Source organism: Dermacentor andersoni, chromosome 5 (genome assembly GCF_023375885.2).
Source record: "Dermacentor andersoni chromosome 5, qqDerAnde1_hic_scaffold, whole genome shotgun sequence".
Lineage (NCBI taxonomy): Eukaryota > Metazoa > Arthropoda > Arachnida > Ixodida > Ixodidae > Dermacentor > Dermacentor andersoni.
In genome coordinates this window covers 93,136,345-93,424,702 of record NC_092818.1, presented here as the reverse complement: position 1 = coordinate 93,424,702, position 288,358 = coordinate 93,136,345, and the positions used below count along the sequence as shown (strand labels likewise).

The window sequence follows — 288,358 nt, the reverse complement described above, 5'->3', positions numbered from 1 at the left end:
AATAAAGACTAGTGTTGTAACACACAGCATCTAGTGTACAGAGAGAGTCTTGTTGTTTCTGTCTACCGTGAGCCTTAGTCGTCTATCCCGTAAAAAGGCAGAGCTAGGCATGGCTGCCGGAGCTGGCCAAGGACTGGAGCTCGCTTCGCTGTCTAGGTGGTAGACAGGCGTGGATAGCGTAGCTGAGAGGAAGTCAGCTGCAGGAAGGCCATTTTGTAGGTAAGCACAGGTTTCTTTTATCCTTGGGCTGCTGCATGCCAAGGGCAGGGTAACCCTTTCCGGTCGCAAACTGTCCACTGTCTGGCCAGCCCAGACTGCGCCCATATCTTAGGCCGCATGTCTATTCTGGTGCTGGTGGCTTTGGCCAAAGCAGTGTTGCTCAGTCTCCCATAATTACGCTTCATTCTCAGTTGTGCAGTATTGCAGTCGTGTGCATTAGTTTATGTGCGGTGCTCATGTGTAGGCCTTGAAATCTGGTCCTGTTCGAAGTCTCAAGTGGACCGGAAATGGTTAAGGACTGATGTCCACTGTTAAAGCTAGCTGTTTGTTTGCCTTTGGCAAATGCAAGTTCTAAGGGAAAGCAAAACGCAGCATCTTTTGGTGTGGGTAGCTCAGATTCTAAAAGGGCCTTTGCTTTGCCCCCAGAGTTCGAACAGGCTGCTGGCCTTGCCATAAGGACGTGGTGTGCCAAGGAGCCAGGCAAAAGGTATGTGTACTGGTGTTTGGTTGGGAGTCTTCATTTAGCTCATGCTTGGTCTTTCTCTTGGAAACTGTGCATACAGCTATTGCTTTGTTATACAGGCTTTCAGAATGCCCGTCCTGTAGAGATGTGCCCACAGGTGCAGTGAATGTTGTACATGTTAGCCTGATAGCCTAGGTAAAAGCAATTTGTATGCATTGCTGAATAGTGTTCTGTTCTTATAACTTGCCTTCCTCTCCCATTCACAGGGACATATTAAGATCTAAAGTCTGCAGGAGCTGGAACCTCCTGCAGCAGTCCTGCTGGCCCACTTGCTTGGTTCTGTACCAGGCATTGCCGTTGGCTCATCGAATGCACTGCGTGCCTGCCCTTGTACAATCTCGTGGACACATCGAAATAAAAAGTTTCACGGTTTTATTGGGTTTCATAACTCCCAGTGAGAGGTCAATGGCAACCTCAAACGCCTACGGGCACTAGTATGTGCATAAGCGACACACCATGGCATTTTATCCTGTTACGTAGCGGTACCAAAGCAGTTAACGAGAACTTGCTAGGAGACTGTCAACAAAGTGGTGCTTTGAAAAAGCAAGCGCACCATTGCAGTGCAGCATTCACTGTATATGGGAACTGGTTTTCGAGGTCAGTAAAATTTTTTGTGTGAAATTGCCAGTAAGAATGCTGCACACCAGCACAATTTATTTGAATGGGCAGCACTCCATGCATCCTGCAATTCATGCCAGATGATGTTGCGTTAGCCAGGCCGAAAATGTCTAGCTTGACATGCTGTACACAACTATACCACTCTACTACCGCATAGTGCTCAGGAAATAGGGAGCTTTTCTGGCAAGTTTTGTGATCTCTCTCCATCCATGGAGGTTTGTGAAAGGTTTGCAGCCTCTGACAAACAGTATGTTCGAGTGCTTATAACAGTGGTATTGTGGCAGATGGTGTACAAGTTTGTCTAGCCGAATAGAAACATGCGCAGGGCTTATTGTCAAACTCCAAGTATTCAGTTATTTTTTTTTTCATTACACTGAGCAGCTACTACTAAAAGCTAATCCCATTCCTCCTGAAAGACCATATTCTACCTTGAAGCCTTGCAAAAGAGGCACATCTTGAGTTTACACACACCTGTGCTGTATGCCTGCCTCCTTGAATGCTGAAAAAGTTCGAAATACCTTGTGGCCTGAGCATGCCATCTGCAACTTGTGGTTGCATTGTACTTGAAGGAAGGGCATGAATATGTGTACCTCTTCATTCCTGCACCTGCAATGTGTGAGGTGTTATGGCTTATCCATAGCTTCTGCATTTTATAAATGTTTGTGGCTGGGTACACCACAAGATCCTTTAACCTGCCTCATCCAGGCAATGTTACATCCTATGCCATTTTGGAAGTAGGACATGGCTCCGAGTTCCCATATGCTTCAGCGTCAGCTGAAGCCACTAAATGCCAGTTTTACTCAACCAGGCAATGTTGCATCCTATGCCATTTTGGAAATGGGACACGGTTCTGAGTTCCCATATGCTTCCGCGTTGCTGATGTCGGTTTCACTCGATGCCAGTTCAGAAGTAGGACACAGCTCTGTACTGGCCCTGTCAGCAGCATCAGCCGAGATCAGTCCAAACGAAAGCAGCTCGGAGAGGGCGAGTGCACGCCAGCCCCGGTTGGCCTTGGGGCTGGCTGGGCTTGGGTGGGTCAGGCAGAGCACTCTAGGTGGTTTGAAGGAACCATCGCTTGTGGCGAGGGCTGCCAGTGCCCTGTCCCTTGCATAGCATCCTATGCCAACGACAATCTCTGGCCTCAGCAGGTTCAGCACAGACAGCAAGGCTGCATCACAGATGGCCTGCAAGAGGCACCACAGGTAAAAATGTTTGTCTCCTTGAAGCATGAATTTTTATTTTCCCTTGACAAAAAAAATTAAGCAACACTTAGCTGCAACTATATGAGCCAAAGTTGTAGTGTATCCTGTATTGCACACCCTGTAGTAGAGGTATTTTTTATGGCCATGCAGAAGACTGACAAGAAGGACTCCAATTAAATTTGGACTAACTAATGCGAGCATGCGGCGGAGCACTCAATCAAAATAAAGCACAGAGCTTCTAAATACACAAGGTTATGAGGCGCTCAAGAAGGCCAATTTCTTGTTAATACTACAGATTGTTCACTTATGCATGCAACGTGCTTTTTGATATGGAAGGTCTCGGTTATTTCGCATGTTGGCTTGTTTTTATGAGCAAACAAACTCTTAGTGTCGCAAAGGACAAGATCACAATGATAGCTTTTGCAGTGGTTGGCCAGGTGTGAGTGGTTATCTTTTTCAACTGATTGTCGATGCTGTTTTAGGCGGGTATTAGCACACTGGCCAGTCTGTCCCTATGTAAGAATGGCCACAAGTTAATGGCAACACGTACACTGCACCTATTTTACATCTTACGAACTTGGCGTCTTCTTTTAAAGCACAGACACACTTTTTCTTGTTCGTTCTGTGAAACTCTTTGGCCACCACTTGGCACATTCGTTGCAGCTTGTCATTAGTGCTGAGAACAAGGTCAATGGCAAACGGGATGGCAACATTTTTTAGTCCGTGGGAAACGCAATAGACATAGGGCGCAACAGCAGTGTGTTTCCATTGTGTATCATCTCTGATTCTAGACTTCTCTGGTTCAACAATCTTAACCATCTGGGCAATTGTTTCAGCCACTCTGCCAAGCAGTGGTCAAAGAGTGTGCCTAACAACGTATGTGCTTTAAAAGAAGAAGCCAAGTTTGTAAGATGTCAAATAGGTGTAGCATACATGTTGCCACTCGCCGTGGTTGCTTAGTGGCTATGGTGTTGGGCTGCTAAGCACGAGGTCACGAGATTGAATGCTGGTCACGGCGCCCGCATTTTGATGGGTACCAAATGCGAAAAAACTCTTGTATTTACACTTAGGTGCTCGTTAAAGAATCCCAGGGGGCCCAAATCGTTCTGGAGTGCCCCACTACAGCGTGCCTCGTAATCAGTTTGTGGTTTCGGCATGTAATATCCCATAATTAAATTTTTTCGGCAATTAAATTACTTCGGCATGTTTACAGCATGCCGAAGTAGGTGAATAAGGCTAAGAAAGCTAATTAAAAGGTAGGGAGCGATTCTTTATAATAAACAGCATCAACTCACCCAACTTTCAGTATTTTTACAATTTAGTCATTGCTTTGTCCATGGCACAAGTGATGTGGTGATCCCATCGTAGACCATAACTAATATACAAACCAAGGTACTTAAACTGATCAACACGAAGAATTGCATTTCTGTTAACTTTATCAGTAATATTTCTGGCAGAACCCATCTTGCGATTGTGATGCGATAAGCATTCAAGTAATGTAGCGACACACTGTATTGCTAAACACACCTTTATTACAATCTGTGGGGTAAGAATGCTACTCGCATTAATACGACCACATACAACAGCGCCACCACAGTGTCTACATGTCCGAATACCACAAAGGAAGCTTCACCAAGGCCTTTCAGTAAAAGGTATTGAACGACCATGAGCTCACTAAATGGGGCCTCCCAACCGCAGCTTGTTTTGTTCTACTGGCACTGAAGAATTGGGGTTCAGGTAGCTGACTTCGAATACACTAGAGCACGATTACACAGGCATCTTATTTAAGCATAAACTTAATTTTCATTTCAGGTAGAAGAGCATGCAATCTCAATTTTATAATCTGTAGGACATGTATTTTCCTTTCCTGTTTTGTGCACAAGCGAAACATTCCAAAGGCTATAATAGCTGACGGCAGCAGCATGACAAAGTAGGTGAATTAGGCTAAGAATGCTAACTGCATTAAAAGGTAGGGAGTGATTTTTCTTTGTAATGGACATAATGGCACACTTTTTATGATTCATAGACATCTGCCATTTCTCACACCACTGTACAAAGCTATCTACTTGTGCTTGCAGATTGCATTTATCAGAGCGAGAAGTAATCATAGAACAGACAACACAATTACTTCCATAGAATCTTGTGTTTACATTCAAATCAATAATGCTATTAATGTAGAGAAGAAACAGTAAGGGCCCCAGAATAGAGACTTATTGTGGTGCTTCCAAAACCATAAGTAATGTTTTAGAATGGTCTTTGTCAAACTTTTCTTGTACCTGACCCCCTTCAATTATACCAAACCTACCATGACGCTCCACCTTTATAAGCATTAAAATTAACGTTTTTCAATGATACAGATACATTTACATTTTAATGTATTTAAAAGACATTAAGCACAACAGAAAGCTACGAAAATGCTTTTTTTTAACAAGAATTAATTTAGTCATGTATTTTAATAAAAACGTATTAGCTTTCCTGATACAACCATATCTGCCTAACCCCAATTCCACAATTTTGGTGAAACAAAACAGGATGCAATTTGGAGGCCATGTTCAGTGAAGTTTTCCGTGTGGCGACCAAAGGTTTATATCGCCATTTGCCTTTCTGTTTCGCTGTTCCTCTTGTGGCCAAAAATAACATTACACATTACAGTCAGCATAAAAAAATGATTTAAAGTGTGATATGCATGCTTATATTACTTTTAAAGAAAATGGTGTTAAAAGGGTATGGGTACCTCTGTTTCGGCAAGAAGAATGCACATATAGTTGGAGCTTCCATGACCCTCAGAAAAAGGCTCAAGGCCCCTTTGAGGGTCATGGCCTGCATTTTGAGAAACATTGTTCTAAAAGGTGTGTTACCAAAGAGAGAACATGTTGCTTCCAGGAAATCAGGTAAAAGTGAATCTGCTTACAAATCGTAGAATTTTCCAAATTGTGTGAAAGCTTTCTGAGTAATTTAAGATGGAAGATCGTGTCAAAAGACCTCCTAAAAAAATATAAGTTCTTTGCAGATGTATGCCCACCCGAGCAACTGATACATCAAAGACAGTTGTATAAGTGAGTTCTAAGTACCAGAAGTCTGTTCGATTCATCACCGACACCCAGATCACACTCATACGGGGCTCCCATGTGGGCTACATTGCTGGACCCTGCCACCGTGCAGTTTCCACTGCGTAGTCCTACAAAAAATGCCACAGTCAGTGAGCTACCATGGTGGGTCAAAAAAGACTATGGGGGACAGCACCGCACAACATGCCTGAAGATGCTGGCGGGCTTCAAGTGGCAGTCGGTTGGGTGTCAGGTTGGCACCAGATGGGAGCAGGAATGCAAGGGGACAGTAGTTGTGCACAAACCAGGGACCTCGAAGCAGCTCCCCATTAGCGGTGAGCTCGCGAAGTAGGCCCCAGAAGCGATGGCCACTCACCTGCACAATGCATGCAAAACACGCACCTGTCTTTAACATTTCGCTGTTGCGTGGTTCTTCTTTAGCGTGTTGCATTATTGCGGTAACCAAGACCAGCTCGTGCAATGCAGCTACCAGTGTTTCTCAGTCAACACTACAGAGTCATATACGGAAAATTTCTTCCAAAGGTATCAATCATCTTATTCAAGCTGGGACTAGCTGCATTGTGCTGTTTGTTTGTACATGAATTCACTAAATTAGGGTCTTTCATTTTACACACTCGAGCTTGTCTTAATCACATGAAAGCTCAGTCCAGACAAGGTGTCTACACAACTACAGTCGGCCCATGCATGCACAAAGTAGCCTTTTGGAATTATAAAGAGCAACAATTCTCTTATTACACACAGATGAAGTCAGTGCTTAAAAACGCTGCATAATGCCCAGCTGGTGTCCAATTAACTTGCTTACCCTTAGCTTAACTTCACTTGAAATCATTTTTATGAACAGCATTGAGAGGAAATGTAATATGGACCAAGAAGCTCCAGAGCACTTCATGCCTTGTCATTATTTAAAAAAAAAAAGCTATTTCAGCAAGATAAAGAAAAGACAAACAGAATGGAGATGAATGTGCCCAGCCCACTCAGCTGTTGCTCCTGCGATACAGAGGCCAAGCCAGGTAATCAAGCATCTCTTTTGGTCCTGTCCAGATCTTGAAGGACTGCAATGGAGGCACAAATACACCCACCAACATGCCTGAATTTTCAGGCCATTACTGGTTACCTCTGGGAGTTCATCAAGGTGTGGACCTTCAAGACAGATATGGTACTAATCCTTTTCCTCATGTAGTCCCACGTGCCAACTTTTGTAACAAAATTTTCACATCCTGGAAGCTCTGCCTGCTTCTACCAGTCACTAACCAATCCCATTACGGTGAGCCATTTCATGCAGTTCTGGCAGCTGAAATGCTTGGCCCAATTTCATAAATGGTCTCTGCATTGGCCCTGCTATGTCGGAAGGTATTTGTTCAATGTCACTAGTTCTGAATAGGCTCTTTGTAAAAACCCTCGAGTCAACTTCCTTTCTGTTGTTCCATACCCTGTAACACTCAACTGTGCTGCCAGGACATGACAACACTTATTCACACACAAGCAGTGCCACAGCACTGCCGTCTCTGATGGTGCTCTTACTATAATAGTTGATTACTTCTGTTAAAGAAAGCTAAGCGGCTCTCCACATTCACTGCGGGAATCAGCTCTTCAGGGAACCAGCTCTTAACATTCATTTGCTTTTATTTTCCCACGAGTAAAGGTCAAGCTGCTCTCGACTCTGCAAGCCCTTGTCCAAGTTCAGGTGGCTGCCACCCTCACAGAACCGCATGCTCGAAAGGAACGGTTGCCTGCCTCACTCCTGGTGCAGCCAAGGCCCAACACAGGCCTTCGAGGATGCTCGTGAGTTGGCTTTGTCACTTGGCCTTGGATCCCAAGCCAGCCAACAACGTGCGCTGTGTCTCCAAATGGCACCTGCAGGAAGAAACTGAATTTTTGATGTGTGTTGTAAATGGCTGTTACCTAGCCAACACTCCTGTACTCTCATTTTTAAAAATGCTGCACCTCTTTGAGTGTTATTGCACAATAATAGTTCCCATTATACTTGTGACCATTTCCATACTGTTGTTTGAGTGATCTGTGCCCCTTTCCAGCACTGATTCAGATTGTGACTCTAACAACCGGCAAGGCCTCACTAGATGTAATCGTACATGCCTGCATCTCACTGAGCTCAGTGTTGCTTTCAACAACCATTTATTTGATATTCAAGTCCAGTGTATCAATATTATTCCACACAAGCAGCATTCTGGAGAATTTGGGTCATGCAATTTGTAGTGTTTAACAGCTTCAAAGTCTTCCTTAAAGTAATATTTAAACCTCTGTTTATGCATGCCGTGAACTGCACAATATCCTTGAACTTTGGTGGAAGCACTTCCTTTAATTACTGCAAGGATACCTTTGACTCAGTCCAGTTTTACAAATACGAATTGTTAGCATATCCATTATGAGTGTTCTTTTTTTTTTTTTTTTGCTGAATGTGTGTATGTGTAAGTTTCTTAATAAAATTAACTTTTTGTTATGTTTTTATACTTTCAGTCTAGGCCATCAGGAGTAACACCTCAGGCATTTGGTTACGCTAACCTCTTTAGCTCTCAACATTGTTGCTCCTTGTTTTCCGTGCGGTTGATGAGAATGTATTTTTGGTTGGGTGTTCTTGTGCAAAGTTGCATATTTTATTGGTATATTATAAAAAGTGAAATTTTAATCTAAATGTGAAGCTTTGGATTTTATGTATTAATTATTGATGAGACGTGTGTGAATTGTCATCAGTGGGCTGAAGGAAAATCTCTGCAATACATCCATTAAGAATGAAACTCCGAGTGCTTCCTTTAAATTAATTGTTTTTGCAATACAGCATAACTGCAATTATCATCAACACTTTGAAACATCACATTTGCCATAACAAGTCTTCGTGAAATACCACGTTAACCATAAAAAAGACATGTAAGAAAGCATGCCACATGATAACAATGACCCTAAACTCACCCCTTCATACGGTGGCTACTATTAAATAATTTGCAAAGCAGAGCATTAGGCACCTGGTAATAGGAAAGTAGTGCGCAGGCATGATTGGTAATCAAATGCTTATGCAGATACGCAAGAAAATGCACATCATAAATACATGCACTCTAAACTCGTATCATGACATGAAATAAGTGAACATAAGCTATACCGCAAAATGAAGAAGCACAGCTTTCTGCTTTGGTCACATTTCAGCCATTGGCAAGCATATGTACACAGCCAAACAGATTCGTATTTATAGTGGTGTATGCTGCCATGTTTATTAGTACTATGTCATGGTGTGGGTGCAATCCTTGAATCTGTAAACCATCAAACTTAATTACCTTAATTACAGAAAGCGTTGGCTTGAGTGTCTAGTTTATTTACCACCAGTAGCAATGTGCACTGCTGGATGTCATCTCATACATCAGGATATTCAACTTCCATCATGAGTTCTATTGGCTAGCAATTCAACAAAACTGCAGCTGCCAGAGGAGACAGGTCAGAAGTTGTTCTCTTTTAGTGTGCAAATTTCTTATCTTGTGATGCGCACACTCAACTTTACCAGTTGAGTGCCCACGACTGAACCAGCATGCAAACAAAATGAGGAGAACCACACATTTGCACCTCGCTTATCACAGTCCTCAGTAAAGTGGTGACAGATTCTGATTATTCTTATATATGCCAGCTAGGGTATATGCCGCTCTTCAACGAACCTTAAAATAAAGCTTAAAAATTTACTGTTCTGCCCAGTCTTCAACTAAAGATAAATACTTCACTCATGAATTGCCATCTCTCTTAAAATCTAATCCCTAAAAGTTCTGACACATAATAAGCCCATATCACGATCACTACCCTTTCAGATATTCTCTGTGCTTCTACTTTCAATACTTATTTTTCTTCTATAGTCCCCACAGAAGATCAGTCTGATCTGCCGGATGTACCGGAATTCAACTACCAATATATGCCATCTACAGAAACAACAGTTGAAGGTGTTGCATGCCTGCTAGATAACCTCAAGCTAACCATACCCTGTGGCATCAACGACATTAATGTAATTCTCGAAAACACTGTCATAGTGTCTAGTAAAATTCTGTCTCACATCTTCAGGCAATTTTTAAAGGGTGGCATGCTGCCCTCAGACTGGAAATACCAAAGATTATATCCGTATTTAAGTCACGCAGTATATATGCACAAAAATACTACCGTACAATATCATTAACATCTATGTGCTGCAAAATGTTACAACATGTACACATTTGCATCAAATTACAGCCACCTGGAAGCCAACAAATTTTTCTTTAATAAACAAGACAGATTTCGGAGAAATTTTTCATGTGAAATGCAGTTATTCAAATGAACAATTGATTTACATGCTAACATGGAAGAGGATCTACAAAGTGATTGTGCTTTTCTAGACTTTTTGAAAGTGTTTGACCTTGTAGCACATTGCCATTTGATTTTGAAATTATCTGCTCTTACATTAGATTCTCTTACACTAACATGGATTTGAAATTTTCTATCTAATTGTAGGCAATTCACAACAGTTAATAATTTTTCCTCCCCTCTTTTACACATTACTTCAAGTGTACTACGCAAGGCAGCGTTTTTGGACTGTTACTATTTTTAAGATACATTAATGACTTACCGAATAACATTTCCTCACACGCACACATTTTTGTGGGCGACTGCATTCTTTATCTTTCCATCAAGGGTGCCAATGATCATACAATCCTCCAAGAAGATCTAGAACTTATTTCTATTTGGTGTAATGCTTGGTTAATGAAGCTAAGCATTTCTAAATGTAAAATTATCTATTTGAGCCCAAAGCATACTAACACTGTGTTTTTTATCACAGAAATATAACATCACTATCTTGCACAATACCCAATGTAAATATCTTGGTGTTAACCTAACCAACTCTTTCGTGGTCAATGCATATTGCACACATATGTGCACCAATTCTTTGAGATATAACAGTAATGAGATGGCCGATGCTGCAGCAAGGCGCGCCCTCAGCAATGGCCTGCGAACTGTAGTGCCATTCTCTAGACCGGACGTCACATGCCTCCTGTCGGAATTAATGAGGAGTGCGACGAGAAGATACTGGGCCCAGCCAGACGCTCGTAACGTCCGACTTAAAAGTCTGGATCTTGATATGAAATTTCCTATTCTGCGTGGAATTCCATGCCCTCACACATGCCTGATACACAGACTGCGATTAGGCGTCGCCTTCACGCGCAAATATTTGCACATTATTGGACGGACAGACTCCCCGGACTGTTCAGTGTGTGGCGCTGTAGAGACTATAGACCATGCACTCGTGGTGTGCCCTGAGTATGCGCGCGAAAGACTGACAATGGCAGATACCTTGAGACATTTACACAATAGACCACTGTCGGAGGACCTCTTGCTAGGCGCATGGCCACAGAGTGGGCAGACGACAGAGACAATGCATGCTCTTTCACGTTTCCTAGGTGACACGGGCCTGGACTCACGCCTGTGATACCAGTTGTGTAATCTGTCCTTCACCTCATCCCTCCCATTATCATCCCCCATTGTGACCCTTTCTCTTCCTTTTCTCTTACGTAGAGTAGCAGGCCAGATGCTCCATTATCCGGCCGACCTCTCTGCATTTTCCAGTCATTAAAATACTTCTTCTTCTTTGAGATAATTAGGGTACGTGCGCTGCAAGTTACATAATTCAAATAAAGCTATTCATAAACTAGCCTACCTAACATTTGTTCAACCTCAGCTTGAACACGCTGCATCCATCTGGTCTCCCCATCAGAAATATCTGATCGAAAAACTCAAGCCTGTTCAGAATAGGGCTGCGCGTTTTATTTCACATTGTTATGACTATAATGAATGCATAACGCAAATTTAACTTGACTTCCCACTCAGCTCTTGCCTGATCGTCGTGATATAGCCCTGCTATCATTTCATAAATACGTTCACAACACAGCACCATCAGTTCTGCATCTTAAACCTGCTTATTACAGCTCACAATTGGTTCAATTTCAGGCGTATTTACAGTAAGACTAATTCATCTTTAACTGCTCCACTTTTCCAAGAGGCATTCACCTTTGGAACAACCTTCCTTGCATCATAGCTACTGAGAGTGACCAAGAAAATTTTCGGCTTCTTTTAACAACACATTTTTCAAACTCTACATAACCTAACATTCTACATAGTGTTCTGTCATTGCCTTTCTCGTTATTGATGTGCAACTATGTGTCAAATACTGTTTTGTAATAGCCTAAATATATAAATATTAAAGCTAAAAAAATAAATAGCACCTTTAAATAAATAATATACAAACTGCACCCCGTTTTGAGCTATGCCGCTCACTCTGTAATTCTATTGTTTATATTTTACTGTGTGAAATTTTTTGTTGTTGAATAAGCTGTAGCGTTCAAAAGCGTTCGGTTTGTTTGTTGTACATATTGTAACACTATATATTACTGCATATTAGAGCCTCTCTCACCCTGTATGTTTTTTTTTATGTGTAGGTATTCATACATACATAGGTATTCTAATTATGTGCATGTTATAATCTTTGATTGTACTCTCCTCCTTACACAATGTCTCTGGGGGCCTGTAAGGCACCTTTAAATAAATAATAATATACAAACTGCACCCCGTTTTGAGCCATGCCGAAGGGGCCAGGGTTCATGCCAAGAAATAGCACTGCCTTCCTGGTCTTGCAGTATTTACGCACATAGCATTCGTGCGTTTCGCGGGCGTATTCCAGGGGATTGTAGATGTGGGAAACTTTGGAGCCGTACGGAATCCGGGAAAGCAGTTCGCTCTGCTTCCGTTCGATGGCAAGAAAAGCGTCCGCAATTTCACTGCCGGCGGCATCATTGCAAGTCATGCGCACCGCCAGCTGTTCGTTCTCTCCTGACGTCTCGCGTCTCCCTTGTGAGCAGAAACGGAACTCGATAACTCGACAGTTCGTAGCGTACTCCCGAACCACTGTCACCACAACACAGCCACCGCCACAAAACAAAAACCGTAACAAAAACTATACCGTAGCCACCAATAGTCAGACGAAGCACCTAAAAAGCCAATTAGAGCCTTTTTTTTTTTTTTCCGACGAAACATTGATTTTAACAATTTTAATACCGTTGTCACACACAGCCACTTTCGATCACGGAATTTTCGACCGCAATTGGCTCCCTTACGCTGATTGAGCAAAGAAGCCAATCGCGACCGAGAAATTCGATCCGGATCGGGTTCGATCGCGATCAAAAGAGCGCCGTGTGACACCTGTATAAATCGAATTTTAAAATTTTATCGAAGCTGCACTGTTTATAAGGCAGTTATAAGCTCGTTCCTATAAAAACTTTTGTTCCTCAAGAATATTTTTTTTTTATTTACTAGCTGCCACTGCGTACCTTTGGCGTTGCCAACCACACCGATACAAGAGGTTTAGCTGACTTGGTAATATTGGAGTCCCACCTTGCTGAGCCAGCAAGCAGGTAAACAAACATACGAAGTTTCGACGTGCTGCTAGTGGCAAGTGCTTCGCCTGCTGTTTCTAAAACCGTTCGTCGGCCCGATTCTCACGAGTCTCCTCGGAACGTCGCGGTCCGTAGCAGCGAGGGATGGTGCTTGTGTGATGTGTCGCTCGTAGAACCGCCGCCGCCCGCACGTAAACCCGCGGGGCTGGGCGGGTGCCGTGTACTACGCAGACACGATGATCGCCCCGCCCGCCTCATCGGCGGCTGCTGCCGCACGCTGAACAGCTGACCGTCTAGCGCGTAGCGGCAGCGACGAGATGGCAGCGAAGGACGTGGCCCGCTCGCCGTTCGAGTTCCTCAGCCTGGTGCCGCAGGGCCATGAGAAGGCGCTCAAGCTGGCCGTCTACAACACGGCCACGCTCGTGTTCGCCGCCTTCGTCAGCGCAGCCGGTGTGGCCGTGTACTTCATACTGCAGCCCTTCCTCGGGCCGCTCCTGTGGGCGCTCCTCTTCGGGTCGGTGCTGCACCCGTTCAAGCGGTCGCTCTGCGTGCTCCTGGGCGGCTGGCTGGACGCGCTGCGCGAGGCGGGCACGCCTCTCGCCGTGGGCGTCTTCTGCCTGCCCTTCCAGGTGGTGGACAGCGTGGCCGAGCGCGCCTGCAACACGGTGCTGCAGTACTTCAAGTGGTTCCTCGCCGCCTCCATACTCGTGCCGCTCGTCTACTTCGCGCACCACTTCCTGCCCGTCACGGTCGCCTGGAAAGTGTTCGCCGTGCTGCGTGTCTTCTACCACATCGTGTCGGCGACGTTGGAGATCTTCTCCTCGGGATGGATGGTAGGTGCACTGTGCCGTACACCTTCTTGTGGCCCAATTTTCGTCCGGCCAGCCTTCTATATAGGAGCGAGAGGGTGTCGCAGTGCATCGGCGGCAGCGTCGTTTGGGACGTAGCTGCTGGCTGTTCTTGCTGGGATCGCAGTCTCACGATAACACCGTAGCGATCTGAACCTTTCTTTCGGGCGCAGCGCAATGCTGCGAAGAGCGAGCACAACTAAGCGTCATTCGTTTTTGTGTGTGCGTGCAGCTCTGACTAGCCGTCTTTGCGAAAACGCTCGCGATTTCCTCGTCACTCGTAGCCTTTCTTGGGCAAACGACAATATAGTTGATTTTAGTTTGAATGAGCCGTGAAGGTTGTCCTCAAACAACTTCTCGCCCACCTACCTGGGTGGCTATGTGGCTTCGGCATTCTGCTGCGCAGCACGAAGCAACGGGTTCGAATCCAGGCCGCGGCTGCCGCATTCATATGAGAGCAGAATACAAATATGCAGAAAGTCTCGTATGCCGAGCCTTGAGCGCATGTCAAAATTACTCTGAAGATCGCTAGCGCGGTTTCTCGTAGCCGCCCCGAGTTTCTTTGGGGCATTTAAGCCCATACATAAATCACTCGATCTTTTGAGTATGGTGGAATGAAAAATGGTTTTGGCACGTACTAGTTAGATTGTGTCACATGCCCCTGTGTTGCGGGTGCTATTTGATGTAGTTCCATGGGGAATGCGTTGGCCAGTCAGGATGACGTCTTTCTGTTTCTTATTTTCGTTTAACTATTTTGCGCCTATGCACTGCGTTGTAAGCTAACCATCTCTGTACAAAGTCGAAGCAGGTGTTATGCCACAAAACCTGATGCTTGATGGGGAAAAGTTGTTTGTGTGCAAGAATGCTTAACCACTCTTGTTGGCTTCAGCTCAGTAGTGCAGAACAGACATTTCCTTTTGGCCCTGCAACAATCTGCGTCTGTCGCTCGCTCTGGTGCAGGACCCCATTAGAGACCTCTTGGGGGTGAGACGCACACACATTCAGCTTTGAACTTTGTTTGCTTCCTGTGCTCGTTGCCAGCTCTAATTTCTCATGGACGGTGTGGGGAGGGGGGTGATCCTGCGGCTTTTTTTGAAGCCTGCTACTTTGCCTTGGGTTGAGACTTGGCTCCAACCCAGGTGCTTGCAAAACAACTGCCTCAGACGTTTGTGCTCAGTCAGAGATACACACAGTTGTTGGTGCCTTCGTGTCCCATGCATTGCTTGTGCGGTGACTGCTGGTACATCAAACGACTGTTTATCCTGCACAATGAAAGGTGCTATTCGTTTGCTGACTGGGCTCGCACTTGTCATGACGAGAGGAAAAACACAAGCTGGTTCGGCTGTTCACCTTCTTGAAGTGGACTGGTGCAATGTTTCGAAACAGCACAGCGATTGAAGATAACCATTGTTGTTGGGTGCGGAGAGCTGACAAGAAAGGGCTTATCCAGGGTTTCTACTCTGGGAGTATGGGGGGGTTGTTGCGAGCATTTGAGGGTGTGTCTTTTGTTTTTTCTTGTTTTCTAAAGTGGAAAGAGTTAGCCTTCACTGTTCGCCACCACATCTAATAGGTAAAAATATGTGATAAAATCAAATACCATATTCATCCCTGGAAATATTTCGGCAAATGAATACCTGCAGCATGCAGTTATAGTCTGTACTGAATTGGAGTAGGCTTTTATCAAGTCACTTTTTTTTGCGGTGACAACTTTCTTTCCGACTTGTTTTGTGTGTGCGAGCTAACTCGCAGAGCAACTGGATGCTTTTGGTTATGAGGATAGCCAACTAAAAATACTAGTGGCGTCAAATCAGATCTGCTGCTTTTCATACTTCTGACCATAATTGTTTGCGTCACTGGCAGGCTCCAATCATATAGTCAGCACAGGTAATCTCGAAGACTTGGACAATAGCCCGCAAAGTGGTGAAACCTTGCGGGATTTCGCAGAATGGATTTTCCATAATTTAGTGTCCCTCTGCCTTGAAGTGCAGACTAATATGGCCTCGCTCTGCAATCTTCAAGCCTCCTCATTGGCTCAGGTGGCCAAGTGACCACCCAAGAAACCCCGGGTTTCAACTTTTCTTTTTCCAGCAAATTTTTATTCATCTGTAAAGGCTTCTTTCTGAGAAATCTGTTTCAGGTTTCCTTCGTAGCTGCGTGCTACAGTAGGGAATACGACAATTTTCCTCTCTGAACATCATTCAGTTCATGATGTGCTTAGGCTCCCACCACAGTTCATCTGCAAGGTTCAACAAAATTTAACCTTTGCTGCTGTTCCAGAAGGCTTAGTAGAAAATCTAGGCGGGAGGAGTGTATAAATCACTGCTGACAAGAGAAAGGTGCGCCTTTGTTGCCAGCCCCCTTCTACCTCTTTATTTGTGTCTCTATAAATTTATTTTCAAGTGCGTCTACTGTTATTCAGTCTATTTGAGGAGCTGCTTGTAGATTTAATTTAGGGTGTCCCCCTCACAGTTTTGAACTTTGGGACACCCTATTGCGCAACTTATTTTATAATTGCTCAAATGTATAACATTACTGTAATAAAACATAAATCTGAAAGCCATTGCACAAAACATTAAGCTTAGCTATGCAACTGAAAGGACTTTTGCAGGGACTTGTCCCATTATTGTCCCAACCTAGCACTTACTAGGTTCAGAGATATAATAGGTACAAAAAATAAATAAATAAAAAGCCTGAACGTTGCCAACAGTTCGTGGCAGCGTTATTGAAAAGGTCAACAACAAAAATTTTATCACGTCTAGCTTATGCTTAAGAATATGGTATACTGTCAAGAAATGCAATCGTCAGTCTATAAATGAAACCACATTTTGTGTGCTTTCATCTAGTAATAATGTTTTGTGTAAAAGATGTGGCACTGCTGCAGAAGATATACTATAAAGAAAGGGTATTTAACGGTGAGACAGCAATTTACACTGATGCAAATGTGTACTTAAGCTATGAACTGTTCATAAATTAGCTTTCCAGTCACTTTGCGTAGGTAATAATTTTGATAGATTCAGGGCCACAGCTTCGCAAAATGAAAGCTATGCTCCAAGACAGCTGGGAAACATACTGGTAGTAAATATTTTGTGAATTATATTTGCTAAAATTTGCAATCTTTTTTTAATGCTAACCTAAACTTTACAATGTGAAACCTCAAATTGCTATTTCTTTCATTATTTTTTTAAGAATAAACTTCATAATGTTGGTTTTTTATTGTTTCTGGGGGCACACTGTATGTATGTGTGTATATATATATATATATATATATATATATATATATATATATATATATATATATATATATATATATATATAATGCCAAGTCATAATGAACTGCTTCTCACAATTGTCTGATGCCTGGCAAGTGCAAGCTGTGACGAGTTTATTTTTATAAGGTGATTGTGATTTCCAAGATGAGCACGCTTGAACATTAATTACCAAGACATGTAGACCTTATATGCAAGGAGCTGCTATGATGTGTTAATGTGTATCTTTTTGCTAACATTCACTTGTGGGATATTGCAGAAAAAGAAAACAGCAGGTTAGTCAAAAATTTTGCAGATGTTACATTTTTTTTAAATTTCCAAAAGCCTGCCTTTAGGCATAACAAATAAGTGGTTAAAGAATACCTTAAAAAGTGATTCAATGTAAGTGCTGTTTCAATTGCACCACTTGGCATGGATAGGGAACTACCTACAGACGAAACACGTCATATCCATAGGATAGTCGTCAACGACGTGCAGTTGCAAGTGCTCATGCCACTAGTTGCAAGTGCGCATGCCACTAGTTGCAAGTGCACATGCCACTTCATGCCACACTTGAGAGCTCAAAGTTTGGCATAACGAAGCACGTCGCGAAAAGTCCAAGAGGCTTACAGCAGCTGTATGACTATGACTTACATTTGACCATGCAAGAAGTGGCTTTATAGTTGCATGTGTTGCTGTCAATGTATATAACATTACATACCTGAATCATGGTCACTGGATGGATCAATAGGTAGCCGAGTTTACTAACTTAACTTGCAGTGCAATACTGAGAGAAAAGATAGTACATAATGAATGAGACTCTGGTGTGTAGAATCAGAAAGGAAAATGTGACGCTATATTAGAAGTGAACTGGAATGCTGTGTTGGAAGTTACGACTCTTAGGCAAATAAGATGCAAGACCAACTCACTCTACGGCTTGTTTGTGCGACTTAGTTCATCAGCCTGCGTTATATCACCGAAATTCGGAGCATAGTCTCATATTACATGTGCAAATTTTACAGTACTCTGCAGTGCATGCTAAGCATAAAAATAGAAACTGAGAAAATTGAAAGACAACTGCTAAATAGGGTCTGTGATATTTCTGTTTACCATTTCCTGCTTTTAGTCTTTCGTTTTGTACATTTGTGTCGGGGATGTTTTATTACCACAGGTGACACCATCTGCAGTAGAGACAATGTCCAGAGTCACCGTAGGACATAAGGAAAGATAAAAAAGGCACATTGTAATAGCACGTGGCTATCTCGTTTCCATTATTTATTGGCTGGGTATCAGGAACATTGTTCATCCTGCTCTAGACCTGTTGCTGTGCAACTATCTAGCATGCTTGAAGAAGAAACAAAAGAGGGAAGGTCAGAAATATAAAGAAACGGCACCTTTAGAGGAGCACTGTGAGACATTTTTAATGTGGCAGATAAAGCTGTCTAGCCACTACATAATGCTGTCACATACACACGAGCAAATTATTCCTGTACACCTAATATGGGAGCATGCAATTTCGCTCAACAATGCCTGCTCATTCCTGTATAGCTTCTTGGGCAAGTTCATGAGATTTACTGAAAATTATTTTTGGGTGCTAGCAGAGACATACAAAGGGAAGGACACCCACCTACTCTGGCAGTGGCGTAGCCAGAAATTTCGTTCGGGGGGGCCGCTCACATTGCAGCTCGATCTCCTCCTTAAGAAGAAGCTTTAGCTCGGGTGCTCATATCTAAATACATGTAAAAGCAGAATTCGTTTTTCTCAGCAACCAATGCACCAAATTTGACGAGGTTTGTTGCATTTAAAAGAAAAACTTTAAATTCTACTGACTGTTGGTATCGAATTTTTCATTTAGGTTGTCAATTCTTTATTAAAAATTCACCAAAATCGAAAATTTTCAGAAATCTAAACTATCAAGTTTAGAACTATGTAACTCAGCAATGAAAAATGATGTCACAATACTGTGAATTGCACCTAATAGTACATCTACAGTGGACAAAATTTCCATGTTGCACGTGAATCTCAAGAAATTTAGCATTATGGAAATACGGCTTTCGCAGAATCCTTGTACACAACATAACCAATTCACGTAACATACGAATTGACACACGAAATTTGTCCGCTTTGACTGTTATAATAGATGCCGTTTACTGAACAGCGACATGTGTGCTTGATGCAGAGCTATTAGCTTGTAAACGTTGTGATTCTATCTTTTTTTTAACTTTTGAGTTTTTCAAAATATTTAAACAATTTTCAGGCCCTAAATCGAAATTCCACTTCCAACAGACACTAGAATTTAATTTTCTCTCTCAAATGCAACAAATTTCATTAAAAGAGATGCGGGGGTTATCACAGAAAAGCAATTCCGCGTTTTACATGTATCTGAATAGATCGCGTCAAAGTTGGGCCCGAGCTAAAGCTTCCTCTTTAACAATTTGTCGAGGGATCAAATACATGAATAATAATTGCACTGGCATTTCCAAAGATGCTGCAAGCGAATTCTTGAACGCTACACACTGTCAGAACAAGTAAAATATGTATTTTTTCATAAAAGAATATACTTGTATGTGCCAAAAATTGTGCCCGAAATAACCGATATCAATGCTTCCATGTTTTTTCTTTATTTAATAAGTAAATAAAATATCACACGAACTTTAGAACTATATCAGTTCGAAACCAGCAAGGCATGCATGCCGCTGATATGAAAAAATTAAAGGCCATGAAATTAACAAGCTGAGGACAAATATTGCAATGAAACTTTGTCATTCAAGAACTTTGTTTAGATTCTTATACATATGCAACGGCCAGTGAAAAATCTTACTGATGCTGTCATTTGTTCCAATGTATGACGCATGTATGACGCAGGAGCAGCTGTCACCAGTCGTGTATTGTGAGTAATTGCACCGAAATTATAGCCGCAACAGAGAGCACATATAAAGAGCAGAAGTTCTGCAAAATAAACGAGGGCGAGTCAAATGAAAGTCAGCCAATGTGAATATATGACAAACTGGGGACCTTATTTAAAAGTAGTCTCCGTGATCATTTAGACATTTGCCCCATTGTCTAACAAGTCGCGTGATTCCTGTCTCATTAAATTCCTTGGGTTGCTGCTTCAAAAATTCTGGAACTGACTCTTTCACGTCATCGTCCGACACGAATCTGGTTCGCTTGAGCTGTTTTTTTTTCAAATGCTCCAAAAAGTGGAAGTTGCAAGGCGGCAGGTCTGGGCTGTATGGCGGATGTATGGCCCCCCCATCCCCTTCCCTACACTTTCACTCACACATACAGCATGCGGCGCGCGGTCACGATGTTACCGCCCTTGGACTTTATACGAAACATGAGGGCGACTACGATGGCAGAATGCGCCTGGAGTATTCATATAATTGCTCTCGCAATACCATATAATAAGACTATCCGGCAACTGAAGCGTCCCGTGGCCCATTACTGTCCGCAAAAGAAGTAACAAAATCGAACTTTCACCATACGACAATTCGCTGCACCACAGCAATGTCTTCCTTTTTTCCTTTGTGGGGCTGGGGCACCGAAATGAAAAAGCGCAAAGTATGTTGGCCACAATCGAATGCCTACTTTGGGCACCTAATGTAGCTACCGAAAGAATATCGAAGAAAACGTGAGACGCTTGGTCCACCGAGAACCATATGCATACTGCTCGGTATCCTACACCGGCGAGACAAGACTTTCCGGAGAGGTTGCGCTCAAGCGAGCGCGGTGCAATTCGTCGAGTCCCCACAGTCATGGCGGCGAGCGACGATAGTTTCTTTTTTTCGTCTGCTAGCCAGAAAGTGCCCAAAACTCTGCCAGGCGAAAATCCAGAGAATCTGGCCAGAGAAAAGCGAATGCGCACCGAAGTGCGCTGCGCGGTGGTCGGAGCAACACGAGAAAAATGCATGCGCTCTGGCTGGCTCTAGCGGGTAGGGTAGCGAGGACAAAAAAATTGGAGAGGCTCAATGTGTCCTCGTGAATAAAAGCCGAAGTAGAAAAAAATAAATAAGAACGTAGTTACCTTGGCTGACTTTAGTGTCTTGACATGGATGCTTTGGCGTAGGTGAAAGAAAAGAGATATTTTTTTATGTATCATGGCGGCACAAATGAACCACCAGAACGCTTCATCTGATCGGACCTCGCTGCTGGCTTTGTCAACTTGTCTGATAGTGTGTTGATTTGGCTTGTCTCATTGTATGGTCCGATGTAAGACTTTAGAAAAGTGAATGCACCTTTGGCGTCCAATATCTATAATAACATTAAACCCACAAAGTTCCGCAATTGAAAATCTAAAGCACCGCTTTGGAAATGTCAATGCACCTTTCACATCAAAAGTTTACGAGAGCTTTATAGCCATAAATTTCGGAATTGACATCCATGCGCTGCGTGGATTCCGCGGCCTGCGCAAGATGCCGTGGCGAGTCCGTTCACCATCAAAACGCCGTTGAAACTTTGTGCTTGAATGGGGCTGCTTGCGTTATGTGACTCCGGTTGCATGGGCGCTGCCGCGAAATCCAGCCCGAGATCGCAAGGTTTGTGCTGAAATGTCTTTTCGAGCGTGAAAAAGACATTCTAGATAAAATTCAGAATGATTTCCGGCACCGGGGATTGCTTGAGTGGGCGGTGCATGTACAGCACGAAAAACAGGGGGGGGGGGGAGCTGCAGCCCCATAAGCGCCCCCCCCCCCCTGGCTACGCCCCTGCACTCTGGTGCTTTGTGTGTGTCCTTCCCTTTGTATGTCTCAGCTAGCACCCAAAAAATAATGTTTAGTAAACCTTTCCTTCAAATTCCTAAAATCTCGACCACTTCCCCTTTTCCTACACGATATAGCAATAAATATGATGGCTATTGGCCAGCTTTGTTTTAATGTCTGGGAGAGGTGCGCTACGTCCTCTCCCGGTTCTCCCTTGGCTCTTGCAACACGGGAAAAAGAAAGGTATTCGACGCAGAAGGAGGACATTCCTCCCATAAAGGTATCAAAGAGGTATAAAGAGGTGTAAAAGGTGACGCTTTCTCACGGGTGCCCTAAACTCGAATGTAACCAACGACTTAACAGATCCCTGCTGCAACCCATGAGTGACCATGTTGCCTGACTGTCACGTGCAACAAGGCAAGCCTATTTATTACCTATTAAAGAGTGGACTTTCCCTATGCAAGTGTTACTTATTGCTCGCAGCAATAAACATTGTTAGACCTGACACTGCTGGTTGCTATATTCGTTCGAACCCAATGTAGCTGCAATTACATGCACTACAAGTTGGGGAGTACTACAGAATGACTGTGTGTGGCTAGATCCGGAGCGAGCCTTCAGCCGCAACCCGTAAGTGACCTCGTTGCCACATCGCGCAGAGCATAGCCTCACGATGTAGAGAAGACAGGACAGGTGCTATGATAATGTTGTGCTAACATGTAAACCATAAATAACTAGCTCAGTAATAAGTCAATAAGCTTTAGTGAAGTTTCATGCAAGGTGCATTCTGGAAGATTTTAAAAGTTGTTGCAGGACCATTTTCTTTACTGAAGAATGTAGTGAACACATCGTTGATTGATTGAACGCACACTTCACTTGATTATAGTATGTGAGAAAAAAACGATGTGTTGCACTTTGCAGCGTGGCTATGCTCGAACAAGGTTCACCTGCGGCAGCGTCTTACTGTGCTAATGTGTGCAGGTCTGGGGCATGTTGGTGGGCTACGTAGGCGCACTGGTTTTCTGGTGGACACCGCAGACGGAGGGGCCCCTACGTGCTATGTCACCCGCTGTTTGGCTAGCTGTCATCTGCCATCTGGCCACTGTGGCAGGCATGTGGCGGGTGCCAATCCTGGCCGCGTTCCTGGCCCTGCTTGCCACAGGGTTCCTGGCTGAGCTGCGCGGTGCCACGGTTGAGTGTGGGGAGCATGGTGAGTCACACTGAACTGTTCGCATAAGCTTATGCACATTGCGGTCAAGAACAAAAGAAAACGCACGATCGATATTCAAGCAAGAACTGCTGTAAAAAGCATAAGCTAGTACATTGTGTGCTGATTCTTGTTATGTAGCCATCCTTTTGACACATGTGCCCCATTGTAGCTTCCTCGGTTTCAAAGCTGAAGCAAATAAATTTAGTCTTGAATGCAAGCCAGTTGTTCTCCTTCCTGTTGATCACACCATTGATTTGATAGAAGCAGAGTCTGTGAACAGGCAGATTAGATAACAAACATGTGTTGAGAATATTACGGCTTAGGTGTGGAATGCAGTAGGACACATGGTATGTGTATGACAGAAGACCCGTGGTCTAATATATCGACCAAACAGACGCCAAGGGAAGGGAAACCTGCACTGGGCAGCGGATTATTAGATGGAGTGCTGGTTATCTTACAGGCATGGTGTGGGTGTTACTGGTGCAGGACAGTGGTGATTGCAGACAGTTCATTTCAGGTCGCCTGTGCACTAACACTTCTTTATTCAGTGTTATCTCAATGAAGAAAGATAATTTGTGATATAAAGCAGCGAGGTTGATCCGTGGTGCTGTTCTGCACTGAATGAGATGGGAAACAGGCAATGAGGAAGGGTACAGATGAGTGACAAAGAGGATCGTGAGTGTATGCAAGTTCATGTCTGGAGGACTGAACATTGAGTCACACAGTCACAAATCAGACTTTGTTGCCCTAAAATTCAAGTAGCACACATATGGCCCACCTAGTTATGATAAATCTGATTTTTAAGCTAGCCTTGAGAACAGTGAAGGATTGTACGCTTGTGAATACAGAACCTATCTACTTTATCCCATGAAGAGGCAGAATACTATATGTACCAGACTGTCAGTTCATCTTGTTCGCCTTTCTGTGGCTACAGTAGAGGCAGTTGTATCTTAGGTTTTTACAGTCGCTGTTCTTTTCTACTGATGTTCCTTCGTATTGCTTATTCCTATCTTGTATTCTCAATCCTTTTCATCTTGCAGTTGCATGCTGGCTTCGCCATTGTAACTTTTCGGACTCAACCAACCGAAAAGCCATGCGATCTTATATTAAGCACACAAATGAAGCATTTTAGAAGATTGTTACAGAATGCAGTCTGCACTGCAAAATGAAATTGCACCAGCATAGGTTTGGGTGCAGAAGAAAGCATCAGTTTCGGTGTGTGCTGTATTGGCAGAAAATGCAGCTCGAGTTACTTTTTTTTTTTTCTTCTGCTAATAACAGTAATCACCTGCATTATTACTAGTGCTTCTTCCTATGACTGTATGGCTGTTGAGATACAGACAATGGCGTGCCGACTGAGTGGTTTCTCTTGATGCAGGAACAACAGAGCCCGGTTCACCTTGCGTGAGCACGCTGTATGCAGGCTGGGCTTGGATCACGGGATCACCTGTGGCAGCATCTACTCAGGTGAGACACGCCTGCCCAGCCATTTGGCATCCTACACCACTGGCGTGGTGGATCTGAATGGCAGGAAGCAGCAAAAGCATGCGATTCATTGCTGTTAACTCATGCTGCAGAGGACAAGCAGAACAACTTTGACTCAAGCAAGTGTAATATCTTTAAACAGGTTTTGAATTGATGACTAAAACGGCACATCAACAATGCGACAGACTGACTGTTAAACATAAAGAACAACTCTCGTCTTATGCCTTAGCAAACTGCTACAAATATATGCTTTTTATTGTCTCTGCTCGCTTGCCTGCATTTTTTCATTCTGTGAGACAGGTATGCATTTGCACGTTTAATGGCACATACTTGTATACAACAAAGGGGAGAGAGTGGGTAATCAGGTGTGATCCAGTGAGTGTGCAAGGGCTAATGAATGGCAGGCAGAAAGCCACATTGATAGTGGCAGAATGACTTCATTGGCTGTGGGTACCTTTAGAGTTCATACATTTTTACTTGTGCCATTTGTGTTGATGGAGCAGACATGCACAAGAGAACAGTGTCTTGCTGAGCTGTACTCCATCTAACAAACTCTGTGCAGTGTGGTGAAAGTTACAGGCCAAATCATCCAATCAGGAAATAGGAGCAGAAAAAAAGTTATGCATTGTCTGTTACTAATCTTCCTGCACTCAGTACATGGTTGGACAGCAGAATCACCAAAGAATTAGTCATGTACCCCGATTAAATCTTTGTTCTCTCTTTGAGACTGCATGCAACCTCTTCCCATTCCTGATTGGCTGACATGATCGGAAGCCCTATCTGCACTGTGCAAAGCACTGCAGACATTGAAGTACTGGTATGTGAAAATATTTGTGTGTCATAATGTAGCTATAGTCTGTAGCACTGGCACTGTACATTACAACTATGTTACGACACATGGCCCCCTATCCCTGTTGTCAATGTGGGGTTTGGAGATGAGCCAAAGTGTTTGGACCTAGGACCACCTGGGCCCTCCGAAGCCGATCACCAAGAAGCGGGTGTCATTCAGCCTTGAGCCAGACACTGTGTTTCTGCCAGGCATGGCCCCACCAGAGTCTACACGCAAGACCTCCCTGTCGTCTCAAGTCAGTGGGCACAGCTGTAAAAGTCTGAAAAGTCACTTGCCTGTTGCATTCCTCGCTAATTGGTGTGGTGTGCTGTGCCCCTGTCTGGTCCCTGCACGCATTCCTTGACTAGGTTTGTTTCCAATGAGTCACTCCTCCTGTACCTCACACTGGTGGTTGTAAAACTGGTCTGTCAGTTTGGCAGGTTCGTGAATGTTAGACTGTTCATTCTGGCACTTTAGCCCATTTGCAGGAACGTGGAAGTGGTTGTGTGATGCTTATGGTCAGCGACTTTTGAAGGCTAGAATTAAGGACTCATACAATGTGGGAAGTTGGGTGCAGATGTTAGCAGGACAGCATGATGAAGTGAATGAATTCTGGTGCTGTTTAGAATGTTTATAGCTGATCTGTATGGTATGCCTTCATCCATTTACGGCTCATGTATTTTGAATATGAGTGTGAGGCATAGTTAGCCAGAATATGAGTTTCCAAATGCTGCCATAAACTAAAACAGTCACATAAGAATAAGTAGGTGCAAACAAAAAATCTCTGCTTTCTTGTTTTGCATATTTAGTTCCTTGTTCTTTACTATGTGATGTCCTTCACTCTAGCGTACACATTAGTGCAGTTCTATGCTGGTGCCAGGCATTCCATCAGCCTATTGTACTGTCGTAGCGTCATTTGTCATTGGCCTATCTTTTATCCAGTAGTAGATAGATACAACCAGTGTACACAGTATTTCATTTACCATGACTCATTATGTAGTGGCTTCCCCACTGCTGGTACAGCCAAGGCTGCAGCTTCATTTATTTTCCAGGATTATTGTCGCAGATAACAGTTTCAGTGACATTTTCACTCGTAAAACGTCATCGCCATTTATCATGACATTTCAGGAGGCATAAATGCACTTGTCATTTATTTGAATGCAGGTTATCACTCATGTTTGTGCCTTACTTTCCTTTCATTGTTTATGTCTTGTAATAGTAGCTACTACCAGAATTCCAGCCACATCGGTGAATTTACACTGTTGGGATTTCCAGTTTTCCATGTTGAGAAATCTCATGAAAATATGTGACTACTTCTTGTCGCCAGTATGTCAAGATGCGGTGTTGTATTGATGGCAGCTGTAAATTTTCTGTAGGGATACACGGCATCATATATTTTTTGGTGGGCTGCTCGCTTATTGTACACAGAGTTTTTTTAGCATTACTCCAGAACACTAACAAGTGCAAGTCATGCTTATGCCTGTGCTGTGTTTTGAATTGTGTGCATGATACAAGCAAAGTGTTTGAGGCAGTGTTTGGCTGCAGTAAGGAAACGCCGCACCAAGGAGGAATGCTTATCAGCGGGCCCCATTACATATAGTATGTTGATGTGGGATGTTACGCTGGTGAGCACTTGACTGTCTGTGGTCAGAGAGCAGGCGAAATTTAGTGGAATTAACTGCCTGTTGTGAGTGGGTGTCCATATAGACGGACATGTGCAAAGAGGGGAACACGCAAAATGTGATCTTCTATGTTGCATTTCATACTTAGCAGGCAACGCTGTGGAAGCTATGCAAAGTGGTGCAGTCATTCATGGGTCACTGCGTGTTTTGCAATGCAGTTATTGATGTGCTGATACGTAGTGCTTTTTACGAACTACTACACATTTTACAACAACTTACATTCATACAGTCATGTCAAATCACACATTATGTGTGCACCTTTGGGCTGCCAGTATACGACACAACATGCTTTTGTCGCGAGTGCAACCAGTGTGCTGTGGCCACAGGTCACAGAAACGTTACTCCACTTACTCAGTGGTACAGTTGACTTACATTAATTGACTATAGTTAATTCGATCCCGACCGATAGTCCGAGCCTGTGCCCATGTGTTTCTATTGGCCCAAATTTCCATTATTTCAATGCAAAAATTGGCTTTCACCATATAATTCTAAGTTGACTAGTCAGCATGCATGCACCTGACTCCTCTGGTGACCCCTTTAGTGGCAGCGTCTGTCTGGGCAGAGCTTAGAGAACAGTGAAGGTGTTGAACACATGTAATCTCCCATCGAAAACTCCTGTTTTCGGCCTATGTTAGGAGGATTTTCAAGCAATAACCGTAGATCACAATGTCTGATTACGGTTAGGAAGATTTTCAAGCAATAACCATAGATCACAATGTCTGATTACGATACTTACCCCATTCAAACTCGTATATTTTTTTATTCCAAGGAAATTGGGCCGATATATTGCCTGCGCGGTGTAATCGGACTGGAAACCAAAACTGTCTTCGTGGCATTTGTGTGCTTTACCGCATAATACAGATGTATTGCGGCGAAGCTGGCTTTAGACAACCAGCCGTTAATGTGCAACGCTTATTGGGCCTTGCCCGTTTTACACCGAAGCTGTCTATGGCTAGGATCTGGTGGATCGCATCCACGCGTAGACCAACAATTTTTCATATGTGGGCCGATCCCGAAGATGGTGCAATACCGGGATGACCCGCTATGGAGGTGCAGTTCACCATTAAGGGGCCCACATACACAGCTTCTTACCCACCGTGGTTGCTCAGTGGCTATGGCGTTGGGCTGCTGAGCACAAGGTCGCGGGATCGAATCCCGGCCGCGGCGGCCGCATTTCGATGGGGGCGAAATGCGAAAACGCCCGTGCACTTAGATTTAGGTGCATGTTAAAGAACCCCAGGTGGTCTAAATTTCCGGAGTCCTCCACTACGGCGTGCCTCATAATCAGAAAGTGGTTTTGGCACGTTAAACCCCATCATTTTTTTTACACAGCTCCGCTGGTCATCCATCTTCACTGAGTATTTTCTTGCTATAAATCAGGTTTTACGATAGATTTCTACTTTATTTAGGAGCTTAAATTTCATTGCTACGTTTGTTTTTTTACTTTGGACACATAGAAAGTGGGCACGGGATTGATCCAGGGGCATGTAGAATAGGGCCAATACTGCCAAAGGAATCAGCGGTGTTTTTTTACGTTTTTTCTGCTTGTTGTTTAATTCGACCTACCGGATAATTTCATCAATTTTTACGGTCCCTTCAGGGTCGAATTAATGGAAGTCAACTGTAAATAGGTCCAGATCTGCGACACCTTATGTTTAAAAATTATGTCACATATTGTGACAAATGGATTGGACTTAAGGCACCATCAAATTACACGATGCATACTTATGTTTTTCGTTAATATGTGACACACTATTTTTGGTCGCAAATGCAAGCTGTGAGAGAAGTTTCTCTAGACTTCGTGGCGTTGTCCACTTTGTGTGAAGCGGAGTATAGTGCTTTGCTAAGTTGTTTCAGCAGTTAATATGCTGGAACAGTTGTTTTTTGAGCGATCATGCTACCTTCCTCAGTGGCTGCAATGTTCTCGTGCCATGTGCATTTAGTTGGGGTAGAATGTAAAAAAAATGTTGTTTAAAGTGCCTGACATGGTGTCTTGAGTTGTAAAAAGCTATATACATTATATTAGCAACCAAATGACACTGGTATGTAAGAAGTCATGTACATGGATTCTTCCATGTTATCTGGTGAAGTTCCAGTTTCACGAGTTTTCTTGCGATATGGACTTTATGCTGTAACCATAGGATTCTTGGCTCTAGGAAGAGCAGATGTAGCCATGAATGCAGCTGCAAGTAAGGCTGGGAGAGCACTTACTACTTCACACCTGTTTTTTTTTCATTACTTACTCCTGCTTGACTTGCTAAAAGCAGCTTGTTTCTTGTGCATTTCAGAAGCAACACAAATTAAGCTGAAGCACAATATAACATGCATCTTAGCAAGGGGCCAGTCAATGAAAAGGTGGACTAAGCCAGTGGTCTATTTAAGTATGTATCAAGGCCTCCAGAAAGTGCAAAATGCTGGTCAACATGTATTTCAACAAGGTCTTCCATGCTAAAGAAACTCCTAAAAAAAACATGTGCATGCTAATCCTGCAAGCAATGCCTTTTGTGTGGTATGCATGCCATATTGAGTGACAGACGGAACACTGCATGATAGCTGCTTGACATTACTGGAAGCCATATTTTCACAAGCTTCATTTTTGTGAGTTATGATGCATTAATTTCACACATTGCCTTGGATAGTGGCACAGCTTGCTAGGTGCTAAAATGCTTCAAAGAAGCCACCTGTTGAATATTATGTGAGGAAATTTGTTTATCAAAATATTTATTTAAATAGTAAGAACCTTTCTTTTTACTGCTCCTATGTATCTACCGTGTCAATCACCATATGAAAGTTGGCGTTGCAAATTGCCAGACTAATCAGTATTCAGACTCATTTATTCGTAAGTCAACATAGTCAAGACTGGAACCACCTTCCTACTGCAGTCATCTACATTGCGGACCAAAAAGATATTAAGTCTGAAATTTATGTTCATATTTTAGTAACAATTTTTTCTGTGTACGTCTGTTTTGCATTTGTATTTCATTTTCGCCGCTATTCTCTGTAAAGCCTAATGGCCATGAGAATAAACAAACAGTCAAACAAATAAATATACACATGAAATGACATTAACAAAGGCATCCACATCTGTGGTGCAAAAGAAACGCAATGGTTACGGCTATGAAACCGTTTTTTTGTGCAGGATAAAGGCACCAGCCAAGAGGCCGACAGTGCCAGCACCAGTGCACCATCGGATGAAGCGAAGATAGCACCCCTGCACCCTGTTCTGCACCGGCAACCCTCTCCTGCACCTGGATCGAGCGAGAGTGACATCGTGCTGCCAGCCATCACTGTGCAGGACAGTGACCAGGGCAGCAAAAGCAAAGAGGAAGACTCTGGTGAGTCACTAATCTGATTCCGTGCAGGTTGCAGCGGTGAAAGAGTGTATAGCAAAGCTGAGACTTGGGGGTGGTATTCTTGAACAGTCGGGATCGAACCACTTTTGCGAGATTTTGCATGACTTGGCATCAAATGCGTAAGGATTTACAGCCGACAGCGTTCCTCTCACAATGCCCAGTGTGCTGTCAAGCCGCAGTGACAGAAGTGCTGTCACCCATCGATGCGGATGCATCAGGTGCCAAGTCCCATGAGATCTTGTGAAAGTGGCCGTATCCCCAAAAGTGATCACTCGGGAATACTGCCGTTGGGCTAAATGGCATAGATAGTATAGTACAGTGGATTCTCTTTAAACGGAACCTCAAGGGACCAGGGAAATTGGTGCTGTTTATCAGGGGTTCCATTCACTGAGAGACAAAGCTGAATAGAATTGCATGAATACAAAACCAGCCAACCATGTGAATGGTGTTCTGTTTAAGAGGCAGTTCCATTTGAAAGTGATTTCCCTATATTGAGATTCCACTGTAGTACATTTATGTAACTTACCTCCCCGAGACATTTTTGTTTTTCAACAATGTATTGCCATCATCTTATATTCCTCTGTGCCATTAAGCCTCCTTTGGTAATCAACTCGACCATGCAATATCTTGGTAAAACTGTTTCATAAGGGTGACCACAGGTCATGTAATTGTTGCACTCATATAATCTATGATATACTACCACATATTTCTCTGTTCATTCTGTATTTTGCAATAATTTCTGTGCTTACTAGCTCGCTTGCACATAATTTTGCGCTGTGTGTCGTGCTTGAAGTACTAAGCTGTGCATGGTGACTTGCACCAATAACGGAATAATTTCTTGAAGAACAAGCAATACTGTGCTAGACGGCAGAGTATCAATGGCAGCAAACACATACAAGTATCACATGACATATATATGCATGACTGGCTAGTACCAGTGACATTTGTCGCAGCCCTTACCATTGTTGTCATTAAGTAAGCTATTGCATTACTTCGTGGCATTTAAAGAAACACCAAAAGAGAATACCAAATCAGCTTAGTCTGTCAGAGTATTCATTTAAAACGAAACCTTATTTTCATTGCAGTTGACACTAAAAGAATTATTAGTATTACTGGAGAGAATGGACGCCAGACTTTGCTTTCTTGAATTTTGTACCAGTACACCAGAGTTGACACTACGGATTTCGAAGTATTCTCTCATAGTTAAGCCCCTATGGCGCAAGCCAATTTGTTCAAGCTTGCTTGGCTGTGTCTTTGGTTCTCCGAAAATGTCATAAAATTCCTTTTTACTGATAAACCATTAAGTAAACCCAAGTAGACACTGTCAAAATCCATGTAGTCACCGCAAGCTGCTGCGGGAGCTTCTGGATGGTGTTGCCACCTGTCTTTTAGTTTGGCCTCCTTTTCGGCCCACGAAGCTTGCTGTCACAGTAAGAGTGACCGTTGAACCGCAATTTGGAAATGCAGCTTAACTTAATTGTTCCTTTTTTTGTGTCTGTTATTTTTAAAGTTGTTTTTTACTTTCTGCCGATGCCTTGAGCATTCCAGACAGTGCCCGTTGTGATCTTATGATGTTCTTGGCATTGGCCTCACTTGTGACGAACAACTCTGCAGAGGCAAAAAGTGGCAAGGATGCTGGGAGGAGCAGACTTTACCTGTCCACGCTGGTCTGGGCTTGCCTGCTGGCTCAACTGTGGCGCTACATCTGGCTCCTGCACCTCACCTATGTACCCCTGCTGTACACCGTCATCAAGCGAGTGGGCAAGTCACTTTGTGGAGGCTCTTATCTTTTGCATTGCACTTGTGGGGAGTCGAAATTATCTAGTTAACGCACCAAGTTTTACACTTAAGATAAGCTAGCATTGTGATGGGTGCTGAGCACAAGATCACATGTTCAGTTCCTGGCCAGGGTGAGGGTGGAATGCAAAGAATGCTTGTGTGATCTGCCATGGGTGTACAATAAAGAAGTTTGAGTTTGCAGGGTAGCAAACCAGAGGCTTTAACTCTGGTTAACCTCCCTGCCTTTCTCTCCTTTGCATCTCTCGCTTTCTTTATCTCGAGTGGTCATAATTAATCCGAAGTTCTCCACTATGCTGTCCCTCATAACCTACTTTACAGTTTCAGGACATAAAATTATAAAGCATCGTGGTGGGTCATAGCACAGTCGAACCTCGATATAGCGAAGTTGTACTTGCAGCGAAAAACTTTGTTAAATGGCGAATTTCATTAATTCGAGGTTTTAAAGTTTCAGCATTAAAAACAACTTCACAAATTTCCAGAGCATTCCAGGTGGCTAATATCTTTTTAGTAAGCATTTATAAACAAACCGCAAGAAGGTCAGGCCATAATATTGCGGTGCAGACCGCACCGAGAGCAATGCATCGACGTGGTCCACGGCGTCAGAGATTTGCGTGTGTTGCATTGTGTGGCGCCGCAAATCTTGCATGCAATAGCTGGCCTCGCTTAGTGCCCACAAATTAAGAACAAAAGTGTCAAAAGATACAAATATTGGTCCTGAGGAAAAAAAAAAGTCAGTTCTGCCAGAAAGGTGATGATTGATGGTGATAGAAAAGGCACCACATGAAGTAAGGTTCATAGTTTTATCGGTGTCACGTGCACTTAGGCAAACATTAACAGATCTTACTCGATGACCATGAGCAAGCACTTCATACCTTGTCTTGAAAATTTGAGAGTACGCGACCGCCAACACTAGAAGCGTGGGAACAACAAAATGCACGTGAAGGCACCATCCATTTCGGCTTGCCGTGGAGAGATCACCTCCAAGATCGATACGGCGCTTGGCCCGCACACGAACGTGCATGTGGAGGAGAATGCAGATAGGCATGCATTCACTCCCTCCCCATCCCTTTTGCCTGGAAGGATTTGTTTATCAGAGTTTCTTGCTAGATTTACTAGCCATACAGGATCTGACTACGTGATTGAAATAGCCAAAAACTTAATTAAATCAAAACTGTGTCATGAAGTTACCTTGTTAAATAAAAAAAATAAAAAAATAAACACATGGTTTTCACTCCAACTATGATCGGGAAATGAAAATAGTTCGCTATATCGCGAATTTCATTTAAACGAGGTTAGTTATATCGAGGTTTTGACTGTACAAGGTTAAAGAGAAGTTAAACTCCAACCGAAATTTTTATTTTAAAAACCCGACTGGCTGCTTGTTCAGGGGAGAGATGGCCTGAGGCGTAGCAGTGCTTATATGCTTTTGGCGCTTTGACAGGCGCTTTGACGCTTTTCGTAGGCCTTGACCGTAAGCGGCGGGAAGTGTTCCTGGCGAATGATTGATGTTACCTAGCATATTCTGGATGTGCCAGGACTCCAAAAGCAGCCGCCGCCGGTGGTATTTAAATCTTTGTCCATCTGTCTTCAAATGACCTTCTTGAAGCTAATTTGTCATTGCATATCATTTGTGCGACAATGATTAATTAGCCTTATTCGTCCTTGAATTTCACTTAGCTGAATGTTTTTCGAATTTCACCAGCAAAACAAATTGCCCATGATATCAAAAATAATTGCCAGTGGTGAGCGTTGCCGCCTAAATGTGACCTTAATGACAGGCATACTTGAAAGTGTAGATTCATTGACAGTGTTAAAAATTATGTGATTAGTGAATCGGTTGAGAATGTAAAAATACTTACCTGCTCTGAAAAATTGTTACGAGGTTAGAACTTAACAGAATTTAGCCACAGAAGGCAGTAACAGAAGCGATGTACTCTCCTAATATGTTGTGCCAAATTGTATAAAAAGCCAGTGTACTGTACTTCTAATGATTTCCACAGTGGTTGAATAACTGCGGTAAAAGGCGTCCCTCATTAATTCCAGTTTGATGTCTAGAGCACTGGCAGAGAAACCAAGGTGATTTCACTGCTGAGCTAGACTTATTTTTTGAGCGTTCCTTCTCTTTGGAAATTGTTTCTTTCCTCCTAATTAGTGTTAACCACAGTTGGGAACCGGACTGCTAAGCACAAGGTCGTGGGATCGAATCCTGGCCACAGTGGCCGCATTTTGATGGGTCCTAAATGCGAAAACACCCGTGTACTTAGATTTGAGTGCACGTTAAAGAACCCTTGATAGTTCAAATTTCTGTAGTCCCTCACTATGGCGTACCTCATAACAAGATTGTGATTTTGGCACGTAAAACCCCATAATTTAATTTTTTCACAGCTGGGAACTAGCTTAAGGGGCCAGAGCCTAGTAATCTGTAGTTATTAGTCATTGGATAGCATTAAGCTTATACACCTTGATGACTGTTTATGTGCATCTGCACATATTTAATAATTTGTCTTATTGGCTGGCAACTCCTCGTGAATGTTTCAGAGGACCCAGGCATCTGGTTCCTGCATCTTCCTTTGGCTTTATGTCCATTTCAAATCCTCTGTGTGCTAGAACTAAAGATATCAGAATAAGGGGTAGTGCTGTTTCATTGTTTTGCATTAATATTTGTTGCTATTCTAAAAAAGCGTCCTATGTAATGTCATGTCATTGGAAGCAATGTCCATGCAGTTATGGCATGCTACAGGAAGCAACTTGTCATCAGCTGCTAATATTGTCCATCATTTTTAACAAACACATCATTGGCTATAGGTTGCATTTGCTCTATCTTTGTACAGTGCCATTTTCAGGACATGTTATTAGTTTGAAATGATGAAACGAAACACAAGTGCAAGGGGTGAAATACAAACACCCTGCATGTGTTGTTTTAAAAGTCTGCGATATGATGTTGATGGACAAGTGGTCAATAGGCAAAATATGTATGTCTACCAGTTGCTCACATGGAAAATTTCAAAATGTGAAAATGTGCATTGCATCTTGCAAGAATGAGATGCTTGCATCTCTTTTTTTGTGCAGTAGGTACAACGCTCACTTTATCAGCAATGGCATCTTTGATGATATTAGAAGAGTTTTCACTGACATCAAAGAATTACGAACAGGTTGGTACCTGGTTCAGCTTCAAGTCAATTACAGCTGCACATCAGCAGTTCTTTGCACTTTTGTTCTCAGTGGTTTGCTTGTTGTGAAGATATTGAGTCATGTCATCAATCTGACATCTCCTTGTAGCTTGTTGTGATTTATTGTATACCACTTATAAGTTCATAAATCTATGCAGGACAGTTAAGTGAGCAAGAGCTGGATTCTGACATAATCTGTATTCATTAGGAAGCAAGATATAAACAGCACCATCTCTTGCGTGGCAAACAAACCTCTAAGTGAGTCATTTTCAACAGTGCTATAGACTTGGAAACTGTCGCAGCAGCAATAATTCAAGTGAATAAAGCAAAAGGTTCACCTCTGTACTGCAGACATTTAAACAAGCTTCCATGAGCTGTGAGGCATTGCGCCTTCTGAGTCAAAGAAAACGAGAATGTATTACACAAATTTAGTGCACTTGGCGCATGTTGCTGGTCTTTCACAATAAGCCTGCACGTTTTACCCCGACTAAGCTGCTGCCTTGGAAGTATTTCTAAGTATGTACCACGATATGTGCAGTCTCTTTTAAGTGCAGCAAATTTGTTTCCTTGCTTAAGAGTGATTCCGGTCACATAAGGGTAGTGCACGCCTGCCAACTCCCCCAAGTTTTTCATAAACTTTATGAATTTGAAATCATTTTACAATTTTACGGATGTTGCACGACGTTTTACAAAAAATGATCTTCACAAAAAAATTGAGTTCGTCGGTCTGTGAACCCCCTGTTGGAAGTTTTCTTATGGTGGTGAAAGGATGCAAGAGGGGCGCTTACTTCGTGCAGGTTGGTGCAGACAAGTTCCTGAAGCAGGCAAAATAGCAAAGTCACTGAAAGACTTACTGCGATATAACAATGCGCTGTTTGACAGTCTCGGCTGTTCCAACCCTGCTTTTTTTTCTCTCTCTTCTTGAGTGCTACAGCCAAACCTAAAATCAGCGTTAATAAAGTGTATATGTATCCCACAAAAGGTGCGTGTTCCAGGCAAGCTTTAATTTAATATGTGACCGCCCCCCCTCTCGCTAGTCTCATGTCCGAAGGCTCTTTACAATTTTAATTGTTTGCAGGTTGGCAGGTATGGTAGTGCTTAACATGGTGGAGCTAGTTCATTTTCTGCGATTTGCTGAATTGTGAGCATGTTTCATGATGTAAGCTTTAGCAAATCTGAGGGCATTTTCAACACTGTGTAGCATGTGATAAATGGTGTGTGTTGCAGGAAGCCACTTGAACCTGTGGAGCTGTCTTCGGGATCAGTCACGCACTGCATGTTGGACATTGCGTAACTGGTACGAAGAACGCAGCCAGGCGCTTTTCCCAGCCCCCGTGCACGGTCTGTGGCGACTGCTGCGGGAGGGAGACAAGCGTGTGCGTGCTGATTCTTTCTCTTTCCACCTTCAACACCTTCTTGACAGATTCTGTCGTCTGTATTTGCAACATATTTTTCTTTATTCATTATGTTTTTGGGGAAGTTTTACCTTGGGACACCCTTACCTAGTCACCTTACACATGGTGACTAGGTAAGGGTGTTCAAACACCACTAATTTCTAATCGAAGTGGATACATATATATAAAAAAAAAACTGCATTCGAATATTGTGTCAAATATAAATTATTTTCCGATCTCTTAGAGGTAAAGCACACCACTTTTGAATCAATTGCACCAAGTCGAAAGTGCCTTCCTCTTTGTGATAGCCTTTAGTACTTGCCCTGTACAATAACAATGCCAGATCTACTCAGCTTTGACAGGGCTTGGTGCCATGATGTGAATCAGTGCAACTCCTAGGCAATAGTGTGTGTCATACAAATATCACTAGGGAAGTCTGCTACGATGATTGCTCAAACAGTACAAATCCGCAAATGCACTTGTGGATTTTACTTGACTCTGCTATGGGCTTTGTTTAGGATTTGCATATGGCTACAGTCATTACTGTTTTTTAGGCTGTTTTACTATTGTCTCTCTGCATTGCAACTGTTGTTTACTAGAAATTGAATTAATTACATTTACCTTAAAATTCTCAGCACATTAAACTAGAGAAGAGCACGTATGTCACTATCTCCAGGTGATGCTCATTTGAACAGCAGTGTACCCCCTAAGCCAGTTGTCTGAGGCATCTTAATCTGTGTCCACTGTGGACAGCAAAGAAACAGTAAAATGGCCACAGTTATAAACGCTACATTACACCAAACATTGAATATTTTAGTGATTACTTTGTATTAGAAGTAGACAGCACTGCAGGCTTGGTGCTGTGATGCAAATCGTTGCAACTCTTAGTCTGTCTTTAAATGAATTTGCTTCTTTGACCTTGTTGAGTTGCACTGTTCCAGCTTACATTGAAGGTGGTCCAATTAGCTCTCAGTTATGTGATGTTGGACAGCATTGGAACGCTCATAGCAACAACACACACCTGATGTTTGAAAAGATATGTGTAATAAGTACAAGGCAGTTATGTTTGTGTGTGCCAACTTCTTAGCCCTGCTTTAATTTCAGATGGTGTCTGTACTGAAAACATCCATAGATTCTCTCACCACCATTGGCATTCTGCTGCTGGTGTCTCTCCTGGCCACTGTGGGCACCATCTTCCTTGCTTTGCAGGTTTGTTTACATTGCGGCCTATGCTTTGTGTAACAAACTGTAATCTCATTACCCTGTTTGTAGTTTTGAGACAGGCAATGGACGTTTCACAAGAATTGGAAAAACTTGCAGTGCTTTTTTCTGTTTTAGAGGGGCTTCAGTGCAGTCTAAAGCAACAATTGCTACTATCCTGAACCAAGATTGAGCTTGTGTCACAGAGCGATGTGGATCAAATGGCGCCATGTTTCATCTAGTACTCATATGTTACTACTACTAGGGCTATTCCAAGCATTGGATATGAGTTTTTTGCAGATATAAAATGTGGCCGATTAATATTGATTAAACTTTCCTATCTTTTGACATAGTTGCCAGGCATTTTCATGCACATTTCCATGTTTGGTCCAAGTTTGTTAACCCCTCCAAAAAATTATCCAGCCATCAATTCTAGCCATCACACCACCAATTAGCAGTCAATTTGACTACATTGTTCGTTGAAGAATGCCTTCATTTCAAGGCTTTTCCTCATAAATGGAAACAGAGGAATCTGGTATTATGAGATCGGATAACTAAGGTGGATGTGTTGATAGTTGGAAGCCACAATTCTCGATTGCTTCCATGAAACTGCCCTCTGTGGACAGGATCCAATGATCTGGAGAGAAAAATTACACCACACTCAAGCTTTTCAGCTACATTCTTCCACAGTTGTTGGTTTTAACTTTTCCAAAAGGCTCGAGAAGTAATCAGCATTTATTGTCTGGCCTTTCTGGAGGTAGTCAGTGAGCAGAATTCCCTGGGCGTCGTAGGAGATGGATGCTACGGCTTTTCATGGAGATGTTTGCACTCATGTTTTTGGAGATAGAGAGCTGATCTGTTTCCACTGTTTGAAGGGGTATTTGGTTTCTGTGTCGATCCACTTTATCACCATTGCATGATGTGGAGCAGTGTCTCGCAGTATTTTTCTAATGTCTTTTTGACAGTCACTAGGCTTTAAATCTTTCAAGAGCAGGTAGTGATTCACAATTCAATCAGCGACCGTCATTGCTGGTTGCCATCTTGACAAACATTTATGACCAGCATTGGGGATAAGCACATCGCTGCAGTCGACACTTCATGGAAAGTATGCAAGCTACTTGCTCTTCAATTTATGGTGATTTGTTCATGTATAGGTGCAAAACCTAATGGAGCCCTCGTACTTCTCTGTACTAGTATAACTCGTCTGCGTGCAGTGCTCTGGCATCTTAAGTATTGCCATTGTCCTGGATCAAAGCAGTTCAAATGAGACATTGATGAACGTTCACATGAGCGTAGCTATCTAACAAATAATTTATGTTGCAGAGCCTTAGTCTTGTACGTTCATGCAAACATAGGCATCCATGAAGGGGGCCAAGTGGGGCAGTAGCTCACTAAGCCTGCTGGAGGCCTCCTATGGAATTTTCAGGAGACTATTAAACACAGGTGCTGGTGATGTTGAGCATTCAAAATAATGCAGCACAAAAGTGACGTGTTTCTTTGTAAACGTAGTAAACACTGATAAATGTATACTTTTGAAAATGCACATGTAAATGTGCAAGTACAAGTGCTATATTCCTGTGCTTTCTAATAAAAGAATTTCGGATGAATCCATTTGAGCCACATGGCTACTCAGCAGTAAACATGAGCTGGTAAAGATGCCAAAAGGCAAATGATTGCTGGCAAGACGTTAGGCCTCCCCTGTTGCCCTGTGCAAATGCTCTTGTTTCTAATGCCAGCTGTGTGGCATAACAAATATCCCAGCAGCTGAAACATTAGCCTTTCGAAACCACATACAAACAATATGTTGTGAGCTGAACTGTTTTGCGGTTGGTTACTGTAGTCTTGAGACACATCCTTCTCTCTAACAGAGCTGGTTTACTTGGTGTTGGGTGTTGCATGCAACTGAGACCAATGCAGCTTTGTCATAGTGCAGCAAGAGACTGCCGGGAGACATCACAAGGTGTGTGTGCATGTGCCCAGGTATATGGTGAGAGCATGCACTTGGTGGAGGTGACAAGCAGCCTCATCAACCACACTGTTGTCAACAGCCCAGAGCTCCAGCAACTGCTGCCCGAATCATTGCGGAATGCCCAGGGGGCCTTTGACTCAATGCTGGGAGATGCCTACCTCTATGGGCGTCAGTGGATCAGTGGCGCGGTGAGAAAACGCTGCTCTCTTCCTCTGAACTTGTGTGAACCTTATTTGTGTAACACTTTCTTTTACAGAACTATCTGGTGTTATTATTGTTAAGATCCAGGTAGTTGAAGCGTTGTAAAGCTTTTTTGGCATTTAACTCCAGCTACTGTGTGTTCTCCTTCTGTTCCTCTTACTACTTGCTCTAACTACTTGCTAGTTGCTCTAAATGTGCAGGAACCAATTCTGACGTCTTTGTAGGAATATTGCACAATGTGCCTGTTAACAAATCATGAGAAAGTTGTACACACTTGACAGCATTCATGGGTGTGCAGCACTTTTATAAACCCTGCACGAAAACTTGCTGCTTGCTATTTAACGGTAGGGCTACTGTGTCCTCAAGCACATTGGTACAGTGTATTTTTGAATCTTGTGAAGCCGTGCCAATGTATCCAGAGTTTATGAGAAAATTACGCTGGAGGGTGCCTCTTTTCTTTAGGCGCAAAATTCAGGCGCAATATGAATGGTAATGACAAATTAAAGCTGGAGAGCTATGGCTGTGTGTTGCCCTCTTGAACTGTTTAACATTACTACTTTCATTAAATTGATTTTGAAATAAAAGCTCTGTTGTAATTTTGAAACACAGGTGTTGCTACCATCTCCAGTTTCTGGCTGCAAATCTGTCATGTACGAGAGGTTTGAGCTAGAATATTGGTGCAAAATGTCAATTGATCTTCAACAGAGAGCAGGAAACAATTCACTTAAGAATATGAATTCCAACTTTAGTGCGAGTACATGGGAGCAGGTGTCGTAGGAGGTGAAACGTTTCGTTCCAATTGAAAATATGAACTGCTGGGGTTAATCCAGCTCTCAATAGCATGATTGCAAATCTTCTCCTGTTCACCCATGGGCAGTATCAATAATGGTAATAAAAAGGCAAGTATAAGCATGTGTTCCAGCTAACCCTTCCCCTCCACTGCTTCTGGTGTATCATAGTACCAAACAATTTTCAAAGCAGGCACTTTGCTCATAATGTTCTCACTCGGTTTGCTCAATGTTACACATGGCGCAGCATCCAGACGTATTGTAGCCACTGACCAGGTGCTGGTAGTCCCAACCTGCCACAGTGACCCGTGTGTTCGATTCCAAACCGTGGTGGCTTCACCGAGATGGAGGCAGAAAACAAAATTTTTTAAATGGACACTAAAGAGAAAAAAATTTCACCTGTATATTAGTAAATTACCCTTCTACAATGCCTAAAACACACCCTTGCCGCTAGAAGACACATGGTAAGCAAAAAAAAAAGTGCACGAACATTAGATGGGTGGCAATACCACCTTGAAGTTCCCGCACCAGCTTACCTTGTTGTCATGGATTTTGATGGCATCTGTTAGGTCCCAGTAAATTTTTTTAACGGTAGAAATGGACTACATTGTGTTCTGAAGGACCCAAGGGCTTAACATGGCTAGTATTGGGGACATTTAGTTATGCCAACGGTATTCCAAATACGCAAAAATACTTCGAAATCCGCGACGTCACACTGACGTACCGGCATTGAAGCTTTGGTGTGAAATTCAAAACATTGAACTTTGTCTCCCGTTTTCATTTATGATAACCAACACCCATTATAGTGAAATTAATGACAATAAGTTTTCAAACAACACTTTATCAGTCTAGACTGATTTATTGTTTTGCTTTAGTGTCCCTGTAAAGAACCCTAGGTAGTCAAAATTAATCGAGTACCCCCACAACAGTGTCTCTCATAAAGAGAGAGAGATAAAACTTTACTTTCTTAAGCCCCTTTTCCGGAGCTTCACTGCCTTGTGCTCTTCATGAGGCATTGGATGGGGCCGAATGTGAGGACTCGACGTCTGCTGTTGCCTTGTCCTTGCTGTGCTCTGCTCCCTTGTCATCTTCTTCTGTGTGGTCAGTCTGGCTAGCACAACAATGCTGACTGGTGAGGGATCGGTCAACTGTTCCGCTAATGTCTGCGGTTGTTTACATTAGTGAGCTGAGTATTGGTGTTTGTATTTTGTGTGTCAGGGCAGACCCAGAGTGTGTGTGCTGTATTGGGGAAGCCCCTACACTTGCTTTACTGTGGTGGGGGCCCGTAATGTAATGGAGGAAGTGTTGAGGGGGGGGGGGGGGTAGATAGGCAATGGGTCTGGCCTAAGGGCGTCTGAGCGTTTTCCTCCTTCCCAAGGTTCGTGGAGGTGCTGGGAATGGGGTGCATTTGTCACGCCAATTGTTGAGCTTTAGTTGTTGTTCTAGTCTGTGCAGTTGTTATAGGTCCCTTGTTGTAGGTGGCTGTGCCCACATTATGGGGCACCCTGGAATTCTGACTTGGGAGATAGTACGAGCCCTGTGTTGGTGCTTTGGGATGTTGAACCCCATAATTTCATTTTATTTCAGTCCTGGTGAGCGTCCGCTGAGTGTTTCCCATTCTCGTGTGCAGGTGCGACGAGCCCTGGATGATGCAGACGAGTCGCACAAGTTGGAAGTTGAGCGGCAGACACTGGAGCTTTGGGATCGTGCCTACCACCTGTGGGTGGCGCGCAATGCCAGTGATGATCCCACCCTGCACCATGGGCCCTCTTGGGATGCTCTTACCGATTCCTTGCGCAACCTCGATTTTGCCCTCTTTACCAGCTTTGTCCGGGACAACATCGGCACTCTTATGTCGGTGGGTGCTGTACAGAAAATGCTCTTCCAGATTGTAACTTGTTGTTTGTCTGCCCAGTGACTCTGCATTATCCAGTGGCATGATTGTTGTGTTAGACTAATGCCTTCCTAAACAGTAACTTGCTTATTGTAAACAACATTTGTCTAACAGCAGATTATTACACATGGCCAGCTGAGTAGAAAGTATGTATGACATTTGAATTCTATGTGTTTAGTGAGCTTCTGCAAAGGGTCGGGTACCTTAGTCTTTGTAGAAAGAAAGTCGACAGTGACATGGAGTGTGCAGATATATACGGCAGAAGAAAAATGAAGGGAAAACTCGTAGAAGGTAATGATTTGGAATAAATAAATGGTGGCAACGAAAAGGCAGAAGCTGTTGAAATAATAGACAAGGAAGAAAGCAGAGAAAAAAAGACTGCAGAAGTGAGGAAGCGAGTGGTATTAAGTGAGGTAATGAGAAGAAAATAGAAGTGAATTAAGAATTTTAATGTTATACGCCCTTAAAGAAATGATTATGGTTCCATAAAAAAAGGCCAGAAATGAGATACCAGATTTATGCAATCCTTAGTAAGCATAAATCAAAGACAGAAGCAGCTACTAAGTGGCAATTTACACCTACGAGGTTCAAACTACACAGCAAGCATGAGCCCTTGTAGCTATATTCTGGTCTTCAGGCATGACTGTCTTCCCAGGAGCCATGACGAGGAAAAGCGCCCAATAAAGAGCACACCATCTTTTACACCCAGAGCATTATGTAACGTGCTGCAGTGCTCCAATGGCATGCTGTCAGATAAGCTCAGCCCACCAGCTGTGGCTTCATTCTCTGGCATGCTCCTCAGATCACTGCAGGCTCTAGTGTACTACCTCAGGTTCATTTGTAACTGCTGCCACATACGTCCTACTTATCTTAGAGTATTTTTGAAACTACCATGAGTGTCTAGAAGGCCTACCTTATCTCCCTGCAATGTTTTGTGCACCTAGGTGCTGTGGTTTTTCTACAGTGACCGTTCATACATTGTAGATGCAAGGTTGCAGTTTTGTAATTTATTTATCTGCAGCAGCTCGTAGGATCTACCCATAAAGCTTCTATGATTCCTATCAGTATCTACAGATACATTTCTCAACATCCTGCAATTTTCAACCAGATATCTTGTTTCGTTCTCTTCTAGTAATCGCGCATACATTTGGTGAGAGGTGCTCACATAAAATGTGGATAAAATGACCACGAATGGAACTAGAACTTTTTAACAACCCTAACTAACGGTAGTACTAAAGATAATGAGAAGCATTTTTGGCTGCTAACAAATACCATATTCGGGTGGCTTGCCTGATCAAATGTTAGACCTGTAAAATTTCAAAAGCTGGAGCAAACATGCATTTAAGCTCAATCAGCCTCTCATCCTTTGAGCCTTGTGGATACACGACACCCCATATGGATGTAGCAACATTGCAAATGAAGACAAACAGTGCACTGCATTGAAGCATCTAGCAGGCTTCTGCCCATGTGCTCAACAGCTTATGGTATTTATGTTGCTCTTATCCTCAGGTATTCGAATCTATATGGAACCTGCTAAAGGGCAACATCAGTGTCGTTCTCAGCCTGCTGACGACAACAATCTCAATCCTGTTTGGCGGTGGTACTGCGGTTCTCAACTTTGTGCTGAATTTTGTGAGTACACAACTTTTCTTTTCATTGTGCTGTGTTCATGCCAGTCTCATCAAACTATTAATGCAAAGCATGATTGACAAGTTCAACCCAGTTGTCTGTAACAGTACCCTGGAAAGCAAGGAGCCTTTAACACAGCAACTTCCTCATTTTTGGCAGCTTAAAGGAGCCCTGAACCGCTTCACGTGCTCGGTGAAATAAGTGTTGTTGAAGCTTTTGTAGGACACCAAGCTCGACGAGCGGCTCTAGCAAGGCAACTGTCTCATATACATAAGCACTCATCACTTATCATCATCACCCATACCAGTACTTTCACTACCCTTCCCTCTTCCCCAGTGCAGAGTAGCAGCCTAGAGCGCACTAGCTCAGGTCGACCTCTCTGTCTTTCCTGTCAATAAATTTTATTCTATTCTAATAACATAGTCCGCGGGTAGCATACGCCGCTGTGAACATCTCAGACAAGTTTTGTTGTCGTGCGTGGAGCTCGCAAGCGGATTGCGAAGTAACCTTTCTCTCAAACCCTCTTTTCAACAGAAGCATGCCTCCTTACTCTCTTCCGGATACTTTGTTTCGTAATAAACCGGATTCCCATACGGGGCTAGTATTGGTAGCTGCGGTTGCCTACGTGACGTAGATAACATGGCCGTTGTGGGGTACCGCTACGAGTCCACTGGCTAAGCGCACTGTGGCTCGCTGAAGACAACTACGTTTGGCTTATGTTTAGCACGTTGTAGGCACCAAAATCACAGGTTGTGGCGTCTATGTTATAATCAAAAATGAAAATTGAACTGCGCTTCAGTGTGACATTTAGAAGGTGGAGTGTTGTGGGCATGCCCTATTCCGCCATAGCCTTCGCAGTGCAAGGCAGTAAAGAAACGGGAGCACAGTAGATGCCATGTTTGATTGCCAATAACTCTGCTTCTGCTGAACGCATTGAAGTACTTTTTACGGCAAAGTATTTCTGAAATAGCCTACTTTCACTATTTTCAAGTGGTGAACAGCCTTTAAAAAGATATATTAGTGTGAGCCTACAGCCAAACAACTGCAAACGAAAGGTTTCATAAACCTATACATTACAACTAAATGCTAAACCTAGCTTACTTAGATATGGGGAGTCTGAGAGTACTAAATTTCGTTCATGTATGTATTTTGAACTCCAGGGCATTCACTACTACTTACTTTGGATAATACATTTTTTATGCGACTGCACCCCTCTTCACAATCAACTACATTGTAAACCCTGGCTTTTTGTCCAGTTCCCTGAAGTTAGTGAGCACAGTTATTTGAGGAATAAGCAGGCAAGCAAAAATAAGGTGGTGGTCTTCACAGTGGGAGTATTGAGTTCACCATAAATGAGTTCACCATAAATGAGTTCACACCCCACAGAATTAAGTCTGCTGCCATATTTAAGGCACCTTGTAGTAGATGTGTTGTTGTTGTTAATACTGATTTCTCTAAAATTTGTGCATCTTAAACCATAGAGGGCCGGCTATGTAAAGGGAACTAGCCATATGCATTCATTATTAATCTTGCACATTTGTAAAAGTATAAAATTGTGCTTCTTACGTACAGACTAGCACTTGTTATGAATAATTTAATGGCTTCGCTTTGCTGCGCTGTGCATGAGTTTGAGCACAACTGCTTTTCACTGTCACATGAAATGGTCAGCTTGTCGCTTTCTCCACCAGATCCTTTCACGCTGCTATTTCACTGTTTTTTTTCTTCTTATGAGCCCTTGCTTATGTTTTGTTGTCTGCAGGTCGTGTTCTTGACTGCTCTCTTCTACCTTCTGCGTGCAAGCACAGACCGCTACAAGCCACTTGATCTCTTTGCCAGCATGTTACCAGGCTCGGCTAGCCGCCTGGGCGAAGCTGTGGAGGAAGCTGTCGCAGGTGTCTTTGCAGCCTCTTTCAAGATGGCCGCCTTCTACGGTCTCTACACGTGGCTAATACACACGCTCTTCGATGTCAAGATGGTGTACATTCCCACTGGTGAGCACTGCAGTCGCCGCACTTGCTCCTTAAAGGCTGTGTGTCTGCAGCTGTTAGCGTGCATAAAACTAGTCATAGGAGAGCTGTGCAAAGCTGCTCTTCTGTCACGAAGTTCTGAAATTAGCAACTGAACAGCAACATTAGCAACTAAGATTTATTGTACAAGGAATGTTTTTTCAAATGTTTCAAATGTTTTTTTAAACAAATAGCACTGCCTTGCCCAAAGAAATTTCATTTGGTTGGCAGCGCTTGTCTGTATTTCTTTCATTTGACTGTATGCCATTGCTTTTTGCGCTGCTTTTTTAATCATGAACATAAAATAACTTGCTTTTTTGATATTCTGGTTCAATACTCCCATGGAATATCATCAATGCAAAGCTGTACTTGGAAAGCTTACTGTTGTGGTAGATCTTTTTGTAGACAGGATCACTGCTTTGAACATGTCTAGTGGAATGCCCCTGGCGAATGGGCATCCGTGGAAATATGTTAAACATACTAGAAAGCTATCTGTCCAAACGTACATTCCGCGTGAAAATCGGCAATATATTGTCGCGACCTTTGATACAAGAAACTGGTGTACCCCAAGGAGGTGTGCTTAGCTGCACGCTCTTTATTGTGAAAATTAACACCCTTCGTGCTGCATTACCGCCAGCGATCTTCTATTCCGTTTACGTCAACGACATACAAATAGGTTTCAAATCCTGCAACCTTGCAGTGTGTGAGAGGCAAGTACAACAGGGCTTGAACAAAGTGTCCAAATGGGCTGACGAAAACGGATTTAAAGTGAACCCGAACAAAAGTTCTTGTGCGCTTTTCACAAGAAAGAGAAGGCTCATTCCAGATCCCAATATCGAAATGTATGGTCAGCGAATCCCTGTGAACAAAGACCACAAGTTCTTAGGCATCATACTTGACTCTAAACTAACATTTATTCCACACATAAAGTATCTCAGGGTGAAATGCTTAAAAACAATGAACTTACTGAAAATTTTATCCCACACAACATGGGGCAGCGACAGGAAATGTTTAATGAATCTTTACAAGAGCCTCATTCGATCACGGTTGGACTACGGTGCCGTGATCTATCAATCTGCCGCCCCAAGCGCGTTTAGGATGCTAGATCCGGTCCACCATCAAGGAATCCGACTGGCCACTGGCGCTTTCAGAACAAGTCCCATTGAAAGTTTGTATGTAGAATCAAATGAGTGGTCACTTCATCTGCAGAGAACATACATCAACCAAACATATTTTCTGAAAGTTCACTCTAATCCTCAACATCCGTGTTTTAACACCGTCAACGATATGACATATGCTACACTCTTTCGTAATCGTCCCTCTAAGACAGCCCTTTTCACTTCGTGTGAGGGAGCTTAGTGTTGAAATGGATGTTCCACTCCTCAAACATCATTTAATGCCTCCAGCTAAGCTGCTACCGCCTTGGGAGTTGCAGCTGATACAATGTGATATATCTTTCTTACAAGTAACAAAGCACGCCCCAGATATCGAAATCCGAATGCATTTCCTGGAACTCCAGTACGAGCACTCCTGCACGGAGTTCTACACAGACGCATCAAAGTCACGCGAGGGGGTGTCCTATACAGCTGTCGGTCCATCCTTCTCGGAATCCGATGTACTGCATCCGGAAACAAGCATCTTAACGGCTGAGGCCTACGCACTATTGTCGGCTGTGCAGCATATAAGGAAAACAAAACTAAAAAAATCTGCTATATATACGGACTCCCTAAGTGCTGTGAAGGCCTTAATGTCATTTTGTAAGCACAAAAATCCAGTAATCAATGAACTATATTCCGTCCTATGTAAAGCGTATATATGTAACCAGCATGTCATCATATGCTGGGTGCCGGATCATAGGGGCATCGAAGGTAACGTTCTGGCGGACCAGATGGCCACATCAATTGCATCGTATTGTGTTAATCCTACCGCTGCAGTCCCTGTCACAGATCTGAGGCCCTTTTTGCGCAGGAAACTGCGAAACTACTGGCAACGCTTGTGGGACATGGAAACAAATAATAAGCTGCACGTAATAAAGCCACAATTAGGGTTCTGGCCTTGTGCAACAAAATCACGCCGAACAGATGCCCTATTCTGTCGTCTAAGAATAGGACACACATTTGGCACCCATAATTTTTTACTCTCTGGAAATGAGCCTCCAACCTGTGGGAGATGCGGGGAGAGGCTGACCGTCCTCCACGTCCTCCTGGAGTGTCGGAAAGCCGAATCTGAGCGAAATAAACATTTTCCCTTAGCATACTGACAGCACATTCCCCTTCATCCTGTAATGTTACTCGGCCCAGAACCGCTTTTTGACACCAACGCAGTCCTAGGTTTCCTCACAGATGTTGTGTTACATGTAACTAGCCCTGTACGTTCGTAGCGCCTCCTCTCTCCAGAGGATAGCGCTGTGATAGTTGTTTCGTATAGCACATGCCTCTCGGCCCTTATGTTTCAAGGGCTCTGGCGAGGCAGTAGTGCTCTTAGACAATTTTAGCATCTCACATATTTTGTATATTGCATCATTTTTCCCAATGCATTTTAGTGTTCACAGTCCACGTCATTAATTATTGCCATAATTTTATTACGCGTAGATTTTATGCCATTTGCAGCAACGTCTTTTAGGCCCCTTTACAGCCACGTCACACTAGCTTCACAGATCCCATTAGACCACTGCAAACTCATTCACACTAGATTGGCGCTCTTTGGCCATACCTGGCCCTTGTGCCATTAAACATCAAACATTCATTCACATAGGGCAGATTCTGAAGGTAGTGGAAGTTCAATGCCCTTCCTGCTCCCCTCACAGGAGTGGTGATGTTATAGAGAGCCATGCATGGTGGCTCTGCCTTCAGTACGTGGAGAAGCGCTAAATCGTGCTTGTACCAAAGAAACTTCAGTACATCAGGGGAGCGGCATGAAATGATACCGGCGATCGCTACTCATTTTCGCATTGCCATTCTGCACCCAAAGAAATCGCTGACCCAAGCAGAATTTGAAGAGTGGACAAAGAAATGCACAGAGGTTGCCAGATGTTGGCTATACATGCACTCAAAAAATTTGGAAAGCGATTCGACCTCTACTTGATGTCAATCAAATGGGGTCATACCAGTGTGGCTATCACAATAAGTTACTGTTCACGCACCCCATTCTCACTTCGAACTCACCCAGAAAGACTTTGACCTTTGTCAACCTCAATTAGAGATTTAAAATGCCTTCGAACTTTTTGTAATCCTAGCAGGGTGCGACATCAGTGCACCATTTAGCGTGGCTTGTTCCAGTGACTGCATTAACTTTACTCCAGAATTAGGGGGAGGGGACACACATCATAAATGTAAAAAAGTCAGGAATAAAATGTTTGGCCCAGCGTATTAGCACAAACAAAGTTAAAATGGCATGCTAGGTTTTAAATGGGCATGCACATGCATACACTCATAGCTGTGCGTATGTTAGGTTCTGGTGAAGCTTTCAGGAATAGTATGAAGTGTACCCTGAAAAGGTTTAACAAGAGCTCTAGGAACCTTAGTGATTCAAGAGCGAAATTAGGAATTGTCAGAAATTCCAGGGCATTTAGTTGTTGGCTTGAGAAATAGCAGACATGCAATTCAAAGCTGTGTGAGCACTAAGGCTGGACATCAATGTGACCAGACCTATGCAGGAGTGACAGTGACTTACGTACTTTATGGTTGAAGTGGTTGTGTGGATGACTGTTTCTTTACCCAGAGTAAGGAAAATTATTGCTAAAGTCTTTCTTCAAGGCTTTAATAATGATTTTTATTGAATATGCCATAATGGTTACAGTGACATACTGTATATCAATATAAAGCTAAATAGATATGCTTCTGAAAGATATAAGTTTAAAAACTACATTTTGATGGTACTAATGTTATATAATTTGTGAAGAACAATGTTTGCTGAAATGCACAGAGAATGTTTACAGTGTTTCGCTGATAAAGTAGAAAGAAGGGATTTTTTTTCTTAAATAGCCAAAATGTTCCTACTTTAGTTGCCTGCTATACGTGAAAGTTTGAGTTCTGGCTTATAAGGGAATTAAGTGAGATACAAAAAAAGAAACTGTTTTCTACTGCATAATGGCAATTGCCTGCGTCTGGTAGTTGCAACAACTATTAGGCAAAATGTCACACTCTACTGGGTGGGCAGTAGCCAGCCTTTGCCATATGCCGTAGAGAGACTGAAAGTAAGATATAAATTTCTAACATTTCTATGACTTTTACAACATTTCAGTGAGCGCAAGAAATCGGTCATTTGTCAACAGGCAGAAAACTAAACTTGCTGTTGAATAGCCCAAGCCCATGATGGTCTAAGATAATTTTGAGGGTCTTCGTCGTCCAAATCAAAATTTTGTGACCTAACACCATCTTCAGTCTCATTTCTACTATTAACAGAAAGTTCTCAAAACTGGCATTGTTCACGTGAGAGCTCAGCTACTGGAGTGCCTGCTCTCTTCATGATCTCTGTGTGTACATCTCTGCGTGCTCATTAAAAAGTGCCTCCACACAGGGGAGAGAGAGAGAGAGAGAGAATAAAAAATCTATTCAGAAAACAATAGTTTACTCTATAGACTGTATTCTAGATGGCACTGCAAGTCCGTAAGAGTGACGAGAGTCTTGCAATCAGGTGCAGCGCTTGTGGCTGGCTCATGACCCACATTTATTGGCCGTGATAAAGAAAGTGTAACAGTTTTTGCACCTTCCTCAACACATAATCAACACATAAGCAGTGTGGATGTAGTTTGGTCCAGTTCAGTTACCTGTAAAGCTGTATTCAAGCTGCTTTGAACTAGCAGCCACAGTATACAATATGCTAACCTAAGCATTTTTTGGCAATAAACATATGCATGCATGCATGCCCTAAAATATTCCAACACTTGCTCTCACTGTGTGGGATATGATGTTAGCCACTAAAACAGCTAACTCATTTTTATTTGTTCATTAAAGAAATGTTCATCTGCCCCCCTTTTCCCCCTAGATTGCATTAGGCAAAGTAGTCTTTCATGGCATCTTGTGTTTTATTTCTTACCTCTCAATGTCTCCTTATTCCCCATCCCCACCCTTGACCCACCCTAAATCTTTCTGTTCCCCTCTTTCTCAGCGGCCTGAGGCATCGGCAAGACATCATTCGTTAATTTATATTTTTAACAAGAACAATGTTACATGTTATTAACTGCAGTGGACAAAGTTGTCATGGCGGTTATAATTTGCAGCATAGCTTTATCTAAAGCACAAAGGAGGAGCAGTTGGCCAGTGGCAATGGCCAATGGCAATGGCCTGTCGTTTACAACAAGCAGCTGTTATGATTTAGTGCAGCTCCACCTTTGGCTGTTTCATGCAACTTGCCATGCTTCCCTTTTCCCACAGCACTGGCAGCCCTGTTTGGGGCGGTGCCTTTCATTGGTGCATACTGGGCCTGCCTGCCAGCTGTGCTGGAGCTGTGGCTGGTGCAAGCGCAGCGCCTCAAGGCACTTCTCATGCTTATCTGCCAGCTGGCACCCGCCTACTTTGTTGACTGTGCCATCTATGCCGAGATTAAGGGGCAAGTATCTCTCTTGCATGCGATACCTGTTCTCAGATTGCTGGTTCTCAGATCTGGCTAAACCAGATGACAAGGAAAACAAAGCAGTCTACGAAACATGAGACATCAGGTGGGAAGATGAAACAGGGCAGAGCTGTGCTAACGATCTAATGATTAATTGTGACTAGTCATCAGTTTGAACTGATTTTGACTAACAGATTGTGCTTAGGCTTACAAACTGAGCATTAAACGATCTCACAGCCTGATCGTTAAAGGGACACGGAAGTGTAACACTTATGCAGTTCATACCCGTAAAGTATTCTTCCAGAATTTTATCTGCACTTGCCCATGTTGAATGTCACGCCCGAACTACAGCAACGGTGTGTCATTGTGATGCCACAGATTTCAATGTCTTGACTCCAGTTTGGAACCTTCCCGTGCAGAAAAATTTCTCAGAACTTTTGGGGCCGAGTCTGATTCCTTCAGATTGCAATGAAAGTTGAACAATTGGTTAAGTGCCAAGCGCTTACTGTCCCAAGTGCATACTGTCAAAACCTATGACATGAAGAATGCATGGTGTAAAAACTTCCAAGGTGGCATCACCTCTCGTCTTGGCATTCTTGTTCATCCTCTCTGGCTTAGCAGGCCTCCGTTCTTGGTAAGCTAGACCGTAGCAGCAGAGGTCTTCATATGCTTACCTGTATTCTGTTAATATGTTTCATCATTCCCTTCTATAGGCCTCTGTTGCAACTTGATTGAATCGGTTATTCTCCTGAAATCTGATTAATACATTATTGCGTATATTGTACCCTAAACACTATGTGCCCGTGCCACATGATGGCTGCGTGAGTCAAGCTGTTTAATTGCAGCTGTTAACCTAGGCAGCCATCCAGACCATTTATGGTGAAATAAAATGAATATGAATTTGAATTTTTGGAGTCGGGAGAAGTGATTTACCAATCAAGCTAAACTCTACATTCTTCTTTAGTGCCTCTTTAAGATGCAATGTGACATAAATAACTGTTGTCAATAAGGACATTTTCTGCTCGGTTTAAACCTACAGACTATGTTCAAAACCGGCGCTGCAGCTTTTCCGTGAACACACTGGCTGCCTTGTTCGCAGTGGTCATGCCCATTTCCTCGCTATGCAGGGGTGGTCATCCCTTCCTGACTGGGCTGGCGATAGCGGGCGGTGTGTTCTGCCTGGGCTTCCAGGGTGCACTGTTTGGGCCCATGCTCCTCTGTGTTCTCATTGTAGCCATGAAAGTGTACCGCTCTGTGATGCAATCCATGCCCGCTGGCACAGCGGGCCGACGCTTCAGCTTCAAGAGGTGAGGCCCTGATGCAGGGACGACTCCGCGCCTTTGCCACTCGCAGAGCTCGGCATCTGGATCGTGACCCTTTCTTGGGGCACTTTTTCTACGCCTGTAGTTGACTGCGGCTACAGCTTTCAAGATGTTTGCTTGCTTGTTGCCCTAAACAAAATGTAATATAGCTGCACCAGTAGCCTAGACCTCCTTTAGCATGGACTGTGTGAAGATGAAATCCCCTGTAAGCTGAACAGTCCGGAAGCCTTTGTTTACTTTACCATAGACTCAGTGTACTCCTGTTCAGCCAAATTTCTCGTAAAATAGATTGCCAATGTCCTTTCATGTTTATGTTAAAGGAAGTCTGTATTATGTCTTATACGTGGCCTAGACTATATTGCACATAGTTTAGGCCAAAAACAAAGGGACCAAGCAGAGTCTGAATCTTTATCTAACTAGGTTCATCAGAAAGCCTCAAAATAGACACGTGCTGGTGAGCAGCTCACTTTAGTTTTAATTATACGTTGGGTAGCTGCATTTTAATGCACTATGTACTTAAACATAAAAACATTGTTTTTAAATTTTTGGCTCCATTTACATGGGCGGCGATTTTTGAACAAAACCAACTCATCAAAGAGTTAAAGAATGGGCCTCTTCCTGCTAAAATAAGTGGTGAATGAATTAGGATTAATGCAGATTAGAAAAGTATGCTGGCACCAAACTAGCAAAAGTGGTTTGATTGCATCACTGATGCAGGTATCTTGGTTTGGTAAACATTCTGAATATCCAAGCTCCACATGTGCATCTGTAATGCCAAGTACATGGCTCTATGGGAATTCTGCGGCATGTTTTGACACAGGCCTTTAAATATGTGCTTCACCATAGTGTAGGTTGCTGGCTCACTTTGTTATGTTTTGTATGTTGCATACTTTACACTTGCAGTCAAACTGGCCTGCAATAGATAGTGGATAGTCTACAATTTGAGCACAGTGTAAGAGATTGGCTGCTCTTGGCATCATCGAACTATATACATGTCCAAGCTCTTCTGCTCATTGCGGCATGTCAGGGCACCAGATGTTGCAGTGAAAGCGCCCTTTGACAGGACATTGCAGGTTGCAATATAGGCAAATACCATTCGCCAAAAAATTTTCTATATACATGAGCAACGACTAAAACAAGTCGCCATGCTATCTAATGTTGTGCATCTTCTATTGAGACTCACACTTCATGTATGCACATCTTTTCTTGCTGACCTGTCTGTCTGCTCGAACCATAAACATACAAGAGGGCTGCTTTGTGGACTGTTAAGATGCATGTTTGAACAAGAGGTTTAGGATGAAGCTTTCTCTGGTGGCTGACTGTTCATTGCAAAGCAAATGAAGTTAATCTTTTGAGCTGGACCTCTGTGTTGAATGCATGTCATGGCAGCTTAAGGTAGCACAGTGTTACCAAGTACATATTCAAGGTGTCTTCTATGCCACTGCCAAAACAAATCAAATTTGTACTTACATGCTCATTTACAGATTGTTATGAAGAGGAAGTGTCAGGCAAATGAAATAATATAGAGTGCTGAGCTAAATGGTTCACATAGATTTTGATAAAATAATTCAGTGTGCTAGATGGATACCTTGAACAAGATGCAGCATCACATAATGGCACTCACAACTTTCCTCTTACATTATTTTCTTAATTAGGTTAATGTGAGCAAAATCACAGCCATAACTTCTCAGGCTAACACTCGTGAAAAGAAATCGGTACCGTAAAGTGTTATCAAAGGCTGGCTTACAAATTAATACTATGAAACCCCTCAGCAGGTCCATGGGCACAGTGATGCCCTCCGCCTAATCAGTACAGCAGTACTATTCAACTCAAGTCTATATCGACACATTACAATGCATATGCAAATGATAAGATCGCAAACTCCTCAACGACATGTTAGGCTACACATTTAGACAATGACTGTCCCTGCAAGCATGCCCAACAGCAGCAAGCAGAAAGCGTGTCTTCAACATGTATGTTTGTGAGGTGTGGGTCTGGACAGCAAATGCACAGTATTAGGCAGCGCAGTGATGTGGCGTGATTTCCCTGATCTTTTGTTGCCAGTGAAATAATCCTGTGTGCTTACAACAAAACAGTAAACAGAGTGCTTAACGGCCACCAAGATGTAATGCATAGTGCAAATTGTGGTGTGGGCTAACGCATTCGGCAAGAGGAATAACTGTGTTCTGCCCATTGTAGGTTTTATTTGCCACAGCGAAACCAGATGGTCAAGCTCTTTACATCATCAGTGCTAATTTGAGAAATTGACATCAGCAGCAAGATCAATGCTTGACCTCTTCACCCTCTGTGCAGGGGGCTTAAACTGCTTGCTTGATCGATCTGGTGCGTTAAACAGGCTGAAATAGTGTGCTCATTTAGGTTGCTTTCTTTTATGTTTTTGGCAGACAACTTGTCAGTAAATACATAGGCATCTAATGTTGGACTTTCATGTATACTTTATTTGGTGCAGAGCGTACATCAGCCTCACTGAATTATTATAAAGACAAGCTCTTCATTTCTTTAGATGGAGAATCAAATGCAATAATGTAATGTTTTGAAAACAGTGACAGCAGCTCTCCGTTATAGCTAGATTATACCACTACTGTACAACTGCAGCAGACAATGCCAGTGCTTTATTGGTTGCTAGCAGCTGAACATAGTACAGTCTATTAAGTTTACCTACAAAGAGTTTACGTTAAAGTAGGTGCGCTGTGGCCATACCTCTATAAATTATATTTAACCTGTCAAAACTTATCTATGCTAACATTCTTAGTATGGGATTATTCAGAAAATCTTGCAAACAATCTTGAATTTCCTTCTTATTTGCAGTTATTCTGTGTATACCTCTTGCAGGCACATGCATTCGTAAAGCTTTGTGCTGAAGCGCTTTGCTTAGCCTGTCTCTTAGGTGAAATATCCGAGTTCAGGATTCTTGGTGAAATCCCATTTGCTGGGTCATTCAAAAGTACGCCTTCTTGAGTGAACATAAATTTCTCTGCTGCTTTAAAGTGAAGTCCAATGCTTAAACAAAAAGAAAAACAGCAGTTCCGGTGCACTGATATCTGCATAATTCACTCTAGATGTGCTAGATCTTGATATAATGCTCGTATAACATTTCCTGGAACTCAAAATATTCTGCATACAACTAATTAGACGTCTACTCCAAATTCATTTTCACTACACTAAAATTCTTGAGGATGTTCTCTTTATTGCAATTCAAAAGAAACACTACTACGTATATGCCACAGGAGTATGCCATTTATAAAAAGTGAAGTGAAGGCAGTGAAGCCAGGGCAAACAAAACATAATGAGGTATTCAAGTGCCATGGTCACCATGTGCCATCTAATGTATGTTTCAGTGAACACATAGCATTTTTAATGAGGAACATGCCTTTGATTCAGGACAAGATGGACTCAGCATCTGGGAAAGAGCTGGGCTTGCTGTCTGTATAGAAAGTGTTAAAGGAGTACTGACATTACATTTTTTACTTGTCTCCTTTTTCTTTCTTTGCAAATAAATGAAGGTCGCAACACCCTCTAAACTTCAGAAGAAAGTACCGGCTAGTGCCAGAGTGCCCTAGATAATTTGCAATACTATACACTCGTTTCTACAAACCAGTGCTGATTTCAGTACCAAGGAAGTACGATGTCACGATACACTGGCTTGCTCTGTGACTGCCACATATGAGTGGAGCTGAAAGAAACGTGAGCAGTACTCTAGCTAATGTTTTTATAACTGGCGCAACCATGCCATGTCTTATTGCTACATGATATCAGCAAATTTTGCTATGTCGGTATAGCGCCGACGGTGCGAAGTCGGGCTTTTGAGACCAACTTTAGTATCAAATTAAAATAATTCAGACCTCAATATAATGAATACACATTTATAATTATTGGATATAACGAATTAAATATACAGTTTGGTAGGTCATTCTTCATTTCAATGGAGTATTCTGCACTAACGAGAGCAGAAACACTGGATGCATCATGAGATCTTGTTATATCGAAGCAAATTTGTTTGCATGTAGCTATAAATATGTCAAAATCTAAAAATAATTGGCTCAAAAATGTCGAATACATTTGCCAATAAAATTTTCAGATGCCTGATTGTTCGAACCCGCATGTTTCCTTGCACCTGTGGCACCACCACCGAAATTTCGGACGACACATGGTGTGCCACTCAATTTTTTAGGATTGGCGACTGTACTTAGTAAGCGCAGCTTCAAATGTGTGGAGGAATTCTCCATGGTGAAATGGCACAATCTGGACATGCCTTGGGCCACAACTGACAGCGCCAGCCTGGCGATTCTGTGTGATCACACTGAACGCATCACTGTGTGCACAGACTAATTAATTTATTGTTGCTCTCATGCAACGTACTGGCATGACAAGCTGCCAACAAGCTGTCAAAATCCACAGGTGACTCCTTGCAGGCTTATTAGAGGCATCAGGCTTGCATTTCTTTCACCTAGACATGATCACACTTTTATTTTACATCAATATTAGTGCGTGCGCTCATAACAAATGTTGGATCTAACGAACGATTTGTCTTGCTGGATGCAACTTGATTATGACGAGGTCTTGTGTTTCCCAACCTGCATATTTGCCCGGTGTGATCGTGTTATGAGTGAGGAGCACGTGGTAGTTTCGACAACTTCAAAAATATTTGTCAGTACTCCTTGAACACCATTTTAACAAGCCATACTCGCAGATTAGGTGCTTCAGAATAAGTTGCTGTGCTTTCTGTTGGGAGAAATAGAGCTTGCGAAAGCCTGCAGTGGTGTGCGTACATGGTTTGGTGCTGGCCATTTAACTTTTATCACATGTGCAGTGAGGCTAGAACTTTTGCAGCAAGGAGGCTTTGGTCATGGCACTGCGCATCACTGTTCACCAAGAAAAGTGTACTGCACGCTGTAATCTTTTATTTTTGCTTCTTGCTGTTTACTTTTGGTTGTGGTGCCAATGGGTGTTGCTTCTGTTTAGGATGTTCACAATAGACTAGCGTGGCATGGCGCACATCACCCCTGTGGATCCAAGGTGAGAGGCTCATTAGCTTCGTGAAATTGGCCTGCTTTTTCTCTATTTTGCGAACATTTGTTTTTTTTTTAACACCACGTAAGCTAAGCTCCTGCTTTTCCCATTCTCCTGGCTGCCCTTGTCACTAATCGCATGTGTACTTGTATGGGTGACAGCTGGTGACGCCTTTTAACTGTTTCCTTACTGTTAATGAAAGTGCTGCTTTGCAGTGATTCTAGTGAGGGCTCAACCTTTTCTTTTATTTGACAAATAGTACTTGTCTGTTCAATGACAGTAAAGAAGTAATCGGGCAAGATGTTCTACTCAGTGGAAGTGGGCACTGAAAAAAAGAAAAGGATTGTTTTTGACTTTTACTGTACTGAAGTGCAGTGTCATTAAACAAGGATTAATGAAAATCTGAAGCATATGAAATACACCTGTAGTGAAGTGTCAATTTAGACCAGCTTCTTTCTGACAAGCTTGTCTAGCATTGGAGCTACCAGCTGAGGTATGCACACGTCTAATAAAAAATGGCTGTTCATGTAGGTGAGAGGTGTATCACTACAGGCAGTCAACTTCATGCGCACACTGTGCACAATACCTTTTGCTTATGTAGTTGGAGTTTAATAGAAAAGCACTGGGAACACACCTGAAGTGTGAAGTGTGAAAGTTGATGTCTGCTGACAAGGCATAGCAGTATAAGCTGGTAATCTGAAGGACCAACACAGTCTACAAAGTCCTTGTTGCCGCTGTCACCAGGGCAAATACAGCAAACGTTGCCTAGCAAGCTGGCTGCTCTCTGTGGCTGATGTCCTATTGGTCAGTGTTATGCAAAGCGTGAAAAAGGCACACTTGAGCCATAGATGAGAGAAGGCAAATGTAAGAGAAGGATATGCCTCATAAGTCGAAGGTGCCATTCCGGGGTGAGATCTTGTAACACTTTACTTTGTGATGGTTTAGAAAGCAAACCGTTCGGCTGCCCTAGCATGATTGGTCAGAATCGCTTTTTCATTAGCAAAGATGCCATTCTGACCAGCCACATGAGGGCAAGTGAATGGTTCACCTTCCGAACCGTTATAATATTGCACACCAGGATGGCTTTGTGGAGAGTGGAGTGGCCCTCTCCCGAGTTTTTTTCTTCCTTTCTCCATGTTTGTGCTACTAGTTTTGCAATGTGCTGTGCATGCTGACAGCTATGGTTGACAATAGAGGGTTTCATCTTGTTGGTAAACATATTTTCCTTTACTGGGTTACCAGAGCCCTGAAAGGCAGTAACAAAGTTGGTAACAACACAAATTAAATTATTAAATAAAAAAATTAAATTATGGGGTTTTACATGCCAAGACCACTAATCTGATTATGAAGCACGCCGCAGTGGGGGACTCCGGATTAATTTTGACCACCTGGGGTTCTTTACGTCCATCTAAGTTTAAGTACATGGGTGTTTTTGCATTTCGCCCTCATCGACATGCAGCTGCTGTGGCCAGGATTTGATCCCGCAGCCTCGTGCTTAGCAGCGCAACACCAAAGCCCCTAAGCAACCATAGCAGATCAACATCTTGTGATGCTTTATCCAACTACAATGTGTCTTATACACTTTTATGTAGCTTGAATGTTCTGATCAAAAAAAGAAAATCTTGATATGACTTCACATTAATGATTGTGTCGCTACCAATGCTTTACACCAGAATTTAAGTGGAATATTGCAGGTCACTGCAGTTTTAGCTTTGGTGTGTTCTCTGGTTAAACTCTGCATCACAAGAAGTCGCTACCAGTATTGTTGCTGCCGTACACCTCTCCGCTAACCCACCATTCTGCAAATGGCAATATGTTTACGAGCAAGCTAAAAACTCTCTTACTGCCCTGGCCAAGGTTGCCCTTTTAAAGATTCCAAAAGCGAAAAAAAAAAGACAGATGCAAAACTGAATGTGCTGTCTTCAAACCACTTAGCACAAAGCACGTTTTGCTGAACAATTCTGAAGTCATTCTTCAGCAGTTCTACAAGAAAGCCATTTGTCACTTTCTCCTAGTACAGTAAGGAAAGAGTTATGACTTGCTCTCCCAATGTTGTTTGTATGCAACTCAGTTTAGTACGGCACAAGGGCACTACCGCTATTTATGACCATATTTTCATGCATCAACGCAGGACCCATGCAAATTTTTGCTAGGATTTGTCCAAGCCCGCATGCATAGGCATGATAAGTGAGAGCTAAGTAAGCACACTGAAATGTGTCATTTACGTGGGAACATCCAGGGACCACAGATATTTGTGCTAGTTATGAAAATTTTTAAGTACGTTTAAATAAGACATGATCTAAAACGGAACTGTTTTATTGTACAAATGGATGTAGTGCATACTTTGTTTCGTTTGAGCAGATACATATTAAGAAGGACAGGGATACAAACACACACACTATCCAGTCGGGCTCAAGGTTACCAGGTCAATGTCACTATTTTGTACTAGCACCCATCAATGTACACAGGAGCCTGAATATCAAACAAGGGCCATTTTAATTATTCATGCCTTATGAGTGACCTCCGCTCTACTGTTCTTGGCTGAACTCTTCTGGCTCTGAACTGAAAAGCCAAAGCGTTAATAAATATGCACTCAAACCACGGAAAACCAAGCAAGGTTACGGGTTTTTTAAAGATAACTGCAATTTTAAAGGAAGTTTGAGTTCGAGTCAACACCTGTCAACTGTATATTGACATGCACATGCAACATGTGTATCTGCCAAGTTGGTCACTTTAACCTGAAGTGAATTTGGGCCTGTTGTATCACCTAGTTTTCGTTATGGTGGTACTTTAGACTTGGGCTTGCTAATGCTTTTCTTCTTCTAAATGTCCTATGTATTCTAAATTTTAATTTGTACTCCTTGATTTTACAAGTTTTATGCCTGGTATAATTTCAAATTGGTCTCGAATGGCACATACTTAAGATCCATAACTCTCGCTACACATAATAGTAAACACTTAAAAAATACCTCCGTGACTGCTTGGCAGAATTGTGATCAATGATAGCATTCTTATGCCAATTCTTCATTTGTGTTTTTGAACAACCTCGTCCACATGTGAAAACTTAAGTAAGATATATGTATGATTAACATGAGCCAAGTTTCTGAGATTGTCTGAGTGACACTCCACTTGTTTCAAGACATTTTTGGATAGGTGTTGCCAGTTATTTGGGCTTGTTTTGAGACAACTGTTGGCTTATCTTCATCAGGACGCCTTTCTGCCATTCACATTGAAGCATAAGAATTCTTTATTTTTTTTAACTGTTGCAATATACTATGCTAATGCTCACAAATGGGTGCAAAACTTCAGTGCAGAATACAGAAGCTGGAGAGATCTTGCTGGGATGTATAGTCTCTTGGTTGCTTAAGCTTCCCATCCAAAAGCTCGTGCTGGTAGTGGTGGGTCTCCTCGATTTGTTGTCCCGGACTGTCCTGGACTGCCTGAGATGCTGCATGTGCCTACATTCATTGGCTGAAAGCAGCACCTGAGGCAGTGCAGGACAACAAGTCAGAGAGACCCAGTATGTTTGCTCTCGCCACTGTACATTCACAACAATCAACATTCACCGCTGACAACATGTAGTCTGCAGATGTTATCACCAAAGCACAGGAGGCTTTAAAGAAAGGCGTTGTTTCTACGAAGTGAATACTGTAAGGAAGAAGGCATAAGCTCTTGCCCTCACTCTTCTAAAGCATGTGAAATGCCGAAATTCTCTTGTTGGGGAAACTGCTGAACCAACATAAATTTTGCACATAAAACGAAGTTAAACGCCATTAACTGCATTGTTGTTGTCGTGTGTAAATGCAGAAAATGCACATAGTTAACCGTGCATTATTTAACATATTTATTTAGTCCTCACTTTTTCTTTTATAATTGTAAAAGATTAGTAAATACTGCTTGCATGGATATAAATTGAACTTAAACATAATGCTAGTAACTTGAAATTTTCTGGCAACTTGAAAGATAGAGAGAAACAGGATTCTGTACATAATGCAAACTAAGAGGGCATAATGTACGTAGCCACGGGTGCCACCACGGGTGTTTCATAAATGTGCTGCTAGCACATCTTAGACCAGCTGCACATGCGTCGGAGTATGTCTGGAGTGCATGACAGCAGATAATTCATCGTCATCGGCGAAAACCAAAAAGCTCTTGTAATTCGCTGTGTTATTGAACGTGTTAGTGTGTCTGAGCACTAACTTATTTTAATAGTTTGCTTATGTAAAATAATTGTCCACATGAGTTTTACAATTCTTATCAAGTCATATTCTGTAGAATGACGTGCAGTAGATACAGCGCCTGGCAGCTGCTGTTTACAGAATACTGGTATCTGTTTTCGTAGTATTGCAGACACAGCAATTCAGTATCTTCTATATTTTCCCATTTTTGTAGCCATGCAGCTAAATCACAGATACCTGCTCCCAACTTTTACAAGATTTGTTTCTTTCAAATTTAACAAATTTCACACAAATCGGTTCAGCAGTTGGCCACGGTTAAGATCATTTATGCATTTTTCATGTATTTGGAACAAATTGGGCAAAAGCTAAACCTTTTACATTAGTGTGGAGGGCACAGTTCCGTGGAGCCCAGAGGCCTTCAATCAATGCATGCGACCTGAAAGCATGTGCTCTTAGAGCAGTTATAGCAAACCAGCATGTGCATCTTGCTACATGTCCTTGTCCATAGAACTGTACACCACCCATGCCCCACCTTTACTTTATTAATTTTTAAGCCCAATTAATTGCTTCATAACACATAGGCCTGTCACCTTATCTTTCTATCCTAGCTTGGCAACAATTCCCTAATGAACTAAACTAGTAAGTGTGACACAAGGCATAGCAAATAAGCATGCTATTTGCACAGGGAGCACATGGCATGCTTTTAGACTTTGCTATGTTGATGTGTGATAACGTTGATCAGCCTTTTTCTTTGTCTCTTTGTTAGCACGAGGCCCAGGCAGGTGCCCAGCCTATATATTTCTCTATAATCCTTCCAGAGCTAAGTCAAAAAACGCTACTAGAAATCTTTATTTTACACTTCTTTTTTACACTTGGTTAATTGTTCTTGGCAGTGTTCTTCCTGCGTATCTTTCCTGCGCAAGTCCATTTGATGCAACTCCTCTTGTTTGTAAAGAAAAGGAGAGGTGTATCTCACAGGCTTACCATGAGATACACCTTATTTAATTTCTTTTTTGCGGGTTTACGCGTCTTTTATGGCGAACAGTGGGCATTATTCACAACTGTACTAGTAAAAGTACGCCCCCCCCCCCCCCCCCCTTTCCGGAAAAAAATCCTGGGTACGTGCCTGACGAGGCCTATGCTGGCATCGGGGTGAACAAAGACTATGAAAAGCAATGCATGTGCTCAAACTGGCGGAAAACAAAACACTTATTTGTTTGAGAATGTTATGTACCATTTCACATCATTTTGCAGTGCTCGCCTTTACCAACTGTTGCTGTCTTAAAGTGCCAAAAACGACCACACCTCCTTGGACACATTTGTGCATGGAGGAAAGACATTACCATCGTGATGAATCCACATAGTATTGTTCTCTGCCACTTCTCATGAAGGGTGCCTTATTTCAATGGTTAAACATGCACTTTCACTTTATGTGTCTTGTATGTGATAACATCGTAGAGGGAGAAGTGCACCAGTGTGTTGAAACGAGTGTTTGTAAGCATCATGCCATTGTACAAACTTGTGAATCAGATAACACAATGCACAATCAACCCTTCTTAAACATAAGAATTCTTTACAGAGCAAAACCAAATGCTGTACATGAACTTAACACATTTGAACGAATTTGATCGGAGTGGTGTGCAGAAATTCCACACATATTGAAAATTTTTCACACATTAAGTAACTCCATGCAAATGAAATTACTCTTTAACACTCTCCTGTAATACTCCTGAATGTGCACAGACTATATCTTTTGACAGCATCAGAACAAAGATGATTAAATGCCAGTTTTGGACTATGCCTCTGCAGTCCAGTGTAGAATGTGGCAATGGCCATCAAGCTTTTTGTGAAAGGTTTATAGCTTTTGTGTGCAGACACAAAGTAATAAATTAAAGAGAAAGAACTCTCAGTTTTTAATGCAAATGCAGCTTCTAACTTTAATCACAACTGCTAGAAGACTACTTAGTGCACTGAATGTGTTATGGCTCTGCATTCGCTCAATGAGCCCCGTATTACATTTAGCTAGTGGCGAGTACCATGACCATAATGCTGTCATTGTGCTCACAACAGCATTATGTTGAGACTGCACAAGTACTTGCGAGTCGGCAAGTGTACTGCACAGCAGTGATCCCTTGCATGTTCACTTTCTCTTCCAGGTACAACAGCAGATGAAGCATCCTGGCGTCCACTGACAACCTGCCTCGTTACCAGCTGCTAGTCATTTTGTGCCTTGCTCAGCCGATTTCAGATTGCCAATGTATGCCTTCCGTCTGCAGCGCACAACAGCCTCTGCAGCCTACATCCTTTGGCTTGTGCAAGCACCTTCTTATGTTTACACAATGTTTCCTTATCATATGTATTCTATGCCAATTGGTGCAGCACAGCAGAATATAACACGTTGTTGTCGCTTCGTGTAAATGTCTTGAAAATATGTCGAAGCAATAATACTCGCAATGTCACAAATTCTCCTCGTGCTTGCATTTCTACACGGCCTAAGTACTACTAACACCAAAGAACATTTTGTAATTTTACTGGTCACATCATTTGTTGAAGCTTGCTTTGTGGTCATCGGGCCACGTGACCAGGAATGGCAACTTTTTGTGTGTGAATTGTATACGTCCAGAAAGCATTGTTATGGGCAAAACCTTGCATTTGACTAGTGCAGATAAGAATTTTTACCAAGCACAATAATTTCAGTGATGGATCTGTATCTGCTAGTTCCTCTAATACTGTGTGATTCAAGGATGAATGTTGAATAGATCAGTGGCAGGTAACTTGGTTCCTCAATATTGCCTCCCATCATGTTGCTTGTTGCCTAATCCTTGTTGGTACAGAAGCTGCTTGCTATTCAGACTATCGACAATATACATCAGATCTGGAGGATGCAACTATTGATGTTATTTAAACTATTGATGTTATTTACAAAATAAAGGTTGTGTTTAATGGAAATGTGTGTGTACAAATTTCTGAATTGAAGTGAATGGAAATCATTTGGAATTGTCTACTGCTGTATTTTCAACAAGTAGCAAATGAAAGATGGAGGGGAAAAAACTACTTGTTAGCATATTTATGAACGCTCTTAGCTGAGGGCATACATCGAAATAATGGGTGGAGAGCAAACCCCCCAAAGGTCAGCAATGATTTCCAAAAGCAATCTTGAGTTGATGTACTCTTCATAGTGATTACTCAAGCTGGCAGATGTTTGCATGAAGAACATAAAAAAACTTTGCAAAGGCCCTGTGCTGGCTGCCACAACATCTTCCCTACTTTACTAACTTTTCTTGCAACTTTCATAAATGAATTTCACCACACACACTATGGTTTTTCTCACCAGTATATGCAAGGTCTTTCCAGAAAGTTCACCTTTATAAATTACTGTCCGGAAGATAATTTCTATGCAACTTGTACTGCCCTCTAGTGGCACACTTAGTGTACCAGCTGGCAAAAGCAGCTTTGTCTACATTCATATGTTTTGTTACACACTTCTGCGAGAACTGATGTTGACTGCTTTTGGATATTTTTCCCATGCACGTTGAAATGGCCAAGTCAGGTGGGCAGCCAGTTTTCATGACGTTCTGCATAAAACTTGGAAAATCTTTTAAGGAGACATACGAGATGTGACAAATAGTTGTTGGGAATTCAACTTTAGGGAAGACTGCAGTGCGCAAGTGGTGGAAACGCCTTAAAGAAGGCTGCACTTCTGTTGAAGATGACCATTCAGGAAGACCGGCTACTTCAAATACCGATTCCACTGTGGAGGAAGTGAATTAAATTATTAGTTCCAACCGATGCCTGACAGTTCGGGAAGTAGCTGAAGAGGTTGGCATCTCAAAAACTGTGTGCCATGACATTCTGACTGACATGTTGGGAATGTGCCACCTTGCAGAAAAATTTTTTCCACTGCTTTTGTCAGGTGAACAAAAACACACAACTGAAAATGAGCGTAGAGCTTCCAGTAAAGATTGATAAGACACATCACTGGGGAAGGGACATGGGTTTATGGTTACGATGTGGAAACTAAGCTTCAGTCATCACAGTGGATGGGGCAATTTTCACCGAGACCCAAGGAAGTGCAATAAGTTAGGTCCAATCTGAAGATCTTACTCTCGATACTTTTTGATTCCAAAGGTGTCGTTAACCATTCATTTGCTCCACAAGGGAAGGCTGGCAATAAGGAATACTATCTGGAAATCTTGAAACATCTTTGTGAAGGAGGAAAAGACCAAATGCTAGGAAATAACAGTGCTGGATGGCCCATTATGATAAAGCAGCCGCCCACACATAACTGCTCATTAGTGTTTTTGGCCAAGAACTTGATGCCACTTGTCCCCCAACCTCTGTATTCACCAGACTTCACTCCACCAGATGTTTTATTTCAGAGCAGGCCCTAAAGTCGGGTCTGAAAGCACGGCATATTGAATCTATCGATGCCATCAGGGAAAGTTCACTAGCCTAGCTGCACAGAATCCTTAAGGAAACAAACATACCAGGAAGCATTCTTTTCATGGAAGAAACCCTAGATTCTGCGCATCAACTTGGAAAGGGACTACTTCAAAAGCAACAAGCGTAACTCTTCAGTAGGTAAGCGCATGCAATTTATTTTTACAAAGTTGCAGACAGACCTCGTACATATGATGCGTGCAATTCCTGGTAAGTCTGGCCTCAATATGTCCTCTCGTTTTAGCAATAAGCTGGATTTATAGGTTTATGGCTTCAGGGGTTGCAAATGAATCGCTCTTAATGTGAGCAGAGAAAGAGGGCGACACCCACAGAGTCTTATGCAGAGATCGTGAGAAGGAAATCTGGTGCTGCAGTCAATCAATCACTGCAGGAATTATGGGTATAGCACATGGATTCATTTACGATTTGGCATGGCTTCATTGAGAATACATGTAGCCATTTCTTTTATGTTCTTTGAGAATCTGTTCTGCTGCAATGATACTTTACAGCATAAAGTGTTTAGCATTCAAAGGTCGTTGATTTTGTCATGGAAATATCAAGTGAATTAAAGAAACTGTCACTAAATGTAGATTTACAGCACTTTTACAGCACCAGCTATGGGTGCGTTTCTGGCATTTCAAAAGATTAGTTTTCTCTGTATACTGAAAACAGTTGCATTGCTCAAATTTTGATGCCACATTTACATGAGATATGGCTTTTATGAGGCAACATTTCAAGTGCATGCCTGCCAGCCTGTGCACTTTAATGTCTGTAAAAATCCCCCAAAAATATGAAATGTCGAAAGGTGGTGAGCAGAGTGATAGTATAAATGTCTTAATAAGCTAGCACTGACCTTTTGTAGGATACATACATGATTTATCTTTAGATGCAGCACTGAAAGAGTTGCAAAATTGGAACAGCAGATACCGACAAGCAACGCACTGTCTTTAAATCGGAGTAACTTCCTTGGCAACATTACCATTGCCGATTTCGCCTGCGCATGGAACTTTTCTGGATGAACTTGCCCGAAGCAAGTTCCTTTCACCATAAGTAGTTCACTTTCACCATAAGAGTTCCTAGGGTATACAGTTGGAGCCTAATTCTATTTGAGCCTAGCGTGAAGTACGAAATATCCCTTGGCATTCAGCATTACAGTGAGCAATTGACAGGGTCTCCAGCATTGCCATTAATTGTGGAACCTGGGCAATCCTTCCACACCTCAAACATTTACTACTTGTGCCCACTATACATCACATCTTTGTTAAGTCCAATGAAAATTCACAAGTTTGCAAGCGGTAATTGGTTGAAGTTCAGCCAAAGTTTCATAAACATGGGCAGAACCGGCCCAAATTCGTAAACATTACGAATTTCCCACTTCCCACACCACCACTTACGATTCTCCTCTGGCATGGCCAGGGACAAATTGCTGACTTTTGCACGTCTAGACTGTTGCACTCGAACACGCACTTGGGGTGCACTCACAAACCCCGAGTAACTCGAAACATTTCCCATCTTTACATTCAGGGCTTACTAAGTTGCATGCCATGTCAGCCTTCTCCTTACTGTGGGAATGGGTGTGTAGGCTACGCGGAGTTGCCTGGCCATGTGCCCACGGACCCCAACCTAACAGTTTGGAGAGTTGGTTCTTTATTCTACAGAGTAACGCCGCAGCCAGTCGAGAGTCTGGGCCCGGCAGAAGAAGATGCGACTAAAACACACGGACTCACAAAAGTTCTTTGGACCTAGATAAATCTTCACAATTCCGGCTGTTCGTTTGCAAGCTCTCAATAGATAACGCGAGTGGTGCGCACAATCATGTAAATATGGGACAAAATGACCACATCGCCTCTTCTTGCCTGGTTTTGGTCGTCATATATAAGAACATGATATATGCTGGATTTAATTTTTAAAAAATTACACACGTTGGCCTAGTGCTGCCATATACAGCCAACTGACACACACATACGCATTACAGCTAGCTATTAAGAGCCCATACCTTTCGAGAACACCAGAAACGCATTGCACAACCGCGACGACGTTATACGCGCGCGCAGCCACGTCAATGCACTTTCATATCTCTTCTTGTTTTATTCCTAGATTGAAGCAGGCCAAACAGGCTCGCAGTCACTTTGTACATACGTTTTCGCGCGGGAAAGGAACAACGTTGTAGACGTAATAACCGCCGTTCGAGGTGAAAAACAAAAAGGGACGGCATAGTTTCGAAATGGAGCTGCAACATAGCAACAAATCGTCATATTGCTCGCAAAGTAACACTACCTACGTTACTTACTATTGCGGACCTGCTGGGCTTGAAGTGTCATTGTGGACGCCGGTGCATACATGGCATTATTCCGGCGCTTCTGGGAACTTGAGCAAATACAAATAGTGCAAGCATGGATGCTGCGATGAGCTTCAGATTTCCTCCATTAAAAACTTCCTGTTGTGCTGGTTGTTGACGAGCCACGAAGCAATGTTATCCCGCAAGTTTTATTGTACATTTAATGCTGTGTAGAGGCCCTTAAGCAACAAAATAACAACGTAATACATTGACTAACACTATGCATCGCTGCCACTCGCATACCGAGTCGTCTGCTTCTCGTGATGGCGATGGCGCAACGGGAGGGAAACATGCAACGAACCAAACTTTCTATATTGAATAATAATAATGTAGCTTATTAGAAATAGGTAATTAATTATTAAGATAGACCAGAAAAGTAAAGATTCCGCTTGGTGGTATGTGCGCGTGTCAGAACGTAATGTCTAACTGCCACATAGTAATTACGTCGTAACGCTGTAGCCTCCTAGGAAACGAAACCGAAACTGACACATTTATACGGCGCTCGGAAGTTACCATTTGCTGTAGGGTTTAAAGATCTACACGATATCGGTTTACGAACTTCCTTTAACGCAAGAAGTCTTTATCGTTCTGCCACCCTTCAGAGTTGAATTGTAGGCCAGGTATGTCCAAAAACAAAAACCAATATTCTTTGGCAAAGTCTTACTGCCATGTTCGTTACTACTGTTTTAGCAGGTTAAGGAAAAAAAGAAAAAGGCTAACATTGCCACCATAACCGACCAATTTTTTGGCAACCCTACTAAATTACTTGAACTTCACCGCACCACCCACACAGTCCACGGAACCAATACAGCATATAAAGGGCTACAGACATGTCAGATGCCTCAAGATATGTGCTCAAATACCACCGACTCCCACTAAGTTATGAAAACAGAACTGTGTGAACACATACTGTCTGAAGGCACCAGCCTGAATTCACACAGCACAGCCTAAACTGCCAGCATTATGCGACACCTGCACTTTGGGGCATCCCAACAACTTGCAATGCATAATGTTCACTGCACAACAGGTGACTGCGAAACACTCCCCTGGCCTCGACCGTCATGAAATGTATAGATTTTTCATTGAAGCACAACACTAAGAAAACATCTGTGAATGAATTTATCACACTGATGACGTAAAGTCATTGGCTTGTTTCAATTGAAATTCCTTTTTTTTTTCTTTCTTTTGACTGACCAATGATTTGGACATTGATGCTGCAGGCCCTTCAGTCTGACAATTCGGACGGTAATTGCATAAATAAAGATTTTATTAGAAATCTGAATTGTGTGCAGTGTTAATAAAGATGAAACTTATTTGGAGGAACCTGTGAGCCAGTCACAGTTCATTTAGGTTCTTTATTACATGGCAGTATGCATGTGCTCTTAAGGTCAATTAAATTAGGCATAGTTGCTGTCTGGTGTCTGGATGTCATCAATTTTCAGGATCATCTTGACAAGCTGGGTAGCCAAGCTGATCTGTTGTTTCTTGCTCGTCAAGGTCTCAATCACATGCTGCTCCTTCATGTCTGTAAAGGAACAAAGTTGTGCATTGTCCAGCAAATTAATTTAATGAATTATTAATATTTCATGACATTTGGCAATAGTCTGGAAAAGCAGCACAAAAGAAGAGACACAAATGAGCCAAGCTACACCCAAGGGCTGAGTCTCATTTTTTTAGACTGCTGGCCCTTGCAGACAAGTACAGTGAACTCTCGCAAGTGTGCGCTTTAGACGATCTTGAATGCTACAAGGAATTTACACATAGACAAGGTACCTAAACCGTAAAACTGCACAATGTTACACTTGTAAGAGAAAAGAACAAAGCAGTAAAGTGCATTTTAGACTATCTTGAATGCTACAAGGCATTTGCACACAGACAAGGTACCTACACCATAGAACAACACAATGTTACACTCATAAGAGAAAAGAGCAAAGCAGTAGCACTGACCATTGGTGCCCTTGCCCAGGCAGTCGATGCCAAGGCAGGGGTTGTTCTCTTGGGCTTGGCGGGCCTTCACCTCAGTCAGAGTCTCAATGGGAGGGAGGCCAGAGTTCTCGGCCAGGGCCAGTGGCACACTCTCCAGGGCGTCAGCAAAGGCACGGAAGGGGTACTGCTCCAGTGTCGATATCTGAGTGACATATGCACAGTTACGTTTTGCACCTGTGCACCTTGTAAAATTCATGCAATAATCAAAGAAAATTAAATTACAAGGTTTAATGCCTCAAAACTGTACATTGGTTTATACAAGGAATGCTGTAATGGAGGATTCCGAACTAATTTTTATCACCTGTTTCTTTTTTGTTGCGTACCCAAAGATCATACCCAAACGTTCTTGCATTCTACTTCTAGAGTGTGGTCACTGAGGCCAGGTATCAAAGCAACGACCTCCAGTGCAACAGTAGAACTCTCTAACCACTGAGCCACCATGGCAAATACCCCAAGTAAAAACTTAAATCTTTTGAATTTCACAGGACCGGAAAACCCTCCACCCCTGTGAGCTGGTCAGCAATAGCATTGCCATGTAGCTGGCAGGCTTGATGCCACTATGCGGGCTGCGGTAGAACTGCGTGCACTGAAATGTGTCAAAATCAAACTGCTCCCTACAACTGTTGCAGACAAAACTGTGGTCGCAATTGACGTGATCATGGAGGTTGACTAGGAAGTTCTGATGGCCCACAGCCAACACAGTGTCATTCGCGGCAGTAAACAGAACAATAAAGGCTATAAGTTCACAAATAGGCATGATGAGTTCGTTCCTGTCATCCCCATACAGTTATAACTGATAATTATGCATCATTTCGATTGCACGCTAGCGCCACTTTTGCTGCCTTGCGCTGCCCATTTGCGGCGCTCCGAGGGTTGTCCGAATTAACCAGCATGTGGCCAAATATGTACAAATTAATCAGTTTGATGCCATTAAATAATGCACACTACTGCTGGGACCAGAGGACGAGTCTGAATTATTCGAGTTTTGACGGTCGAATTAACAAGGTTTTGCTGTATTGGTAAATAAACGGCAGATGTCTACATTTACTTTTGGTGCTCTTTCACGATTTAACAAGTGCTATCAGTCATGCTTATTGTACAAATCGTAAACAAATCTGTCCCATATCGGGGGAAAAAAAAAGTGCTTGAAGTGTACTATGCACTCTTACGCACATCTTAACAATCAAACTTGAGCTGCGCCACAAAAGTGACTATCACGTGCGAGGACTGGAAGTGTGTTACAGAAGGGTGTAAATATACCGAGTGGTTGCTGTTCGCAGCACTACATGATCATGTGGCAGCTCCTCTTTTGTCATTCTTGCTAGTGATAATTTATAATGTATCAGGCAATTTCGCCTATGTATTAAATGCATTTAAAACAATTTGCATTAGTAGCTTTATCACCTAGTTCTTTCTTTTATGGAGTCAACGACCGATAACTCCACGGAGAACGTTAAGTCCGAACTATCAAATGTCTGAAAAAATGAATGTGTCCAAAAAAATAGAGAGCAGTGGGAGACCGCGTTGCTCAGCTGTGCACCGGAAGACCAACTCAAGGCAATCCAGCAGGCCGAAGATGCCGCCAGGGCCCAAGGGCTCGAGGCCGTCATTTAGGTAGAGGCCTAGGTCTCAAATCTGCTGTGCACAAATAAAGTTTATTCCTCCTCCTCCTCCTCCAAAAAAATATAATTTTATTTACGTTTTAAGGCCCCCGTGCAAGGAATAAGTGGTCAATCCGTTCTTGCACGCAATTCTGCTTATGTGCAACCAAGTACGTCTGTATTTCTGCCAGCTTTGAGCTGCCGCTGTACACCGATACAAGGACTGCAAAGGTTCGAGTCAGATCCGCGCGTGACGGCTCCGGAGCACGTGGCACGTCATCATCACCCGAGTTAGTTGCTGTTTGGCGGTGGGAGAATTTGCTCAATTATTTTGTCATCGTTCGGTTCAGCACACGACAACACTGTGCTGTCGATGTGTGCGAAGTAATTTAGCAAGCTAGTTTCGTTAAATATTTTGAAATGCAAGGCAGGGTTTCCTTTCATACAACACAAGCGTTTGTGGGTCAGCGGCCAGTATCATTCAAAGGTGGCCAAGGCGTGGCTGCCCACTCAGAGGACCTGGATGGGCTTCCTTGCCTGGCGGCACACCTCCTAGAATGGATTAGGCTGTCATCATTCCACATCACGAGGCCAGTTATACGCTGCGGGAGTGAAAGCGCCATAACACTTACTTTGTCCGCCTGCTCCCCAACAGCCAGGGAGCAAGAGATCTCGGCAGCCCCACCACCATAGACAATGCGGTTGTCCTTCACGAGGTTCCGGATCACGCACAGTGCGTCATGCAGGCTCCGCTTGGCTTCCTCGACAATCTGTAAACAACGCAAAAGCAAATTGCTCAAAACAAAAGCAGTTTCCCAAACAGGCACCATGCCAGTTTTCTTCCAAGTGCGTAGTCCTAAAACTCAGCTAAAATCTGTTGGGAAAACCTCCAATTCTCAGAAAGAGTACACGGGAATAAACAGTGCATGTGCATATTGTAACGACATGAGATGGAAGAGAATTAGGAGCAGCACCACCAAGAAATACGCTTTACCAGTCGTCAAAGAAAAACCAACGTCTTCTTCGTCTCCATCCCGCGCTAAACCTGCACTACTTCAACCTCATCCCCACTGGCACATACCCGCGGCAATATAGTTGTGCCAATATGTAACAACATTTTTGCGCTTGCGTAAGCTCTTGTAGGTTCAAATTTGGATATCAGCCATAGGTGCGAGAATGCAGCTTCAAATGAATTTTAACCAAATTACCTTCAGAGCTACAAAAAGCCTATATGTTTTTTGCAACTTCCATTGCTCGCGCGAACAGTTACAGTATTTCAGTGTGGTTCTTGAAGGCACTTGTGAGCAACTGCTGCCACTTAATTGATTGACTTCTATGTTGTAGAGCTCATCTGCCTCCAAGCAGTTCAAGGTGACCTAAGGAACGCAAATGATCCAACTGTTTGCTAGGGACTACACTGACCAGTCTAGGCTTGAGAAAACTGCACAGTGCAACGTGATGGTGACAGCAACGCAGCTGCATCCTTTACACAAATAGGCAGATAGAGCTAAGGCTGTTTTTTGGGGGGATTATAGAGCGTGTTTGCACAAAGGTGATTTCACATCCCACCGCCACTGGAATGCAGCTGCTATGGCCGGTAGTTGAACCCACAACCTTGTGCTTAGCAGCGGAGCACCACAGCCACTGAGAAACTATGCCAGCTACACCCACAGAGCTAGGATGCAGAGCAGCGCAACGCGAGATGCCATAACATCAGACAGTATCTCGTTGGTGACGGTCCAAAATCGTTGGTACATTAGGTTCATGCCCCCATAACACGAACAAACAGCTCACAGACACCTGTTCTATAGGCATTTGTGCATTTCTATTGGCTTGGAAAAGCAGTCACATGCAGCATTTTCCCCCCTCTGCTTTAAATTTGACAAGTCGCACTACACTTCAGCAAGCACATGTCCCATCCGCATCAGTGTGCACGGCTCAAAAGTGAAGCCGGACCATGGTTCGGGATGGAAGTTTATATTGCACCCATTGTGTAATGTGCAGCAGTGTTACAGAAAAGCTGCTGCGCAGTCTCATAGGTGCGTCAGCCCAAAAGAACTTTGTGGCAAAAAGTACCATGCACTTTCCACTCTTTCCTCTTTAAACGCAAAAATATGCACTTCACATGATGCAAGCAGAACAACGTACAGCTTTAAAGAGATGCAGAATTCTGACAGCCCTATGAAGTCTCAATGCACGTTTAGAAACGCACGGAGCGTTATGAGGGAGCTCATATGGAGGGTTACGAATTAATTTTGACCAACAGAGGCTCTTGCACACAGCACACAGGTGTTTCTGCATTTCGTTTCCATCAGAATGCGGTCACTGTGACCAAGAATGATACCTGGGTCCTTGTGCTCAGCAGCACAACGCCACAGCAACTGAGCCATCATGGTGGCTCTCCCCAAATTGACCAACTGCAACACTCTTCGATTGTTACCATCTTTTAGTATCTTTGCCTACGATGCCTTCCTGACATGCACATTTTACATACGCATGATAACGATGTCCCAAGGGACATCGAAGTCACAAGAAGCCATCTTGCTATCAGGACTGCGTCGCTATCAGGACCATATAGCATGCCCAAATAAGCACGCGTGACTCATGTAGCTCACCATCTTGTTGCCTCCTCGTATAAAGATTGTAACTGCCCGGGAGTTGGGGCACTCCTCAATGACCAGCATGCGGTCCTTTGTCGTACCAAAGGACAGCTCTCGGACCACTCCAGCAGATCCCAATTTGTCAGCAGTCAGTTCGCAGAAGCGTGGCACAATGCGACCACCTGTCGCAATGGCAATCAGCTAAACAAATTAAAGAAAGAAGGAGAGAGAGAAAACCATCACAATTAGGCTATAGTAAAGGGCTCCACAATCTTTTCTACTACGTTTCGAGATTCGAGAGCATCCAATCATATTTCACGGCTTTGAACTGACCCCATTAAGGATACCACTTCTTGTTTGTAGTGCTTGCTTTATTCATTGGGACGACTTCATAAAAGAAATGTTTGCACTTAGCGCAGCGCAACTGCTGGGCACATATATGGGATGCATAGTAGAATAGTTGTAAACAAAAGCGCATCACTGCAGAGCGAAAACAGCAGATCCTACGCTAAGCAGGACAAGCGTCCAAAGATGACAGAAGACAGCACCTGGTGACTCCTGGTGACTTTTTATCATGTGTTGCAGGCTGCGCTCTCCATTTTCCAACATAACACAATATTAAAATGCAAAGGCAAAATTTTAAAATTGTAGGATTAGGAGAAACACCAAACCGGTTTTGCTTGATAAAGAATTCCTTCACAAAGCTCTATCTTCGATAATCTTGTGGTAAGAGGTTGACAACTAAAAGAGAAAATGAAAGCGAAACTACCACTTCCTAAATTTCATGCTACAACCACAATGTTGCTATGTCATTGTGACATCACAGTGCAATGTTTCGCTCCATGAAGATACAATGCAGTCCATCTTTACCGAGAAAAAGTTATAGGCCGGAGCAGACTCAGTCAAAATCCACAACATCATGGCTAGTTGGTGCGGGAACTACAAGGTAGTGTCATGAATGTCTTACATCCTTCTTTGGATTGAAAAGACGCCTCTCAAGACAATGTAGCGGCTTTTTTGGTATGCTAGGACTGATACACCTCAACTTATCTTTCTCTACACTGTCCATGGGAACCAACCTCAATCTCGGGCCCTCCGACCCAGCGCACAGCCGGCAGTTTCTTCTGCAGCAGCAGGTGGTTGGCCTCGTCATCAAAGCCCCACTGGCAGATGACCAGGTTGGCGCCAGCAGCCTTCACCTGATCCACCATCTGCTCAAACTGTTGTCGCTCGTAGCTCCTCAAGGCCTCAAACTCCTCAGCTGAGGACACGTCCAACTTGTGCTTGGTCTTGGGCTTGGGTGGCTCAAACGGGCATGTCAGGATGGCCAGCTTAGCGTTGCGTACTTCCTGCAGCATACCAATGTACGAACCATCTACTTCCAGTCTATCCAACTTACAGGGCATGTTACCGGCAAAGAGCGTCAGAATGTCGGAAGGAACACTTTTTTTCCTATCCTGTTCTTTATATTGTTTTGTGTTCTATTATGCCATAACATGTTTATGAATAGAGCTGGGTGCATATGTAAATGTCTGCATGTGCAAGCCTGTGTATAAGCTCTGATTCCTCTGCCTCATTCTGTCACCATCACGGCAGTGGCGTTCATCAGGAGAGAGCATTTCCTCACCAGTTCCTTCAAAAAAAAAAAAAAAAAAAAAAACAGAGAGAGGGACGCAGGTGACATTTTCCGATGTTCTAGTTGCTCATGTCCCATTTTTCCAGAGAGGAAACAACCTCTCTGGATGCCAATGCCGTGACACTGACGAGACGGATGGTAGTCTATTAGTACTCTTGCTATTTTAAATCTATTATGTCGTTTTCTATATGAGGCGGCCAAGCCCATTCAGTTAGGCTGTTTATTCAGATATTTTCATGGCCTCCCACAATACCTTTTTACAGAACAGTAATGAAGGGAAGGAAATGCAGTACAGGATTAGATGTGACGATGAGTGTCAGAAGCTCACAAGAATGACGAGCTAGTTCGCACATGACAGGGGCGACACATGTCAGCAGAAGCTTTTGCTCAGCGGTGGACTAACGTAGCCAACGGCAAGACACTTACCTTGGGCATCTGCGGGTGGCTGAAGTCCTTGTCGACGAGCACACCTCGGACCAGCAGCGAGTCTTCCAGTTTGCCACCTTCCTTGCCTTCCACTTTGATCAGCTCGAAATTGACATCACCGCGGTCGAGCTGGGCCACCGAGAGCACGGCATCCACAGCAATCTCGGCAAACTGCCGGTGACACTTGTTCACAATCTTCGAGCCCAACGTGGTCATGGCAGTCTGAATCAGGAATTCCTTGTCAGCCCTTGAGACAGAAAAGCTTTCGGCAACCTTGTCCAAGTGGGTGAGTGCGCAGCGGGCAGCCATCTCAAAGCCGTCCGCAATGCGGATTGGATGGATGCCTCGGTCCAGAAGCTGCTCTGCCTGTTCTAACAAAGCTCCCGCCAACACTGCAAGAGCCCAGACACAGGGAACCTCTTATTAGTTGATGGTTCCACACTTTCACACTACTTTTGCTGAGTGACGAGTGGGGGGGTGTAAGAATGCCACATTAGCCTTGTTGAATCAAGCATTATTAAAAAAAAGGCACATTCTGCCTACAGTGGCAGTACTGCTCACCTATTGCTACAACCACTAATGTGGAGCTTCATGATATTGTCAAAAAGCTGGGCCATAATGAATGGTTCCAAGCTGCCTCCCATGCTTGTTGCACTAGAAGCTACATATAGCTATTGTTCTCATCTGAATGAAAATGTTCTGCTAATGACAGGCCAACGTGGCAAGAAACTGGAGCGATGAAGGCAATGCATATAATGGTAGAAACAGTGCCATACAAGAGGCTCAGCGTTGTAAGCTGATACACTAATCTCACAGGGCCTTCTGAGAGTCTAATGATTTTTGAACTCCTTCATTAATGGCTATTGAATGAATAGTCTGTCTTGTTGACAGACAAACTCAAAGCTCACTAGAAACCACAAAAGTTTTTGAGGAAGAAGAGTGCACACATTTGTCTGGGGTGCATTTAACTAAATGTCATGAACACTGGAAAAGCAGTAATTATGTGAAACTAAGTTGTAAAAATGGTTCATTCTTTCAGATGAAGAGAGCATGTTGGATATGTGTCACAAAACAACTGTAGCTGACATTCTTGATGTAGCAAGAGGTCCTCCAAAATCATCTGACTGAACCACAACCCCACAGTTATATTTGCCAGTGTGTAACACTATCAATAGAAGGTTTTCATATGAACCAGCAAGCCACCAATACCTGCACATTATGCCTTTTCCCTTGCATGCAAATCTTAGCATCAAATTGTTTATGTGACACATTTTCACATCACAGATGGCTTGCTTCACCATAACTTGTACTGTCGTGAACAAAATAAACAAACAACTCTGAATACATGCTGAACCGCATGATCATGGCACCAAGTGTGGTGGTACCCAGGCTTGCCTGGCGACAGGGCCAGTGCAGTGCACGTCTGTCCTGCACTATGGGCTGGCATGACTGGTCCCTTCGTTCAATGTTTTGCACTCTTGCTTTCCGAGCTTCTACAGGGAAAACCAACATCAAGGAACATGTGGTGACGTAATGTGGCCACCAGAGCCATACCTGGCGGGTGGTGCCATCTCATGTAGAACTTGGAAAGCTACAGCTAGAAGCACAGGAGAGAACATACGGTCATGCTGGCAATGGTACAGATCGGCATGCATTCACGCAAGCCCCAATTATTTTGCTCATGCCTGTACAAGATTGCCAGTAAAAACTACGATATGAGACAACATGGCTAGGAAGGCTAATAGACCCAGAAAATACATTTATCCTGTCAAGAAGGTGTCATGGCACACAAGAAAAAGATGGTGGTGGAAGTGGATAACAGAATAGCACTAGTAGTGTGTGAATATTTGAACCTTTGTATATTCAATTTGATTTCAAGGACTTTATTATTCGAAATATTTGAACTGCCGCAAATGCCTAAACATACTCAGAACATGTTTTAATAATATCAAAACATGTTTTAATAATAAGGACACAGAGGAGATACACTGTTTCTTGAACAGTGCTTACTAGTTATCTTAATGCACTTTTGCAACGACTGTACCAGTGTCCTGGCATGGACACCAGTGCACGGCAATGCACGTGGGACTGAGCATGCTGCTGGTCGGTTCCCCTTATTCAGCATCAATGCAGTACAGTTGCATTATGCACTGAAGCATATTTGCTGCACAGTGAAACCTACCCGAAGTAGAAAGGGGGCACCGTCATGGGACCATTGCTAGTGCTGATGGCCAACCAGCACTATGAGCACAAGTGCCCTTACTGTACTGCCTCTTCGTGCATCTGGACAACACCAACTGCCAGGTGGAACCCTCCATCTGCCACTGTGCATGTTTGCACATGTGCCAAGTGCTTAAAAACACAATTTCCCGGCTACCAATTCAACCATGTAGCAAGCTTGGCAGTGTTACCAGACCCTCACTCTACTGTAGTTTCGTACGACCAGGAAGCTTCAACGCAAACTAGGCTAAAATATCGGCTTTAGATGAAGCAAGAAAAATTTCAACATCAAGGAGCCTAGAGATGTCCTCAATACCGAAAGCTCCCGAAGAGGCTCCTTCCATTTCCGTGCTGCGGAAACACTTCGATAAGCTCATCAACCAGTAGCAATCTTCACTGCCCCAAACATATATTCAAAGATATGTGTATGATGAAACCTTGGGCCAAAAAGAAGATCCTCGTGGGTAGCAGTGTAAGCATGGTGCTCAGAGCTACCCACGGTTGGCTTGGATTGTGAAGAGATACCTGCCAATACCAGCCACTAGTGTGTCAAGTGAGTGGCTCCTTTTAGTGTCTGGAGTAATTGTGACATGCAAGAGAGTGACACTATTCCACGAACATTCCAAGCAGCTATTCTTCCGCCATGCCAAGATTAAATAACTGCAGTTACAATACAGTCAAGCAAAAATCTTGTACTAGAGACTACTTCTTTGTACTAGCACGAATTTTTTTTCTAGCTCTGGTTGGTGAAAAAAAAAATTCATTTTTGCGAAAGCCAATAGCACTCTTATTCATTATTTCATTCACTTCCAATGTGAAAACAAAGTGGTCTTCCCCACAAAGTGATAGACCCAGGATGCAGAAACAGGATGAGCGAGAATGATGCAGCCATGAACACTTGTAAAGGCTTTCATCTTAAGGCTAGGCCCCTCAGCCCTGGTGGTATGCCCCTTCAGGTGCCAATTAATTTTGTCCATAGAAAATTTGTTTCACCACATCTCTTGCATATTCAGAATCATGAAAAGCTTACAGCTGCAGAACACTTCAGCAATTTTTTTATTCTTCAGAGAGTTTTTAAGGTTTACAAAATGTGGACTCCACGCAAAAACTTTTTACTTGAAAACAAGATACGAGGACATCAACTGTTTCAACCTCCCTCCACCATCCGGGTTTCTGCAGAACAGATTTGCCATATTCAGTGTCCCTTTGCTTGAAGTTGTCAATTAATTTGGCCTCGCTATGCTAGCCTCCTAGTTAGCTCAGATGGTAGAGCATCCACCAAGGAAATGTGTTGGTGCTGGGTTCAATCCCCTCGACAACTGGGATGCATCTTTCTCAATCTGCAAAGCATTCTTCTAAACAATGTGCATTAGGTTTCCTCTGTAGCTTTGAGCTACAGTCGGGTAGATGACAATTTTCCCTATCATATTTCATGTGTAGTGTGTGTCGGAAGCACCACTACATCCATCATCACTTAATATATCAGATAAGAAACATTGCGAAGAACAATGAAAGAAGTGAACTCGCTACATGACAACATGCTGACACCAAAAGTGCACACACGGACGTCTACGGTCCAACTTGCTTCACTAAAACTTGCAGCACAGGTCCAATTGGAAGTGTTTCAAGATGCATATGACACACTTTAAATATCATTAGTTTCATCAGTGATTGTGCTTTTGGCATACTATCTTGGTACGCACAAATGTGCAAGCAGTACCCCAAGGAGACAGGCAAACTTCCTTGCTGGTAAAATACTAAACACTGCCTCATGATTGCTCAAACACAGCTACCAGTGGCGAACAGCTGGAAAACTGTAGAGAGGCAGTAGAGATTGTGCCAAGTCCCCTTGGCAGCTTGGGTTTGTACGTGCCTTGTACATACTGGTAAATGAGTATGAAAACATTCACCAGCACGGTTCTACACTTTGATTTCACACAAAGTACACCTCTGACTGGCATTACAGAATACCAGCATGGACAAAATTGTGTGACAAGAATGCAGCAACACTAGGGTATCACTGTTTGTAGAATACTGTGGTGCACAAGGCCTGATATGACCGTTTTCTGTACCACAATGCTACTGAACAAGGGAAAAAAAGTATGCTTGAGACAAGGCCGAGCAGGCAAAGGCCAGCCAGCAGCACATTTTGCTACAGTGCTAACAATTCATTGGCTAGGCTAAAATTAAACTGAATTATTTTAATCCACTTACCCAATAATATTTCGTGCTGCAAAGTGCACTTCGTATTATAAAGGAGCACTAAAGAGACACTAGATCAGTTTACACCAATAATGTACTCTTTCAAAAGTAGATTTCATCATTTACATAAAGGTTAAAGTTCCATTATCTTAATATTCTTGCACTGTAACTAGAGTGGCGGTATGTCGCAGTGACATCACAGATTTCAAAGCACTTCTTATTTAGGTAGTTGTGGCTCAGTGAAAGTACTTCAATGTTGCAAGCTCAGTTGTTTTTTCCGGTATGGTAAAAGAATTTACTCATGAAGCTCAAATTATACTTCTCTTTAGTGTCCTTGAAAGGCATACTTGCACGTGAGAAAAAAAGAAAATTACTCAAGGTGACACGTTTAGACAGAGTTGTCAGAGTACACAAGGACGCTCAATAGTGCTACTAAGTTTTGAAATATTGGTGCTTGATGAAGCACACCTTGATCACACTGTTCACAAATGTACAGTAGTGAACTCCAGTGCCAATAAACTCTTACCCCTGATAGTATGAAGCACCACTGCAGTGATAGGACGGGACAAATAAGAGCCGTCAGAATTTGGACTAAGAAAACGTCCACCACGTACCACCGAACAGTGGCACGAAAATATTGTGTGCACTTGTCTGAAAGGAAGTGGATATCACTTACCAACAACACCAGTGGTGCCGTCACCGATCTCATCATCTTGGGATTGAGACAGCTGCACCAGCAGCTTGGCTATCTGGTGCTCTACATCCATCAACTTCAAAATGGTGGCGCCATCATTGGTCACAGTAACATCCCCATCTGATGAAACCATCATTTTGTCGAGCCCTGCGATTGAATAATAGGTTAGGGTCATGCCTTGCATTTAAGTGAAATAATAAGAGATGGAGGGGGATAACCAAGCTCGTCGCCAGTTCTGGATAATTACCTTTTGGGCCCAATGATGTCTTGAGGATGTTAGCCACAGCCTTGGCGGCCAGGATGTGCGACTGGAAGACACAAGGCCCAAAGGAGACATTAATCGCTTGCCATAGGGATGACAAACATTCCAGAATGAGTAAGTGGCAACTTCTAGCTTTGACATGTAATGCTGGAGTTGCACATTAAAACACTCTCAGCCTGGACACAGCAGTGACAGCACACAACAAAGGTCTGAAGCACAGCTACTGAAGTGCCAGTGCAGTTTGCTGGGCAGAGTGGCTGGTTTTATGCTACCGCAAGGTTATGAACACCGACACCAGAGAGATGTCTTACACTTTTAAGCCTGTAACCTAACAGCAACAAACATTCAAAACAGGTTAGGCAGCTTCAAAAGTTATTTTAGCCACTGGTGTACAACTTTAGTAACCTGAACCCTATATACGATGACTATGTGTGTGGCAGCCTGAAATATTTCATGAGAACGTAAGTTTCCTTTACAGTGTGAAAGGATGTGCAATAACAAAGTCTGCCTGCTGTCGCTGGTCTAAACTGCAAGAATGGCACACAGGGAAGGTTCTGACAGGTGTTGTAGAAGTCGTGGGGTGCAGTAGTGCTGATCACAGCGTCAAAAGTTAGCAGTTGGGCATAATTACATTTCTTTACTCGTGCTTTGGACTAGTAACAACATGTCATTATTTCGTATTACTGGTGGCACCTCCGGGGCACCCAAGGGGCAGCGGGGAGATCAAAGCTGGAAGCAGGGTGGTTTGTGGGTTGGGGCCCCACCCACGGACCGCCCTGCTTCTAGCTTTGATCTCCCCGCTGCCCCATAGGTGACATAGAGATCCTGCACCGCATACTTTAGTATAACCTCAAGTGCTCTCCCGAGGCTTCCATTTGCCGGTTATATGTGCCCTCCTGGAGCGTCACGAAAAAGGCACCTATCAACGAAAAAATGAGCCCCGCGACTTCTACAACACCAGTCAGAACCTTGCCTGCCGTCTGATTACATTAGTGCTTCATATTAGCGTGTGCTACAGCAGCACAAATCCAGACAGAACACGACGGCTTCAGCACTAAAAGCAGCAAGCCATGTGTGACTGGCATTGCTTATGCACAGCTGTGTCACAATTTCAACGTTCTGAAATCCGTTGTATCCGAACTACAGCCCTATTCTGCTGCTACGTCTTTAATTCTAAAACGGTCCCTTACCTAAACGAACTAAATTCTTGCATTATGCAGTTGCGAACACAGTTTCTTAAATCATTTTACAAAACGACTTTTTTTTTAGATGTTTTGAGCTACGTTGTTATAGTAACGTCGGTTTTGACAATGCACGCTTTAAGTAGGCGTTCGTTTTTCCTTCGACCTCGGCAGACCGTATTCGGCATTTTTTTTAACGTTAAATGGGTGCTCACTGCAGGAACAAGCCCCTGTGTAGGCGGCAGACCGGTGGCAACGCCTGTCCGTTGCCTTTTATGGGCAATTCTGATGTACAACGTGTGAATGGACGGCAAGAACAACATCGAAGACCACCGTACACACAAGTAGTGAAAGGTTAACAAGGAAATTTATTAATCATATACAATGGAGCCATGCTTGAGTTCGCTGCTCTCAAATTAGGAAGGCGTGGGCACGGGCCTTTGGACAATGAATGGCAGCCATTCAACAAACAGTGGTAATAAGATGCCAAACAGAGGACATGGGACAAGACAAGAAGCACATCACTTCAAGTTTACAGGCCCCGTTTTAAGCGAATTATCGAATCAGAAATTAACGAATGCTTTTAAAATAGAATAATACTTAAAGTGGGAGAATGCCTACCTTGAGCGCATCGACACCGGTGAGTCGCTTCTTTTTATCTTGATCCTTAAGAATAATAAACGGCCTTCCATACTCGTCGAATGTCAACGTCCCTAAAGAATTCATTGCGATTTCCTCACGTAAGAAAATTCGCAACGATTACGCCGGATTACACCGGATTATTCGCTTAACACAGGTTCATACACAAGCAATGGCACAAGCAACCACGGTATTTTTTCTCGATGCACCGGTCAGTGTTGCCAAGCTCCAATGCCAAATTGTCTCCAAACTCGAAGTAATACCATGGTAATACTAAAATTCCTCAGTTTTCCCTAAAAATCCCTAGTTTTGTTCTACAACATGGCTTAATAAAAGTACGACGATGTTACAGAACTTTGCTTGAACGAAAGTTTCTTCATTTGCAGTGCCGTTGTGCGTCAACCATAATCTCTATGGCGTCAACTGCCAGCTATGATGTCAACTCTCCGCCGAGACCTGCAATGATGTCTTCGTGACGTCACATATTGCGCCAATTTTAACGCTCAAATTGAGCGATTTGATTGCCAGTACTGAATCAAATCAATGCTCTTGATGAAGCTTCGCAGAAGGGGCTAGTTTCACGACGTCTTCAAATCATTTAAATATAGTTACAATTTGTTTAAGTCTTGGAGCAGGGACTACACATGACGCATGGTGGTGTATGCCGGACATCTTCCAGAATGTAGAAATTAACTGAAGAGTAAGCACGTGTGCTATCAATGCAGATACACGCAACACGTCCCTGTCACACGTGTTGTATGACGTAGATATGCGCGTTATGTCATGCAAGAAACGCTCAGGTGGAACAACTTCATGACTGACGCATCTAACTCAAACTTGCCCCTTTATTTAGGCCAGCTGCAGAGCCAACGTCACAAATGAAGTTTGTGGGAATCGAGGTGCCAGCGGTCGCGCGTACTCGATCGATCTTTGTGAACCTGTGCTGGCAAGCCGAGACCGTCGCACTGCAGGGCATCTCCACAAGTTGTACACATTTATAAATTTAAGTTACCAGAAGCAAAGCCGCAAGCTTTCGCTCCCGTCTAGAGCAGGCCGCGATGTTATCGCACTTGGCCTTTATATAGGAACATCACGGCGATGCCGACGATGACAGCGGCGGAAATTCGCCTGGGGTGCCGATATAATTACTATCGCAATAAATGAAAGCTTTCAGCGTGTGTGCCGCGTCCGTACGGCATGTAATTTAGCCATTGTTGACTTGGGACAACAATTCGAATTTTAATAACCTTCAACGTTCGGGTTTCGGATACCGAACGTGACGGGCAGACAAGCCACCGACGACCGCTTCCGGTAGAAAGTCGCCCGCCACGGATTTCTATTTGACACCTTTTAATTTGTCGTAGCTCAGGCACGACAGAAACACGACAGAAACAATGCTTGGGATGGATGGATGGATGGATGGATGGATGGATGGATAACTTTATTGAAGTCCCTGGTGCGCGCGATTAGCGCGCAGCGGGCCCCTCCCACGTCAGGACAGAGAGGTCATGCCCCTGCGCCGCGTCGCGGGCCCGATGGACAGCCCAGAGCTGTGCTTGAAGGTCCGAGCTGCGTGGAGCTAGGTCCCACTCTTCCTTGGTGGTCCTGGCCCCCGGCGCCAGGGGGCAACCCCAGAGCATGTGAGCAAGGCAAGGCTAGCAACGCTCTTGGGACAGCGAATTGCACTAAAGCAATGTTCGTATTCCGGTAACACAATACCGAGCTCGAGATGACGACAAGCTGCTGACGAGCCAGTTTTATGTCCGCGTCGTTGTGGCTGAGCTACAACAAATTAGAACAAGCTGACATAGCCGCTCTCATCTTTTGACAGCCGCACAAGGGTGCAGAAGGAACCAAAACCGCGCTTCTCCCCGCGATGTTACGTATTGTGAAAAACAAAAACAAAAAACACATAAAACAAGCTTCAAAACTCTTTAGTGGGAGGCACTACAAAGTCGGCTTCTCCCGACAGAGACTGCTATTGCGGAGAATCCAGCTTTCGGGTAGACTTTCTTTGCAAGTGACGCACACACACGCAGGGACAGCAAGCAGGCAAGACCCATTGCCGGTAGCAGATATCAATAGTGGCCTGAAAAGCTAAAAAATAGAAGCACGGCGATACAAGAGAGAGAGAGAGAGAGAGAGAGAAAACTTTTATTGTGAAGTTTGAGTGGAGTTTTCTTTCCCAGCGATACAAAGCGTCGAGATGACTTGGGCGGAGAAGAAGAGGAAGAAGAAGCACAATGGCAGCGGCGCCCGGTCGCATCGACGAGGCGACCCTGCGCGACCTGATCGAGCCCGTGGGCGACTTGGACGAACTGGACCAGGCGTGCTTCCATAAGGGCGACGACCGCTGGAGGCCGGTGTCCGGCGACGAGAGCTGGGACCACGTGTTCGAGCGCACGCTGGTCTACCTGCGCACGCAGCTGGGCTACTTCTTCGACTTCAACATCGCCGAGGGCAGCTTCGGCCGCCTGGTGCGCATGTACGACCCCGAGAACCGCGCCGACGTCACCGTCTGGTTCAGCGCCGTCGTCAACGCGCGTCGCGAGAACCTCTGGCGCACGCTGTCCCACCCGAACCTCATGGAGCTGCTGCGCAGGATCAGGCACGATTATACCGGCTCTTTGCAGCTCGTGCGCAACTGTGCGAATCGGTTCGTCAGTGCGACGGTCCTAAAGTCGAATTCCCGCTGCGGCTCTATTCGGATGACGCAGCGCGTTCACATGTTGCGCGTCGGTTCCACCGATTGTTTGAGCAGGGCTTGGGGACAGTAAAGAAAATGATAGAGTAGTGTGTGGCAGTGGCAGAATAAGTCTCCTATAGAAGGAGGAGGGTTAAGGTGCAGTAGAATCGACGCAAGAGACTGGTGGCGAGGCCACCTTTCAGTTCCTGCCCAATGTCCCTCCTGACGTCGTAGAATGTGGCAACGTTCGGCCGAGGCTGCCCAGGTGTTCCTTAACTGTTTATCTGGAAAAGGTAGCAGTGCTTGTTGACCTTCCTTGCACATTATCTTAAAGCGAAAATGCAACGAAATCCGTGGCGCTGTGCTTTCGTCGTGGGCGCTACAGTTTGGCGCGATATTCAAGACGTGAACTTCGCGGCTCTCAAACGCTAAGATTTTTTTTTATAGCCTAGTAAACGAGAGACAGTTCTGAAAGAGTAGTCCAGGCTGATTGAATAGTATTTTCTTAGAGTGCAATTTGATGTCGCGCACCGCAGTTCGATGTTTCTTCCAGTGAAAACTGCAGGTCATATATATATATATGCAGAATTAGCGGAATGTGCTATTTTCGGCTGCAATAATAAAGCTTCGATGCAAAGAAGACAAGGTCGACGTACTTAGATGGTTGTTCAAATGATACGGTCATTAGATGTTGATAATATATGTCTTTCTATTCTGTCTGTTTTGCATGATCATTATTTAGTCATTTCGTATCGTATTTCGCGCGCAATTACGTCAGCTTGTATTGCTTACCGTCGACACTTGTTGACGCTTTCTTTTTTTTTTTCATAGTTTGACATTTTAGAATGCGTCTCTCGTCTCGGGTTTCTTGTTGCTCTTTCACGCTACCGTGAGGCATAGGGCTCCGAGTGTTACAAAACAGACGCCCAAGGTTCGGGCAACGCACTCGTGGGGCCGACGGCTCCCCGCTTTCCCTGCTTCTCCGACCCAGCTCTCCTCCGTCCCGCACTCGGGCACTTCTCGCCAATTAATTTAGATGAAACTCGGCGGTGGCGAGGCAGAGGGTGACAGCGATACAGGCACTCACATATCACCCCGGTTAAAGGGACACTAAAGGCAAATATTAAGTCAAGCTAAAGTGATAGATTAGTCCTCGAGAATCTCTAAGGCGTCAATATTATCGCGAACAGAGCCTTAATTATCGAGATATAGAAGTAAATGCAGGACGTGATTAGAGACACCCCCGGGGCATTCAAGTACTTGCCCGATGACGAAAACACTCCTCAGTTAAATCCTGTCACTAGTACTCAACCACTTGTTGCACAAAACATCCTTGTATTGTATTATAAGAGGAAATAAGATGCTACTTGTCCAGTTCTACTTCACTTTTAGAAAAAAGAACTCATTGAAATAACCCTGTCAACGACGTGGGCGGTCGAAAGGGTTCGTTTTCGCTCGACTCTGCGCCACCCACGCTTTCGCGTTTCAATAGTTATCCGTAGTGCTGCGCTGGTTTTGCTGGCTCGTGAAATTCGCGCGAACTGCAAGTAGCAGAGAATTCACCTTCCATGTGATGTAGCAGCATGCCCGAATGGTCTACGCCACTTGATCAAAGAGCAGCTGCAGCGGCGAATCCGCCGCTGTGTCTTGGCTCGGTATACCGCCGTCTGTTGGGCACTTTACTCACCGACGGTAGTGAAGGGTGGTGATGGCGTATACAACGTCACCACTCCCCCGGTTGTGTGGCGGAAGATTTGAATTGCGATAAAGGTATACGGAGCCTTCAGATGCAATTTTTTTGTAAAGTATTTTCTTGGCACGAAACAAGCGTTGCGAGGTTTCTGGAATGGTATTGAAACACTCCACGTCGACTTAGTATTTGGCTTTCGTGATTAAGGCTAATTAAACTCATTTTTGATTATATAGCATGTAGGGGAATCATTTGATACAATTTTCACGTTTATACGACACCTACAAGTCACCTAACCGACCGTCCAATTTCAGGAAGCGGTTACAAGATAACGAGATGCCAGGTACACCAATCCTGTGTGAAATCAGCTAGTGGGACCTTGACTTCAAAACGGTGTACGTATGCGTGCACGAAGTTGGGAATTTGACACGCACAAAACACCGAACGCGCGTATTTTTGTACCTAAAGATCGGCAGCAATACCGTGTGCTGTTCACCAAGAGCATACAGACGCACTCCAGGGTGGTGGCACATTAGCGCATCAGCGAAATTTTTCGTAGGGATTGACACCTGTGCATGCTCGCTTGGGCAGGGTGGACATCTGCACGCCGTACCTGCAGACGTGCGTGGCGTACGTGATGCCGGCCTTCCGGTGCACGCTACACCAGAAGGTCTCGCTCAAGGCTTTTCTCTGCTCCGAGGGTTCCTACGCGACCGTCAAGTTCTGGCTCTCCCAGGTGAAGCCAGCGGCTTGCTAGTCCTAAAGTGACTCGACATACACACTGTGCTGCTTCGAAGCACCCTATACTCACAAAATTAAGAGGCAGGCACTAGATGCCTGGCCGTAATCGCGGCGCCATCACATTTCAACATGGCAAACTGAACCGGCAACAAAAGATTGAGACTCCGACTCCATTTGACATCTACGTAATGCGAAGCATGCTTGAGAATGTTTGTGAATCATATATAAGTGTTTGCAGCGAGCGGTTACTACTCCTGCGACGTATGTATGTATGTATGTATGTATGTATGTATGTATGTATGTATGTATGTATGTATGTATGTATGTATGTATGTATGTATGTATGTATGTATGTATGTATGTATGTATGTATGTATGTATGTATGTACGTATGTATGTATATGTAAGGGCGTGTCACGGCCATAACGTTAGTATAGATGCCCCCGCCCCTTTTCGTACGTGTGCCAATTATTTCTGTCTGCAATCCACAGTAATTTTCCATTGGATTATGTGTGTGTGTGCGTGCATTTAGAAATCCGCAAGCATCCAGGGCAGTGCGAGCGGAACGTACCAAGCAAAACGAAACCAATCGCGAGCGGACCCTCACACAACTAAAAATGCGACCTCAAATGCAGAGCAAAGAGAGCGTCTAGCATTTGATGCGAAGCATCTTCTGAAGAGACGCATTGATGCCATGGTTAATTATGCAGTACTACGCACTTTCGTTAGGGGCATAATGCTCTTAATTTCAGTTGGGCAGAATACATCTAATCATCTAAGCCGCGGTTTCTTTTTACTGGCTGCTTTGTGAAAGAGACCGGGTAGTTGATGTACGACAAAAACTTGTTCGAGTGGGACAAGAATGATTCGCATTAAAACTGCATTATAGTGCACTAGAATTCTAGCGTAACTGTTAAGAGACAGAAACAGGGCGATGTGGATCAGTGAGCAAACGGCCAACCTCTCTGTCGCTTAGCGTGCCCCGTTTCAGCTACACATCGCTTTGCTTAAGTTTGTAATCTCCTTGGAATAGAAAGAACTTGGGTTCCATTGACCAAGATCATTTGGCAGTCCACCACTGACTTGCGCGTTTAATGTGTATCGTTCACTTATGGTGCCCCTATGAAGTGCATGGTTCTTCAGATTCCACCTTTTAGATTTCACTAAGTTTTCTCACTAAGAGGCAAATTAATACCCCGCATATAGTTCAATTGACAGCTCACAAACCTCAAATTATTTATTATTTACGCATACAATACAGTTTCCGCCGCTTCACTCGATGACACCGGAGAAAGCAGGCGGAATGCATGGGAAGTAACTGCTGCCGTTCGTCCTCCCGTTGCTCTTTCCAACCAGGGACTAAACACTCTCCGAAATTTGCACACGGCACTCACACTCTTGCAGTTACTCCCTTGAGGGACGAAAGCGCCCTTTTTAGGAGTAACTGTCCAGTTACTCCCGTTTTCCCCGGCATTTTTCTTAGAAGGTAGTTGACATAAAAGGAAAATGGAGCGAGCTGGGCCGGCCATGTAATATGTAGGTCATATGACCGGTGCTCTGTTGGAGTTACAAAATGGTTGGCAAGAGAATCTAAGCGCAGTTGAGGACACCAGATAACTATGGCGGTGAGGCGAAATCAGGAAATTTGTAGGCATAACATGGGGGTCAGCTGGCTGGCGCCAAACAAGGATCAGTGGAGATCACCGGGAGAAGCATTCGTCCTGCAGTGGGCATAAATGGGCCCATGATTATGACGATGATGTCAGATGACTCGAAATGTATAACAGAAAAAGCGAAAGACAGGTGCACGCTGCAGGTGAACGGCGACGCCGCCTTGAAGTTTCTACACCAGCTTGGAGTGACGTCACGGATTCTACCAGCATGTGTTCAGCTTTACTTGTTTCTGGCTAAAAGACTAGATTGCTTTCTGAAGAGCTAGACTATAGCAAATGCTCAAACTAGGAAGTTTTCAAATGTTTTCTTGCAAGCCCAAAAACGAGATCGTACTTTGAGATAAATTACACACTGACGTCACACTGACGTAGTCACACTGGCGTAGAAGCGCTGAGGTTTCGGTGGGAAATCAAAACGAGGGAAGTTCGGCCGTCAGTTGCTCCAGTATTAGGCGACCTTTCTTTGACTGAAAATGGCGTTCTGAAAGAACAATTCATCCGTCCAAACTGATTTATTGTTGATCCTTTAGTGTGCACGCCTTTAACATTTCCATCCTGAGTATTTCCAGCGTCGGCGGCCCTTCTGTATAATTCGTGAGCGACTCGAGTAAGGTATACTGGGCGCCGCGGATCTGTCTTCTATAGAACTTCATCATGTTACGCAATCTAGGCGCATCGTGGGCTAGAAAAACTGCGTTACCATTCTTTTACAGGTGGCCGACGCACTAGAGTACTTGCATCAGCGGGAGCTCTTCCACTTGGACGTCAGCCTCAGAAACGTCTTCATATTGCAGGTGCGGATGTGTGCGCATATACTTCTCTAGCTTGATGTGGGTTTTGGTCATGTATGTAACGGTGGTAGAAGAGGGAAGTTCCAGCGTCTATCGAGACTTGGTGATAAGAGATAGCGCCCGAAAGAAAATAGCATGCCTCACAGTATCAGCAACTGTTCCAAGAAAACTCTGTCCTTTCCCTTCGCGTCCGCGCGTTCACCTCTTTCAAAGTCACGTGGCCCACGCGGGCGCGTGGCAGCGCCAACTGCTATGAGCACATCCAAGCTCATCAATCTGCGAGCGCTTTTCAAGTGATCGCAACAGGCAGACGAGGAAACACGCAATGAAGCGAAACTGCGGCAGTCGAGTAGATCCTGCGCGCGTACTGGCGAATGTCCTCTAAAGAGCGTGTGGTAATATCCTAGAACCCCGAATCACCAAATTATTAACATTCGTAGAAGGGATGGTCGCCGCCGCGGCAGAGAGCCCGCTCAACGTTTCTAACGGTATAAACTTGTGCCGACTATGGATTTTTTGTGAAGCTCCACATTCGGCTAAAGATCGCCTCTTGAAGTCACTGCAGCTTTTAGATGTTCGCTTTCAGCTTACGCATGTAACAAGTCCGCTGCACTTACATTACTTGGGCGCTCTCTGACAGATTATTACGAACGAAAGTTTAGTCGAAGGAAAACACATTTTCATCAGGTAATTAACTCGGTACATAGGGTCGTTTCTCTCACATGCAGACGCACTGCAAGCGCGTTCGGAGCCGCAACCCGCGGTTTCATCCAATTGAGCCACTTCATGATGAATCTGCCAAACAGTCGTACCGCAAACCAATTAGGGGTGTGAGAATACTCAAAATTTTGAACACGAATCGAATAGTCGCTGCTATTCGATTCGAGAATTCGCTATTCGATATCGTCAAATACTCGTTCCTTTCGAATATGTAAGGAATGCAATAACATTTACTACAGTATAAAAGGAGAGAGAACGTTGTATGTATAAAGACCGCTCCAAATGATTCTGATGAAGAGGATCTGCTGCGGCTGTTGCACGTTTCCCTGCCATACGCACGAGAGCAGATAAGTTCTGCACAACATTTTTCAGTCATTCATTATGAATGTTCGATATTGCGAATTTGTTGTTTCGAGTTAGGCAAAACAATTCATTATTTTGCCATTCACACGGTATTCGTATTCGATTCGGAAATTTCACTATTCAAACACCCTTATATACAATAAAAAAATTTAAAAGATGTGCGGGTCCCACGCGCTGTGGAAATCGGCTTAAGCGAAGCTTCCGTTATTGTTTGCGAAGAACGCTGTTCTTACTCATTTACCATTTACACACGACCAACTTCCGCATTTTCACCGGGAAGTGCCTTGTTCAACGTAAAACTTGTGGCGCTCGAACATCGATCCCCCGCATTACGACGAAGTATAATGCGGACGATGGAATTATAATAAGACGAAGAAGCGTGAAAGAATTTGCGAAGACGCTCAATTGTCCGGGACATGCAACATTCCAAAGCGAAGCCACGCTTCGCTTGCAGAGCGGGCCGTAACCCCTTGTTCAACGCGGTTCATACAATGTCATGTACACAGCGTGTATATAGCGCAAACGGAACGCATAATCCGAAAGGCGGAGACACGTACGGCGTACACGCAAGGCGTCTTTCCGTAGAATAAGGAACATCTGCAAATTAGTAACGTGATGGCATACCAAATATATCAACTCTATGAAATATATAGCCCATCAGTTTCTTTCGTGCTCACGTCTTTGTGCATTTGTTGGCCTAAATGCATCCGTCGTCATAAAACATTATCAATGCATCATTTTCCGATCGGAAATATCAAGAGCCGAGCCCCCCGTGGAAACTCGTTGCATGCAGGCGGACCGCGCGGTGCTGGGAGGTCTGGCGAGCCTGCAGCCCAGCCGACTGGTGTCGGCAGGGGACGTGCGGCTAGACAGCGTGTTCGCGCCGCCCGACGTGATCGCGGCACGCATTGGCCTCGCCGCCCCCGTGCCTGCGACGACGGGCGGCGACCTGCAGGCGGACCGCGTCGACGCTTGGGGCTTCTGCACGCTGGTCGCCGAGGCGCTCACCTGCCACTGGCGGTGGAAGGTGCGCGGCATTGCTCGAACGAAGAAAGCAAGCTCGCGACGACAAATTCGTGTTTTCCAACACGACTATTTTCAAGGAAGGAGACAGAACGCTGAATAGTTCAGGCGTACGTCTTACATAAAGAAAGCGGCTGATAAGTGCGTTAGCTGTCCGGTCCTCCTGTGGGGCTGCATAAGAGCTGTCGTTTCTCAGGAGGTGTATCTGCATATATATGTGGATTGATTTAATAGCGCAATTTTTTAGGCGATTATGTGCGCCCTGCGTTGCGGGTGGGTAGTATACAGGTAAAAATAGCCGGTCGTTTGAAATAAATACTAGTCGCAAATTCAGCGTCCGCCCTTTTGTCGTGTGTGTTGCTTTCCGCCTTCGTCCTTTCCACTGTCATCAAGATAAAACAATTCGCCCACATCAAACGGAGGATGGAGTGTGACTTTCGCCATGGATGGCAGCGACAGGCGGATATTGCAGTTAGGTGGATAACAGCAATGATAACTCAGTTGCTAGAGGTCATCTTCCCGCAAACTATGGTTAGGTGGTAGTAGTGCATACACAGGAAGACCATGGAAAGACTGTGATTGTGCGAGTGAGAGGCATACACTAAAATTAACTGTTGCCCGCGGAACGGTATATGTATAGCGGACCTCATTCGAAATTCTACAAATGGGCTTCGTTATATGTTTCGGTGGACCAAAGCAAAATGAACGACCACGCGCTCGCCGCGGTGTCGAAACAGAGGGTCAAATATGATGCCAGAATAAGGCGAGTAAGGGAGATCGGGAACACTTTGATACCAAGTTCGGCGGCGCTGCTATCCAGGCACCCTGTAGGGAGAACGGTACTAGCACATGTGTACCAGCACATGTGCACACAACGCATGTGTACGGCTACGACACTAACACATGTAGCACATTTGTTTTCGCTTGTAGCGCGAGATTTGCCCACGTGGTCCACGTCAAACTAAACACACGTAGAAGCCCGCCTAAGGTTTTTAAGCAGGATCGAAGTGCTTAGAGGGTTGTTACGTTTCGCCTACAACGCGCGGTAATGCCGGCGCGGATGCAACGGACGCCGGGGCTTTGTTCAAAGCGGCGGACATTTTGGCCCGTTCAACGACGCCGCAACGCCTACCCGCCAAGCGTGTCCAGGCGTGTTTCAGTGCCACGTGTCTTCGTGTGTGCGTGTGTGTGTGTGTGCCCTCGCTTGTCAAAGCGCGGCAGCCGGGGAGCGGAGTTCCCCGAATGAGGGGCCTGGAGGTCTCTCGGCTCAACCGCTCGCGCCGTCGTGGGCCCCTGCTGCGCCGTCCCGTGACCTTCATCCCGTGACCTTCCCTCCTTCCCTTTTGGACCGCGACGCCGAGAGTATAAGAGCAGCTGCCCCCGGACGCCAGGGGAGAGGCTCCGATTTGTACTGTTGAGTTACGTGCTCTCCCGTCTCTCCACTCCGGTCGACCTGACCGGCCGCTCTTTTGCTATGTTAGAATAAACAAGTTGTTCTGTTACCAGTCTTCTCTTGCTTTGCCGGGACCTTCCGATGCTTCCAGTGCCCCAGGCCGCCAGGCCAACGCTACCCTTGGGGCTTGCGACCCATTGGCAATAACGGGCGTCAACACCGAGACCCCAACAACTCGTGCCAGCGGTACGATTCCAACATCTGGTTGCCAGCGGTGAGATCGCGACAACGGAGGCCAGCAGCGAAGAGATGCGGTTGACTGTATGCTGAGCAGCTCAACGACCATCCGGGAGCAGTGCAACGAGCCCTGTGTGATGACTGGTTGCCTGCAGCGGAACGACTGCGCTGAATTCTTGGCTGCGAGGTTTGGTGAGTGCGGGACTTTCTTCTTCTGAGTTTTGCCAGGCTTTTGTTAGTGTTAGAAACAGAGCTGGTAATTGTGGTTGTCGTTGCTACCGGGTTAGTTTGCGGCAAGACAATAGTAGGCAGTAGAGAAAGCAGCATTCAGAGCAGCCATGGATTTGAAGTCGTTGCGCAAACCGATATTGCTGGAGCTTGCAAGAGAGTTGGGTCTGGATGTCTCAGACAAACTCAGAAAACCAGAACTGCTAAGGGCTATTCTTGAGTTAGAAGCTGAGGATGACGAGCTGTCGGATTGCCTTGAGACCGTTGAGGAGCGGGCAAAAAGACAGGAGCGCGAACTTAAAGAACAAAAAGAGAAAGAAAAAGAAGAGCGCGACCGTCAACACGCGTTGGAAATGAAGCGTCTCGAGTTAGAGATGGAACGCGCTCGTAATGGAAGTCAGGCACACGGTGCAGGAGAACGAGTATTGTTCAAAATGACTGACCTGATGCGGCCGTTTAAGCTTGGAGAGGACATTGGTTTGTTCCTGGTTAACTTTGAGCGAACGTGCGAGAAGCAGGGGTTCTCTCGGGAAACGTGGCCACAGCGCTTGCTCACTTTGCTACCCGGCGAGGCGGCCGACGTAGTCGCTCGCTTGGAGAGAGAGGAGGCAGAGGATTTCGACAAAGTGAAATCGAGTCTGCTAAAAAAGTACCGGCTGTCAGCGGAGGCGTTCCGTCGGAAGTTTCGGGAAAATGAGAAAGGCAGAAGTGAGTCATATACAGAGTTTGCGTACAGGCTTATGTCAAACATGCAGGAGTGGCTCAAAGAAGAGAAAGCGTTTGGTGACCACGAGAAAGTTCTGCAGTGTTTCGGGCTAGAACAGTTTTATAGTCGGTTACCTGAGAACGTGCGGTACTGGGTCTTGGATAGGCCAGACGTTAGTACGGTGGCTAGAGCCGCTGAGTTAGCCGAGGAGTTTGTGACGCGTCGGGCTCGCGGAGCTAAGGACGGTCAAAAGGGTGAATTTGGCTCCAAGTTTGAGAGGCCGAAGTTCACACCCATGAGAGCAAAGGGGGACACACGTAGTTCGGATGCAAGTGAAAGCAGTCCGACCGAACGTAAGGAGACGGCGGCAACCGAAGCCGAACGCAGAAAGCGGTTCGAGATGAGGCAAGCGCGCGTTTGTTATACGTGCCAGAAGCCGGGTCACTTTTCGGCGCAGTGTCCAGAAACAAAAACACAAGTCGTGTTTTTGTCTATATGCAGCACTGACGAGAACATGAAGCTTCTCGAGCCTTACATGCGAGACCTCCTCGTGAACGGGAAAGAGTGCCGAGTGCTTCGCGATTCCGCAGCTACAATGGATGTAGTTCACCCCTCTTACGTAGAACCCGATATGTTCACGGGCGAGTGCGCATGGATCAAGCAAGCAGTGGAAGCTCATAGCGTGTGTCTGCCGGTAGCAAAAGTGCTTATTGAAGGACCTTTCGGAGCACTTGAGACGGAGGCCGCAGTGTCATCTATGCTGCCCCCCCAGTACCCGTACCTATTTTCGAACAGGTCCGATCACCTCCTGCGCGAGAAGGGGCTTTTGTTTGGTGAGGCTAGCGTTCAGGCCTTAACCAGATCGAAGGTTCGGGAGCTCGCTGCAAAGGCGGTAGTTGCGGGGCCGACGTTGTTGAATGATGAGAAAGGGTCAGAGGCGCAGCAAGCTAGTATTCAGAGCACGCCCGAACGGGATAAAATTGAGCCTGTAGCGTTAAAGGCACCAGATACTGGAGAGGAAATTCCCGATGCGGGAAAGTTAGAAGAGCTTCCGGGACTAGGCTCAGTGACGAACAGGAAAGACACCGATCAAGTCATTAGTGACTTAATAAGTAAAGCATCGCTGTCGCCTGAGCAGAAAACCGAACTACACCAGCTCTTACAAGAGTTTCAAGGTCTGTTCTCTGAGAGGCCTGGTAGGACTTCTGTCCTTACTCATGACATAGAACTTACCTCCCCAGAGCCAGTACGATCCAAGGCGTACCGGGTGTCACCCCGCCAGAGCGATATTATGGAGGCTGAGGTAAAGAAAATGCTACAGCTCGGTGTTATTGAAGCGGGTGAGAGTGATTATACCTCCCCTTTGATTTTAGTTGAGGTACCGGGCAAGGAACCTCGTCCTTGCGTCGACTACCGCAGGCTTAATTCCATCACTAAGGATCAAATTTATCCGATCCCTAACATCGAGGAGCGCCTTGAGAGAGTGAGTAGCGCTCAGTTTATTTCCACCCTAGATCTTGTCAGGGGTTATTGGCAGGTTCCACTTACAGAAGAGGCTAGTAGGTATGCGGCGTTCATTTCACCCATGGGGACATTCCGTCCTAAAGTTTTGAGTTTTGGTTTGAAGAACGCGCCATACTGCTTTTCAAGCCTCATGGATAAAGTGTTGCGGGGTCAGCAAGAATTCGCTTTACCGTATCTAGACGACGTAGCGATATTCTCCGCATCCTGGCCTGAACATATGGCGCACTTGCGGGCAGTGCTAACCCGCCTGCGCGATGCGGGCTTGACAGTCAAGGCTCCCAAGTGCCAGTTAGCACAGGCCGAGGTTGTCTACCTCGGACACGTGATTGGTCGGGGTCGTCGCCGCCCCTCTGAAATAAAAGTGGCCGCTGTGCGAGACTTCCCGCAACCGCGCACGAAGACCGATATTCGGTCGTTCTTAGGTGTCGCCGGCTACTATCAGAGGTACATCCCCAGGTACTCTGATATCGCGGCTCCCTTGACGGATGCTCTGAGAAAGACAGAGCCGCAAACAGTCGTCTGGGATGAGACGAAGGAAAGAGCTTTTAGCGCCCTAAAGAGCGCCCTAACAAGCCAGCCTGTGCTACGATCGCCCGACTACACAAAAGGGTTCGTTGTTCAGTGTGATGCTAGTGAGCGAGGCATGGGCGTTGTACTGTGCCAACGGGAAAATGGAGAAGTAGAACACCCCGTCCTGTATGCTAGTCGTAAGCTGACCAGTCGTGAGCAGGCGTATAGCGCCACCGAGAAAGAGTGTGCGTGTATCGTGTGGGCCGTTCAGAAATTGTCATGTTACCTAGCTGGCTCGAGGTTTATCATTGAGACGGATCACTGCCCTCTCCAATGGCTGCAGACCATCTCTCCCAAAAATGGCCGCCTCCTGCGCTGGAGCCTCGCTTTGCAACAATATTCCTTTGAGGTGCGTTACAAAAAGGGGAGTCTCAACGGTAACGCCGATGGCTTAAGTCGAAGCCCCTAACGTGGGAATCAGCCTCAAAATTGCTTGTTACTGATGTTTTTCTTCCTGAGGCAGGATTTTTTTTAACTTATTGCTTTTGTGTAGTGTTTCAAAGTGATGATGTGCTTTTTAGTGCAATTTTTCCGATTTGTGGACGCGTTCTGAGTGCTGCTAAACTACTGTAAGGAACTAGGCAGCAGTATAAAAGGGGAAAGAGCCTGGCAGGGCTTAGTGAGGGTTGTGCCGTGCTTGCTGACTGAGCGGTTGACTTTCAGGCGTGGTTCTAACGCTTGCCGGAAACGAGAACAAAAATGTCAACTCTCCCGAAGTCACTTTGCAGTGTCCTGTGTGCACCTGAACGTGAGAACGAGGCCTTCTCTGTGCGCTGCGCTCACGAAACGCCCAAGGACGCCCGACTTCGGTTATGAGCATCATCGAGCGACATCCCTCCGGACAGCGGATGCAGTCCCCTGACCATCGGGATCTCCTTCCCCCGGCGGGGCGGTCTGTTACGTTTCGCCTACAACGCGCGGTAATGCCGGCGCGGATGCAACGGACGCCGGGGCTTTGTTCAAAGCGGCGGACATTTTGGCCCGTTCAACGACGCCGCAACGCCTACCCGCCAAGCGTGTCCAGGCGTGTTTCAGTGCCACGTGTCTTCGTGTGTGCGTGTGTGTGTGTGTGCCCTCGCTTGTCAAAGCGCGGCAGCCGGGGAGCGGAGTTCCCCGAATGAGGGGCCTGGAGGTCTCTCGGCTCAACCGCTCGCGCCGTCGTGGGCCCCTGCTGCGCCGTCCCGTGACCTTCATCCCGTGACCTTCCCTCCTTCCCTTTTGGACCGCGACGCCGAGAGTATAAGAGCAGCTGCCCCCGGACGCCAGGGGAGAGGCTCCGATTTGTACTGTTGAGTTACGTGCTCTCCCGTCTCTCCACTCCGGTCGACCTGACCGGCCGCTCTTTTGCTATGTTAGAATAAACAAGTTGTTCTGTTACCAGTCTTCTCTTGCTTTGCCGGGACCTTCCGATGCTTCCAGTGCCCCAGGCCGCCAGGCCAACGCTACCCTTGGGGCTTGCGACCCATTGGCAATAACGGGCGTCAACACCGAGACCCCAACAACTCGTGCCAGCGGTACGATTCCAACAGGGTCAACACACGTCATTGCATCACGAGAGACCTGTAGGCCGCGCCATGAATTAAACGAACCCGGAACCGAGAATTTGTAAGCATTATTTCCTTCGTCCACTTTTTACGCCCTTCGTCACTAGATCCGCACGAGGTTTTTCTATTACCAAGACAGGCCCCTCGTCTCAGTGCAGTGGAAGGAAAATAGACTTACAAAATAATACAGCTCTTTCAGGTTGCATTCCGTTGGCAAAATGCAAAAGCGCCCGCGTCCTTAAGCGTATACGCTAGGACTCCAACTGGGTGATTTCTTTAGCCATTCGCAATAGCGAACAGCTTGCTTTCGCTCTTTCAGTCGTATTCGTGGTCGGACATGGGCGATGGAAGACGAGGAAACGTGCCGATAAGAAAGGGCGCCTGCTCTCGAGCAACCGAGTAGCGAAGAGGGGCGAAAGGGAGGAGGGGGTGCGTCGAGTGAGCTCTCACGCAACTATGTTGCGGGGAGGTGAGGAGGGGGTTGTGGTAAAACCCCTCAAACTTCGTAAAGTAGTGCCACGCTTTGAAGAATGCCACCTCCTCCTCGCGCGCTCTGGCCGAGGCCGACGCCGCATCGCTATTGGCCTAATAGCATCACTTGTCCCTCGCACCGTGCATCAGCGCCATTTTTGCTCGAGAAGCGTCTACGGAGTGGCGAAGAGCGCATGTTAACGCCGTTGCTACGCTCGAGCAGTGTAGGCGGCGCCACGGTCGAGGAGAGAGCGCGAAAGAGGAGAAACGAGAAGGAGTGAACGCGGAGGAGGAGAGTGTCGCTACTTTACGAAGTTTAAGGGGTTTTAGGTTGTGGCACGGTCGCTCGTTAGCTCGGTTGTTCGTCGCGGAAAGGCGAGGGATAGGGCGCGTGCCTGGTAGGGGGCCGAAGGGAGAAGTGGGCTACTGTCGCGCTAGCTCTCGTGCAAACGCGTTGCGGGGAGGGGCGGGAAAGAGCAGGAGGAGGGAGGCTGTCGCTCGTTCGTAGCTGTAAGGCGAGGGAAAGCGCCGACGAAAAGGGCGCGTGCTCTCAGGCAACCGAGCTGCTGGGGGGGGGGGAGCTGTCGCTGGCTGGCTCGTTCGGGCTATTCGCTTACATTAACAGTCATTGTCGATGGGTTCTACATAATTCTTTTTCCGGACCAACTTCTGGAAAGCGCCTGGAAAGTTTCTTCTACAATTCGCTCTATAAAAATCGTTAAAGGGCCCCTCACCAGGTCTGGCCGTTTTGAGCTGACAAGCGCAGAGCATACAATGCGCGCCAACGATCGTGTTTGCAAAGAATTACATCGCTACGCGCAGCGGAAAGGCCTGAAATTTCCATCCGAACGCTGTTTTCCCTTCTCCTCGCGGCCGCTGCGCTCCAAGCGGGACGGTGACGTACTCCGGTCCGCACTGTGACGTTGCGCGTGGTGACACGTGACTTCGAGAATTATTCAAGGCACCATCTGTTATTTGTGTGATCTGTTGCTTGAACTGACGAATTGAAGTTTAGAGAAATAAAACACACAAACGGAATGGCTGCGTGTTTTTTGTTTTACTTCGCACCGAAGCAAGAGATGTATTTCCGCTTCGTCTGCTTGTTCGCATGGTCGTGCAGTCACGCGCGCAGGTACCGAAACTATGCCATTTTCTACCGTGCTCCAGCGCGTGATCATGCTCTGCGATACGCTTGTTCCGCCTCGGTATTCGTGCAGCAATGAATTATACCGCTAGTCATGTGTCCTTGTGCACGGCGCGCAAAATCGTGGGCTGCGCGAAATCAGACAATCGGAACAGCTCGTGCGCAAGGCCGCAAAAAAGAAAAAAAAAGCGAGGAGAAAAAAATGAAGGCGGGGCCTCTGACGTACGCGTCACGCGATCTTCGAGGTCCGTCATGGTAGATCGCAGGGAAGGAATTTCGCTTGCGGAGGCTAGACGGGGCGAGTAGAGTGTGTCTTGCTATGCAGTGGAGCTCTCCTTCTGAAATCATGGGTTCGCGGCACTGAAATATTTCTATCTCTGCTATTAACGAGCCGATTTGAATTTTTTTTGCGGCAGAACGCTCCCTAGAGGAGACTTAACAACTGACAGCGTATAACCAAAATTTGCAATGGGGCCTGTTGAGGGGCCCTTTAAGCCCAGGCGACGGAGAAACGCGATCACAGCGGGCGCACCGCCCACCACAGGCATCTCAGCCTTGGGACGCCACGAAGCTCTTGCGCGAGAGCACTGGCGCCTCAAAAAGCGAGTTGGCGTTCGGCGACCAGCAGCTCGGATATCTCTCGCGCGAGGGTACCTGCATCTTCTTCGGGGCTAGAAACTCGACCGACCCCGAAAGTCCTTGAACGGTAGCCAAAGATAACCGTAGTTGGCTTTAAAAAGGGGCAGCCGTGTTGCGTGCCACGTTTATATAAGTGGCGTACAATTCCGCTCCACGGTGGCTACCTGCAGGTGCGCAAGTTCCTGGTGCTGAGCAAGAGCCGCGACAGGAGCACGGCCGAGAGGCTGTCTCTGCTTGCCGACTACGTGACGAGCCGCTTCACGAGCACCGCCTGCTTGCGCCGCTACGTGCACCAGCACTTCCGCGGCGCGCACGTGGACGATGACGAGGTCTCGGCACTGGCGGCGCTGCTTGCGCTGGGACTGCGGGTGGACGCGACTGCACGGAGGTCCGTGGCCGCTATGCGTGCCCACAAGTACTGGCACGCCCCGCAGGCCAGGTCACCCACTTGTGAGTTGCCGCTAGCATCTGTAACTGCGAGAAAATCGCGATAGCGCGTGTGAATTAAGCTATTCTTGAAGATTCAAATCGCGCCTGCGACCATCATCGCGGTGACGCAGTCACCACGTGGCCGTCCCCACGTTCACGTTCACGTGCACGTCCGTGCACGTGAACGTCGCTAAAAGGCAGCTGGCTGTTCAGACGCGCCTTGGCTGAATGTTCTGTCCGGCAGGAAAGGCGGTTAAATAATTCGCACATTTTGTTAGTAACAGAGTCGATTCGCCCACGTGTCCATGCCATGTTGCACGCACTAGAACCTGGAATATTGGAGAACCCGACGTAACAGTGTGACAACGTGACAAGTTTAGCAAACAAAAGTCACCTCTGCTCTATCGTGATCGTCAGCGGTTTCTCAAAGCTAGAGCCAAGAAGCAGTCACGTTTTGATACCGAAACAGTGCAAACGGGTCAAATCAATAATTGGAAGCCTCATCTGGTCGGAAAGCAAGCTTCTCTTAAAATGTAGTTTTTAATATGAGTGTGAATTGCATTGTGGGACGAAATGGTTAGCCTTTTAAGTTACCTTCAAGCGCTATATTAAGGAGTCCGCCATAATTTAAGGTCATTCAGTTAGGGATCTGATGCACCGCCATCTTGAAAATGTTGTGCATTGTGTTGATTAGAATGTGTTCCGACTGGCATACACGAAGGCATCAAGTGAACTTTTGCACAAGTGGTGGCGCTATTTTAGCTCCGTTTACAAACGCACAGGACCGGTCTGAACTCACTCCAATGCGCGAGCCGTGGTACGACATAGCCACATATAGGCACGCTAGAACCGCCGATGTTGTGCAGCGCGGTTTGACAACGACCTGCTTTCTTTCCCACAATCTCTCTCGCGTGCACGGAGAAAGTCTCCCTCCAGACACTTAGACCCGCAGCGGCCCTTACTAGTTATTCATTGTCCAAAGTGCTCCGCTCATGCGTCTGCAACAGATGCCCATCCCCTACTTTAGCTGCACCCTGGGGCGAAGATGCACAGTCCACGAAAATGTACTTAGGGATAAGACAAGACGCACGGTGAGCGTCATGGATAATACATTTAACAAGTCGCTGTAGCAGTTATATGCGCATGAAATGAGCCTTCATGCTAACATGTCGCATGGCAAAACCCCCAGGCGAAGAAAGAAAGAAAACAACCATGCGGGACGTGCATTTTCCCAGCCTGCACTTATCACTCACGTGCATGCAGCGCCTGTGGAGAATGTGGTCGAGTCGTCGCTGGACAACACGACCACCTGCACGTGGGAGGCGTCCAGCGCCGAACTGCCCTACCGGCAGGCTTCTGGAGACGAGGAGGACGACTCAGAGGACGACGAGGAAGAGGAGGAGGAAGGTGGCGGAGAGCCGCAACACTCAGACACCGGCAGTTCAGCCGCCATGGTGCTGCTTCCGCACGGCCCGTCGCCGTTACAGCTGGTGGGGGGCCAGACGCCTGGATCTCTGGCTTCCCGCACGCGAAGGTGGCTCGCTGTCCTGACGGGCAGACAGCAGCCTTGAATTCACTATGCCAAGTCGAGTTGTTCGCGTCAGCCCGAATGCATGGCGATTCGACATTACCCGGCGGCAAACTTGCAGCGGCATACGGCGACGGATTTCACAAGAACTTCGCTAAACGTTTTTCTGGAATGCTTCCTTAAAGTGGAAGGCCCCAAAAAAAAATATTTAAAAAAATCAGAAGCCAAGATTGAAATAACTTTTTTCCCGAGTAAGCATGTCTTATTTAATTTGCCCAACTATTTAAAGTGCAAGAAATGGTTAATTTTATTTTTTGTCAGGTAATTTTTGTCATAAAATGTGTTAAAAGTGCACCAGCAATGATAGGTAACTAATGAATTGATAAACTGGGTAAAGCTTTGGCATATACGTAGCTAAGTGTGGGACCTATGCAATAAACTAGTATAAATGTAATATGATATATATTAAAATAGTATTGTTTCAAAAACTAAGGAAATTGAAGAACACTGCCGATCTGAACCAAATTTATTTCTAAAATGAGCTGTAAATTAAACAATTTTGCATCAATTTCTATTGTCCTAGTCTGTTGGACACATCTCTATGTGGGGAATCAGTTTACTAATACAGTGACACACATGAGGTTCTCCCCTCCTTTGATATGGATGGCACCACAATAGCGAGTTTTAGCGTGTCCGGTATACCACTAAATGCAGGTGGATTGAGAACTTCTTTAATATATTGTGTACTAAACTGCACCAGCAGCTGAGGCGAGTGACAGCTATGCTGGATACTCGCGAGAAAAAAACATCAACTGTATAAAATTGTAGGTAGGGAAATTGTAGGGAAGCCTATCCACTCTCGGATAGGCTTCCCATATTAGTTGCTCATTTAAGTGGACGGTTGACTAACACATTGACGCACACCAGGTCGTTCACATTCGCCTTGGACGTACAAATGTAGAATACCACCGCTCACTGAAACAATGGCTAACTTTATAATTAAATATAAAGCTTTGCCACATAGTTTGCACATGGAACTGTGTGCCAACAACTAGAGCACATCACAACAGGTGTGCACCCATGCAGCTACTCTATGACAGGGTGCCAGAAGATTACTTCCACCACCACAGAGGTGGCCTAGAACAGACAACTTTGAAGTTGTGCCCTCATGCTTTTCTGACTAATTGGGTGTTCTGTTGGGCCAGTTGATGAAGCCATCCTGACTGAAAACAGAGAGCGCAATACAGGAGCATGACATAAACTGTGCCTAGCCCGAAGGTTGAATCAGGGATGCCAGTTATATGCAGGGGGCAAGTTATGCAATGGCAATCTGGCATACTATCACAACTCTCATGCCCAATAATCTAGAGCTCCTAGCTACAACGTTACCACAACATTCACTGAGGCCCCACTGTGGCCATGGTGGCTTTTGTCTTTTACAAGCAAGGTCAGGAAAAATGAGTGATGGTGATTGACTGGTTACACTGACTGGTCAACACATGTATAAGATGAGATTCTTTTTATTTCCAGAACCCGTGATATCACTGGATCACCGGGTCTGCTGGTGTATAAACAACACACACACACACATATATATATATACACAGACACTTCCTAAGGTTGTGTCTGGCCTGGACGGATTCGAACAATACTGGGTATTTTTTGCAGCTACACAGATATTTCAAGACACTCCTGAGCTAAAGCAGCTCACTCTTTGCACTAACGCTGCACCTCTATCAATCATATTCTGCAAGCACATCAAATGGCAATTCGTTTGCTCTGTCCAAAATAATTATATAGCTGTCATGGTGGTTTACCGGTATTTATGGTGACATGGTTGTTTCGAGTAATGACCAACATAAGTGATCTATATTTGCGATTTACCCAAAGACCTCAAACAAACCCAGCAACACAAAAACATTCTAAGGTAAAATATGATCGATGCAACAATAGATGCCATCAGTTCAGAAATGATTTCCCACTGTTTATGAAAAGTTTGAGGCTTGCAATGCCTTTTCTTTTCCTCCAGCACATCCAAAATGTCTGGCTTGAACTCAAGAAAACACATTCGCAACTCTAATTAACACACTGTAGAGAAGGTGAAGTTGTGCATGGTATATACCGATACGAAAGGAAATTGTGTTTCAGATCATTTGATGTCTTCACTCCACAGTGAAATTAAACATAATGTGACACTTTCACAAACACAACAGCTGCCTAGCAGACTACAGCAAATGGTGGTACACTGCATGCTCCTGCAGTAACCACTGTTTAGATATCAATTAGGTGTACATACTTGACAATGGTGCACATTGCATGCTAGATTTCATTTTTTTTTCACGACTGGCCATTCTGCCAGGGAGAAAAAACAAAGTTCACCACCGCTGAGTGACACTGGTTATTTGTAAGGTGAACACCAGTTAAGGCCTCAGACAAGCAGACTCATGGCTACACTGGTAGCAGCTTCTAGATTAAATTGCTTGCGAACTTGCCACAAACACTAAAACAATAACAATCTAGACAATTTTCAAGCTAAAAAGTATGTTTTATATGTCAACCCTAAAGAGGCATTAATAACGTAAGCTAGAAAATAGTGCACATATAATCTGGCCTTACTCCGCTATCGTCGAATGAAATGAAACATTTTTATATGTATAAAAACAAAGATAACTATACGTGTCATTTGAGATATCAGCTCTTTGCTCTCTAGTTAGGTACCTAGTTGAAATGTTGGTCACTCGCTACCAAAAGGCAAGAAGTGGGCACTAACGAACACCCAACACAGACTACACACTACATTTAATTCTAGCCATAAACAAGTACTATCACGGGCAAATGAAATGCGAACGGGAAAGTATTAGGCAGAACACGTCATATCAGTAACAGCTTGAGACTGCCCATTTTGCACTGCCACTCATACAGCCACCAAACTCGCGCTGCCATCACAATTAGTGAAAGCAAAAATGAAAGAATGCATTCTAATGGTCCCTAACCTGCTCGCATTTAATTAATCCACGATTGTATACTTTGTTGCTATTGTCAAAGCTCCCAACAGTGAGATGTGCACTATATGCAATTGAGATGCAGCTCTGGTCATGCAAACCAGACGGGCAACAGTGCAGCGATAGAGTCAGCCAGCTTGAGCAAACAATGCCTTCTTCAATGTAGGCAGACCCCTGGCTGCAGGGTCTCCTCTCTCTGGCAGTGATAGTTAAAGAATAGTTAAAGGGAAACGCATGCCTTTCACTAGCTAAGCTAGGAGCAGGCCTTTATGAAAATGCACGAAAAGCAAGAAGCAGAAAACAAAGAGCAGCCCTCTGAGGACATGTTAAACTATGCCTTTTAAGTTAATTGCTAAATAAAAAGAGCATGGAAGGAGGTGAGGGGGCTTAATGCAGGGTATGGTACTATTACAAAAGAGGCAAGGTCTTCCAGTAGCATCCATTCTTAGGCAACAAAAAGTTGTGAGGAAAGGAAGGAGTAAAATCAACGGGCAATGATGTCACACTTGCTTATTTCAGTAAAAAATACAAACTAGGAAGGTCAATACCAATGTACAAGACAAAAAAAAAAATGTGACAGGTGTTGGAAATTCCATTCCTGATATGTACAACAAGTTTGTGTCGGTATTACATAGCAGACAACTATACTGTGCTTTGTAGAGACGGCCACAAGTTCTTGGAACATCGAATCAACTAAAATGTCGAATAATCTAGCAGCCTAACCACAAGCCAGGATTAAGGGGGGACCTTCTTTTGTTACTTTTGTGTCCCAAATATTTCTGTGCCTGCATATTTTCACTGGTAAGACAAGAATGATGCTCTAACTCAAAAGAAAGATGTACCAAAGGAGAGAGAACAAAACGTCAGAGGCTAGCTTGACACAGTCACAACCCTAACAGTTGTCACTCGATAAACGGACACTTTGTGTGTCCCCACCCATTGGTGGCATCAATCAGCACTCAACAAGGCTGCAACCCAATATCACAGAGCTCTGAGATTCAGAAAAAATTCACATTAGAGCGAACTAAAATTTTCAGTGTTTAGTTGTAAAACTAACTAAAAGTGGTTCAACGCATCCGTCAAAAATTAAAAATGGTATAAAGGTCACAGGCAGTCAGTTTGTTGATACCACAGTCGCTCAAAAAGCGTGATTTGCTTTTAGTAGTATGCTCTAGCGAGTCTGCTGACAATAACTTAATACTAAGCAGAAAAAAAGTGCTGCGGCATACACCAAATCACATTAGATGAGAATGGGTACTTTCGTAGCACTGAGGTATGCATAAAAAAGTGGAATGTTTAACTGTCACAAACCTTCGCTTGACTCTGCAGGTATAGTGGGACCTGGTCCATGAGAAAAATAAGCTTGATGACAAAACTCTTCCCAAAGAATAAGCTGCAGGGAAAGGTTAGGCCTCCTGAGCAATGGGTTTGAAGATGCATGGGAGACGAGCCGCAAAAACATAATTTCACGCCAAGTTCAGAACGGCTCTGCATGCAACCAATCATTTTACTTTTTTTGTCAAATAACAGCTTGGTCCTCGGTGCGCATTCATTGACTCAACATGGTCGAACACATACTGAGGTAACCTGTGTTCTCATAGTGCATATCCTGCATTTGCGTTCACGGACGAAAGGCTGGTTTAAATATGATAACGTGTGCATAGACTTAAAAATCAAAACTTTTTGTTCTTCTGAACAAGACATTCTATCAAGAAGTAGGTTGCAGTACAAAACCTATTAACAACCTTTTTAACATTGCAGTGAAAACCATGCCGAAGCAACCACAACAGTGTCTGTAAATTTCCAACACAGCTTGGTGGTCTCTAAATGCATCCAACAAGAAAACATGGCACTTTTCATCAGGCACACTGGCAAAGAGTTTGTGCTTGTAAATTGCAGTGCGTAGTTTCTTTTTCTTTTGTCATTTACCACACTTCTCTACTGCCATCATCATGCGTTACAGTCACAACAATGGCAGGAAAATATGCCCAGAAGTTGCCGATAAAAAGTGCCAATAACAACATTCATGCAACAACGCACAGACTGGCTGCAGGTTGAAGTCAATCAACAATGGAGATGCATTAACGCGTACAACTATCAAGGTGCACAGGTGTTTGAGCATATCACCTCCACTGAAATGCAGCTGCAATGGCCAGGAGCTGAAATCGCGATCTTGTGGGCAGCAGAGCCTTGTTCTCGTGCAAGCTCGATCCCGAGAGAGAGTTCTGGAAACAACACAATGTGGGATTGTGCTGTGCCACGATGCTGCATGACACCAGAGGGTGCCTGGTAGAGGAGGTGACGAGGCAAGCTAACAACATGACAACCCGTCATATAAACCATTCTCGCTTCTTGGTGACGTCATGACCTCTGACACCATGCACCACAGCAGTGTCTGCGTCAGGTGCGTCCTTAGCACCAGTGTCTTCGTATGTGAGGTACTCGCCCTTGTGTCGTGACACGTAGCGGCCCAAGATGATAGCCATGATCACAATTGCTGCCAGGATCACTGCCAGCACACCTGCGTAAAGGATTAAAGCAACAGCCAATCAAGTGCAATTAAGTGCCACAGTGTGCATGCTGTTATAGGGAGGGGTGCATGGCTTGTGAGGTTGCTGTCATTGGCTTCCTAGGCTAGGAGCCGCAATTAACTAGGCATAGTAACTCGCAGCCACTCGTAGATCTTTCACATAATCAAGAAGACGTAAAAGGTCCCACAAGTAGAAACAATGGTGAGGCATGCTATAGCTTTAAGTCCTTACCGCCCAGGATTGCTGAGTCAACATAGCTGGTTACAGCCCAGGGTTCTCGGTAGACCCCTGGTGGCAGCGTAGGCGGTGGCCGTGTCTCATCCTCTGGAGGTGCATACGTGACTGGCTCAATACCGCACGTGTCTTCTCGCACGGTTCCTTCAGGATAGGCATGCACATTGCTTCGCCGGCTCTCCTGAAAGTAGCGCCTTAGCGGCATGTGGTCCTCAAACTGTACCCGTGAAATGCAGCCTACAAAGCCTTCACCAGTGCCCATGGACTCTGGAGGGGATAGGGAATGGGGCGGGAGAGAGAGAACGAAGTTGCTCAGTGAGAAAATCTGTTTGGACAAATGCTGCTATCAAATGAGTGAGAGCACAGCTCAACAAGCTATATACAGTAAAAGCTCATTAATTCAAATTTCTTGAGAATGGTACGAAAATTTGAATTATACAAAATTTGAACTAATGAAAGTCAGAGAAAAAAAAAATCACTAGGCTAAGGCATGTATATAGTACAAGGTAGCGTGAGTGCGTGCACACACATGCTGCGTCATGTCGGAGAGAACAACAATGTCTATAGTTCAAAGCACTGGTGCAGCCAACGTAATCGGATGCAGCCAACGCGGTCCGACCTGCCCAATGTCAACATGGCTCTTGCTCCATGTGCACTTTCGTCGTGTTGACTGCACCGACGCACAATGCATGGTGTGGAGAGAAAGGTGCCCATGCTACTTTGCTGATGGTCGCTGAAAGCCATTAAAAGCGGTACGCGGGTTGGGGATCGTTCTGCGCATGCTCCGAAGAGAAAAGCTGACGGCGCGTGCATCAAAGTCTAGAGGGGGTGGCATTTTTGCTGGCGCAGCACAAGCAAAGCACAACAAAAACTTCAAATTATAAACGCGCCTTAGCGCCGCCGAAGCTTGCTGCAGGAACAAGAGCTATGCTCCAAATCGCACTCGCCAAACGCACCGCAGCCTGCTGTGACAGTGGGCTCTGTTGTGATTGCATAGCTGTGTCAGCTGCGCGCTGCCGAATTCCACTATACATAGTAGTGGCGTCCAAGCATGTATCCCAGTGATGCTTTCCTTTGAGTAATAGCCACAAATCTCAAAGGCTTTGCTTTTTTGTACAGCGAGCACCAATAAATGTCACGGCCACCATGCTTCAGACATTACCGGATGCCGCTTCTTGGCATAACACCTCATGGAGAAAGAGCATAGCCTTCAAGATGTAACATGAAAAAAAAACGGGGGGGGGGGGGGGGGGGGGAATGCAGCATCACGTCCATGTTTTTATCTTGAAGGTTTTGAGAGAGAGAGAGAGAGAAACAACCTGCAAATGAGGTGTTGGCCATGCCTGGCCAGGCACAAACGCGTCTCCCTCTAGTCAGGCCTAAGCAAAGGGCTGCAGATGGAAAGAGCAAAGCTTCGCAACCTGCACGGCAATGCCATCGTCACCAATATGCTCCCGTGCACTAGCACTCTCCCCATCCTCGTTGGTGCGAAGTTCTAATTATTGGTGGCGGCGCGGATTTCAGTGTGAATTAGAGAGAAGGACTATGCCGCCACGTCATCTGGGCTTGACCCGTAAGGAAGCGGTGTTATATCGACAACTTCAGACGGGGTCGCTATTCACCCCGGTGCTGATGAGGCACGTGTGTCCAAGTGCTTATGCGAGTGACCTGTGTAGTGTGTGCTGAAAGGAAAGAGCCACTGCAGCTCACATCCTTTGGGACTGTGCCAAGAATCCGCATGAAGCTACAACGATGGCAATGATCCCGCCGCAGCTCGAGGCCGCAATGAGGTGCTACGATCAAGAGGTCCAAGCCCAGGCCGTCCAGCAGATCTCGGCTGCCCTCGAAAGGCAACAACCGAGCGAAAACCGGAGGGAGGCTGCCACCCCAAAAGAAGGGCAAACTCGGTCGACCAAAGAGAGTAGTGCGGCCATGGCCAGAGTAGAGGCACCACACACCAGGAAGAAGTCATGGCCACGTCACGGTGATGCCTTCCTTACAGGGGAAAGCTAATCATTCTGCAGGCATTCCTAATAAAGTTGCTTCACTCGCTCGCGGGATGCGTTACATATTACTTTCAATATTAAGGTTTGTTACAGCACAACACAAGACAAGGACAAAAGAAGGTATAAAACGACGACATGGCGCTGTGTCGTCGTTTTATACCTTCTTTTGTCCTTGTCTTGTGTTGCGCAGTAACAAACTTTAATATGAATCCCAACCAACTGGCCCAACTTGCAGTTTTGATGCAGTTTACTTTCAATACATTGTTAGACAGACCGTGGTGGCTACTTCGAATTATCCGAAATTTCGAATTATCGAGTTGTGAATTAATGAACTTTTACTGTACAGTCGTACGATATCAGTTTTAACGATATATCGGTTATAACAATGAGAAGCTGCTGCACCATTTACTTTTGTATGTTTTCCATGGTAAAATAACCCACTTGCTACAATGCCTCGATGCCACATTATCGGTTATAACGATGAAGTCTGGTTGCTGGGTGTCTGAATTGAAAGGTAGTGGACTGCGAAATCCTTGAAAAGAAAAAAAGAAAACGAGAAATTTGAGCCACTGCACGATGGGCTGCAGCTCCCAACAGCCACCGTGCACTCATTTTCCAGCCATCTCCATGCGGCTCTCTACCGTCGCCCTTCCGGCCCTCCAAACACAAATGGGCTGAGCTCATAGCATTACGCCGCCCCACCCTCCGAAACACGAATGGGAAAAAAAACAAAAAACACTGTGCCGCAAGCAGATTGCTCGCATGTTGCTCACAGGCTCCTCATTCAGTGCAGTTCTGCGAACAGCTTAATTGCTCACATTCATCTTTGTTGGTTGTGCTGAAGTCGTCCCTGGCCACGCGGTTTTTCAGCTTCGCTTGACTCGCCGCCAAAACGGAAGATAGCTGATCCGCCCGCTGAACATTGGCAACGCACGACGTAGCCAGTGAAAAGAAAGCGCACGGCTATAGATTGGAAACTAAGTGCTTCTAACCGATGAGACGATCATTGCGAGCGTGCCTGCATCAGATAGCAACGGCAGCGATGACGCGGTAGGGCAGGCTGCCTCAACATTGTTCTCACAGGAGGCCTGGCAGATGATTTAGTCCCTCCGAGGCTTTGTTTTCGTGAGGAACCTTCCACTGCACTGCGTGGAGCACTTGGATGCCTTGGAGAAGGATGTGGACAAGCTTTGCATAAAGCATGCATGGCTGACAGACCTAGGCTTTTCTCGTGCAAGCCAGTGAGAAATATGTGGTGAGATGCTTGTGGCTATCTCTCCTCAGCGTTTCTTCTGGATTTCTAAAGCTGACAGGCTGTCACGGCAGCCTTCTCACAATTTTTGGAAGGCGCCTTTTGGGGCCACCAAAGCGATGCCTCGGTAGTGCTCACATATCGCTTGCCACCCGTGACATCTCTTTCGAGTTGTTATAGCAGTGCCATTCTTTAACACCAACAGCCGCGGCTTGCTACACATGATCGGAGCGCCCAGGAAGCTGTCAAACGAGTGAACACAATCAGCAGCCAGGCGGAGAAAGATGGTGGGGAGGGGCACTGCCATCACCGCCTATGTAGTTTTCTCACATCAGCTCTGCCATCCCCCTATTTTGATTTTTTTCACACAACCCAATTATAACAATTATCAATTATAACAATGTCATTTTCGTGGCACTTGAATATTGTTATAAGTGGGTTTGACTGTATAGGGTGCTTTCTTTCTTCTTTCTTTAGCTGCACCAAATTGTTAAAAATTGCCTCTGGCAAATAGCAACATTCTAACCCTTGGGCTGAATGACTTGATAGAGGCGGCCACCACCACTACGAGAAATCAAAATACTTAATTGAATAATAAACACACTTACACTAATTATTTACTCGTGTTTGGCGCAGCATAGCCTTCGCTGCTTTTGCACCACTAAACCACATTTAACTAACTAATTAATAATTTATTTACCTAATTACATTACAGCATATAGTTCAATCTACTAATTGTAGACAGTCAGTTTGCAAGGCATATCGACTTGGCACCAACTTGGCAACACACTTCGTGCACATGTCTGAAAGGGCTATGCTTTAAATACAGGGTGGCTACCAAGTTGACATTTCCAAATACCTTGAGTTTTCCAGGTTTTCCCCGAGTGACGCCGAACTATGTTCTATGTCAAGACAGGCTGAAACCATGTCACCTGATGCTTTCACTCTCTAGTAAGCATGTGAAAAAATTAACAAAGAAACGACTTAATCTAGCTTGAATACTAAGGAGTAGTGTTTATATTATTCAAAAAAGAGAACAGATGGGAGGGGTTAGTAAAATGCACAGCAACTAAAATGTCTTCGAAAAAAAAAAAAAAAAGAATTACAAATCGAGCCGGACATTCTCAAAAACGAATAAAAAAGAGATGCATCCAGAAGCAAATATTTTCGAATATGAGCTATTTCTATCAACTGATAGCAAGCTCAGTGGTATGAGGCCCGAACTTTGTCACAATTGAGATTCTCTCTCAATAGCTCGTAAGTCAACCACAACTGTCCTGACAAACTCTCACACAGCGCACGACGCCTCAGTGTTGTGCTTCACTGCTTTAAATAGTTTATTTTGGTTTGGATGAGGGACACCTGCATCTCGGCATCAGCCAACACTTTGTTCTTTAAGCTCAAGCTCCTTCAAAGCGGTGGCAGCACGTCTCCTTTCCCGTTCATTCCTCAATGCGTAGGTCTTTTCTGTTCTCGTCCTCCTTCCGCCGCGCGTTCGTCCCACAGACCATTTGAAGCATCTTTTTGGTCAGTTGTACAGTCAACGTCCAATTTTTCAAACTCCCTAGACACTGCAAAAACGCCCGAAAAATTGGCCAGTTGGAAAAAATGAATTAATGTCTTTTACTGCCCTTAAGGGCTCAAATCGCCACAGGGGACATCTGAAAAAGCCCTCATGGCCTGCCAGTACACGTATTAGGCATATCGGTGCTCGTACTGTAACAGGACATACTGGGTGCATGCGTGTATAATTAAAGAATACACACTGTGTCCCCTGGCCATTGCCCCTTCGTACGCTTGTTATGTTTCACCAAGTAACTTTTGTGTACAGAAGTGAAGCTGACTTTCGGGAACCGGCATTATGCAACGCATTTGTGCTTTCCGAGCACTGAAGCCAATTGCGAAGACCACAAAAGCGGAGTCGCACCGGTGCCATTGCTGACAACGGTGAATTTGTTCAATGAAAAACACGGCACCCAACGGCAAGAAGCTTAAAAGCGAGCGTCGAAGCAGCTAGGCGTAGCATTGCCGCAATGGTGGCTACGGCTGCCAACGCATCTGCAGGCAAGAGCGCCAGTTCGAGGCGGTGAAGTAACCAAAACTGCAGCGGTAGTGGCTTTGATTAATGCTGTTTTGGACCTGTGGTAACGGCAAAAAGCCTGGAAAATCGGAGGGCAAAGGGTTCTTGCATCTGAAATTTCAGACGTTCTGGTACACTGACTCTCAGGGGCACGTGGTTGTGCCGCGAAGCCGTCCGAATTATCGGGCATCCGGGAATTCGATTGTTGACTCTACACTGGCAACTCCTCCAGCCGACGGCAGGGCGTCAAAGACAATTTGTTATGATTCCTGTCTGTTACTCAAGCCAGCATTACCGTGACTTTTGTTCCCTTTCAATAAAATTACAGCTAATTTTCCCTGATAGAAGCCCAAATTCCCCCCCGAGTTTTTCCCGAGTTTTTCCAGACTACTCAAAATCCCTGAGAATTCGCGGTTTTCCCAGCTTTCTCGGTTGGCAGACACCCTGAAATAGGAACAGGGACGCAGTGCCTACAAAGACTAATCAGCTCCTCACCATTTCGCCCAACATAGATGCTGAGCAGGTCGTTGAACTGAGCGTCAGCCTTGCCTCGAATGTTGAATGTGTGTACCTGAGGCTCATAGTTGTCCACCTGAAAGAAGGAAAAAAAGAATGTTTACAATACCTGCTCTGCAGGACAATGGGAATGCATTCTTTACGAAATATATGAAATTTCCTTTTCATAAAAGCTGTTATGGCCACATTGTTTTCACAACATCAATGGTGCAGTTTACACCTCGTACCTTGAAGCCATATTGTGCAAACTTACTTGGCACATACACATACTACCATGGGAACAATCAGGATTACAGTTCTGCAAATCTACGTTACAACATGCTAGAAACTGATACCAAGAACTATGACACTTAGCACTTCAAGCTAATGTAAACTAGAGTTACGGCTTCACTATGTTTTGAATGCAACAAAGATGTACATTCAACAAGTTTATCGCTTTAATTACATTTCTTGCTTCTCTGCACAACACTTCTACAGGAAGGTAGCAGCAACTGGATCCTATAGCAATTGAACAATAACATTTTGAAAGCTCTACATAGGTAAAATATACAGAACTCAAGTGCTTAGTTACAAAGAGCAAACAACCTGCAGCAGCCTTTGGTGCTATCCTGGGGATGCCTGACTCTCCTGCACTGGCTGATGAACAGTCGACGGCAAAAGCTAGAAGACTGTGGGATCTGACAAAAGCTGCATATCTCCACAGCCTTCCTTGGAAAGCAGCCTAGTGCAGCGAAATCTTGATAAGTGAAAATCTCTGAATTCAAACTGACAGATAATTTGAACTGCTCTGTTGGATCCGGCAAAGTCCTATATATTTGAATGGAGAAAAACTCCAGCAAATTCGCACTCCAAGAACCGCACAGCAGTTGTCTTGAACAAAATCTCTCACTCCCATGCACCACTTTTTAGAGAAACGTGAGCCAAAGGCTAAGGTTCGACGCATTGTGCATTCCCTGAGGAAGGACACAAGGGGAGCAGAGATCAAAACAGAGCAAGACGAGCAGCGTGCGCCCTCTTTTTCTACCATCCAGTTTGAAAGGAGCAGGAAGGAGCCCCTAGCGCGCACTTGATCACATCGCCAATGATGCAGAAATATGCCACACGTCAAGCCACCATCCTTCTTGGCTCCTACTCGTAGGTCCCTTACACCCTCAGCAAACTGCACGCAAGGCCTGATATTGACGCAGGGCCTGAATAGTTCTGCGGTAACCTGCATCATGGAGAGAAGTAATTATTAAGGGAAAATGAGACATCCACCCAAACGTAGCTAACTGCTACAAAGGAAACCCATACGGGTTCCTCGAAAGAAAAGCCTCTCAGTTGAAGAACAATTCATCCTGGTCCGGGACTCGAACCCGGGACCACCGCCTTTCCGGGGCAGCCGCTCTACAATCTGAGCTAACCAGGCGGCTAGCAGATGGCAGGGCGAAGTCGAATTTGTCGACAACACGAAGCAAAGGCAAGTGTTTGACGTAATAGTTCTGCGGAAACACGCAAAGTGGAGAGAAGTTACTAATAAAGGGAAAATCAGACATCCACCTGTTCGTAGCAATTGTTACAAAGGAAACCCATACGTGTTCCTCAAAAGAAAAGCCTCGGAGTTGAAGAGAAATTCGTCCTGGTCCGAGACTCGAACCCGGGACCACCACCTCTCCAGGGCAGCCGCTTCTCTCCACCTTGCGGGTTTCTGCAGAACAAGTACGTCAAACTCTTGCCTTTGCCTCAAGTTGTCGATGAATTTGACTTCGCTCTGCCATCTGCTAGCCGCCTGGTTAGCTCAGATGGTAGAGCGGCTGCCCCGGAAAGGCGGTGGTCTCGGGTTCAAGTCCCGGACTAGGACGAATTTTTCTTCAACTGAGAGGCTTCTCCTTTGAGGAACACGTATGGGTTTCCTTAGTAGAAGCTGGCTACATTTGGGTCGATGTCTCATTTTCCCTTAATAAGGACTGATATTATCGTACTTGGACTTTATGCAGAACTATAGGCTTCTCCCAGCACATGTCACATGCTGAAGAAGGAAAGATAATACTTTTTCAATGTGATCCCAGTGATGGTTGTGGCTTTTCGTGCAGTACTGCACAATTGATCGGGTGCTATCCTTAGTTTTAACTCAATTTTATTCAAATAAATTTTCGGTCTCCCTTGGAGTTTGAATTAACGAGATTACACTGTAGTATTGACTTCCCAGCCTGTACTAGTATGTGCGAACAACAGAGTGGTGCACAGTTTTAATGGCTATGGTCACAGACTACTAGGAAATTCAACGGTCTCTCAGATCCTACGGTCTGCAAACTTTTGCAGTTGACTGTACACCATCTCTGCACTGCAAAAACGCAATGATGAGAACTGCTATATTATAGTTGCACCAGCTACGACTAGAGGAGCAGACAATTGCACAGCAGATGCATAAGGAGATGTTCCTTCTCTTCAGCTTCGGTATGCACAAACCCAGCTCATGCAGGTTGCTTTGCACAACAATCTAGTCAGACTCAGGAGCCCAGCATGTGTGAAACACAAGCTTTGAGGGGCCCTGAATCACTTTTTATCGAAGTGGAGAAAGGCATTTGAAGTGAAAATAGGCTACTTCAGAAATACCTTGCTGCAAAAAGTACTTCAATGCATTCAGCAGAAGCGGAATTATTGGCAATCAAACATGGCCGCTGCTGTGCTCCTGTTCCTTCTTCAATGACTTGCACTGTGAAGGCTATGACACAATGGGGCATGCCCACAATGCTCCGCCTTGTAAATGTCATCGTGGTGCGCAGTTCAAATTTCATTTTGGACGTTAACATAGACGCCACGACTTCTGCCTCTGGTGCCTACGATGCGCTATACATAAGCCAAACGTGGCTGTCCTGAGCGAGCCACAGTGCGCTTAGCCAGTGGACTCGTGGCGGCCACGGTATCTACACCATATTTCCGACCGCAGCTTGATGTCAGCTATTGGCCAATAGTAGCCGTCTAAGGGAATGACGAAAAAGTGCATCTTGAAGAGAGTGAGGATAGGGCCTTCTGTTGAAAAGAGAGTGTCTGAGAGAAAGCTGACTGCGCGATCCACTTGCAAGTTCCACGCACTGTGTAGGACAACAAAACTTGGCTGAGATGTTCACAGCAGCGCATGCTACCCGCTGACTATGTTATTTTACCAAGCCCGAGGGGTGGTTCAGGGCCCCTTTAATACCTACTCTTGGAAACTGAGTATCCTAGCTGCAAGTACTCAGTTTTTGAGAACAATGTACCAACTAAGCTGCAAATGAATTCTTTTGGATCAATAAGTGTAGTTAATGTCGCCTGTTCATTTACACGTACCTTATGAGGATCTGACTTCTGTCCAGTGCTAAATGCTACCTTGTAGACATTAATAATAAGTGCCTTTTGTATAAGCATGTCTCTGGTTTCCTTCGCTCCCATAAGCACAATTCACCATGGTGAGCTGTACTACACTGTCTAGGATAAAAAGGCTGCTTCCAAGGCAAAAGTTGCAGCTGCAGTTTTCAAAGCCAGTACCTGTTATTATACTGTATTGCCCACCCAGTTCATTTTCTTCATTCACATGGTTAACTATTGTCCAGCTGGTAACTGCCAAGATAAAGGGCTCTGCCTGTATGTAGTATGTAGAGTGTTTTGTCGACCATTACCATTTGCTATTGCACCCGCACTTAGATTACCTTTTGCGAAAAATGGTTCAAAAATGTGCTTTTAGCACATAGCCATTAACTCATAAACTGGTAACACAGCACATAAATGTGGAGAATAATTCACACTGTCTTAAAAGCTAAGAGAGAAGGACTAAACAGCATGCCATTATTACCACCTGCCTCAAGGAAAGCAGCTGTTGCAACAGAGGTAGCATTTCAGTAGAGATTTTGCTTAATGTTAATCCGAAAAGCACTAGCTTCAATGAGCTCTTATATTTCAGTAACAGAAGTTCAGGTTCCTCTTCCCACATGTCACAGACAGCAACACAAAAGGAATTTAGGAAAGTGTGAGATCTTAACTGATTAGCAGCCATGATACAGTAAAACCTCGTTAAACCATACCTGCTTAAACAGTAGTTTCATTTTAAATGTAGTAAATTCAAATCGCCGACTCAGCGGCCATTGAAAATCATGTTTTGTATCCGCATAAATCGTACCAGCTTGTTGCGTACATATCGGTTAACACGTAGTGTTTCCACTTTTCGTCGCACAATCGCAGCGGTGTGTCATCTCCATCGAGCGGCCCTGCAGAACAACAAGCCTCATAAATCGGAACAGCCTCCAAGCACCCTGTGCGTTTGTGCGCGAAGCCAAATCAACATGAACATCATTTTGGCGCCGTGCTAGAGAGCCATGTGGCGTCGTGCAAAGAAGGAATTGCATGATGCCGAAGCTCGGATAAAGAAGACGCCGAATGCTCAGCATAGAAGAAAAATAGACATCGTTCATGCTATCGAACGTGACATGAAGAAGTCAGCGCTGGCACACGACAAGGATCTACTGTTGGCTACGGTGTGTGGCATTTAGAATGCGAGGAAGTTGCTCGGCAGTGCTGCTGCGACGGCGAAGAGATGTCGACTACAAGGTTCGACTTTTCGCCATCGTTGCCTCTGTTGTTGCCAAAGTGTCGACCAGCGACAGTGACGAGGATGACACGGAAAGCGACAGCACAGATGATTCAGGCCTGACAGCGGCAGAAGCTGCGCGTTACGTCAGCCTCATGAAAGCAATCGCCACGACGAGAACAGCACCCTGCAATGAAAAAGGCGCCCTGCGACTTCTGCAGCACTACCGCCTGCATGCACGAAGAACATGCAACCTCAATGAGAAATCTGCCATGCGAGTGCTTGGTGAGAAGAGGGGGCTGGCCGAAAAGCTGGCTCGCAGCTTCAGTAATACCAGTGAACACTTTTGATCACGATCAAGCCCGATCCGGATCGGAATTCTCGACTGCGATTGGCTGCCTCGAGCATCTTGCGCAAATGAGCCAATTATGACTGAGTTGACGACAGGCCGCTGTTGTCGCTGCTAGGCCGCCACAGCATCAAACGAAAATAACACTTTTGTTGTGCGAAGTGAATAAATACTGCATGTTTTTTCACCCTTTCATCGCAGTCTCTCCGAGTTCCGTTTCTGACAGGTAAGTGGGCGATCTCATGCTATTTCGGTTAAGCAGTACTGCCATTTAGTACAAACTTTTTCCGATCTCCAGCCAACTACGGTTTAACGAGGTTTCATCGTACAGGAAAATAAAGAGCTACCATAAACTTGATAATATGTGAAGGTTTCACTTTCCAATCTACTTTCTCAATGAAATTGCTATGAGATTGCAAATAGCAAGAGTGGATCATGTGCAAAAAAGAAGGGTGGGTTTCACATGCCCACGTTGAAGAGCTGTCTGCTACGTTGCGTCTGCTATATTGACACTAAGCAAAACCTGAGGTAGTGCACTGATCACAGAACACAAATAATAGTGTTCAGGCCATTAAAACGGCATGTGAGCATACACTCTCGAGGTCAACGGACTGCTCCGGAAAAGGCGAGGTTAACGAAACATGCACTACCAAACGCCATACAACTACTGTGCACATTTCTTGTCTTATCACGTGACAGTCCCTTGGAGTCGACATGCATGACCAACGAAGCTGGCCTACTCACTAACAGCACAGCCTACACACAACACTTGGATGTTTATCCTCAAGGCTGGTCCACAACTTGCCTTCTGTGCAGAAACGTGCTGACCTGGGTGGGACTGAGAGAGCCATGGTTAAGCTCTCTTGTCCAGTTTAAAAGTGTTGAATACTCAGATTTAGGCAGTCCCACTAGTGGAAAGTTGTTGCCCCATCTTACAAAATGTGAAGAAAATAAAGAACAAATCGCGGTTTTAATCCGCTTCACAGGATCCCTTTGAGTGCCTAATCTAAACCATGCTACACTTTACAGCTAACAAAAAGAAGCACTCAAATCTAGTCGGCTTTAACAGCCACTACGGCACAGTTGTGCACTGTATCGGAGACCACACAACAAGGTCAATGCACCAGCATGGAAAGCCACAACTTACGAATATCGTCAGCCTCTCTCCATTGTGGGTACGCTTGATCTGGACATCATGAATTTGACCCAAGGCGAAGTTCTCATTCTTGATGATGATCTCCTGACGTTCAAAGCCAAAGTCAAAGACCAGTCTCAAGTGACCTGGGCAAAAAGAGCACAGCAGTGAGGAAATAGCTGAAGATAATCACTGTGCGAGCCAAATTACAAATAACGGTACAGGTGAACCTCGATACTGTCACATTAGACTACGGCAAGAACTACAAAAATTAATCTAAAGGAAGGCCCAAGTTTCAAGCCGACAACTTCGCTGACAGGGTGTTGCTGTCGAAACTGTCCTTATCTAAGCTGTCCTCATCTTACACAGCAGTGTCACAGACTACATGCCGGCCAGCAACAATACTGCATGACGCAAATTGTGCTGTCAATGCACATGACATTACAATAAACACGAATGTAATAAAATTTTTGGGTATAATTTAGGAAACTCTGCTGCAAGAGAAGGCACAACCATGCTCTGCATAAAAAAGACATGTGTCTTCAGACTGCGCCCAGGTTGCGAAGGATGAAAGTACAGTTAAACCTTAATACAGTTAAACCTCGATATAATAAACTTCAATATAACGAAATTTCAATATCATGAAGTATTTAACATTTTATAGCTTCTTGTGCCTAGAACAGCCTGTATTAGAACCTCAATACAGTTAAACCTCGATATAACGAAGTAGGTAAAATCGGCAATTTGATTCGTTATATCGAAATTTCCCTGTATTGAAATTCAACCTTTTATGCAAATAAGTACAGTCGCTGATCGGTTCTTGTTACACGGAAAAGGGCTGCAGAATTTTTTGAATTATCGGGCGATTGAAAAAAGTGAATTCAAATGTCAGAACAATCCATTCTGATTAATTTAGGAGTCGGCGACAAATGATACGGTTTCATGCCACGTTGACGATATCTTCACATAGGCGGTATGAATTAACCAAAGCCAGCCATGCTCCACGTGCACTCTGCCCCCGCAACTGATAGCGTCGCCTGCACTGGGACGACGTTAACATGAGAAGCGCCTGCAGTGGGGAGCGAATGTTTCGTCTGCCTCTCACTCCAACGGGTCATCGAAACTCGAGATTACGCACCCTTTAATACTAAACGCGTGGGAAGACAGCTTACATGATGCCACACCCTCTCGGCATGGCCACTCTTTGCAAACGCTGCAGATTACCTCTAAAGCAGGGTGCACGACTGCATATGCACTCAGCCGAGCTTACAGCCATGTGCAGCCACGACCGAGAGGCGCACCAACTGTTTTAGAGTGAATCTGCCGGATGTGCAAAGAGTGGGTGTGCAGAGATGGTGTGGCATCACGTGTGCTGTCTTCCTGCACGTTTAGTAGTGGAAGTTGTGTTACCTGGAGTTTCAGAGACCAACTTTCATTACTTCTTGCCCATTGACCAGCATGTATATCGAACCTTAATATAATGAACTGTGTTTATGCACGATTTCTATGTAACCAAATTTCACTGCCACTGCAAAGGTATACCGAGGCAATAACTGGAAATTGCCGTGGAAGCAGATGGTCTAGCAAACGCACCTCAAAAATCGCATGCCGTGTGACAGAGAGTGGCAGCCGAAGCAGAGCAGTGTAGCAACAGGAATCTATTGCTTAAATGATATTGCGCGACAAAAAAAACGACACGGATGTGAGAGAAGACGACACACCAAGCGCAAACTTTCAACTAAGTTTATTGTGCCACTGCGTCAATATTATATATGGCAAGCAGCGTAGACCGCGCATGCGCTTACAAGAAAGTGAAGTGCGAATTCATGTAACATAGTTACGAGTCATGTGATGCCGCGTCCAAGAAACTTAATTCTTTTTCTGTGAGAGTCAGAGACGGGAAGATAACACACGTATCACCCAATTTCGCGATCATCTGCGCTTCAGATATTTCACGGATGAGCTGCGTGCTGCCACGGGAAACAATCGTGCATTGATCCTCAAGAGGTTTGCATCCATGATCGCGACAGTGGATCGCCAAGAAACCACCAGAGCCGTTTTTTACATTGTTGCTGTGTTCGCGGAGCCGATCATTGAGGCAACACCCAGTTTGTCCAATATATTTCTTCCCACATGAAAGCGGGAGGTTGTACACCACCCGGTGGACACACTCGACAAACTTTTTGCAGTGATGCACTTATCGGAAGGGATGGAATTTGGATCCGTCAGCCTGCAAAGCCTGCCGAGCTTGTTGGGAGCAGAAAAAACAACTCTTACATTCGCCCTTTGGGCTAGTTAGCTTAGCGTCTTAGCTTCCCGTCTCTGACTCTCACAGAAAAAGAATTAAGTTTCTTGGACGCGGCATCACATGACTCGTAACTATGTTCCGTGAATTCGCACTTCACTTTCTTGCAAGCGCATGCGCGGTCTACGCTGCCTGCCATGTATAAAATCGACGCAGTGGCACAATAAACTTAGTTGAAAGTTTGCGCTTGGTGTGTCGTCTTCTCTCACGTCCGTGTCGTTTTTTTGTCGTGCAATATCATTTAAGCAATGGATTACCAACTTGCCCGGAATGCTGCTCTCAACAAGAATCTCTTGCCATCATGTTCCGTATAAACTCAAAGCGCGATAAGATCCTATCGCGCCTCGAGATTTGATGCTGTAAGTGCATGGAAAGTGTGTGATGGCAAGCCAAAAAGGATGGTGGCTTCATGCACGCTGTCTTCCCATGTCACCAAACATGGGGAGGCGAGCAGGCAGTAATGTGATTAAGTGCATGCTAGGGGAGCCGGGGGGGGGGTGTTGTAAGGCAGGTAAGTGTGCATCTCTTCCTCTAACACAGTTGTGCGGTTGCGCATGGCTGTCAATATGCCTTATTATCGAAGTAATGTGCAGCGGGTGCAACTGCAGGGCGAGCCAAGATGGCCGTGGCTTTAAGTGCTCTGTCTTCCCATGCATTTATTGCTGGAGGCCATGTAACCTGGAGTTTCGGAGATATGGTGAAGCGAGAGACAGCCGATTCACTTTCCTCTGCATGCGCTCTTCATGATAGTGTCGTCCCACTGCAGGCAACACTATCAGCCGCTGCCGCAAAGTGGATGCAAAAGCTTCCTAGGCTTCACTTTAAATCGCCAATGTGAAGGTATTGTCGACATGGCACCTTTGGTTGCCGACACACGAGCTTAACAAAACTAAATTAAAGAATATTGATATTAGCTTTTTTGGACTGCTTGATAATTCGGAAAATTTCACAGTCCCTTCCGTGAAGAAAAATTCCATTGGCGACTGTACTTATCAGCACAAAAGGTTGAATTTCAATAAAACAAAAGTTCGATATAACGAAGCAAAGTGCCAATTTTACCAACTTCATTATACTAAGGTCTAACTGTAATGGTTTTCGTGTCGACAACATGTTGTCACGAGACTACAGCCTTTGGTCTTAACGGAAAGCTTTGCGCAGGGAAGTAGAAGAAAAGCTTGGCAGTCCTTGAGAATCGTACCGCTGGTTGACATCATGAGGTTCAGGTACTCTCCAGTGCGTGATGACATTCCGAAGATCATGCCGTGGTGCTCCGTAGTGGTGAAGCCCACACGTATGTATTCCTCCAAGGTGGACAGCGTTGTCTCAAAGTCGTAGCGTACAAAGTTGTCCGAACGCAGATTGACGCCAATCTCTGCACATAAAGGGCAATAAAATTTGGGTGTTGAGAAGTGCAATACATGCTCCAGTTTCTGGTCACATGACACTAGTGCAGTTTTCAGAAGCTACAGCAAACTGAGAAACTTTAACGGAACCAACATTTAGGTGCATTGGTGTATTGTTTCCTCAAGGTATGCGATACTGAGTTTACCATTCTGTATAAAGTAGTCTTGTCATGCTTGTTTATTCTTGAACTAGATCTAGCAGATTTTGCCTTATTTAGCATAGAAAATGCAGTTTTAGTTGATCGTGAACTTTATAATGATTCTTGCATGAAATATTAACTAATTTCTTGCAGATAAAAGAGAATGTTTAGCCAAATGAAGCAGGTTTTCAAAGTTGTGATACCAGCAAAATGCCAACATTGATTTCGAGTACCTACATCAAGTTGTACAGACTTTGAGAATACAATTCATAGTGCCTGTATTTAACGATTAAGTTATTGAGGTAACCATGCACACAAATACAGAACATTTCTTACTATGGAGCATTTCTTTCTAAAATGGAGTACTTTTTCTAAAGGCACTTGATAAGCCCTTTGCCATCATTGCAAACAGGTGCATTAAATTTGCCTTTCTTGTATAAGCGGTGTGACTACTATAACCAATACTTTCAGGGCTTAAAAATTTATCTTCAGTATAGACATTTTCATCAGGGAAAGTGACAAACCCCTCTCCAGACTGTGGCATGGCACATGCAGGCACATGCGGCAGCTTTGGCAATGCTTTTACAATGGTTTTGCAGCACGATGCCCAGAGGGCATTATGGCAATGCCCAGGGCATCCTTGTTGAAAAGAGCTATATTTGGTGTTATTTCCCAATAAAATTCCTAAAAACATTTTTAGTGGATTCTTACAAACTTCAGGCTGAGTCTGTCAGATTTCTAATGCTATTTTAGTGTAATCCTTGCAGAAAATTGTAAAAATTTTTAAAGATGCCCTGCATGTGTATGCATCGCCAAATGAATTAGACAAACGAAAGCTGCAACGATAGAAAAACGAATTCCACTGTACACAGCCATAACAAATCAAGTCGCAACATAAACACTGTGTTTTGCACTGAACTCGTTAGAGAGAAAGACGAAAGGGAAAAAGCAGCCCCACCGTCAGCACAGATGGGTCCCTTGAAAGGCGTCCACTGACAGTCGCACGTGTAGCCCGAGTAACCCTCGAGACAGGTTCCGCCGTTGAGGCATGGGTTGGAGGCACATTTGCCCACACAGCCCATAGACACTCCATACAGGCCTGCGGGCGCACGCGCCCTCAGGTTCAGGGGCTGCCCATTGACCAAGAAGGCCCGCAGGCAGCCCACATATCCCTCCTTGTAGTCCACGGTTGCACCTGCAAGCACAAGCCCGTGTCAGGGACACATGAGAATGAATTCACCAACAGGGTTCCTCATTATACTTCAACCAGCTAGGGCTCTTTCAACGTGCACGTAAATTGAAGCACACAAGTGTTTCTTGCTTTCTGTTCTCATCAAATGCAACTTCCGGAGCCAGGATTAGAACCTGTCACTTCACGCTCCACAGCACAATGCCATACCCACTAAGCCAGCACGTCGGGTGCCGCATGAGAATGCCAGCCTTGCGTGTGCATTCTAAAATGCTGGTGTCACGTGGTACTCTGTGTGCATTCAAGATTATTACCGTGGAAATTATTTAGGTTAAATTTAATTGGTAAATCCTCCCAATGCTCTGCATGTGTCATATTACCATGCGTCATTGTCTTACTTTTCGTTGTGGTTCATCCTCACCGGATTATCACTACCATCCAGTTGTTGCTCAACCAAAGATGTGCCTGCAGTAGTAACTTGTTTTTCTTTTAACGTTGTCGCCAACTCTATAGCAGAGCAGGCATGTCTTATCACATCATGTGTGTGTTGAAAGTAATGTTGTACCTTCTCGAACATATGCAAACACCAGCAATTTCTCTGGAATGCATAATGAGAAATGTATAAATGACGGACACAAATGACCCATGGGATTAGATACGACAATATGGAATGTTGTTTGTCTTTCTGAGCACAAGTTCGAGTGTTCGATTATTAGCTCACCGTTTTGGTAGTACAGTTAACCTTGATATAATGAAGTTGTCGATAGAACAAAGCATTTAACATTTTGTAACTTCTTGTCCATAGAACATCAGCCATGCATTTCAAACCTCAATACAACGAAGTGTGTTTATATATGCTTTCAATACAACAACATTTCCCTGCCGCTGCGAAGGAATACCGAAGCAGTAAATGAAAACTGCCACGGGTGCAGGTACAGCTGAACCTCGTAATAACGAAATCGGCGGGGAACGCGAAAAAATTTGCTTTTGCGAGAATTCGTTGTTGTGAAATGAGACACCACAGACAAGTGATTTGTAGCAGAACAAAACTTTACTGTCGAAATTCCGTCAGAACTTTACCGCCAAATTCCAAAACTCAACTGTCAAAGAACCACATTGCTGACAGTACAAAGCACGCCATATGCGTCGATCAGCAGTGGCAGCAGTGCTGTGGAGCAGTATTTCCGGTCAATTTCTTCACGAGACGCAATCATTTTTTGTGAGATTTTGCGTAACTCAGCACTGGACGCATGCAGCAGCATTTCTCCAGTGCACGCTGTCGCCTGTGAGCGCCGACGCGTCTTAGCGCCAAAGTGATCGTATCTGATACAGTCAAAACTAGCGATAACAAAATCCCAAGACTACAAAATTCTCGCGACAACGAAATATTTTCGGATTCCCAGCGAATCCGAAAACAATGCATTTCATACCTCTCGACAACGAAATGTCGCTGTACTACAATCCCGTATCAATGAAATTTCCTGGAATGCAGCCCCGCATATTACCTACTTGCGCAAGGCTAGCAGGCCCCAAAATGGGCTCAGATGCGATTGCTTTCCACTAAAATTGCATAAAATACAACCACACAACAACTTGAGTAATTAAGTACCCGATTAATTTATTTATTACTAATTAATTGATTAATTTGAATAGCCTCAGGGCCCAAAAAGGCATTACAGAGGGGGTGGGTACACTGTGTTGATACAATTGTAGTACTAACAGAAACAACATTGTTATATATGAAATAAGATAGAAAACTAATAATTAACTGAGCAGGTTATTCTAACAGAGGTCAATAATAAAGGTCTTCAATGACAATCCAGTAAGTATCACTATTGTAGATGTATAACAGAAAACTGAATCAACAAATAGCAACACAGGCTAATCTGAGAAGTGTTCAACGACGGTGGCCTTGAATAACTGTGCATCTTCAATGCTGGTGATGGTGCTGGGAAGGTGGTTTCATTCTGAACTAGTCTTGCATATAAATTAATCCTGAAACAGCACCAAATCGTGGGCAGCACCATTTTTGTTTACAAAAACAACCAAATGCCAGAACCTATCGCGCCGGAGACCCGTCATGGCCGCCATATTGTTTGTTGATCACCTGTTTGAAGCGGCAGCACGTTGCTACCGACATGTGACGACAGTTTTTGCTCACCTGTGCTGTGCGCAAAGTGTGCCTTGGCGTGAAAACTGCAGCAAGAACAAGTAAATCCACGTCACACCGACATAGAATTGTATATGGCGCTTGAGATGGTGCTCGCAGCATGGAGTGCCACGCATCGGACCGTGACTGAGCGATCATCCGGGAATACGCATTCCTTGCTTCAAGAAGGCTGGTTTTGGTGCCACTCGACAGGCATCGATGCATTGAATCTTAACGGGTGTTCGCCGGGGATACAAAAATATTTTGTTGTCGTGAGAATTTCATTGTTGTGGGATTTCATTATCGTGAGTTTCGACTGTAGACTGTGGGTGAATTACACGTGGCTGCTCGCAAATGCACTTTACAAATCATGCGCCGCACGACAGAGAACAGCCGCCCAAGCATAGCAACAATACCCTCTCATCGCAATGTTCCACACAAAGCCCACATGCAGTAAGATGCTATCGCACCCCTCAAGCCGTATGCCATGGGTGCGAGGGAAGGCACGCGAGAGTGAACCGAAAAGGATCGCGGGTCGATGTGCGCAGTCTTCCTATACGTGCTACGGGGGAGGGAAGTACGTGTCTCCTCTTCAAACCCAACTGTAGCTATGCATGGCTATCAGCCCGGCTGAGTGCATATACAACCCGCGCAATTTATCTTGAAGGTAATCTGTGACGAGTGCAAAGCAAAGATCGCCATGGCTTCATGTGCACTGTCCTGAGGGGTCTGTGACAAAGGTTGTGTAATCCGTAGCTTTGGAGACATGTAGAAGCGAGAGGCAAACAAAGTGTTTGCTCCCTTCTGCCTGCTCTCTTCATGATTCATCCCCCTGTGGGCTACACTATGAGTTGCGGTGGCGGAGTGGATGCAAAAGCTTCACAGGCTTCACCTTGTACCGCCAATGTGAAGATAATGTCGACATGGCATGAAATCGTATTTTTGGTTGCTGACTCACCAATTCAACAAAATTAAATTTTTTTTCTCGGTGAAATTTGTTTTTTTTTTTATGATTGCGCAATGATTGCACAACTTTGTGTTACGGTGCACACCTGACTGGAGAGAGTCGAGAATGTACCAGTAGGTCAATGTTGCTGAAAGTTTTAATGCTGCACATGTGGCCATCTCTGGACATTGACCTCTTTGATATGGTCACAAAGAACATCAAAATGAGATAGATTCAAGCAAACACTTTTGCAATGTGATCACTGCCTTTTCGCAAGAAGACTCGCCTACATCTTCCACCGCATTGGTCAAAGAGCACCTTACACAGACACTGAGAAATAAGATTGCGTGCCTTACATCCCTGAAGCAATACACAGGCTATGAGGGTCATCAAAATGGTTTTGAACACCTAAGGTTCTTTAAAAAAATTAAACTAAATTATGGGGTTTTACGTGCCAAAACCACTTTCTGATTATGAGGCACGTCATAGTGGAGGACTCCGGAAATTTCAACCACCTGGGGTTCTTTAATGTGCACCTAAATCTAAGTACACGGGTGTTTTCGCATTTCGCCCCCATCAAAATGCGCCCGCCGTGGCCGGGATTCGATCCCGCGACCTCGTGCTCAGCTGCCCAACACCATAGCCACTAAGCAACCACGGTGGGTGCCTAAGGTTCTTTAACATACACCTAAATCTAAGTAAAGGAGTGCTTACATTTCACCTCCATCGCAATGTGGTCGCAGCGAAGGTCTGAGAATGAACTAGCAATCCTGTGCTAGGTGACAGAATGCGGTACCCACTGAGCCACCATGGTATTTTATGCACAAACTGCACCCCTGAGAATGGGTGGTGAATGTACAAGTGGCCAAAAATGAAATGTGACAATGCTGCTGCACAGAAGTTTGCAGAGCATCAATCACTACACAACCTAGAACAATGTGTTTGTATGCACAATGTTGAGTAACAGCTTAACAATGGAAGGCCTACATATCACACCTATTCCCTCCAATTTCTTGCTACATCTGTGGCTATCTATGCGTGGCAGCACACTCACCGATGACAAGTTGGCCTGGAAGGTGGAGGGCATGTGACCGGTCGGGCTTCTCGCGCACCTCGGCGCTTTGGCTGCCGTCGATGACGATGCGTGCTTCCTTGCGGTTGCGCTCAACGTGCACTGAGTGCCACTCATTGTTACTCAGCTTGTAGGATGTTTCCACGCTGACCCCCTGCGGTCCTCCACCAGCAGTCTCATACAGCAGTTGAATCTGGTCACCCCCTGCACAAATCAGCCATTGATTCAATGCAAATGGTTTATATGCCCAGCTAGGATGAAAAGTCTTAACAGTGTACATTAGGGGTTTGCGAATCCTTGAAACTTTCAAATAATGAATCGAGTAGTGTTACAGTTGATTTCGCCTTTGCAATGAATAGTCACTATTCGTAAATATAAATGTTTTTCGAATAGTTATTGAATATTTCGAAGTGTCAACTGTGCGCAATCAAACATAAAAGTGAAACAAAAGTATGATAAACTGCATCCTCACAGGCACAGTCTAAGCATAAAACATAACTTCCACAGTGGAGCAAGCTACACCACTCGGGGAAATTACCTGCTACGGTGCAGTCCACTTCTAACCTTACTGCACATAATAACACATTGGTTATAACAATGGGCTTAGTGAAAAAAATGCAGTGTGCAGATAGTATACACTGCTGCGAACATCTCAGCCAAATTTTGCAGTCATGCGCAGCGTGCGAAGCTGACAAGCAGAGCGCAAAGTCACCACTTCCTCAAACCCTCTCTTTTCAACAAAAGCCTTCTACTTATTCTTTTCAGATGCTAAATTTCATCGTATAGCATATTCCTATATGTGGCTGATATTGGCCAACAGCTGACATGAATCAAGAAAGGTGTTTGTATCAGGGCGCTTGTTCCTATTGTTACTGTGTATATTTATTGATGCAGTCTAATAAACAGGCTGAAGTAAACGAAAATCTGCTTTCGAATTTCTATAAAAATTACATACTTTTGGAAGAAACTGACTATCGTCTGCTCATGCTCGGCTGCCACCGCCCTCGTGGGAATTGAACTTTGGCCAGACTGCTTATCAGGACTGGCGGGGCTCACTAATTTCGATTAGTTTTGCATAAGGTGTCATTCATGGTCACGCACAAATCTCACCCGATGACCGAGGACACTCGCTGCTGCAACACGAGCGACTCCTTCACACCTAGCCTCGGAAACTTGAGATAATGTGACCGCCAGCACTAGATGCGTGGGAACAACAAAATGTGCAAAAAGCGCCAACCGTCTTGGCTCGATTTTTGCACTTGCCGAAGATTACCTCCAAGATATGGCACGTGGCCCGCATATGGACACCCATGTGCCACACGCAGCTACAGCGCGGGTAGAAGAAAAGAGACGCACGTGCTAGGTAGAGAGGGCGAATAGGCGCGCGTCCCCTGCTTTTAGTAGCGTGCTTGGTCACGTTACCGTGTGCTCACCTCTTCCCCACCCACCTTGCACCGAAGAAATCATCAGCTCATGTGTTTCTCTTGAGCGCTCCGAGCTGCCACGTGCCCCGTGGCCTCCGCAAATTGTTACACGACAAATGGCGCAGTGGTGTCTCCTGCATACTGTGTGCCAGCACACGCGCTTTGACAGCGTTTTTGCTACTCAAACTTTTCATCTGGAAGGGCACCTACAAGTAACATTTTCCTCGGACAATGTTTTTACAGTTCTTTAGCTAGATTTACCAGCCATACAAGCTACCGGTACATGCTTAAAATGGCTGAAAACTTCGTTAAGTTGAGGAAAAAAAAGAAAGATACACAGTTTTCAATAGAACTAAGATTGAGAAATTAAAATAGTTTATTACATCGCGAATTTTATTAAATCGAGGTTCGTTACACAGAGGTTTGACTGTATCATATCCTCATATAAGGATCACATCCTCATAGCAGCAGGCCTTCTACATCCCATGGAAACAAAAATGTAAACAGCACGAGAGACTTCTACATCATCACTAAGGGTGAAAAACAGTGCTGGTCGTACCAATGAGTACCAGCTTGACATAGTCAGTTGGTCCCTTGCTATGCATGATGACCCCATTCTCCGCAGTCGTCTTGAAGTGGAAGTACACATCCCACGAGTGGCGCAGGTTGAGATGGGGCACCTCAATGGTGGAGTCCGTGAAACGGAACGTCACCACATCATCGAAAAGGGCTGCGGGGAAAAATGCCACACAGTGCATCAAGTCAGCAGTATGCAACATGCACTGAAGCTTCACAATCGCAGTCTTCTAATGGGGGACTCTCAACACAAAGTAATCAATTGCAAAGTTAAAAGCTGGCTCCAACCACAAAGTGCAAATGCAATTCTTGAAGTAATAGCGTTGTGGGCACATTTAACAAAGTGAATGGTTACAAAAGTAAGCTAAGGTGAAGAGCACGCTTTAAAAAAAAAACTTTTCTTTGAGTAATGCGACACCTCCAGTTCTAGCTTCAGGTGCACAAATTTTCAAAGAGAGTATCTGTGATTCCCTTCAGCCCTTCTTTGGTAATTAAGCATTATGTTAATTAAGCAATGAAAGAAAACTTAAGGGCCTTAAAGAAAGAGCATCAGCTACAAACATTGTTAAAGCTGCTTGAACGGCATTTAATAAGGCGTTGAAACATTCCAAATGGCATTATTTTCAACATATCCAACCAAAATTTTTAAAAGAATCACCTCAGAAGTTCTGGGACTTTATGAACCAGAAGAAAAAGTCTGCTCACGAGATACAACTCAATGGTGTTCGAATTGTTGACAAGGAGGCCACTGCGGAACATTTTAAGTTATATTTTCACAGCGTGTTTTCCATCCCTTCTGAAACGGTCAGTCACACCCCTGTATCGTGCTCTGATCTCGAAGGTATTGTATCACTACAAGGTGTTGTGGCTGCACTTTTTAACGTGAAGACTAAAGCATCACCTGGCCTTGAAGGTCTTCCAAATGTGTTCCTTCGTCACTATGTGGAAATGCTCGCCCCATTCCTTGCACGCATTTTTCGTGCATCCATATAATCTGCAGATCTACCGGCTGACTGGCGAATGGCGAATGGTACGTGTGACGCCCATTGAGAAGAAAGGTGACTCATCGCTGATTTCAAATTATCGTCCTATATCTCCAAGTTCTTCGAGCTGTAAGATGCTTGAACATGTTGTTGCTAATTACATAATCAAGTTTTTAACAGATAACATTCTCTCCTCTTATCAACACGGTTTTAGAAGGACTTTTCTACGGTCACACAACTAACCACAGTAATTCACAATTTTGCAGGTGTTATCGACAAGTCTGGTCAAACTGACGACATTTTTTTTTTACTTTCAAAAAGCGTCCAACCTTATTTCACATCAAAAGTTAACCTTCAAGCTAAAATACATTGGCCTCCTCGCTTTCATAATGAACTGGATTTCCGCCTACTTAGCAAACCGCACACAATCGGTTTATGTTAATGCTTACCACTCGTGTCATTTGCCAGTTACTTCCGGGGTACCACAAGGTAGCATACTAGGACCACTCTTATTTTTGATTTTTGTTAATGATATAGTTAGCGCTATTGCTGAACCAGTACAAATACGTTTGTTCACAGATGGCTGCATTTTGTTTCACGAGATTGCTTGCAAGGTGGATCAGGAACTTTTGAATACTAACCTTCTTTTTTTTTATTTATTTGAACCTCAAGGGTCCCTGGCGGGACATTACATGAGGGGTGGGCGCAAGAACGGCGGTTAACAATGAATGTTACATGAGAATCATGACGATGACATGGCTTCCTCGATGGCAGTCTTGAAATGGACTGGATCAGGGATTAGTGCTAAGTCACAGGGAAGGTCATTCGAGTCGCGAGCTGTGTGGACAAAAAATGATTTCTGAAATGTAGTTGTTCGGGAACAATACGGGATGACGCTGTTTGGATGGCCTGTGCGGGGTGTTCGACGTACTGGTAGGATGAGGTTGCTGTCACGGGGCGAACAATGGAAAAACCTGTGATAAAGGCAGAGACGTGAAATTCGGCGACGGGAAGCGAGAGAAGGAAGTTTTAGTTGCAACTTCAAGGCGGATATGCTAGGGTATCGCAAGTAGTTTGAAAGAATAAAGCGAGTGGCACGATTCTGAACAGATTCAAGGGCTGAGATAAGGTTAGACTGATGGGAGTCAGATATTGTGCAAGCGTATTCAAGTTTAGGTCGTACAAATGTTTTATAAGCTAGTAATTTTAAGGAAGAAGGTGTCATGTGCAGGTTACGTCGGAGATACCCAACTGCTCGATTGGATGAATTTATTATGTGGTTAATGTGGCAAGACCATGTTAAGTCACTAGCAAGGTTAATGCCAAGATACTTAAAAGAGTTAGTGGAAATAATGGCAGTATCGTTAATTTTATAAGTAGGCGGAGTATAATTTCGGCGGCGGTGAAAAGAAATTTGTATGGTCTTTGTAGTATTTAGGGACATTAGCCACTTAGTGCACCACTGCTGTATGTTATCCAGGTCATTTTGGAGGATGTAAGCATCCTCGGCGTTAGTTATGGGGCGGTAGAGTACGCAATCATCCGCGAAAAGGTGGATACTAGATGTTACTGTGGAAGGCAAGTCATTAATGTATATTAGAAAGAGCAAGGGGCCAGGAACTGTGCCTTGAGGTACTCCTGAAAGAACGTGTGAGTAGGATGATGAGAAGCCATTAGCGGAAACAAATTGCATGCGGTCAGTTAAAAAGCTTCAAATCCAGTTCAAGACACTAGGATGAATGTTTAACAGGGACATTTTAAGTAAAAGGCGGGAATGGGGTACTTTATCGAAAGCTTTCTCGAAATCTAGAAATAGTGCATCAGTTGGGATATTGCGGTCAAGATAGAAATGAATGTCATGCAGGAACAAAGCTAATTGGGTTTCGCATGAGTGGTCTTTCCGGAATCCGTGTTGGTTTGGATGAAAAAAGTTGGCCGATGTTAGGAATGTGGCAACATTAAATGACGTGTTCCATGATAACATTTACCTTCATAACATTTTTTCATGGTGTAAAGAATGGGATATGAAGCTGAATGAAGAAAGAACAGTATACATGCAGGTAACCAAAAAAAAAAGAGACATGGGTGTGCATTTCCCTATAGTCTTCCTACTCCTCCTCTTGTTGAAGTAAAGGAATATAAATATCTGGGTGTGACAATAACTAACAACCAAAGCTGAAATTCTCATGTCTCAAATGTATGTGCTGCATCATTTTGCAAGCTCTGTATTCTTCGTCATAAACTAAAACAAGCACCCCCAGAAACTAAGCTTCATGCATACAAATCACTCATCAGGCCGAAAATGGAATAAGCATGCACCGTCTGGTATCCACATAATAAACACAATATTAATGCACTGGAAAGGATTCAGCGGAAAGCAGTTAGGTTTATTTTTTGCAAGTACCATATAACTGACTCACCAGCAACTATCACGCGCAATCATGGTACGTATACAGACATTACAACTACAGCGGGAAATTCTAAGGATTAAATTTCTTTTTCTACTCAAAAATAAACTCTCGATCCATCCTGCTCCATATGCCCGACCATTAACCACAAGACAAACCAGACACCACCACTCTGAATCCTTAACTCCCTATCAAACAAGAACTAATGCCTTCAAATTTTCCTTTTCCCCCCATACTATTCAAGAATGGAACACACTACCATTATCATTCTTAAGCAGCACTTACTCAATTAATCTGATTAATTTTTTATCTGTTAATTTCACAACAGAGATGTCAGTGTTTTGTTTGTTTTCTTCTGCATGCATGTATGATTATTCTGTGAAATTTTACCACTCCTGCTCAGGCCCGCATGGGCCTGCAGTATCTTGTAAACAAATAAATAATAAATTATTACTGCTCCATACATAGCTTGTGGGGATGCGTGACTTTCACGCGTCCCCTGATATGTTGTTTTCCCACATAGCTCCTGTCTTCCGTAATCCGGCTTCGCCAGATGACTTGGTGCCAGCGGCAGTCGGTCTGGTTGAAGCGCAGTACGAGAGACGGCTCGAGTGTTGCTCTGCTAACGCCTCCTAACGGCGAGGTTACTTGGGCGCAAAAAGAAGAAGGCTCTTTCTCTTTGGCTCGGGATCGGCAAGCGGCGCAAACATTCTGCGCGTGCACCGATCCATGCTTCTGCGAGACTGTCTCGCGAGGCCTCGTTCGAACGCGCCACCGTTCGCGTGACCATATGTGCGAACAACCAGGCGTTGGTGTCCAGCATGGGGCGAACATATTCGCTCATTATCCGGCCGCAGTGAGTCGGACTTCCGCGATTTGTCACGCGCCCATCGGCATGTTTTGTGGATAGCAACTCGGCTAGCAGGCATTGATCTATGAAAGGTGCAATAAATGCCCTTGTGATTGTTTGCACTACTGTGTTGTTGTTCCTTTGTCCCAAGAGCATGGTTGAGAATCCCACAAGCTATATGCTAACTTGGTGCGTCTCTTTCATTCCAAGCTTCATTGTGACAATTTTTTCGGTGTCCTACATGCACGAGAAGACCTCATATCGTCTAATTTATGAGATGGAAGTGGTTAGATACCCAGATCCTATGATTCCCAAATTAATCTGAACTCGCCAAAGAAGATCTTGTCTTAAAAAAAAAAAAAAAAAAGAAAAAAAGAAAAAAAGAAGAGGGAAGGAGGAGAATTTTCTAACTGCATCTTTGCATAGTTGTTTTCGAGCACTATAAAGTGCTTCCAAAGGGCTTATCTTGTTTGGTTCGTCCCTTACGATTGCCCAACTCTAGATCAGAGAGCTGAAAGGCATTCCCAGTATTGTACTTGGAGCAGCCGAGAATTCTAGTCAATTTCCGGTCATGTCAACCCACCCGTTCCTGTGGTTGCGTTGGCCAATGGAAGACTCCTACTCCACTCACAACGACGAAAATTATTTCCACGTATGGCGCCACCTTTCCAATTCATACGCAGTCAGCAGCGGCGGCACTGCCCATGTTACTGAAATTTCCCCTTAGCATTTGCTTCCTTCCATCTTAGTGCTCTGAAAAGCAGCCGGCTGTTCAGTTGGTGCAAGATATCCCCTACTTGGACCTAGTGTGCCTCCGGAATTGATATGCTCAAATTTAGAAAATCACAGTGACCATACAAATGCTACTAATAACACAGTTAAACCTCGACATAACGAATTAGGTAAAATCTGCAATTTGCTTCATTATATCGAAATTTTGTGGTATAGAAATTCGGTATTTTATGCAAATAAGTACAGTCGCTGATAGTTTTCTTAGAAGGAAAGGGGTCGCAGAATTTTCCGAATGTTCGGGCAATCGAAAAAAGCATATTTGAATGAGAAAACAACTTATTTTGATGAATTTGGGAGTCGGCGATGAACAATACAGTTCTATGCCACATCGACAATATTGTTACAAAGGAATACGCAGACGAAAAGCTATGTACAAGTATATTTACAGGAAAATACGCTGCGCTTGGCCAAGAGGCAACAGCCCGCGCTAGCTTCTCATCGTCGTCGTCTTCGCACAGCTCGCCTTTTCGTGATCGCGCATATTGTTCCGTAGCACTACCCCCGGCTGCAAAAGCACCGTCCCGGAGTGACTAAAGATCGGACTCGGAAGCAGTGTAGTAGGCCTTGAGCCTACTGACATGCACGACATCGCTTGATGCCAGAAGAGAGGACGAGGTTGAACCCACAGGAGCAATTTCATAAGTCACAGGCGTCACCTGGCACAGTACGCGGTAGGGCCCTGTGTATCGCGAAAGGAGCTTCTCTGAAAGTCCGACGTGACGGGAGGGCGACCACAGGAGCATGAGCGCACCAGGCGAAAACTGTACGTCACGATGGCGGGTGTTGTAATGACACTGCTGAGTGGCTTGTGAGGCCGTCAGGCGAGCACGGGCAAGCTGGCGTGCATGGTCGGCGAGGGCGATGGCGTCGCGCGCATACTCGCTTGTTGAGATTGCAGCAGAAGGAAGTGCCGTGTCTAGGGGCAAGGTCGGTTCACGACTGTAGAGTAGATAAAATGGAGAAAATCCGGCGGTGTCGTGCCGGGAAGAATTGTACGCAAATGTTACGTAAGGAAGGGCAATGTCCTAGTCGTGGTGGTCTTTGGAAACGTACTTGGACAGCATATCGGTAAGAGTACGGTTTAACCGCTCTGTCAGGCCATTGGTTTGAGGATGGTATGAGGTAGTCAGTTTGTGTTGAATGGAGCAGGAACGCACAATGTCAGCGATAACTTTCAAGAGGTAGTTTCGACCACGGTCAGTAAGCAGCTGTCGCGGGGCGCCATGAAGCAAGATAATGTCACGCAAGAGAAAGTCCGCGACGTCAGTGGCGCAACTGGTAGGGAGAGCCCAAGTGATAGCGTATCGGGTGGCGTAATCAGTCGCGACGGCTACCCATTTGTTCCCAGAGGATGACGTGGGAAAGGGACCGAGCAGGTCTAATCCAACACGAAAGAACGGTTCCACAGGGACGGTGATCGGCTGGAGATGACCGGTAGGTAGCACCTGAGGTGTTTTCCGATGCTGGCAGGGATCACAGGCAGCAACATAGCGTCGAACGGAGCGAGCGAGACCAGTCCAATAGAAGCGGCGGCGGACGCGGTCGTACGTGCGGGTTACCCCAAGATGTTCTGCAGTGGGTGCGTCATGCATCTCAAAGAGCACAGTCTGTCGTAGCTGTTTTGGCACGACAAGAAGAAGATCAGAGCCGTCAGGGAGGAAGTTCCTTCGATACAGAATGCCGCCCTGGAGGACATATCAGCGAACGGATGCGTTGGTAGGTGTTGAGCGCAGACGCTCGATAAGTGCTCGCAGCGATATTTCTCGGTACTGCTCATCGGCGATGTTAGCGAAGGCAGACACAGAGAAAATGCCGTTGGCGCTACTACTGTCGGCGTCGTCAGGCTCGTCGACCGGGTAGCGAGACAGGCAGTCAGCGTCCTTGTGTAGACGGCCAGATTTATAGGTGACAGTATACGAATATTCTTGGAGGCGTAATGCCCAGCGACCAAGTCTTCCTGTAGGATCTTTCAGTGAGCATAACCAGCAAAGCGCGTGATGGTCTGTGACAACGGAAAAGGGTCGGCCATATTAGTATGGGCGGAATTTCGCAACCGCCCAAACTAGGGCCAGACACTCACGCTCAGCGATGGAATAGTTGCGCTCCGCGGGTGAGAGGAGCCTGCTAGAATAAGCGATAACACGGTCGTGGCCATGCTGGCGTTGTGCCAGTACTGCGCCAATTCCGTGACCGCTGGCATCAGTACGGACTTCGGTAGGCGCAGAAGGATCGAAATGGGCCAGAACGGGAGGTGTTGTGAGAATGTCGATTAGATGTGAGAATGCAGAGGCCTCGTTATCGCCCCACTGGAAAGGGGTGTCTTTTTTCAAAAGCTCGGTTAGTGGTCGTGGTATGGCCGCGAAATTTTTCACGAAACGGCAGAAGTACAAACAAAGGCCGATAAAGCTGCGCACATCCTTGACACACTTCGGAACAGGGAAGTGCGTAACAGCACGGATCTTGCCTGGGTCCGGTTGCACTCCGTTCGCGCCAACGAGATGTCCAAGGACAGTAATCTGGCGACAGCCGAATTGACACTTCGATGCGTTGAGTTGCAGACCGGCTCGACGAAAAACATCCAGGACTGCCGAGAGGCGCTTGAGGTGCGTAGCGAACGTTGGGGAGAATATGATAACGTCATCCAAGTAGCACAGGCACGTGGACCATTTGAAACCGTGAAGAAGGGAGTCCATCATGCGTTCAAAAGTGGCAGGGGCGTTACATAGACCGAACGGCATCACTTTGAATTGATAAAGACCGTCGGGTGTTACAAAAGCAGTCTTCTTGCGGTCGAGATCATCCACGGCAATCTGCCAGTAGCCGGAGCGAAGGTCAATAGAGGAGAAATAGCGAGCACCGTGGAGGCAGTCAAGGGCGTCATCAATCCGAGGTAGGGGATACACGTCCTTTTTGGTAACCCTGTTAAGGTGCCGATAGTCCACGCAAAAGCGCCATGAGCCATCCTTCTTTTTGACCAGTACAACAGGTGACGCCCATGGACTATATGATGGTTCAATAATGTTCTTGGCAAGCATTTTGCGAACTTCTGCGTGAATAACTTGACGCTCAGCTGGTGACACTCGATACGGGCGGCGATGAATAGGAGGGGCATCGCCGGTATTAATGTGATGTTTGACAGCTGTAGTTTGGGCCAAAGGACGATCGTTCAAGTAAAAAATATAGTGGTAGGAAAACAGAAGGCGGTAGAGTTCACGAGCGTGCTCGGGCGGCAAGTCGGGCACAATCATTTTCTGGAAGTCAGCGATGGTACAATTTGCCGACTGCGACGGTAGAGGAGCATCGGATGAAGTGTCTTCTATTGCAATGGATGCTACTGAGTGATCCGCGAATGAGCAAAGCTGGGCCAGAGACATCCCGCGTGGCAGCACTTGTGTCGTCAAGTTATTCACGCAGAAATTCGCAAAATGCTTGCCAAGAACATTATTGAACCATCATATAGTCCACGTAGCAATATCTTCACATCATCGGTATGAATTAAGCGAAGCCAGCCACCCTTTTGTGTGCACTATCTGCAGCTGATAGCGCCGCCCGCACTGGGACGATGCTATCATGAAAAGTGCCCGCAGCGAAGAGCGAATGCTTTGTCTGCCTCTCGCTCCAACCAGTCACTGAAACTCAAGGTTACACAATCACCAACAGTAAATGCGCAGGAAGAAAGCTAACATGACGCCACGCTGTCTCAGAACGTGGCAGATTACCTCTAAAAAGGGTACACGGCTCCGTATGGGCTTAGCCACGCTTACAGCCATGAGCAGCCACAGCCGAGACAAGCGCTAGAAATCGCGAAGCGCCAACTTGCGCCTCCCCACGCCTCTCGCGCGCGCTTGATCGTGTAAGAATTTCAGAACAGTTTGCAATGGCTGCCAGTAAGAACATACCACACTACATTGCCCCAGATACCAGGCTCCATGCTCAGGATGCGAATACTGTATATATTCAGTTTCTTCCGAGATCCTATGGCCCACAAACTTTTTACTCTGACTATACATGTGCTCGAAGCTTGGCAGAAGGCACCTCAGTCAAAAGATATTGTATACAATAACTTGTTACGTTAGTGTCACAGAATATTTACAGTGAGCACTAGTACCCTCTTGCTCGCATCTTTTCCGATTACTACTACAGCTAATACTTGTGTGTGTATAGCCTCATTCACATTTAATGACACTGTGCTTACCAACTGCTAAAGGATATGCTTGGCAATAATAAAAGAAAAATGACTGCCAAGCTGATGATGATGTTTACCCGACAGTGACAACATAAACCTGTCTAGCAAACAATCTAAAGTGAATACAGAGCACACAGCTCATTTACAGCATTGTTCCCATGCTACCAGCTAGCTGCGCAAGAGATGTTGTGACAAAATATCAGACGTGTGGTGTCGATGGTGTCACGGCAGACAGCCATAACACCGCACGCCTCATATTTTGTCGCAATGTTTCTTACTAGCTCACTCGTGCTTCATCACAGTAGGAAGTGTTACAGCCATAGTGTTGTGCTCTGTATGTACGCCACATACAACACAGCTTCAAAGCTGTCTGCGCACTCACAATCTCCTTGACACTCCAGTGGTCCAAGGGTGTACCGGCCACGCTTTCTGTCCTCCTGCATGGAGGCAGACCCGGTGTCACCAAAACGCAGCTGCCGCACAGGAAGGTAGTCCCGGTCGGTGAGCTCGCCACCATCCGACAGCCATTCCTCGATGCCCGCGTCACAGTTGCACCAGCGCTGGGGGTCCCGACAGGACCCGTAGAGGCCGCAGCGGCACTTGCGTGAGCCGGGGATGGATCCCCCCCAGTAGTCCATGCGCTGGTTGCTCCGGCTCACCCACCACCCATAAGGCGCGAACGTGTCGGGGGTCGTGTCTTGCACTGCATCCAGTAAAATGGCGGCATCTCCTTGAGACTGTTGCTCAGAGCCAGTGTGTACAGTACAAACTTGACATGGTACAAAAAAATTATGAGAAACTGAATATATATATTACTGTACCTGGAAAAAAAAATGATAAAGACAGAAGCATGTGTTTCAACTGAGATGTTTTCAATGCTACCCTCTGTAAGTAACATAAACAGCAGATATTCGAACCTTAGTATATGAAAAATACTGCTGTCAGAGCAATAAAATAATAAGAATTGGTGTACTATTACTCAGAATGTTGACTGTATATTTAAAAGAAAAAAAGAGGCTGATTTCTTCTGTAGGGGCATAAGAACAGCACTAATGGAAATTTTAATTAAGTATATTCGTGAAGTATTCTCAGGATTCCCAAAATATTTTCCATTGGCGTAATCACATAGTTGCTGAAAATTTGCACCAGCGGCAAAGTAAAATACACTTGGTTACTGCAATATTAGCTGTGTTTGTCTCGTTGAGCTCTAGTTCTCCAGGTGTCTGCACCCTGCACGCCACTCATGTCTGTACCTCTGCTCTGTGGGGATGCGCGATTCTCCCGCGGCCCCTGATATGTTGTTTTCCCCGCATGTCTTGTGTCTCCTGTAATGCGGCTTCTCTGCGTAGCTTAGTGCCGGTGGCGGTCAGTCTGGTTGCAGCGCATTACGAGATGGCACGAGTGTGGTGCTGTTAGCACCACCTAACGGTGGGGTTATTTGGGCGCAAAAGAAGAGAAAGCTCTTCCTCTTTGGCTCAAGGTCGGCAAGTGGCGCGGACGTTCCGCATATGCGCCAATCCATGCTTCTGTGAGATCGTCACGTGTGGCCTAGGAGCGGAACACCGAAATGAACGAACACGATCGTTTGAACACGCCACTGTTAGCATGGCCATACACGCGAATGACCAGGCGTTGGCGTCCAGTGTGGGGCGAACATATTCGCTCGCTATCCGGTTGCGGTGAGTCGGACTTCCTCGATTTGTCACGCACCCATCGGCATGTTCTATCGGCAAATAATTCGGCTGGCTATATATTAGTGTATAAAAGGCGCAATAAATACCCTTGGGACTGTTTACACTAATGTGCTGTCGTTCCTTTATCCTAAGAGCATGGGTGAAATCCCCACATCTGGTTGCCCAACGTGGACCTCTTGGGGCATCGGACAATAATTTTAAGTTTTGCTTCGTTCGAGACTTTTGTTTCAACTGAAGTGTAGGGCTAATGTGGATTTTAATCACTAGCATCGGTGGCGGGCTTTCTTGAGTGAGCCGACGGTTGCTGTAGTGTGTTTGAACTTTTCAACGTGCTAAGCCTTTTCACAAGTGATATTCCTCGGTACGAGAGCCACGGGGTCTGCATCCTGGGAGAGCCAGGCTTAGCGCCTGCGAAGCATTGGCAAGCCTGAAGTGAGTGAGTACGGAAGCCTCGTGGATGGTCCGAATTTCTTATGCAAATAGCTCCTTCTATCTCTCTGAGTCTGATGAAGTCACAGCTCTGGGAGCTGGGTGGCCGTGGGCCACGAGTGTTGCTATGGGCTGACTGGTATTGTGGCCTGGCACCGGGTGTGCCGACACCGTCTGGGATGGTGGGCGCCGTCAACTCGGATGCTGTGTGCCCCGAGCGAGGCAGGACCACCTCACAGAGCTGACCTCTCCTCACGGCTGCTTGTGTTGCGCCCATTTTAGGTGTTGTTTTCTGGATGCCAGTTGTTGTCAGGGTAGCGACGCTTTAAGCCTAAGGCTTTACGAAGCTGCCGGTTGCACGAGGAGAGACACAACCTGGTGGACCATGGCGTTGAGGTGTACTTTACGTCCCTCATTCTATTTAGCCTCGCAGAAATTGAAATTACTTGTTCGACTCAAGAAAGCAAGCTTTGTTCACGCGAACTTCGCATCTGAATAGCCGCCTGAAATTTTCCTAGCCAAATTGGATGTTGTTCCATGTGGGCGATACGCACGCAGAATTCCTCTCCCTTGCACTACTTTAGTGTTTGCTGAGTGCGTTGAGTGTACACTGCATGAGTGGAGTCACCCCTGGTTTGCTGTCACCTGCACATAGTCTGCGCTGCGGCCCCGGACTATGATCGAGCCACACAGGGCAATGGAGATGGTGTGGCCAGTTCGGCACAGCGACTTGGCAGCTGCTTGTGTCCGGCTCACAACCCTGGGTGGCAGGGAAAAGAGCCGGCAGTCACCCACAGCTACTGCAGCTCTCGCCATCAGGGCGCTTTGGCACGAGCGATGCTTGCTCGTGCCGAATACTGCCCACCGTTTTTGAAGTCCTTGCCTGGATTCGTGCCATCAAGTCTGCAGAGCTGCTGCTGTGACCAGCAGATGCCAGCGGTGTACCCCAAGGACAATGTCGGCTCGCATGTTATGGACAGCGCATGGACATTTCCTCGGCACGGCCACTTCCTCGGCGTGGCCACTGCTGCATGCACTACCAGTTGTTTGCGAAGCACACGTTGATGTTAGACCATGTAACATGTTTCGCCGGAATATGTAGTGATATAAGGTTGGGGGATGTGGGGTTGCGTGATTCTCACACAGCCCTTGATATGTTGTTTCCCCCGCACGTCTCGCGTCTCCTGTAATCCGGCTTCTCTGCGTAGCTTAGTGCCGACGACGGTCGGTTTAGTTGCAGCGCATTACAAGAGATAGCATGAGTGTGGCGCTGCTAGCGCCACCTAACGGCGGGGTTGGTTGGGCGCAACAGGGAGTAGGCTCTTCCTCTCTGGCTCGGGGTCGGCAAGCGGCGCGGACGTTCCGCATGTGCGTTGATCCATGCTTCTACGAGACTGTCTCGCATAGCATAGGAGTAGGACACCGGAATGGATGAACATGATCGTTCGAACATGCCACCATTCGCATGATTAACACGCGAATGATCGGGCGTCGGTGTCCAGCATAGGGCGAACATATTCTCTCGCTATTTGATTGCGGCGAGCCTGACTTTCTCAATTTGTTGTCTGCATGTTCTGTGTGTTGTGACTCGGCTAGCAGGCAGTAGTCTATGAAAGGTGCAATAAATGCCCTTGTGATTGTCTGCACTATTGTGTTGTCATTCTTTTGTCCCAAGAGCACGGGTGAGGCCCCCACAGCTCATCCGGTAAAGCGCCCAGTCCGCTTGCACTTATTGGATTACTGAACACACTAAAGCTCTCCATTGTGTGCGACAACTGACCAATATGTCACAGTTGACGATAATATGATGACCGGCCTGAAAATTATGAGCAATGACATCGCCGAAATCGTCAAGGATTGGAAGGAGGCAAAGGTTCACAAAGGCAGCAGTAATGGAGACCCTGCTGACAAATTAAAAATTTTGACAGGGGAAGCAATAGTGTAGCGGCATTAGATGCTCTGCAGATTTAACTTACTTTTGCTTCACTCTAGGGTGTCGCCATGGAGTATACCATAAACCTCAATTCATGATTGGGGACAGCGCAATGAACGAAGACGTAGGGCGCCTCGATGCCACAAAGTCTACTGCAGTCCCACATCCCATTGAACGAAGTTTGCAGAAGAAAATTGCCGACCTCAGTTATTGAGTATTACTTGAATTCATGTTAAATAATGGTTTTATTCTGTTGAACACAATTGGCCTGCTTTATTGGGAATGGTTCAGCATGCAGTCTTTTCAATGAATTGATCTGTCAAGCAGCAAGGAGCTGAAGAGTTGGTCGGAGCTTTAAGACCATATGAGCAGGCCTTCAACATTTCTCAGAAGCGGTGTCACTCTACTGTAGATACCTTTGGTTTTATTTATTTGTGCTACTCACCACTTGTGTCAAACAGGCGTGCATTGAAGCACTCGTAGGTGAGCCGCTGCCGGCAAAGTGCTGACCGATTCACGAGCTGGATCATCTGCTCCATGGGGGCGTCATACACAATGTCCTGGATGAAACTCCCTGGTTCTCGGTAGCCCTTAACATCTGTTGTCATTTCGTTCTTGTGGTGCACTAGGGTATCACTGCGGTTGTCCGCTGTGTCAAGAAAAAGAACAAAAATATGAAATTGACACAGCAGCCAGAAATGTAGTTTCAAAACAGCAAATAAAGACTATTTTGATACAGTGGAACCCCTCTAATATGCTTTCAATGCCACCACAAATGCATAGTACAGACATACTGCTAAATTCATGCAAACATGCTGGTAAATATTAACACAAACACTATGCATGGCTAAGCCTCCAAAGGGTTTATGGTCGCCAGCTGATAATGCGGACTCGACAGGGACCAACTAAAAGTCCAAAATCTCTCATTCTCCAGAGAATAAATAACTTATGTCAAAAGTGACCTGAAAAGGTGTGTCATATTCTTGGATCACCACTTTCAGGGGTGTCTTGTCTTTCACAAGATTTCACATGACTAGTGCTAGACGCATTGGCATCTATGAGCAAAAGGTTTTCTTGGCACTAACCAAGCACAGTGCCCTATTACAGTGCCAGAATCGCTGTAGCTCGTTGACGCATCCGGTGCTACAAAATTGATACAACTCAGCACCTTCAAAAGTGATTGTCCGAGAATACGACCCAAGTTCCTCAATGCATTCCTGTGTGTACATACGCTTCGCAGCGATCTCGTCAATACATATGTGACCATTGTTATGCTGTCGCTACAGACAGACAAAAGTACAGTCGACGCATGCACCAAATCTTAATCCCCTGGGAACACAAATGAAGCCAAACGAATTGTGATAGCCGAATGATCGTGGGTTTCTTGCGACAATCATTGTTCATTGCTTCCCTCATGTAAGCACAGCCCTTGTTGGTGCTGACATTGAGGACGGAGTTGGTGCCACTTGAAACTGCTTGAAGAAGTCGCCAAGGATCATGCTGCTGTTTAACACACAAATAAAAAATGCTGGAAGTTCAGCAAATGCAGCCTTTCAAAACTTAGCGGCTTGGCTTGTCCTGCAGTTTGAGTGCATTTGGCTACTACTGCACCGACTAGGCTCTGGTAGTTTCGGTTTCGAGAAGAAGCCGGCGGCATGGCCAAGGAAATATTAAAACTAAAATATATCAGTTTTTGTTTCTGTGGTCAGATCAGCATGTGGTCCTGCATGAGGAGTCCTAATATCGAGTGATGCGCTGTAAGGTGTCCAAAATTTCTGTCAAGACTACGCCCGCCAAGATTGCGTCGAGTCAAAAACACACATTAGTGGTGGTCGAAAGTGCAGATATAGGGTGTCTAGTGCAGCCGATTGAAAATTTTCTCTCAGACTTTTTACGTTATAGACAGTACAATTGATACCTTTTTTGTATTTATACACCAAAATAGCAATGTATTATATGGGAATGTTGCGGGAATGACAACGTATCAAAGAAGATTCTAATACATAGGTGCCTATGAGCCCTTTGCTGGGATTGGCCTCTGGCGATGTTATACCCATGAAAATGCATGAATGAGGAACGTATAAGCAGAGTTCTACTGTAATGGAAATTATCTGGACACTCAAGGCACTTTTTTTGCTGCCGCCACTGTTGCGCTGCCCTGGTGTCGATGGTGCAAGTGCGGCCCAAACAACGAAGCCAAGTGGATGTCTCGTCATACTGAGCCAGGCCTGCGTTACTGGCTTCTGCTGCTGGCATGAGCGTTGTGTGAACACACACCATTCCTGATTAGGTGTGTGCCTACACTGGTCTGGGCAGAGCCGATTGTAAACATTAAACTAAATCTATCTATTCTTTTGATAGGGCAGTGACAAATTTAGACAATTTTCCACACATTTCATTTCGTGCAACATAAAGATACGATGCCTGTAGCTCCACTGACAGCATTTCTCGTCGCTAGCGTTGTGAGACACTCCGGTATCCGCCAGGTTGTCTCATGTGCTGTGTAACACCAAGTCACCTCAGTGTTTTGTTAAAACATCGTGGGAGGAGCTCAAGTGCAACGCTAAACCTTGCTATCACTTTCAATGTCTTCAATGCTTATATATATATTTTTTTATTGGATCACTGATAAGAACAAAAAAAAAGTGCTACTCAAGGGCAATACAATGCAGGCACAGCTTTAAACACTCAAATTAAAATCAAGTCACATTATGGGGCTTAACATTCCAAAGAAATACACAGGCTATAAGGGGTGCTGTAATGGAGGCTCCACATTAATTTGGATCACTTTGGGTTCTTTAACGTGCACCTCAGCACATGAGCATTCTTTGCATTCCACCCCCTGTCAGATTGTGGCCATTGCTGCTGGGAATGCAACCTGATGCTGAGCAGCCAAACACCGTAGCCATTCAGAGCTCTAAACAATCAAAGTGACCAATGTGTCACAACGTTAGTTAGCCGATACCATTCGAACATAGTTATATTATTAGCACCATGGCACTAAAGAAAGAACTTACTTATAATAAAGCAGAGGAGCAAGAAAATAAGAATAAAAGAACTAAAGTACATTGGCATGCACAACATTTCAGTAGCATTAACTAAGTAGATTGCTTTGGGAAGAGAACAGTTTTTGAGAAAAGTAGAAGGTTACTCACGATGGAAGATGCACTCAACAGGGAATGGAGTGAGGGGTCCACTGCCATCCACATCGATGAGGATGTTTGCCATTGTTTCATCAGACTTCTTCTTCATCTGGTAGGCCTCGCATGAGAGCGGATGCAGTGCTAAGGTTGGACAGCAAGCAAGCAAGAAAACAAAGTGATGATGCTATCATCCAGGTCTTGCAACAGGACAGCTATACAATGTACAATCTGGTCCATATCTGATGAGAACAGTGCCCAGAATTCACATGATGCTTAGCGAGCTAACTTTTCATCAGTATACTTCTGCCTAACACGTCATGGTGACCACTTTTCATCAGATAAGTTCAAGAAATGTTGAAGCTGTAGCAGCTTATGCACCATCGGGTGTGCCTCTTTAGTGTGGACTGTAGTGTATTCACACCACTTTGCGCGTGAACTTTGTCAAATGCTTATACAAATTGTAGGCTAATGAAAAAAAAAAAAAGGAAATTCGCCTATATTGTTTCTAAAACACTAATATAAAGAAATCCTGTATTAAATGTTCCTAATCTGAACTAACATAAGAAGACTCAGAATGTGCGAATATCAAAATTTTTGAATACGAACACTTAGCATCAAATATCATATCGAATATTGAATAATGATATGCACATGGATTTATTAGCAAGTTGGTTTATTTGAACATGTTGGAACAATGTAATTATATTGTCATTGGTAAAAAAAAAAAAAAAAACTAAGCTAGTAAGCCGTTGCACTAAATGATTGTGTATTTAGCTCACATTAGCTTTGGAATACTGAGTAATCTCCACTAGTTGTCAGTTCTCGCCAACCTGTGCCCTATCGTACTGCACCAATTTCCCATAAACTCAAAGGCATTTGACCCTGTGCCGGCCGTCACTAATCGCATTTGCTGTCCAGCAGGATTGGGAGTGGAATCTGTAAAAGCGTGTCCCCTCGGTCTTCGCAAACCCATGCCTCTGGCTAGCAAGAGGCTGGCTTTCCTGCAGGACTTAGCAATCCAGTGGCCAAGCATGTTTTACAGGCGCGCCAGCAGCATGAAATTGTCGCAAAATTCAGCACGAAATCAAACACACTTTTTTAGATTAGATAGAAATAAATGCTAAGAACCATGTTTGCTCCCGTACAGCCAGCAATATATTTGATTTGTTTTGAATGTACATATCCAATAGAATGTTTGAAAATTTTCGAATATCTAGTTTTAGAATTTAATATGAATATTAAAAACATAATATTCGATATTTGAAATTTTCAAATATTCTCACACCCATAAAAAAGACCCATTAAACAGGCCATTTTGGTTTTTTGGTATGTTTTTGGTTGGAAAAAAAAAGCAGAGAGAATCTGCAATATATACCTCTACCGTTTATCTACTGAATAGAATATGTGTGTGTAGCTGAAGGAAATAATCTACACAAACATTATGTCACCTATAACAACACTTTACTTTATGGATCAAAATGTAGGCAAAAGAAATCTTAAAAGATACAGGGTATGAATTTCCAGTATGATTATAAAAAAATAAATAAATAAATAAAACACTGAATTACCTTACAAAATCCATGTAGGAAAGACAACCAAATTGTAATGCAGAAGCAGAACCTTACATATTCAATTACGTGAAGCAGGTAATGGTAACACACAGACATGCTTAACTCTTTCCTTACATGAAAGAAATTGGCCACTTTTGGATGTGTTAGTAAAGATTTTTATTGTTAACGTTATCATGGTTACAATGTCATGCTATATATATATTGAAAGCTAATTAACTGCACTATCTAAAGATTTGAATTTCAACTTCTTTTTAAAAACAGATGTTAAGGTGCAATATGTAATATTTGTGAAAGATAAAACTTTTTGAGAAATGGATAAAACATCTGCATTGTTGCATTGATAACATAAAAAGAAGGAACAAAGAAGGAAATCTGAAATATACACAAAGTTTTTACGTCAAGTACCTATAACAGTGAAGGTTTCGACATTCTAGGTCATAAGGAACATGAGTTACAAAAAAATGTTTTCTGCCAAGTGGAAACTGCCTAATGGTTCTGAGGGTCTCCTCTGTGGTCCGAACTAAAATCTGATGAACTCTATTCATCCTCAGTCACTGCTGCTAGATGCAGCCAAGCAATCACATGAGGATGCAATAGAATAGCGAGAATTACGTCATCCATGCGAAGGTTCGGCAACCAAAGCATCGGCCATCTTTGTGAACAAATGATACAACCAACGCTTTTTGTACTGCCGTAAAAGTTTGCCGTTGCTCGAAAAGAAAAACAGACTATTCAGGAAACAAAAGTTTACTGCCGGTAGATTTATATTTTCACACAGTGTGTATGGGACATATATTACCTATGTTGTCTGGGCATGGTAAGGAAAGATCTAACGCCACAGCTGATTCAAATGAGAAACAAAAATCCAGGTATAAGTACAAATTTGTAGAAAATTGACATCAAATTTCATTGCTAAAAAAGAATACTCACAGACATGGCATACAGCTCCGGAATAACCGGTGTCTGTGCAATTGCAGACAAACTCGATAGAGTCCTGCTTGCAGAAACCACCATGCTCACATGGGTTGGGATGGCAGCTGCAAAAACAAACAGTGCACAGATGTGAGCTTTTGTGCAGAAAGCTGTTGTTTTGAAGCAAACATCGCATACCACAGAGGTGGTGATGACCGAGAGTGTTTTGTAGCAGATATTGTAGCAGAAAAATTGACAATTTGAAGCCCATTTTGCAGCAGCCAACAATGATGATTCTGAATGATTATCAGCTGGACATTATTCCTGTGTGTCAAAAATGGTTCCAGAGTACCAGTGCACATCATTGCTAATATCCTCGAGGAAGATAATCCACGTGCACGACCACTTACGAACAAATTACAACCACTTCACAGCCACACTGAGTTAACCAGCACACTCAAAAAAGAAAATACAGCACGCCCCCAGCAGTAAAGCGAGCCACACAAAGGTACACAAAACTCACATCACAGTGACGTGGTATTCAGAATGGCCGTTTGAGCAATTTTATTTTCCTCCTAGAGATATTTAGCTAGTGAAATGGCAGAGCTACAAATTCAGTGTGTTACGAGCACACGGAGATAAATATGACACAGCAAAGCAACTAATAACGAGCAAGGAGGTAAGTTTCAGTTTGCTGAATGCACCATGACACAGCTGCCGTGTCCAATGTGTGAAGTACACATCGTCAATTGAGCCAATCCTCTTCCACCAAGGCCACATTGCAAGTACAAATTACGAATGGGGGACACGCCAAAAATGCATAATTGGTAGAGCACGCACTATTAGGCTCAACAGAACTTCATCCTCGACTATTCACAACCTATGAATATAGCTGAAATGTCAGGTTCTTGGGAGAATACGTGTACCCAAGGGCAACCTTGGTGCGAATAACAGAGCCGTTTGCACAGGAAATGCAATCTTTGCACATAACGCTCTCATAAGATTGAATAAGCTCTATTTACAGCACATGCTGGAGCACCGAGAAGAAAACGTCGTTATAGCTGGCAGCAACTAATAAGCAGGGCGCGATCAAAGCTGCAGAGTTGCTCTACACATTTCACTACTCCGCCCATTAATGACGCGATAAGTGATAGTAGCACAATGATGGTATAAACACAAGTTCACCGGGAAAAAATTGCGTCGGCCCAGACGACGAGGCAGTTGCCGAGGATGCGGCAGTGGGTGAACCGCAGGGTCCCCTCTGTACTCCTTGGATTACGTAATGCCTCTGGCTGCTGGTATCTCTACTGAATCAAATGCCTTTTCGTAATCTATGAAAGCCATATAGAGAGGCTGATTGTACTCTGCGGATTTCTCGATTACCTGATTGATGACATGGATGTGATCCATTGTAAGGTATCCCTTCCCGAAACCTGCCTGATCCCTTGGTTGACTAAAGTCCAGTGATGCCCTTATTCTATTGGAGATAATCTTGGTGAATATTTTCAGTTTCAGTTTATTATTCTTTAAATACAATGAATTGGTAAGATACAATAAACAGACGAGGGTCCCAAAGTCAAAGACTGCAACGGGACCCTCAGTTAATAATAACAATGTAGAGATGTATTAAACAAGAGCAAGCTAACTAAAAGAAACAAACACAGTCGCGAAAATACAACATAGAAAAGTAATATCAACGAAAACAAATTGTATGTATACAAGCCTATAGTGCATAAAAAGAAATCTGTCAATACATACAAATGGCAAATGTAGTGTAATGAATGACGTAACCTTAGTTACACATATAAAACAGCTTAAGGGCATGACTAAATGTATGAAAGGATGAAGATTTAGAGCTGACAGGTAAACCATTCCACAGTTTCATAGCAGCGAATGATGATGTCATTTTTCCATAGTTGGAATGAACCATAGGTAGTAGAAAATTTAAGTCACATGTGAACTTGGCATTATTGTTATTGATGAGGTGCCTGGAATCATTGAATTGGTATGAGAGCTGTTTAGTAAGTAATTTATAACACATAATTATTAGATGATAGCTGAACAAGTTCGTTACAACAAGGATGTTATTTTCACGTAGTAGTAGAGTAGCACTCGTGAAAAACCCACTGTTAGTGATAATGCGTACAGCTTGGTTTTGTAAGTGCTGAATAGACGAGATATGACAGCGATACGTGTTTCCCCAGGAAACAATGCCATAATTAATGTGACTGTGAATGAAGGCAAAGTATAATGCTAATCATGCATCTCTAGGGAAATATGATCTTGATTTGATTAATGTTCTAATACCAAAGGTAAACTTTTGCTTAATGAAGGCAATGTGTTGAGAAAACTTAAGGTTAGAATCTAATTTGAGGCCCAAAAATGATACACAGTCAGAGACGGGAATGTGATGACCATCTAGAGTTATCTCAGGCAAGCCAGGTAGTATTCTTTGGCTAGAACAGAAAATCATGAACTGAGTTTTTGAAGGATTGATAATTAAATGATTGGACGAACACCAAGCAACAACATGGTCAAGCTGATTGTTTAGTTTAAGGATTAAGGTTGTTAAAGAATTGTCACGCAATGAGATAGTAGTATCGTCTGTGTATAGTACACAATGTGCCGATTTAAGACCACATGGGTAAATCATTAATATAAATAGAGAATAGTAAGGAACCTAGTACAGAGCCTGGTGGTGCACCTTGGTTAATAACTTTAGTACCAGAATAACCCCTTCAAAAAAAAAAAAAAAAAAAGACAAAAAATACAAAGAACCCACTGTTTTTTCTCTATCATGTAGGTAACTTTTTAGGAGTTTTAGTACTGGACTGGTAATTCCCAGGGCTCCTAGCTAAGTAAAAAGTATGTTTTGATTAATTGTATCAAAAGCTTTAATGAAGTCCAAGAATACCGAACCAACGAAGTTACCCATATCAATCGAGTGACGAATGTAGTCGGTTAGGGATATTAAAGCTAAGTTAGTCGAACTGCCAGCGCGAAAACCAAATTTGAGAAGATTGCAACAAATTAAATTTTTAAAGTAATTATTTAGGCACTTACAAAATAACTTCTCAACAACTTTACTAACTGACAATAGAATAGAAATAGGATGATAGTTAAACTCCCTCCGTTTTTATCACCTTTCTTATGTACAGGAATAATCTTAGCTCTTTTAAGCGAAGACGGAAAAATACCACATTTAAAAATATTATTAATTATTATACAAAGTGTATCAGAAATAAGCGGTGCAACAAGTTTTAGATGAAATACAAAAATATCTAAACCAGGGCTAGTATTCTTTAGAGCTAATACCATGAAACATACCTCATCTGCAGTTATGGGAAAGAGAAAAAAAGAAGGATTGCAGTGATAAATGGGATAAGTAGTAGTCATATGACGACTGCTGTATATATTATAGAAGTAGTCACTGAAACTATTTGCTATGCTAGAAGAATCAGTATGAGTTTTATTGTTGTAGTTTATTTTATCAGCAGTATTACTGGACTTAGGTAACTTCACAAACGCATTAAAACGTTTCCATTGTTTTTTGGGATTGTTCTTGTGTTTTGCGAATTCATTTTCATAATACTGTCGTTTAGACTTCTTTAGCAAGTTATTCAGAATGTTACATTAATTTTTATAGCGTGCCGCTAAGCGTACATTAAAAGGTTTCTTTTTAGTCTTTTTGTATAGCTTTTCTTTTTTTCTCATATTAGTCAGTAAACTTCTCATTACCCAAGGGTTACCGGGAAACTTAAAATGTTTCTTGCATCTGACGGTAGTGGTGTTAGCGCAAACGGCTTGTAGAAAGATGGAAACAAAATTTTCAAGAGCTTGATCAGGATCGTGCAGGGAGTTAATTACAGATCAATCAGTATTTGTTATAGTGTTAACAAAAGTACCTTGGTCAAAATTGGAGGAAAAGTAGCAAAGCTTGGACTGAGGTATTTCGGCCTGAAAGGAGACGAATATTGGGAAATGGTCTGTGATCTGAGTATCTATGACACCAGAATTTGGAGTTGGCGCGATGTTAGTTATAGCATGGTCAAGAAGCGTGTTGATACCATGAGTAGAACACTTAGTAGGAGAGATAATTAATTATTCCAGTCCGAAACCAGCAAGGCAGTCTGTATGAGCTGTTACACTTCTGTTGTCGACGTAGAGTAGTTGATGTTAATATAACCGACAATTAGGACTTGCTTATCTTCAAGAGAAGTTTTTTTCAAAACTATGGAGAATTCACCCAGAAAATCAGGAATAGATGAAGAAAGGGAGCGGTATACACAACCAAGAATAAAACTGTTACAATTATGAGAACTCAGCTGTAAGTCAGTTTCAATCCATACCACAGTGATTTACATTAAGAAAAAGATCAAGCCTACGCTTATATTTAATATGAGGTGAAACAAATATAGCGGAACTACCATATCGATCCGAAATATGATGGCAGTATTCTGCTTGGTATGGACGAAAACCGTATAAATTGCTATCGGCATTATCAAACCACGTTTCCGAAATGCAAATAAATGAACATGAATGATTAAGTGAGTCAGTAAATGCAGCGCATGACAGCGCATGACAACAAGAATGAGACACCAATTAAGTTTCCCCAGAATACAGTCGTCAGAATTCAGTCGTCAGTCAGCGCTGGCGTGTGTTCCCCGTCATCTTTTCGCACTATTTTCCTGCAGCGTATGTACCGACTAGCCCAAGCCGCCATGATGTTACCCTTTAGCACATTTAGCTTTATGAATGGCAGAAGATGCAATGGCACTCTTTGCATAAGGCAATAGTGACCGCCACCTGGCATTCACCCCAACTCCTATTTCCTGTGGTCTCCAAGATTGCGTGGCGTGGTTCATTGTCCAGCAGCTTTGGAGCAATTTCCTATTTGTAGCATTATTGTAGCAGCTTTAGTGGAATGTAGCAGATTAGAGCAATTGTAGCAGCATTCCCTCCACTGGCACTGGCAGTCCACAGGAAACCGTATAATTAAGGAACATGGTCGGATCAGTTGCATATCTGAGACAAGGGGGAACAGTGCAGCAAACAGAACGGAAGGGTGGGCACAGGTTTGGAACATGGCTAACTGATCTTTTCTAGAACATCGAAAAATGTACAGACAAGAAAAGGAGAAGGAAAAGAAAGTGACACATTGGGAACTTCAAAATTAAAGTTTTTATTTAGAAATTTAGCATTTGATCAAAGCCAGAAAAACAACCATTGGCACAAATTCAACAACTGACGTGCTTATCGACAAAAAAATTACGCTGATTCAGTGTCACTCTCTTAACCTTTTTATGAGGTTTTAGCTCAAAGATTAGTTTCTGGGCTGTATCCTGGCTACGGCGGCCACATTACAATGGAGGCAAAATGTGAAAACACCCATGTACTTAGATTTAGGTGCACATTAAAGAACCCTAGGTGGTCCAAATTTACGGAGTCCTCCACAACGCCGTGCCTCAATCAGATCGTGGTTTTGGCACGTAAAACCTCATAAACCTTTTTTTTTATAGTTTCTGGGCTCACATAATGCAATCAAAAAGAGACTGTAATTGAAAAAATATAGAGGAGAGTAAGGGAGGCAAGGAAGTATTGATGTACTATAGCATAGTTTTTGTGTGGGAATCATGGGGGAATGTAGCTCAGGAACCACTTCCAGTTACCAACCCATTTATAAACATGCCTCCATTTAATAGCTTGCCTCCTGGCTGCCATGAAGCAAGGAGGCAAGCTTCCCTGCCAATGCAGACACTCACTCCATCTGCCTCGACCAGCATTCGCAAGCGGCAGCATTTCGTCCTTGTCTTCTCGCATACTGGAGTCAAGACATTTATGTACCTAATATAATAAGCCTTGCGTCTTAATTTTTTTCTTCTGTTCCTCTTTTCGCTGTGTGGACCACCTTCAGTGGCAGCATTGTGTGTCCTACATTGGGTGACTTACCAGTTGCGTGCCATAACTGGTGTTGTTGCAAACAGCGCATCTTATGTAGAGGCACTGCTGTTTGTGACCTCGACCCTCTGTCTGGAATTGGGGCTCCCTCAAGAGGAAAGGCACGCGGGCATCTCTTTTAAAATTTCTGCTGTTTTCGTGCCATGCAGCTGTTCGATACTTCACATGCTATCGCCACCGCATAATTTATGTGGCGTGCTTGTCTGTCTGCACTGTTCAAAACTGGTTAGGAGTCCTGTAATGACGTCACCAATCTAAGCAGCAGGCTCCTCTCACATGTGTAAACTTTATCACAGCTTGAATACTAATGCAGCCCCATGCATAAGCCTGTGCGGCCATGCCCCTTTCATAAGTGATGTGTGTTCTTCAGAAACACACAAAGCCTGCTTACTCCTCTTAAAGGGGCCCTAAACCACACCTCGGGCTTGGTGAAATAATACAGTTCGCAGGTAGCATACGCTGCTATGGACATCTCAGCAAAGTTTTGATGTCGTACGTGGTGCATGGAGCCTGTAAGTGGATCGTGAAGTCACCTTTCTCTCAGACAGAAGGCCCTGTCCTCACTCTCTTCTAGACGCATTATTTCGCCATCGGACGCACTATTTCATCATTCCTTTAGACGGCTGCTATTGGCCGATAGCTGACATCAAGCTGTGGATGGCTACATGGTGTAGATACTGTGGTCACCCCGAGGTACTGCCACGAATCCACTGGCTAAGGGCACTGCAGCTCGCTAAGGATAACCGCACTTGGCTTAAGTTTAGTGCGTCGTATGCACTAAAGGCAGAAGTAGTGGCATCTACATTAGCATCCAAAATGAAATTTGAACTGCTTGCCACGGTGACATTTAGAAGGCGGAGCGTTGTGGGCATGCTCCACTGTGCCGTAGCCTTCGCAGTGCAAGTCATTGAAGAGGGAACAGGAGCACAGCAGAGGTCGTATTTGATTGCAAATAACTCCGCTTCTGCTGAACGCATTGAAGTACTTCTTGTGGCAAAGTATTTCTGAAATAGCCTATTTTCACTTCAAATTCCTTTCTCCACGCCTATAGAAAGTGGTTCAGGGACCCTTTAAGCTAATGACATATTCAACTGGTTGTTTCAGAGTGCTGTCAGAGCACTCCAACAGTGGTGTAAAGCAATAACGAAGCTGTATCACACAGACAGCTTTAGTAGAATTATTCTGACCTTGTTAACAGTGTAAGAGCATGCTTACTGCCACGATAAAGCTTAGTTGTCTTGTCAAGCGACCTCTGAAGCTTCAAAGGATTGCTTCGCAACAACCAATCGAATGCGTCATAAGTAACACTAGGTGCTTGTTCATGTCCCTCGGTTATCAACAAACTGCCGTTATGGGGATGAATCCTGAGCTTTTACGGAAGACTTTCACCATCTTTCTACAGTGAAACTGTATACAGTAAAAGCTTGTTAATTCGAATCCCGCGGGAATGCTACAAAAATTCGAACTATACAACATTCGAACTAATGAAAGCCAGAGAAAGAAATTGCTCAGTTAAGGCGCGTATATGCAGTCCGACATGGCGTGAGCACACGCACGCACACGCTACATCAGGTTGGCGTGAACGTCTATACTTCGAAGCACTAACGCAGCCAACGTGACCGGACGTTGAGATGGCTCTTGCTCCATCCGCATATTCGTTGCGTCAACTGACATGAAGAAAACAAAAAAATAGTCACAGTTTCGCCCTAAAAGCGAAGCATCGATTGCGATAGCAAATTAGTAAATAGCTATACGAAGTAAGGATAGTAGTTCTATCAGCCGTATAAACTTGTAAACATTCACTTACTAACTAAATTAACAAGAACGGTTTCACGCGCACACAGGTAAACATGAACACATCTCACTCGATGACCATGGAAACTCGCTGAAACTTACTGGATGAGGAATCGCGGCAGTAGCAGTGAGCAAATTGACCTTCTTACAGCTCTCGCTTCAACGCGAACAAAATGTAGAAAGCACATCGCATATGAAGCTACCGTCACTATGCACACTCTGTAAACATTACAGATCGCTTTGAAAATGAGGCCCATGCCCTTTGGCCACGTCGCAGATCGCTTTCAAGATACGATGCCCGCATGGCCGCACCATAACCAGCAGCTGCCGGAGAAGAACATCCCCCAACCTCCCTCGCTCCCTCTGCCTCACCCCCATGCCATGCGCACATACGTTCTGCCTTTCTCACACGCTTTCGCTCGCACAGACGGCATATGGCACATGGCGACAATTTTATCAGCCTTGAGCTTTGTACGGAACCTCACGGAAGAGAAGCGACCCGCAACAGAGGCATTGGCCATGCTTGGCCAGGCACAAATGCGTCTCTCTCCAGTCAGGCCTAAACAAAGGGCTGCAGATGGAAAAAGCAAAGCAGTGCGGCCAGCGTGGCGATACCAGTGTCATAAACTTGCTCCCGCGCACTAGCACTCTCCCCATCCACGATGGCGCGGTGTTCGAATTATCAGTGATGGTGCGGATTTAGCAGGATGTTACATATTGCTTTCAATACATTGCTGGGCGGACTGCGGTGGCTACTTCGAATTATTTGAAATTTAGAATTAACATGTTGTGAATTAACCAGCCTTTACTGTACCTCTACCACCCAGTGCATTTGTTTTGTCTGTGGGAACACATATGGGCCAATCCCGGAGGTAGTACAATACCGGGCCGACCTGCGGTGGAGGTGAAGCAGGCTTCAAGCACTCCAACCCTGATAATAATAAATAATAATAAATGAAATAAATCAAGATGCATTTTTTTAAATTGATAGATATACTGGAATAATTTGTGAACAGCACATGGACTCACGAGCAGAAGGCATTGCCATACACACAAAGGACAAAATGTATGTACAACTATATACACTTTACTTGAAGAGGACAATGTCGCCGACTGTGGGAAGATGGAATTGTGATATCCACTGTGTATATACCTCCAGACACACCCAAGTGTGATATCAAGAACTTGTGGGGAGCACACGTGCCCATCTTCCCCCACGTCGTCGCGTCGAGAGCCGGCATAGACACGGGAGAGGCGCACTACGCCCTCTGCCAATTCTCCCTCGCCCTCGCGACGTGCACGCACCCTTCCTCCCTGACTCGCAGGAAGGTAGCTGACGGGTGAGGAGGACATTCCCCTCGCCCACGTAAAAAGGTACAAAACAGCGCGACCGGGGGAGACCCTCTCTCTCTGATGCCGGACACCTAACCTGCCGGACTGGAGTACCTGCCGCAACCCGTGAGTGACCTCATTGCCTGACTATCCCGGGCAATGAGGCCAGCCTATTTAGTACTATTACAGAGAGGACGTCCCTCTGCTAGTGTTCTTTATTGCTGGTAGCAATAAACGTTATTACAGTTGACGCCGCTGGTTGCCTTATTCGTTCGAACCCGACGTAGCCGCGATTCTCGCGCTACGGATTGGGAGTTCCGCAAAGCGACTGCGTGGGGCTAGATCCGGAGCTCGCCTTCAGCCCTAGCCGCACGTAGAGTGAAACCCCCACAAACTTCATGCCCATGCACTTTGCATGGGTAAGCTGTGATGACACTACCTCTGTAATCATCATTGGAGACTTCAATGTGGACATTTCAAAACCAGACAAGAAACAGTTCACTCAGTTTATGCTAAAAGAGTTTGCTTTGAAGTGCCAAACCAATCCAAGCCACTGAACTACTTGACTATGGTCGTGTATAGATTTAACTTTGGCCCAAGATCCTTCCCAAGGTTGTAACTGAACCAGTCAGCGTATATCACAGTAATCACAAAGCCATCATCGGTACCATTACCAAAATGATGAAAATAAATACCTGTATCCTTGTCTAACCCTGTGTGATGTGTTACAGCTTCGCTGGTCATCCACCTTCACATAGTGGAATGGCTCCTCAATTATCTTCAGTTCTCTCTTCCACTCTAGTGTGGCAATAGTACACACTGAAGTTCTCATACTACAGCTGATGTCAAGTAAACAAGATTTTATGAATTAAACTACACATTCTGGTTTCCCCAAATTCTGCACAACCAAGAGTACACTAGAATTCCCTCAAACTACCTTCTACCTCCCATTGCAGAACGCATTCTATGTAAAGGAGAGAGAGGCATACCGGTCCACCATCTGGCAGGCATCGCGCAGTAGCTGCCCGTCCACCTGGTTGGGTGGAACGGTGAGCACGTTGATGTAGCGCCCCTCAATGTACACGTAGCGCATGCAGCCGATGAAGCCCTGCATCCCGTACACACCGCCTGCACACATAGGCAGAATAGTCCCCTCAGTGCCTAAGTACTGATCTCTTGTCGAAGCCATTAAGTACTCCTGCGCTAGACTTCGAGGCTGACAATCAAGAAGCAGAATAGACAGAAAAGCGCTACACGGGTCTACTTTGTTTCTTCCTATTTGCACTTTTCTGGCGTGAAAGTAACCATAGCCAAAGGTTGTTATAACGAAGTGAGCGGTACTTGGAATATCCTTGGTTGGACAGGTCACTTTATTGTAATGACTGCGTCCCTTAGGGTATTGAATAGGGCAAAATAGGCGTGCTAAAACAAATCAGTCTTTGTTCTGACTATACTGAGCTGGCAACTTTAATAATAATAAAACAAAGAATTCACGATGGGCACCGCTTACAGAAGCTAGTATACTTGTCTTTCGGTTTATGCTAGCTTTAAGGCAAAAGTGCGGAGATGTCTTTAGCCTGTTGCTCGGGCACTGACTGGACTTGCATGCTACCAATGCAAAGCTACAACAAGGAGTCACTAAAGGTGTATTGGCATAACTCCATCCTAGACTACCAAAATGTAACCTGAAACATGTAAGTTCTTTTGTTAAACAGGCAAATTTATTGTAAATTTCTTTGTAATAGTGGCACTCCCGATATACAGTAGTGAACAAAAAGATAAGATACTTTGCATTTTGGGTCCACTGAGCTAAACTGCTCAGAAAGTTGGTGCTGCATTATGCTAGGCAGCTAGCCTAGGGCTTTTTGAACACTCGCTGGCATGTAATGTTATTTAGACTACCTGGCCCATTCACCATGCACACAACTTGCGTATTACAAGAATGTATCACAAAGAAACTACATATATAAACTAGTATGTGAAAACACATGCGCACTGGTGAGAGAGAAATTTGAATGATAAATGAAGAGATTAGCCAAGTGATAGGCTTGGCCTGCTATTGCAGGTCACAACAGAACAAAGGAGAAGAGCAAAGTTTTACGACACTGTCGATAAACAAGAAGTTAACCATCTCTCTCCCTTTGGCTGCAGCAGTGCACACACCATGTTTGACATTACTGAAAAAGCAACAGCATCTAATAGCTTACAAATATGAATTTTCTACAGGAGCCAACAATATCATATCTTCTTGTTCATTGCTGTTAGATTATTGTGACGGTAAACAACCACAGTGGCACAATGCGAGTCACAAAACTAACTGTTTATTGGACGAAGCTGTGCACAGCAAAACAAGAACCACTCGGCACACTCATCGATCGTCGAAATCTGATCTGCGGGTCAGATATGTCGGCTATTTATACTCGACTAACTGAATGTTCCAGCATAATTGCTGGTGCATGCGCAAGTTCTAGAATGTACAACACTATACACGTCGCGCATGCAATCTGATTACAAAAGGTTGGGTGACAACAGATATAATTGGCTACAAGAATTGAGAATTTTCTGATACATGCAGGTGCGTCTTGCGCAGAGCGATAAGGTTTAGGATTTGTTAGCCAGTGAAAAGCGGGCACCAGAAAAAGATAAACAAGTACACGTTTCACTACTGTATGCATCAGCTATATAGCTGGCCAAGCCATGTTGTCCCTTTTGTCACACATGTTACTTCATAGTAAAGGTTTTCATTGAAGAAGTGTTCAAGTGTATTCACTTAGAAAACATTGTGCCAGAATTACAAAGAGCTAAAGCGACGAATGGTAGTGTACTTAGAGTACAAAAAGCATTAGAAAGAGCTCGAGACTAGCTGCAGAGTCATACCTCCAACTAGGTACTCGCTGCCCGTCTCTAGGGAGAAGAGACGTGTGGTGATGCTGGGCACTCCATCCAAGTGCAGCTCAATGCGGTTGGTCTGCAAGGCCAGTATCAGGCGATGCCACCGGCCGTCATTTAGGAGGTCTGTGGAACAGAGATTGGGTGCGAGCCCCTTGGTGAATATGCACAAGTTCAGGGTTGTACAACAGTGCTGCTGCTTCGCAAGTGTGATCATAGTGAGTTGCCATGTAAAGGTATCAATGAAAAATCGGTGACCAACTCCTTAATGACATCAGCCAGATAACACTCGTAGAGAACTTAAGAGATAAACACTCTTAGAGAAAACGATGCAGGTGTGAGCTGTGCCACGGGAAACTCAGTGACTGCATCACAAGTGTTTTTCCACTGTAATAAGTACCCCACGCGTAGGGCAGCCTACCGTACACGACCTTGGTTAACCTTCCTGCCTTTTCTTCTTTCTTTCTTTCTTTCTTTCTCTCTCTACCTCTTAAATCCTCCTACACACTCCCCCTGCTGTTGAGTGGAGCAGCAGAGGGAGTGGAATCAGTGGAACTTACAAACAGTTTTCTGCTGGTTGCTTTGGCTTTGTCTCGTGCATGAAAAAGTTGTCTCCATGTAAACTGCCCTGACAGTGTAGTTGCTGAGACGCTGCCACAGCGAAAGGTTACAGACACATAACTGCTAAGAATCGTGCCAGTATCAGGGCAAGGGGGAAATCGGCAACACTTACGATCAAATGGCTTGAGGAGAACCACAGGTGTCTTCTTACCCTGAAGCTCTACCCGAATGCGTCCTGCCTCCAGGAATAGCTGCAAGTAAACAATATCAGTGAGCTTTTGTAAGCCCGTGTTGACAAACATGGAGAAATATGGCTACATTCTCTTTCCCCGAGGGGTATGTATGAAGTTCCACTGCAGCATTGTGCCGCAGCCAGGTGTACTACAGCAATCCTCTTTCACGAACCCAATGGCACATTGCAAAGTTCTGCAGAATTCAATTGGTCCTGTTTGGCTAGTTAAAGGGACAATAAAGAGAATTTTTTTTTTTTGAGCTGTATCAGTAAGTTACCCTTTTATAACACCACAAACACAACTCTTACCATAAGAGGTGGCCTAAAAGCCAGAAAACTGCAAAAACTAAAGACAAGTAGCAACACCACCTTTTAAGTTCTCGCACCTGCCTCCACAAACTCAGAAATTTTGATGTATGCTGGGGTCTAGTTCATTTTCTTACCGGTAAAGATTGACTACGCTGTTTTCTGAAAGAGCCAAAGGCTGAGCTTAGCAGCTGTCAAGAACTTTCACAGCTTAAATACGCAAAATTACTTTAAAATCTGCGACATCACACGGATGATATTCGAAATTGATCAATTCACGGGGCTTAACATCATAAGGCAACACTGGGGCTATGCAGACACTATAGTTGAGGGCTCCGATCTTACGGTTTAATTTTGGCTGCCGGAGATTATTTAATGTGCTCATAAACCTAAGCACCTAAGCATTTTCGCATTTCTATGAAAGCGAAATGTGGTCACTGCAGCGAGCGATTGAACACGTGGCTTCGTGCTGAGCAGCAGGACGCCTTATCCACAGTGCCACCACAGCGGGCGTCTATGAAAAATTAAGAGAATGAAACTTTGAAGTTCATTTTATTTTCAAATAATCGACCCCTCATCGCAATGCTAACGAAAATGGGGTCTTGAAATAATACTTTATCAGTCTAAATTGTATTAGTCTTTTCTTGTTCCCTTTAAGTAAAGCACGAGCCCATACACCAGTTACAAGCCACAGAAGAGATTCCATACACTTTCCTATCCACTCTTAACACAAGACAGGGGCTACCTTCTGTAATCCCGTATCTACTCGCATATAGATCACACCTTCTTCTAAAAGAAATTGCCACAAATTTAGGGGTGCAATCATTATGCTGGTTAAATTTCCCGCGAATAGAAAACATTTTTTTTTTATCCTGCATTTGCTGTGGCATGGCAACAGGTCAAGAAACAGGGCGGCTGCCACTGTAATGGTGCGGGATACCAAACGAAATATGCCGGCCGGCAGAGCAAGCTGAAAGCGCCGAAGGCGATTTTTTTTCTTCTAGCGAGTACATTAGGTGCATTGAAACAGTTTCTTCCATATCAGTAATGAATAATATCTTTAATATTGGCAAGTTAGCGGCAGTAAGGTAGCCATGTCCACTTTGAAGGGACAGAAACAGATGGGCGTGTTTAGCTGCCAGTGATATAGAAACACATGGCGGGTATGCTGCGGAAACTATGGCATTTGTCTTGACTATTATCCTAATATGGCACGTTTCCGCTAAAGGTGGGCGAATATCTTAGCTGTGTTACAAGTGTCGGCGTTTGAATAGGGTACACTACTAACGTATCAGTGTAGACGTGGCCACTATCATTGCTGCTCGCGATTTGTTGTTTGCCCACGAGTGCAGATGAGAAGAATCAAAAGGTGCCTTTTTTGTTGTTGTTCACCACAACCATTATAAAGCCTACAAATAATAAAGCCAAGGAAAGTTTGGTTGTAGCTTTTTTTTTTTTTTCATGGAAGTGTGGAAAGTGATGAAAGGAATAAAATGGGGCAACTGCTTAAGAATGTTTGGTGCATGCAGACTGCTTGGTATGTTGGTATGTCTTGAAAAGTCGTTCGCATAGAATTCGACAGATGGTAAGTGCGATCATCATTAACTAGACTTGGCACACAACATATCGCTACGGCAAGTTCGAGGTGCGATCATTAGATGGGAAAGGAAAAAAAAATCAAATTTTGACGACAAAATTCAGGGGTGCGATCATTACATGAGTGCGATCATTATGCAAGTAAATATGGTAATATCAGGCAAGTTAGTGCATCCAAACCTATTTGGAATGTCCTTACTCTTTGGAAGCAAGTCATAGTGTTAAAGAAATGTATTCAGGGGGACTGTGTACTCTGTATGACATTAGAGTCACTATAGTATCTTGTACATGTTCCTACATGCTGTACATCTTCCTACATGCTGTCGCAGGTCTTCCCTGTTTTGTCCATTCCACACTCTTTCTCCCATTTTTTGCTCCATCTTTTCACTTACTTTTCTTTAGTTTATGTGTCCTTGTATGTGTAGATGTGTATATGTATAGTCAATATGCATTGGGCCTGTGCCATTTAAACTCTGTCATTACCTTTCTGTTTGTTTTGCTCCACGCATTGATCATGCTTTTGTGTGTGTCTGTGTGTTTCTTGGATTTGTTGTTATCAGGTGGGCGCTCGCAAACTGGTGATACTGACGTGCGTGCGTCTCTTTTTGGCGACGCTAGCAATTTCGACGAACATTTAATTATGACCACAATTTGGCCGCTACGGTTAACTAAATATAAGCCTTTAGATCCTTGGCTTGCATTCTGCGGTGACAAAAATTCTTGATATTCTACACCACACAAATTCCATACTACACCACACAAATTCCATGTTACACCGCCCGATTTTATGTGGTGTGGCTGGGCGGAAAGTTGTGTAGCTTGAGTGCACATTTGAGTGACGATTGTGTTTGTCATTGGATATTTGTGGCCAAGTTTAATGAAAGCAAGCAGGTCTTTTGTTGGTGTGCCACACTATCATCCCGGTAACCAGACGTGGTGCACGTGTGAAATCAATTTAAGAACATCATATGCACGGCGCTCGCCCACTAGCCGATGCAGATGTACTAATAGGGCGCGAAATCAAGTGCTAGAATGTATAACGAAATTGATTAGCTACACGCTGAGCAGACTGTGCAAGCTTATTCATTCAGCACGGCCTTTCTTCCTGACTGCCCACGAAATGAGCGCCAGTTCAACTCATCCTCAGCTGGTTCGCACATACTCAAACGTGTAACGCTTTTACAAAACATTCGTAATGGATTGTACAGCACAAAACGATTTTGATTTTCTTGTGGCCTAGTTACAATTATGTCACCAAGTACACCACACTCCAAAGACGCCAACAATGAAACGGATTGCTTAGGCTTGGATTGCAGGGCTAAGTGCTAGCCAACGCATGCCTGTGGCTGTGTGTTTGCCACTGAATATGCACATCCTGCTAAATTTGGCAACTTGATTCGACTTTAGTGTTTTGGCGCAGGTTAACGCAGCTCGATGATTTGGAGCAAGATGGCGCAATCGGTGCAGCACTTTCAACAACAAAACACGAGTAAAACTGCAAACATTTAACGATTCCTAAAAACGTTGTTCCTTGTTTTTTTCTCTAATAAGCCACTCTCAAGGGTTGAAATTTGGACTACAAAAATGCGACTCTGGAGAGACCCTTTTCCAGAAATTTGTAACCCTCAAAGGGTTGGCGCAGACACGTCCATAGGCAAAACCGTCATGCTTACCTTGACATAGCCTTCGATGGAGAACTTGTTGTAGAGCAAGAGCCCTCGCTCGTTGAAAGTTCGGAAATCGAAACTGCAGTTCATGCTTGGTTGCATGTAGCCATTCACCCGCAGCACCGAGTCCGAGGTGACAAATGTAACCGGGATGACTTGTTCGTACTGCAACGATGATAAAGCTATCATGAGGCTCGAAAAAATGCATTGTTTCTCTTCTTTTTTTCTAGGTTGCTGCTCATTCAAGAATAACAGACCCTTAGGGGCACCAAACAAAAGATTCAAAAATTACTCTCAGAAATTGCAGTGTTTGCAGCACTGCTTTGAATTACACAAGATGAAAAGGATGAACACGTGAATACAGGATGAAAAGCACAGACTGCGATCAGGATAAGGTCGTCATTAAGCTAAAAAAGCACACTGATGCTTTCCTTTTCTTGTGTGGATTAGGAAAGGCGAGGGTGTGGTATTATTTAGAAGATGTGATTAAGGGTGACACTACAATGAACATTCATTTGACAACAGCTCGGCAAAGAATCTATCAATAGAAAAATTGGCTTCCAATTTGATGCCATTAGTGATTGAAGTTCTAACAAAGCAGAGTCACAAATATGTATAAATACTGCAAAAATAGCAATAATTTACGAATTTTTCACACAAGTGTCCAGCAGTTTCAACCGCTTTTTAGCAGTTCAGTTTCTACTTTACAGGGAAGTCACAGGTTTGCTCGACACAGATTCCTTGCCAAACTGTTGCCGTGTTGAAGGCTTTATTTACCCCCCTGTTCATCGTCATGTTACCCATAGCCACAACAGAAAGATACCACCAACTCTCTGCCTTTTGATCACTCGTCCAAATTTTAAGGTACATCTCTAGCCAGATTGAATGTCCCTTGAAGGGCCTTTCACCAGCTTTAGCCATTTTGAGCTGATAACCTCAGTGCATATAATGCGCGCTAACGATCCTGTCTGCCAAGTATAACATTGCTACTTGCCACGGAAAGAGCCGAAATGCCGTTTGCACTTCTCCTTGCGGTTGCCGCACTCCCAGTCGGAGAGGTGACGTATGTGCACAAGTGTGCCTAGGCACGTGGTAGTGCTGTGACGCCGCTGTTGACATGTGACTTTAAGAATTATTCGAGGCAACATCTGTTATTTGGGTAATCTGCTGCTTTAATAGATGAATTAAGGTTTAGAGAAATAGTAAAACACATAAACGTAATGTCTGCGTGTTTTTGTTTTACTTCATACCGTAGCAAGAGAGATGTGTTCCAGCGTGTTCCAGCGCACGATCATGTTCTTTGATCCGCTTGTGTCTGCCTCAGTGCTCGTGTAGCATTGACTTATACCGCTAGTCAGGTGTTCTCGCGCACAGCGCATAAGACAAACATAACAGCTCACGCATGACACCATCATTGGAAGTGCGCTGCACAGCAAGAAAGGGAGGGGAAATAAAAAGGTGGTGTGGCCTGGACATATGAGTCACGCGATCCTCAAGCTCCGGTATGGGAGAACGCAGGCAAGGAATTTCGCTTGAGGCTAGACAGGGCAAGTGGAGAGAGCGTTACGTTAGCGGTGACGCTCACCTCCTGAAATCATGGGTTCAGGGCACTGAAATATCTCTATCTCGACTATTAATGAACAAACTTGAAAAATTCTTGCGGTAGAACACTCCCTAGAATGCATGTCACCACTTCAAGTTCCACCATATAACCACAATATTCTATGTGACCTGGTGAGGGGCCCTCTGCAATGGACAACTTTGCAATGGACAAATTTGCAATGGAGCCTGATAAGGGCCTCTCACCAGGCTCCACAGCAAATTTTGCTTATACAGAAGAAGTCGTAGGGTGCCATCTACGGAGCATTTTAGTGTAAGAATGTTTTGAGTAGGTTAATTATTAGACGAGATGGGAGAAATTGAAATGTCACCTTCCTTATGCAGCCAGCAGGTGAGCTTCACTGTCCTGTAGACACACTCCATCTGCCTCAACTAGCGTCCGCACGTGGAATTTCTTCTCTGCCTTCTCCCATACCAGAGCCAAGGGACCGTGCAACTTTTACATCGAGAGCCTCGCCTTCATATTTTTTTTCTCCGTCACTTGCTTTTATTCCCGCACTGCGTGTTACATGTTACGTGTTCGGTACTGGATAATTTACTGAGCTAGGGTGCCATAATTTGCGTTGTTGTAGGCAGCGCAATTTACATAGAGGCGTTCGTGCATGTGACCTTGACTCTGGCTGCAAGCGACACTTCCTCGAGAGCGAGGCCGTACGGCTTTGTTTGGAATTTCAGTTTTTTGTGCGCCGTGCAGCCACTTGGTACACTGTAGATGCAATGACCACAGAGTGATCTATGCGCAGCACTTGTCTGTTTTTAATTCCCAAACCTGGTGAGGGGTGGCTTTTAAAAACATGCAAAGCAGGCTTTCTTAGTACTACAAGAAACGTCACTACTTACCCTACAGTTGTACAGCACTTGGCCGACCTTGGTGTATGTATAGCTCTCCTGATCCCGCTTCACTTCGTACGCAACGTTAGTGTCATTTATCATTAAGTTCTCCAAACAACCGGAGAAATTGGCAGCCACTTTGATGCCTTCTTGGTTGAAGTTTGCCATACCACCAATATAAAGCTGAAAAAAAAAAAAAAGAACAAATAAAGCTGGAGAACTTTTATGGAAACAACTGCCTGACTGACTGACTTTATGCAACTGACTTTATGCAAGAGTGCTGCCATCTGCCAGCAGCAAAGTGCAATGAGCTGTCGGACGCCATGTTCAAGGGCTGCCCCTGCTTTCAAAATATAAGATTTGTCTTGTGGCTTCCCCGCAAGTGCAGATTTTGTGAGTGAGCATTGGGTTTTGATAAAGTCATCCTGTTTTTCTGATGTGTGAAGCAACATTTTACATTACTTTTAAGAATAATATTTGAGTAATATCTACAGTTACAATTAGGCCATGCAGTAATCTTGCGAACAACATAAAACGAAGAGTCACACGGTATTCACTAAAGAAAAAGTTAGGAAAGCTTCGTTTTCACATATTCTACGATAGCCTTGGCTTGACAACAAAATTTAAGGCAGACTGCTCTTGGCTCTTTAGGTTAGCGTATGCACATGATCATCCTTAATAAATATGTTCCAGTTAATCTTTAAATACAAACTTCTGGCTCCTCGTGACCTATCATCAGGAAAAATTTCTTATGGAGCCTGATTCTCGAGCCTGACGATGCTAAAATTTTTGAAGTGGTTTTTGGACAACAGCTTGAAAGCACAGCAAGCAAAGTAACCTTCTCCATTACAAAACTTTTACAGCTACCACAGGTGGCAGCCCACTACTACGGATTGTAAATGCTAACACAAGTGATATCCTTGAAAGCTAGAGCGTCAAAGCAGAAGGATAAGGGGATTCAAGGGGCTTTCTTCTTTATCTGCAGACATATGACTAAATTATGCAGTGAAGCCATAGAAAGCATAGGGAAATTAATTGTTACATTTAAGTGACAGTAGAAATAATGAGTAAAGGGACACTAACTGGCTGAAATATAACTGCTTGTTCAGAAGTATATTATGCTAGGTAGCTTCGCTATTTGAATTTTAAACATCTCAGACATTCCCAGCAGAACACCAACAGAAATTCCTGGTTTTAGAGCTAGTCCTCATGCGTCTATACAAAAGCTTCTGCATGCAAGCCAGAGCATCTTCTAAAGCTTTGAAAGTTTAGGTAAGGACACCTTGATTGGCACCTTGCTTGCCCCTTCTAACAAGATTTTACTACTCGTCCAGGCAAGGCCATCATCCAGCCAGGGATTTCATAAGAATGTGAATCCTTTCAATGTTTGACAGATCTTTTAAGGAGAGGAAAAAATGACGCTTGCCTCTTTATTCAAATCCAGTTGGAAGGAATCGCCTTTCAGTCGCTGACGGATGACCACACGATCGACTGTGAAAACCAGCTCTCGGCGAAAACGAGAGATCTGTACATCATGCCACAAGTTATCGTCCAGCAGGCTGCCGCACCACACCTCGGTCACCACCCCTTCACCACCTGTGATGTTCCACAAATGCATATGCAACACTGCTGCTTCCCCCATTATTGGTATCACGATTAAGGTATAAACAGTGTGAAGCGCCAAGCCCCTTACAGGGGGTCTACAAAACCGGGATCCTAACATTTTACAATATGGGCCCATCACGCTCATATTTGTGGCTCCTAAATTCTGCACTTTTTTTCCAGCCTGAGGTGCCGTATTATCTGCTAAATGGTTTTTGCATTGCCTGAAGTTTTGCGACAGTCTGAAATCGGCTACATTCCTGCAAATAAAGAGGCAAGGAGAGGCAAGGGACAGGCCAGACTTGTACATAATGAATGACATGTAATAATTCGTTTTTAATCAATTACATTCTAGTTTTGTAGTTGATCAATTAGTTCTTTTGCTTGGTAACAGTCACCATAATTCAATTACTTTTTTCAGTAATCAGTAACGAGACAAGCGATAGCAGGCAACGCAGCTTTAAGCACTAGAGTTTGGTGGGAACTACAGCAGAACGCCAAGGCGGTCGTGCCATGCAGCAGCTTTGTGGATGTGGATGTTCTGACAGGCAAACCCGGGGCCCAGTATTTGTATCCTCATCTTAACGTTGGCTGGTGAATTGAACTGGTACGGCTATGGCTTGACAACGATGGCCCCATTGGATGCCTATTGGCAGGAAATCGTCTACAGACGACTTTGTCATTTTTTCTTTGGCCCTACAAGAACACGTTCTCGGAGCCCCAATGACAATGAGGCACTGTGCTTCATAGAGAACCAGGATATGAGCATCGCGGCGTTCAATAACCACAATATTGTGCACCAGGTGTTCGAAAAGAATGTGTGAAGGGCTGCAGAGCATGCATTGAAAGGAACAGGCCAGTTCATTATATATTTATTTAGTGCAGTATTAACAAAGGTTTGGAGGAAAGTAACGTAAACATGATCGATTACATTTTACTAACTGTTCACTTACTTTCGTGAGGCAGTAAATGATCACTGCAATCAATTACATTATTGAATGAAGTATTTGTAATTGGTTACTTTTGTTCTGAAATACGTGCACATATGAAATAGTAACACAACAATTATAGACAAAATCTGCAAATACCTGGGTGCGATTTAAGCAGGCTCCGCAGTAGGGTGTGTGTTGCGAGGACTGCCACTTGCTTCAAGCCAGATATTGACTACAACCTTCCTAAAGTTTCTGACGAAAGCTACGACTTCCCATCGTCGTGTTGTCATGAGACACCGAAGTTAATGGCTGTTTTTTTATGAGATTACCAAATCTTTACATAACTGTACCATTAAAAAAAAAACCATAGTAGGAAGAATCAAACAGCATTGGGAGGTCCAGGTGTATGAGAAGTACATTTCGTGATGTCCTGAGGTCAGCATCAGTGCCCTTGATGACACTATAACTTTGAACAACCGCTATTTTACTCAGCCAAAACATTTCTCAGTTTTCCAGGGAATCCATAGATCTACTAGGAATGAGACATATTAAGCCAAAATGTCTGCATAGCCGGGATCCTTCCCACTGTTTCAGTGAAGAACAGAAGCTTTCTTAAGTATCATGCGGACTTTTCATGGCTGCGATGCGTTCAACGGAGGTTACGACTTCCAAGGGATCACAAGACCACCCACCAAGGTCGACCGTGAAGAGCAGCTGGTTGTGCACGAGTTGAAGAGTGAAGAGATCGCGCTGCGATCCATAACTGTAGAGAAGGAGACCATCCGCATGGTTGGTTCTAAAGCGCAGGCGCAGAACGTCCTCTGTTGAAGTCACTGGTCGGCGGCTCAGATCCATCACCACGTAACTTTGGCCGTCCAGCTGCAGCGCCTCTGCCTCTGTACAGAGCCAAACCAAAAAAATGGTGACATCATTAGTGTGTCACTTGTCATCACTTCTTGAGTTCACTCTACTACAGGAAAGAGGGATCTCTCAGCATTTTACAAACACATATCAAGTATAAGTTGCGCTGCCATGTACGTTTAATTACAGTCAATGTCCAATTTTCCCAAAAGACGTACTAGTGCTGGTTCGAAGCTGCAAGATAATCAACATGGCAGCGGAGGTGGCATCAGTTAGTGTTGCCTCAGACCTACTGGCACGGCAAAAATTCTAAAAACACGGACAGCAAAGGGTTTCAGCTTCTAAAATTTTAGATGTCCCTATACATTGGCTCTATAAGGTACATGGTGCCACAGAGGCATCTGAATTAACAGGCATGTCCGAAAAATCAGTTGTTGACTGCACATCCAACAGCATCACACTTGCACAGATAACAAGAGGGTATCTGTCTGTCCTCGAAACAATCGCACAGCAAAAAAAAGGAAGATTTAGAAAAATGTAGTTTCCTAGGAATTAATCCTAGGTCTTCAGCATGGTAAGTAACCAACCTTGGTGCCATGCTTACAGCTGACAAGGGACACGTAATATGTGACATTACAACCCTTGCATAGATAAGATGAAGAGGGTACGTGTCTGGCCTCGAAACAATTGCCGCATAAAAAGGACTTGAGAAAACTGAGCCCTCTGTAAGGAATTGAACCAGGCTCTGCAGCATGTTAAGTAACTATCCTTGGTGCCATGCTAACAGTTCATAAGGGACGCAGAATATGCAAGACAGTAGGATGCTTGCATAGTTAAGAAGAGGGCAACTGTGTGGCTTCGAAATGATTACCACATAAAAAAGAAATTAAGAAAAAAAGTTAGCCTCCAGCGAGGAATTAAACCTGGGCCTACAGCATGGTGAGTTAGTAACTATTCTCGACACCATGCTAACTTTTCTTATGCGCAAGCGTAGATGCCCCGTCAGTGAAATCTGTGAAATTATGTTTGTCACCGCGATGGAAGCAAGCGGCGGAGGAGGAAAGCACCTGGAACTGGAGAAGAGAATTGCCGCATTTGAATCTTTTCTGTTTGTGCTTCGATGCTGCGGTGCTCGCTGTGCAAGTTCTTTACATGTGTAGCAATTTCTGCTTTTCCTGTGGCACACCAGGCATCGCATTGTCGAGATCAATGTAACATCGGCAACCATGTTCGCACCCTTTCCGTTTGTGCTTCGACGCCTCACTGCTCACTGTGCATGTTCGCGGTGTCCGTACGCTTGCATGCAATTCGCAAGTGAAATGTCAATGTAACCTTTTCCTTTAGTCCATGGAAAACAACACTGAAAATATATTACAAAGAGGACAATGCTACACACTCAAAGCTTGGGTAAACACACAATGCATCCAAAACTAACAGTTGACAAGGGGCATCGAATTGTACACATCACACTTCAGCACACACCATCCCGTGATAGCTGTCTTGGGCACAAGTGAATAATGATGTAACGGAGGCTGAAGATTGTCTGTGTATGTGCATGGCGAACAAATGATCTCACATAACTTAGACAATTATTGTAGATGGGTACTGTTGTAATTTTCTCACACATTTTTTTTTCTGTCATCCCACAGCCACTAACAAGCCTTATCCGATACTGTTTGAACAAAGACCCAATAAAAAAATTTGGACATCGAGTTGTTAAATTGAACACAACTCAAATAACAAAGACTACAGTTGACTCCGCTTAAACGGAACCCTAAGGGACAGAAAGATGTGTTCTGTTTCCCCAATGTTTTATTTAAGCGAAGCATGCAGAAATTTCCAAGAATTGTTTGATCACAAAAAGCGTCTGAGTGTTTTGATTTTATTTAGGGGAAAAAACAGACTCTATTACACGCTGCTCTAAATATTGCAGCTTCTTTTGAACAGGGATGTGTACATGCACCAATCGGAAAATAATTATGTGCAGTCCTTGGGTTCGAAGCAAGGCTACTGACTTTCAACTGCATAATTTTGCTGTAAGACTCTAGACAGTAGCGCACAGTGGAACAGTAAAAGCAATACCTTCAATAGAGTCGTAGTCTTCGGCATGACCTTCACTAAATATTCCCAGGTGTCCTTAGCAATCACCTAAGAGACGCTAAGGCAAAATCCCTGTAAAGCCTACTGTAATTCACCTTAGTCCTCCTTAACTCATCCTAATCTCCCTTAATCTACCCCAATACTTCTTCATCCACAATAATTATCCTTAATCCACCTTAACAGACCTTAATCCACCTTACTCCAATCACTGATCAATCATGAATTAACTTTGCTAACCATTAATCACCTCTTATACATGGGTGGACATGTTTTGGTTCACTTCTGGCCGTTCTTGGGTCATGTGATATTTTCTGTACCTCACAATACGACCTTGAAACATCGAGATTTAAGGTTTTCACCTTAAAGGGCCCCTAAAGCACTCAGACGTCGAAATTTATTTGTAATGGTGCAGTTGTGCAAAAGTATGCAACGATCATGTAGCAGTGAGAATTTTTCGAAACGGTGCCGTAATAACGGCCCTCGCTTGTTTCGCTCTTTCCTTCAGTACTCTCCGTTTGTCGCGTGGCCTCCTCCTCATTGAGTGCTCCTCCAAATGTCACGTGGCAAACATCATCGCAAACATGCTTTTCAATACACTACACTTCTCGGCTACCCGCTGCTGTGCCATGCTCCTGCAAAGCGTGCCACTATGGACCCTGCATTGCATGCATGTCTAGAAAGGCTCGCCAATATAATGGATTTGTACAGTGTCACGCCGTGCCGAAGTACCTCCGCTGGGGATGAACAGCTGCCATCGCTGTCTTCCCCAGGTCGTGGCGACTGCAGAGACGTGACAGAAGTCGTTGCTAAAGGAAACAATGACTGCAAGCAGCCGGTGTCATGTGGTTTTGTTTTTCCAGTCGGCGCTTTTGCAGTCAAGCACCACACACAGATGCCTTCTAGCCATCGCAAAACACTGTTGGATTCTGTTCGTGCAGCTAATCAGACTGCTAAGCCAGCCTGTGTTAGAACGCGAGTGATTTGGCTCCTGCGTTGTAGGCCGTAGTTACTGATTTGCAAGTGCACACAAGCGAGCAACACGATGGGGAAAAGCAGGGAGCTTGCTAGCAGCCTAACCGGAAGTCACAGCTTCCTGTTCGACCAACCGACACAGTCTACTCGTGGTGACATCACCAGACGAACACTGGTGACATCACAATGAGCGCTGGGGACACCGGAAAGGCCCAGAGAGAAGCATGGGATTGTTTTTTTGATTTTGTGGAGCACCCGCAGCGCATAGCACGGCCGCATTTAGCATCGTTGATCGTGACAGCATTCTGAGCTGAATACTGTCACTGATGCCCATGTTTGCTTTAAATGTTAAAAAAATATCAGAGGTGGTTTAGGGGCACTTTAATAATATCTTCAATTGTCTCCTTAGATCAGATAACAAGGGCATAACCTGAGGTCTCTTATTCCTGGCGATGCAAACGAAGCAGTAGTCGTAGCCTGACTGCAACATCGTTGCAAGTTTTGTATTTTTTATTTGCACGAACTTCCCCGCAACTGCTTGATGGATTCAATTTTCTTCCATTATTTATAGCATCACCATATGACATTTTTGTTGGAATTTTCCTGTTCCATACGCCAGCGAGGGAGGTGGTGATTTTCATTAAAGTTCTGTTTAAACTGAGTTCACGAAAAGTTTGGTTACATTTAACCGAAGTTTGCTAACATTCTGGTTATGGTCAACCAACCAATGTTGATGCCATTGTTTCGTTTATTTGGCATTTCCGGTTCAGCAAGTTTTGTTTATCCAGAGTCTACTGTATTTTGTACACACCTCTACACAACCAAAGGGCTGATACACAAGCACTGCCTCACTTGTATGCGTACGTGCGCTTTCTTGTCTTCCATTGGTTATAACTGCCCTATCATTCCAACCACCTCGTCCAGATATTCATTTAGCTGAATTCTCTCTGCCTGTAGAAAATAAGAGCCCATGCGTGCACACCAACAGTCCAAACTGTTGGATGTTTTGCAGACCTTAGCCCTATGTTCTCACAGTGCACAAACAGAGGCCATGTATTCTTGAGCAATCACTTTCGGAGATACGATCACTTTCGCAAGATTTCACGCGACTCGACACACCAGCCTACATGGCCAACACGGTTGACCACGTTCCTTGCACTGTGCCAAGGTTGCTATCCATAGCAGAGCACCAGGCAGCCACTGACTGTATACTTCGATGCATCCGATGCTCGCTCTCACGAAATCTTGTGAAGCTGATCATGCCCTCAAAAGTCATGGTTCAAGAATACCATCCCAGGCCATTAATGTGAACTTAGGAGAGGGCATGCTCACCATACTCGCAACCATAAAGCTCCACCCTGAGTGAAATTCGGTCTCTCCACCGGGTCGGGTTGACGCGGATGTATTGCGCAATGATTGGATAATCAAAAACGTTGCGCACCTCCGAGTCACCATCGCTGTTTCCCCTGAAGAGCTGCCATACAAAATGAGAGAAATCACTGTTAATGTTTGCTCAAGATAATTTAAAGATCCCTGGCAACTGTTTATTTTAAATGTCCAATGCTTTATGGATCCTTTCTGGAAAGTTCAGTAAGTTGAAGCATGCAAACTTTACAGCTGCCAGCCACTCCTCTACAAAGCACTGGAACAAGGAAGTGATACCTTGCAATAGGTATGAACGCCGAGTCATGCACCTATAGTTAAAGCACATAAGCAAGGACACAAAGGGCACAAGTACAAACCTAGATGCAGAAAAAGGGTTGTTCTTAGTGTATGTAGAAGGTTTTTTAAAGGTAAGTAAAATTTAATCATTAGAAAAGTACAGACTGTGGCGAGCTGCGGTTCTCACAGAAATGCAAAGAAAAACATGACAATTTCTTTTGATAAACAAATCTTATGGCCAAACTCATTACACTTGTCACTGAGAGGTAGCACTTTTGCGGCTCAACTGTCAGGATGTATATTCTGACAGTTGGCATCATGCTCATATGAAAGCTAGTTCCATACGAGCATCTGCTTTTTTTTTTCTGTCTCACGTTCATCTCAGGTAAACTTGTACCATGATAGAATGCTTCTCAAAATGTTCACTCACATTCAACAGCTATTACCTGGCACCAAACATTTATGCTACAGCAGAATGCATCACCAAAAGTTACATAATTTGCAGGCATATATGTTATTCAATCTTCCAATGCTGCGATGAGTTCCATGTACACGTCATCTCTAAGTGCAGCAGACTTCCATTAATTAAATTCTGGTTAATTCAATCCAGACCGAAGGTCCAGGCAGGCGCCCATTTATTTCCATGAACACTAACTTTTGTTATTTCGTCCCTAAAATTGTACTTTGCCGGCTCATTTGAACTTGATCAGTGAGCCCGCATGTGCCTGACCCCTGTGGTGACCCCAATAGCGACCCCTTTAGTGGCAACATCTGTCTCAGCAGAGCTTAAAGGACAGTGAATGCATTGAACACACATCATCTCCCGTCGAAAAAGCCTATTTTTGGCCCACCCTAAGAGGATTTTCAGGCAATAAACATAGCTCATAATGTCTAATTAAAGTATTTACCAGATTATAATGCACGCCTATTTTTTTCTATAGAAAATTGGAAAGGAAATATCTTGCACAATGCAATCGGACACAAAACTAAAGCAGCCTTCACAGTGCTTGCATGCTTTGCCCCATAACACATGTGCATTGCGGCAAAGCTGACTTTAGGAAGCTGGCCGCTAATGTGCAATACGTTGCCCATTGCCCATTTTTCTTCCTATAAACTTGGGTATACATTACATTTCTATTTTTTTAGGTGCTTTAATGTCATTTCTACGTTAGTTTTCTACTTAGGACGCATAGTAAGTGGGCGTGCGTTTGATTCTGGGGCAGGTTAGAATAGGGTAAATATACTGCCAAATCAATCAGCTGTGTGTGTGTGTTTGCATCTTGTTTAATTTGACCCGCCGGATAATTCGATCGATTTCCTCAGTCCCGTCAAAGTCGAATTATGAATTCGAATGTAGTACTATTGCATTCAATACAAGCTGCAATGCGTGAGTCGGAACAACGCTCTCGAGAAAAAATAGACAGGGTTTTACCATTCCAGTAAGTGTGCATACCTCATGCTTTCCGTGGTCGGCTTTCTTCGCAGAGAAATGATACACTGGCGTGATGAATAGCTATCGCTCCATCACGCAAATAAAAAAAAAAAGACAACAGTTACGAAGCTAGGGCAGCGGTGTGCCATGATGAAGGACGCTGCACTAAGGGATAAGGACATCTGTGCTGTCGGCATACCAGCGTATTCTCGTTCCACAAGGAAAGCAGACGACGGAAAGCGTATGTGCATTGTTAGAATGTAAAACACTCTCAGTTTTTTTTTTTTTTTCAAGAGCATCACTGTGTCTACGGCAGCTGCATTGCAGCTCATACTGAACATGATAGCACATGGCATATGCATAAGAAGTTCATGAACTCAGAAATGTGTCGATTTAGGCTAATTAGTCGAGGAAATAGTATGAAAAAGTAGAACAAAACAATGCACAATTTTTTGTCCCGTGTCTTACACTGTGAAATACTACGAGATCAAGACCGTTACTTCTTGAAGAAGCTTCTCACACCAAGTTTTCACAAGTTTATTTTACTGCATTAACTAAGCAAAATAATGTGTATAGGTACCAGTTAAGCAATCTGACAGAGCACAAAAGCTTGAAAAGACTAAAGCAACATGGGTGATGCCCAACCCACAATCAATCTCTATAAAGTCATTCACAGTTAACGGTCTCAGAACTATGATTCTGGCAACAAGACACACACAAAAAGACAGACTGCTAGAATAATCTGGCTGTTACTGTAGCGAAAAATTTGTGCAGCCTGTAAATTAAACTCTCAGCAGCTGTTAACCTCACAAACAGCAAATGGTTGCAGACACAGCAGCTGCAGCAATGAGATTTAGGCGATAAAAGTTACACATGTACTTCGTGGTGTGACAGTAAGCTGGTGCGTCATGATAATGTGCGGGGTGAGAGAAAAGGGCCAGTGGTGTGAAGGGCTTTTTGTTGCTGGCAGCCAGAGTTGGAGCTGAATGTGCCATTAACACTTGTTTGCCGAAAAAATTTTGTGACGGCAGCGGGTTGCTTGCACAACCAACTTATGGCAATCAATGTGCATTCATGGCCATTGCACAAGCGTTCTCCAATTATTCCACCCCTGCCTTTACTTCTCCTCCTCCTGTGTTGCCAGAGGTTCAAAGCAATACACTTCACCCCTTCCTACAATTAGGCATTACTGCATTATTTATGCCGCAGTGCTAGGTACCCTTCAGGGATCAAGCACACACTCACTCGAACTTGGCTCAAATCTAAAACCTAGTCTTGCTGAGGTCCGTACTTCTTTAAGCAGAGCAGAAAAGTCACAAATTAATGTTTGCAGTAGATAAAAGATAGTCAGGGCCAAGAAGGAAATGCCAGGAGCTTACCTTCGGATTGCCTTCCCTATCCTTGTACTCAGTAAAGTCCCCTCCGTGGTCACCATAGTAAATCTTGAACTCCTGAACAAACTCGGGACTGTACTGCTTACCCATGGTGACAATGGATGTAATGGTCTTCTTGGACTTGAGCGAGATCAGTAAGTACTGATCAAAATCAGAGTTCTTTGCCGTCCATGCAGAGCCACCTGTGAAGCGACGGCACGATGTCACACAATGCAGGACAGTATCAAAAATCACCACCTGGTTGTGTCTTTACTTACTGAGACATACCTTTCCCAACAAGCTAAAATCTTTGCAAGTCTTTGAAAAGGAAAGAGTACTGTAACAATCTTATTCCAATTATACTATTCCTTTTTTCACGACGACGCTGGCGCAAACGGTGCTCCACCTATGTTACCACAAGAATCAACTGACTCGGAGTGGTGGGCGGTAAGAATTCAATAGAATTGGGCAAAAACAATTGTTACGTTTAACAAGGTCAGGAACTCCTGAGTGGTAATATAGATGGGATTTAATGAAGCCCAGAGTTCGAAATTAGTATCATATTTTAACAAACACAAAAATCAGCGCAAACTTGTTAATTTCCCCACTGTTTAACATCTATCCCATAAATATTAAATAAATAAAGATTAAATCAGAACTGCAGCTTCAATTCCCCCCCCCCTTTCTTTTTTAATGACAGAAGCACCGCTACTTAGTAATCACAAGGTACAATGGTGGTTTAGGTTTGTTTCCCCAAGCTTTTCTGCTATGTGGAGTCAGAAATGGTGGCTAGTCTGGCATTTATCATAGTTTCAAAAAGGGCAAGAGAGATTTGCCTTCGTATGTATTTACTATTGCTTCCTCAGCTACAGTGCATAAACGTTTGTGCTCCGGACATGGTGTAGCAGCTGCCCTTGCCTGTCACAAAGAACTGCTGCACCAGTCTTGAGATATAGTTCTGCTCTTCATGCACCAGGTTCAACGGTTAGAGAATTGAAAACGATAGTTGGAAAAAGGAATCATCTATTGTGTGTTAGCAATTTTTGTGTTTCAATTTAAAGAAGGAAGTGCAATCAACACTGTTGCACAATGACATGCACAACATACACTGAACATCGCATGTCAACTCCACATCTAATGTTGCTAAGCGTATGCATATGATGGGCACCGGTTGACAACTGGCATAGACGTTTGAAGTGTGCTAAATTTAGCAGTTCTTTATATGTACAGTAGTGTCAGTACGAAAAACACTTACTGTTGAGAAGGGCTTTATCTGCACCTCTGTCTATAGATAACTCAGAGGACGCTGATAACTTCGCATTCCCAAGAAGAGCGTCGTCGCATCCTGCAAGCGAGGAAAAAGATAAGCGCGTTACAAAGATAGAATGCCTACGTGATGCCTATTTACATAACCTTGGTGCATATAAAAGAGTTGCTCCTTAAGAGAACCCGCTGCAGCTGGTTGGCTATTCTGCCGTGCAGGAAAGCGGTGTCTTTTCAAGCTGTTAAGCGCAAGTCGACGCTGCTGTAACAGGCAAGTGCTTTGAACTCTGAGAGTTTCTTTAGATGAGTGGGAAATATACGAAACGAAATTCCACAGTTCAAAGTAGGACAGAACAGTTTGCGAACTAAGTTAGTGTTCATTACACGTAGCAGGTTGCGTTGCTTTTCACGATAGTCAAATGCTTTCATCCTGTGCGTAAAATATAACTACCGATACTACAAATGATCACACTGCACCTGCAGCCGATGACGAAGAATTCGCGAAATAACTACGGTACGGGACAGTGCGCTTACATCTGGCATCGTGAACATAATCTAAGTCGATAAATAGTCCGATCGTGACTGCGCAGGTTCGCGCCGTTGAACGTTTCACATAAGCGTGAAAACTGGTACAGCGCCGCAGTAGTTTACATCGTTGAACTCAAGAATGCTACGCCCTTCCGTTGAGGTGACGCACCGCACTTCGCGCAGGTACCGTACATTTAAAATTCACGCATGAAATTATCAAACCAGCTAGCCAAAACAGGTGGATGCTTCACGATCGATTGTATGTGTTCAGTCATCCTACATTTCACTCAACTAAACTTTCAAGGTGTACTTTTACAACACTCTCACGAGCAGACAGGTGGGTCAGCTAGTCGAAACAGGTGTTAGCCCTAAAAGGTAGCAGCGTCAAGGAGCGGAAAATGCGAAAAAACGTTTACCTGAGCATGCTCCGATCACTTGGAAAACGAGCAACACGAGATGGGAATGAAGCAAGCGAGCCATTGTCACTTGTTCGGAATCGTACTACGAATAGAACATTTTTAGTACGGAATGTAAACACGGACTTTTGAACTCTCACGAGCTCACGCCCAACTTTTCGCTGGACGTGCTGGTTGAATGAAACACATGAATGGAATGTCAGGTGCTGCCACCCGTCTACCACGTGCTCAAGATGGCAGCGCCCAGCCAATGTCAAGGTGCCAATATGGTGTCGACGTTACTCACGACGTTACTAGATTAGCTAGTAACGTTGGTGTTTGTGAAATGGTTTGTGATGGCGGTGCTAAAGGAAGCAACGAGATGGGCGAGCCCGTTATGACGTGTCCTTTGACATCTCTCATCTTAATGCGATGATTGGGCCTCTTCGCGCTGTGAATCTGTTCTGCGTTGCCGCGGAGGCATGCAATGTCAACACCGGGAATCTCATACGCTACTTACGTGTCTTTGACGTTACAGTGGTTCCGCAATTCGTTTTATTGCGACCTTCGCCCGATCGTGAGAACTATGGCATCGCACACCGTTGCTCGGAGGGAATGGGATCCTGAAGCTGTTCTGTTCAGGAAAAGAGGCGAGTTAATTTTCACAATCTTTTTTCGTAGACCATTCAGTTATGTGCGGAACACTAAAAGTTGGGTATACCGCACTAATCTGCCGCTTTGAATGTGTCGCTTTTGCAAAAGTTCCGAACTGTTTTCTCAAACTGCACTTTCATTAATCTTGTCCCCATTTCCTTTAGGTGTCAAGAATGCTCTTGTTGTCCTGAACCAGCCCCTAAGTGTCCAGAATACTGCGTTCTTAAAGAAAGTCTGGAGTAAAGGTAAGGATTTGTATTTTCATATGTCACTCTCTGCACGACACTACATCACATAGCTCATGCAAGTTGATTGACACTTGTTTGCTAAATACAAATACCTGTCTTTGAAGTAAAACACGATGAATAAGTTTTGACAGTTTGGGATTGAATGCACTGGAGCGGGTCACGTTAGGTTCTGTTTAACATGCAGGTTGTGTTCACCTCGGGCTACGTTAAATAGTGTAAATCAGCGGGCTTAGTAGGCAGTTTCATAAGTCCAAGAGAAAAACAAAAGAAGAAAGATGTGCCAAAATGTATCTTTTTTTCAGCGTCAGTGAAAATTTGTGTTGATGGAGGAGCCGACCGCTTCCGCACTGCAATGGCCACTTGCACTGAGGAGCTGACTCCAGACTATGTCACTGGAGATTTTGACTCTGTAACAAAGGAGACACTCGAGTACTACAAATCAAAAGTAAGTGCACCAGCTGTTATCTCTGACTTCCTTCATTTCTTTTTATCATTCACCAGGTTGTAGCAGCACATATTCTTTACACATGAGGGGGGTGCAAACTAGGGAACCAAATTTTGCACAACTCAGCATATGGAAGTCACTTCAAGACTTGTGAAAATAACAGCACTGTTATCCTCTACATCGAACTCGCAATGTATGTGACATGGGAATAACAAAAGCAAGTCATGCAGTAGTTAATGCAGAGGGCTTGTTTCATGTAAGTCTGCCAGTGCTTTCGTTTTCAGTTGCAAAAGCCTTTCTGTGTGTGTATGTCTATATATATTAGCATCGAGATTACTGGGGCCGCCATATCGGAGTACTAGAATGTCAAGAGGCTGCATATACAAGAAACGAGACAGCATCACTGGCGCGTCTTGCATCGAGTGTCAAACCGATAACAGATAACCTGGTGATAAACAATTACCGTCAGAAAGCAAGACAATGTACACATAATAATATGGTGCACTGGGGGTAGGGGAGGGGAATGGGGGGTATTCCGCAAGAGTCCACCTAGTGGACTGTCCATTTCGACCGCTGTTGTTTAAATAGGGCTGCTCATCTCCTCCTCGCTCGTACAGCTACATGCAATCAGCAGCGGCAGAAATGGACAGTTCACTAGGTGGACTTCCACAGAATACCCCTCCTGATGTCATCAGGGCGGCCATGTTTGAGTGAGAAGCTGCATCCAGACGTCACATGAAAGGTATCTATTTATTTGTGAATACTACATGTCCCTTGTGTATCCATACAGAATTGGGTTAGACAATTAGTACAATAGTACTAGCACAACTTCCATATCACCTAAGCTTTATAAGTGGTTGAAGATTTGCCCTTTTGATTAGACTGGTTGTGCCAAAGTGCCGAGTAACAGAACGGACTGCAAGTTTCTGAATTCTTTAACTCTTGTCAAATAAGAACTTCTGAGGTCGGTACCGTATTATGTCTGCGCATCTTAGGATTGGTCTCAAAGTGTTTTATATGCATTTAATTCGACTGGTGCTACTATTGGGGGGGGGGGGGGGGTTATTATGTAATGATATAGTTTCGACCGGGTGAGGTGGGTCCTTACCGCAGGAATCGGGAAACGACGACGAAGCCGGGCGTAGTGATGATGGAAAAAAAAGTTTAAAAGATCGTATTTACTTCATTGGTATGAATGTAACTCTCATCTGAGTCTCGAGCGGTTCTTATTAACATGTGGGCTAGCACGGCCTTAAATAACCACTGGCGGTCCTGTCGTCGTCGTCATTTTCCTTTGGAGCCTGTCTTTCCCTTTTGCCCATCCTTGGTGTCAGCTCGGGGAAAAGGAGTGATGTCGTCTTCACCTTTGGTTTCTGCTTCTATCCTTTTGTGTCAGCTCGGCTAAAAGCGGGACGTCGTCTTGACGTTCGGTTTCTGCTTTTATCCTTTTGTGTCAGCTCGGGTCAAAGCATGACGTCGTCTTGGCCTCCAGTTTCTTCTTCTATCCTTTTGTGTCAGCTCGTGGAGAACAAGGTGGCGTTGATTTGGAGAAGAGGGCAATTATGTTGACGTGGGGAAGCCCTAATTGATGTTAGGGTTTGACCCACACATTGTTTAGAACCTTCTGACAAACTGTGCATAAAAAATATTCCAAAAACATCCATCAGATATATGGAAGCACGTTTTAATAGACAAGTTGGAGTGAACGAAATTTGACAAAATTTCGCTCATGACTTTTCTTGCATTGCAGTACTGGCACTGCTCTGCGCATTGCATGTTCAGCTTGCAGTGTCCATGCCATGTTTTCAAAAAGTATGGATATAAAATTTCTTTTTCTTTTGTAAGAGCGTAGATAAGCCTCTGAATCAACATAAATGCCAACATTACTATACACATAACCTGTATGCTATTGTTTTGTGGCCACTACCACTACAAGCATGAATTTTAAGTCGGGGTGTGGAAATAGTAGAAAATGTCGAATATTGTCAAATATATTTTTGATATTGGTATTCGATTTGAAAACTAGGTATTTGAAAATTAGGGTATATTCGATTGAATGCGAATATTCAAAACAAATTGAATGTATTACTTGCCGTGCTCGAGCAAACACGGTTCTTAGGGTTTGCTTCTGTCTAATCTATGTGTCTGATATTGTGCTGAATTTCGTGATATTTCGTGCCGCTGGCGAAATTTCCCCTATAATGCACGCTTAGCCACTGGACATCTAAGCTGTGCAGAAAAATTCAGCCTCTCAGTAGCAAGGGGAACGGGTTTGCAGATATCGAGGGTGCTCTGTTTTCCAGTGTCACCCCCAGTCTGAGCTTGTTGCTGGCACGGAGTCAAATGCCTCTGAGTTTACGAGTATTCGATGTTGTATAATAAGGCATAGGTTGACGAGAACAAAGAGAGCTAGTGCGAATTACTAAATTTTCCAAGTTAACGCGAGCCAAATATACAATCTTTTAGCATAACAGCTTACTAGTATAATTTTTTACCACTGACAATGTAATTGTGATGCTCCAACATGTCAAAATAGCCAAATGTGTTAATAAATGCGTGTGCATATCATTATTTGACATTAAAAAATTTTGACATTCGTGCACCCCTAGTTTGAAGTATTAATATTTGCGAGACACATTTGGCTGCCATGAGCTTGCTTAGCTCTTTTTGTTAACCTTAGTTGCGAGTTGTGTAAAATTGATTTTGCACCCCCTCCTCTTTTTCTTCTCTTCTTCCTTTCTTCTCTTCTTTTTTTTTCTTTTTTGTTGTCACAAGGTTTGGCAAAGAAAATTTAGTGTCCAAATATATTCGACAAAACTTTCAATGCATGAAATCGGAAGAAATTAAGGGCTGTGGAAATCCTTTGTAAACTTAGCTACGAACGTTAGTTTGCACTGCACTGCAAATTTTGAGCGACCTGTACTGCATGGTTAGGCTGCTTCCAGAGGGCATACTAACTGTTCACGTGCCATGACCAACTACATTTTTGCAGGGTAGCAAAGTGATGCACACGCCAGATCAAGACCACTCCGATTTCACCAAAGCACTGGCAATACTTGGAGAGAACACCTGTTTGAAAGTTCCACCCGTCAAGGTATGTACAGTCGACCAAAAAAGTTTACGGACCACGAGATCTCAGAAAATTCTAAATATACGAGTAGCGCTTAAAAGCAGCCAGTAAAACCGGGCATCCCAATGTTGTTCGCACATACCAATAAAGGCTGAAAATGGGAACACCAGGCTGCGTTTTGAGGCTGAGGAGATATTCAGCTTTTTGTCAGATCTCTTGGTCCGTAAACTTTTTTGGTCGACTGTACCTTTTGTTTGTTTCACAACAGTAAGACATGCTAGTGACTCGCACTCTTGCATGCTGGAACTAGGTCACAGTAAACCAGTCAGCAGAAAGCAGTGTTCACTGAACTGCATCATGTCGATTTATTATGCTTACAGCAAAATGCTACCTACACATCTATACAGGAGGAGGTCCCAAATTCAAAGATTGAAGGGGGGGACCTCCTTATGATCTAATCAAAACATTTATTCAATGCAGTATCGTTGGTCAAGCAATTACTTAAAGCAATAATATAGCTGAAAATTGACACCAGTGCATTCGTTAAGGTTAATGGTGCCAGATGTAAATTTTGGTAACAATGGCAGCTAGCTGAAAGCTCACTAGAAACTGCCATACTATACCTTGGAGTTCATTAGTAGTGGATGCGGTGCTACATTTATAAACATGGTCAATGATGGCGCCTAAACGAAGTTTGTGCCAGAAGACTGCTCCACATGTTGAGGTGCATCGGCAGCCAATGTGCAATGCTTATTCTTCAGGCTTGCCATCACTACAGGAGGGTGTTTCTATGGCTAATAACGCTACCACGAAAACCACCGGTGTTTACTGCGATAGGTTTGTTGGGATAAAACGTTTACTACGTAGAAGTACGTACTGCTGAAAAAAAAAAAAAAAGTCTTCATTTGCCGCATAGGAATGAGGAACACCCTTTTAATTTACTCTTTTTCTTTCCTGCATGCCTTCACTAATGAACCTGAGGTTCCACACAGTTAAATTTGTGAAGCTTGATGCAACTGTTATTAGATGGTCTTACATGTAATTCAATTTATGCTCAGAGATTTCTATTCGCAACACTGCTTCTGCTCTGCTACTTTTGGCTCAATTAGAAAACCTTTCCAGACAAGCAATGGATTATTCTCTCTGCAAGAGTTGGATCCTCTCTTTAAATATAATCTCGTATTACAGTGCACAGTAATGTCCAATTGTCCATCGGTATGGAATTTAGCAGTAGTATTTCCCAGCTGCTGTTCATTGGTCTTGAGCTTGGCTGCAATCTTTCTCAGTTGTTCATTGGTCACGGTCTTGACGGCAATCTCTCCCACGGCATGACCGGAACAATCATTGCTTCTGGTAGGCCACCGATCGTTCCCACCTTTGTCCACCCATGCATACATAGATGAGCGTGAGAACAACTCTTGACATAAATACTGCCACTTCGAGGTGGTGACCCCCACAGAAGTATGTCTTGCAAACCACCGGATGGTGAATGCCTTTCGCATGGCCAGGCACACTCTGCCCCTTTGAATCCATGCATCAAGCTGAAGGAACACACAAGTACAATGCGTGACAAGTAGCCTTGCTGTTCTGAAAGTTGAGCTGCCGACTCTCGTTGCAGCAGTCCCGCCATTGCTAGACCGCCCGCCCGTTCGTTCTCCAGTTCGTTGAGCACTGTTTATGCTGGCCGCATTGTTTACACCTGCTCCCTTAGCACCAGCTCGTTCCACATGTTGCGTTGGGCTTGACCTACACGTTGGCAGTACATGTATATTTTTCTCATTGCAATACTACATTTTCAACATTGCTACATTGCCTTCTGTTGAGGGAAAGCTCCATTATATTTGGTCCTGCACCATAAGCAGTGATGTATGCTAAGAAGCAGTAGCAAGGGCTCTGAAACATAATGTTAAGGACCTATACAATGGGATACTTACTGAACGATGGTTGTAAAATTACACTGCCCAATAATTCTGCCCATAGACATTGATACATTGCCTATGTGTTGCTCATCCTAAAGTTTTTGCTTTAATTCCCAACTGTGATGACGGTATCTTTAATGTAGGACAGAAGCCTCAGAGATCTGTTGAATGTTTCCAAGCATCAGAGTACTTTATTCACCTTAAGTTCATCTCCAGCTACCTGTTGCAATCTATATTGTAGCTCATAGTTGAAGATATTGAGCTTCAGGCATTTGTATTGATTGTGTTTTGGAATCATTTACAGCTAGACTGGGTGCTGGCCATCTGTGGAAGTTTTGATCGGATGGACCACATGATGTCTGCCTTCAACACGCTATACGAGAGCGACAAGTTGCTGGATGGGACGCCCGTCTGCCTTCTCTTGGAAAACTCACTCACTTGGCTGCTCGGAAAGGTATGCTTGGCACTTTACATTCAGCTTGCCAGCTTAGTTTGAGCGGCAGTTCTAAATTTTGAAGATCTTCAATTCTGAAGAAAAAGGGGAGTAATACAAACACACTGATGTCGAGTGCTCAACTGCATTTCAGCTTCCGAAATGTGACCTACTCGCAGCCTCATCAGTGCTGAGGTGAACAGAACCTACCATCATGGCAAAATGAAATGGGAACAAGAAATGCCGAAGTAGAGCATCTTTCACAAGTAATAACTGAAAAGCATGATCTCGCAGCACTATTTACCTATTCACCGTAGACGGCATAGGCCTCACAATAAATGTACAGGCTAAGGCCATACTGATACAACACAAACTCAAAATCAGAAACTGTAGAACACTCTCTAGCTATTCCTAACTTGTTCGCATTTCAATTCTACTTAAAGGGACACTAAAGTGAAAAATGATTTCTTCTGCATCAGTAAATTACCTTTCTACAACACCAAAAACGCCACTCTTACAACGATAAGACGTTTGGTAAACCACAAAAAGCGCAAGAACGAAATACGGGTGGCGACGCCTACTTAAGTTCCCGCACCTGGTGGCTGTGACGTCATGGATTTTTATGGCATCTTTTAGGGCCTACTAATTATATATAGCGGTACAGATTGACTACACTGTGTTATAAAGGAACCAAATAATAAACATGGCAAGTTTCGGGAACCTTTACTCAGCCAGTGTGGCCCAAATGCGAAAACATACTTTGGCATCCCTGACGTCACGCTGACGTACCGGCGCTGGGGTTTCGGCGTGAAATTCAAATACTGATACTTGGACCTTCATTTTCTCATATAATAATCAAACTATCTTTTTGAAATGACTGCCTGCAGGGTTCTGAAACAATGCTTCATTAGTCTAAACTGATTTATTGTTTCGCTTTAGTGTCCCTTTAGTGTCCTTTAGTGCTTCTGTACATCATTTTGTAGATATATAAAGCCAGTGCCTCCTATGGCAGCATTGAGTTTCCAGAAGGTGGTAGTGCCACTGCAAAAGCAGCTGGAAGTTTCCTAATAACAGTCATTGCTGTACTAATAAGAGCAAAGCAGCTTACATAAATTACCCTAAATGGGGAGCAAAAGCCGTCGCAGCTGCCATGGAAGTATGCGAGTGCTTAATATAATAAATTACTCAAGAGCACGGTGTCTGCTCATGCCGGCTACTGTTTTATACCATTTCCTTGCAAATTAAACCTGTCTTCTTATGTTGTAATTTTTTTAAATTATGGGCTTTTTCTAGATCGAACGTGTACACAAGTTACTTAGACTGCAAAGAATGTTTTGGCTTGCATGCAAATGTATAACTCTTTCTGGAATACGAGCTTACTGGAGACATAGGCAGCAGTAGCAGTGATGGGATATACTGCCATAGCAGACAGCTTAACCAGGATTCATAGCTCTTGGTATCATAGTGACCAACCATATTCAACTTAGCTGCCGGTGTAAAGTGTTGGCAGTGACATAATTGTTGGCATGCAACATTAAAAAAATATTCCTTTAGGAGAACACCCACCTACCACATAAACATGTCTAACAGGTTGTGGTCGGACAAAGTGTTGCAGGATGCCACTAACAGTGTTTATACTGCCATCCATGGCTATAGTAACCCAGTATTTCATAAATGCAGACGTATACGGAGGAGTTAAAATATTTTGGTGTTAGATAGTCCCACGGTAGTGGCGATAATGGGCAGCTTGTCGTGCAAGGAGCCATAATGAATGATGTGGTGTGACTTGGCTGTGACCATTCAGGCAAGCTTCATGCAGTTCTGCTGATGTGCTTTAAATGCATAGCAGAATGTATGGTGTGCCACTTATGATGCGTATTTAATCGCTGTGATGAATTTATTGATATGCAGGGCCAGCATCGCATCCTCACACCACCACACCTGACTGGATCGTGGTGCGGTCTGATCCCGCTTGGAGCTCCTTGCACTAGTGTCACCACCACTGGGCTCAAATGGAACCTAGGTAGGTTCTACTTAATCCTCCAGTGTGCTCAAGTTTTACTGTCCTGTGCGGCGCAGAAATCTTCACATTTGGTACACAACTCTTCTGTCATGCCAATTTCTATCTGCGTAAGCTTAATGTTTCAAAACCTGAACATGCAGGTTGGGCAAAACCTTGAGGGAGTCTTCTCATTGCTGCATCCCATGCAAGCATGAAAAAAAATTTTTTTATATGAACAGGAAGTTTATGTTTGTTAATTTGTGATTTTCCAAACAATGCTACGGTGTTGCTAATGAAGCTGTTACAGCAAAATTGTTAACAAAGAAAAAAAGAAAACTCCTACGGAGACTTAAGCAGAATTGCATGCTACTACGACAGTAGCTTCTTTCCCCTAAAATTACATGAATAGCACTTCCCATCAACACCTTCTTTTGAGCAGACTTGCCATTCTGAGTGGGCATTTTAGTGGGCAATGGCACAGAGGTGCAGTTGCAGTTTTATCATTCAGTGGTGGTATTTGTCAGTCAGCCAATCAGTGACCATTGAAAGTTACATCTGCAAAAGCGAGCAATCAAAAACGCAGTCTGCTAAACACTCTGCCTTCCTGTGATGCGAGTGTTTACTTAGCATAGGTCTGGCTGAGTGCATTCCAGCAGCTTTTGCAACAAATGATTTGTTGCAGCACGCTCATTTCCATTGGCATCTTGTCGTGGCCTCTAATGACAGTATCCCGGCCACGGCGGCCGCATTTCGATGGAGGCGAAATGCGAAAGCACCCGTGTACTTAGATTTAGGTGCGCGTTAAATAACCCCAGGTGTTTAAAATTTCCGGAGTCCTCCACTACAGCATGCCTCATAATCAGAAAGCGGTTTTGGCATGTAAAACCCCATAATAAATTTTTTTTTTTTTCTAATGACAGTGACGACAGCCTCTGGAGCCTAATGCGCAGTGCCTATACAGAGATCTGTGTGTGTTTTTTCTATATATATATATATATATCATAGGAAAATGATCTTGCATGCTCAAGCGTTACAACAAGATTGCATTTTATGGTCCTGATCATTCACTTTAACATTTAGCACTATTACTTGCCTGGTGCATCAGAAAATATTTCCAAATTTGCCTTTGTCTGTGCTCCTTGTGTGGTGAGTGATGTTCACAACAAGGTGACTATGTAACTTTTGGCGTCTGCATTAGGGCAAAGCATGGTCTTCAAGATTGGTTTCTATTGATCATTTAGAGATTCACCCTAGAGGTGCAAACAAAGTAAAATTTGCAGTTTCTTTCTTGAAAAATCAGGCGAGTAAGAGGGCTGTTTATCGGACGATTCAAACCACAAAATGAGCACTTGCTGCAAATTTCAAGCAGGAACAGAGCATCAGCAAGTACAATATCTGTTTTCTACAATCCTGATTTCCAAGTGCATTGTTACCCTTTACACATGCCTGTTCAATTAAAAAATCCATGCTGGCCGTTGTTCTTTTTGGAGCGCTCATTCAGAACAGCACTGCAAAGCCATGACGTGGTAGCTGCACGTAGGGCACCTACCTCCAACTCTCACAGTAAAAGACAGCTAGATTGCATGCTCGAATTATTCTTAGCCGAAAGTGCATCATTGCTGCAAAAAATTCGGTTTCTCTCGTGGTTTTTATATAGTATATAAAAATAACATCGCAATAACATCGACAAGAATCTAGGCAAGAGGGTAAGAGTAGTGAAAATCTTTTTCTACAGCCCATCTTTGAAATGTTTTATTTATTATTATTATTTGAATATACTGCAGGCCCTTCACGGCCCATGCAGGAGTAGTACAGAAATGTAATGGTAAATGCAAGTATATAGTAAAAAAAAAAATTTCTGGTAAAAAATGAATACATTGAATGAGGTTTATAAAAGGGTCGATGTTATTGCAACATACAATATCCTTAGTTAACTTGTTCCGCTGGGAAATGGCCGACGGAAAAAGGGAGTGTTTGTGAAAGTTAACATGACTTGGGGGTAGATGGATTGTTTTAGATTGATTTAGTCTGGTTGAGTGTTTAGGAGGATCATGCAGGCAATGATAACATGTTATGTGGAAATGACCATGGTATAATTGATAAATGAATTTTAGTCAAGAAATTATTCTTCTCTGCGAGAGGGATTTTAGGTTTGCCCTTGCAATCAGACCCGAGACACTTGATTGCCTTTTGTAATCTGAATATACAAACTTGACTGCAAATTTTTGTATGCATTCTATTTTATTGATAAGGTATTTTTGATGAGGACTGCAGATGAGATCAGCATATTCAAGGCATGGCCATATTATTGTTTTTTGTGCATTTAGCTTGAGGTGTGGTGATGCAGTGCGCAGTTTCCTATTTAAAAACGATAGTTTGCCTTCGTCTTTTTGAAACATGGCCGAGATATGTGGCTCCCAGTGAAGGTTAGGTGCGAGTTTAATGGTCGCATATGTAAAGTTAAGCGGGAGTTTCTTATTTGTGAAATAAATGTACCGTGTTTGTGTAGTGTTCAGTTTCATGCCCGAAGTGTTGCACCGGGAGTGAATTGTTTGCAGTGAATTTTTTAGTTCTGTTTGGTCATCCGAGTTGTGTATGAATGCGTACACGACACAGTTGTCGGCAAACAGGCGCATCTGAATGGAGTTTTGAACAGAAAACTGGATGTCATTAATACACATCAAGAATGAGAGTGGTGCATGAACCGATCCTTGAGGTACTCCGGAGTAGACGTCAAGTGGTTGTGAAAGACGATTATCACTTGTCACGCTCTGTTTACGATTGGTTAGAAAACTGTTGACCCAGGATGTTATTTTATTACTAATATCTAAAGCCGATAGTTTTGAGAGTAAATCCTGGTGCGGGACTACATCGAATGCCTTTGAAAAGTCTAAACAAATTTCATCTAATTAGCCATTATTGTTAAGTACGTTAGCTATGTCGTGAGTCAACTCAGCTAATTGGGTTATAGTTGACAGGCCTAATCTAGAAGTTCATTAGTTTCTAACATAACATAGAACATAACATAGAATGTAACATAGAAGTTCGTTAGTTTCTAGGCAAGTTATTATGGCCTTAAATATCACGTGTTCCATTATTTTGCAGCATTAGCTCATTAGTGCCACTGGGCGGTAGTTATTTATTTAGCCCAATTTATGTATTGGAGTTATTGTAGCCTTGCACCAGTCGTCTGGTAGCACTGATGTTTGAAGAGAAAGAATGAATATTTGAAATAGATACTTTGATGTCCAGCTTGCGTATCGACTTAATAACGAGTTAGTAGTCTGATTGGGACCAGTAGATTTTTTGAAGGTCGTGCTTATGCAATAGGGAAAGTGTGCCCTATTACAGTTCATTTTTCCATGGGTATTTTGACAGCGTAAGGTGTTAAAACTGCATTGATAGCATGTGTTGTGAAAACTGAGTGTAGTGCAAGCCACATCATCTGCGTGGGAAGCCAATGGGATCACTCGCCCATGTGATGTCACTCATACCGTGGTAGTCATACGGGCACCATTGGCCAATAATGCATGTTGTGGGGTCACTTTTTCACATTTGTTTTAACCCCTGAAGTGTTTTATTATTTTCACCTGAAGTGACCTTATGATGCTTTTTTAAAAATTTTATTTAAGGCCTATTTTCAAACTTCACTTCATCAAAAACCCTTCTAAGGCTTTTTCAACCAATTTACTTCATGTTTTAAGCCTGAAAACCTCATTTTACCTCTACAAATGGTGTCTGTACAAACGGTACAGACATCATCATTCCGAATCTGCCAAAAGGCACAGAAAGCACTCTGTTCCAAAAACGTGGTCTTCGAGCACCTACTAAGTGTTGCCTTTATGTAGTAGACAACAGAGACTGCAATAAATGTGCCCCTCCAGCTCTGATAAAATGGCTGTCATCTATGTTATAGAACACAAAGACAATGCAGCCTTTGAGGTGCTGAAAATGTGCCGACATCTGTGTACTAAAACAGAAAAGAGTGAAATAACCATGGATTCCAAATGCAGGTACTGCAGCCGTCTATGTAGTAGAAAAAAATCAGAACAGTGGATGCGCTTCATCCAAATTGTTTTGAAAACGGGATTATTGCCATTGTCGAGCTGAGCTGCTTGAATTAAGGTGTTATAAAACAGGATCTATGCAAAGCTTATAAATTTGTCTCAAATGCCGAGGAGGGAGAAAGAAAAAAAAAGGACCTCCTTCACTATTTCATAGCAGATGACCACTGCAAAATTTATTTAAGGATCTTCTTAATTTGAAAGGTAGTCCTATGGCTTATTACATGATATTGCTCAAGTTTGTGTTGAGAAAGCCCAGAGAAATATGGCAGCATGGTTTATAAAGTCCAGTACTGTAGTAGCCTGGAGTGGAATGGCGCCTTGTTTGCCAACCGTTCAAGTTGGCAGATGTTACTCCACAGAGCAGAATCCTGGAAAGCACACAGAAGGTGAACAAAGCTTGCCACAGTAGCCTCATGAAATTAGCATAGACAAGTAGAGGTTAAGAACGGTTGATGTTTTGATGGGCCACAAGTGTGATAGTCAGTGTGCGTGTAGCTTCTGTGTGGGTCTTTGGAGTGCAGCTTCTTCACAGGAGAGGCCTGTTGGGAAGCTAGATTTACGCAGAGTTATCAGTGAACATGTGCAGTACATCAAAACACTTCATGCTGAATGCAACGTCGGCTCAGAATGTTACAGGAAAAGCGGTAGAGGATAGAAAGATGTGGAAGTAGAACAGATGTGCAATCATCAAGAGTGGCACAGAGTAGTATGAAAATGCATTACGAGAAAGGGCTGGCCAACCAGTATCGAGAACAGCAACTCCGGGCAACGCAATCAAAGATGGTCGACATTCCCTGTCAGCAGAGATGAATATGCTTCCACAATTTCCCTCACAGGTTGAGATGTTCGCCGATATCTGATCATCTTAGGTACAGTCTGTTGCTATTCAGACAGGCGCAGTCTGTTGTGCCATCATCCCCCCCCCCCCCCCCCCCCCAGCTGTTCAGCGTTGATACAGTTTTTGTATTGATGCCTCTAATCAAGCCAGGCAGAACATGCACGCATTGTCCATTGTCTGAAAAATGCCTATGGTTGGATGTTGTCTCTTTTACAGACCACTCAGAGATGAGCTTTGGCAAGCTGATCAGCACATCCAACGCCTTTGATGGGTCAGAAGTGGTGACTGTGGAAACCAATGGGCCTCTCATCTGGACTATGGAGTTGCAGAGCCGCTGCATCACAGACTGATATGTCACGTCACATGCTAGTTGCATTCTCCTGGAGCTGCTGTGCACTTTGGCACTCTTCTTTTAACAAGTTTTAACTGTATATACAACTGTTAGGAAACCACCGGTGTTGGAAAGCATTTATATGTATGGATAGTTATTGGCAAAGGTCATCTTTTTGTAACTTTGTTTATAGCCATGTTACAAAATAAAAATAGTGCAGCTTTTCTTTTTTTCTGGTGTATCTTATGAAACATAGGACAAGGCGATGTTCAAATTGGTTTGGATTCTCTAAAAAACAGCTTTCTGTTTTTAGATAGTGATGCCTTGGTGCACTCAGCTGGTGAAGTGAATTTGTTTGTAAATTCTGTGTGCCACCTGTGCAAGTACAAACACTGTCGTGCCTTATAAACAGGTGCATGACAAGAGAACAGCTGGCTTCAGTGCTTCCTGCAGCTCTTAACTAATTTACAAGTGCGCCAGCAGTTACCTACACATCCCCCAACTTTGTACAAAACTGCTACAATCTCGTGCGAACTCTTTGAACTGTACACAATGATGACAACAAAGATGATGGCAACGTGACAGCATGACATCAAGATTATGGCAACTGCATGATGGTGATGGTGGAGCAAACTATTTTTCAAGTTTACGAGTGCTGTCGCAGTGGGTGTTGCTTATGGTATCTTTGTCTTATAATTAAATTATGCATGGATCAGGACATAGTGGACAGATGGAGCAAGCTTTGTTTTAAGCTCTTAACTACTGTTGCAGAAAGACTTATGGCGTTTTTCACTGGTCGATCTGGAGCAGCCGCCTGAATCCTCGAGCGAGCGCTCGGCTTTCACCAATCCGAATCTGCCAGGGGAGCGCACGAACGCTCCGCGGGAGATCACACAGGAAGTCTGCGTGCACGTGACACAAACCGGTTCCGCAAACTATGCCCAACACAATGTTGGGCGTACCAACCGGGCATGGACCGGGTACCGATTTCGCTTGAAGACGGAAGTGACGCCATGTGACGCGTTCTATTTCCGCCCGAATCCGCGTCTCGGCGGCGGAGCAAGTGAGAGCGATCCGGCGCGGAGCGAGTTGATCCGAAACGACCAGTGGAACGCGCGAACCTGCTCCAGATCGACCAGTGAAATGCGGATTTGTTGCCGCAGAGCAAGAAATCCTGCTCCGAATCGACCAGTGAAAAACGCCATTAAATGTTATTCCCTCTTCATGGAGTGGGTTCCTGCGCCTGTTATGCAAAGCATCTGTTAGGGCAAATATGTGGCCACCAAGTCAACATAGCAGACTCGAGACTGTGCGGTGTTGTAATCCAGTTTAAAAAACAAGAGCACTCAAACCAGCTCGAAGAATCAAGCCTGAAAGTCTTGCGCCAGTTTCAGTTGTGCCACCTGTTATGAGAGTCCTCACGGGAACACTTCCAGGTGGTTTTGTTCAGAAACTTGAAAGCTTAGCCATAGTCGCAAGTCAATTGGAGTAGCTAACAAAACAGTTGCAAAGGTGAGTGTTTCAAACAAAGGCTGCCAGAAAGTGCAGCGATAGCTACTTCTGTTACACGTTAAAGTTGTACGTACAGAATAAAGTGGTAAAAGGTCCTTTGTTTTTATTACGACACAAAGTTTGTTATCTCACAAGAGAGCTATGGGGCTGCAAGTGACAGAGAAGAAAATGTGTAGAGAAGCCAGATGGGCAGTAAATTGTGCTAAACTTAGAGTGGAACTACAAACTCCTCGAGTACCTCTTTAGAAAATTGTGGAATGTTCATATAGGCATTATTTTTATCACCACAAGTTGCTATGCCAATTACACAGTCGCAACCAGAAGTATACCATCCCCATCTACCCTTGTTTTATGTCAGTGGACTCCTCTCATGCTTGCAAATTTTCTAGCCTCATCGCACCACCTTTCCCCAGGCTGCTCTTGAATGCATTTTCTTTTCCTTGTCACCCATTCTGCTATTCTGACACTCACCATCATCATCAGCCCGTTTTATGTCCACTGCAGGACGAAGGCCTCTCCCTGCGACCTACAATTACCCCTGTCTAGCGCCAATCGATTTCAACTAGTGCTAGTGAATTTCCTAATTTCATCGCTCCACCTAGTCTTCTGCTGTCCTCAACTGTGTTTCCCTTCTCGTGGTATCCATTCTGTAACCCTAATGGTCCAACGGTTATCCAGCGCATTACACGACCTGCCCAGCTCCATTTTTTTTCTCTTGATGTCAATTAGAATATAGTCTATACGCGTTTGCTCTCTGATCCAAACAGCCCTTTCCGTTTCTTAACGTTATGCCTAGCAATCTTCATTCCATCGCTCTTCGCGCGGTCCTTAACTCGTTCTCAAGCTTCTTTGTCAGTGTCTGTCTGATAGACTACAGGTCTCTTATTGCATGATCTAGCCAACTCCCTGTTACGAAATTTGAACAAATATTTGCTACCTAGATATGGGCTCCTAACCCATGCTGGCACCTTGCCATCTCTAAGCCTGAGCAATATCTCAACACTATTATTTTCTCAATGCACTAAACAATGTTACATAGGCTGCTTTGGGAGTGGTAATAATAACTATTTGCTGTTAAGACTATTGGTCAATTGCAATGCAGATATCTGTCTGGTCTTTTCTGTCGTCTATAGACATCTGCGCCGCAATTCACCAATAAGTTGTACCGACAAGCTCAAACAGCCACATTACTGCTGTTAAGCTATTGCTACAAGGTAAAATTCTGCAATGACAGCATGGCTTTGACGAGGTCACTTGTAAACCACAAGGGCAAGCCATTTACTTCCCACAATACACTAGCAGTAAAACGGCAAGGACGCCACATTCTCAAAACCGAAGAAAATATATTTCGAAACATTCGCCGCTGTTGAAATATGTCATTGTTTGAAGGGACACTAAAGACAAATAGTCAACATGAACTGTTAAAATGCCATTCCTGAAACCTCGCAGTGCTTCTTTCGTGCCCAGAAGACTTAGTTTAAGAGAAAATCGTGTCGGAAGGGTCCACATACTTTTAGCACAATTCGAATTGCCCGCCCCTGACCGAGGGATTGGCAACGTTGCATACGCCATCACTGCTGTCGTTGAAACGGTGCGCAATGGACAAGTGGACAAGTTGCATTTTCTTGTCTTAAAATCCATTGCAATGGTCTTTTTATCACAACAAGTTGAGTACTGTCAACAGAATTACGAGAAGTGCCTATGTGATCGGGCTAGTACTTGAATGTCCCGGGCAAGTCATAAATCTTGTCTTGCATTTACCTCAATTTCTCTATTACTAAAACTTTGCGACAATAATGACGCCTTATGCGTTCTCGAGCACTAATCTATCACTTTAGGTTGACTTAATATTTGCCTTCAGGGCACCTTAAACTGCATCATTTCAATGGTTATCTTCATCAATTTGTGCATCAGTTTCGATTTCCTTTAATAATCATTGTATGAAACTATGCTTGGTGGAGTCTGAGAAAGCCAGCAAGCATTTGCTTAGCCGTCACTGGTGGAAGTGCATCGCCACTATTGAACAATATGGCTTACAGACAAGCAGGAAACATCAGCTTTAGTGAAGGCAAAGTAGAAGACTCCTATACCCATTACTGATGTGTGTGAATGAGCTTGTGCAAAATTTTGGCATGTTTCCAGAACTTTATTTTTTCAAGTGAATACGATTCAGTCCAAGGGCATTATTTATCCAGAAGACACGGTGAATACTTTTCAGGAAGTTTCCAAAAGTTTTTCACAGAGTATTGGTGTTCAGTGCTGCGAACAGCAACCAGGATGTCCAGAGTATGTCCGCTTGCTCTTCATGCCTGCACTGTCAATGTTTGTAGTGCTGAAGAAACTAGACTCATTTTTGTTGCCTACTGTGCCCTGCAGGCAGTGCTGGGCAGTATAGAAGATACAGGTGTCTTAGATACACTTTGGGTATCTTGTATCTGTATCATGATACGTCTGCCAAGACGAGTATCAGTATTAGCTTAGGATATAAGATAATGCTATCACAACATCAACGTGCTAAACTATAAACGGTTGAACTCTGCTCAGCTTCTCAAGCCGATTCTGGTGCCACTGAGCCACCTGCATAAAACTAAAGTTGGCGACATTCTTTTATATTTCCGCCAGAGCCCTACAGCGGGAACAGGCGATAAGGTCTGCACGTCCCCATCTGTGGAGCAAAGTCACGTGGTAGTACTTGCGCCATCTAGACAAAATCGAGCGTGCCACGACCCTTGCTCATAGCCACTGTACTATGCTGCATATGCCAATGTGTGCGATGTCTTCGTGCTAATTCTGATGCTACTGCAGTATCATTATCGAAGTTTTGCTTAGTGCTTTGTCACGAAGCCTGAAGAATGCAAGAATGTGCTTCCCTCGAGTCTAGCTGCTTTCACACATTGTTTCTGAAGGAAAATATTATACTTTGAGCAAGAAAGAAATACTTCGAGATACTAAGAGACATTTCATTCAAGTGAAACAAGGTTGGTCAGAGTTAAATTTGCGAATGATACAAATGGACAGTATCGTATCAGATACAACAATTCTGAATCACATAACACTTGTTGCCCTAGTATTTTGTATCATATCATGATACAATTGCAAAGTAGGTTCCATTATACATGCCAATGCACAGCAAACGACAGAGTGGTCATGTGGCTTGGCTTGGGCACACATGTGCAGTAGTTTATGTTGCACAGCCCATTACTGTTGTCTGCTGGGTGGCCAGCACGTGTGGAAGGCAATGGGGTTGCACAAATTAGCAGTAGCTATGCCTCGACACAGAATACCTGTCAGCCTGTGAACTTAGTCCCACGGACACATCAATGGAAATGATGTGGAAGTGGGACTTACTTTAGATGGCATCATACAAGCAGTGGCAAACTTGAAACAGCAACAACTGACAAGACACAGATTGTTTTTAGGCACCAATTCTTTCATGAGCAATGATACTCTTGCCGATTTTGCCTGCTTCAGTAGCTACTCTGAACTCTCTCTATGAAGGTGTCCCTCTGGCATCCCTTAATAATATTTGGGGTTTTACGTGCCAAAACCACTTCCTGATTATGAGGCACGCCGTAGTGGAGGACTCCGGAAATTTCGACCACCTGGGGTTCTTTAACGTGCACCTAAATCTAAGTACACGGGTGTTTTCGCATTTCGCCCCCATCGAAATGCGGCCGCCGTGGCCGGCTCTGGCATCCCTTTACAATAGGGAAAATTCCAAAGGGGCATGGTATTGCCTACAGCGATAACAGGCAATAAGGTCTGCACGTCCCTATCTGTGGAGCAAAGTCACGAGACTGATGGCAATACTTTTTTGCACACGGTTTGTTTTTCGTAAAACTTGAACATTCGTAACATCGTAAGCACAAATTCTTAAACATGATGAAAATTCAGGAGATTTGGTAAGTATGTATGTAGAACTAAAGCCCTGGATTACAAGCTTAAATGTAACTTTTCAAGTGCAAGGATATAAGCTCAACTGCACAACAGGCTCTGCCATATGACTTGCTAGGTAAATCATTGGGCTTTACTGTTAATTTATATTGGCAATAATTCCGACGGAAAGTAGTGTGTTAATGGCATAAATTACACCAACATGGCACGTAGAGTTCAATGAGGAATTATCCCCTTCAGGTACCATGAGGACAATTGCGCAAACCAAGATAGTGCATCGGAAGCAAAAGCAGTGCAGAAAATATTTAAAAAGTATCTCGTACATCACGAAATGCTTCCAATTGGACCTGCGCTGTAATTGTAAGATGTAAACAGATTGAGTAAAACGAATTGGAAGGTACATGGCTGGATGCCGGTTCTAGATGTCAATTTGTCTTCATATAGAAAGTTCACTTTTTTCATTCTTTTGGCAATGCTTTACATCGGGCATATATTTCAACTAGATAGACATGTGCTTTCTAAGTATGCTGGACATGAAATTGTTGGTTCTCATATCAGACGTTCCTGTAGTGAGTTTTCGTATGGAGTTCACATTCCGTTGACTTGACAAAACCCACTGTACACTTTTCAGAATTTTGAAGATGCAGGAAATGCAGTGAAAATAAATTAATGGAGAGAACTGGCATCTGAAGGGAATGTGTACCTTTACTACAGATATTTGAAGTTGTTGCGACAGTCGTACACCCATTAAATGATTTGGCAAAATTTTCGTCGCAGTGCACATAACTCGCTAAATTGCTTTGAAGTAAACGTCTTCATACAATCTAATAAGGGCATGTCCAACAACAGACCCTGCAGAAATAGCTACAGTTGTAAACTACAGAATCCCATAATTCACATGCCTCTTTTTAACAAGCTATCTCCGGCACATTTCACAACTTGCAACTACTGGAGTGTCCTGGAGTGCTACTGGAGTGCTACTGGAGTGCTACTGGAGTGCAACTGGAGTGCAACTGGAGTGCAACTGGAGTGTCCTGCAGTCGTTAACAGCAGGACACTCCATATTCAAATGAGCCAAGCGTGCAGAGCACAATTCTGGTGTTGTGTGTACCATGGCAACAGAAATGTACAACTGCGCCCCCCCCCCCTTCCCCATTGAAAGCTTTTACGAAAGTCTGCAGGTAACGCTTGCGAAGGCCAATTCATCACATTGCACGAATTTCCAGATTATAATTTATTTGATACCACACGTCAACAAGAAGTCGTTAACACCAAATATTGATCTAAAGCTACATGGAAGATTGCATATGTTAACAGAAGAACAGAAAATTACCACAAATGACAGCAGTGCGAATGTGCAAGCTATTCTAATGGTATATTTCTTTTTCCTGACGACATCAGACTAGCATATTCTTGAGACAACGTCTAGTCTTCTGCACCAGACGTCTCCAAGATGGTGTCAAATGCAAACGGCACAAACATGTGCCCTTCTCCCTTATAGAACTTGCTCTGGAACTCCACCCTGAAGGAAAAAGAATGACATTGGACAGTTTTAGTATCACAGCATTTTGGCCATTTGTATAAGAGGTGTGCAGCTAAGACCCACTACAATTGTATCCTTGGTGAGGCTATCAGTAAAGCTTTGTACTTGATATGGGCATCCCTCTGAAACAGGATGGTGGCACAGGCTACTTAGTTCACTCTTTTAACGTTTCTGGCATATGCTAAATATTTAAATACTTTAAGCTGCATTACTAAAAGAAAGTTCACTTAATTGCAAACGTCAAATGTCAAAGTACAATCATTCGGACATAAGTAGAAGAATTTCTGCAGCAGCATTGGCTGCTTCTCTTATGCTAAACAGCATCAAAACAGATCGAACTTCACTAATACTTCTTCCTGGAAGAGAAATGAGACCACATGAACACTGCTATTACCACTGATGTTTTGCTAATATAGCGAGCAGGCTAGGATTCAAGTGGGCACTTGGGTGTGGCTTTGTCGCACTAGTTATGCAAGCCAACCAAAGTCCGGATGTGCAATAGTAGGTCAACTCGAAACAGAGGCACTCAATAACACCAATGCCAAATCTAAAAGAATGCATGCATGCAAACTTTGGACCCACTAGTTAGTAGTATTTGCAAGGGCTCTGCAAGTGTATTCACCAGAGAGGGTAGTTAACCAGCAGATCACAATAATGCCAGGTTACAAATTCATCATACTGTGTAACATTTCCAAAGCATGCTATCCACATACTAAAGCACAATTGCTCGTTTTACATAAAGCCTCAAACATTGCTCAGGCGTGGGTACTATTGTTTGAAAGCATTGCAAACTCCTGCCTACTCATGGCAGGAAATATCTAACTAAGATCTTCGGAGTCATGTTTTATAACACCGAGCTAATAATCACGGAGGCTAGAATTAATGAAATATTAAATGGATCATTGCAAAATATGGCTGCAACTGAGGCATCTGCTTCAATGTGTGTGCATGCAATGCAGCTGCGCTTACAAAGTTTCCTTAATGAAGAAATAGGCTTGGCAATAAACCAAACTTGCAACTCTTCTGTGAACCACAAACCAGCACAGAAAGTTCTAGCAGATACATTCACTGCACAGGCTTCAGCATTTAAAGGCAAACTGCAACAAAATATCACCTTGGTTAAATGAGTTATATAAATGAGCAGTCTTGGCAAAGCTGCAGGGCTGGTAATTGCGAAATTTTTTTAATAGCAGCCTTTAAACAGCACCTTTAAGCAGATGAAATGTGCACATGATGGTTAGTGAATATGACAAATCTCAACATGTTGCCTCCAAGATTTTCAGTGCGCTGCCTAATCTCCGAAGCATGCTGAAAAGCTGCACTGGTCCTCAACGTACTGGGTCGTGCATCACTTCTGCCGAATGGCAACAGCTTTTCTTTTTTCTTTTTTTTTTTCTGGTTTTGGTATCGGGAATGTACTTCTGTGAGCATATTTTGACAACACATCCACTTTTATTCTAACCTAAAATTTCGCAGGGAGGCTGCTCTATATAACACTATCTGAAAATAAGACTTCTTATGCAGCCCAAAATATTGCTGAGTTGGCCTTTAAGAAACTCAACAGAGTACCTACACCAAATGCGAGTGGCTCAAAAGGTCAAAGTGGTCTCTAGGGCTCTGTCGCCTACAAGACAGACCTGAAAACTCTAAGTGCAGCTCTGGGGATGCAGGTTAGATCAACGATGAACTGCAAAAACATAGGGGTGCAGGTTACATCAATGATGAACTGTAGGAGCGTACCAGTGCAGACGCAAGGCATGCAGAAAGGCCGACAGCCCTTCCATGATCAGAAGCACGGCCACTGTGAGGAATGCCCAGGCGGCAAACGTGAAGTACATCAGAAAGCCGCCGACCACACTGATGGGCATCAGGCCGTTCTTGAGCACCATGTTCCACAACACCTCCGACAGCTCTGCACAATGCAAACACGGAAGTCCTGAACAACAGCTATGGGCCATGCGACTACTATGTCGACATTACTGAAAGAAACCTGAGGCAGCAGCCAGCCATATGCAGTGAAAATTGTGAACGTGCCAAGTAATTTGCTGCACTACTGGCTAGCATCACATTTGACAGTTAAGTGCATATGCTATTTTAATTGTGCCTAATAAATAATTGCATGTTTGTTCGAAGGTAGCTAGTGCAGTCACACGGAATGTGCCTTGGATCTAATTTTCCATGTAGTCTCGATCAATATTTTCACCTGTTCGTTTCATGCTACGACCATACACAAAATGTGCACGATGGCATAAACACTTTTCTCAGCAGCCACATGAACCAACAAGCATCGCACAAACAGTGCCGACAATCCAAACAGAGTGCATCCTTCTTCAAGCACCTTATGTCCCTGCATACTTATAGATGCTGCACGTTACATAAACCACCCGTTGTCAGCACTGCTGTGGATTTTCGTTGCAGTTTTCCCAAACCTGCCTGGTAGAAACTCTAGAGGATTTAGTTGCATGTATAATCAAGGCCCGATGCATTGGCGAGCAATGGCTGCTGCTTCCACTCTTCATCACACCAGCGTTCTGACAGCAAGTGGCCATGGCCATTAAGTGGAATGTGTTCATATTTGCCTGTGCGCACATGACAACGTGCTTATTAATTTATTTAGTAAGCGAATGTTTACAGCAGCTTATGCAGCTGATAAAACAACTAACCTTACTTCGTACAGCTGTCTAATAATTTGCTATTGCAATCAATGCATTGCCTTTTGATGTATTTGATCCCACAAACAAATCGCTCGGGTCACAAGTAAAACTCACGTGCGTGAGCCAGGCTCAGAGCCCAGAGTCGGAGGTAGGAAGCTGTGTGTGACACGGAGCCCAAGCAGTACTCGATGGTGTGAATCGTCTGGTTGATGAAGGTGTCGCCGAAGTTGAACTCGCCAGACTCGTCACCATGACCGCCATGGCCACCGCCACCCACAGCTTTGGGCGGCTCGGGCATCGCATTGGCCGCTGCTCCGTCCTCAGCGTCCTTCATTCCGGGATGAGCAGAGCTGGTGGCAGCGCCCTACACAAATACAGGCAAAAAAATCTTCAGCCTGTCTGACCAACGCATGAGTTATAGAGTACCGCGAAACCTTAACGTAACATGCTAAGTTAAGGGGTTTAGGTGCCAAGGCTGCACGGTAGGCTATGAGGAATGCTGTAATGATGGGCTTCGGAAGAATTTTTACTACTTTTGGTTGTTTAATTGTGCACCTAAATTTAAAGGCATTCCTGGATTTTGATCCCGTCAGAATGTGGCCGTCGCGGCCCAATGCACAGGAGCATGTGGCAACAAAGAGACAGAGAAAAAGAAAAACCTTCAGTAACAACATGCTGACAAAGAATAAAGTAGCTTGAACATGGCACAGTTGATGTTTAACTAAATGGCTGCCAAATTTAAATTTATACAAATTTCAGGGAGTCTCTAAATTGCCTTTAGTGCCACACAACAGATTAGTAGCTGGCCAGAATATGTCTTCTCACTTTGACATTTATCCTTTGTTTATGTAGAGTAAATCACAAAAGTTAATAAATCAGCAAATGACAGAATATACTTGTTTCTAATTAAACCACTTGCCTTCATGGAGATCAAAGAGCGTGAAAAGAGCTAAGGACAATGGAGTCCGACAACATGGGTGCTGTGTTGTGCGATTCCTTTATTACCTTATCCATTTTATCCATAAACTCGCACAACAAGCCATTTTGATCTACTTGCCTCGATCCTAACGTTTTCCTTCTCACTATATATTTGCAAGTTCAAAGTGGGACATCGTAAACACTGATATGATCAAAAGCTGGACTGGCCATTTGCATGGCATCAAGAAAGTCGTCCTGTTTCTGAAGTAGAGTGCTTGGTCAGTACTTGAAGGCAACTTGAATTCAAACGCTAAGTCTTGCAATTTTTCAGTGTTCCATCCTTTAAAAATTGTGCTAACACTAACCAGAACGGCACAGGGGATAAAGAGTGCACAGCAGCTACAGCTGAAGGACAAGTTTTTTCTTCCACCCCTCAGTGGTACCTTGACAGCTTACCAGAGCGTTTGAATGGCCACCCCCACCCCTTAATGCCATCTTGTGCTGGTGGCGCAGATAGAAGGGCTTGGCGAGCAGTATCCACGGGATACAAATCACGGCCAGGAGCACCAGGAAGGTCTGCAGGCCTTTCTGCATAGATGTAACAAGAGCATTGCTGCGTGCATTACGATACTGGCATAAGTGACCACTACAGCCTAACTCGCTTGATGCAGTGCACACAATTCAAAGGCAGCAAGTGAGAGCACGAGACAAAATCGACAACACACAAATGTAGCAAGTTCGGGCAGTTAGCTTGTATTCAGCGTTATACAGACACACAAGACAGGAGGCAGGAAACGGTGTCAGCCTGCATTCATTCTGTTTCGTCAGTATCCTGCATCGTTTGTAACAAAAGGTTCAACACAGCACAGAAGCACAAGCCATAAGTTCATAAGCAAGCATTTTTCAAAGCAGATGCACGTTCATTGTGGAATGACAGCACTACACAAATGAGGACATAGCGCAGCGAAAAATTCACCGAAGATTACGATACTCCCCAATGCAAAATTTGCGTGCAGCTCTATAAGTGTTTTCATTTCGCCATATATACTGGCTGGAGCAGATAATCTACCACATGTGACACATCGCAAATGGAGCAAAGTCTGCCTCGCTAATTTGGAGGTTGCGAGAGCCAGCGCATGGGTGACATGTGGGCGCGATTCACAGCAGCCACCACCGACAGACCTCCCAGACAATGCATGCTTCTCTGTTGCCATCTTGTAGCCATTGTCGCTGCACTATGCTTTTCTCACACTTTTTTGCCATACCCTCCTCCACTTTCCACCTCATGGTTCCGCTGCAGCCTCCTCTTCACTTTCCTCCTCACGTCTTTCATCCCCCACTGCACTTCGCATTCGCTTTCACCTTTTGCTGTGATCATTCGATCGGTTACGCCGAGGTACAATGCCGAGGCAGGCCAACGCTCGCTGCAGGAATGGGCGCCTAATATCGCTCTAAAACGACATTCTTGTGTTCCAATTTTCTTGCCTTATGTCATCATTTGTGTATGACTACCATTTTAACATGTACATTTACAAACCTGCCCAGTTTTTTATTTTAACTAATACACACATTTTTAACTCGTGCACGAGCCACAACTGAAATACATACCTAAACTTAAGAAAAAAGTACAGCCTTTGCATGGGACCATGCAGTATTCAGGAGGTAAAGACCATATGACACCCATTGTCCTCACCTGTCCGTTGTAGAACTGTGCCTGGTAACAGGGTTCAGTCGGGTAGGAGAAGAGGAACATGTTGATGAGCGTAATCAGGAGGCTGGGCGCGCAGTAAGTGTCCTTTCCAAAGTTGATAGTCCACTTGGCAAAGATGATGATCACCAAGTAGCCGAAGATGGAGCAGAGGAACAGCAGCTGAGGCACAAACTCGCACCACACGTTGGCCATGTTGCGGAAGAACCTGTATGAGTAAAACAAATTTCTTCATAGACCTGACTGAGGCCACTTACCCAGCCACATATACGGTTCTATATGTCCAGCAGGCGCAGCTGGATTATTTGTGACTATATTTCATAATGCAGGCTCTGGATCAATATAGACTACTGGGAGTTGTTCACAAGGAACAAAACTGGCCACAGGGTCATTTTAGCTTTCTGCCCATCAACATGGTAACTGGGAACTAAACTCCGAATTATTGCCCTCATGCCTGTACAGTAGAACATCACCGACAAGTGTATGACGTTATGTAAAGTCTGTATACAAAACAGAATGCCAAGAAGTGAAGTGCACAAACACACAGAAAGTAGCAACTAATGATGGCACGTGTAATCCAATAAGAGGACACCCATGATCTACCTTCACTGTGAATTCCCACAATTTTTTTCTCCATATTCAGCCCACATTGTGTAAGCATAGCATTCTGTAAGGAACACTAAATGCAACAGGCACAAATCAAAGATACACAGGCCTCAAGGAAACAACAAAAGCACAAGTTATGACTCTTACAAGAAGCCGGCATTGCTCTCACCTGTGGTTCCAGAGGCTGAGGAAAACACCAAAAAGCATCTGTGACACACCCAGCACGATGGACATCTTCATTTTGTATGAGTTGGTGAAAGGAATCTTGTTGGTAGCTAGTTGCCATGCCTGCGGCCAGACAGAGATTACATGTTACGAAAACAGAATGTGAAAGTGCTACAACAAAAGCTTACAGGGTCCACACCAAAGGGGTATGGCGATCCCATAAAGTTGTCCACTGGGTCCAGCTGTTCCTGCTCATGGTAATCTGCCCTGGAGACCGGATACAAAAATAAGAAGGCGTTCATTTAGTTGCGAGTGCTTTAAGTGAAAATATTTAACACATGAAAGCTTCTCCTAGGCTGCTAGAAGGCAGTGCATTGTCAGTATTTGCACTGTAGTTTCCAAATATAGCCATGGTCTTAAAACACTGCACAATAGGAAAACGACAATATGCGTCTTGGGCCACTCGGAGCACACCAGCTGTGGACGCGTCAGTGTCTCGCGCCACAACGATTTGCGCCGATTTGGATCACAAGCAAAATCTCTGGATTTTCAACTTCAATGTTTCAAGTAATCAATAAGAGCTGTCATCTCTGACATGACTGATGCTCGCAACACTTATGCACTCATAATAATAATGTTTCATGCCTAGGGTGCTTTTTGTTGAGCAGTGACCAGTGCAGTAATAGCACTTACTGCAAGTTCTGTGCAATGGTATCAAGCTTTTTAACAGATGTAGCTATACAAACAGAGTGAATAATTAACTCGCATAAATGTACATTCACATTGAAAAGTGAAAAGTCACAGCTGCCATGGCTGGCAACAAAGGAGTGATAAGACATGATCAACATTCGTGCAGGCCAACACATCTGAAAGGGGCAACTCTGAAGTGTTTCATTCTCAACGAACACTTTTTCGTGACCATTGCAATTACGTTTTTTTCAACAAAGCTTTTGGTACAAGCCCTGCTTTGCAAAATGAACTTTGGGGTATTTTTTCCCATACAAAGTTGACCATAGCTGACATCAATGGCCATATCGAAATTACAATCCCTTTTAAAGAAATTACAATACACATTGGCTCAACAATATTGCCGGTTTCGGCTATGTGGCATCAATGTGAAGGACGGCAGATAATTTTTATCAAGGATTACTCATGCGCAGTTTTTAAAGAAGCCATAGAACTGAGTAAAATGGCACTAGTGCACAAATGCCTTGGCCAGCACTACGCAACTGCAAACTTATCCAATCTGTTCAGAGGTACAAATCCTGCCAGAAAAAAAAAAAGTTTGCAAATAGAAAAAAATTGGCACGCACTTCTTTGCGACAAACCAGGATGAGCCAAAGATGTTGAAGGACTTGGAGAAGGTGTCATTGTATATGAGGCCTGTGTAGACGCTGAAGATCCCCATCAGCAGGATGATGTAGCGGCCACCAAAGAAGGTGTTCCAGATCTGTTTACATAGAGAAGACGGCCAGCAAACAAAAATCAAGGCTGCAAAATGCAGTAAGGACATCGGTTAAAGAAAGGAAAAGCTTGTTGTAGAAAAGGCGAAAGCTCAGAAATTATCAGCGATTCAACAATCAGTGAGAGATTACATATCAGTATATTCATAGACCAATGGGGAGAAAGGCAGCTTGCAACGATTAACCCCATTAGAAAAAAAAAAGCGCTATCATAGTGAACAAGATGCACTGCAGTACAGCCCCATCAGCAGTTGCTGGCGATGGGCAAATGGCTTTTTCTTTTATGTGACCAACTATACTACTATCTGTCCACTTGGCACGCAGTTAGTGAAACAGGCACAGTTACACAGGAGACAGATGTCAAACCAAAATGCAACAGCAGAGTAGTCGGAGTTTTGGAATTGGGGACCCAAGCAGCTTGGGGACCCACGAAAATTTCGGGCCATAAGTCCACATACGCACAACCCAAGCCAGTAGAGTTCTTGCATTCGCGTTGACCCATGATCAAAAATATAAAACTAGCGCACGTCCCCAAGCCATCCTAGGTTGCCCTCACCAATGACAATTTAATGATGACAATTCATCAATGTTTTCCTTCTCAAAACTGAACATTCTCCAAAAAATGCTGTCCTCGATGCTTGTGAAGTCGAGCCATCCTTTGCAAGACATGTACTCACCGTTTTGAAGCACGTCACAAGAAAACACCATTTGAGTATCTACTTGGGTTCGATCGGTTTTGCTTGGCCTGAAACAGCATACTTATTCGTAGTACTAACACAGTGATTATGTTTATTGCATTTTATTTTTTGTCCTTGCTCAAAAATGCATTCTGTTCATTTTCACTTGTAAGAAAAACTGTTTTGCTTTCAAGCACCTTTTTATTTTCCCCAATGCGGCGTCCTGAGCGCAAGAAGTGCCGAAAGGCACTAGCTTTGAGAAAAGGCATTGCTACAAAATAACGGCCCAGGTTTATCTGCGAAAATGCAGAGGGTACAAATATTACTGGAAGGTCAATGAGTAGGTAGGATCGATGAGAGAATATAAAGCAGCACACGCCATCATTTGTGCCTCAAATCATTGCTCATCACATGCTGCTTTCCAGGTTTTTGGCTCATGTGCACCAATACTAGTCATCGATGCTTAGGTCGTGCGGCACGAGCAAGGTACTTTTATTGGCGAGGAATGATCAGCATGCTACGATGAAGTTAATTTAAAACAACACAATTAAAAGTGGTATGCCAACCTCATTGTCAGATTTTTCAGCCTGCAGTGCTTTCTCCTTGAGTACCATCCAGAGAGCAAACAGGAACATCAGGGTACCATGGCCGGCATCTCCAAACATCACAGCGAACAGGAATGGAAATGTGATGATGGTGAACGGGGCTGCAGCAAGGCAGAGGAACAAACATCACCATCTATGGCTAAAAAAAACTTTCACAGCAAGCTTACCGCTTTTCCATAATGTACATAGATACAATGAGGGCGTGCTCCTTTCAATGAAGCTGTTCATGTGCACACAGTTATTCCAAAAAATACAAATGAAGATGAAAATGAGGAAAGCTGCTATCCACCTTAACCCCTTATTGACGAGTATTGCCTACAGGCAATTGTAACAAATCACTTTTTTTTTCAGGCTGAGTCTCGGTATTGGGTACGAAGTTTCTGGCTAAATGTATTCGGCTAACACTGAACGATGGGTATCAAGCATCATTTGTAGGTTTAGAGAGGGAACAAAATATACTACAACTTGCTTTCTTTTGAAAGCATGGTCAGAGGAGACTGACCAATGCAAGATCTATGACTGCAGGGGTGCACATATGGGATGTAAAGCAAGTGAAATGTATGCCTATGGTTCACATGTCACGAGAGCTGTCTGTAAGCATTCGAAGCCATAGGTGGCTTGGGGTAAAACCAACTTTCAGTTTCCTGCCTGGTGTTTTCCCTCTGTTTCAGTAGAAGTTTTCTTTAGAAGTAATTTTTCTTCTCGTTGACCATGCTTATTCCCAATGTATTTTGCACATTTAGATAGAAAATAAGCATTTTTTTCATGCATTTATACGTGCTGTCATTAAAGGGTTGAAGTAGCACAAAGCTATACTGCATGCCAGCACATTCCCTTTCAAGAATCAAGTGTGTTTCTGTCGAACTTGCATTCGTTAAATCATGGTGACAATCTAAAAAAAATTTAAAAAAAATTACTTGAAGCAAACAAAAAGAAAAGCACACAACCAGTGGCTATTAAAGTAGTCATGATGGACAGTGCAAACAGGAACAAACGACCAAGAAGAGGAAACTGGAAAAGCATTAAGTAGAACTTTGTCATAAATTCAACACCTTCAAGTAAACATGTGGGGAATGCAAGCACAAAGAACAATAAGTGCACACATATTACTAAAATGAAAAAAGTCGAGGGGAATAAAGATGAAGGGCATGATTCAACTGGGTGTAACAATGCCATCAATATACAGCATACACACTTGTGAAAGTTCCTACTCTACATTGCCTGTTCCAAGTTTGCACTATCCATCATGAATGTACTACATAACTGGGCATTTTCTAGCCTACTGCCCTTAAAATGGTTTCCTTGCCAAGTTCACTATGATGCGAGGGTGCGCCGAAGAGCTGATCACTACAGCCCAATGTGTGACAAGTGACAAGTAGAAAGGCTCAGCAGCACACCACAAAGGAAAGTATGTCCACTGGGCTCACCTGGGTTGACCTCTCGGTAGCTTGGCACAGCATAGGCATCAACAATGTTCTGGAACCCTACAGTGAAACGGTTGGTGCGGGTGTAGGTGGGCGGGGTCTCCTTGGTCTCCATGCGGTTCAAGATCGATGGCACCGTGTTGCCACCACGATCCTGGAGGACACAGCAAGTTTAAACGAACAGAAACATGAATGGCCTAACAATCTTCCAGCTTCTGGCCATCACAGGATAAGTTTATTTACATTATAAAAAGATACATGAACAGCAAACTGGCTGCGCTTCCTTAAATTAATGTTAGCTTTGATATTCTGCTAGGCTTACGTTCTATAGGGGCTTCAGGGCTCAAACTTGCAATGAATGAGGAAAATGCTGAATGCCAGAGACCAATGGGGTAATGTCGGGTTCCAATTAAGGCAGTTCAAGCCCCAAGTAATGTTCAACATGAACGCAATTTCCAGTTTTCTTGTCTAGGGAATACTGGTCTAATTAATCACAACACGTAACTAGGACTGGCATTAGTTCAGTGAAACTGTTTATTGTTGGCCAGTTCCACAAGTGCATAAAAGAGGTCATTAAACATTTCACACTAATGAATACAACTCGATGAACCAAACTTTATTAAAAACAAGTCTACCTCCAAATGTTTTAATGGTTGCTTGCTTTTTATAATGGCCACAATGTGACATAAAAGGGTTTCAGGTTGCAACTACAGAATGAACACACACATGCACACACGCTATCAGAGACTCTTCATTAATTCAAGAAGGAGGTATTCCATGTAGACCAGTGCTTTGTGCAATGTATTTTTAAATATAGCACACGAAACTGGCATTGTAAGAGCTCTAAAAACAATTTCTTAATCTATAGTGTACTGCCCCCTTTAAACTTACAGCCATCTGTTTGTTGAGTCATGCTCATGAATGCGCTGGAGAAAAACTACTGTGGTATCAACATGCTCGAGTTTATCTAGACCTTTAAAAATTACAACAACAAAAAATACTAGTGCGAGACTCCTTATACACTTGTGCTAATTACAGCTGGGCAAAGCTTTGCAAGGAAGAAATCCAGCGTTTTTCCGCAAGTTTTCAGCATACACAGCTTTTAAAAAGGTTACAGGACCGACAGCTCCATCTGAGAAAAACTGTTTCCAAGTGGCAGATTCAAGACTTTTGAGAGTGCAATCTTCCTCTCACCCCAGCTGTTCAAGTTCCATTGTTAATTTGAATCATTTGTCAGCAGCAAGTATGCCTCACTACAAATTCTTTTAGGGACACAGTGCACTGACCGTGCCTCGGTGCAGGGCCATCTGGATCTTCTCAAGGTCAGAGACGGCGCACCAGCACTCGGCAATGAGGCACTTCTGGGTCACATCCAGGTTGAACAGGTTCAAGGCATGGTAGATGGCCTTGATCTTGCGGACCTTCACAAACCAGTTTTTGATGTTCTTGGCCGCAGCCATCAGCACTCTGTGACGGTGGTCCTGTGTCTGGCCCAACACCTGCAAGACGTGAAAGCGAATACAACCTATTCAAGATGTTTGACCCACAGCGCATGACTGCAGGTGCAATCTGTGAATTAAAAGCTGGTACTATATTACAACATATAAATTACAGTAAAAGTAAATGGACACAAATAGACACTCCGTTTTTAAAATGTGCACAAACAATGTGTAACTCTCTGGATGCAGAGTATGCACCCCGCATGGTCCTCCATTCCGATTATTGCTACTGTGTATACACATGCTATGCAAACTTCCACAGTTACGTTTGTTATTTAATGCTCTACAGTAAGAAACACTGAAAAATATGTGAACAAATAAGCTTCATTCAAAATATGAAGCAGTGCTTCTCAGTTCAGAACTACAAGTGCCACACAGATTCATTCTTGTGTGGAAAAGTTCTAAACACTCAGGCATGAGGAGAGCATCACTGCACTTTTCACTCTCACCTGATGCCACTTTTAGAGCACAGCTCTTAATGGCTCGTTCCTGCGGCGAGCGTTGGCCGCATAATCGAGCGAATGAGCACAACAGCGAAGGATGAAAGAGAAAAGCGCAGTGCTTCCTGATGCCACGCACCGTGGTGCCGCACATGACGTGTTCTGTGATGACTGCTACCAGATGGCGCCAGAGTACGGCATGTCACCTGTTCACTTCTTTGTCTTTCTTCAGCCACTGCTTTTCATCGGCTAACAAATGTTAAACATCATCCCTCGACGCATGATGCCCCTGCATGTATTAGAAGCTTCTTGAATGTTATCGATGGTTCTATTCGTTCGCTGTCGTCAGCAAAGCATTTTGTAATCCGATTCTATGTGCGACACAAATTGTGTAGTACATTCTGGAAGCCACACGGGCACCAGGCACCAGCGATTTTTCTGGAACCTTCAACGAGTCGCATATAAGAGCAGACGTGCTTGACCCACAGATCAGATTTTCGACAATCGCCAACTCTGCTCTCAACTATCGTGCTTGAGTGTTGACTCATTTTGAAATGCTTCGCTGCATTTGCAACATGCCACACGAGGCAGATTGCCCGCGCCAGCCAATAAATTACGAAATGGAAACAGATATAGAGCTGCACTCAAATATCGCATTAGGGAGTATCGAAATCTTCAGGGAAGTTTTTTTTTTTTTTTTCTTTACACTGCATACTTTGTACTACCCGTGGTTTGGTGAAACCTGATGTGGGAAAAGCACCCACAATGCTGCTTCAAGGTGCACAGATGTCTGAATGCACATGCAAGCATTCTAGTAATATGAATTTTAAGAAAGAAAAAAAAAACTGAACTGGACATCTAGTGCCACCCTACTGACATTTCTAAACTTGGCCAGCATATTTCGGCTATTGCTATTCAAACCAACAAGACCTCCCACCCAGCAAATTACTGGCTTAGGCAATACGGCCCCTGTCTTACTACTGGCAGTTGGCTGGCTTTGGCAGCCAATAGGTTAATGCACAGTGAGTAAACCAAGCCATCATAATTAAAATCATGCAGTTCCAGTAAAGTGCTCGAACATCTAAGCAAAGCAGATGAAACCAGCAACTTCTTGGTTTTCAGCAGAACACATAGCTACTTTCTGGCCAATAAGAATGAATGTGCCACCTTATCATACCAGAACATATGTGCCGTGTCAGGCCACACAATGTATTTGTGGTAATTTCCATCACGCATCTTTGGAAGCCATCCGATTTTTATAGCATCATGTCAAAGCTAAAGCAGTGACAGCATTCTTGGACAGGTTTATAAAGCTGTAACAAGAACCACCCCTTAGTGATGATGTAGTCTTCAAAGATTTTACTTTACACTAACAGTTCGCTAAACATTGTTGCTACTGTTCACATACCGTGTTGAGGTCTTCAATACGGGTCATCACACCAATGGACATCTCCCGTCTATCTCCTGGAGTCTCAGGGCATGGGTAAAGGGTTGCACGAAACCTGCAAGATTGTTGCCAATTAGACATGCCGTAAGAGCAAATACCGAGTCAGTGGCTGCAATTAGTTCAGTTATCACTTGACTGCTTTGACTAAATGTTTTATACATGTCGAGGAAGGTTTTTTAATGTGCACATCAAACTAAATGCGTTGTAGCTTTTGCATTCTGCCACCGACAGAATGTGGTTCTGATCGCAGCCACTGAGCAAAAGTAGGAAAGAAGAGCTGATGAACAAGGCAAAAGAAATCAAGAAATAATGACCACAGGGGCCGATTTTATATGTTACAGTGGTGTTACAATGGGACCATTTTCACTTCAATTCTATGGGCAGTCAGAAAAATATGCACAGACAAATAACGATGATGTGCTCATAACACTCGGCCGAGGAAGAGTCTGGTACCATCACACTATTGAAAGAACAGTGAAACAGCACCGGCAGTTCGTCACGTCAGAGGCGTCTTCATTATCTCCAAATGACGGACAAAACAACACTGCCGCAGGCAACAAGAGATCAGTTGAAATCTGATTAGGCCCTTCCTGAATCTATGCACAGTATGACAGTCCAAAAATATTGCAGGACCACCCCATCCCCTATGCAAGGAGCCACCCAACATTTTTGAAGCTAGTGCATACTAACAGTCCACTATCAGAAGTGTTCTTTCTTGGGGGGGGGGGGGGGGGGGAGTGGGCTGGACAAGTTGCATCCACGTACACAGAAATTCCGGGGGGGGGGGGGGGGGTGCGTTGCCTCCCTCCTGCCCCTTGTCCATCCCTCTGTTAGACTCATGCTCATGTACAACCTACATCCAAGTTCAGTACTAAATTTTCTATCTGCTTTGAAAAGCTTTAATCAATACAATCACACACCTAATTACATATGGCCTTATCACCGATATAGGAAGGTAACACGTGGTCAGCATACCCTTCACAAATCTTCTTGACTCGAGTCTTCAGCTGCTCTCCTTGGAAGAAGATGATGAAGACCGTCTTGTACACTTGGTCACCCTGAGGTAAACATAAATGTATGCTTTAAAAGATTTGTTACATTAGCATGTTTTGCACAACCATAGACATTAGCATTAATCCAGTTTCTTCATTCTTCCCCGAACCTTCAATGTGCAGTTTATCCGTGAAAAAAGCCAGTCACATAAAATTCTTTTATGGTAATGTACAAACCACCACCACAGAAATAAAGCTCAAGAACAAGAAATGTGCCTACTACAGTCATCTGAGACTTGAGATATCCAATTAAAGAATTGTCAGCAATTGGACTGCAATCAATAAAACAGGCCACAAAAAAAGCTATCGATCAACCCTGTCAGCACCAGGAGCGCCAGTCTGTACATGCAACAACACCGGAATTTTTTTTTTAAGTCCTACCATGTCGTGATTTACAAGAAAGGTACAGTAGTTGCCTGGCTTACACAGCAACCAATAAAGACAGAGGCACTGATAATGGTTAGGGCCTACAACACAACTAGAGCCCCGACGGAATCGGAACTGCCTTTATGTTTATAATGACGCAACAGAAGAAAAAGAAAAGGAATCTGCAACCGAGCTGTCAGGCATTACAAAAGAAAATTTGGTTTAGCGATTGTTATTCAATATAGTACAAAAAGCTAAAGCAGGGACATCCTAACTGGGTCAAGTCATGACTCTGGGCATTTAATCATAAGTTGGGACTGTCTTGCTAAATTGGGATGGTTGGCAACCCCTAGTGCAAATAGACAGGACATAAAGGAACACAAATGCTGTCTGTCGATAAAAGGCAAACTTAAAGAAAATTGTGATAAACTCAACTTACGGTGACAGGGTCTTCCAGAGGAGTTTCAATGGCCGCCTGGCGGAGGAACACGTTCCCACGGCACACGCGCCACAGCATGCGTTCGAAGGATGGCAGCCGCTCCCGCAGCACCACCCCAGCCACAAACCTAGTTGGTTCAAGCATCACGACAACCAAACACAGACAGGTCAGCACCAGCAGAATACTAAACTTTCAGCCGTCGTATGCTCATTAAGGCAACCCTTACAGCACGAAAGCTTTAGGACCTACTTTAAGAGACTATTTCCTTCAGAAATAGATTTCTATCAAACTTGCACTCTTGTTATTTGATGCGACGAATGCAAAAAAAAAAAAAATTTTTGCCTACATCATGTTATTTCTTTCTCACCACTCCAAATGTCACAACTTGTCAATTTAGGAGGAGCAGACCTCTAGGATTATACTACTGACATAATTATTGACAAACTACTGCAGGGCATTTTAGACAAGGATGTATGTGAATATCATTAAAAGAAAGTTTGCTTGAATTAGCTTTTGTTCCTGAAGTATGAGTAAGGAATTGAGCTCCCAACAGTCCTATATCTCTGGTCTAGATTGGCCTAGAACGTTTACTTTAGTCTTCTTGCACAGACTGCAATTGCAAGACCATTCTGGTATACAGCAATATCTTCATATTTGCAGTTTGGTAAATAAGCGACCTCCAAACTAAAAGCACAAGAAATTAAGACCTAGACAACCACATAATGTTCAAGAAAAATGCATACCAGAATTTAGCCCATCATTTTACTACTAAGGTGTGCAAGTTTTACAAATTTACATTCACAAGTAAAAGATACAGGCCCTAAGTTCAGCCTGCTCTATGAGTAGTCTTGTTGTGAAAAGGGCTATGCATTAATTTTGGGTACAAAATCTCAAGTGATTAAGATCTTTAGCAACAGTAAAATGAAAGCACAGCATCTTGGAGCTTAACTATATGAGCTCAGTGGCAGACAGTGGCAGATTGTTAGAGCCACAGTAGCAAAGCTGTTCTCACCTTGGTGCTATACTAAACCTGATATTGGTGCTCACTAAAGGTGACTGAAATTTTCAGTGTTCCTACCTAGAAAATAATGCGCTTAGCACCATGTTATATCACTGTAAAAAAATCTCACTTGTCCGACAAGTAAAGAGATCAAAGAAAAGCTTGCAGATGCAACTCATGTTCTGTTGAATGCTGACATACCCTTTGGTAAGTACACTGGCTTGCGTCTTACAAGTATTGTGGCTCCTATAAATACTCAGAAATGACATCACGGAGGTTTAGTGGCACTAATTACCCTGCAAATATGGATCCAAATCTAGGTAGTGGTTTGAACTATTTATCTCTCTTCTTGCACCGTGCCCCTTAAATTTGGAGGAGAGAACAAGGGTTGTGATTGGGACACATTTGCAGTATGTTGAAAGAAGCACGGGTGGTTAACTGTTGGGTTGTTCTCGTATAGAGCAATGCACAATCTTCTACCAAGATGTTCTGCTCCCCAAAAAACTATATATACCTGCCTGGCTGCCGGCACACCACACCACAGTCTTGCATTGTAAAGTGCTGTATTTTCATTTGTACCTTTAGCTACCTGTCATAGGCTGTTAAGGACATTTACATTGACCTTACATAATGGTTTGGTTAGTTAGGGTTTAATGGCACAATGGCTACTCAGGCCATGCTGCACCACTCGCAAGACAATAGAAAACACAACGTTAAAGGAGGTAAACCTACCGTACATCACAGTTGGTGTAAATAACCAGTAGTCTAAAAATTCAAACAATTTAGCATATGGCAATAGCGGGTCATCTGCCAGTAATAGGGCACGGTGTAAAGGTATATGTGAATTATATAGGTTGTGTAAAACCTTCTGTCTCTGTTTCAAAGTGTGGACATGTCATAAGGGTATGTATAACTGTGAGAGGCACCACTTCCACTCGCCAATTAAGGGTTTAGTAAGATGTAGCTTGTTGCTTATACAGTGGTCCCATTCTTGTTGCCATTTTGACATCAAGGCCTTCCTAATTGAAGTGATACTATCTTTATATGGAAGCACTGTGTTCCTTTTTTTTTGTGGTGTACTGCCATTGATACGCATCTATCTGCTGCTTCATTACCCGGTTTACCAACATGGCTTGGTACCCAGCAAAACCTAATTGATCTGCCGTATTTGTTTGACGTTACCATGTTTAAAATATCCTTCAACAGGGGTTCACATCTGGATTTCATGTGAAGAGCCTTGAGCATGCTTAATGAATCAGTGTATCTGATTGTGTATTTGTGTTTTGCAGTGATGATCTTTTGAACCACAGTCCATATTGTGTAGACTTCGGCTGTGTAGACAGAGGCATGCTGTGGTAATTGAATACTTCTTTCCCAGTTTTTTGTCACAGCCTCTACGCCCACGTCATCTTTTGTTTTAGAGCCATCAGTGTAATATTCCATGCAATTTTGATATTTGTCCTGAAGAGCGCGGAATTCTTGTGTGATGTGTTCATGCGGGGCATCATTTTGCTTTAGAGGTACCAATGCCCAATCATGCAACTGTATGAATTGGCACCACGAGGGTGGTAGTTGTGGTCTTTTAGCAACCTGAAGGCGCTAATCAGGAAAGTCAATCACAACAGTATTCCTCATATCACAGAAGAGGTGTATTCATGTCTGGTTCATTTATGTAGTGTAAGTGTGAGTTGCACTGTGTGGCAATGTTGTAGCACATGTGTTGTGGAGAGGACGTAATGATAATAAAAGCAAGAGCACAGTATTTTCTGTGATAAATGTATTACTATAGTGTATACTATGTAGAACATAGACTGGCAAATCTAAATTCGTATAAGAAGTGACTTTTCCATATGGAACCCTTGCCCTTTACTCAGTTTTCTTTCAATTCATGAATCATTGAGACCGAATTTCGCACTTCAGTACTCTACACAGTCTGCTCATGCCTGCACTGAATTAAAGACTTCATGGAGCCTATTTCATCTTTGTGTCAATTCTTCGTTGCAGCAAGTAAATGAAAATTTGAATGTGGCTAATCCTTTACAAAAGTAACAGTCACATTGTACCAACACAGGTACATCACCTACATGTCAAATACAATGCCCAGCATATCCTATATACAAGTACATACAAAGCAAACCTACCTTACCGGGCAACAGCGTACACAGCCACTTAAAAAAAAATTCAGGGCTACAACAGCCACACATGCAGTTCTGGAGAAAATGCAGCGCTACACATGTGCTGGCAAAGTGCAGTGTGCGAGATACAGAGCATGCCAGACATCCAGTCTGCTAGACCTTGGTGAACATAATCTCAACACAGCCTGCAGAGAGCAACCAGCGGCATGCAAGCAGAATAGCATAATATAAAGAGTTGGCTCTACAATTTCTTGTGGCAAGAAAAAAAAACCTAAGAAATGCGGGCTTGCAGCAAACTAATGTTGTGCATCCTTCGGATGTAAAGCCTGAATGTGCGCATGACAAGGTTACGTTAAAGAGTAACAAGCACTGGAAAATAACCATGCTTATACAGCTTCATATTGCAGACTGCAAACATCAGAATATTCTAAAAACTCATCAAAATATTCTAAATGTTTGGTGTATTCTGAATGCACCTAAAGAACGGCTAAGCAATGCACACAATTTAGACTTGAACAGAGAATTATTTCACACCGAAATAATTAATTATATCACTTACTAGATTTAAGTGCCATCAACTTGACCCAATTTATGAGGTAAGCTAGCTTAACTGGTTAACTGAAGATCCTCAAAATTCACCCGGAACATTTCTAGCAGGTGTCACGAGTGCACTCACTGTGGTCGGGGATTTTGACTAACCTTGAAGGACAAACCTCAAGGAACTAACATTGAGCATGGCATCAGAATTCTATAACTGTTGAGACTATGGCAGGTACCAAATAGCCATTATTTGTGAGCTAGCATTAGAACACAAAGACAGGAAATCCAAACACGAAAAAACAAGAGGGCACAATTGAAGCAAGCTTTTCACTTTGCTTGTTCAGTCTTGTTTGGTTTCAAGCACTGTCTTCCAATACTTCATTTTAGGCCGCTCCAAATTTTAAGATTGAGCAAAACAAGATAGCCATGTTGACCTAATAAAGAGAGGACTGATACAGACCATGCCTGGCAGTGTAACAATGGTGACTGAACTATGCTTGAGCACCATGCAATGGATCAAATCTCAAACACTATATTTATATTGCAACCTTGCTATAATGTCTGAACATTATAAATGACAGAAGCAATCGCGGCAGCTAGGAAAAAAAAAGAAAAAACTTGTGCAATGTGCCAGTGAACAGCACACCAGCGAAAGTGTGCACTGATCAGTGAGACACACGCCGCAATGGTATGCGAGAGTGTACATGCCATAGCATATCCTCAACTACGTAGACAAGTGCCACCCTCAACCTTCGCCAGAAGCTGGGGTTCACTAGAGTGCGGCAGGAAAGCCCTATACCTGCACCAAAGTTCAAAAGCCTAAGAGGTCTACACGGGAGACAGAAGAGGATGTGACCTACCCAAGTTGCATGGACGAAGATGCAGTCATATCACTAGGCACCAATTGGAGATGCATGTGCTCTAACTCCACGGTCCGAGCATGCGATTGCTGCATTGGTGCCAATCCGGCAGACACAGACGTGAGATGCACTGTTTCGTCATGACAACCTCCACGGGAGAGGGGAGGGGGGATCGGAAGGGTAAGCGTCGCAGCAAGACACGAAAATCAACAGACCATGCCACAACACAGCAAGGAGGATTCGGGATCACAGAGGGAAGGAAAGAATGCCCAAGGAAAGTGCAAGAGACAACGATGCCGGGTGTCAGAGACAATGGTCCAACAACAGGTCAGGGTCTGGTGCAGCAGATGACGTTAGTAAGAAGGAAAGAAAAGGAACACTGGGTAGTCTTGAATGCAAGTATGTTTTTCAGAGCAGCGAGGATCACGATTGCTGTTGAGCCCCATAACATCGTCACCTTAACCCTAGAGTCAGCTGGCAAGAGACTCGGCACACAAGACTGCTTGAGCAATCACCAAGTACCACAACAATCTAACATGACAGTATCTGCAGACTGAGTCTGCAGTTCAGAGGATCCCCGTTCAGTGCTTCCTAGGTTTAAAAAGTTTGAGGAATAGGTCACTACCTGTGCACGAAAACCATTCAGCTAAGTGAGTGGCCATTTCCCCATTTCCATTATGCACACTGAAATGTCTGTGACACGAGTAACATGGTACAATGCATGCAAATAGAACAAGAAAAAATGGCACATTGTTGCTGCTTAGCGGATGTCCCGTAGGCACACCGTAACTGCAACGAAGCGAAACCCAGACAACTTGAAACAATGCACTGCATCCAAGATTTCCCTAGTAAATACAAAGTCAAACCCAAACAACTTCTCAGCTAAAATGGCACCACAGTTGACTCTTGTCAATTCACCATTTTGCTTAATTTGAATGCACTGGAAAGTCCCAGCAAGAAGCCACATTTAGTTCGAATGCGAGGGCATGCCGCATCGGTTAATTCAGCTACCACCAGCACCCCCTCATGTGAGTAGAGGTTACAAAAAGCTTAAAAATGAAAGAAATTCAGCAAACAGCACACTACTGCTTCCCTAGGCGATGGTGACCAAGTAACCTGTCCTGCAGTGATCATGACGACTCGAGCTGTGTCCTAGGCAATGTCTATTTGGGAATTTTGTCAGTCAATAACAGTGTTAGGTTTGTGGGCCACTCACCAACAATATGTATAGTTATTGTATTACAGTACCGAGTAGTTTCGATGGCAAACCCGCCACGGCAGCCTAGTGGCTATACCATGGTGCTGCTGAGCTCAAAGTCCTGTGTTAAATCCTGCGGTTTTGGCATGCAAACCTCTCATATTTTTTTTCTCGAAGGTGACAGACTAGTTGAAGCGATAAAAGACAATTGGTTTTACCGCAGTTTTTTAATTTCCCCTTTCGAATAATTTGACCAAATCTTGTGTTCGTACAAGAGTCAAACTCACGGGTGTCGACTGTATAATGAAGCTGAAGTGACTAGCGCAAGAGTGGACATGGGACACTAAATAAGCGACAAGGACAAGCGGTTAATTCAGTTAATTCAACTACTACCAGTACCCCCTCAAGCGAGTAGCGGTTAAAAAAAAGCTTAAAAATGAAAAATTCAACAAACAGCACACTACTGCTTGTGCTTGCCCTTGTGCCTTTTTAGTGTCCCGCGCTAGTCACTTCAGCATGGAATACCAACTAGCCCGGTCTCACACCCTGTATAATGAAGACAACCGAAGCAATTAAGCTATATCTGGCATATTTCACATCGTACCCCCTTAACACTCAACCTGCTCCACACACTAAAAATAATTTTTAAGAATACTACCAATGGGACAAATGCAAACAAAGCTTGTTAAATAGTACATGCAATAATGTCAGGCTGCTTTACACATTCAGCATATCATGACTGGGCCAAGCAAACAATGGTGTTTAGATTCCGTGCCACAGGGCTGGCCATGCAACATCACTGTTGGTCCACAGGCTGGCAAGCACTATATCTCAATATCTATATATATGCATGATATGTGTGGGCAAAGGTTAGCAGTGTAATAAAACAAAAGAAAACAGATAAAACAACAGGCAAGTGCTATCTAGTGTTGTGCTTGAGTAATGTATGTGTACATTGGCCCCACCCATGCCACGCATACATACACAGTTCCAAGATTATGCAAAAGCTTTCTCAAGAACAAACAAACCAGCCATGTTCACTAGCTACCATTTAGAAATCTAGTATGGCCTTGAGCCCTTTTCATCTGTATTTGTATTACTGTTCTAGAAAACTAACCCAAGTAACCAATGACACCCAACATTGGCCTTTGTCATGACATGCCACCTGGACGAAACTTCATGGCACACCTTTTGTAGCAGACCGATTTCAAACATTTTTTTTCCCCCATCACTGTCGCACAAGAGCTGCCTGTAGGCTTTTTCAGAACAGATATGAATGGCTAACATGATTGGAGTGGCCAGTCTGTCGACTGTCAAATTCAACATATTTGTCAACATTGTTTTTATCAAAGCACAAGTAACTTTGGAATCGTTACCCAGCGCATATGTCACTTGCACTATGGAAATAAAATCAGTACACAGCAAAGCCTACACTGTGCTCATAGCCTCAGCCCTTAACTCAATGTTGCCTCAAACTCAACCGCAGCAATAAATCAGTAAAGACTACTCGCATCTTGATGACAAGCAGGGCTTCCAATGAGACTGTGGAGAGATCAGTCTATTGGCAAGGCAATGGTTCTGCTAATTAAAGCACTGTGCTAGCAGTTTTTAGACCATTGTTTAGCAAGCACCCATCCTGGACAGACAATGCTTTTAGCCTGCACAGGTAAGTGGAACCACTAAGATTGATACAAATGCTAAGCCGGCTTGGGCAAGTTAATTATTTGCAAGCATAAACTAGGCCATGCCTAACGGGCAAGCTTTGGAAATCATTAATAGCACAAAACGTTATGGCAGCGAAATTAAGATGGAAAGAAACATTCTTGTATACACAGTTACGTAAGCTAAGGTGTTTACCTCAGAAAGCATAACAATGCTGTTAGTACTTTCCAACAAGAAATTTATTGACAGTTATACACAAATGGGGGTGGGGGTGGGGGGGGGGAGGGGTTGGCCTAGCTGATGCGTGGCTAGCATATTGACTTGTACTAATAACCACATACACTTAGCTTGCACCCAAAGCTTCTGCAAATATAATCCCTAACACAGATGTAATATAGTTTTTGTAGACCATTCACAATGAAATGCACCAACATAAATAATGTTTCTGCTGTCTGCTAGTAACTATGGTTCACTTCAATTTGCTTTCACTTGCTTCTTTAGCTATAGTTTTATTGTACAGCCTGCATTTCTCAAACAGTGTCTTGGTGTTATGTAAGGTGCAGCATACACTCCAAATAAACTTTGTCACTCATACCCTTGTCATAGCGTAACTATTTTTGTTATTCAATCTAATGACATTCGACAAAGACATGTTCCACAGCATGTAAGAAAATTGAAGAGGTGCAGAAATGAAAGGATGACAGAAAAGGTAGAGTGCTCTACCTTTTCTGTCATCCTTTTGTCTCTGCAACTCTCTTATTTTCTTACGCACTGGAACATGTCTGCCTAAATTAAAGCTAGTCACACTCTCTGCCATGCTGCACTTTCTAGTACATTCAGCCCTTTCTTGCTTCCTTTTCCTCCAGTTTATTCGAGTGCTATACCTTTTCTGTCATCATTTTGTCTCTGTGCCTCCCTTCAATTATGTTACACTCAGAGACATGTCTGTCTAAATTACAACTAGCCCAACTCTGCATTTAGTGACATTCAATTCATGACACAGCATTAGGTTTCACCTGGTACTACAGAGTGAAGGCAGGGGGACATTTGTGTACAATGTGTCAAAGAAGCACAAAAGCAATTGCAGTATATGTTAAATTAGAGGTACACTTTTTAGAGTACAAATCTGCCATGTTAATAAACCTCGTGGAGCACAATCCCGTACAAAAATGCTATCTGGCACTGACCTGTGCACCACTAATAAGATTTGTATTAAAAAAATAAAGAAGAACTTAACTGAGTAAAAATGTTATGCTGTTTTCTTATTATTCTTGCATTTTCTCTTGCCACTGTGGTGGCAAGTATACTTCCTTTTACTCATTTGATTTAAAACATCTTTTTTGGTACAGGTGGGCAAATATCAACTTTTTCTAATACAAATTGAATACAAATAGTGAGTATTGAATATCGAATAGTCAAACGTTCACAAATAGTCAAATATTCACAGGTGGAATAACAAGTAAGGCACCTGTACCGACTAGTCTAAAACATACAGCTAACTACCAAGGACAAAGAATCGGTTTAAAGCACAAGAGCTAGTTGTCATTAAGAATAGGCTTGAAAATCCATTTAAAGCTTTAGAGCTGGTTTGCAAAGAAGTTTTCCAAGAATGAATGGCTGCTGTATGGAATTATTGCTAAAAAAAATCAGTAGTTTAGAAAAAAAGAACTGTTAAAGGACTTCTGTGCTGTAGACACATGTAAAGGACTTTTGCAAAAAAATCACTGTTCATAGCATAAAAGAAAAATTTATGACTCGACTGCCAGCAACACTGAATGACAGACAAGCAAAACCCATAGCTTTTCATGTAGGTTTCTGCCATGAAATTGCAAACAATACTTGCGTTATCCATTTTATATCTGCATTCCTTCTAAAACCTGCATTGTCATTTTACTTCTCATAATTTGTGATACTTTGTTTAGCGGACGGAAAAGGGTAACAAGACTTAACCAATCGGTTGTTGTGAAATATGTGGTTGGTTTCAAATATTTGAAAATACCAAACAGTTCCTTTTCAAATGCGAATATTTAGTGCCATATTCGATTCTACTTGAAACTGTATATTCCGCTCTAATATATCGCATATTTATGTTTGCGACATAGAGAGTGTTCTTGCAATATCCTGCCGAGATCCATTGCGCATGAGAATGCAGATTGCTTCGTTTATTCGTTCACCATTACTTTTTGTCCATCAACATTAAATATACCAATGTAGCAGCCAATCAATGACAATAAATGCAGGCGTCATTTGATGCAGATGATTCACCTTCTCGACCAACAGGAGTATTAGTGACACAGACGGTAGCAAAACTTACTACGGAGTGGTTATTATTACTCTAACCTTAGAGCATGCTATAACCAGTACCTTTAAGGGGGTACTGTGGTGTTCACGGTGAGCAAGTAGCAACATAAAGTGTGCTGTTAAACATAACAAGAGGCAAGAAGTTTGAATGTGACATATCTGACGAACATCGGCACTCTGTGCTCAGCATTGGAAGAAATTTAACATAAGAGTAAGCACTACAACAAGCATGCATGCATAAGAGTATGTGAACACATTCAAGTTACAAAACTGGCTGTTACAAATGCAGTTTGGCACAGCTGGGAAGGCCACAGGCAGAACAACACATTTATTTCTTAAGGCTGAATGTCCTGAACTCTTCCAGGCAGTGCAGCTAGCTTGACTGTGGTTGGTGCAAGTGCGGGCTCAGTTGCAAACCATCGATGTTACACTTCTGCTTGACTTGCCCGAACTAAGCAGAAGCGTGCGATAATGATGTGAAGGGGTATGCTCGAGCAATGCCTTAAATTATTACGTATACTTGGGCTGCCACTTAACAGATAGCACTGCTGCAACAATCACCAACAGGGTACAGCTACTTGCACTAGTAGTTCATACACTTGGCAGGCTACTCAGATGCGATAAATAAATCGTGGAATTTAACATACCAACTACACAGTTGTTCAACGTAGTAGTTCTGCGGAAACCCGCAAGGTGGAGAGAAGTAATTAATAAAGGGAAAATCAGACATCCACCCATAGTACCCAGACATAGTAGTTCTGCGGGTTTCCGCAAAACTACTACGTCAAAAACTTGCCTTTGCTTCGTGTGTTGTCGACAAATTCGACTTCGCCCTGCCATCTGCTAGCCGCCTGGTTAGCTCGGATGGTAGAGCGGCTGCCCCGGAAAGGCGGTGGTCCCGGGTTCGAGTCCAGGACCAGGATGAATTTTTCTTCAACTCTGAGGCTTTTCTTTCGAGGAACCCGTGTGGGTTTCCTTTGTAGCAATTGCTACGAACGGGTGGATGTCCGATTTTCCCTTTATTAAACTACACAGTTGGTTACGAGACACATTGAAGCAGAACGCTCCGAATTAATTTGGACCATCCGGAACTCTAACATGCGTGTAGCAATACTAAAAATGCATAGCATTCTTAACAGTGCTAACCCTGAACTCTGCGGTACAGTGGGAATGAGAACCCCTGTAACGCAACAGTACAGACGTCATGGAAAAAAAAAAGCATGAAAATGGGAGAAAAGCACACCACTTCAAAGATTGCAGTGCCTCGTCATATTTGCTCATTCTTGTCAGAATTTTCTTTTGTCCCTGCTGTTTCTCGGTTATGGAGCCATATCAATGAACTTCCACAGAAGAGGCAAGTAATCTAGATACAACCACTTGAGTGCTCGCAAGCAATGCCAGGATGAAACAAAAGCACCATAAGCAGAGTGCCGTGGGATTGTCAAATGCTGCGAGAGCATGTTGCTGTGCCCTGCCTTTTCTCAGCTGTGCAACCCCTGGCATTTTGTGGCCCAAACCTCGACGTTAGCTCACCCGAGCCTGAGGGCCTGTCCGCCCGCCCTGAGGCCCTCGTCTCCCAGCAGCATGACGTGCTCTTCCTGGGCACTCGGGTCGTGCATCTGTGCACGGTGATGAAATTCCGCCTGGTGTGACAAACGCACTTGCATTGTACACACAAGCCTGCTCTTCTGTCCCATCGGCCCATTGAAGGAAAAGGGTGGGGGAGAAGGAGTGTCGAGGGAAAGGGTACTAACAGGGCAAGAGAATGTCGCACATGAAGGCTTGCCCATTCTTCATCCCACCACTACCCAGAAAAAGCAATACGAGTGGTAACGGACAAGTTTAAAGAGCTGTGCATTTGAAGCCAGCTTTACAAACCACGTTAATTGGCATCACCAAATTTCACTATGCGAGCATTTTGGCTTCTAGCCACTGTCTTGAATGCAGCCACAGTGGGCAAATACTTTGTGCTCGGCTCTCTGCATAATTAAATGCTTCGTGCCACAACGCAAATAGCCCTTCTAAACTAAGAAGATTTTAGATACGTAGCAATTTTGAAGCTTCAGTCCCAATAGAGCATGCCTGCTGCTGTCAAAAATCAAACCCTGCAGCATAATGAATTGCCCAGCCACTGTACCACTGTAGGAAATAAACATATTAAAATGGCATCTAGCTGCAACAGTTTGGCATGTTTCACCTAGCAGACATCCTCAAGGAACTAAATTACATTTGAAATGGACCAGCCAGCCAAGAATACAAGTTGTTTTGCAAGCTACATACCTACACATGCCTTTTTAATATACATTGTAAGCTTTTGTTGTATTTCATGCTGAGTGGCTATGTTTATGGTGCACTTAAATTATGAAAGTTTGCCCATCTTTAGGGAAACCAGTACTCAGCTTAGACATAGCCAGCTAGACACTGAACATCAAAGGGACTGACAACCAATTTTCATGGTACCCATTTTTTTTTTAGTGCAACAGAAAGCTTACTGGTCAGAGTGCGTAATCAGGAAGTAATGATATGCAAAGGTTGTGGGTTCTGTTCCCACCTGCAGCAAGTTGTATTTTCATCCACTTTAATTTCAATTAATTTATCGTTTCATTTCATTTATTAAGCACAAGTAATTTCCCCTATGTTGTCCTTGGTGCCTGTGTTTGTTGGCTTCTTATGATATAACTAATAAAAATCAGGCCCCTTGGTTAACCCTCTTTCTTCTCATTAATCAGGAAGTAGTAATGCAGAAAACGCTGTGGGACATTTTTTTATCTGAATTTTTTTATCTGCAGTGAGGATCTAGTCATTCACTGGAAGCATGCTGAAAACTGTGATAAATGAGCGTGACAGCGATTATATGCCAGCATTAGCGGGAGGCAGACAACAAGTGCGGCCATAGCTGTAAGAAAGTATTATTTTATTTATCAAGTCAATGTTTCTGCGACTCATGTCTTCCGAAGTGTTAAAGTATTTCTGCCATAATAGAGACCTTTAGCCTGTCTGCTATTCCGGTAAACGGGAGCGGTTTGGGTGAATTGCCAGATTTGCGGGGGCTGTTAAGAACGGCCTGCTGAAGTGCAAGTTTTGCCAGCCAGTTGCGACAGCGGCGTCAACTTTTCCTGGAAAGCCACAGTCATCCTCTAGCCAAACGGCGCCACTAAGTCTACTGTGTGCAGGGGACAATGCGCCACATCCGCCACTCTGCGTCGCGGAATTGCCGAGATGAGTTGGACGAACCAGGCTTTGCGACGGAACACGCCACCGCCGACCCGGTCTGCTGTGAGTAAGGGAATGCCCAAGGGAACGTAGTTGGAGGCCCCTTCCCACGCACCGTTCCTGATGTTAGCCTCGAGTTCTGCGAAGACCGTCTGACCTCGGTTGGGGTCCGTGAACCCGGTGCGGAAGCGTATTCCGGACCGTGAAACCGGTGCGGAAGCCCTTCCGCGGAAAGGCGACTCGTCTACTGGTCGAACGTTTCCCTCACCTAGCGATCGAGGGAGGACCGAGTGTTTATAAACCGCTGTTGTGCAGCTGCTCAGTGTACTCTCTCTCGCAGTCATGCTAGACTGATGAACTGCAACGTCCTTATGTAGATACTGTAAATAAACCCATATTCCTCGTTCTCGATGAGAAGCAGTCCTTCCCTTCAACAACGTCCTCAGCGTAGATAAGTTGGACGACGGCATGGGCCAGCTGCCATCTAATTCATGCCCGACTCCAATCTTGACAACTGGCTACGAGCGGTGGGATTGACCTCCCAATCCTCACAGGGCGTAAACGTGAGCGGCTAGAGCGGTGCGGCCGCCTGGTAGCGTAGAGTTCAACCAGACAAACACAGAGGTAAAATTGCAGTAACCCACAATATCCTGCTTCGCTACTGATGCAAATTTTTGGCAGCGGCGTAATTGTGAACACGATTACACCACTGTCGAAAATTTACACCAGCAGCTAAGCAGAACATAGTAATTAGCTTTGTGTTTGTGTGGGTGAGCTTTGCGCCGCCAGCTGGCGCCACCAATCTGGCCGCTCACATTTACGCCCCCTCTAAACCGGCAAACTGCCCACGCTTGCCGGAATACCGGACACGCTAAAAGTCTAATAGCTACGTGTTTTCATGGTTTCCTGTCCAACTGTTTTGTTATTTAACCAGCCAAACGAAGCCAATCGGATCGAAAACGAAACAATGCCCTTTTCTGCGATATGCAGTTCAGCGTGTTGCCGTATCCATGTGTGCGCTTTTGGTTTATGAAGCATAGAACTAAGAGTGAGTATCTAATAATATATCAACTGCAATTTTAAGCAATAATTATGCTGTACTTAATAACAGTCAACTTGCGTACAGTAATCTCATAGAATACATCCGAAGTAACAAGATTTCACTGCCAGGTCTCACCACTTACTGGTTTCTGAGACTTTCTTTGCCAATTTAAAATTATAATTCCTACTTAAATTGTGAACAGCGTGCAGGACTGTATCCCTATAAATCATGGTCATTTAATTTCCATCAATGTCTCATAACACATTCTGGCCAGTTGTCAGTCCCTTTATCATTTTATGGTTCACTATATAAATAGTAAAGGAAATGCACAGACAAACAAGCAAAGATTTAACAGTACCAGTACTAATCAGGATCTCTTCAGAGCAAAGAGAGACTGTGCATTATCATGCATATGTAGCAGATCCCTTAACTTTCCATGTATAAGGCTTCTTCAGTGTCTTTAGATTCCTTTGATAATGTAGCCACCCTTACATTACCAATTTCATCATATCTGCTTAAACAATCACCTAAAAATTATACTTCATCATATTTTTATGTAGAAATATCAGTGCAGCCATGAACCAATGCGTAAGCCAATAGCTTCGTATAATAAGAGTGCAGGAGCATTCAATTACAGCATTAACAGAGTGCTGAACAATGCAGACACAAAAGCCCCCATCTCCTAGGGTCACAAAACTGGTGCCAATTAATGCAAAGTGTTCAACCCAAATTACAAGTGCTTATGTTTTGCAAGTAGCACAAACTACAATAGAATGCCTACTGGCGAAAACTGAGTGAGAAAAGAAAGCCGCCTTTTGCTGGTCTGGCCCCACAAATGCACAAGCGCCAAGTTTTATAGCATTACAAGCACCATAAGTCTGAAACACTCCCCACCTAGCATACTAAATGTGAAATGGTACAACAAAGCTTTAAAAAAAAATGAAAAAAATTGCCAAGCCTATATAGGCTACAACTCGCAGGACTGGTGAAGCTGCAGTGACCCCTTGGCAACAACATGAAAGTGCTGGTGCTTGCTAACGTAAACTACACTTCACAAATTTAGCCCTCGCTAAAGAAGAATGGGCAAGCCTAAGTAGACAGAAGAGAGGAATAAAAGGAAGAAAAAAAGAATAATGCAAGCCATGCAAGTGAAAGCATAGATGCATCACGTCTTACGACACGTGATATGCAAACGCGAAATATCCAGTGGAAATACATGCAAGCATGCGGCAATAAGCACTACGTGCACCCTGCATGCAATCGCAAAAAATAAATGATAAGAGCACACAAAAACAAAAAGCTCTTGAAAAAGTGTTCTTAGACTAGTGCATCTTTCTTGCCTTCTGCATCAAGTTACAGCTTGTGAAGAGTAAATAACCTAGCTGTGTTGTAAAGTTGGTGCTAGACTTGGACAGGCCCCCGAAACGCACTAAACACTTTTAAGCCATCAATCTCTCGAGCATGATTAAATGTTTAGATACACATTAAAGGAGAAGTCAATTTAGCTTGCAAGAAGCAAAATTACTGCACAGAGTTGTAATAGCTGCGCCTACCTTTTTCAGAAGTGTAAAATGGTAGTGTGGATATTACAAGGATCGAAGTTTGCTTTGAAGTAGTGTTCTTCCTAAAAGTTATCCCGTTTGTCACCACAGAAGACCTGTTAATTCGACTCTGGTTAACTTAACCATGAAGGCACCGGCCAGCATTCATGCATATCTATGGGCCAAAACTGTTGTTCTATACTAAAATTGGGGTTTGCCAGCTAATTTGAACTTGACTAGTCAACATGTGTGCACCTGACCCTTACGTTGACCCCAATAGCGACCCCTTCAGTGACAGCATATCTCAGCGGAGCTTAAGGGAGAGTTAACACCCACCAGCTCGGGTCTAAAACGCCTGCTTTCAGCTTGCCCAGAAAGATTTTGAAGAAAGAATGTTAACACAAAATGTCCAATTATGGTATTTACCCAATTTTAACATTTTAATACAGATTTTTTTTCCAGCAGAATTAGGCTAGAAATTGCCTGCACGGTGCAATCAAATACGAAATAAAAATCGCATTTGCAGCGTCTGTGTGCTTTACCACATACATAGCTGTACTGCAGCGAAGGTGACCTCCCATAACTGGCCACGCATATTAGACTCTTGCACATTTTTCTTGATAAAATATCTGGTAAATGCGAGATTTTTACTTTGTTTAGGAGCTTTAATGTGATTTATACGCTAGTTTCTTTTACTTTGGGCACATAAAAAGAATGCAAGCATTTGAATGAGGCCCATGTGAGAAACAGGCAAATACTACCAATAGACACCAAAGTGGTGTGTTTTGACATTTTTTTGCATCTTGCTAGACAATTCGATCAATTTTGCAATCAACTGCAAAAGTTAGCAGACCACAAGATCCGAGAAAATGTTGACTTTCCAAGCAGTTTATGGCCGCAGCTAATAAAACCATACAACAGTACATTGTTTACATATACTAATGCAGGCTGGTCATCCAAACATACCAGACTCCAAAAATATTCTCAAGTTCTCAAACCTCGTGGTCCATAAGCTTTTGTGGTTGACTGCATTCTAAAATGTACACAAAGCGTGACATTAGAGAAGGACCCTGCACCAGTAAGTTACGCTGAAAGTGCAAGTGTGAAGCCAAAATGCAGAGAGAGCAACAGGAATGTGCAATGACACACACAGTGTCAACTACAGAGTTAGTGTGGCAATAAAATGTTAGGCTCTTAGAATGGCAGAGAAAGGCACTCTTGGTCGGAACAGTAGGGCAAACCAAGAAGGTAACGGGCTCGACGGGATTCAACAAGGAAAGGGAGGAGGCAGGCGAGGGCCCATGTTTGGCTAGTCTCCAGCCATCTTGTGGCCTACCACAGTCATGCAAAGATGCCTAATCATCACTTTTTCATAGTAACAGTAGATCTTGCAAAATGGTGCAAGCCACAAAGTTAAAAAAAAAGATGCACCCAGACAGTCTATCCAGCTCTTCAACAATGAAAAGGCCGCACCTAAGTAAGCAGCTTGATTCTAACACACTACTGCGTGTTTCAGCAAATGCATCCAGCCATGATAAAGACTGTGACGTACATATAGAGACATTCACTTTATTTTTCACGACAGGTATTGCCAGTGAGATCTAATAATTTGAAAGTTAGACTTTGAAGCATGCGTTGTAACTGTAACTGGACATGATGACTGCTCAAGGTGTGCATCCATTCATAGTAGGAATTCCGAGACTAGCACCAGTTCTAAGAGATTCCTACTAAAGGGGCATGCTTTGAGTAGTCAGTCAATTTCTGCAATTACAACATGCACACTTGATAATATTCAAATTTTTAATTAGAAAATCTTGGTTGCTTAAGAATCATATCTACTGTTATGACAATGCTTATGGCCCCCCTGCCATGAATGATGTGTTGCCAAAAAGAACCTTTCTGCGTCACATAATTATTTAAAGCATTTGCTAAAACACAGGAGATGGCGGTGACCCTATAAGCGTCTCCCATAAGCACAAGGCAAGTGCATGCAACCAGCAGATGCTACCGCTTATCAGACATCCACGGTCACAGCACTTGGCTCCACAAGCAAGCTCGGTGCTTTCTCCGGAATGTGCCACAGTGGACAACTCCTCTGCTCTGCTTTGAAAACAGCCACTTGAGATGAGAGCACATCGCATGTGCATGCATTGCACTGGATCAAGAAAGAAAGAAGTAGCACTAACTGGGTCCTAGATGGCAGTAGGTCAAACTGACTAAAACGTGTGCTTTTCGTCAGTGAGTATGTGCAGGGTTTTGCATCTCTGCTTGCAAAGGCACAATGTGCACTTCAGGACTGCGCAGCAGATGGCATTCCAATCTTGTGCACCGCAGACACTGAGCAGCGATGGGAAACCACATGTAGCATTGGGCAACAATGCTGAGAGCCTCAATTCATTATAATACAAACAGGGAAGACTGGCCAAAAAGAAAAAGTTTTTTTTTTCTCGAGAAACATTCATTAGATGCAGGAAGAATTCCAGCAAGCCAAAACCAGGACAACTGACACACCAATGAGGATGGCCTACAGCAGCCTGCATTTATGTGCATACAGTTCTGGTTCTGCCACCACTGAAATTCTCCACACAAATAAGAAACACCGTACTGAAATCAAGGTGTTCCTGAGTCTATAAGTTCTTTAAGGCCAATCCAATGTCAATTACAGGTATACCAATAGATTTCATTAATGCGCCAAACATTTTATTCCCTGACACACTTGCTCAGGGAGGCTGTCAGACAATTATATTATTATTATTATAATACTTCCATCGTACATTTCTTTTTAAACTAAGGAGCAGGGTTAAAGAAACAAAGATAAAAACTCTGCACATAATCACACTCGCACAGCGCAGATACATCCACAGTGCACCTTACTGGTTTCGAGACTCCCCAACAGCGATTTGCACTGGCATGCAACCTAGGCTGTTGATATCAAGACAAGGGTGCAACACGCCAATCCACAATTGCAATCTTCGCCTTTGTGCAGTGTGCATGCCAAACACCCCAACCTGTACCCCACCCAATTCGCTAAACTCTTGGCCACCAAGTGAATGTTGCTCCCCATGTCTTTTTTTTTTTTTTTGAAGAGTGTGAAAGGGACTCCCACATTATAGCAGAGGGCAGAGCCAGAGACAGAAAAGCAGGTTAGTTGCATACAGGTACACGAGCAAGGCAAGAAAGAGAGAAGACAGGGGAATCATCACAAAGCACCAAAATATCACTGAAGGGAAGTGGGGGGGGGAGAAATTTCAGCACACAAGTTTCACAATGTTTCGAACACAATTGCGTGAGCAGGCAGCAACTTTCAATAAGTCTGCAAAACTGACTTCTAGTGCCACAAATGCGACATTCCTTTACGTACTCTGTTCTCTTAATGTTGTTTTTCTCTCTCCAGGTACTTTGAGGAGGAGAAGCAAATCAATGCCCCTGTCTTCCCTACTAAAACAGACTGCAAATAGGCTGCACCAAACGCTCTGCTTTGACCAAAAAATAAGTTGTCAACCAGTGACAAAAAAAAAAAAAAGTAATAATAATGATAAGAAAACATGCAAACACGGCACTTTCTCTTGTAATGGCCAAAGCAAAACACACTATCATAATAAGATAAAAGATTACCTCGCATCCCCTCCAGCAAATGACTAAAATATGATGCAGCAGCTGTATATGCAAATTAAAATTCACCTAAATTTGCCACTTGCCCAAAGTTGCCGCATGCTCACTACAAGAAACGAAAGAAAGGTTGAGAAGGCAGATGGAAATTAGTGTAATTCGTCAAGTCCTGGCTACCGAAGCAGTCCACTTCCTGCTTCAAGCTGTAAATTTTGCATGTGGCTTGGCTCAAAACAGGCAGACATATCAGAAGCCAATAAGTGTTGAATATGTCAGATAAGGGCCTTGTCTTGCAGTACAAGAATGCTCTTGCGAGTGTATGGGAACGCCAATCACAAGATTAGGCAAGGACAGCAAGCCCCAATGGTTTTTGCTTTGGCCATTAGCAGTCAGCTAGAGAACAGAATGCTTTAATGCAGATAAAACATGCAGCGCTGTTTTCTCCTGCTCCTTTAACAATCAACCGCGCAACGCCAATAGTAAGCGTCTACTAAGGGGGACATAGGTGTAGCTCAATCTTCACTGTTCTTAACCTAACCACTCCGACTCAATTCAATGCACCAATCTCGCATATGTAATCACAGTTACAGCAAGTCAATTAGGTCATGAGATCTTCATTGTGGAAATGACAAATACCTTTTATCGTGAACACTGCCCCAAGTATTACAAGAGACACACTCGTATTCTTTGCATGTATGTATATGAGCTCCTCCTCTGCGTTTCTTTTTTGATGCTTAGCGCAGTTTTCCGATTTAGCAACAAGCACTGTTATTCAGTCTGCTAACTTTTATAATGTTTTTCTTGTGTCTGGCTATATGCAACACCAAATCCCCAACACAACAATGTTGTCATCGCTTTTCGGTACAAACTCGTACAGTTTCTTCTCACTAGTCGTCATTACACTTTTTTTTTGTACACTCAGAAGCAACCTAGTGCTATGTCTACCAGGAGTATAAAATCAATGCTGCCCCAAATTTGCACTACAATGCTATTAAATTATGTTAAAACAAGAACAGTGATCCCCAGAGTAAGGCTGACCTCACAAAATGAATAAAATGTCAGTAAATTTCATGACTGCACATTCTATAAAAACTTTATGGTTGTTCAGTCTTGAAGATCCTATGTCCCCCTTTAAAAATTCTGCCACAACAATGTCACACGACCAAATTTAGTCAGTGCATGCAAGAACCTAAGAGTTTCATCATGTTAATTTGATATTCTGCTATCACAAACCTGTAAACTGCAGTGACAGACTAATTTACTGGTTAAGCAACAAAGTTCTCAGGCCAAGCAACATAACGAGAATACAGCTTCGAGAGAAATTGTTAGCACAACTAACGTGTAGCAACAAATGAATGGCCACAGCAATGAAAAACTTTAGACTTGGGCTTAGTTCAGTTATTCAGAAAACTGCTTTCTCGCCCAAGGAAGCATGCACGTGGCAATCAAGACGGCACCAGGACAAGACTGAATTAGAAAAAATTTCCAGCTACCTGTACCGAAGATATCTTCAAAAAAACAAGAGAAAGAAACACCACAATCAGTCCCGCAAAAACGCACTAAACATTCAACTAGAAAAGACTCACATTTTGTGCAGTGCACAAAGATGCAAAAGAAAAATAAAAGAGCACAAGGTTGCTAACATCACAGTGGCCTGTTCCCCCTGTTTTGATACACTACGATAGACCGAATGTTATCCCTGTGTTTTATCTCATCTTCGTTTATATCTCGTTTATAAATGGGCCGGAGACGAACTCCGGGCAGAACTCCGGGCATGGCCTAGAATGAAGAATGCCTTCTCTCAATGGAGAACTGCATTTTACAAAGATGTAAGAAGCTGTGAATAGACCAATCTCATAACAAGTTCCATCCTGCTGCAAAAAATTCCATTAGTTGTTCTTAGAGGTCTTTAAGGTAACAATGATAAGTCACAATTTTTAATTTGTGACTAACTGGCTTCGCACATGGTGAGGAGACAGAAAAGCAAGGACAAAAACACTCTAAGAGAACAGCAAGGCTGAGGTGTCTTTTTTTAAGTGTTCTCTTTATGGTGTATTACAAAACACATATCACTTATTAAATTTTTTTCTGCTCCACTTACCTTTTACTTAACTTAGCTATTAGTATATGTTTTAATTCCTGCAACTGGCTTACAAGCTAACAATACTTGTTTCAGATATTTAATAACAAATTCCATTTCAGTATTACACTATGGTACTTCTACCTGTTCACTGTTCTACAATGTCAATAGGTATAAAAGGCTAATTAAACACTTATGCTAATCCCCAGTCACATACCCATAGTTCGCGTTGAGCCCAAGTTTTGAAGGAACGCACCAAGGGAAACTGGCAGAGTCACCATGTCGACAGGGAAAATGCACATGCACTTTTAACATGAAGAGATTGGTCTATTGGAAAGGCCTGCCAGGAAATCTAAGTATTAAACCTACTCTCCAAAGTACCAGAATAAAAAAGAAACTGAGCTGGAGCCACTCAAACAAAGCACTTTGCCCACAGTAAACAGTAAAAAAACTTCACTAAGTGACCGCAACTTGCCAAAAGGCAAGTTGTCGCTTGACATTTTAGTGTGCTGCTGCAACTTGTTGTCATTTGAGCTTCTGTACTTGCGGGTCAAATGCTTCAATAAATGTGAGAGGAACAGACCACTGCTCAACATCTTAAAAATGCTGATCCCTCCACAAAAACAGTTTATTTGGCATTTTCATGTTACACAGCCCTGCAGTGGTGCTTGCTTGTCAACTAGAAAGTATACCGTATAGACTCATGTAGAGGCCGCACTTTTTTCCCAGAATTTTGATGAGGTACGACCCTTACACGGGACCGAAAAATTTGGTTCTGTCGTATCTATGGGCCGCTACTAGATGGTGAGAACTCAGTCATGGCATGCGGAAGTACAGAGTGCGTGAAAATTTGCAAACACACACACGCGGCATCACGGCACTGAACACGATTGCTTCTCCATTGGAAATATTTTTTTTCCATATTTTGGGCTGCCAAGTTGGGGGCGTGGCTCTTATGCGAGTCTACATGGTATATACAAATGCCTCCTGCACTTACACACGGCTAGTGCGCCCATCAAATTTTGGTCTTCTGTTAAACATTTTTTTTAGTTTTTTTTTCTGCAATTTACAGCTTACTATGTTCTGACCGTAACAATAACTGGTCAATGAATTCGCATACTGTGCACATGACAGCACGCAGCAGTACTGTTGGAAAGAAAAAGCACCACTGCAATATGCCATGTGACATGGCTTGGGCCAGGGACTATTACCTCGCCTTGATTTTCTTCTTGTCTCTGAATCACACGAGGTCACACTAGCACAATAAACGAAACAATATTGTGCTCTAAGCTTAATTGAGCTCTTTTATTATGCCTGACTGCACTTTTATTTATTTTTTTATCTTTCCACAAAACTTATCTTTTAAGTTACGTAATCTCATTTTCTGATTAGCTTAAAGCTCCTAAGATGGTATTCATAATATAAGATGCAGCTATGCTAGTAGTAAGCTTCTTGTCCCAAAGGAACAGTTCCTGTGGTGGGCGGTCTACAGGGGAAACTTAAATAAGCAAACAATTTTGAAGATGCTAGTACAACAATTTGTCATTCTAGTCTGAGGTTACGAAATTGCACAGAAAAAGCCCAAGTTTCAAAACACACCCACCTCACTAAGCAGTAAGCACACTGCATTTTTCAATTTTGTGCTGCACAAAGCTCTCTCTGGGAAACAGAGCAAAAACCATTTACAGTTTTGCAAATAACTGAACAACCTCAATGCAGTGATTCAAGGACATGCGTTATGGCTTTTTCTGTACAAGCTCATCACAAATGCCTGCAAGGTCTTATTGAAGTCATCTGCAGGCACTGCCCCAGCTGAAGAACACTGTGTCTAGCTGGCACACAGTGAAAAAATAAACAGAAGGAAGACTGAACTATACTTTGCTTCATACTTAAAGGGCAACACTGGAAACTATGCAAGTAGTACGGTCATAGAAGTCGCACTCTGCACATTTCACAGGGCAGTTGCTTTTCACTTGCGACAGTTTATGAAATAACCACTACTATCCCATACATTACAGCTACAACTTGTTAACTTGAAGTTATGTCGAATCATGCACCATTTGTGCTTTTCCAGCATGTGATGTACTACGTTTTGGTTGCGAATGCAAGCGTTGCAGTGTGGCCGCTGGCCACAGAAAAAGTTCACTCCGCTTATTCCATGGTAGGTGCATACCAAATATAAGACAGAGTTTCTTCGAATTACATTACACATACCTATATATTCTATATGCAACAATACTTTTTGGTTACAAAATTAATGCAGGCAGTGGGAAAAGCCTCTCTAGCCTTCATAGTGTTGCCCGTTATTGTCTTCTATAGACCATAACATTATAATAATAGAATGCAACTACCAGAATACTAGGTGCTGGGAGATCATGCCAGGGAAGCAACATACCTCATCAAAGAAAGCCTGTGTTTTACGCAGAATGTGCTTGAGCTCAGTCAGCTCAAGGTAGGTCCTCTTCAGTGCTTCAGCGTTGGTGTTCACCTCTTTCAGTTCATTCTCAAGCTTCTCAAATGTGGCCTGCACAGTCACAGCAATGAAAGACGTCAATTTAAGAAGTGAGCAAATTAAAAGCTTGGCATTCTTGCTGTGCATCCACTTTTGGGTGCAAGTGCAGGCAATGTGTGAAAGCTGATCCTAGCTGTAGAAGCTATTAGAACTGAATGTAGAATGTACCGTTGCTTACTCAAACCGAGCAACTTATTGAAATCAGCAGCACCGTGATGTTGCTTAGTGGCTTTCACGAACATTCTGATATATGCAAAATGACTCACGGGGTGTGAAAATGCACGTATGCAGATGGCCTCATGCAATAAGGCATCATAGTTTTCATAGGTCTGGTAGTTAACTCTGCACCTGCCATTGCAAGATTGAGTGCACATAGCTGCAAACTGTCTCTAGAAAGTAATATTGACAGCACCCCACACAAGAGCCCTGAAAATTTAAGAGATTTGTGAATTGCGGACTATGCTAAACAGGCAAAAAATTTTTTTGCAGATTATTATTAGCTGCAGTTTATTGGCACAACATTTATGGCTAAACAGCCCAAAAGCAATGATGATGAACTTCACTATAGAAAGAAATATCAAATAGTGCATTAGTGCAAAAGACAAATTTGAAGTAAGGGCATGATAAACACATTCATGAATTGGCACATACAGCTATGCCACACAGGTTGGTGTATCATGAAACAATAAGATGTGACTAAAGAAATCGGGCATATGGCTGTGCTATAGAAACAGGACAGGAATTCTTGTTTACTTCTTTGTGTTGATACAAACACCTCACATGATGGTTCGTGCATTGCTATATTAGCCAGCGTATGCCCACAAGCTGAAAAGCAGCTGCAAACCGATACTAAACGTACACTCCTGCATATCAAAGGCTAGTGCATTAAGTTAGAAACGGACAAGAAAATATTGCTGCAACTTTTAATCTGCCATAAATTCAGCAAGCTTATCGCCATTAAAACCAATGTAAACACACAGAAACAGTTTGCTGCAAGTTCTTTAAATCATGCAACATCTTTTTTGCATGCATTTTTAGACATACAACATATGGGAAATAAATTGGATTGAAAATGTAGGCACATTGAGAGCAGTGCACCCGGGCTTTGTGCTTCGCACATACAGGAAATTTGGATACAATCTTACATTACAACAATCTCTTGTTTTCACATCTGCACGTGCACGCCGAGATCCAATGCAAGATGGAAGTCTCTCTATAATATCGGCAACTACTTGAAATGAATGCATCAGCCGAACCAACCTATGCAATTAAATTTTGAAACGCGATAACCCAGTCTAATCATGCGCCACCATTAAACTATGCTCGACTTCACTTGATGCCCATTCCCTTGTTCTAAAGATGAACAATAAACTTAATTTCCAAATGTCAGCAACATCTACCAACATCTAGTGCTCCAATTCATACTGCCGTCTTTCTCTTAGTGTTAAATCTGTTATTTTGTATTCCTATTAAAAGTTTCTTAGCTTCTTTTCAAATATGTTACCTTCAAGTTTTGGTCCCATGAGACCAGGCGAAGCTGAATCAGACAACAGTAGATGATCGCTCACCTCCAAGTCGATCATCTCTCGAGGTTGTGGTGCCTCAGGGTTGTCGCCAATGTCCAGCATGGGGATCCCATCTTTCTTGATCTCCTTCTCCAGGAATCCTGGATCCGATACGGCAAAAATTATCGAAGGCAAAGTTGGCCGCACACAATGTCGTGGCCACAAAGATGTATGCAAGGCACGAAGCACTATTCACTGCCCCTCTCGTAAAAAGAGAAGAAAAAAGTTACATGTGGCTCGTCTGTAATAAGTCATCAATACAGGTACATTCTGCTAGAATAGTACAGCGCGACATGTTTGCATCCTGCTTAAGTTTACATACGTTACAAGAAACAAAGATTCAAAATTAGCCTGTACAAGGGAAGTTACTGCTTCCTCCGATCTCGTCAGACTAGCAGGTTCTATTTGAAGATTTTCACTTGTGATGAGACTCGAGCCACACTTCAAACTGAACTCAGTAGCTGCCAGATTTCGATTTGTGCAATTTAGTGGACCGCTCGAGGGCAGTAAATATGACTGACGTACACTTTCACAGCGACTCTGAACAGCGAAACAATCTCACGTGAACAAGACAGCCGACGGTTTGAAGGGCGGCGCGTGAACACGAAGGCAATCGAGTCACATGACGAGCTCAACACAGCTAGGCGCCCAGCAAACATGCCCATGAAAAATTGTGATGGGAGGTAGAGAGAGCAACTGTGGGTTATTACTCACGTAGCTTTCGCTCCATTTCATCGCAGCGACGTACTTCATTGACGAACTTTCGTTGAAAAGCGTTAACGTCAGGGTTGAGCTAGAAAGCGGCACAGCAAAATAAATATTATGGATTACGTAGAGCGAATACGATGAATTACCACTATATCAAGTGGCGTTAGCCGTAATCAGAGAGTATACTGCGAGGTGAAAGCAAACTTACATCTCGGAACTGAACCAATCCCAATTCGCCTAGCTCCGACACACAGCCGTAGGCTGCTTCGGACTGAAGGAACAGCTGGCAAAGCGTCATTTCCTCGCTACGGAAAAGGCCCCCCATCTTCCCGGCCTCTGAAAGAACTTCGCTGTTGAAACAATGTGTAAAAATTTAACAGGCGCCCAACCTAGCTCCTGCTACTCGCGGACACCTTCGAATGACCGAAAACAGCGACAACCACCGCACTTGACTAGGCTAGGCCCGAGTGCAGCCGAGCGGACCACTGCAGCACTGCAGCTGCTGCAACACGCATCCTCCCCGCGCAGGCCAACGCCTCACGCCTCCACGAGCCGGCTGGTCACGTGACACAAGTTTGTATAGTATAGGTGTTCTGTGGTGACTCGTAACGACGGCTGCGACGGCCAATGTGACGGCGATCTATGTGCCGGGTTGACCGAGGCGTTGAAATGGATGCTTGTGTGGCTGCGATTAAAATGTACGAGTGATCTACTTGGTAACAGTGCTTGGTTGAAAGTAGCCTTATCTCAGTTTCCACAATCCTACTATTTCCTACAGCACTGCATACAGTGAAGGTGAAGGTATATGCACTAGCGTTATGTGATTCAAAGGCTGGTCGAAATTTCCGGAGTCCTCCATTACGGCGTGCCTCATAATCAGAAAGTGGTTCTGGCACGTAAAACCCCATAATTTAATTTTGATTCAAAGGCTGCAGCGGAATCATGCATACCTTTTAGCCATCCCTATTGAGGCGAGAAAGATAAATTTTATTTACAACACGATTTACAAGCGGTGCTCGATTTGCATTTGGACCCGTTGCCGGTTTGGGGTAAATTTCTCTTGTTGACTTGGTGGAAATTCCTTATTCGCTGGTGACTGTCCTTCCTGCCTTCTAGCCGCTCTCACGATGAATGAGGGCTTGCTAGGGCATGCGTGCGTACATCATCATCATCATCATCAGCCTGGTTACGCGCACTGCAGGGCAAAGGCCTCTCCCATACTTCAACTACCCCGGACCCCGGTCATGTATTAATTGTGGCCATGTTGTCCCTGCAAACTTCTTAAATCTCATCCGCCCACCTAACTTTCTGCCGCCCCGTGCTACGCTTCCCTTCCCTTGGAATCCAGTCCGTAACCCTTAATTACTATCGGTTATCTTCCCTCCTCATTACATGTCCTGCCCATGCCCATGTCTTTTTCTTAATTTCAACTAAGATGACATTAACTCGCGTTTGTTTCCTCACCCAATCTGCTCTTTTCTTATCCCTTAACGTTACACCCGTCATTCTTCTTTCCATAGCTCGTTGCGTCGTCCTCAATTTAAAACCCTTTTCGTAAGCCTCCAGGTTTCTGCCCCATACGCGAGTACTGGTAAGACACAGCTGTTATATACTTTTCCCTAATACTAACTCTGCGTAAGTCAGAGTTAATTCATTCTGCGGCAAACCTTACTTGAAACTGTTCGCCGTAGAGTACGCCACTGAAAATACGAAATTTGCGGTCTAATTTGCCTGTTTTTCGAGTAATTCGCGAGAAACAGTGCCGACTCTCCCATTTGATTAGCATTTTCTTCCGTTGGAGGTGACGCGTATCCAACGTGATCATGTATGACCGGTCGTCTGTCGTTGGTACCGGCAAATACCGGGAAAAGAGCAAAATAATGCACCTCCACTACCGCTTGCTACCATCGTTTTTCAACAAGTCTTGTGTGAACCTGCAGTGCGGTTTGCTCTCAAATGAAGCCAGAATATGTGACCTCATGCAGCGTTCGTACCTGTAGCCGTGCCACACTTCCACGGTCGGCGTTACGCTATGACCACGTAACTGGACAGATACCATAAGCGGTCTGAACCCGTCTTCCCCTTCGTTACACATCTCGCACACGCCAAAAGGAAGGTCACGCAGATGCGATTGCACGACGTTACAGTGGAACCACGGCTGTGTTGCTTGGAACATGCTTGGCACCCAAGAAAAACGCCATATAAAACCCGAGTACTCCCATTGCGTTGGAAGACGTTCATGCATTGAAAGAAGGCGGGTCGGGGCCGACCTGCAACCAACTTCCTTTTGTTCAGAAGTCAGTTCGGATCACGTGGTTCGGATCGTCAGTACATTGACGAAGCCGCTCTGGAATGTCTATTCAGTTAGCGCGACGTTTTTTGAACAAATGGAGATAAGTCGGTGCCGTAGAATCCGGCCCACCGAGCGCATTATATGGGCCTTATTGGTTAGTAACCTACGGAAATCTAGGGCCTGGCAAACGAGTGTTGTCATGACACTGCAGCCTCCCTACTTTAAAGATATCCCTGCTATCCACAGCCATCAGAACATCTAAAGCGGCGGCACCCGCCCCCTGAGGAGGAAAAAACTTATTTTGCAAAGGAATTTGGCCCCTCTCAGGCAGAACCACCTAGACTAGGAGGCCCCCTGGGTTACCGCACGACCCCACTGCACTCACGCGTTCATGTTTAACATGTTCATGACGCTGGCAGCCCGGCTGGCGGCAATCTTCTGCCTTGCCCGGTCTGTGGAGCGTACCCCAACCGGCATGTCGGGGGCTGGGTAGATCACCTTATCTGTCGGACAAGTTTATTCTACCTATCGCAATAAATATCGCAGCACGCGCAGTGTGAAAACCACATTGAAGCGAGGGCCACTTAAATTTGCTTTCTTATGCAGAGACCGAAGCGCAGGAGGGCGACACGTGACAGGCAATTGTGTTGCGAACAGTGGGCCTCCCGATTATCCGTCCTCGACAGTCCCGGGCGGTCAGACATGCTGCACATGCAACGCTCATTGGCTGAAAGCATCGCCTCCGGCATTGCGGGACTGCCGAGGACGGATAATCGAAGTCCACTGTTTGCAAGTGCGTCACCCTTCGACCTCTCCACGAGGAGGAAAGTTTAAGTGGGCCTCGCGTCAATGTGGGCTTCAAATTGCGCGAGCTGCAATGTTTATCGAGAGTAATTTGATGGGCGTGGATAGCAGAGATATTGTTGAAGCAGCGAGGCTGCAGTGTCGCGGCAAGACATTCCACGGCACCGTCTCGCTTCCCCTCTGTTTATTCCATTCACTTGCCAATCTTCACTTACCATTGCCACCAGAACGAACGTGCAATACTGCGTGCATCATTTATTCCAGACCACCGGGACAAGCATTTATAAAAGATATAAATTTTTATTTTGGCAGGTCACGTGTTATTCTGATCACATATTCTTAATGGATATGGTCTTCACTTGAGCCAATAAACGAATCAGGCCAATCGCACATCTTACAGCCGTATTGCATATATAAACCTCGAGTAAGAGGGACGAAGAAAAACTGCCGCTAGGAAAATTAATTACCAGAACTGTTATCAAAACGTATCATCGACGGAAAAACAAAGCATTGGCCAATTTCGATTATCACCGAACGACAATCAAACAAATCCCTCCACTTGGCACAAGAAAAAAAAATCTGAAAAATTTGTTTTGGCCTAGTGTTCCGAATCTCGTACAAGTGTGCCCAGCAAGGAAGCGTGGAGCTTGGCAGTGGGCGACCCCGGGAGGCCAAATGACCCGAGGTTCGAGGAAATTTGGGCACCCACAGGTTCCGGGCGGTGGGCAAAGCAATGGAGGAAGTTTCTGGTCACTTGCTGCAATTAAATGACGCTGTGCGACTATGCCGTTCAGTCGTGGGGGGGTTCCTCCAAAACCTGCACAGCACCCAGCGTCCACACTTCCTGCAGGCTACGGCACTTTGCAAGCACGCCTATGGCGAGCTTGTTAAGAGGAAAAGTAGGGAAAGGTCAAAGAAATTGTGCAAGGAAGCACGAGCATAGTAAGGAAAAGTGACATGGAAGGGAAGAGGGGGGTGGCAGGCAAAGATGTTTTACACCTGCACAACCAAAAACTGAGGGAAGAGTGGGGGGGCAGGCAAATATGTTTTTACACCTGCACAAACAAAAAACTGAGGGAAGGGGGATATGGATGGGGGCAGTGATTGGAAGTGTCAAAGCAGTCGCAAACAGGCAGGTCAACTCTTGATGGCCACCATCACAGCAGCAAGCATACAGGAGGGCATCTTAGCGACTGTGCGCAGTAGGAGAGCCACACAGCATTTGTGTGTGTGTGAGCAACGTGGTTGCATGCGTGTCTGGGCCGGCAGACCTCGTCTGCCCGAAGTGTCTAGTCCAAAAAATCTTGTTCCGACAGACAAGACGACACTGGTTGAGAACATATAATACAAATATACACTTTGTACAAGGCCTAAAGGGGGGGCCCTGCAGCTGCAACGGTACGACACATCCGAGTTGTCTGCAAAACAATCATCGAGCCCGTTTGCCTGCCTGGCTGCGGATGCTTTGACGGGGGTGGCTTTTTTTGTCAGCTCGAAACAAACCAGTGGTCTTGCGACGCATTTGAGAGCTTCAAACATTTACAATTTGTGGGCTGTCGAAACATGCTTCATGCAAGGCACCTCTACAGAGCCAACACGAATGGAAGTGAAAACATCTGAAGGAAAAAAAAAAAGCTGGCAAGTACACCAATGCAAAAAGTATGTCCGACAAGTTCTTGCTATTCCAGATAGCTCTGTTATATCAATATGTCAGTATAGTCCGAAGTGCACTACCGATCACAGCACACCAAAATTTTGTCATTAGAGCAAGGAATTTTTGCTGCCAACAGGTGCCAATTCTTTGGGGAAAACTAAAGTTCTTGCCTTTAACTGACAGCGAGTCTAGCACTTGTTAATAACCGAAACTTAAAACGAAGTCAGGCTAAATGCATGGCCATTCACAAAAACCTCAGTCCGCTCATCAAGAGTGCGTGGGCCCTGCCTTATTCTTTCACTTGAAATAATGTCCACACAGGTGTATAAAAGTCCAGAGTCCAGAACACGCACTGCACATCACGAAGCAGAACGAGGACTTGTTGCACACACTGTCCTCATCTTGGGTCTTGCCACATTGGAGTAGAAGCGGGAGGGGACAGAGGCAGTCTCAACTGTAGCAAGGTCAGTTCTGGCCAGCATCCAATTAATAAGTGAAGAGGAGTGGCAACCGTCTCTTCAGTGTGGCGGTAATCATGCCATTGTAATGCGCTCACGAGCCACAATATTGTCCTGTACAATGTCACGGGCAAAGCAGCACCACATGGCAGGTGAAAAAAAAAAAAACTTGTTCTTGCAGATATTAATTTACATAATTGGAAAAAAAGAAAAAGAAGAACTTGTTCCTAAAGATAAGTTCCCACTGTCTTCACATTTACAGGCTGAATTAGCTTCCCAGCAACTCTCGCACGACAAAAAAGTATAAGTTATGGCATGAGGCGACACTTCCAGGAGAAATAAATACTTGTTCACTTCAGGCATCCCACAAACTTCATTTGCAGTAGTCCACGTTTTTTTTAGTTTTTCTTGCAGGACACAACCACACACGCACACACACAGGCACATCCATGCACATTTTCCCTTCTGTACAGTATACAACAGAATCTTCTGGAAGTGACGTACAAAATCTGGAAAAGAAAAGAAGACACAACTTAGTGTGCTGCTTGCTCGGTATTCCTTCGCGATGGCAGTGAAGTTTCATTATATTGAAATCTTGTATAAACACTTTTGTATTGAAGCTCTAAATACATGTATGTATTCTATAGACAAGTTATAATACTTTGTTACATTGAGAATTTCATTATACTGAAGTTCGTTATAATGAGATTGAACTGCATTATTCACGCATGCACAAGTCTTTCACAGTACAAGCACAGATGTGCCCAATAAATGTACGGGCAGTCCTTCAGAGCTACTTCGGACATGCCCGAGGCGACTTTGGCCCTTGGGGGGCAGTTAAAGACCTGCATTCATTTTTCTCCGACGTTTCTGTGGCCCCTAAGGAGCCTGCAAAATTGAATGTTGACAAATCTGCTTCAATGAACTCCATGATTGGCTCGATATCTCGCAAGCATGCCGACAGGGCACTGCAAACCTTTGATTTCAAACACTTGGCACACAGTGAATGCAGGTGTAAGGAAACTTTTTGCTTGATGCATGCATTTGTCTAGCGACGATTGTCGCAGGATATCAGGCTCGCTTGCAGTGCTCTACCTGCTCGTTTACGAAATGCCAAACGCTGTTGTGCCACTACAGCACGGATTGAAATGTGAACACACAATGGCTTTGGCAGTTGCTTTAGAGAATGCAACCATGGAGACAAGCACGTGGAAAAAAAATCTGCAGCGGTGCGCTTCATGCTTTTGCATTGAGAGATGCAGCTTGTGCAGTGATAATTAAAATGCAACAACCCTGCACCCAGACAGCAGCAATCCTGGCTGCAAGGGCGGAATTATAAGTAGTAATGGCTATAACTTCAGCTCCGTTGCGATTACACTGTACTTCAGATTGGATAAGAAAACAACTTACCATGAGTTATGCTAATGAAAAAATACATGATGATTGGCTCCTATTTGCTGGCATTTGCTTCTGCATCTTCTAGCTGCAGCTCTGGCACGTAGAGGTTCTTGTCAATGACCTAAGCATTTGAGAACAAAATGTACATTACTGGCTGCATATTTGAGGATAGTCGAAGCTACAAACAAAACATTGGCATCAGAAACAATGCATCTTCAGACTACCTTCAGTAGCAGAACTGACTTCTTTGCATTCATCATTCAGTAAAATCTATGAGGCACAAATGGAAAACAAAAGCAGCGAACGTGACAGCAGGGCACAAGATGTACTGTACTAGTCATGTTCCAGATAATTTTCAAATCCTGCATTTTGATTTCCCACGGTGGAAAGAAACTCAGTTTTAAGCTTCAAGGTTAAAATTGCGATGTTCAGTTTAAGAAAGTGATCTTGGTGCATTTGGTTCATCCAATCAAATGTCTTCTACATTAAGGGGAGACGCTGAAAACCTTTGTAGTAGTCGTACAAGGTTAGAAAATTAGTTTAGATTTTTCAAGCAGATTTCAATTGTCAGTTTGTGTAGCTGCTACAGTTCTTCAGTTATGTCTTACACAATGGCAAAATAGCGATTCTGCAAGCATACTTGCACAAGAAGCATTGCGCTGTGGCTTACTTCAGCCTTATAAACCACAAAGTGCCAATATCTATCCAAATATGAAACAAACTTCAACCAATTCCTTTCACAATCCCATGAAAATAACCCTTGTAGACATAATTGTGCTTTACTAAAGCAGAGGTTAGTACCCAGCTTCGAGAGTATGTATGCTATGCCGATGTCCACATGAAATTGCAATACAGAGTAGTCTACTAGCGATGGTCAGTTATAACAGATTTTTTTTTGTTCTTGATATTATCTGGACTGGCATAAAAAAACAACTGCTGGACATATCTTTGTAGCACCAAAACAATGTGCCACCTGCGCTAAAATATAGACGTATAAAGTAGACTGAAAAAATGTTTATACCTCTAACCAGGTCATCAAGCATTAGGCATGCTGAAATAGAAATCCAGACTTGCTTTCGCGGGAGTTTCAAGTTCATAACTGCAGTGCCCAGCTGCTGCGCAAACACTAGAGGCAATAATTTAGTGTGCATGAAACCAGTGTCAATGACTGGTCATTGTCAACCTCGTTTCCCACATTGCACAATACCACCGCCTGTCGCGACAATGACCGCCTCGTCGGAGATCTCTTCACATAACGAGGCAGCACTATCTGCACTCAGAAACTCTTCCATCGAAGCACCACCCGTTTCAACCATCAGCAGCAACGTTATCCCACAGGTCAGTAACGTCAGCGGCTTTCCACCATATTGGTTTCACTATCATGGGGGGGTTTCTTTCCGACACACAAAGCCTGCCTTTTCCGTCGATCAGCATGGCCCTTGGTTGCAGCCGTCGTGATCACGGCGCTACTGTGCAAGCTCGTACTGTAAGCCTTGCAAAATTTGCGTCTCATGCGATACAACATTGCACTTGGTCGGTGCAGTCTTCCATCAACCGGGCTGTTTGTTGCTGCTTTTGCAGCGCATTTTCGTGCTTTCTGAGGAAGGGGCAAAGTGTGGGCGCCTGTTTCCCTTCTCGTATTTTTATTTTCCCATCTCGTCGCGCATATCTCAATCATGGGCGACGCGAGGTAGCTGGCGCCATACATGATGCTCTCTGTGGCTTTCGTAACCGGCCTGCAGGCGGGAAATTTAAGCGGTGTTTGCAGGGACGCACTGCGGCGTCTAATGGTGGCAGATACGAACTTGCGTAAGAATGCAAATTTTACGATTATTCTGCAGGAAAAAACACCGTCCAGAAGGCAAAATTTTGAGCATTATATCCTATATGCGGTGAATAATGTATTGTTATATAGCCCTAAACTTGACACTTAAGTCGGCTCATGGTTGTAAACGATTTCTTGTTATATGTGGTATCGCTATAAGTGGAGTGCACCGTACAGTCGAACTCCCTTACAACAATATTTAAGTACCATGAAAGCCCTATTGTCATAAACAATTGTTATAACCAGGTTACATGAAGAATATCAGAACAGGGGGACGGGCTAGCTGATGCGAGAAAAATAATTGCGGGGAGCCCAGTGCACCTCCACACCACCTTCCTCCATAAGGCTGCCAATTGTGTTCACTCGTTTAACTGCTTCCTTGGCACTCTGATCGCGTGTAACAAGCCACGGCGGCTGCTGACATAAATCCAGAAGAAACTCCAAGGCGAGATCGCCACAAGCATCTCGCCACGTACTTATCACTGGCTTGCACGAGAGAATCTTATGTCCGTCAGCCTTGCATGCTTTACGCAAAGCTTGCCGACATCCTTTTTCAAGGCATCCAGGTGCTCCACGTAGTGCAGCAAAAGGTTCCTCGCGAAAGCAATGCCTGCCCCGGAGGGACTGAATTATCTGCCAGGCTTCCTGCGAGGACAACGTTGCGGCAGCCTGCCCTGTCGCATTATTGCCGTCGCCGACACCATTGCTATCCGATTCAAGCTCGTTCACGACGATTGCCTTATTGGTTAGGAGCACTTGCGGATCAGCCATCTTCAGTTTTGGGGGCAAGACAAATGAGGCTGAGAAACTACACAGCCAGGACAGATTTCTACACAACCAAGACTAATCAGGAGCCAGTGAGCTGTCTGGGATCAGCACAGTTGGCATGGTCCACTCATGTTTAGGAGGGTGGTGCGGCTTAAGAGCTACGAGTGCCGCCCATTCGTGTTTGGAGGAGTGGAAGGGTCCACGGGCGAGAAGCGCACGGAGAAGGCTGGAAAATTAACACGCAGCGGCTGTTGGGGCGGCAGCGAGCCATCATGCAGCAGCTCGAATTACACATTTTCTTTCGTTTCAAGGATTTCACTAGATTTCAGCCCGGACACCTAGCAGCCAGACTTCATTGTTATAACCGATAATGCGGCAACCGGTGCATGTAGTAAGGAGGTTATTTCACCATGGAAAACATGCATAAGTTGACGGTGCAGCAGCTTCCAATTGTTTTAACTGATATACAGTCAAACCTGGATGTATCAAACGCTTTCTATATCACCTGGAAAATCGCATGCATTCTCAATTTTATTTCAAACGGGGTCAGACGTAAAATGGATATATTGAACTCCGCCACCCCAGACCACGTGCGCTCTGTTGACAGGCGGTGAGCTTTCGCAACTGCTGCACACTGTAGCTGCACACATTGATCACACCGAGGGCAACCTTTGAACTTAGCGGCGTACGCATGCGGCGGCTTGGCTATACTCTCAAACTTTTCTTGGCTATGAAACGAAAGCTACTGCGACGGAGCTTCTGCCCTTGACTATTTGTACGCAATGTAGTCCGAGCGCACACGGCACCGGTTTTGCCAACCTTCTTATGAAGGCAGATATAATGAACTCGTCGTGAATCAATGTTTATTCACATCCAATATGTACCAAGTTCTGAACAGCGATCATCGCAGCTTGCGTCGGAGCTCCGTAGCAGCCCTATGGCGTCTAACGGTTAAAACTAACGCGCAACAGACGCTGGCGTCAGTAGAGCCAGCGCATAAGTCGGCACGCTTGCTCGTTTGTACATGCCGATGATTGTGATTTCCAGATGGACTCTGTTGGTTTTCCGCGCAGATGCTGGAAAAACTGTGTGCAACAGTCTTGTTGCTATAGTTGGTCAACAGCCTCTCGAGGGAGTTGACTGGCGGGACAGCAAGTGACGAACACTCGCCAGAAGACACTGGTGTCGTTTTGCATTTGATGAATGTACCAAACATGCGACGGTCTCAGGTGCGCGAAAACTCAGAAGTGCAAACTAAAAATAGAATTGTCTTACATTTCCTATTAAAGAAAACGAGAGCAAAACTGCGGGACTACTTCCAGCAGCAGTGAAAGAGCCGTACTTTGTTTCCGTAGCCTTCGCTTCATTGCCAAGAGAAGCAGTCCGCAAGTATAGTTCGACAATGTGAACGCATTGCATTCACCACACTGACTCCTGGGTGCCGCGCTCTGCACCTTGCGAGGGCTGGCGGTTTGCATCTACAAAGATGAGCGACAGCGCGCACTCACTGGGCTCCGATGCCTTGGCAGACGCCACTTAATACTTTGTTATTCAGTGTTTCAAAATCCTTCGATTGATGGACGTGGAGACTGCAGCTAAAGTAGCGGCTAAGTGAAGACGCTGCCGAGGTTGATCCGGAAAGAGCTGATGTTGCCCAGCTCCCGACTTCAACCGAGGTTGTAGCTAATTTAGTCCTACATGACTACTGCAGTGCAATAGAGGGTACTGACCTACTGGTTGTGGATCACTTAGATTGTTGAGGACCCCCGTATTTAAGCAGGCGGCTGCCAATAAGGCTACACTGCTGCATTACTTTCAGCCAAATAGATACTTCGTGTAAAGCTTCGAGTATTTACTGTGCCACGATTGGGAGCGATCAGGGACCATTGTTTGGAGTGCGTGGTATTGGCCAAGGCCGCGCCAACTTCGCATGGCAGACTAAGTCGGCGCAGGCTAACTGTGCGCGGCGCAATCTACTGCGCACTCCGAAAAACATTGCCAGATTGCGCTTTGATTCATTGATCGATTTGCAGACGTTTGCTATGCATTTTTACGCAATTTTATATATCAAATTCTGGCTATATCGCACTATTTCATGATCACTGCACTGTTCGATATATCGAGGTTCGGCTGTACTGCTGAAACTGGTATCGTAAGTGGGTGCAACTATCTCCCAGCATTAGTTGTGAAAGTACAAGGTTATATTGTATTTACTCGAAGCTAGGCCAGCCCCAATTCTAAGCCGACTCCTGAACGCCCAGGAAATAAAAGCGAGAGGGGGAATGCAGACGACTTGACGACTTGCCTCGAATGTAGGCCGAACAAAAAGAGAGGACAGTTCACAAAATGAAAACTGCCTTTATTCAATAGGAACATGCCGAGCTGACTGCATTATCGCTGTTAGCCTCGTTGCTATATAGGGTTAAATATAGTCCGAACAGTGCCAGCGAGCGCACGTTACGTTGGAGGGAACAGCATCCATAGTTGGACACATTGGCTTAGCCAACATAACCGGATACTGCCAACGCGCTCCCACGCACCGATAATGTTGGACTATAAACATGCCTTATCTTCGTTATCCTTGTCATCTCGTTGCGGCGCATGCAAAAGGAGTTTCCCTGTTGCCCCCTCTAATGAGGAACATCTCTATCAATGCTAAAGTCCTGCCCGGCTTGAACATTTGGAGATGCCTATGCGGCTAGAACTTTTCGTTTCAAAGCGGCATTATAGCAGCATCACCTGTTTGGTGCGATTATCATAACACCACGCTGCATGCCAATATGACAGGTCAAAAAGGCGACATCGTTCCGTGTACTCCAGTTGGCTACTGGCACAGCTAGTAGCGGCTGCAATACCGACTTTTCTAGATGGGTGCTGGCTATGCACCTTATTTATCATTCAGTTAAAAGCTAGCATATATTAAAATCCTTGAATCAGCCTACCCTAGAGGGTGGTATGATTTGGAAGACGCTATCGGCCTAGATTTGAATAAATATGGTATTTCAGGGAACTGAAAGAAGTTTAAATGTTCCAATATTTTTTGCATAGTTCCAGTCGGCGTGTTTAGCTAGATAGTGGTACGTTGCGATCTACTAACAGTTAAGGGGGGACGCGGCCGAAAAATCGCGAGAAAGCCGATTTTTGAAAAACCTTATTCTTGGGTTGTATGTCTCATAAACTACCTGTTCTGTAATTATCAGCACCTAATTCAACCGTAAAGTACCAAAAAAACGCTACTTTTGAGGCCACCGCGGCCCACAAAACACGCGCAAATGCCGAAATGAAATCAAACTTCGCGCGCGCGCCATTCCCGGCCCATGCGGCCTGCCCGCGCCATATTGGTGTCGTTTTGACCGCGAATTCTTTCTCTATTTTGCCGCCTTGCAAAATGGAATCGTCGGCGCAGTTGAGGCGCTATTGGCGTTTTCCCGCGATGTGATGCGGAGCGCTGATTGGCCGGAGCAGCGCGTTCAAATCCCGCGGGCTAAAGCGCGCCCGCCATTGGCTGCTGCGCGGGCGGCGGCGGCTGCTCAAATCCCGCGGGCTAAAGCGCGCCCGCCATTGGCTGCTGCGAGGGCGGCGGCGGCTGCTCAAATCTCGCGGGCTAAAGCGCGCCTGCCATTGGCTGCTGCGAGGGCGGCGGCGGCTGCTGCCTTTGATGGCGCGCCCGCCCCTTGCTCCGTCGGCCTCAACATGAGCTTGCGAGCTGCTCATCGCCTTGCGCTATCTTTTAGATTATTTGCTCAGCTTTATTTTTTTTCGCTAGTTCTTCGCTGCACGCGATGCCGGCAAAGCCCAAGACAGTGCAGATGTTCAGTGCGCGGGAGCGCGATATGCGTCTTGTACGAGCATCGAACTTCCGATCTTCCGTAGCGAGTGCAGACTGCGTAGACGCTTTTCAGCGGCGCGGAACTGTGCTTTCGGCTGTCGCCAGTCGAAAATCCGACATACTGATGTGCCTGGAGCCGCAAGATCGAGCTAATTAGAAGCTCCGCAGGAGCTTTCTAATAAAAAAACACGTGTTCAACTTTAAGGCCTGTTTTCTCGGAATGGATTGTTATCGCTAGTAGTGGTGCTGGGGAAGGCGATATCTCAAGAACCGCTCTTCAGATTTGTATGCAGTTTTTTTTTATTCTGTTCCTGAATGACTTTGCCAGGGGGTAACAGGCTTCTTTTTTTGAAAGCTGGTGCAGTTAATTTATAACAAGCAATTAATTTTTGATGAATGTGGTCATTACTGGCTACATCAAATTCAAAGTTGTCTTAAAATTTTTTGGAGGGGAAATTGAAGAAAAGGGCTCTTTAGCCCCCTGGGATATCTATCAAGGGATCATCACAGTGAATTGCAGCTTCCTACGATGTGCTGGCATTTCTCCAGGCTCTTCCTCAGGCATATACATGAATCACCTAGTTAGACCTCAATAACTCGAACTAATAAACATATCTTCATGAAACTTTGCAGTTCCTCATAGTTCAGTGGTGTGAACGTACCCTGAAAGTTTCATCTGGATATATTAAAAAATAAAAAAGTTCGGTCTCAAGGGTAGCCTCCCCCCTTAAGCTAAAGCACAATGCATTTTGTGGAAAATTGTTACATAAAAAAGCGCCCACAAACACTACTATATTTTGCCATTGCACATCACTTAACTCAAAAACTAGAAGAGCTACACAAAGACCAATGACATTTGAAATCTGCAGATGACTAATTGGCTGAATCTTGCAACCTCTAGTAGAAATGAAGTTTTGAGGAGTGCCTTTCATCAATGTTAACAGGCCAAAAGCACTGATAGCTAGAAAATGAGCTATCACACAATATCAAACAGTTCAGTCATTTAAAACAATGACGTTCACGACAGCAAGTGTGAACATTTAAGAACTAGAGTTAGCTTATGTACATTACAGCCGCATTGCTTCCAATTGTCCCTGGCCAACCCTTGTCTGTATAGTCAGATAATTATGTAAATCTACAATTTCTTTGGCCATGCTTATTTCAAAAAGTATTCTGCTGCTACAATGACGCTACTACAAGATCCTAGGCAGTGAAGGTTACAGTGAATATCTCCATTTGCAGCTCAAAATGTGCATTCTGGCAACACAAATGTCGAATACGCAACATCTTCAAATGGCACGCTCTGGATGTGCATGCATGTTTTGGCTAAGGGCTTAGAACATGCCAATCCCATATGATTGTGCCATCCACAGTTGCATATGATTGACTGTGCGAATCAAATTTGTAATTTCATGTTCTCGGGCCACGTACTAGCACAGCAAGGTATCGACGGGCCACTCAAACCAACAGGAGATTCTTTGCTGACCAATCTGATGCATAAACCACGCATTTTGTTTGCATAGGTCCTATAGCAAGGCTTTTGACGGTACGAGTTATAAACAGCAAGAGGTATAAACAGTTTAACAAAGCCACTTTCGTGTATGGTTGAACTTCATTATAAAAAAGTTCGACCATTTTTAAAACAGCGCAACAAACCTTGGGAATAGGCTTGATTTCCGTCCCCAGTTCCTGCTCTATGCGGTGCAGTGAGAAGCGGTCATCATAGGTGATCAGGTTGATGGCGATGCCAAGGTGGCCGAAGCGCCCGGATCTGCCGATGCGGTGCAGATATGTCTCTGCCATCTTTGGGAAGTCGAAGTTGATCACCACATTCACAGCCTGGATGTCTATACCTCTCGTGAAGAGGTCTGCACCCAAGGGAGGGGGAAGGGGGGCACAAGAACCACCAATGGGTTTCAGGTGTCTAGCAAGGCACAGCGGTGCAAATAACTGCCCAGAAATTCACGAGCTGGCTGCCAAGGTAAATGAAATGGATGGTGCAAATGACCATGGAAGATGCCATGGCAAAGCTCGTATGAGCAGAGAGTGACAATGGAGCGTTAGCTTGTCCTTATACGTCATTCATGGAATGCTAGTTTACCAGGGTGAAACTTTTGCAGCTGGGGTTGGTGGCATCTTTTGGCGCAGTTTAACCAGAGAGGACAGCTATTGCTGTAACTGACTACATGCTGCTTGTCTCCTGGTGAAAGGCAGTGATGCAGTGAACAATTTGCAGTCCCTTTTATCTTGCATTGCTTCGACAAGAACACCCATGCAAGACAATCTCATTTGTTGCAGGACAAATGGTCACACGGCATCACTACCAGCACTGTTACTATCCTCAATATTTATTGCAGGACAAGCTAAAACTCGCGTCCCCACTTCCCAAAAGCCTGGCACATGAGCAGTGCACGTGCCATGAAGGCATCTAAGAAACATGACAGTGGACACCAATGCATACAAGAAAATTCGTTATTAAGGGGGGACACTCCACTTAAATTTTTATTTTTTATTTGTGGCCACAATTTGATAAAACTTCCATCACTTATGTATTTTGACATGCTGATTTCAAATATTCAATTGGTTTTCCCATGCAACAAGTACTTTTCAAAATATAAGCAATTCATGTTTTTTTGTATGGACTAATTTGGAGGCAAGTTCTCTCTACAATGCTGGCTGTTAATGAAGGAGACTGGCACATCAAAATGATGTTGAATGATCAGAGGTTGCAGTGCTACAAGAATGAATGTTCTAAACTGATTTATGCCGAAGTTACAGCATGTCAAACTTTTGTAAGCAGAAGGCATTAGTGAAGCCCTGGAGAAATTATTACTTTTTCAAAATTTCTGTAATGATGTTTGTTCACATTTTAGGCCTACTGCACTCCCAATTTGTCCACCTTTCTGATGAAAAAAGAATTATTGCAATAAGATGAGTAGAACCAGAGATATCGTCACTCCAAAACTACACTACCATCAAAAATGTCGTTTTGAGAAAACGAGAAAAAAGGAATACATTCACTTTTAATCAAAAGTGCAGAAATAATTTTGCATTACTTTGCAGTGAAAGTGGCTAAAAGCCACCAGGAATGTAGTCGCTCTGACCACGGCCACCCAAATGCGGCAAAAACATCGTTTAGCGCCGTTCGCCGATTCCCGGTGTCTTGCATCGCGCGCGCGGCGAGGTTGTTCACGAGGGTCGAGCTCCATGCCGACGCGATATCGCCGCAACACGCGCACGTGATAACGATCTTTATGGCGAGGCCAGATTACCGTTCGCTTTTGCCTACTGCGACGCTGCCGCCGCACACCTTGTACTTGACATCAGTCCGCTCACGGAGTCCTACTGAGGAAAGCGAAGCCTACCTCGGCGTCGACTGGCGCGGCTGCAACGCCGTCGGCGCGAGTGAGCAAATCCAACACCCGCGTTGTTGCTGGCGTTGACGCGAGAACTCGAAGTTTTTTTTGAGCATTCATCTCCCTCTGCAACAAATCCGCACGCTGCAACATTGCAGTGTCACGCCGAACGCGGCCGCTGTCCGTAACGATTTCACTCATTTGTGAGCTGGCTAGGCCTACTTCGGCATCGTCCGCGGTTTCGGCATCATTTGCGGTTGGCGGCGAGCTACTCTCGATGCTTTCAGAAGGAATGGAGCGCTTTTGAAAGTTATAAGCTGATCGCTTCTTCTTTTTGCCGAACTTGTGCCTCGTGGCAAACTTTCCCGGTGGATCGGACATCGTTGGGCATGGTGCCAACAAACCTACGAGACGCGCAGTCGCGTCGCCTGCGGAGTGGAGCAGACGATGGGAACCTCGCGCAGCCAACCACAGCGCGCGTTTTTGGTCACGTGCGCTAGTCAACGAATCGGATCGCGCGTTCGGGCTTTTTTTCTCCCCGGATTTCAACGTCACTGGCGTACCGACGGAGTCACTTTTGGCGGGAAATTAAAGAAGGAAGGCTCCTCTTTCCAACGAGACCAAGATGGCTGCGATCGCGCGCGTAGAAAAAGAGCTACGTGCCGCGCTAAAAAGGGCTGTTTTTGCGCGGAATTCAGCTCACAGTGATGTTATAAATTGATATTGCGGACGAAATACTCTTCCCCGAGATTCGAAACTTGGTGAATTAAAGGAATATTAGCTGTAGATATCGAAAATTTCGTTTTCAAAAAATCGATTTTTTCGCAATTTTTTCGCCGCAAAGAGCCGTGTCCCCCCTTAAGCGAAAGGAATTTAGTTGCTGCAAAGGGGCATTTTATGAAAGTGAGACAATTCACATGTTCGCGGGACAGAACAGGCTTAAACGACATTTGAGTGCACCACAATAGACTGATTGCGCATGCTTTCACCAGGCCCCCTTGCTGCGAAAGAATGCCATGATGCAGTTTCAGCTGGCTGAACAGCTTATGGTTAAAGTCAATTTCGTAGCCCTTGAGATAAGGAAGGCTAGAATTGCTTCATGTCGAGTCGACCTGAATCTGTCACTGGAAAACGAAGGAATTTTACTACATACAGTGTGCGCATACATGCTAAAGTTTTTTTATGAAAGCACTATACTGAAAAGCTTCTGCAGATCAATCAGTGGGTGGGGTCAACTTTTTTAGGCGTACTAGACAACTCTACTGGCTGTTCACTTACAGGACGTTTCCCCTGATACAACTCACCAGAGCAGACAAGGTTCCTGCAGAGGCCAGCACGGAAGTCGTGGAACACACGGTTACGATGTTGCTGGGACATCTTGGCATGGATGTAGTAGCACGAGTAGCCAAGCTCCGTTATCTTCTTGGCCAAAAGCTCCACCCGCTGAGTGGAGTTGCAGAAGATGATTGACTGGTTGATTTGCAGCTGCAGTGGGAACAGGAGGCAATGAAGCAACGTGGAAAACCCAACACCCCTTCACAACAGTGTGCATCCTGTCTGCACTATGGCGACCTCTTCAACAAACTTGCCCATAAACAAATATTCTTACACCAGTTTTGTGAAAGCAGCCACCAACCCGTATGTTCACGTCAACTCAGACGGCTGAAGCACGATTATGTGCAGCCAATAGAGCACAAAATTCAGGAGTCCGGTGTACTGCTTAATTTTCGGACACATTGCGTACATCACCCCTGAACGAAGTTGCTGCCATCGGGTTTATTGCGTGCGATTTCACAACCAAACCATAGCTCTTGGTTAGAAGCACCACCTCACGCAGCAAATATGCATATTCAATTTTAACTCTCATGAGTTGAACAGCATGTCAACTTGCAAGTGATAAACTTGCATGAAGTGACGACACATCACATTGCCTAGCATTAACCTTACTATATTTACTTACCCCCCCCCCCCCTTTTTAGTCACGCAAAATGAGTGCGTTACAATGAAGGGTGCGATAGAATCTAGTAAAGACTACCGTATTTTCGCGCATAATAGGCGCACTCCAAACAGTACCATATTTACACGATTGCCAGCCGACGCTTTCCTCCCCCTCCATCTCAAGTGGGGGAAAAAAAAAATAACCACACCACACGCACATTCCACAACCGAAGCTTATTGCGTACTCGCTGAACTTGCTACTAGTCCTCAGTAGTGTTGCTGTCGCAACAGCTGCTGCGGACCCACAGCACGTACATCGCGAAAAACAGTTCTTCTGTTAACTACCGATACCCCCTCTCCCAAACTGCCGCGAAGCACGAGAAGCTCATGCGGCCGCTGAAAAAAAAGAGAAGAAACGCACGAACGAGCGAAAAATAGTCCCATACTCCGGTGGGGCTTGGCACGGCAGGCAAACTATTCCCGGCATCTTCCAAAGCTATGGCGCACTTTTGAAAGTTTAAAACGACCCATTTCTTCTGTTCGCAGAACTTACGACTTGTAGCAAACTGAATTTGATATCGTTCTGTGCAGAGTTTCGCACACCCGAGCAGACGACGTCGAAAATCTGCCAATGGCATGGCGTTATCACAATCACGTGTCTCAGTCGACCAATGGAATTGCGCATCGGAACTAGCTTTTCACTGGCATTTTCTTCATAGCCATTCAGTGCACAGGGTAGCAGTAGAGAACTAAACAAGAGGTGCTCTTTCAAACAAGACAGACTGCTGCAATCAGAAACTTGGAACGGCAACTGCACGCCACAGAAAAAGGGCCTTTTTTTTGCACGTTTCCAGTGTTTTCAAAAAGTTATCTTTCCGTGATTTGTCGGTCTCTTAAGACCTGTGTCCCCCGTTAATTTACCTAGTGAAGTGTACTCATGACTAAGTTGTCACTTCCAGCCTTTGGTAAATTTTGCTCTTTTTGAGAGTCAGACTGCAGAGAGCGAGTGTAATGTACCCAATTGTCGAGATGCATCAAGTAGAGACTGCACTAAAATGCCAGGCCTAGCTAAAGAATTAAAATCTGTTGCTGGTTACTGTGCCAGCAGAACAGCCTTGCCTTTGAAGTCTGCTTCTTGGACTGCTCTATTCAGACATATTTAATTGTTCCTAAAGTAAAGGTTTGGCCAGCAAACTTTTAGATTCACAGTGCAAACAAAGAACTGAACTAACAGCACACACCTGAGCATTGCGCTTAGTCCCTGTAATGCGTTGCCATGCACGCCAAGAAACAGGAAAAGGGAATGCTCACCTTAGAGAAGAGAGTGTTGAGGCAGTGAACCTTCTGCCTTTCCTGAACGAAAGCGTAGTACTGCGTCACACCTTTCAGGGTCAGCTCATCCATCAGGTTAATCTCGTACGGGCTGTGCAAGTGCTTCTTCTGTGCAAAAGGTGAAAGGCACAATTGTATCAAGAGGCAACAGCAGAAGAAAGCTGCACAATTTGACTAGCACCGCTCCGATCTCGCACAAGATCTGCAAGGTCATGCACAGCAGTGGGATTTAAGTGGGGGTTGCAGTTTCTAGAATGGTAAAAGATGGCCGATAAATTGATTGAGAAAAACTCGTTTTAGGAATGTTTGCCTTCACGCACTTGCCCTTAAATTATTTACGCAGATTTCGATTGGTAAATAAGAAAAAAAAAAAAAAAAAAAAAAACAAAAAGTTCAACGTGCTATGGGAGCCATGACATGCCCTGAGACAGGCAATATTAGTCCAACTTGCTGCGCGCACAGTGGCCAGCCGCTACCCATCTTGGGCTTGTTGTGAAGCCGTTTTATTTGTGCACACTTTGTGCCGGCTCGAAGTGGCGCCACTCAAACTGAACGACCACTCTCGCCGCTTTTCCGAATGAGATTTCAGGCCTCAGTGGATGCGTGCACGCACGCGAGGCATCTTGCACCTCCCATTGGCTGGCCAACCAAAGCGGCCATTTTCTTAATCTCCATTTTGTGTGCACCGCCATCTCTGCCGTTGCTGCCGGTTTGCATAGAGTGTCAGACGCTTACCTAAAGGTGACATGTCAAGCCTACGGGGAGAAAAAAAAGCGTGAACGGAACAAAGGCTGCAGATGGCGGACAACAGCATGCTGCACGAATGGAACCACCTGTTGCATCCCAAGTGCCACATTCTACCAATGCCATTGATTCTACTGGGCATAGCTGCAGAATAATGTCGTCAGACTGTCAGCCGGCACATCCAGTGGCATTCAAGACTACGTTGATACAGCATACTATTCGGTATTCAGAGGGCGAGTCGGCTGAAACTCTCGAGAAGTGTAGTGATCTTGTTTGAAGTAGCATCAGCGAGCAACGGAGCGGAAATTCAAGCTGCTAGTCTCAAAAGGAGCATCTAGACGGTAGCGCTACCAAGGCAAGGCTTTCAAAACAGCACAAGCCAACAAAGGCCGTGCATGCAGTAAAGCAATGTGTTGCATGACAATTGATTTAATGACATTCAACAAATATTCCATGCGTGTTCTTGACTGGAAATTCGCACAAGTTTATTAGCTTATGGAAAGGCTACCTTATACAATTTTCATATTCATTTAGCTTGAAGGCCACTAATGGGCACATGAAGCAGTAAATGTTTGTCATTCTGCTTTAGGGACAGTACATAGCTTTATAACAAGCTTTGCCGAGTGTCTTGGGAGGTCAGTCATGTTTAGTACGGCCATTCTCTTGAATAGAGCTATAAAATGATGGCAGTAACATCGCTGTAGCGGCACTGTAGTAAAAGTTAGTTGTAAACTTCAAATGAGTTTTTCTCAGTTTAATGATTTTATTTACACTGCCTTCAGTCTCGAAAGGTTTTTTTTTCCCTACGATGTAGAGCGACAATAACAAGTTTGGTATCAGTGCATTCATACTGAAATGATCTAGGGGATGACTATTTCTGTAATTTGCAAAATAACATTTTGCAAATTACAATAAGAAATAATCAACTAAATGTAGGTTTGCTTTCTTATATTTGAATGCTTTTTAACAAATATAGCCCCCACCCCCCCCCCAACCTACAGCAAGTTTTTAGCATTAGGGTCATGTACTTTGCGTGTTTAGCAAGGCGAAATTGCCAAAATGCCCCATACCATAAGGTTTTGTTTCAGACTGATACTTTCTGGAGCCGGCTAGGTACAACTAGTTATAAATTTGAATTCGGCATGAAAACTTCTCAAAACAGGATTTGTTCAGAGTGAACCAAAAATGCCGAACCATTATAGAACCTATGTCCCCCTTTAACTACATATACATAGCCAGAAATGCTGCAGTCTAGAAGTACCAATGCACACGTTGCTTAGTGCAGTCTTTACCTCCTACAAAAAACTAGTTGTATATATTATGTACATAATATCTCCATGTATATTTTGTGACAAAAGTAAGAAAGCTACTGTCTTACAAAACTGCATGTTGCGCATTGCTGGCAGCGGCACAGCACGTTCTGCATTGGCCAATCTAACAATGTAACGTTGCGAGCGACGTTGCTAGTCCCGGCGTTTGTGCGTCGAATCCCAGGCTGGGAGCGCCGCTTCCTAGAGAGGGACGATACGCAGCGTTGGGTTTTGCAACTTCAGCAGTTTTTCATTGCTTGTGCTGTTACAGCACTCAAGGGTTGCCCCTCACCAGGTTTGGTCATTTAAAAACAGAAGTCCCAATTCCTGTGCATCCACCCAAGCCAGTAGTGGTGCAGAACCTACCATAAACTGCTCCACCGTAAGTGGGAACGTGGCAGAGTAGAGAAGAATCTGCCTGTCAGGGGGCAGGTAGCTGATGACCTTGTCCAGCAAGCCCTTGAAGTCCTGGGAGAGAAGCTTGTCTGCCTGCAAAGCACAAGCAGCAGCAGCTCAGGTGTGCACCCTACTTTACGCCAAGCTTAGGCAACAATGCAGCGCTGAAATACTACAGCACTTTGCAACCATGACAAACAAGGGTATGCTTCCTATAGGATGTTTCCTACTTCACCAGGATGAAATGAACCCCATGATCAAAATGTGAGCAATGTGCTTAGACACTTAAAGAGGAAAACACGTTGAGCTACATTACCAAATTGCCCTTCTACAATGCCAAAATGTGGATTTTGAAGGTGCCTGCACAGGCCAAGTCGATTTCATTTATTGGTAAATGTGGACTACATTGTAATCTAAAAGGAACAAGAAATTTAAGTTCTGACACGAAATGTGACGGCGCACAGAGATAATCACCACAAATGGAGGGTATTGTCCCTTTCACCAGCATAACCATATCAAAAGCCAAGGTCATGCGACTGCAAACCAATCTGATTTCTATGCTGCTCCGACGCCAATAGTGAGGCCATGCCTCTACACTCAATTTGGAGTTGGGCAATCTGACGGGACCATGGGATAGTGCCACTCTTTGGCGATTAAAAAAGATTGGCCTTTAGGAAGCACATTAAATGCCATTAGAGAACAGCAGAGGCACAGAATGGCCTAAATATGAGACAATGCTAAGAAATCCATGTTGTCCCACTAAGGTCCTGGTGGTACTGGGTTTTCGGCGCAAGGATTGAAAAACGAAAATTTGGCCTTCATTTTCGTTTTAGGTAAACCTCAGGGCATGAAATCAATGACAATAAGTTTTGAACAGATGCTTTATCGAACAGACTTAGTGTTCCACCGTAAATTTACTTGCCGTTACCTGCAAACGCAAACACTTGGCGACGTGTGCCAATGGCCCACACAAAGATGGCAACTGCATATCAGTGCTTTGGTATAACGTCGTCAACTTTTGCTCTGAAGCAGAACTGGTGCTCATCATTTATGCAGCCACCACTGGAGCTCTTCCCGCACCACTTGCATTTGCAGTTGACATTCTCGATAATAAAATGCTATTTTAGTATCCCCAGCAAATGCACCTAGGATTCAATGCATTTCGTAGCTCTCCAGAACAAAATGTAGCGGAACTGCAATCCTGCGTTAATGAAATTTGCTAGAACATAACCCCGCATATTTGAGACTTGTGCAAGGCTAGCAGGCTCCAAAATGTGCTCGAATGAGCTTAACGAAAATCGTGTACAATACCACCGCATTACAATTGCCAAGTGCCGCCAGTTTTTTTCTGTACATAAACCAAGTGCTGGAAACGTGCGATGGCCACCACCTTGTTTATCACCCATTTGTAGTGGCACGGATGTTGCTACCAGCATGCAATGACAGTTTTTGCATACCTAATGCAGTGCTTAATGTGCGGCGAAGTGAGAAAAGTGCAACAAAAACAAAGAAATCTACGTCCCATCGACGTGGACTTTTTATCGCACTCGCAATGGCTGCCGCAGCGTGGCCTGCCCACACATTGGGCCACGATCGAGCGATCGTCCAGGAATATGCATCCCTACCATCAAGAATACTGGTTTCAGTGCCACTTGACAGGCATCGCGTGTAGACTGCGGCAGACGTACATATGTGCGAAATGGCCGTAATCTCAATTGATCACAGTTGCGGATACAAGATACGATCAAATGCTCAACATCAGACATGTCGGCATCTACTGGCAACAGCGTGCGTGAAGTGCTATTGCTCAGTGTCCAGTAACGAGTTACGCAAGAGTGATTGTATCTCGGAAAGTGGTCAACCGACAATAGTGCTCCAGGGTAGTGCTACTACTGCTGATGGACGCATGGGCTGCACTTCGCTTTCGGCAATGTGGGTTTACATCCTTGAGCAAGTGTTACCAATGTAGGGTAACAGAATTTTGACAGTAAAGCTTCGTTCTGCAACGAATTCCCTATCCGTGCTGCAATTTGACAATGAAAGTCTCATGAAAGCAAATTTTTACAGTGAAGCTGTTCACGGCTAGGACCTGGCGGATCACGTTCGTGCATAGAACAATTTTTCACATGCGAGCTGATGTTGAACAAAGTGCAATACTGGCTGACCCACGGTGGAGGTGAAGCAGGCGTTAAAGGGACACTAAAGGCAAATAGCAAGTCAGCTTTGATTGTTTACATACCATTCCAGAAACCTCGTGATGCTTGTTTCGTGCCAAGAGAAGACAGTTTACAAGCAAATTGCACCTGAAGGGTCCGAATACTTTTTTTGACATTCTAATATCCAGGAACCAACAGGGGGAGTGGCGACGCTGCATACGCCATCACCACCATTTCCTGCCGTCAGAGTAAAACGGCACTCGACAGACGGCGGTTCTAAACCAAGAGAAGTGCATTCGCAGTCGTAGCCGCTTTTTGGTCAAATGGCATGGAACGTTCGGGCACCTCGCGACATCACTTGTTAGTTGAATTCTCTGCTACTTGCAGTTTGTGAGAGTTTCACGAGCCAGCAAAACCAGTACAGCACTACGTGATCAGGAAAGTACCGACACATGAAATCATGGCGGCGCAGGGTCGAGTGAAAACAAAACCGCACACGCCGTCGTGAATGGCAATTTTAACCAGTTTTTCCCAAAAATAGAACTGGACAAGTAGCATTTTACTTCATCTTGCAATACAAGGATGTTTTTTTTGCAAGAGTAGTTGAGTGCTAGTGACAGAATTTAACCGAGGAGTGCTTTCGTCATTGGGTAAGTGCTTGAATGTCCTGCATTTACCTCAATTTCACTATTATTAAGGCTCTGTTCACGATAATATTGATACCTTAGAGATCCTCAAGCACTAATCTTACTTTAGCTTGACTTAGTATTTGCCTTTAGCGTCCCTTTAAGGAGGGACGCTGCCCCCGAGAACTGGAAAATTGCTAAAAAGTAGATTTCTGAAAAAATACTTTTCGGTTGTATGTCTCATAAACTACCTGGTCTGTAATTATCAGCACCTAATCAACCGCAAGGTACCACCCTCCCCCCTGCCCAAAAAACTACTTTTGAGGCCACCGCAGCCCTCAAAACATGCGCAAATAAGAGTCCTCTAATATGACTAAGAGTCCACCTAGTGGACTCTTACAGACTACCTCCCCATATTTGAGCAAACGTAAAGCAAGAAAACCTTGTACCTCAAAGAAACTAGCTATTCGTGACAGCTTGAAACAAATTGGTCTCGACTGCAGAGGGTGCACCATGCTTGTAGAACAGGCAGAATGATTGCTACCACGGGACACATCCCCAACTCACCTCATCCAAAATGAGCATGTTGCACTTGTCCATCTGCGCTACTCTTTTTTCCATGAGATCCAAAATGCGGCCAGGTGTCGCAATGATCACGTGAACTGAAATGCGTTACATGTTTGGTCACTAAAGGGGGAGAGCGACAAGTAAAGATGCACTATGGTATGGAGTACCAAGTATGTTCAATAACCCAAACTGCCGTGACTGTTACAGTGCGTGAACTTTCAATGCCAAGTAAGGGCACTTTCACATGAGCGACTAAGAGAGGCCGTGGGACCAACAAACTGGTCACTAATGAGCGACTCGAGCAACTTGCGTACACAATAAAGTGTGACCTGCCCGCTTCCACACTGAAGTCTCGCTATTGATGCCATTCACATTGGCTTCGATTGCCCTGAAAAAATAGTGGAAGCGTATACGTTTTGTTCCTGTGACACTAATTGGTTCAGGAACTCTGCAGTGCAGTCAGCCAACGTGATCGACTAACCCAAAACAATCTTTTCAAGAAAGGTGACTATGTGCCACCAATGCGGTTGCGCGACCTCTGCATGCTCTCGGAGTACTAGAATGGTCCCGGAAGTGGGTCCAGCGGATGCCTTGGCAAGTCATGGGTGATGCAAAAACGTTGAAATTTCCAGCAGCGCTGCTGTCGCCTTATCCTGAAGCTGCAGCTTTTGGCAGCGGCCATTGGCCGAGGCAAGCTTACGGGCTGAGTAGCTGCCATCTGCTTGGCACACTGTTTCAACACTTCCGTCGCCATTTTATTGACTGCAGGTAGGCAGGGAATAAAATCACCGTTTCCGCCACCTAGCATCAAAACTCTAAGCACTGAAACACCTGTCAAGTTGCATGCAGCTACGATAGGGTTTTCAAAGCAACGAGCCAGCGCGTGGAGCGAAGGTAGTGCCACCAACTTATAGGGGGGAAAAAGAAAAAACCTCAGCGGAGAGCCAGCACTCGACCCCCTGAATTAATTTAGTACACTTATAGAGCGAGTAACATTAGATTCTGGTTATGACCATTCTTCCAAAAAGCAAGAGATGTGTTAATGGCCCACACAAAGATGGTGACTGCATATCAGTGCTTTGGTATATAATGTCGTCAACTTTTGCTCTGAAGCAGAACTGATGCTCATCATTTATGCAGCCCCCACTGGAGTTCCTTTTCCAAGCCATTACAAGGCTATGAATCATGCAAATGTCGAGTGGTGTCAGCACGTTTTTACTAGTAACCTGACCAGTGGATCCAAGAAACACGCTCACTGCTTGCAACACTGCTAAGATGCATTGGCAAAAAATCAGTCTCCTATGGAAAATTCAGTCACCCATTAAATCTGTACCCCCTTTATAATCAACGCAACAAATACACAGCCAAAGTGAGGACCTCAGCCGTACCGTTTTCGTAGATGCGCATGATGTCATCCTTCAGGTTGGTGCCACCAGTTGTAACCATGACTCGGGCCTTCAGGTGCTTAGACAGCTCGATGCAGATTTGACTGGTTTGGAGGGCCAACTCGCGAGTGGGGACAATGGCCATAGCTGCAACAACAGCACGGACAGCTACACTCAGCATCGTTTCTGCACGGCAATAACTCGCACGGGCAACACTCCACACTCAGGAAGTGGTATAGCGTCGTCAAACAGGCTCTGTAGCAGAACTGATGATCATCACGATGACACACAGTGGAGTGCGCCACATGTCAAGGGACACCGACACGGTGACACTGACCTTGGATGTGATCCTTTGTGACGTCTATCCGCTGGAGCATGGGGATGATGTATGCACCCGTCTTGCCAGTGCCGTTCTTGGCCCGAGCCAGGATGTCGCGCCCTAGGAGTGCAATGGGGATGCTGGCTTCCTGGATGGGAGAGGGCTTTTCCCAGCCCTTCTCAAAGATACCCATAAGCAGCTCCCGCTTTAGGCAGAAGTCCTCAAATTCGTTGCCCTTGGTGTCTGTGACATCCTGCACAGAGGGAGCAACATGGGCACGAATGCATCAGCAGCATACTTGCGAGATGCATGCGCTGGTCTAATCTTAAAGGTTGCACAGTCAGAGAGTGGTATAATGTCGTCACACTGAGTTCTGAAGCAGAACTGGTGATCATCACATGTGCAGCTGGAATTTTAAGTGGCAACTTATGGCTACAAAGTCTGTTTCTGGCGTTAAGTACAAGTAGACATATAGAATGCACTTCTAGCTGCCTTTACGAGCAAATTGGCAACAATATGAACACCTGCTATAAAAATGGAGGCTATTAGTGTGCAATGCCCTGAAAGTACAACCACCCATATGCAATGAAGTTGCAAGATATGTTTGAAAATATTGACTTACAAAGTAGCTGAGGGAACAGCCTGCCCACGAATGAAGTATACAATTACTTGAACTATAGCTGATTGCTACTTAAGTGCAGCAGTTTCCACAATAGGAACCACCTAATAAAAATTGTTTTGTTTCAACCATTCACATGGGAAAATAAGTTCATTTTTGTCTTGGGAGTGTGCAAAACATCTAACCTGAACAACACTGGCTTAGAAAATATGCATGGAGAAAGCGCAACTTACAGATGTTCTCTTCCTTAGATCACGGGGAGGTATGACAAGCTTCGATTTCCAGCCACCTTCATCGACATCCCTGAAAGGAAGTACAAAGAACTAAAGTTAAAGGAAAATGCTTTTTTTCTACTAGTTAAATAGTGCCACCATGGGCTTTTAATTACTGAATGCGCAAAATGCTCGGGACTGCCAGCCTAGAACATGTCAATGGAGCCAGCATGGCTCACACAGCCGATAGACTAAGCAGTAAAGCAGTTCTAGGCTGTTGAAATGATGTGCACTCTATTCATAAGCACTTTTAGCACACAATGCCTACAAAATAGCGATATGACTTATTTTAACACAAGCACAGTCAGGTAAACCCCGAAATCGATGCCCACATGCAACATGGGCAAATCATGTTAGAAAGCATGGTACACAAGTAAAAATACAAACCTAATGTTGTTGGTGTGGTTTACAGCCTTCTCAGGGGAATGGTTCCCGGAGTTTTCTGCTACTGTGGACATTGTGGACTCCTCCAGTGCGCCGCAACTATGGTAGAAGGCCCTAAAATGCAAAGTCAATGTAGCAGGCGTTAGCACAGGATGATCACAAGAACTGCTCAATGCAATAAGCTGCAGCTCGTAGGACCTTTAAAGCAACAACTAAGCGGCTGGTCTGGTAAGGTAAACGCAACCTGGTGTCATCTGCACCGAAGGTGCCGAGGGTGGCGTTGCGAAAGAAAATTTCGGAACAAACCAGCTCGCTTGCTTCATGAACAGAGTTCTGCCTTCGAGTCTGCTGGCTGAAACCAGCGCGCCAAGTGAACAAGCGTGCCATGCGTAAAGGAAGGGGGTTGCACACTTACAGGCTACGTTAATTTTGCACATAATCAGCAAGCGCGGTGGCAAAGCATGTCAACAGATACAGCGCTTCTCGATATAGGAGCACTGAGGGCTGCTACTGGCAGACACGCTTCACACATTATCCAAAGTTCACTGACGCCATAAGATAATGGGTAGGCAAAGCCATATCGCACCTCGGGGACTAGGCTAGGTACAAGTAGGGCTGTTGCCTTTGTCGAACGTTTTCGACATGTAAACGAGAGGAAACGAACCGAGAAAAAAGACCGACGCGAGCACCGGGCGCCACGATACCGGCCAAACCGGAGCAGCGCTTACCCTTTCCCCTGCACTGCTCGTACGAACGGCTCGAAATGACCCGAACCTTGGGAAGCGACGGACAACGAACCTCGGTTTTCCGCACGCAGCGCAAGCGCGGGCTTCAACCTAAACGCCAACAATATGCTTAAACAAAAGCAACAACAAGGCTAGGCGTCACGAGACGGCCGAGAACTGCGGCAACACAATGACCCACACAGCCCTTGAAAAAAAACTGGACCTGGGTGGTTTATGCAATAGCATAACGGGTCGCCTGCAGCACGTTGCAATAGTTCGGGAAACCTAACGCAAACGCAGTATCTGACACGCCAGCACTTCAGAAAGAAAAAAATATATATACAGCAGCAAGGTGCCAAACACTGGTGCAAGATATTTACACTTTTTAGGCTTACAAACAGGGCTTTCGAAGCCGAAACGAAGACAACTGGCAGTGCTTCCCGTTACGTAAGCGTTACAGAATATCATGCAAACAAGAATACGGGTGCTTAACAGTTGAACAGGAAATCTGCTAGATAAGCCACGGTTCGTATCACGCTGCAGAAATTTTTAACGGACCGCCCAACTTTATCCGCCCAGTAAATATGGCGAAAAATGCCTCACAGCTTGAAGGAGCAGGCACAAAATTCACTTACGGTATTGAAGCGCATGTACCGTAGACTCAAACGGGCAGCATTCACTGTCCTTTCAGCAGGCGCACTTCCCGATGCACAACGATTTATTCTCGGCATACACATCGACTGACGTTTCTCAAGATGGCTGACCATTTATTTAAAAAAAAAGACCGCTGCACAAAGGAATCATGGGTACAAACTAATACAAACATCAGCAAAAAAAAAAAAAAAAAAACGCCAAACAGCCCATTAGAACAACGCACCTTTTAAACACATATTTAAGACTAAATTTATAAAGTAAACAGTTGGAGATTTACCCCGTTTCACTTAACTAAAAAGCTCAAGCATGACCCCAGCATGACCTTTCGTAAGATGGCAGCGCCTCTAGCAGAGGCTATGCAATAGTTGCCAATGAAACAAGCTTGAGGCTAGTTCTGGTTTCGCTTTTTCATTCACGCGGTAGATTTGAACACATCCATTTATTGAACTTGTCGCTGTAAGTAATACGCTTCACCAGGGTAAAATTATATGGCTTTGCGGTACTTGTGACACACAGGACATCGTATAGCAATATTTGCGGTACATGAAAGTCATTTATTTTATTTTTGCATATTTTTCGAGCGACCGAAGCAAAAAGGTTGGCCATATAAATATCCAGGGTATTTCTTTATTATTGCTTCGTATTTTTCTTTAACTTTTTTATGAGGGGATGGGAGAAAGGAAATGAACACGCTATTTACTCAGTGCCTTGATTCGGACTCGATACAAAGTGTTATGTATGGCTGGCCAATCAAGCGATTCTATTCACATTGTTACGGAGAAGGGAAAGAAGAACGATTATAGTGATTTAATATTTCAGTTCACTTGAAACGTATATGAAAATTGCAAGTAGTATCGCTAATCTATTGCAGTCGTAAAGGAATTGCGTCCAGTTGCGTAATCATATAGTTTATTATCGACTTTCATTGCGAGTTGGTTTTATCATCGTTCGTTTCGTTTTATTATCGACCGCGAACTCGAAACATTTCCTGCCTAGAGCAACTGTGCGCTTTGTACGGAGTGTACGGAGTGTTCCAGTAACCAACATGTTAAGCTAAAAATATTTCAGTCAACCAAACATGGCTGTCTTCTTGGGTAAATATTTTTTCCTCAAAGCTTGTACTGCCAGATACAAAACGCCGTACGTTATACGAAGACGCCTCGGAGAACGCCGAGTAGCACAGCATTCAGCCCTTCAATCAGAACACTTCCCGTCCATGGAGACCAAGCACCGGTCACGGTCCCGCTCCCTCTCCAGACCGAGGTCGGGCAGTTCCAGATCAAGATCCACGTCGACTCCAGGAGCCAGATATACCTCAGAAAAGGTTAACTTCGCAGAGGCCCTGACGGGCGTCTCGCGAGAGGGTCACGTAAAATCCCCCCCACTGCCTAAACCCAACACGGACAACACAGATATCGAACACCTTAAGAAAGAAAACGCAGTTATGCGTGATTTAATCCAAAAGCTCACCCAGGAGGTTCACAGTCTCAAACAACCCAAAACCCAACCCACACCCAACACCCCAGAACCCGCTACCAACAGCCAACCCGAAGAACTCTCAAGACCAGCCCCAAAAAAGCAAGCCCTCCAAGAAGGAGCTCAGGGCCAAGTACGCTCCGAAGTCAAGCACATGCTCGTAACACTCCAAAGCACGGTGGAAACTAAGAATTCTCTAATCGCCCTTATGCACAGAGTCACCGCCATGGAAGCTAATATTCAAAGCCTTTTCACACAAACCGCTTCCACCGCTCAAGCCGTAGCCATGGACATCATAGGAACCGTCGCCGCCACCCTGCCCCCTGTGGCATCCCCTATCCTTGATCATGGCCCACACTAACACTGACACGACATTGTGGCAGTGGAACTGCCGAGGCTACCTCCATAAACAACCCGTTCTCCGTCAACACCTCCGTACTACTTCATGTGAACCCGACGTAATCTTACTCCAGGAAACGCACGACACTCCGGTAAACCTTCCAGGATATAAACCTTTCACCGCGAACAACGCTCCACACGGAGTCTCCATACTAATTCCAAAATAATTACCACAATCGAACACGATCTCCACGATCGGCGCATCGAACACCTCTTCATTGAGCTCATCCCGCACAGAAAACGAAAGGAAGGAATATTTGTCCTCAATATCTACAATACTCCATCTCAAAGCCATAGCCGATTTCTAATCCTCTTCAAAAAGGCGCTTAACATCGCAGGCAGCAGCCCCCTTATCATCGGAGGTGACTTCAATCTCCCGCACACAGGATGGGGTTACAGACACAGCTCTGCTGCAGGTCGTAACTTATGCAAGACTCCCATGATCTCGGGCTTACACTCATTACTGACCCAGTTTTTCCCACTCGCCTCGGCACTTCTACTGAACGAGACACGACACCAGGCCTCACTTTCACCAAAAACGCAGACAACGCCCATTGGCGCAACACCCAACACGACCTCGGGAGTGATCACTCTATCATCGAAATTACTCTCCCACACCTAACAGCCGTTATGATAAGAACAAGGGACTTTACTTGGACGGACTGGGATGCGTTCCGTAAACGCCGTGTAACAGCAACGACGGACACTCCCATTACCGACATAGAATCATGGTCATGCGAACTACTGTCTGATACTAAATCGGCCACCCGCATTATCACAACAGATGCCCCGACTGAGCACATGGACAGCAGACTCGCCCACCTTATCGAGGCCAAATCATCCATCCTCTCTAGATGGAAGGGACAACGGCTCAATAGAAGACTCAGAGGGAAGGTCGCACTTCTCAACAAGGAAATTGGAGCACACTGCCGCGTTCTATGTCAACAGCAATGGACAGAGCTATGTCACTCTCTAGACGGGCAACTCCACCACCACCGCTCGTGGAAAATCCTCAAACATTTGATTGATAGCACCACCGCCCGCTCATATCAATAAGATCGCCTTACCAAGCTTTTATTCACAGAAAGCAAGACTCATGGCCAGGACCACGTTAAGAATAGCTTATGTCAAAAGTACATCTCATCTGGGCCCACTCAACCTCACGGGCCATACACAGGGACCTCCAACCCCGCCCTTGATGAAGATTTCAGCGTGGCAGAGATTCATGCTGCCCTGCACAAGCTGAACAGCCGTTAGGCGCCAGGCCCAGATGGTGTTACGAATAAAACACTAAGAAATCTAGATGACCCCTCGGTGCAACAACTCACCGAATACATCAACAACTGCTGGCGCCAAAGATCCATTCCTCCGACATGGAAAACGGCCAAAGTAATTCTCATCCCCAAACCAGGTAAGTCATCTAGCCTCGCCAATCTCCGGCCCGTATCGCTAACTTCATGTGTAGGCAAGATCATGGAGCACGCACTCCTAAACCGTGTAAACACTCACCTCGAAGACACATCTGCTTACCCCCACTCGATAATTGGCTTTATACAGCATCTTTCCACCCAAGACGCTATGCTCCAACTTCAGCATCATATCCTAGATGGCGGATCCCGTCACACGAAGGCGATCTTGGGCCTCCACCTCGAGCGCGCCTTCGATAACATAAGGCACTCCACCATCCTCGAACGCATCTCCTTGCTCAACCTTGGCGAACGCACTTACAACTACGTAAGAAACTTTCTATCCATTCGGAAGGCCTTCCTGTCGGTCGGAGACATTAGATCGGAGGAACTCTCCCTCGGCAGCACGGGCACACCGCAAGGCTCTGTCATTTCCCAAATACTGTTTGATCGGGTTATGCTCGGATTAGCACAAGAACTACGATAACTTGACGGCATTGAATACACCATATACGCCGACGACATTACAATCTGGGCTGCAAAGGGCAGTGACGGCCAAATCGAAACTGCCCTATAGATATACAAGACGCCATTGACGTAGAAAATTATCTTGAAGGCACGGGACTCCGCTGCTCCCCTGAAAAGTCGGAGCTTTTCCTTTACCGCCCCACAATCCGTGGACCCCCCCCCCCCCCCCCACGGGGCTCCACGGATAAACGCCAATACGAGGAAATAGAACTCAACCTGAGGGACGGCAGACCCATACCCGTGGTCCCTAGCATCCGCGTTCTTGGTATGACCATAGAAGCCAACGGAGCTAACTCTACGGCTATCTCCAAGATCCTCCGACAGACCGCTAATACATCGCTAATACATCCAGACTGCTGAAACGAGTGACCAACCGACGAGGGGGTATGAAGGAAGAAAGCCTCATCCGCCTTGTCCAATCTTTTATCATCTGTCACATTACTTACGTTGCACCCTTTCTCAACTGGTACAAAGCTGAAAAGACTAAACTGGACATCATCAGAGGAGCCTATAAGCAGGCCTTAGGACTACCCTACCAAACCAGCACGGAACTTCTACTACAATTAAGTATCCACAACACGCTAGACGAGTTAATCGAAGCCCAACGTCGATCTCAACTAGAGCGGCTTACCCTCACGGAAACGGGCCGCAGCATTCTAACCAAGCCTGATATCACCTACCACCGTCAACATGGAGACAAACACCCAATACCACGCGACATTCAGCAATGGATACACGCCGACCCTATTCCCAAAAACATGCACCCAGACCACAACAATGAACACAGGAAGGCACGAGCTACCTCCCTCATCAAAGCTTATGCCAACACCGCGGGCGTCACTTTCGTCGACGCAGCTGAGTACCAAGATGGACGGCGCTTTGCGGCGGTTACCACAGCAGGCGGCTTGCTCCGACATGCTGCCAGCATCGTTACCCAAAATGCCGAGACGGCCGAGGAAGTGGCCATCGCCTTGACCACTCTTGACCCAGCCTGTCACACCATACTGAGCGATTCTCGCGCACCAATCAACAACTACATCAAGGGTCGCATTTCTCAGCAATCACTCCGTATCTTACAACAAGCCCCGCATTCGTCTGAAAATCAAATCACCCTCGTGTGGATGCCAGCACACGCCGGCGTTGTCCACCCGCACCTCACCAACCTCAACGAGGTTACACACACCGTAACACGAGGACGAGTCAACCGTGCCGGAGACGGTGCAGGTGCACCCGCAGGACGCGACCGCCTTACAAGATGCAACGAGCTTGTGAAAAACGAGAAGAGAGGGGGTTAACCGAGGGTCCCGATTTTTATTAGTCATATCAAGAGACGCCAACAAACACTGACACCAAGAACAACATAGGGGCAATTACTTGTGCTTAATAAATGAAATAAGGAAACAATAAATTAATGGAAATTAATGTGGATGAAAAAACAATTTGCCGCAGGTGGGAACCGAACCCACAACCTTCGCATTTACTGGCTAACACTACCAGGGTTCTACTAGGACAAATAAATACCCAAGAAAGTAGATGGGGAAACAGCGCCGCGGTAGCTCAATTGGTAGAGCATCGCACGCATGTATACATGTATGTATACATACAAGACTACGCACAAAACAGTGTTCGAACGAACAGAGGCTCGAGCAAACAAACGCATTGATCAAGCATTGAAACACAGTCAGGGAGTGTTTCAGATGCGGCAACTACACTGGTTATCCTGCAACATGACAATGTGTTCTCTCCGACACGTGTTCGTTTGATAAAGTCGTTCGTCGCAAGATCAAAGTCCACTTGGCGCGCAAGCTCTTCGTAGTGGTGCAGCGAGGCGGTATGGTTGACCCTGTAGCCTGTCCCGTTGTGGAACCCAGATAATTCTTCACTCTTTGGAGGCACGAGAAAGATCTCTCTGAAGTGTAAGAAGAGACCGAAGTTGCCAGCGCACTTCGGAGAAGCTTAACGACCTGCACAAGTCTTGCAATGCCAGGTTCCGAGTGTGTGCGAGGAAACGCACATAAAACGCTAGAGGTTCAGAATCCTCTACTAGAGCCCCATATCCAACCACAATAAATCCCTCCTCAACCCGTGGTTTATGGCTATGTCTCTTACCATTTTGCAAGACGTTTCACGTCAAAACACCACCCAAGAACACAGCGGGTCACTTAGGACGAGACGTTTATTTGAGGGATCGCCAGCCGTTTGTGCGCTGTTGGATTTGTCGGACAATCTCGCCGCTGCCACCATTTGAAGGGGTTGAAGGTCGTAGAGAGGAACTTGGGAGGAACTAGGCGTACAGGGTTTATTTACAGTATTTACATTTTAAACAAGAGATACATTTACACAGTCTAGCGTGACTCCCAAATGGAGCCCGCAAGACGAAGCATACAGCAAACGAGCACACAGCTCACGAGCACGATGACGAGCACACTCTCGAGCACGAGCACACGAGTACAGTCCTAGCACAGAGCTCGACGACGAGCACGAGCACACAGCTCACGAGTACAGTCCGAGCACAGAGCACGACGACGAGCACGAGCGCACACTAGCAGCCGACAACAGCCGCTTATAAACACTCCATTGGTCCCTAGTTCCCTAGGTGAGAGAACCGTTCGACCAGTCATCGAAGTTGACCCGCCGGTTGTCCGTTATCTTGAGTCTTGAAAGGCGCGTCGGTTCCCCGAGCTGACCCCCGCAGCGCGGCTGCCGTTTGCCCATTGTCTTGCGCCTCTAAATTCCAGAGCTGCCTTTCTCCTGTAGTCGCCACGAGTGTCAGCAGACTGTGAAGAATCCTGGGGCCCCCGTACCGCCAAGCACCCTTTTGTTAGGGAAGCTCTTCTTGCTGCCGAGAGAGACCATGAAGACCCGGCAAATCAGCCAAACGTGGTTGATTTGAAACGTGGCGCCAAACGTGGCCCGCCCTGCTGCCGTCATCGATTCTCCGAACGAGGCGCATGGTGGGTTAGCGCTGTCGTCCTCGCTGGTTCTCCGAAGGGCGCCAGCACCGCGGGTCGATCGAAGCACGTGCAGCGGGCTGAAATAGCTTTGCAGAGCAGTACCCCTGCAGGCCGATCCTAACAGCGCAGGCGCGAGAGAGAAGATCTCGGGGCTTTTGCTGACTCTGCCTAGGCACTACAGAGGAGGTTTATTGTAGGCGTTTGTCCCTAGGCGTGCCGGCATTGCGGAGTGGGGTCGAGTTTGTTTACGTTTGGACGCTGGTTGCCGGCGCAGTAAAATAGGTGAAGCAGCGGGCACTGACGCCCGATTTGGCGACCTCTGTGTCGGACAAACTGTCTCGCACCTGCGACGCTCGTGCTAAGTCAGTCGTGGGGGATCATAGCTATCTCGCGCCTTAAATAGCATCACATATGTTTCTGTGGGAGCCGTAGCGACCGTAGAAAGCCTGGGCCGCACTTATTGAAAATATAGAAGGCAGAGCGCCTTAGCAACCGCGGTTGAACGCAAATAGCTGAAAGACCGCCGGTGACGATGAGTGACTCAGCACCAGCGCCGCAGGCGCGAGAAAGTCTGTCCGAAGTACATAGGCGGAAAGTTTTCATTTTTTCCGGGGGGGGGGGGGGGGGTGAGGGGGTTGGGGCCCGATCAGCTTTTCGAATCCCACACATATATGTATATATATGAGAATTGTTCACTGAAGTGACAGCCTTATATGAGCGTTTACAAGACCTCATAGTAGGAAACAGTTCAATTTCACAGCCTGAGTCCTCTCCCACCACCAAGAATATGGCGTCTCTCGGTGGTGTAATCTTCTTTCGCCTAATTATCGTATACTTCACTATCGCTAATACTGCTTCGCCTTTCCGGCGGAACTGCAGCCTCTGTCTTTTTTTTCTTTTTTTACATTTTCTGTGACTCCGAGTATAAGCGCTCCTGCGCATGACTGCTGCTGATTCTAATTTCGAGTGAATCCGGCTTGGCCTCATTTCGGTTACTGAGTCAGTTATACAGGGTGCCCCCACTATAATGCACCAAGACTTAAAGAAAGAGCAGTTGCGTTACTCGAAGAAAACCAGGTGCATATTGTTTCCAGTACAGTGGAGTAGCCGACAGTAATTGTTTCGTTCCTGAAATTTAATTCGACAATTAGAGAAGTATTGTCCTAATTATCAAAGTGCCAATGAGGCATATGTAAGCACCCCCAGGCGCCCTCAAATGACATCTAACTACTGTGTTTTCAGCGTCGTATTAATTGCGTGCGATTTCTTGAGACTGGGAAACAAACCACGAAATATGAAAAATACCACGTGACTGCGCACCCACCCGCATCACAAAGCAGCGCCCTCAAATAAACTGATTGAAAGCAACTGCATTGCCTATCGAAAACCCGAAGGGACAGCGGATGACCTTGATAATGGTACGGAACGAGCACTTCCGCGGCTTTATAGCTATTCCTTCCTCTCTAGGTCATACTTATTACCCGGCTCTCAAGGCCGACTGATCACATTGATAACAAAAGCCCCTTGATAACACGGCTGAAGCGCCACTCTGACCACGCACGAAACGCGATAAGCAATGTAATGGGCATAGCATGTTTCAAGATCCCGGCTTTGCTCGCACCGCATCGACAGTGTATTGGGGGCGAGCTCCACCACTGGAAAAGCTAGCGCCACCGTCAGCGTGACGTGGCATGAGGGATCACGTGGACACAGCGGCCGCGTCGGCTGCTTCGGTAGCGCCGAATCGAGCTGAAAACGAAGTCCCACCTGCGCCGCGGTTCTGATTAAGTGGTGAGGCTTTACCGTCTTGGGTGTCTGCTTGACAACATTTGAAAGTACTATAATAGGTAGTGGCCGCCTTTGGAGGCGTGCAGCATGGTAGACTACTGCTCGGTGCCGCAGTGCCGGACGCACGCAACGGAGCCCGGTGTCAGCCTTATTCACACGTAGCCACAGGGCAAGGAGCTGCGTGAAGCTTGGCTGGCAATACTTAGAACGGGCAGACAGCCATCGGCTACAACTCGGGCATGCAGCAAGCACAGGCGCGAGGAACATTTCTGCTACGGCGCCGGGACTGCGCGATGTTCGGTGAGTAGCAGAAAGCGCGCACTGAGACGCTCGCCCGCGCCCGCTGCCTGGCTGTCATGATGGTTTGGTCTATGAACTTGTTGATGCTAGATACTGGCAGGTTCACTGGAACGGAAAGGGAGCGGTAAGACGCACATTAAAAAAAAAGGCACGGCATGTGGTCATGTTTGCGTTATGAATAAATGCACTGGATTACGAAAAACAAGCAGAGGGAAATCGCACGCTGAGAAGACCGATAAACATACAGTGCGACGCAACTTGAGAAGTAATATTGAAATGACCAAGAATTTAGAAGAAAAAAAAAATGAACCGTCGCGAGGGGACATCACAGTCGCCGTAGCTAGGCGTCGAAGTCTCTATAACGGAATTATTTTCGAACAGTTCGGATAGCGCCCACGCAACAATGGTTGCTAGTGTACTGTCAAATGCTCATATGCTGCGGCCTAGAGCTCACGGCATGGTGCGAAAACGCGCTCACAGCGAAAGCAAAACATTGTGCGCAGACATGCATGCAGACGGGCAGTCGGTCGCTGCGAACCCGTGCGATCGCTGGATTGAGGCTCCATTCTGTTATGCCCCATTTGGTTATACAGACAGCCCATTATAAGAACATATTTAACATAGTTTACTCTCAGCGTTTGCCTACCTTTCACGCAAGAAGCCGGTACGGGAGACTCCGTCGCGGCGACCGCGCGCAGTGGCGTTAATTCACTGTACGTATTCGGTAAAGAGATAGCGTCTGTAAACGATTCTGTGCTTTCAGTTTGCCCAAGGTTACTATATCGACAGTCAAAAACTTCCCTCGTTTTGGGAGTACCTACATAAATGTCCAGGAGGGCTGCCGCGTGGTGTTTTTATTGAGCGCCGTAAGCGAAACCTATGGAGAGCGCGCCGCGTGATCCTTCTTACTAAGCAAGGGAGACGCTTCCGACAGATGACGACTCCGTAACTCCTCGCCACCAATACGTGTTGCAAAAACAGGTTCATGACATAAAATAAAAGAGAAATAAACCAACCGGGAGCGACCCACGTGTTCAGAAAAGGCAAAACCGATGCGTTCAAGAAGGTAAATGAGCCAAATTGGCAATCGGAACGCCTGCACAAAAAAAAAAAAAAAAAAAGGAAGCAGATTTCAGTGTGCCTTTATCTATGAATTCGTAAGCCACATTGAACACCAGCTGCTGCCGACGTGTTCGAATAGGTCTCCTTCTGCAGCTACGCAGTACTGAGTCCGCTTTATCACATCTTCAGTGGCTTTCTCGATGACCGACGCCAGAATTCTACGGCAGGCATCCGTTATCCTTGCATTGAACTATTCTCACGTCCATCTCAAACACGTAAGCACGATCTTCCACATAACCTCAAAGAGAGAAATCGAGTGGAGAGGTCAGGTGACCTAGCCCGCCAATTTACCGGCCCGTGCCTTCTAATCTATTGCGCATGAAAAGTCGCATCCAGCCAGTTTCATGCTCGGCTGCTGCTGTGTGCGGGTGCCCCATCTTGCTGACATCACAGAAGTGGAAGGCGTGACAACGCGACTTCGCTGAGAACTCAACAACCAGTTCTTCAAGGATTTAGTCCACGTTACGCTGTCCAGTCAGTGTGTGATCGAAGATGGGACTCGTTATTGCACCGGCGTAAGTTCCACACTCCACATTGAACGACCACTGGTATTGGTGCCGATTGCGCTTTACCGAGTGTGGATTGTAATCACTCCAATAGTGTGCATTGTTCAAATTTACTTTGGCGTTTCTGTGAAAATTGGCTACATCTGTGCGCATGATGTTGTTCAAAAAGTCCGGTGCTTCATCGGCTTTTGTGAGGACCCAATCCGAGAAATCTAGACGATTCCGCGTGTCCCTATCTTCCTTCCAAATATTGGTGCAGGCTAAAGTGGTACGGGTGAAAGGCCGAGTCGTTTAGAATCCTCCAAACTGATGACTTGGAAATTGGTACCTGGACGGCCACGTCCCACACGCTAGCATGATGGTTTGAGGTCATAAATGCTAGAACATCCGTGCGGGGGGGCGGGGGGGGGGGGGGTTGAGGACTCAAATAGGGAGCCCGGCGCCACTGTTTCTTGAAGCTGCCGGTTTTTTCCTGGTTTTCATGATTTCTGATGATTTCTGCGCGTTCGGTCTACCGCCACACTTCAAGACTGATATATATTTGTGGCCTCCCTTTTGTTGTCATTTGCAGCTCCCAAGGCAAGGATCATTTTTACCTTCTGCTCATTAGAGAAAGACACGGCGACTAGGACGAAACAAAACGCATCTTTAAACACTTGCGCTGACGCTGTCAATTCGCGTTTCTGATGATAGGCTTCGTGGCAAAAAAAAAAAAAAAAAGCCACCCGTGCACTTTATCTACGCTAAGACAACAGCTATCACAGCTTGCTTCCAACACCAAACGCGACGTGTTACTTCGGCCGGTGCGCGGCAGATAAGGCACTAGCTCGATCACGATACTTTACAGCGGAGCTGTATGTGGCTAGCCGATTCGTCCGTCCGTCCGTCTGTCACCTGTACGCCGAAAACTTCTCCGGCGCAACCTCATACGAATGCACGAAAAAAAAAAGCGAAAGAGAGGCGCGCGATTGACTGCGCCGGTAGTGACTTCGTTGCTCTCCGTCGCAGCCGAGCGGTTGCGCAGTCTCTCTCCGGCTCCAAAATGGGTAGGCCACACGTCATATACGTATTCCTGAGGAGCAGGCAGCTTTCGATCAGCAACACCGCGAGCAGAGCCGGGAAGCGTGTTTCTATTTACGCCCAAGCCCAGTGCTCGACCGCTGCGCCACTATGCGCCGCTC

General features: G+C 44.4%; 9 protein-coding genes across 19 annotated transcripts in view; 4 read left to right on the top strand and 5 right to left on the bottom strand.

Annotated features, from left to right (window-relative positions):
* The window catches only part of LOC126530884 (heterogeneous nuclear ribonucleoprotein 87F-like), a 4,071-nt gene extending 2,954 nt beyond the window's left edge, over positions 1-1,117 (top strand). For 2 of the 4 annotated variants that reach the window (XR_008612564.2, XR_007599536.3), the window contains exons 6-7: positions 646-706; positions 949-1,117. The gene's annotated coding sequence lies outside the window, so the exon portion shown is untranslated. Of the gene's footprint in view, positions 45-645; positions 707-948 lie in introns of those variants that run through there. The other 2 variants (XM_050178205.3, XM_050178203.3) reach the window with 1 other exon arrangement.
* A 995-nt stretch (positions 1,118-2,112) lies between these two features.
* Positions 2,113-12,597, bottom strand: Smug (Single-strand-selective monofunctional uracil-DNA glycosylase). Of its 2 annotated transcripts, none has more exons than XM_050178200.3 (4): positions 12,211-12,597; positions 7,365-7,484; positions 5,818-5,985; positions 2,113-2,544 (listed from the first exon to the last, which is right to left on the bottom strand). In XM_050178200.3, exons 1-4 carry the CDS (start codon positions 12,445-12,447, stop codon positions 2,182-2,184), a joined length of 888 nt encoding a protein of 295 aa, XP_050034157.2. In that variant the 5' UTR covers positions 12,448-12,597; the 3' UTR covers positions 2,113-2,181. The 2 variants fall into 2 exon arrangements, with proteins under 2 accessions (XP_050034157.2, XP_050034158.2); XM_050178201.3 differs by having other exon boundaries at positions 12,292-12,597.
* A 472-nt stretch (positions 12,598-13,069) lies between these two features.
* On the top strand, positions 13,070-65,466 carry LOC126530879 (transmembrane protein 245). 3 transcript variants are annotated; one of them, XM_055070840.2, is made up of 15 exons: positions 13,070-13,869; positions 22,805-23,033; positions 24,412-24,500; positions 30,169-30,364; positions 31,997-32,143; positions 36,580-36,728; positions 37,851-37,955; positions 39,927-40,103; positions 42,535-42,762; positions 44,308-44,430; positions 46,187-46,418; positions 51,809-51,983; positions 53,114-53,293; positions 58,292-58,345; positions 64,674-65,466. In XM_055070840.2, exons 1-14 carry the CDS (start codon positions 13,354-13,356, stop codon positions 58,308-58,310), a joined length of 2,565 nt encoding a protein of 854 aa, XP_054926815.2. In that variant the 5' UTR covers positions 13,070-13,353; the 3' UTR covers positions 58,311-58,345; positions 64,674-65,466. The 3 variants fall into 3 exon arrangements, with proteins under 3 accessions (XP_054926815.2, XP_054926816.2, XP_072144330.1); XM_055070841.2 differs by lacking the exon at positions 58,292-58,345; XM_072288229.1 differs by lacking the exons at positions 58,292-58,345; positions 64,674-65,466 and adding an exon at positions 55,508-55,990.
* A 5,139-nt stretch (positions 65,467-70,605) lies between these two features.
* On the bottom strand, positions 70,606-84,966 carry CCT5 (chaperonin containing TCP1 subunit 5). Its single transcript, XM_050178199.3, has 9 exons — positions 84,725-84,966; positions 82,908-82,968; positions 82,643-82,807; positions 77,545-77,936; positions 76,562-76,831; positions 75,498-75,683; positions 73,515-73,652; positions 71,243-71,423; positions 70,606-70,820 (listed from the first exon to the last, which is right to left on the bottom strand). Exons 1-9 carry the CDS (start codon positions 84,827-84,829, stop codon positions 70,693-70,695), a joined length of 1,626 nt encoding a protein of 541 aa, XP_050034156.1. The 5' UTR covers positions 84,830-84,966; the 3' UTR covers positions 70,606-70,692.
* A 17,687-nt stretch (positions 84,967-102,653) lies between these two features.
* On the top strand, positions 102,654-109,401 carry LOC126530876 (uncharacterized). Its single transcript, XM_050178182.3, has 2 exons — positions 102,654-103,335; positions 104,578-109,401. The coding sequence occupies exons 1-2, from the start codon at positions 103,287-103,289 to the stop codon at positions 104,883-104,885; spliced, it is 357 nt and encodes a 118-aa protein (XP_050034139.1). The 5' UTR covers positions 102,654-103,286; the 3' UTR covers positions 104,886-109,401.
* Nrx-IV (neurexin-4) lies at positions 106,347-184,684 on the bottom strand. The gene is made up of 23 exons (XM_050178181.3): positions 184,523-184,684; positions 183,571-183,660; positions 182,322-182,518; positions 179,181-179,322; positions 174,608-174,811; positions 172,808-172,977; positions 171,391-171,564; positions 168,937-169,095; positions 165,302-165,380; positions 164,557-164,694; positions 162,669-162,807; positions 152,614-152,720; positions 150,125-150,253; positions 147,415-147,618; positions 143,296-143,616; positions 133,678-133,848; positions 131,677-131,898; positions 127,297-127,533; positions 125,994-126,167; positions 122,503-122,636; positions 116,443-116,539; positions 110,607-110,876; positions 106,347-110,365 (listed from the first exon to the last, which is right to left on the bottom strand). The coding sequence occupies exons 1-23, from the start codon at positions 184,584-184,586 to the stop codon at positions 110,175-110,177; spliced, it is 3,813 nt and encodes a 1,270-aa protein (XP_050034138.2). The 5' UTR covers positions 184,587-184,684; the 3' UTR covers positions 106,347-110,174.
* Positions 184,685-185,065: 381 nt separating this feature from the next.
* LOC126530870 (thiamine pyrophosphokinase 1) lies at positions 185,066-198,733 on the top strand. Its single transcript, XM_050178175.3, has 7 exons — positions 185,066-185,151; positions 185,320-185,400; positions 185,706-185,848; positions 188,841-188,942; positions 191,142-191,291; positions 193,182-193,293; positions 198,394-198,733. The coding sequence occupies exons 1-7, from the start codon at positions 185,088-185,090 to the stop codon at positions 198,525-198,527; spliced, it is 786 nt and encodes a 261-aa protein (XP_050034132.2). The 5' UTR covers positions 185,066-185,087; the 3' UTR covers positions 198,528-198,733.
* A 6,400-nt stretch (positions 198,734-205,133) lies between these two features.
* On the bottom strand, positions 205,134-247,427 carry Vha100-1 (V-type ATPase subunit a family protein Vha100-1). Of its 4 annotated transcripts, XM_055070838.2 has the most exons (20): positions 247,095-247,427; positions 246,893-246,971; positions 246,182-246,279; positions 244,497-244,625; positions 241,515-241,529; positions 232,150-232,235; positions 220,921-221,047; positions 220,039-220,121; positions 219,025-219,118; positions 216,964-217,176; positions 215,681-215,831; positions 214,215-214,354; positions 212,822-212,958; positions 211,697-211,775; positions 211,513-211,631; positions 210,723-210,945; positions 209,486-209,617; positions 208,226-208,475; positions 207,198-207,369; positions 205,134-205,436 (listed from the first exon to the last, which is right to left on the bottom strand). In XM_055070838.2, exons 1-20 carry the CDS (start codon positions 247,209-247,211, stop codon positions 205,340-205,342), a joined length of 2,541 nt encoding a protein of 846 aa, XP_054926813.2. In that variant the 5' UTR covers positions 247,212-247,427; the 3' UTR covers positions 205,134-205,339. The 4 variants fall into 4 exon arrangements, with proteins under 4 accessions (XP_054926813.2, XP_050034125.2, XP_050034127.2 ...); XM_050178168.3 differs by lacking the exon at positions 241,515-241,529 and having other exon boundaries at positions 232,150-232,259; XM_050178170.3 differs by lacking the exon at positions 241,515-241,529 and having other exon boundaries at positions 247,095-247,426.
* A 2,836-nt stretch (positions 247,428-250,263) lies between these two features.
* On the bottom strand, positions 250,264-277,105 carry me31B (ATP-dependent RNA helicase me31b). 2 transcript variants are annotated; one of them, XM_050178173.3, is made up of 12 exons: positions 276,680-277,105; positions 275,323-275,433; positions 274,897-274,966; positions 274,063-274,297; positions 273,729-273,872; positions 272,341-272,435; positions 268,962-269,084; positions 266,521-266,646; positions 264,576-264,756; positions 261,572-261,783; positions 253,506-253,614; positions 250,264-252,604 (listed from the first exon to the last, which is right to left on the bottom strand). In XM_050178173.3, exons 2-11 carry the CDS (start codon positions 275,391-275,393, stop codon positions 253,546-253,548), a joined length of 1,326 nt encoding a protein of 441 aa, XP_050034130.1. In that variant the 5' UTR covers positions 275,394-275,433; positions 276,680-277,105; the 3' UTR covers positions 250,264-252,604; positions 253,506-253,545. The 2 variants fall into 2 exon arrangements, with proteins under 2 accessions (XP_050034130.1, XP_050034129.1); XM_050178172.3 differs by having other exon boundaries at positions 266,521-266,649; positions 276,680-277,103.
* Between the last annotated feature and the right edge of the window lie 11,253 nt (positions 277,106-288,358).

What these genes read in the sequence shown, in the direction of transcription:
- Smug (XM_050178200.3), bottom strand. Translation starts at nt 12,447, where the DNA reads ATGACTTGCAATGATGCCGCCGGCAGTGAAATTGCGGACGCTTTTCTT. An exon ending in TTGGCTGCACCAGGAGTGAG is followed by an intron (nt 5,986 to 7,364) that starts GCAGGCAACCGT and finishes TGCATTGTGCAG; the next exon opens with GTGAGTGGCCATCGCTTCTG. An exon ending in AAGCCCGCCAGCATCTTCAG is followed by an intron (nt 2,545 to 5,817) that starts GCATGTTGTGCG and finishes TGCCTCTTGCAG; the next exon opens with GCCATCTGTGATGCAGCCTT.
- LOC126530879 (XM_072288229.1), top strand. Translation starts at nt 13,354, where the DNA reads ATGGCAGCGAAGGACGTGGCCCGCTCGCCGTTCGAGTTCCTCAGCCTG. An exon ending in TCTTCTCCTCGGGATGGATG is followed by an intron (nt 13,870 to 22,804) that starts GTAGGTGCACTG and finishes TAATGTGTGCAG; the next exon opens with GTCTGGGGCATGTTGGTGGG. An exon ending in GTCAGTGGATCAGTGGCGCG is followed by an intron (nt 40,104 to 42,534) that starts GTGAGAAAACGC and finishes TCTCGTGTGCAG; the next exon opens with GTGCGACGAGCCCTGGATGA.
- CCT5 (XM_050178199.3), bottom strand. Translation starts at nt 84,829, where the DNA reads ATGAATTCTTTAGGGACGTTGACATTCGACGAGTATGGAAGGCCGTTT. An exon ending in CCGGTGTCGATGCGCTCAAG is followed by an intron (nt 82,969 to 84,724) that starts GTAGGCATTCTC and finishes TGTGTCTTCCAG; the next exon opens with TCGCACATCCTGGCCGCCAA. An exon ending in TACGAGGAGGCAACAAGATG is followed by an intron (nt 73,653 to 75,497) that starts GTGAGCTACATG and finishes CGTTGTTTACAG; the next exon opens with ATTGTCGAGGAAGCCAAGCG.
- LOC126530876 (XM_050178182.3), top strand. Translation starts at nt 103,287, where the DNA reads ATGCGTGCCCACAAGTACTGGCACGCCCCGCAGGCCAGGTCACCCACT. An exon ending in GCAGGCCAGGTCACCCACTT is followed by an intron (nt 103,336 to 104,577) that starts GTGAGTTGCCGC and finishes ACGTGCATGCAG; the next exon opens with CGCCTGTGGAGAATGTGGTC.
- Nrx-IV (XM_050178181.3), bottom strand. Translation starts at nt 184,586, where the DNA reads ATGGCTCGCTTGCTTCATTCCCATCTCGTGTTGCTCGTTTTCCAAGTG. An exon ending in TCTCCTCAAGCCATTTGATC is followed by an intron (nt 164,695 to 165,301) that starts GTAAGTGTTGCC and finishes TCTGTTCCACAG; the next exon opens with ACCTCCTAAATGACGGCCGG. An exon ending in TGACTCAGCAATCCTGGGCG is followed by an intron (nt 110,366 to 110,606) that starts GTAAGGACTTAA and finishes TCCTTTACGCAG; the next exon opens with GTGTGCTGGCAGTGATCCTG.
- LOC126530870 (XM_050178175.3), top strand. Translation starts at nt 185,088, where the DNA reads ATGGCATCGCACACCGTTGCTCGGAGGGAATGGGATCCTGAAGCTGTT. An exon ending in AAAGAAAGTCTGGAGTAAAG is followed by an intron (nt 185,401 to 185,705) that starts GTAAGGATTTGT and finishes TCTTTTTTTCAG; the next exon opens with CGTCAGTGAAAATTTGTGTT. An exon ending in TCACTTGGCTGCTCGGAAAG is followed by an intron (nt 191,292 to 193,181) that starts GTATGCTTGGCA and finishes ATTGATATGCAG; the next exon opens with GGCCAGCATCGCATCCTCAC.
- Vha100-1 (XM_050178168.3), bottom strand. Translation starts at nt 247,211, where the DNA reads ATGGGGGGCCTTTTCCGTAGCGAGGAAATGACGCTTTGCCAGCTGTTC. An exon ending in GATTGGTTCAGTTCCGAGAT is followed by an intron (nt 246,972 to 247,094) that starts GTAAGTTTGCTT and finishes GCCGCTTTCTAG; the next exon opens with CTCAACCCTGACGTTAACGC. An exon ending in TCCTGGTTTGTCGCAAAGAA is followed by an intron (nt 211,776 to 212,821) that starts GTGCGTGCCAAT and finishes TCCGGTCTCCAG; the next exon opens with GGCAGATTACCATGAGCAGG.
- me31B (XM_050178172.3), bottom strand. Translation starts at nt 275,393, where the DNA reads ATGTCCACAGTAGCAGAAAACTCCGGGAACCATTCCCCTGAGAAGGCT. An exon ending in ATCTAAGGAAGAGAACATCT is followed by an intron (nt 274,298 to 274,896) that starts GTAAGTTGCGCT and finishes CCCTCTGTGCAG; the next exon opens with GATGTCACAGACACCAAGGG. An exon ending in CATGCGCATCTACGAAAACG is followed by an intron (nt 272,436 to 273,728) that starts GTACGGCTGAGG and finishes AACGCATTTCAG; the next exon opens with TTCACGTGATCATTGCGACA.